This window comes from Peromyscus maniculatus, chromosome 22 (assembly GCF_049852395.1).
Source record: "Peromyscus maniculatus bairdii isolate BWxNUB_F1_BW_parent chromosome 22, HU_Pman_BW_mat_3.1, whole genome shotgun sequence".
NCBI lineage: Eukaryota > Metazoa > Chordata > Mammalia > Rodentia > Cricetidae > Peromyscus > Peromyscus maniculatus.
Genome location: NC_134873.1, coordinates 23,343,523 through 23,631,880, shown reverse-complemented (window position 1 = coordinate 23,631,880; position 288,358 = coordinate 23,343,523). Strand labels below are relative to the sequence as shown.

At 45.7% G+C, this 288,358-nt stretch overlaps 4 protein-coding genes and 1 long non-coding RNA gene across 53 annotated transcripts in view; 3 read left to right on the top strand and 2 right to left on the bottom strand.

The window, feature by feature from the left end:
- The first annotated feature begins 19,647 nt into the window (after nucleotides 1-19,647).
- Nucleotides 19,648-21,305, top strand: LOC121825133 (uncharacterized). The gene is made up of 3 exons (XR_006067247.2): nucleotides 19,648-19,730; nucleotides 19,946-20,067; nucleotides 20,487-21,305. It is a non-coding gene; the product is annotated as an uncharacterized LOC121825133 (long non-coding RNA).
- Nucleotides 21,306-60,999: 39,694 nt separating this feature from the next.
- Sdc1 (syndecan 1) lies at nucleotides 61,000-84,541 on the bottom strand. 2 transcript variants are annotated; one of them, XM_006981448.4, is made up of 5 exons: nucleotides 84,121-84,541; nucleotides 65,302-65,383; nucleotides 63,986-64,473; nucleotides 63,380-63,515; nucleotides 61,000-63,160 (listed from the first exon to the last, which is right to left on the bottom strand). In XM_006981448.4, the coding sequence occupies exons 1-5, from the start codon at nucleotides 84,184-84,186 to the stop codon at nucleotides 62,991-62,993; spliced, it is 942 nt and encodes a 313-aa protein (XP_006981510.1). In that variant the 5' UTR covers nucleotides 84,187-84,541; the 3' UTR covers nucleotides 61,000-62,990. The 2 variants fall into 2 exon arrangements, with proteins under 2 accessions (XP_006981510.1, XP_076415712.1); XM_076559597.1 differs by lacking the exon at nucleotides 84,121-84,541 and adding an exon at nucleotides 71,583-72,159.
- Nucleotides 84,542-106,508: 21,967 nt separating this feature from the next.
- On the bottom strand, nucleotides 106,509-261,331 carry Pum2 (pumilio RNA binding family member 2). 46 transcript variants are annotated; one of them, XM_076559826.1, is made up of 23 exons: nucleotides 187,001-187,050; nucleotides 169,962-170,030; nucleotides 168,888-169,012; nucleotides 167,703-167,776; nucleotides 162,238-162,346; nucleotides 157,309-157,496; nucleotides 156,410-156,576; nucleotides 153,343-153,613; nucleotides 153,025-153,118; nucleotides 146,337-146,462; nucleotides 143,770-143,912; nucleotides 142,078-142,216; nucleotides 137,872-138,015; nucleotides 137,463-137,747; nucleotides 133,032-133,268; nucleotides 119,026-119,293; nucleotides 118,513-118,642; nucleotides 117,553-117,687; nucleotides 114,350-114,487; nucleotides 113,173-113,298; nucleotides 112,846-112,967; nucleotides 112,430-112,622; nucleotides 106,509-109,463 (listed from the first exon to the last, which is right to left on the bottom strand). In XM_076559826.1, the coding sequence occupies exons 6-23, from the start codon at nucleotides 157,486-157,488 to the stop codon at nucleotides 109,332-109,334; spliced, it is 3,030 nt and encodes a 1,009-aa protein (XP_076415941.1). In that variant the 5' UTR covers nucleotides 157,489-157,496; nucleotides 162,238-162,346; nucleotides 167,703-167,776; nucleotides 168,888-169,012; nucleotides 169,962-170,030; nucleotides 187,001-187,050; the 3' UTR covers nucleotides 106,509-109,331. The 46 variants fall into 46 exon arrangements, with proteins under 46 accessions (XP_076415941.1, XP_076415952.1, XP_076415942.1 ...); XM_076559837.1 differs by having other exon boundaries at nucleotides 117,559-117,687; XM_076559827.1 differs by having other exon boundaries at nucleotides 146,337-146,447.
- LOC102909711 (b(0,+)-type amino acid transporter 1-like) lies at nucleotides 245,133-255,857 on the top strand. Of its 3 annotated transcripts, XM_006981439.3 has the most exons (6): nucleotides 245,185-245,991; nucleotides 248,982-249,115; nucleotides 249,281-249,410; nucleotides 250,306-250,430; nucleotides 254,114-254,201; nucleotides 254,952-255,857. In XM_006981439.3, exons 1-6 carry the CDS (start codon nucleotides 245,227-245,229, stop codon nucleotides 255,180-255,182), a joined length of 1,473 nt encoding a protein of 490 aa, XP_006981501.1. In that variant the 5' UTR covers nucleotides 245,185-245,226; the 3' UTR covers nucleotides 255,183-255,857. The 3 variants fall into 3 exon arrangements, with proteins under 3 accessions (XP_076416044.1, XP_076416043.1, XP_006981501.1); XM_076559928.1 differs by lacking the exon at nucleotides 254,114-254,201 and having other exon boundaries at nucleotides 245,180-245,991; XM_076559929.1 differs by lacking the exons at nucleotides 248,982-249,115; nucleotides 249,281-249,410; nucleotides 250,306-250,430; nucleotides 254,114-254,201; nucleotides 254,952-255,857 and adding an exon at nucleotides 246,625-248,968 and having other exon boundaries at nucleotides 245,133-245,991.
- A 26,837-nt stretch (nucleotides 261,332-288,168) lies between the features above and the next one.
- LOC102909402 (rho-related GTP-binding protein RhoB) overlaps nucleotides 288,169-288,358 on the top strand; it is a 2,505-nt gene continuing 2,315 nt past the window's right edge. Inside the window, exon 1 of the mRNA XM_006981438.4 lies at nucleotides 288,169-288,358. This exon is cut by the window's right edge and continues 2,315 nt beyond it. The gene's annotated coding sequence lies outside the window, so the exon portion shown is untranslated.

Below are 288,358 nucleotides of genomic sequence, written 5' to 3'. Positions count from 1 at the left end.
TGCCAACCAACCGACGAGGAGCCTCCCTACAGAAGAAGAGACAAGAATATGCAGCCAGCTGTGAAATAGACACAAACAAAGAATCCCAGCCACCAGCCCAGTGCCTGAGCGAGGGACTTTTGGAGCCGCGCTATCGCATGATGAGTCCCCATCTGGGTGGTGAGCCTCGGTGTGACCCACTTATCTCAGCAAAGCAACCAAAGGGTCCCAGCAAAAGCCATGGAAGACAAAGAAGTGGCAATCCGGGAGGGAGCAGGAAGGGATACCAGACCCTCAGCTCTACCCTTTGATGACACTGGATGGTTTCCTTCTCGGAGGTCCCCCCTGGGTGTCCATCACTGGGCTAACCTGGGCTGTTCATGGGCTACAAAAGCCAACAAGTCTTGGTCTCCGTCCACGATGTGCACAAGCCAGAGACATATGCCATCCCTGCAACTGGAGCCACGAGGGCCGAGGGATGAGGCTGGGAAGGATGGCGAGATGGGGGCTTTGCAGCGGGGCTTGCTTGCGTGAAGATCTGCCATCAGTCATGGACCCACAAGGCACCGGGCCAGGGCCCAGCAGGCATCCCTTCAGTGTGACCTCTCCCAATAAGGGCCTAACAGTTCTCCAGAGCCATAAGCTCCACCCCTCCCCCCTGGGACCTGAGGTTAAATGGCACCATGGGAGAGTTTGTCACCCTCTGAACCCTCAAGGCCGCCAGCCACAGCTTTCTGGCCCATAGTGTGGCCACATGACTCCCTAGTCAAGCCCTTGCCTGCCCTCTTGCCATGTGTGACTCACACCAAACTCCCGGCCCAGCTCACCATCATGACGTCATCTTGACTCCCACTTACTCCCCAGCAAACCTCTCTTCCCTTCTGATCCACCATCCCCGGCAGAGTCGGGAAGGATGTCTGGGGGTGAAGCATCCGGGGCCCGCCTACAGTGAGGGAAATCAAGACTCCATATGGGGCAGGAACTCCTCTAGGTCAGAGGCTAGATCCATTTAGAACTCAGCTGAGATTTCAGGGGGCCCGATCTCTGCTCTGCTGGTCCCTTTTACCTCCAGAAATCCCGGGGTTGCCTCCAGGACACCAAGGCATTACAGCAGCAAGAGGTCTGGAGATCACCCTAGGCCCTCTGGGGTGCTTTGGCTACGAAATGTCTCCCAGAAACTTAGGTGTTAGAACTTGGGTTTTAAAACATCTTTGTGGTGCTGTTTTGGAAGGCTGTAGAATCGTTACCAAGTGGAGCCTTTGCTGAGGGAAGTGGTTGAGTCCTAAGGTTTGAAAGCCTTCCTGGTCACTGACTGCTTCCTGACTTGGAAACCACGTGACCCGCCGATTCCCACCGTCCTCACCAGGTTCACTATATCCATTCCTAAAATGTAAGCCAAAGTAACCCCTTTTCTCCTTAAGTTGCTTCTGGTCAAGTGTTTGGTCATAGCAATGAGAAAAATGACCAACACATCCTCCTAGGCACTCCTCAGTTCTTCCTTGGGGAGATATGTAGACTGAGACAAAATGGAGAACAGAATAGGAGAACTTACAATAGTCAGCCAGGAAAAGAATTGAGATGCAGACCCACAGAGGCCCGGAATGGTGATCTGTGGGGGGTGTGGGAGGGGGGTGAGGGAGAGGACACCCTTGATTATTGGACCCTGGTTCCAATAAAGATACATGGAGGACCAAGCCCTCAAGGCCTTGGCTTATAGAACATGTTCCTGGAACAGTGGTGTCTAAGTATGGCCACTGCTCCAACAGTATCCACACCACCTGGGAATTGTGTTGTAAGAAACACCATATTCAGGACGGAAGAGCTGGCTCAGCCAGTCAAGTGTTTGCCACAGAAGCACAAAGCCCTGGATTTGATCGACAGGACCCACTTCTTTCTTTAAAAAATGCTGAACTTGGTGGTGTGCACTTGTAATCCCAATGCTGGAGACAGAGAGACAGGTGAACCCCTGGAGCTCGCTGGCCAGCCAGTTTAGCCTACTCAATGAGCCCCAGGTCAAGGAGAAACCCTGTCTCAAAACGATATGGTGGATCACACACAATACCAATACAAGGAGTTGGGGAAATGACTCAGTGTGCAAAAAGAGCACTTGATGCACAAGCCTGAAGACCCCAGTTCAGATCCCAGCACCCACATAAAACCTGAGTATAGCTCCACACATGCCTGGAATCCCAGGGTTGTGTGGGGCAGAGATAGGAGGGAGCACCTCAGGAGCTAGCCTTAGCCCACGGGCTAGCTCCGGGTTCAGTGGGAGACTACCTCAAGGGAATAACACTGGGAGTGAGAAAGCAGGACCTCCAGCCTTCTCCTCTGGTCCCCGGAGATACAACTCAGCTGACAGAGTGCTGGCTGGCCTCGCACACGGGTTCTGTCTCAACCAATACACCATCTGGATGCGGTGGCATACACCTGTGATCCCAGCACTCGGGGCGTGGAGGCAGGAGGATCACAAGTTCAAATGAGGAACATCTTCTTCAGAATAAGAGGACAAAATGCAAATCCTGCCCCCCCCACCTCCCCCAACCCCAGACCAGCTGAGTAGGACACTGGTGAGTCTTGGGGACCTCTTAGCGACTCTAACACATGCTCCAATTTGAAAGCCACTGTCTTGGTCAATGTTTCTATTGCTTTAATGAAAACACCATGACCAAAATAACTCTGGGAGGAAAGGGTTTATTTGGCTTACACTTCCACACTGTAGTCCGTCATTAAAGGAAGTCAGGGCAGAAACTCAAACAGGGCATGAACCTGGAGACAGGAGCTGATGCAGAGGCCATGAAAGAGTGCTGCTTATTAGCTTGCTCAGCCTGCTTTCTTATAGCACCCAGGACCACCAGCCCAGAGACAGCCCCACCTACAACGGGCTGGGCCCTCCCCCATCAATCACGGGTTAAGAAAATGCCTTGCAGGCTTGCCTACAGCCTGATCTTACGGAGGCATTTTCTGAATTGAGGTTCCCTCCTCACAGATGACTTTAGCTTGTGTCAGGTTGACATAGACTATCCAGAACAACCACCTTCATAAAGGATGACTGGGCACTTAAGAGGTCTTAGACCTAGTCAGCCAGCCCCTTGCCAGTCCTGGCCCTCAGGGGTCCCCCCAATGCTTCTATAGGCCTGCTTATACACGCTGTAGCTCCCTTCTGGTTATACTGGAGTTGGACTATGTAGGCAGAATATTCCAGAAGCACCTGAAATGAATGGCATGGCCAGAGAAGAGATTTCAGCATCATCTGTGTGCCTACCATACTTCCTCTGTCTATACAAATGGAATTCTGCCTCAGTTTCCCTGCCTTATATTCTAGCTTATCACTAGTCTTGTAACTCTGCCTTGGGCCTCCACCCACTGACCTATGTCCTGGGCCCATGCTATCCCTTACCCTGGATACTTCCCAGATCCCACTCCCACACCCTAGCTTCTGGCTGAGGTTGTGTGAGGAAAGCCATGATTGTACTACCTGGGATCTCCACTGTCATGTGTACAAGCTGTCTATCAAATGAGGACAGCTGATTTCAGGAACAGACAGAAGAATCAAATCTAGATCACATTCCACTCACCCAGAGTGCTAAGGGGCCTTCACTTAGTGGGCACCTTTCCCTAATTTGCACATATGCATTATGTGATTGTCTTGTGATACTCAAGTTTGACTATCACAGCCCTCTTCCCTCAGGTTCCTTTGCCTTTAATCTAGACCTCCTCCTGCTTGCCCTAGTCTACACTGGCTGGACTGCTGTGGGATAATGCTTTTGTACACTGGTTTAATAAAACGCTGATTGGCCAGTAGCCAGGCAGGAAGTATAGGTGGGATAAGCAGACAAGAAGAATTCTGGGGAGAGGAAGGCTTAGTCAGGAGACGCCAGCCTGCCGTCCAGGGAGCAGCATGTAATGGCACACAGGTAAAGCTACAGAAAACGTGGCAACGTATAGATTAACAGAAATGGATTGAGTTTAAGTGTAAGAGGTAGTCAGAGGTAAGCCTGAGCTAGTGGCTGAGCAGTTTTAATTAATATAAGCCTCTGTGTATTTACTTGGGTCTGAGCAGCTGAGGACCGGGTGGGACAAAGGAAAACTTCAGCTACACTGGACCTCCCCAGTCTCTCCCATCTGCCCACACAGCCTGGCCCTATCTTGCCTTTACACTTCTTGGTCTCTTCGCTGAATCAGATGCTCCAATCTTCTCTTCATATTCCTCCCCATGAACTCTCCTGTCACATTGAAGATGACGTCATACCAGTGAACAAACATCTTGGTTGGCTGAAGTTTGAGGTCATTTTATTACAGCATTTCCTAAGACATCGGTCAGGGACATGTCTGCCAGGCTGCTGGACAAACTTCCCTTATATGGCCTTCCTGAGTCTCGGTCCCTTGTAACCCATGTACTTGACCAGCATTGGGTTCCACTGCCCCAAGGCAACACTTCAGAGACTCCAAGATCATGCCTACACCTCCTCTCTTTCCATTGTTTCGGCTCCCTTACCTACTCCACTTGTGACTTGGTCTCTCCTATCCTGCAGCTCAAATTCAGGTGTGCAACTGATTTTTTCCAGACCACCAAACATACCCCGGAAGGCACCTAGCTTTTCTATTTTACCCATTTGGGATTAGGCAAAATCCTTCTAAAGCATGATATATTCCCCTTCCCCTCCTGGGATAAATAGGAACAGACACAGCCTTCCTTGTGGCCTCTAGATGCCAATTTTTTTTGGAACCACAGTAAAGTGTTTTTAATAACCCAAGTAATTACACAATCATTGTAGGGGAAAAAATAGAAAACAGATCAATGAAAAGAAGAAAGTCACCTGAGCTCTTACTAGCTGGGGCAATAACTAATGACTTTCTATTGTATAACCTTTCAGAGTTATTATTCCTTCTTCTTCTTCCTTCTCCTCCTCCTCTTCTTCCTCCTCCTTCCCTTCCTTCTCCTCCTCTTCCTCCTCCTCCCCTTCCTCCTCCTCCTCTTTTTTCTCCTCCTTCTTCTGTCCCAATACACACAGATGTACCAACTTTCAGGCATTCACTTTTCTTTATTTAATGATTGCTTAGATTCCCAAATGCCCACATTAGCTGGCAGTCCCATTCATCTGTACTCCTCAGCCCTGACCTCCCTACTGTGGTTTGAACATGAAATGTCTCTCCCAGGCTCAGGTATGCACCCCTGGTAGTACTGTTTGGGGAGGGGGGTTGTAGATGTTTTAGAACCTGGGATCTAACTGGAAGAAGTGGATCAAATGTAGGGGGGTGGAGCTTGGAGTTATAGCCTGGACCAGCAGCTTCCAGCTGGTATCTTTGTTTCCTGATCCTCCAAGATGTGAGCAAGTAGCCTCGGGCTCCTGCCACCACCATCGACAGGAGCTAACACCATCACCTTGCCTCCCACCATCAGGGACTGTAGCCTTTCAAACTGTGAGCCAAGACAACTCCTTCCTTTCAAGTATTTTATCACAGTGATGAAATTTGTAATTTAGATGTCCCTCTTAAGGGAATCAGGGTATATTGGGTTCTAGCAGAAATTCTGATTGCAGATAGCAATCAGAGAGAAGCTGGATTAGAGTGTGCCTCTGTGCTCATTCATTTTGCTAGTTGGGAGTGAAAGACCGGTCTTCAGTTTCCCCTCTCCTTCTCTATCCCTGAAGCCAAAACTTTCCACCAGAGGGTAATGGATGAACAGATGTCCACCAAAGAGTGTAGACAAAACTCAGCCAGTGTTACTAGTGCTTAGAAAGGACAACTTCTGGGATGTCAGTGCATGGGTCTGCCCAGGCACTCTTGCTCATGGCTACACATTTTCAGTACTCTGGGTCCTAGCTGGACAGAACAAGCATGTGTTTCACTGACAAATTCGATGAATCAAGAGCAAAGGAAGTGTTGCATCTAAGACAGTTCTTCTCAACGATCCACAGCCTAGAGAAGCAGCAAGAGTTGGGGATCTCCAGGAAGAAGAAATGCTCAGGGATATGGCCGGATGATGGCTGGCTGGGGCAGCCATGCATCCCAGGTAAGGACACTGGGGACATGAGGAAGCCCCCATTTTCATCAGCATTGAAATGGAGTAGCCTTGAAAAGGATGTCTCTCACTGTTTTAGTATCTCATTTCCCCAGCTCAGCCCTCCCGACAACATGCCTGTGTATTCCCACCTCCAGCTGTCTTCTATACCTGTGGTTTGCTCCAGAACTTTCGGTGGCTCCCCTTCACAATGAAATGAAGTTCAAGCCCCGTAGTCTGAACTCAATGTCTTCCATAGCTAAGGAAAACATCCAACCCAGTTTTTTTCAAAGAGCCCAGATTATGTTTCCTGTCTTACAGTAATACTCAGTGGTACCCATTTTCATGAAAAGTTTGTCAATAACTGATGTGGTCAGTCATGTGTGGTCTCTTTCCAGCCTGATGCTGCAGGCTAACATCTGTCTTTCTTTCATTGGTCCTTGGAGTCAGCGGGTCTGAATACTGGCTCCCTCCAAAAGAAATGAATTAAAACAAAGCCAGGGCCTCTCAAGACAGGGGGCAGCCTTTTTTTTTTTTTTTTTTAGATTTATGTGTTTGTGGTGGGGGGTTAGTTCCTGCAGAAGCCTGAAGAGGGTGTTGGATCCCCTTGAACTGGAGTCACAGGCTGTTGTGAGTCACCCAACATGGGTGCTGGGAAACAAACTTAAGTTTCCCCGGAAGTCAGAATTGCTCTAACTACTGGGCCATCTCTCCAGTCCTGACTTTCTTTATCCCTGAGCCCATGTCCTACATTTCTGTATCATCAGTGTTTATGTAACTTGATCCCATGACCCATCAGTCACGTGGCCCGCTTAAAGAGCCATATCCAGCCCCAACACAACCCCTTTCGTCATATGGCAGGGGTCTCTCGTTACCACGTACCATTGCTATCTCTCCCAGCCTTGACTGTCATCTCTCACCTGAGACCCAGACCTGATGGGTACAGGGTGAGCGATTGCCCCTGCTGGCCTGACTTGGACAGTACCCCTCACGTCACACTGTGCGTAGGGACGTGCTGTCACCACACCCACACTGGCTGTTTCTGTGAATTCAGTCATTCAGTTTGGGGCCAGATGCGGTGGTCTCCATTCTCTCCTGACCCCTGAACTATTGGAGAAGTGTCTTTGATTGAGCCCCGCCCCCCATCTCTAGCCCCGCCCCCACGTGAAGCCCAGCAGTGCGTAAACAAAGAGGAAATACTGCAATTATGAACAGACCTTGAAAACATTACACTAAGGGAAAGAAGCTAGACTCGAAAGGTCATCCGTTCCGTATTTACGTAGGACGTGCACATCCAGCAAATCCGTAGGGACAGAAAGTAGATTAGTGTTTACCTACAGCCCTGGAGAGGGTGAGGTAGAGACTCCGCTATTTGGTATGGGGCTCTTTGTGGGGAGGATGGGAATTCGGACCGGGATAGTGGTGGGTTATGCAGCCTGTAACTATACTAAAATCATGTAATTGTATGCTTTCAAATAGTGAGTTTGATGGTCTTTGAATTATGTCATAATTAAAAAGAAATATCGGTTGGTGGATTCCACCCCCCACCCCGACTTCTGCACTCTCTTCTCAAACTCTAAACTTTTTTTTTTTTCTTCCTTATCCCAAAGAACCACCTGGAATACTTGCTGGAAGGGCGGGTTCCTGAGCCTCCCCTTCGGCTGCTTGGGATTCAGTGGCTGGGCATAGCCGAGGAATCGGCCTTTCGTTACTATATTCTAAGTATGGCTTCCCCGTAGCCCCGAGGCTCGGGTGAGAGAATTTTCTGAGCAAACCTCAGAACCTCAAAAGACAAATAAAATTCTTTAACCTATTATTTCGGGAGGGGGGGGGGAGGATGCTGAAGCTTTCAAACACAACCGAAACTTTGTTTCTCGTCTGCTTCTTATTAAAAACAGACGGGAACCTAAAGAAAGCCCGTCAGGGGTAGGTAATGAAGTGATCATAGTAAAAGAGCAGAATGGAAAAACTTGCCTAGCCTGCAGCAAACCACAAAAAAAAAATTGTCTTCTCCCTCCAGTGCTCAACAGAGCCATTCAGAGGAAAATACCTCAGCGGCCACAAGAGAACTTAATTTGGGGGAGGGGGGGCTAAAATGAGTAAATGGGGCTCACTGCCCCCTTGTGCAAACGTAAGCTTGCAGACCCCCCACTCCCACGGACTCGAAATTCTGAGCTTTGCTGCACACTCCCTGATTAGGGCTTTCTCTGGGGTTACCAGGAAGCCGAGCTGTAAATCGGCGTTAGAATGTGATCAAAAGCGATGTCTGCATGCAATTATTTTGTTTTGAGACCAGAGCTCGGAGGCACCGGCTTTAAAGTCCTGGCGTGGTCACGTGAGGTGCTCTCACATACATACACATGCATGACTTTCGTCCCCCCAACAAAGAGACAAGACAAAGGCCGGTGTTTCTCACTGTTGTTTCTTTGTTTCCGTGGTGGTGTCTGACCCTGGCAGCTGGAATGACCCTCTCCCCCATTTCCCTGGCCCTTCCTCACCCACTGCAAGAGGAAGTCTCACTAATAACCCTTTGCCCCGAAAGCAGCAGTTAGTGAAATCTGAGAACAGATATCCCTTGCTTAACAGAAATTCACTTAGCAAAACTCTAAATTGAATAAGGGGTAAATGAAAGGAAATACCATTGGGGAGGCCTGTCTACTGAGCTCTGAGTACTACGCCGGGCAAGTTCATGGAGGAGGAGACAACACCAGAACCCCCACATGGAGGCGTTATGGTCCATACGCTGGAGCAAGGAGTCTGAGGTTCCCGGTGGTTAGAAAGGGCCACTGTTAGGGAACAGCATCCGGCTCCGAAGACAGCTAATAGATCTTAACTGTGCTGAGGCTCAGTGCTGAGCTGGAAGGCACCTCAACCCCACCTCACTCACTGCCCCCCCCCCCATAGCATACCTGGCCACGAGGATGTGTAAGTTCACAGGCTGGCTGGGAGGGTAAACGACATCATTAACGTGCCTTGGTGTAGTAACTGGCACGTGTAGAGGACTCACTAGGAACCACTGTCCAAGAACAGTGCTCGATTCTTTCCTGTTGACACTTAGGTTCCCATCACTGCCCTGACCCCTCCCCTGTAGGAGGAAGAAGATAGAGGTGTGTGGTGGCGGCGGGAGGTTGAGGGATGAAGGGCTGGCTCACTTGGCAGGTTAAAAAGAGCATTCAGCAAGACCTGCCACTAAGTTACTTATCTCTGTGAGTCTCAGCATTCCCATCTATAAAAGGGCTTGTGAACATTAAATACAATGTGTTGGGGCCTGTGGGATGGCTCAGCAGGAAAAGGAGCTTGCGGGCAACTCTAAAGACCTGAGTTTGATTCCCCAGGACCCACACGGTGGGAGGAGAGAACTAACGCTGGAAATTCTTTCTCTGACCTCCATATGTGTGCAAGCTACACAAGAAATAAGTAAATGTAATTTAAGTGTTTTCAAATGAAATAAATAGATGTTGCAGTGTTTAGGAAAGAAACATGAGAGAGAAATAGATGTTCTGGACTCTAGGTCCACTGCGAGTCTATGACGTCGTGGCTAGCTTGCTAAGGTCACTGCCATCGGTGATATCTACACATGGTGAGACTCAGTCCACCAGAGGATGCCAAGTCCAACAAGCCCCACCCCCACCCCGACACTAAGCGTAAGATCTAAGTGTTACATCGAGAATGGAAACGTCAACAATGACACATTGTAGCGAAAGCAAGCTTGGCACCCTGAGTCACAGACTGTGATCAAGGCCCCTGAGTACCAGACAAGATTCACTTTTTCCTGCCTCCCTGGGCGCTAGCCAGAGGGCGTCTCTCTGGCCTTTGGGGAACCTGGCTCCTCCTTGCTTCAGCTCTTGACTTCCGATCTCCCTCCACCTGCCCTTTTCAGACCCCCCCACCCCCGCCACCTTTCAGCCTCACTCATTAATTATGAGAAGGAAGCCCCACAGAAAAACAGACATGGCCAGTTCACTAAGGTATCCCCATAGCCCAGAGCAGCGACTGGACCACAGACAACACTCTCGGTATCTGCCAAGAGGATGGATGGATGGATGGATGGATGGATGGATGGATGGATGGATGGATGGATGGATGGATGAATATCTCAGACTCTACATCATGCTTTGCTTCTTCTCTTTAGACTTCTGGAAGCCATGTCCTCCTCCTCATTAGATGTTCCTCTCACTGGCTCCATTATTTCTTTATAGTGTGGAGGGGACAGACAGGCATACCTAGTCTTATTGTGCCTCTATCTGGCATCACAATAGTGTGTCGTCTACACACTGAAGGATTGTGGTGACCCTCAGTAAGCAAGTCCATCAGTACCATTTTCTCAGAAGCTATGCACCACCCCACATCTCGGTCACACCTGGGTAATGCAATACTTCACACTTTCTCCTCATAGTGATGTCTGCCATGCTGATTTATGATCGGTGTTCCTTAATATTACTACTATAATTGTTTTCAAGGCGCCAGGCACCACACCTGTATGAGACAACAAAGATGATGAACGTCATATGTTTCCTGATTGTTCTGCCAACAGGCTGTGCCCCACTTTCCTCCCTTTCTGCCCAGGCTTCCAATTTCTAGAGACACAATAGTGTTGAAATTAGGTCACTTGATAACCCAGCAATGGCCTCTAAGTATTTCTTCAGATGGAAGAGTCACACCATCCCTTACCTTAAACCAAAGCTAGACATAATTAAGCTTTGTGAGGAAGGCATGTTGAAGGTTGAGACAGTCTGAAGGCCAGAGTTTCCTCCCTCAACAGACTTATTGTGAGTGCCATCAAAAAGGTCTTAAGGGGCATTAAAAGTGCTCTACCTACAAGCACACACATGACCAGAAAATAAAATGTGATTACTGATATGGAAACGAGTGTTTTGTTTTGTTTGTTTTCTGGTTTTTTTTGAGACAGGGTTTCTTTCTCTGCATAGCCCGGGCTGTCCTGGAACTCACTCTGTAGATCAGGCTGGCTTCGAACTCACAGAAATCCGCCTACCTCTGCCTCCCAAGTGCTGGGGCTAAAGGCATGCACCATGGCTGCCCTGCTGGAAAAGAGTTTAAGTGGTCTCGATAGAAAGCCAGAGGAACCACTCATTTCTCTAGCCAAGCCTAATCCTGAGTAAGACCCACTTCAGTTCTATGAAGGTTGTTCTGAAGGGGGCACAGCTATCTCCTGGGGTGTTAGAAAAGAAACCACCTCCCAAGCATCAAAGTGCAGAGGGGAGCAGAGATACAGAAGCAAGATGTCCAGAAGATACCTCGCTAACCAGAAAGAATTTCTGTGTAGACAAAGCAGCCTCCTTATCTGTGGGAGAAGGTACCACTTCTGTGAGGACTGATGTCACTGGTGAGAAGTCAGAGACTGGCTTTTAAAAATGTCACAGGACAGGCTGACTCTCTTGTTAGGATCTCATTCAGCTATCAACACGGCACTGAAGAAAATGCTTGTGTACCATTCCCAAGATCCCACAGCTCATAAGCATTGCCCTCCAGAGGCTGGAGAGATGGCTTGGTAGTTTCAGAGTGCTTGGTGCTCTTACAGAGGACCTGATTTTGGTTGCCAGTACTCACGTGGTGGGAAGGGTCTCCTAATTAGCTATAACCGTTAACTCTAGCTCTTTGAGATCCCATGTCATCTTCTGGGCTCTGTGATCTGCATATGCAAACACACACACACACACACACACACACACACACACACACAAAGTAAATTTAAAAAATATATAAACATTGAAGAAAAATAAGAAGACTCACCAAGACCAACAAGATGGCTCAGTAGGTAAAGGCACCTGCCACCAAGCATGACGATCTGAGTTCAATCCCCGAAACATACATGGTGGAAGGAGAGAACAGGGAAGTTGCCATCTGACCTCCACACATGAGATGTGGCATGCACATGTGTGTGTGTGTGTGTGTGTGTGTGTGTGTGAACACGCCCACATCCTCAATAAAAAATTAAGTACATAAATAAATAAATGTTAAGAAGAGAATTACATGAAATGTAGTCTCGCTGTGCTCTATATGTGGAACAATAAAGCTCAGGAGACAACACATCTGTCTACAACATGGCCTTACTGAATATTTAAATGCCACTGTTGAAATCCACTGCTTGGCGGGGGTGGGGCAGGAGGTGATTCTTAAAATCTTACAATTGACCTGGTCACCCAAGGGCTCCCGCAGAGTTCTACTATGACACAGATGGCCCTGTGCATGCTCTCACAACATCTGCCTCCCAGGGATTAAGGAGTAACGGCGACTCCCAAATCTTATGATGTAAGGAACGCATTTCATAAGGCTGTAGCGACCATAAATAGCCGTCCCTCTCATGAATCTGGGCAAAGTAATTTAGGAAGCTCCGTGGAAATGGTTCGCAGAGTGTGAGATGCTCTTTAAAAGAAAATTAATGATTGGTGGAAGAAGTTTAAAAAAAAAAAAAGGGGGGGGAACGTTAGGAAGATGTGGGAAGAGGTTGACTCCATCCCTTACGGATGGCCCTGAGGGGGCGTGCTTCAATGGAGGAAGTGGTCACAGCTGTGGAGGAAGAAGGGTGGCAGCCAGGGTTAGAAGTGGCATCTACGGCTGTGACTGGGTTAGCATGGCTTTGTCATAAAACTCTAGTAGGGAGTTGCTTTTTATGCATGGGCATAAGAAGTGGTTTCTCATCTGTGTGTGTGTGTGTGTGTGTGTGTGTGTGTGTGTGTGTGTGTGTATGTATGAGTGTGTGTGTGTATGACTGTGTGTGTGTGGTTTCTTTTGTGTTCTCTCGTGTGTGTGTGTGTGTGTGTGTGTGTGTGTGTGTGTGTATGTATGAGTGTGTGTGTATGACTGTGTGTGTGGTTTCTTTTGTGTTCTCTCACGTGTATGTGTATGTATGAGTGTGTGTGTGTGTGTGTGTGTGTGTGTGTGTGTGTGTACATGGGCATGGAGGCCGAGGGAAGATATCAAGGGTCTTTCTCAATCGCTCTCTACCTTATACTTTTTCCATAAGGTCTCTCAGTGAGCCTAGGCCTCATCTATTGGCTAGGCTGGCTGGCCACTGAGTTTCAGGGATCAACCTATCAACCTGTCTCTTACTCTCCAACAGGGGTTGCAGACACATGATGCCTTACCCAGCTTTTATATGAGCTCCAGGGATCCAAACTCAGATCCTCACCCTTGTAATGCAAGCCTTTTTACCAACGGAGACATCTCCCAGCTCAGCAGTAAAGTATTTTTAATTAAGTTCTAGATGACGTTTCTTTAGACACAATGCTATGGCTCCCAGATTACAGTCTAACATAAACATGACCGGATGTGACTCATCCTATCCCCATATTTGCTTTACTTTGGTTGTCTGGGACAAAACTTGCACGATCTCTGAGGTATGCATACATATGCATAACGTGGGAGGTAAAGGGCGAGACTGTCTATTTGTTCGCAAAGGTCTGACGAGACTAAGCTGTGTGGGTGCAAGAAACACCCCTATAGCAATGGGGCTACGGATATGGCTCTGTGGGTAACAGTGCCTCCTGGGCTAGTGTGAGGACCTGAGTTCGAAACCCCAGCATCCACCGAAGAGCTGGGAGAGGGGCCAGTGAGATGGCTTAGTGGGTAAAGGAGCCTGCCACCAAAGAGCCCAACAACCTGAGTTCAATCCCCAGGGCCCACCCCACGTGCTGGAAGGAGAGAACTGATGCCCACAAGTTGTCTTCTGACCTCTGTGTGTGTGTGCCATGGCAGGTATATCCGCTAATAAATAAACGAGCGATTAATTGTAAAATAAAATAACTGAGCACAGCAGCATGGGTCTATAATCTCAGTACTGGCAAGGAGGAGACAAGTGGATACAAGAGAAGACAAGGGGTTCACAGGCTAGCCAGTCTAAGAAGGAAGGGAGGGAGGGAGGGAGGGAGGGAGGAAGTCAGGCTGGCTGGCTGTTTGGGAAGAGGAAGAGGATTGGTGGAATGGGAATCTGGGAACAAGAGAGAATGGCGGATGTGTCGATACCACCAAAGTATGTTATACACTTTGAATACAGTAAAAACATCCTAACAAAACCTATTATTTTATATAATTAATATGTAGTAATATTTTTTTAAACTTTTTTTAAACTCTTTTTTTTTTAGATTTATTTATTTATTATGTACACAGGAGAGGGTGCCAGATCTCATTACAGATGGTTGTGAGCCACCATATGGGTGCTGGGAATTGAACTCAGGACCTCTAGAAGAGCAGTCAGTGCTCTTAACCTCTGAGCCATCTCTCCAGCCCTGTAGTAATATTTTTTAAAGACATAAGAAAAATGTGTTGTGTGAATAAACGGGCAAGGTCTTCCAGAGCTCAAACCTCTGAGCTATGTTTATGGTAATGTCTTCAGAGGAACTGAAAAGGAAATTGTCAAAAATCGCTTATGAGAAAGGCCCTTAAAAACAATGCATATTTAAATGACCTTGCTCCGTTTTAGGTTGCTATAACAAAATGCTTCTGGGTGGGTAACACACAATTCTGTTGGCTGCAGGGTCCCAAAGATCATGGCACTAGCATCCTGTGAGTTTCCCTGGTCTCCTCACAGCACCACACAGAAGCTGATGAGGAACCGCCAGGGGCATGGGTCAGGGCACAGGTATAAGAAAGTGAACAGAGACGCTCAAACTTGCTTTATAGCGTCTCACTCTCCTGGGAACTAATCCAGTTCCCCGACACCTCGCCTTCTCCCTGAAGACAACACTGACAGGTTCATGTGGCTAGAATCCCCAGACTTAGTTATCTTTTGTCAGACGCTACTTCTTAAAGGCCCCACCGCCTAAAACCCCACACTGGGGATAAGCTTCCAGTACACTGTGGCAGGCAGTACACTGGCCACAGGCCTGATGGCTGGGGGCTGCTGGGGCTCAGCCTGGGCATAAAGGGGAGCAGTGATGTTACACCAGGTTCCCGACACTGTGGCATTCCACCTCCCCTTCCTCACGTACAGAAGATTGGCTTGAATAGAGCAGCCACTGGTGTGTCTTCTCTTACAGGGTAGTGTCATTCATACATGTATCTTAGGAGTTTCTTCTGGTGTTGACGTTTTCCCATACATGATATGCGTAGGTCTTCTAGACCTCAAGAGTTCCAAAAGTTGTGTCTAGATGGCCAATTTGTTGGTTGGGTTTTTGTTGTTGATTTGCTTTTAGGTTTTGTTTTGTTTCATTTTGTTTTTGTTTTTGTTTTTCTCCAGGAAAAAAAAAAATACCCAATTGTAGACTGAAAATCAATTAAGGGTATGAGGTTTACTTGAAAGGCTGCTCACTGACTTGTAGCCATGTTTGATGGGAGACACATGCTCCCTTAAGTGAGGGGACACTGGTGGAGTCAATTTGATTTATTCCTGGTGCATTTCCTGAAGCATATGGAGGAGACTCGGGCTGCGAGTGTCTAGAGGGATGTATGATGTGGAAAACTTCTCGGGAGCCGAAAGTCGTGTGGTGTTCATAGCTGGCTTTTCGAGGGTTGCCTGGCAGATCCAGATGTAAACTTCAGCTGCATGGGGACAGACTTAAACCCTGGACATGTGGGGGCCAGAGCCTGGGCTGAGAGAAGCCACTAATTGGCAAATGAATACCCCCACAGACCACCCTGTCACTTCCTTCTCGCTGGCAAGTTTTGCCATCTGTGCCGAATGGGCCTGTCTTGATCATGGGCACACCACCGGGCATAAGGCTGCCCTGAGTTGCCTGGCGTTCCAAACCCCACAGAGTTTCTGGAAATGTGCAAAGCTGGCTGGAGCACAGAACATGCAGAATCCAGAATGCAGGGGCTGGCGGCCATCTTTTCCATTCCAACGGTCCTTGTTGTAGTGCTAGTTGGGTGGGAGGGTATCTGAAAATAAGGTTGACTTAGAAACAAAACAAAACCTGCTTTCCTAATCTGTGTGGGGTGTGCTGAATAGCAGGGAGAAAGACTGATAACCAGTCCTCTCCCTCTGTGCATCAGCCCGCATTGAGTTATTATTAAATACTTGAGGTTGGAAGCTCTATTGATAATTTTATTGAGTTTTTTATTGTGAAGACTGAAAGTCCCCAATTGGACAGTTCTGTTGATTCAGCTTCTGATGGGGACTCTCTTGTCTGGGTCACCACATTGTGAATGGCTTCATGGAGGGCTGTGTACATGAAAGAAAGACCATAGAGTGAGATGGGAAGACAGAGAGTGGGCAGAGAGAGTTTGGTCTTTTATTATCTATATCTATCATCTATCTATCTATCAATCAATCATCTATCTGTGTATCATCTATCTATATCTGTGTATCATCTATCTATCTATCCAGCATCTATCTATCCGTGTATCATCTATCTATCCATCTATCTATCATCTATCATCTATCTATCTATCTATCTATCTATCTATCTATCTATCTATCCAGCATCTATCTATCCATGTATCATCTATCTATCTATCTATCTATCTATCTATCTATCTATCTATCATCTATCTATCTATCTATCTACCTACGTTCACATAGCCCAAGGTAACCTTGGACCTGCTATATAGTAGATAAATGAGACGACCTTGAACTTCTGATCCTCCGGTCTCCAGCTCATGAATGCTGGAATTACAGGCATGAACCCCCACAGTGTATGCAGTGCTGGGGATGAACTTAGAGCTTTATACATGCTATCCAAGCAATCGGCCCACTGAGGTCCATCCCTAGCCCACAACCCTCTCTCCTGACAACTCCGGATCCTGTGAGAACTACATTAATCCCTTCCGAGGACAATGCCCCTGGTAACCGAATTACCTTGTACCTTGTACTAGTCCCTCTCCTGAAGCTCCAGTTGCCTCTTAAAATTGCCAGGCTGGGTACTAAGCCACCTATGAACCCTGGGAGGATATGCGCTTCAAACCACAGCAGGGTATAAAGATAGACATAACCCAAATCTACCACTTTAATCCTTTTTAAGTGTAATTGTGGATTAAAACACTCACGGGTTATAAAAATACCATTCTTGTTCATTTCTGGGATGTTTTGATCATCCCCAATAGAAACCTATTCTCACTAAGCGGTATCTCCCCCACCCCGTCCTATCCTGTTTCCTCACTGGTGGCTTTGGCTATTCCAGGTTGCTCATAGAAGTGGACTTAGACAATGTCTGTCCTTTTCTGTCTAGTTGGTTCGATGTAGCAAATCTTTTCAGAGTCTGTCTTCTGTGCTGTAGAACGTGTCAGGATTCCCCTCCTCTCCAAGGCTGGATAGTATTCGCTTATATAAGGCCGGGCAGAATGCCTGCCTTCCATGCGTGAAACCTGGGTTCAGTCCCCAAGTATCCCCTTGATACGAAGACTGTGTTTTCATTATCCGCTCCTCTACTATTGACACTTGCATGGCTTCCTCTTCTTTGTTGTGAATAATGCTGCAAGCCACATTGTACACGTGTGTGTTTACACCACCGCTTTCAGCTTTTTGTGGGTCCATACCTAGAAGGGGAGTTGCTGGGTCACATGGCATTTCTCTTTTTTTTTTTTTTTTTAAAAAAAAAGTTTTTTAAAATTTCTTATTGAATTTTATTTTATGTGTATACATGTTTTGTCTGCATTTATGTCTGTGTACCACAGGCAGGGGTATCTGCAGACACCAGAAGATGTTGGATACCCTTGGAACTTAAGTCGTGAGCCACCCTGTGGGCACTGGGAATTGAACCTGGGTCCTCTGGAAAAGCAGCCAGTGCTCTTAACCACCGAGCCATCTCTCCAGGCCATGTGGCATGTCTATGGTTAGCTTTTTGAGGAACTGCCAAGGTCGTTTCTAGAACTATACCATTTTACATTTCCCACCAGCAACTCCCAGCGTTGCGTTGGCCACAAACTTACCGATCCTTTTTATTAAAAAACAGCCACCCCCAGCGACGTGAAGGGCTAGCCCACTCTGGGTCTGACTTGCATTTCCCTGATGTCTTATAAGGTTGAGCATCCATTCACATGCCTGTGGTCCCTTCCGCATCTTTGGAGAAAAGTCTACTCAAGGCCTTTGATCACTCTTGAACAGGGGTGTCTGTTTTTGTTGATGAGCTGTATGAGAACTGTATGTATTCCATATATTAATCCCTATCACATGAGGTGTCTTTGTCCACCCTTGCGTCATCTTCCCACTCTTGGGAGTCTCTTTTCACACAGTGTCCTCACCCTGGGTATTCTCCTGCCCAGCTTACACACACAAGTGCTTTGCTGTCAGTTTCTCAAGCAGCATGTGAAAGGCAGGCTCCTGGTTTTTGCTTTGTTAAGATGTCTTTTTTATTTTATCTGTATGGGTGTTTTACCATGTGGGTTTAAGTGTGCCACATAGGTGTTTATTGCTCTCAGAGGTCAGAAGAGGCATCAGAGCCCCTGGACCTGGAACCACAGACAGTTGTGAGCTATTATGATGCTAGAAATTGAACCCAGATCCTCTGCAAAAGTAGCAAATGCTTTTAACCACTGAGCCATCTCTCCAGCCCCTGGTTTCTGGTTTTAACGTGTTTTTATTTTCCAGGCAATGTAGTTAAACGAAAGTCAACTTAGGTGGCATTCTTAAATCCCCACCTGCTCTCAAGAGGCAGAGCTATAGCAGTTTGCTATTCACTCAGCTCTTCCCTCACGCCGATATGTAAAACACTGATCATAATTGGATTGTTAATTGACGTAGGAAGATCTAGCCCACTGTGGGCAGCACCATCCCCTAGGCAGGGGTCATGAACTGTGTACGACAGGAGAAAGCAACATGAAAGCAAGCAGGCAGTGAGGCAGGGTGTTTATTTTCTTTCTTTGCTCTTGACTGTGGATGGGCTGGGAGTAGCTGCTTCGAGTTCCTGCCTGGACATCCCCTCAGGGACCCACGGTAACCTGTTGATTGGTAAGCCAAATCAGCTCTTTCCTCCCCTAGGTTGCTTTTGATCAGGATGTTCTGTTAAGCCACAGAAATGATGCCAGGACACCACTCACCCCCTAACTCCAGCAGCCGTGGCTCTGTTTTCCATGTCTATCACTTTGGCATCTCAAGAATATTCTGTGCATAGAACCAACAGCATGTGACCTCCAGGGTCAAACTGTTCTGCAGGTCGGTGGTTTGCTTCCTTTAATTGCTAGGATGTAGATGCACCCTACTTTTTAACTGTTCACTCACTGAAGGATATCTGGGTTGTGTCCAGCTTGGGAACCAACCCTAAGTATTTTGTGAGTTTTAATTTTTGGAAAGACTTTTTTTTTAAAAAACATATATTCCTAAATTGGTCACTAGTGTCTAGGAACAAAACCTTTTCACACAATGTCCCTATGGTTCCTCATGGGACCTCTCTGTAGTAAGTGGCATTTAAAGACATTGGAGCTAAAAGAGAAGGAAGCCTAGGTCCAAACACAGGTCCTCTGGACCCAACTGCCCATTACATCACACATCCCCTGCATGCCAAGCAGAGTTCTGGAATGTGTGTGGATGACAGATGGCAGAGCGGCAGGGGCCTTCCTGTGGGGACCTGGCTGGCAGATTCCAGAAGAGCTGTGCAGCAGCAGCCTCTGTTCCCAGGCTGTCAGCTCTGTCTCACAGGCTGCCTCTGCCATGTCCCCAAGGTCCTTGACCTGCCTCTGAGATCACAGCCTAAGGGTCCAGCCCGGTAAACGCTGAAATGAGGTCATTAAAAGGCTAAAGGACCAATTTTGCAACAGGGTTGCTAAAGAGGTCAGGACAGAGAGAGCAAGGTGAGACGTGGAGGTGAGGATCTGAAGGTTAGGTTGGAGCCAGAGAGGCAGCAAACAGGTTCAGGAGGTAAGGAGGCCAGCCCCAAGGTACCAGGGTAAGGAGTGGCGTGCTTACACAGGGAGCCAGGCCAGGAGGCCGAGTTGAGCGGCCTGGCTAGTGGTGGGTATGAGGAAGAAGGTGGAGAATTGCAGGCACTCTGCAGGGTTCGAGGTGGCTGGGCGAGTGCCAGCATGTGCCTCATCCTTGGTGTCCCTGCTTATTTCCTTGCTGATCCCATTCAGGATTCATCATGGTGCCTGTAGGGTATTCCATTCTAGCTCAGCTGTGTCTGGAGACCACAAGATGCATGATTCCCATCCCGGCACCACCGGCATCCTAGAGAAGAGTCGCTGGGAAGAAGGAGGTGAGGGCCTCAAGATGGGAACAGTGAGAAGCACACCTCTCCCCCACTTGAAGCACTCAGTTCAGTGTGATTGCAGAGGTTGGGGCCAGGACCGATTTAGTGTCTTGGCTCTGTGACCATCCGTAGACTGGGACAATGATACGTTTACAGCTTCTCAGGTTGTAGGATGCTTATTTCTGGGACAATAAATTTATAGTTTCTCAGGTTGTAGGATGCTTATTTCTGGGACAACACATTCACAGTTTCTCAGGTTATAGGGTGCTTATTTCTGGGACAATACATTTACAGTTTCTCAAGTTGTAGGGTGCTTATTTCTGAAGATCTGGGGTGGCATAGTGGATGGTTTTACATGGTCTCTGAAAATACTTTACAATAGTGATAAATCACTGCAAGTTGTATTTCTCTCCTTTCATCTCCAGTTCTGATTAAATAAGGAAGTCTCTGGCTCTTGCGCTCCTGGTCCAGGCAACAAACCACCCCAATTAAAAAGGACTAAGGGGCCATGAGACGGCTCAACGGATAAAAGCAAGTGCTGTCAAGCTTGAGGGACTGAGTTCGAACCCCAGGACCCACATGGTACAAAGAGAGAACTGACTCCTGCAAGTTGCCCTCTGACCTCCACACATGAACACACAATAAATTAAAATGGTTTTTTTTTTTTTAATGAATAAAATGTCTGAGCTCGTATAACCAATTCAAGGGGAGGCAGTTCCAGGGACGTTTTAAAGATCCCTGGGTTCACTCCAGATCTGCTCGGACTTGGATTGTAGATCCATTCCCTCGTGGCTACAAAAAGGTTGCCGGAACACTGGGTTCCGTCTACACACACATGACCTTATCTAAAGACATTGAGGGTAACTTACATAAAGGTTTGTGCTTCGTCTGGAGTGGTGGGTCCTCCTAGAGGGAGTGAGTCAGTCCCTCCCGCATTGCACAACCCTCGCCATCATGGGTTTCCAACGCTTCTGAGCGATGATGAAGAACACACCACTGTAGGTGTGCTGCACCGCGATCATTGGGCGCGCTGTTGAGCAACCATCGATCTCTAGGACCTCTCGTCTTGCAAAACTGAAACTAAGCCACTGGGCAGCTCCTTCCCCCACTGCCCCAGACAGCCACATTCTGTCAGCTCTCTCTATGAACTTGGCCTCTGGAAAACACCACGCAGAGAATGAAATCGTGTCCAACCTGTTGTTGTGAGACTTCGCTTAACCTGGCGCCCTAAAGCTTCCTCCACACCGGGAAATAGGACAGGATTCTCCTTTTTTTTTTTTTTTTTTTTTGCAGAGTTGAATAATATTCTATTGTGTCTACCACTTTTGTTTGTTTTTTAATCTGCTAGTTCCTTGGTGAACATGTTGCATGTTTCTGGGGTTTATTTAGCTTTTAAGCGTGGAAGTGAAACTTTCTCAAAAGCTTTCAAGAGGCCCCACTTAGACCTCAGCAGGCAGAGCTGGGTCAAACGCCCACACACCGGCCAAAGGGAAGCTGGGAAAGGGACTGCTGTGTTTTCGCTTCTGAAGACAGAGGAGGTTCTTCTGTTGGGAATGAGGTGGAAGGTGGGTGTTGAGAGGATCACAGTTTCTCGAGCTTGTGGCTAAAATGTCTCAGAATAGCCCAGACTCAAAACAGCATCCATGGGAATAGAGCTACATGTTGTTCTTTTTTTCAGTGAGGATCTCAACAGAGCCCAGCCTGGACTCACCTCTTGCCTCAGCTTCCTGAGGGCTGAGAGTACAGGTGTGAGCCGGCCAGCACAGTGTTGTGCTGAGTGTTGCCGCTGCTGATGAAACATGATAACGAGTATAATAATTCTTCTAGGAGGTCAAGGCCAGCCTGGGCTACATTGAGACCTGTTGTTAAAATATCTTTTCAGAGGGAGGCATGAACAATGTCTAACCTAAGTCCCCAGCGACAAACCAAGACGTGATTCCACCAAAACTGACTCTGGAGAACCAATGAGTTTGTTAGGCTTCATTTTAGAGCACAGGTCAGGGGTTACTTACGGGGGTGTAGGTGCCCCTTCACCAAGTAGGATACACCTGGAAAGCTTTTACTAGCAAAGATAAGGGTCTTCTCATACCAACATAGATGGGGCCTCCCCCAGCCTATATACTCTAGTCCTTCCCAGGGGTCACATACAAGGCAGAGTTACAACATGCAGCAGGTGGTAGGGAGTGGCTAGACACTCAGGTGAAGGTCTTGTGACCCTCTACTAGGGGATGTAAACAGTCAACAACCCCAGCTGGAAGGATCCTTTTGTAAGAAGTCACAGCTGAACTCCCCCCAAAATGGCAGTTGCTTGGCCCAGAGGATAGTCACTCCCAACACACCCTGTCTCAAAAACGAATTTACTCGAAAACAAACATGTTGGGATAGATTCTGAAGAGACGACCCTGCCCATAAAGTGCTTCCATGGCATGAAGACCTGAGTTTGAATCACCAGAGCCCATGTAAAATAGTTGGGAGTAATGACACATTTGTCTATAATCCCAGGACTAAGGAGACAGACAGCAGTGGATCCCTACAGCTCACTGCCAGGCCCATCTAGCCAATCCATGAGCCCCACATCCAGTGAGAGACTCTGTCCCGAAATATACGGTGGAGAGCAAATGTGTATACATATATACACAGGGATCATTGTGCTGAAGTAGAGCCTGGTGGTAGAGTTCAGGCTCAGCAGACACAAGGCCCTGAGTTTTATCCCCAGCACTAATAATAATAATAATAATAATAATAATAATAATAATAATAATAATAATAAAAACAGTAATAATTAGAGCCAGGTCTGGTAGTGTATACCTGTAATATTAGTACCCAGGAAGTTTTGAGGCAGGAATGTTGTGAGTTTGAAGCCAACCCGGACTACATAGCAAGCTCCAGGCCAACTTGAGCTACAGAATAAGAACTTGCCTTTAAAAATATATATTTACAACTCACCTGGGCTCACAGAGACTGAACCGACAATCATGGAGTCTGTACGGGTCTGACCTAGGCCCTCCGCATATGCCTTACGTTCGTGTAGGTAGGTCTTCTTGTGAGACTCCTAATAGTGGGAGCGGGGGCTGTCTCTGACTCTTTTACCTGCTTTTGGGACGCCATTCCTCCCATTGGGTTGCCTCACCCAGCCTTAATACAAGGGGAGGTGTCTAGTTTTCCTGCAACTTGATAAGCCTTGTGTGGTTGATATCCCTGGAAGGCCTGCTCTTTTCTGAAGGGAAAGGGAGGAGGAAGAGATGGGGGGGCGGAGACTGGGGGGAGAGGAGGGAGGGGAAACTATGGTTGGGACATAATATATGAGAGAAGAATAAATTTTAAAAATTAAAAAAAAAAAAAAAGATTTATTGGGTCAGCGGGAGGGCTAAGTGATGAAAGTGCTTGCTGCCAGGCTTGGGGACCCGAGTTCAATCCTCAGGACATACACAGTAGAATAAGAGAGTCAACTCCTACAGGTTTTGCTCTTTTCCACCCCCCACCCCTCCACACACACAAATAAATACATGTTAAAAAGAAGTTTTAAGTGGATTTGAGAGTGAGGTTGTTTTTGTTTTTAAGAAAGTGATTTGAAGAAAGCAATTAAGGGAAAGCTATACTGGAGACATGTAAAAGTCGAGGCAGAAATTGTAAAGGCGGTGACCAAATGGTCTACGTTTGGGATGCAGCATGGCGGAGAGTCGAGGTTTAAGTGAGAAGAATACACGAGAAGATGCAGCTCAGTGCCCAGAACAAAGGCGGCACTCTCTTAGTGACTCATGACAATCAGTGGCTCCATGCAACTGTCAGATAAACAAATAGTCTTTTTAGCATAAGGATTTCCCATGCCACGTCTGGGATATAACTGTTAAAAAAACTATTCGGTGCTTCCCTGAAATCCACTTTGGATTGAACGGCCTGCACTTTCTGCAGGCTTGTGTGCTTTCTCTGCAATGAGAGAGACTAGGGCAGAGCTTGGAGACTCTGGGGTGTCACAGGGCTGCTGGCCCTCCATCTAGGAGCTGGGCAGACATGAGACATGCAGGGGCTGCCAAGAGGCTGTGGACTCCTGCCTGGGAGCAGCCCCAGCCCCAGGACCAGGCTCCCTCCCACTCCTTATACAACCTGGGGACAGCCACCAAGCCTCCCCAGTTTCCTACTGGCTATGAAGGGGGGGGGGGACCACAGCAGCCAAAGGGGGTGGGGAATGTATCACAGACAGACATACAAGTGGAAACATGGGTATTAGCTCTCCAACATGGAAAGCTTACTTACCAGGGACCTGGGCCAGAAAACGTACAAGCAGCTTCTAAATTTAGGGCTGTACCTGTGCCTCCCTGCCCTGGCTCTAGTGAGCCAGATCCAGGAACTGCTCTGACCACATAAGGATGGGAACCTGAACTATGTGCCTATGGCTGGCTGGGTCATGGTTGACATATTCCCAATCTTTCTCAGGGGTCTTTACACTCTTACATCACACACATATCCCTATATTCATGTCACACTCACAAAACATACACAAATTACACACACACACACACACACACACACACACACACACACACACACACACAGTATCAGTTACTGGAAAGTATGACTGACTCCTTCCATGTGCCAGCTCATGGGAGAGAAGGGACAGGCTCTTCAAACCATGAAGCAATCAAGCAATGACCCATCTCTCTGGGCCTTGCCACTGGGGAGTGTGGCATTTAGATGGGATGCGACGTATCCCAGCAAGAGACAATCAGTCTCCAGGGAAGAAGGGCCTTAGCAGCTCACCAGTGTTCATGTCTGGAAAAAACGGCAGCTGTGATTCACACAAAGCCAAGGCGAACAAGATTCTCGGGCCCCCTGTCTGTCCCATGGCGTGGCTCAGCCCGTTACTCACATCAGAGCAGGATGACACAGACACTGTCTAGTGCTTACTCATGCCCTCTGTATGCCCTGAGAATCTGGTGTCTGTGTGTCCTTCTCACTAGAACCCCTCAAGGGCAGAGAGCTGATCCTCCTTGGTGGCGCAGTGTAGATTCATCAAGACACAGGTGGAAGGCTTGAACAGCTTGGTCCAGTGTGGCTATTAGGGTCACTGCCCACCCCACTGGGGGTCCTTCAGGAGCGTCTAGAGTTCTGGAGCAGGTGAGGGTAATCCTTTATTTCAGGGTAATGCCTAGCATGAGAGGGAGGTTGTCTGTGACCCCTCCTCTGCTTCCTACCCATCCCCGATGGCTCTCATGTGGGGCATTTACCCACCAACCCCACAGCTTCCCAGAGTTTTCTTGAGTGTGAGCAGCAGGAAATATTAGATAGAAGGATTAATTGCGGAGACTCTTGCGGAGATAAACAGATAGAAAATAAAGAATAGCCTCGAGAGGGCCTGAAACCTATTCCAACGGGCCCTGACTGTCTCTGCCCCAGGGTTTTTATAGAGACGCCAAGGGGTGGAGCAAAAGACCTCCTCCCCCAGCACAGCCAAGTGCAGACCATCTCAGACACCTGCACTCAGGCCCGTGGTCCTGATCATCCTCTATTCGGACCTGCTGGGTAAAGCCACGAGGAACCCGAGAACAGGCTCCCACATTCTCTCAAGGACCTGTTCATGCAGGTCTCAGGGGAACCAGGTCTCCCACTCAAGGGTCTCCTTCGACAGCCGCTAGACCCTTAGCAACTCTGCCCTCTGGCATCATGGCTGTCCCCCGTTGTCAAGGTACCAAAGAGCAAGGCACCTGCCTTTGGACTCCCACAAAACAATAGCTTTCCAGAATAAGGTCTCCACTCCCTCGGCCAAGCCCAACGCCTCCTCTTGACCAACCAGTGTTCACACACAAAGTCCCTCTCTTCTCCTGGAGCCGATGCCCCATCCTAATCCTCGGCATTGCCGGAAAGAAGGATGCGGAGGGGGGGGGGGGAGAAAACACAAAACCCAAACCACGGGCTGCTGCTGGGAAGACAGTTCGCGTGGCAAAGCGCTTGCCGTACAGGTATGAGGACCTGAGTTCAATCCCCAGGACCCTCCAAGGGCTGGGTGTGGCAGCCTGTGCTTGTGACGTTAACACTGGAAAGGAAGAGACAGGGGCCCTGGGTGGCCCCTGACCAGGCCGCCTGGCAGAACCAGTGAGTTCCAAGCCAAGAGGGTCCATCTGTCTCAAAAAAACAAGGTGGACAGCATTGTGAGGAAGGACACACAAGGCTGCCCTCCAGCCTCCATCATGTATCTGTATACCCATAGCCACGGAAATGGTCCACAAGGAGGGCCACCAGCCTGCCACGCTTGCTTCACTGAGCATCACATGCTCTTTTCAAGTTAGGGACCAGTGCTTTGAGCTCTGCAGTTAAGGAAGTGAGAAGGGATGAGGACAAACTCTCCCTAGAGGGTAAAAGTCTTCCCCTCCCTGCCATTGGTCATTCCCATGTAGCAGGTGGAAGGGCAATAGTTCATGGAGAGGGGTCAATGGAGCCTCCTCTTCAGAAACTGCTTCCCCCGCAACATCTCTTCCTTCCCACCATAAAGTCCAGGCTCCAGAGAGAACAGGAGAACCCTAGCTTTTGAATATGGGGGTACACTATGTGAGGAGAGACATGGGGAAATCTACCTGGGGCTTACACAATGGGGGGCCACCTTCCTCTTCACTTCTGGGCTTCCTTCCTAATTGGAAACCCACGAGAGAGTCCCCTTCAGGCCACTCTGCAGGCTGCAGGTGCATGCAAATGGGGGGGGGGGGATTACACCCTGCTCCCTGAGGACACATCCCTGTCTCCACAGCGTGGGAGGAGACCGTCTGAGGAATGCAACGCCGATGACTTACCAACCTTTGCCCATCAGGACAGTTCTGCAACGTGACACCCTTCTTGTGCCTTCTTGAGAGTGGGGAAGAGGGCTGGGGAGAAAGATGTGTCTGATTAGTGGAGCCGTGGTCTCTGAGATGAGACTGACCCAGAGACCGGGCGTCACTCCAGCAGTCCTGCCCTGGGTCTGATGGGCTGCTTTTACGACAACAGTTAACTTTTTATAGATATTTCTCCTGCAGCAAGTTAAATCACATCTGCTAGGGCAGACATCCAGGTCCAGAACGGGTAGATGGAGCTGCCAGCCCCAGGCTCTGGCGGGTAGGCCTTCCTGCCGTAAAGCTGTGTCTAATAGGAAATCCAGGCTGGCATGCAGGGCGCGGGCAGCTGGCTGCTCCCTTTATGGGCTCAGACCTAGGCAGACTCAGCCTTTTCTCCTGCGCCCCTAAGTCCCAAGTCTGGTCAAACCTTCTTCTGGAAATGGTGGTAGGAAGGGTGGAGCCTGCTGTCAAAGCTGATCTCAGGCTATGACTCGTAGAATAACAGAGAACTGTGAGGGAAGAAGGTCAAGGACATTGCCCAAGTAGTGACCCGAGGGGGAGGAGGGGACGGGGACAGTAAGAAACAAGGCCAGCAGGGCAGTGATGGGGCATGCCTTTATTCCCAGCACTCTAGAGGCATGGGCAGGTGGAGGATCTCTGAGTTTGAGGCCAGCCTGTTCTACAGAGTTCGTTCCAGGACAGCCAGGACTATGGAAGTGTGGGGGGGTGGGGTAGGCATGGGACCACCCACTTCATGGGACCAGCAGGACCAGGCACGATTGCCATGGGGACACTTGGTCATAGAGTGTGCTGGGATGAGAAAGCAGAGGGAGACTGTAGATGGGACTCCACTCTGGTCCCGTGGATACCGGCACAGACACCTTTGGTGGAGCCACCTTGGACAGAGAACATAACCTGATGAGACACCTACCCATAGACTCAGACATTCGACCAGACCCTGACTTCACAGACTGGGTGGAACACTCTGGGCTTTCCAAGCCAATAAGAAGCCTTCCCTGGTGAAGCTTCTCGGGGAGAAGGGCAGCAGGGAGATGGTATAGCTGGCCATCCATCCACCATCACCCAGTAGAGCCATAGCTCCCTGTCCCAAGGTCCATTCACCATCCCACCCCTCCTGAGACACCCACAAGAAAGAGAACACCCACCTTCCTTGTCCCCTCCTTGGTACCTGGTTTTCTGTTCTGGGGACATACCTTCTTTCTAGAAAAAGCCGGGCCAGGCTAAGCAACTCTGAACACCTGCAGAAAGTCAAGGCTAAAAGGTTATAGCTAAACACAACTTGATCTGGTAGCATCTAGCTTTTCCTAGGGGGGAAAAATGTCAAGAGACACATAAACACGATCATCAGCCCATTTTTTTTTTTAAATCACCACGCGAGACAGGGGGTTGATGTCCAATTTTACAGCGGGGTCTGGAGATGAAAAGGGTGGATCTGGGTGATGCAACACAGTCTGGGGCTGGTGAGAACTCTCAACCGCAGCTCGGCACTCTAAGATCAAGGTCTTTCCCTACCTACTATTTGGCTGACCAAAGAAGTTCTGGTCCCTGAGACCATCAGATAAAACCTTCAGACACGCATAAAACACGTCTATAAAAACACTGGGTCTATAAACATGTGAGGGACGAACTAGTAGAACCAAGAAGATAAGTACGGATTCACTAACTGTGACCTCAGCCTGTGCAGCGCAGATCCACACCTAGGAGAGCCAGCATGCAGCTAGGTTCAGTGCCCCGTGCCTGCACCTCTTCCAAGACCGCAGCTTGGGGCCAGGGAAGGCTTGGCTTGCGCTAAGAGCCCTGTGGTGCTCACTGCCAAAGTCCTCCTGTCCCGGGTCAGCCATGTTGCCTTCTCATATACATGAGATGCTCCATTCTTGCTCCTAACATGAGCAGACGCGGGGGCCTGAAAGAAAGATGTCCCCCCCCCCCTTACAACAGCCGGCATCCTTCTCCCAGGCTCATGTCCAGCTTGGTGAGACTCCAGGAATCTCGATAACAAGACAAGCAGCGATGCTATTACTACCAGTGGATTTTCTCCTGTGTTTTCCTTTCTTCTTTGATGTATGTGGATCAGGGGTGTTGAAAGAAAAAAGAGACCTCAGATGTAACAGGCATTTGGGGAACACATATGGGGAACCCCCATGGGGACCACAGGGAGATGTGGCCACATGATGGTTAGGCTCTTGGGAGTCAAGGGTTATAGGCTAAAATGGGAAATGGCTTTATCTGGCGCTATTTTGTTGAAACATAGAACTTCATGAGATCCTGGCATCAGTGGATGACTAACCTAAGACTCTGGAGATCGACTGTGAGGTCGTCTGGAAGGAGTGGGGACCATGCTGCACAGTCCCATCTAGGGGCAAAAAGGAAAGGATTTTTCTTGGTACCCACCCAAGGATCATGTCGTCACTTTGGAAGTCAAGAGACACAGGAATGGGAGAAGGTAACATTGGTACCAGTAGGTCGGTCAGAATCCCACTGGGTCTATTTGGAGCCAGCAGCATCCCCAGGTGTGGTGCAATCTTGAACCCCCACTGAGACAAAGTGGGGGTGAGGCAGGGACCACACTACACAGAAACCCTACAGTGTCAATGGAGCGGCAGAATGTAGGCGGCAATGCCTATGCATCCTCATTTATGTCCACAGGACATTCGTTTCAGCGAGGTGAGGGGATGGGCCCGGGATGAGTGATGGGATGGAGGGAGATGGAGATAGATGGCAATGGACTTGGGAAGACCGGAGGGGGGGGGCAAGGGAGTGGAACTTCACATTCAGTCAGGAAGGTGACATTTGGGCTGCCTTTTGAGGGTTTGGAGGATTGGGCCATAGCAACAGAAGCTAGGACTTCTCAGGCAGCAAAGGTCCTACAAAACATTACACAGCTCTGATCCGAGGAAGCATCTCAGAGGGTAAGACACTTGCTACCAGAAGTGTGAGGACCTGAGTTCAAAGGCCAGAGCCCATATAAAGCTGACATGGTCAGGGCACATCTATAATCCAAGCACTCCCATAGCAACATGGGAGGTGGTGGCAGGAGAATCCCCAGAAGACGGAGAGCCAGCTAGCCTGGCATACAGAGCAGTGAATAGCAAAGAGAGAGCTTGACCCAAGGGAGGTGGGAGGCAAGGACCTTTATACATGCACTATGTCATGCCTACAGTCACACACAAATACACAGACACACACACACACACACACACACACACACACACACACACACACACACGCACAAAGAAAAACAAAAGAAAGAAAGTTGCACAGTTTTTAGAGGGTTTTTGGTAGGAGCCCTATGAGAATTGCAGGACTCTGTAGGGTTGATCTGGGATTACTAAAGAATCACAGTCAGATTCTGGTACTGGATTCCTGAAAGGCATTTACTGAGGGTAGAAAATATCTCCAGAACTGGAGTGGGTACACTTCAAAGTATAACTTTATTCCTGGTATCAGAGGTGAGAGGGGGAACACACACACCAAAAAGTAGCTGTTGCGGGGGGGCTATGTGGTCAGGGGAAGGTCACTCTTGGCCAGGAGGAAAGTCCACCCAGAGAACACAGTCCTGGGGGCTGCAGAAGTGAAAAGTGGGCTTCATCTTGGGCAGAATGTGTTGAAGGGGTCGTGGGCTGATAGTTCCATATGGGAGCAGGTATCAGCAGTGGAATCCCATCTGTGCCTATCTGCCTCCTACCCTTAGGCTCAGTGAGGGCCACAGACCCTCAGCCTGACAGTTTTGGTTGCTTAGAAGAGTCAAAGGAAATGCCAGATGACCCTGTCATACCATTGCCTGAGGACAAGGGACATGGCTTTCTTCATTTCTGCTTCCCAAATTTCGTGTGTCTCCCAGTAGGACATGAACTCACCTCCAGCTCTCTAGCTGCAAGGGAGTCTGAAAATGTAACCTCAGTCTCTCTCTCTCTCTCTCTCTCTCTCTCTCTCTCTCTCTCTCTCTTTCCTCTACTAAAGAGCAAGGCATATTGGAAAGCACTGAGAGTTTAACACACACATGGGACATTTTAAATCTACATTTTACAGATAGCCAGCTACACTGGGGTTCCCAGAGAGGCATCACTTGAGGCAGTTACCTTGCCTGTCAGAAACTGGCACAGCTATTAAACTGGTCGGGCACTAGAAGATGTTTAAAGACCAGCTGTGTGTCATTCCAACATGAGTGACACCTCTGCTGAATCAACAAAGAGGACCAACATGTGACTATTTCCTCCATTTTTTAAATTTTGATAATGTAATAACTGGACATGGCATTTTTAGGTTTTATTTGCCTTATCTATTTTCCCTTCCATTCCTTTCTATGTCTGAACAATCAATGAAACAAAAGCCAAGCCATGATTTGTTGTTTGCCAACTTTCCCACAGCATAAATATTCCCACGACTGTCACTGATTCGGGCTGCTAACATGGTGTCCATGAACCCAGAAATGGGAGGGAGACAAGTGTGTAATGTTCCTACCTATAAGGCTCAGTGGTAGAGAATTTGTCTAGCAAGTACAAGGTCTGGGTTTGATACCCTCAGCATAGAAAAAAAATATGTCAGTCTACAGACAGTTCATATAAATAATCCTAAGAGACTAGGCAATAGTAAAATGTTTACGGAGTGGTGAGCTTGAAATCCTTTTCAACCTTTGCTTTTAATGGTATTTATTTATTTATTTGTTTGTTTGTTTATTAGTTTTTCAAGACAGGGTTTCTCTGTGTAGCTTTGCACCTTTCCTGGAACTCACTTTGGAGACCAGGCTGGCCTCGAACTCACAGAGATCCGCCTGCCTCTGCCTCCCGAGTGCTGGGATTAAAGGCATGTGCCACCACTGCCCAGTGCAATGGTATTTATTTAATCGTAGTTGTTGTTAATGGTTTGTTTATCAACTGGCTCTCAAAATCCCTGCAAATTCAGTAGTCTGTTCTCACCCGTGTATAAACATCAACTCCAGACCACTACCAGTTTGGACCCAAGACCCCAGTGACACCAAAGCCCATGCTCTTTGAACCAGCTCAACACTGACAAAACAGAAAGGCCCACAGGCTGTAGGTAGTAGAGGTGAGATTTGAAACTATTAATAATTTAGCCACAAAGCCAAGTACTTAATCACTATCATTTAGATAATTGTCTCTGATATTTTCCCTTGACCTGTTTACCATTGATGGGTCTGAGGGGCTTGTAAGACAGGCAAGGGAAAGAGCCCAGAATGCCTTGCAGGGCTATTCTATCCCACACCTAGGTCAAATGAGAGCCAACCTTTGTTCTCTTACTGCAGAGAGGAAACCTATCCAGGGTCACAAAGTCTGGGGATGTGTGCAGGCTCGAACCCAGACCACAATCATCTACAGACAAGGCATGTCCACAGCTCTGCTGATCTACACTCAGTGGACCCACAGGAATCGCTACTGCAGACAGGTAACAACTTCCCTGTGTAGACACAGAGCTCGCTGCTCTCCAGACCTGTGAGGGACATCTAGTGAGTGCCACCTGCACCCAAGAGACCTGTCCAATAGGGTTGCTGCAGGCTGGGGATGTAGCTCAGTTGTTAGATTGCTAATCTAGTCTGCAAAAAGGCAGGATTCAATCTGCACCCCTGCATACAACAGGCAGTGTGTGTGTGTGTGTGTGTGTGTGTGTGTGTGTGTGTGTGTACACTCATGCACTTGTAATCACTATGGTAGTATTTTATTTGTACTGAAATGTGATTTTATTTGTATGTTAATAAATAAAGTTGCCCGGGGGTCAGAGCTATTAGAGCCATAGCAAGAGCATGGTGGTGGTGGCACATGCCTTTAATCCCAGCACTTGGTAGACAGAGCTAGGTAGATCTCTGTGTGTTCAAGGATACAGCCAGCATTGGAGACACACGCCTTTAATCTCAATACCAACCATAGAAGACCTGGAAGTCTCTACAGACAGGCAGTGACGAGGCAGTCATGTGTTTGGGTTTACAACCAATGAGAAGGCAGAACAGAAAGACTATATAAAGACAAACACACAGGAAGTAGGTCTCTTTTGGAGAGGTCTCTTGGCTGAAGAGGCTAGCTGCAGGGTAAGGCTCTTAGCTCTGATCTCTTGGCTTTCTTCTTTGCATTGGTTCTGTGTTTCTTATTTAATAATAAGGTTGGTTACATCTACAAATCACAGCACTAGATTAGTAGAAGCAGGAGGATCAGAAGTTCAAGGCTATCTTCAGCTACATGGTGAATTTAAAGCCAACTTGGGCTACATGAGATCCTATCTCAAAAGAATAAGAGAAAACAATGGGGCTACTGTGTGGTGATATTGTGTTCCCCAATATATCGTGCACCCTAATAAATTTATCTGGAGTCAGAGAACAGAACAGCCACTAGACAGACATAGAGGCCAGAAAATGCTGGCACACACACCTTTAATCCTAGCATTCCTGAGGCAGAGATCCGCCTGGATCTCTGTGAGTTCAAGGCCACACTGGCAACGGCCAGGTGTGGTAACAAGAGCCTTTAATCCCAGGGAGTGATGGCAGAAAGCAGAAAGGTATATAAGGCTTGAAGACCAGAAACTAGAAGCTTTTGGCCGGGTTAAGCCTTTAGGCTTTTGAGCAGCAGTTCAGCTGAGATTCATTTTGGATGAAGACTCAGAGGCTTCCAGTTTGAGGAAACAGGATCAGTTGAGGAGTTGGCGAGGCGAGGAAGCTGTGCGTTGTTCTGTTTCTCTGATCTTCCAGCATTCACCCCCATACCAGGCCCTGGGTTTGTTTTTTATTAATAAGGCCTTTTAAGATTCTTGCTACATTACCACTCACCCATTTTACAAGTACTATTTAAATCTACTAAAATTTGACACATTTACACATTCGGTTCCTTAATTGTAAGATGGCTGCTTCAGGCTCATTGGCCACACTGGGGGTTCGGTGGGGGTTAGCATACTATATAGTGAGGACCCACTTTCTATCAGCATAGAAAATTCTACTGGGTCCAGGAGGAGGGCAGATTAAACCAGAAGATAACGCCTGGACCTGCAGGAATTGGGGAAGTGGTTGCCAGTCTCCCATTTCTCGGGAGTACTGCCCACCCCAGGACGGGCATCTCTCTTTTCTTCTCCCTCCCAACCCTGGCTCAAGCTGTCTTGATTTTTTTCCCCCTTGATTCTTCACAGCTGCCTGACCAGAGGCCTGTCTGCAGCTGTCCTCCACAACCCAGGAGTGGAGAACAGCACTTGGGGGAACCTGCTGACCAGGAGCCAGCACTCCTGGGAGCAGCCCCGCTCCGCCTCCTGCAAGCGGCCAGTGACTGTAGCCCAATATGGGCGGGGCTTAAGGAGTCGGCTTGTACCTCAAACATGAGCTCCCAAAGACAGCACCGACAACCGGGACCCCACACTCAGGAAAGAAGAGTGTTAGGGTAGCTAGCCAGGGTGCCTTTTGGAAGCCACTGGCCCCAAGAGGGGCAGGCATTTCGCGTCTGTCTCCTGCACCTTTGATGAGTCTCAACATCCTTTCATGTCAGAGATACCCTCTGCCAAGCACACCATGTGCTGTCTGCTCTGGGGTTTTCCTTTTATTCATTTTTTTTCTAATTCATCTCATTAAACTGATTTTCTGCAGGGCACCAGAAGGAGGCCAGTGGAACAGCAATGCAATATAGTTTATAGGGCGGGGGTGGGGGCCGTAGAAGGCAAAGCTCTTTGCTCATCCACCCACAAGCCAAGGCTGGGAGCCTCGAGCTTAAAACCCTCTTTGGATCTTTATAAGATTGGTGTATACTTCTTGTGGATAAACATAACATCCTTCTGCTATCTTTAATGGAGTCCGAATAGACGCTTGATAGACTCTCTTTAGAAGTCTATAGACTCCCACATGGAATCCTCATAGAATTCAACAGTTGTCTGTAGAAACTTAGACCCCCAGTGCCCTTCCACAGTTTACACTGGCTTGAATGCACACACACACACACACTGTCCCCTCCAGTGAAAAAGCAAATCACCTGGAAATTGACTTCCTTTTCTTGGAGAAAGTTTAATATAGGGGCTGGAGGGATGGCCCAAGGCCAAGCTTTTGTCATATAACAGGGCAGAGCTCTCTCTTTGAAAAAAAAAAAATTGTTTAACTGTATTTATTTATTTATTTATTTATATGTGGTACATGCCATGGTGCATCCCTGGAATCCAGAAATAACTTGCCAGAGTTGGTTCTCTCCTTCCACAATGTGAGTCCCAGGGACTGAATTCAGGTTGCTAGGCTTGGTGACAGATACCTTTACAGATCACGTCATCTCACTGTCCCAAGAACTCTCTCTTAAGTCATACTGGTCAGCAAACCTGATCCCTTAGGAAAAGGTGAATAATATGAATAAGGATGCTAGCATGTCCGAGAGGTGTTGGCCCTAAGCTATCTGTATCATCATTAATGGTATGGGTGGACGGGTGCACTGTCTTCTAGCATGGGAACCTTCAAACTGGGGGTGGGAGGGTATTTGTATTGTTGTCTATTCCAATCCCTAGTTCTGTAGCTGGCATACAGTACATCCTCAGTCGTTATTTATTGAATGAATGAAGATATCCTCATAGCAAAGGACCATAAGGTCCAGCAGGAGGAAGTGGCAATCAGTAGCTCATCTAAGGATAGACCAAGCTCTGGACATTTCTGTGGAGTGAATGACCCAAACATGCAAAGATCTCCATGATGGGTAGATAGTCTGAATTCCCTGAGGGTGTGGGAAGAGGCTCAGGATGAGGTCTGACAGCATCCAGGCAAGGTGTGTCTAGAAGGCACACTAGAGGGAGGTGACCAGCCACAGCAGTGCCAGTGGGCAGCCTGTCCTGGGCAGATGGCCTGAGGCAGCTATGAGGTCCTTGCAGGGTGTGGAAGCATTTCCTGGCTATCCGTGCATCTCATCTTTTTGGGGGAGGGCGGGGGCGTTCCGAGACAAGGTTTCTCTATATAACAGTCCTGGCTGCCTTAAACTTATATGCATCTCATCTTAAGTAGCAGGGCTTTCTTCAGAGCTATGCCCTGCCCCGGATGAGCTTCATAAACATCTGGGGATAAAGGTCATCCAATAACCCACCTGGTTGTTTAAGAAATTCTGCCTCTTCCAGAGGGCCCTTGCAGGGGGGAGGGGGGGTTGCTATATTCCTCTTAAACAAGCTGATCTGTGAGGATACCCTTGTATCTGACTATGTGGGAGGCTGCCCAGCTTTCCACCATTCCTGCACACCTTTAAGACTGCAGGAACCCTCAGCATTTGGGAGAAGAGCATCGTTTTAGTCCCTCCAGAACCAAGTAGACACCTCGTGTCCTTGAGTGGTGCCATCCCCGGATGTCAGTACAGCAGGTAAAGGCAGAAGCGTATGGAGCCATGGCAATGACCCTGAAAGGCAGATGAGTTGGGATTTTGTATTTCGGTTCTGGGAGCCATGAGGGATTCAGAGCAGGGAAATGCCCTTTCAGATGCGTGTGTTTGTTAAGGCAATGTTTAGGGGAATACTGGCCTCTCAAGTGTGGACAGGTCCTGTTTTATTTTGGACAAGCCCCTTTCCTGACTGCTCTTCAGGTATCCCATTAAGTCATATGTTTACTTTATCCTTAAGAATATCCAGCATTACTTACTGGGTGTTTTATATTAAAGAATTGCTTTTAATTTTCAAGGTATGATAATAGTATATGTGAGATTGAAAAGATTTTTTTTCTCACCTTTCCAAAGATATGGATGAGCTCTCTGAAATTCGCTTCCAAATAACAGGGAGTTGGGCGGAGGGAGACATGAACTGAAATTGGTGAGCAGGTACTTGTTGAGTTTGCCTGGTGCCTAAAGGGAGGTCCACTACACTGTTCTGTGTATTTTGTTTGTTTAAATTTTTCTACTACAAAAAAATAGCCAAGCCAGGCATGGTGGTATACAGCTTTAATCCCAGCTCTTGGGAGACAGAGGCAGGCATAGCTCTGTGAGTTCAAGGCCAACTTGGTCTACATAGCAAGTTCCAGGGTAGCTAAGGCTATATAACGAGACCCTGCCTCTAAATACATAAATATGGGTCTCTCTGGTTCACTGGGGTTACAACAGTAGAGATTTTATGTCTCGGGGACAGTTGCCAAGGTCTGGAAGCCTTTCTGATGGTCTCATCGTGGGAAGGAAGCTACAAAAAGGCACCGAGGCTTAGACCAGCCCCACAACAGAGGACTCGCGGGCCAGCAGGGCTGAAGCTGAGGATCCTTCGGCTCGTGGCACTATCCGTGAATGGACCTCATATTCCATTCTCATGATCTCATGTGTGAGTTAAGTGCTCCAAGGGTGATTACTTAACACTTAAACTCACACTCCAGAGATGAGCAGGAGGACCTCAAGCCCTTCGAATCTACTCCCCCAAATCCACTGGCCAGCATAAAACATTCCAGACAGTTTATCACTGTGTGACATTCAAGAACTATGTCTGGACGGAAAGATGACGGCACCCATGTTTATGCTTGGTCAAGAGCAGAATCTGGAAACCCTGGCTGCCTGACACTCAGGAAGTCAAATCCATTCCCAGTTGGTTCTGAGTGTTCCTCTTGGGCATCTTCATACCCCATCCCCAACTAGAGGGTTGGCTGGTGTTGTTGACAGCACAGAGCCAGCCACGTCCTAGGGACTGAACTCACATAGAAGTACTTGTTGGCATGTCTAGGGACAGACAGAGAGGAGCCCCCAAGTTTAGCGGAGGATTAAAATGATGGGCTTGTGCGCACTTGTTATTAAAAGGACCTCGTGGCAGAATGCGGACTACAGTTGGCTTTCATTGTAACATGCCTGAAGATTGAGAAGATTCGGTTCCTCCTTGATCCTTGTAAATAGCGATGTTTACCTAAGAACACCGTGACTGTTGAAAGGCCAAGTTTGCCGAGATCGGGAAGATACCAGGGGTAGTGTGTGTGTTTGTGTGCAATTGAAGACGAGATTAGAACCTTCCACTTCCCTCAAGACCTGCTTCCTTTTCTCATAGCTCCCAGGCAGACCTCATACCTCCCAGGTACCTCCATTATGTGTTGTTAAACAACCAAATGGGTTGGCAGATGTGAGATAATGCTGGTGATGGGTATGCAAGATATATTAGAGGAGACAGGCACGTTCTCACTTCCTTCAGGACTATTCCAACACCTTCCACACGCTTTACTGGCACAACATCATGTATTACACATACTTCCTGATGTCCTATTTGGGTCTCACCCACCTCTCTCCATGGCTTCAATCGTGGCCATGAAGGGTCACTTTGGGTCCAAGGACTGTAAGATACATCACTGGGCATGTAGGGGAGCCTGTGGCCTCAAGGCTTGGAATTAATTCACCATGGTGATCAAGGCTGGCACACCACTTTCTTTAGTCCATATCCAGGCTTGTCTTTATTTTTCTGCTACAGCCAGAAGGAGCAAGTGCCAGTCTAGACAGCTGGCATGCTACATTTTCCATCACTTATCTCCTTCCCAGAGCTAGACTCCCTGATCACAGGCCATAGGGACAGGAGGACAGTCAGCGAAAGGATAGCGTGGCCATGAGGGCTCATGGGAAGCCTTATTTTCAGGCACCAACATCTCAGTAGTATGTGAATCTCAGAGTACATCCTGAGAGCACATATAGATGGAGAGAGGACCAGAGGGTACTGAGAGCTGGGGATGGGGAAGGGACATTCCACAGGAAGAATTCCAGCACCCCATGGGAGTGGGGAGATCCAGGAAGAGGTCTTAGAAGCTCTTGTGGAAGGGACTTCAGTAACTTCCCCATTCTGAAGAGAAGCATTGTCAACCAGCACACATAGCCACACCTGTACACACAGCACATATTCTCATGGACCCTCACCCCCACCCCGCCCTGAGAAAGGCCTGAGTTTTCTCTCCTGAAGCTCCCTCTTCAATTATGTGCTGGCTCCAAGGGAGAGGGCACACCAAACTCCCATAGGCCCAGGACAAGCCATGTCGCTCCCAAAACTCTCCTGTAAGGCGCACCTCTGAATTAGGCCAAGGAACTTCTGGATGGCTTAACCACTTCCTGGGAAACAAGTGCTCCATTGCTCTGGCTGGCAAGGGATGTCCCTAGTACCATCCCACAACCGTGTTCTCCGCTTCTACCCCAGCTAGTAGCAGCATTGTGGAGGAGCGTGCGGTGAGAGAAAATAGCTCGGGTCCCCCATCATCTCTAGATAACTGCCCCTCATCCCATCTATGACAAATGAAGACATGTAACCAACATTGTGGGTCTCAGCTGCAGGGGCATAGGCCCAGGCCTGTGCTAGCTCTTCCTGTCTCCTCATGGGCAGGAGGATAAGGTTCTTTAGGCCCAGGGAGTGAACGAGGCCCTGTTGGTCTCTTGCCTTTCTCACAGACTCAGCCCTGAACCCCTCACCTCCACCCTGACGTGGGCTCCAAGAGTGCCAGTGCATGTGGGCAGAATTTAATTGCCGGACAAGTTCAGATTTGCAACTTTGATCTGTAAAACCTGGCAGTGCTGGGTGATAGAGAGAACCTGAGACCTGGGCACAGGCGACCGTAGGGTTGAAATTCACCGTTGTCGCTTATACTGTGTGGCCTTGGGCAGGTGCCTCACCTGCGTGCCTCCCCCCCACCCTGGGATCTGAGTGTTCTCATCGAGAGGACTGGGGAGAGCCGTGTCCAGCTCACAAGGGTGCTTAGACAAAGTACACAAACAGGCCAGCCCACACCTGATGGCCACTCACCTCCCTTTGGAAAATTAGCTGAACCCACTGGTGAGTGTTTTAGACTTGGTTCAAGATACTAGGCTTTCTAGTTATGGGCACAGTAGGCACTTTATAACTGTTCTAACCCTCACAACAACCCTGAAAGGGTCCCAAGATCACCACCATGGAGCCTGACTAAGATCACCTAGTATATGGTGGTGCTGGGGTTTTGGAGCCAGGCCTTTGGGCATTTCTGTCTGTCCTAGCTATGCGTTGAGCTCACTCCAAGAGAGGAAATGCAAGAGGTGTGTTCATGCATTCAATCAGAACTATTTGCCTAAGGTCTAACGAAGGAACTAAGAGAAGCGGTCTCAGCCCGACTGCAGAGTGTTCTCCGTGGGGTCCAGGGGAACAGCCCGGCTCAGGCCTGCCTGCTGGGTGGGAAAGCTTTGCCGAGACCTGGCAGAGGCAACCCTGCCCCGTCATGTCTTTCTCTGCAGCCTGCATGCCCTGCCAGGGTGTCTGAACAATGATTAACCAGCAGCGGGCAGGCTGGTGCAGGCTGGGGCGGAACAGTGGGTGAGCTCACCCCTTACACACCCGCTGCCACACCCGCCTGCCCGGCTCCAGGGACTCAACAGAGCAAGGCCAGAGGCTCCTAGAACCTGGGCAGTTATTCCCAGGAGGGATAAAGGACAGTCAGGCTAGGTGTGACATCTACAGTCTTTGCTACCCCAGCACCCCTCGGTAACCTCTAGGCCTGTGGCGCTGTGGTTTCAGCTTAGCTGGAGATGTCCCACAAACATGTCACCTGACCCCTTTCCACATCGCCTCAGCCATAAAGCATGGGCCCCATGACTGAATTGGAGCAAGTAAGAGCTACCGGGTCCCACTCTCCCCTCTTCAAGACCTTGGCAGGTAGGTGGAAAGCCAGAGAGCTGATCCCTCTTCTTGCTCTCCTGGGTCCCCCTGAGCCTTGTCCACGAGTCTCGCCTCTGGTCTGGTCACAGGGCAGCGCAAGTATGTGCATGTCCCAGGAATGTGCACCCCACACCCAGTGCCGGGGGGGGGGGTCCCTGGGAGCACTCCAGTTCCTGGGGGCTGCACAGAGGTGGTGAACTCGGAGCTCAGGTGTGCCAAGACTGCCTGTGGACTCCTGCCATCTCCACACCTGCCCACTCCACCTCCCTGGAGGCTGGACCTCTTGTTTGTGTGTTGACTGGAGCACTAAAGTCCTTTGTCCTAAATGAACTGCACCTTGTCAAAGCTTCTCAGCATCCGAGGCTGGGAAGTCTGGAGAGGCTTGGTGCTAGGGGTGAGGTTGTGAAAGACAGCTTTCTGTGAAGGTAGGGGAGGTGGGGATGTCATAGACGAGGCTGTGGGCGTCTTCCTGCGCCACACCTCTCCCTCAATAAACAGTAAAAGCTGGTCTGATACAGGGTCTTAGCTGATGAAAAGGGTCATTCAGGCTTTCTGGGCAAGGGTCTTCAATGGTTTCTCAACAATTAAAGAAAGAAAGGAAGGAAAAAAGGAAAGGAAGGAAGGAAGGAAAGAAGGAAGAGACAAGCCTATTCTAGAAAGTTGTAGCCATATTTTTGTCTCAGATGTACCAGCCCAGCCTTGGAGGCCCCAACTTCTGTGACGTTTCCTGTTAATTCTTCTGAAACCCAGGCTTGAAAGCTCTGGGTCTTCTTGCCACCATGGAGCCCTCTCCCCAAAGGATACCCTCTCCTCCCCCACCTCTGCCTCCTGGAGTCCCTTCCTCTTCCATTCAGTATCTCACTGGGTTGTGCCCTGGGATGGAGGGAATTGAATATGCCTGCTACCATGTATACTAACGGAGAGCCAGAGGTAAGAACAGACTGGAGAAGCCTGTGTGTGCCATGGTGGTGTTAAGTCTTAAATGGCAACCTAATTCTAAGCCTGGGTGTGTTTGTTCTATCACTCTATCGCTCTATCTGTCTGTCTGTCTATCTATCTATCTATCTATCTATCTATCTATCATCTATTTCCTGCCTTCACAGAAAGCCTATGAAGCAGATCACTTCATGACCAGCATTTTAGAGCTGAGAGATGAAGGAGCATTTGCCGGAGACACACAGTTAACACGGATGAGGCTACCATCTGAGGCTGCAAGGTGGACCACGTGCACAAAAGGGCAAAGAGAGAGGCCGCCGGGAGGCATTTCCTATCCAGCTCTATCTAGGCTGGAAGTGTGATGGCAGTCCGTCCCTCGAGGACAGAAACAATGTGATCAGCTCAGTGGATGCAAAGAGGGCTTCTGACAAGGTCCATTATCCCCTCATGATAAGAACTTCAGAAAATGGAAGGAGTGGGCCTCAGCTTACAAAAGGCAGTATGTAACAGACCTATAGCCATCAATGTATTCAATGTGGAAAATCTCAAAGCATTCCCCCTAAAATCAGGAGCCATATGAGGGTACCTGCTTCTTCATTCATATTCAATACAGTACTCAAGTCTTAACTAGAGCAACAAGACAAGAAAAACACATGAACTAGATACAAACAGAAAAGCAAGAAGTCACATCATCCCTATTTGCATATATTCACATATCCCTATATGGAAAAGGTCCTCCAGACGCTACCAGAAACTCTTAGAAATGATGCTACTCTGTCAGACAGAGAAGTCGTATGGGGAGAAACCAAGAGAAGAGAGCTGCGTGACATCCAGGTGGGAAGATGTCGCCAACCCTTCCTGTTCTCCCACTGAGACATCATACTGAGAAAGGCCTGAGAGCCTTTGGAACTCTGTCCTCTGAGCATGGCATAGACTGGTCCTATTACGCTTGAAGGAGGGCAGAGGATCACTGGACCCTCACCTGAGACTCCAGCCACTCATACCCTCCTGCCCCACCCCCAGCTACATATATGGCCCCAATTATACATCATTTTAAGAGGATGACAGACTGTGTAGGAGGTAGAAAGTGGAGATGCTCCATTGATGAAACTCCATTGATGAAACTTTGAGGTCATCGCCCATATCGGAGGTTGGCACTTTTTGGTGACACGGTTGTTTAGGGGTCACCCACACTCCTATAACATCTCATCCATGGTCCTGTAAGCCATCCTGGTGAGCTCATTGTTTCCTGTGCTGGAACCGTTTATTTGGTCTGCCATTAGAGCCCTACACAGGGGGAGCAGATGCTCACATCGTTCCAGGAAAAGTGATACAAGAAGAGGGGTCCAAGAGTAGGCAGCTGGCCTTTTCTTTCCCTTTCAGATGCAGGAAGAAGACGTTTATAAATGCATGAGCTTGCTTAGGAGTGACAGGGCATGCTGGGATCTCCAGCAGAGGTGTAGAAGAATTCCAACTCCAGAGGGACCACCAGCCCCTCAGTAAAGCCAGAGCAGCCAGTCAGTAAACATGGATGAGGGATTGCCAGCAGCCAGCAAAGCTCTTCCATTTGAGGGTTTTGTTTAAGTCTTCTTCCTGTGAAGGACCCATCCTAAAATTCTTCCTGTGAGGGGACCCATCCTAAAATTCGTCCTGTGAGGGGACCCATCCTAAAAGGGGTCAGACCCAGCCTTTCCCACAGGGTGGGCCCGAGTGCTGAGACAAGAACACGTCAGGGCTGGTGGGTTAAAGCCTTGAGGCCTTTCCAAATCTTTCTTTATAGGCCTCATAATTGCACTGCCTTCTGATGACATTGTCCTTCCAAAAACAAACACTTCACTGGCTATTTCTCAACTGAGTCACTATTTCACTTCGCCTTCTCCCAGGAAATTAAACATACTCCACTCTGCTCCTTCCTTGCTCCGACCACAATCATGCATCACCCTCTCCTGGGACCCACTTCCAAGGCCCTCTGCTCTTTCTCACCCACAGAACACCAGGCTGCTGTCCCCAGAGCTACTAAGCCAGGTGTGGCCTTGGTGGCTTATCTCACATTCTCCGCCTTTAAGGGGTGGTAATTTGAACAGTGTGTCTCTCCCTTGGCCCAAGAGGATTACCAAATACATCTCTTGAGAGGTTGACTGGCCTTCAGGCCTCACCCCGCCTCCTCTAGCCCCAGTCTATGGGGCAGCTATTCACAATGGGCAAGGCCTGATGCAGCCTTTTGCTTCACAGGTAGACAGCAAAAGCCTCAGGGGACCCAGGCTGACCCACTGGTTGGCCAGGTCCAGTGAGCATGCCTTTAACAAGACTAGAGGGTGAACTTCATCTCCAGTAAGGCAAAATAGAAGAGTGAAGTCAAGAGAAAGTCCCCAGATCTGTCAAGGCCACAGGTGATACCAGGGCCTTGAAGAGCTCAGAAAGAAAGCCGGAGAGATGGCTCAGTGGTTATAGAAACCACTTGGACTTGCTGCTCTTGTAAAGGACCTAGTATCGGTTCTCAGCACTTACTTGGCAGCTGGCAACTGTTGATAACTCTTGTCCTAGGAGATCCAAGGCCTTCATCTGGCTTCCATGGGCACCAGGCATGCACGTGGTACACAGACATACGTGCGGACAAAATTCTCAAACACAAAAATTAAAATAAATTAATTTTTAAAAAATCCCAGGAAGGCCTTTCTTCCTAGAGAGCACTCTGGATCTAGGATCAGATCAAGGCTTCTCCATTGCACACCTCTCAGAGCAGAGCTCAGGGTGTTGGCAAGCACTGTGACCCTGACTTTCTTTTTCTTTCCTTTTTTTTTTTTAAAAAAAAAAGAAAGATTTATTTATTTCTATGCATACAGTATTCTGCCTGCACGTATGCCTGCAGGCCAGAAGAGGGCACCAGGTCTCATTATAGATCATTGGTGATCCACCATGTGGTTGCTGGGAATTGAACTCGGGACCTCTGGAAGAGCAGTCAGTACTCTTAACCTCTGAGCTATCTCTCCAACCCCAATGACTCTCTTTTTCATCTGGAGGGTGGAACTTAATGAGGATATCCAAGTAGATAACGTTCCTTTACTTCTGCTACAGCCTCTTCCACAAGACTCCAGGCAGGATACACATACAGGGTCTTCCCACATAAAATTCCCCATTAACACAGGTGTGGGGCAGTGAGCTCCAGGAACAGCATTCCTGGGGCTCAGATTACACCAGAACAGCCCGGGTAGCACTGAATGAAAGTTTGCAGAGCTCTTATGGACTCTTTTTCACACAAGGCCTGGACAACCCAGCAGACAGAACGGTGCTCTCTGGGAGCATCAAGAATTCCTGAGGCTCCCTGCTGTGGGGGCAAATAGGAGAGCCTGAGCTGAGCCCACACCCATGCACTACAGCATCCTTTATACAGGAGAATGATGGTAAAGGCCTGAGGAATCTTCTGAGACCCCAGCCAACCCTGTGCAGGAGGCTGGAGAAGCTTCCGGGGAGAATCCCTTTAGAGTCTCTGTTTTCCCACTGCCCTGAGGGAGCATGGGTGCAGAAGCCTTCTCCGGGATGATCTGCTTCCTGCTGGGATTCCTGCTGGGATTCCCCAGTAACTTCCCTCGGGTCACCGGGTCACCGGGCAGCAGTTCAAAGAGGTCAGGAAAAATGGAGCACTATATCCCAGGGCCCTAGGGTGGACCAGCTCCTGTGTGGGTAGCTCTTCCCAGACAAATCTGACTTAGGGTCATCCTAGCCATGCCCGGGACACTTTCAGGAAGGAGGTCAAGGGGTCATCGGGACAGGAAGTTCTCGGGTCACATCAAATGTTCCATGTCACAATCCCCTTCATTGAACCTATTTCCAGGAAGTCATCAGTCTCGAGGATGGGTAGGGTGGGGGAGGGGCCTTGCGGGCATAAGGGTCACAGGTTGGAGCCATCCAGCAGTCCTGCTATTAAGTACACGTGGTAAAAAAAAAAAAAAAAAAAAAGCCCCAGCTCTAGGCACTGGCCACTCATTGCAGTTCCCAGCAGTCCCGTGACAGCCCAGCACAGGGAAGACAATTCATATTCCTGTCACCGGGGCCTCTAGGGACCACCCAAGGATGGGGGGGCATCCAGCAGCAGACACCTTCCCTGGGTGGGTGTGGAAGACAGATATTACACTTCTGTCTGAGGGGTGTGTGTGATGAAGTCGTGAAAGGGTCCTGGGGGTTTCTAGTGGTTGAGTCACCGGGCAGCTACCTTGACCTTGGGACTCATCAGGCAGACAAAACAATTGTGTCACACACTGAGGACTCCTCAGGATAAGCTTTACCTCCTCCCACTACTGTCAAACTCACTGACTCCCCAGCCAGGCTATTGTGTGATGAAACATTTCCTAGGAAGACACACAACACTCATCTATTCACCCCGGAGAGGAATCTCACGACAGACCAAAGTACGGATACCAACCAAGTCCAGCTTGATGAACCATGAGTTTTTGGGGGGCTTACTTACGGGAATACGGGCGAGGCACTCATTAGGAGCAGAAATGACTCAAAGACAACTGCATCACCCAAGCCCATCCCATTGTGGGTGACAACTCACCAATCTGGGAACCCGGGGCCCTCAGGCAGCTCAAAAGGTTGGAGCGTGTCCTTTCCAGGTGCCTCAAGTTGATCTAAACCTCTATCAGGCAGCTGGTCATCTGAGAGTATTAATTGCAGCTTGGCTCTGCTCTTCTGAGAGGGACTCTCAGCTAATAAAAGTAACAGTGAAATTTACAATAAAGTAAACAATGAAGCTTACTATGGAGGGTGGGGCCTAGTGAATCTGGCAGGTTTCAGGGACTTCCTGAAGACCTTTGGAGTTGTTTACCTTCCTGTTCAAGGAGCTTCCCCAAGAGGAAAGGATGTTTCAATCTCTGGGGAAACGGTTCAACAGCCCAGGCCTGAAGAGAATCTGAAGATCATGAAGGTCACAGTGGGGGGCTGCCAGGGTGGGGAAGGACAGGCTGCTTTGAGTTCTCCTTTCCTTAGAAGTCTCTGGAGTTTCAGACAGGTCCTCCTAGCACTCTAGGATCCAGCTCGGTCACTACCTCCTCTTGGACACCTTCCCGGTGAGGGTTGATGGGCTTGGAAACAAAGGGCAGCGGATCAGAAAGTAACTGGGAAAGCAGAGGACAGTCACTGCTGGAGGGATGAGGAAGAGAGCCGGGAGAAGGCACAGGATTCACCTCTAGGGGCTCAGCAGGAGGCGGTGTCCTTCATGAAGCTGTAGGGCACGATATCAGGTGAGAGGAGAGCCTCTCCTATACGGGATAGAGGAAGCATCCAGCCGATTAACCTAGTTGTCTCTCCAAAATGAAGATGAATTGGTGGGAGGGGTCAGACTCGCTGGGCATCTCATCTGAAGGCCTCAGCAGAGTGAGGAACCCTTACAGGAAGTAGCCCTGTAGCGGGGGCGGGGCAGGGGATGGTGGGAAAGTCAGCTGGGGACGGGAGGTCAGCATGAGCTTATGGACCCTGACTCACAGAGCCCGCGGTGTGGTGTGGGCTCCAGGGTTGGCTGCCGGAGCCATACTGTGGCTGCTGCAGGGTCAACACACTGCCAGGGCCATCCAGAGAGGCGCCCACCGGCATGCTTCTCCCAACAGCTCGCCTCCTGCCCACACTTGGTATCTGATGTCTTCAACTTTGCAATCTTTTCTGGAGGTTGTGGGGGGGATCTTGCCCATCTCTTCAGACCACCACCCCCACCATCCCCGCTACCATGGCAATGCTGAGTCCAGCTAACAGTGTCCAGGTCCTGAGGTCTGCCATGTCTTTCTAGAAGCATGACAGCATCTCTAAGGACGGGGACAGTATCCCGGTGGGAATCTTGGAGCTGAACGTCCAGTTGATGCGTGGTAGGGACTTGGCTTTGCCTCTTAAGCCCCTCAACCCTGCTTTAAACTCATAGCCTACAGACTCAGGGATCCAGTCCAGGTGGGATCCCTCAGCATCCCTGCCTGAGGCACAGCTTACGCGAGCTAGACAGCGGCCAGCCAACATCTAGAGTAAGCCTAGGACCTAGTTTTAGCCAGCGACCCAGCAAGGAAGCTCCCAACAGCTTCCAGTCAGAGCTTGCTGTTCCTGTCCTCTCAGAAGCCAACGGCTGATGAGTCAGTCCTGGGTGCTAAGGACAGGTGGCTTCATGGAGTAACCACACACATGAAAGAGGGTATCTCTGCTGCCTCACGGAAGGCTCCTGCCACACACAGCACAGCCTTTAGATCTGGAGGCTCTAACATGGATGGGTTCTAGGCCACACCCATGCATATTCATGTCCGTTTGCAGCCCAGGTGGCAAGGCCAGTTCCTCTTCTCAGGATGATCTGTGCGTGCTATGGAAGCCATGTGTCTGTTGTGGGGCAAGGAGGTGTGGGCTGGAACCACATGGCCCTGGAGGAAAAGCCTGGGAAGAGCGACGAGGCTGCCTCCTGGGTGGTGGCTGGGGCTGCAGCTGGTCCCGCGTCTTTCATCTCCAGATGCCTGGGCCTCCGTCCCCACATGGTGTCCAGAAGGTTCTAAGGGCTGCCCTTGCTAGAAGCTGCCGGTGGCGGTGTTGACAGCAGGAGACCGTGCTGCTCAGAACCCTTGAAGCTTGTGGATTTCGGTTTTCACCACACCCGTCCCAGCTCAAAGTCCTGAACATCCTTTTAAGGGGTGTTTATTAACTGGGGATGGGGACGAGGGTAGTCCATGGGTGGGGGAAGGGCGATGGGGGCCTATGAGCAGGGACTGCTCTTTACAAAAGGAGCCCTCTCCAGTGGCTCCTGGTGGATGGACAAACTTGGGCTACTGAGCGTCTGTCGGGTTGGTTGGTTGCTGCATCAGGCTGCTTGAAGAAATGGTGTCTTTTTTTTTGGTTTTTCGAGACAGGGTTTCTCTGTGTAGCTTTGCGCCTTTCCTGGAACTCACTTGGTAGCCCAGGCTGGCCTTGAACTCACAGAGATCCGCCTGGCTCTGCCTCCCGAGTGCTGGGATTAAAGGCGTGCGCTACCACCGCCCTGCAAGAAATGGTGTCTTTTCCTGGTCGCAATGAAGATCACGTGCCTGCAAAGCTCCATGTGCCCATAAGAGGTGCTGTTTCCAGTGTTCACAGAGCTCACATGCTTCTACAGACCCTGTAACAACTATTGCTGGGGGTGGGGTGTCACCTGTCCCTGGATAGAATTCGAATGTGGAGAAAGGCTCAGAAAGTGTACGACCACCAGTCAAAACTCAGTTTAAAAACTCAGGTGTCCACTGTCAGAGTAGCGTCTTGCCATGTGCCCCACCGGGCTGGTCATGGCAGATGCTCCCTGAGGTCTCAGCTGCTTCTGGGCCAGCTGGACCCTTCCCTGCTGCATATTCCCTCCAGGAGACAGAGCAGAGGGCCAGTAGTTCAGCCCCTTCCAGTGTCTAAAGGCCCATAGGCCAGTCCTGAGCAGAAGGCCAGGACTAGACTAAGCTAAACCCGAGAGGGCTCCGGGATCAGCCAAGTCTCCCCTCTGGGATCTCAGTGGTTCCTTCTACGTGTCCTGGGCAGGAGGGACAAGAGAGTCAGCCATCACCCTTCCTGCATTCTCACAAATGACCCTGAAAACACAGAGAGAGAGAGAGAGAGAGAGAGAGAGAGAGAGAGAGAGAGAGAGAGAGAGAGAGAGAATCTGTGGAGGGACCGAAGAAGCCTAGGACCTACCCTAGTTGTGGTTCTGACGCTGTGACCTGGATCAGAAACTTACTGTCTGGCAACACAGACATAGGGTGCTGTGGCCCAGGTGACCTCAGCCCCCCCCTCCCCCCTCCCCCCGGTAATGACCCCTGTGAGCTCTTCGATGCTGTGTCCCTTAGTACTCTTCCTCTCTTCCCCCTTCTCACCCAGGCCCGGGAGCAAAGAGCTGGGAGAAACAAGAGTTAATACGTGGACGAGCGCGTGCGTGGATGGAAATGAGCGCGTGGTCTCTCTCCACCCTCCTTCTCAGCCCTCTAATCCCCTTCCCATCCGCATCCCAGGGCCTGGCTAGGGGGCAGAGCCCAGGTGTTTTTCATTAAGAGTTTTATTGCAGATTCTCAGGCTCCAGCCAAGGAAGGCAGAGAGAGGGCCTAATCCTGCGCCCCACCCCCCCAGCCGAGCTCCCACACAGCAGGAGTTAGGTTACCATACAGAAGTCTGTCCTCTCCTGGGCCTTGCACCCTCCAAATAGGTCATCCAAGCCCTTCCCTTCCCCTGTCTTTCCTACTGCAGCAGCCAGACCAGGGCATCCCGTTAGAGAAACAAGCTGATTATCCCTGGCCCTCGTTTAAAATCCACTGGAGACTGCCACTCTTCTCTTTTGATTTTTTTTTTTTTTTTAATATGGCCTCTGCTTTATAGCTCTTGTCAATATTACCACCGTGGTCAGTTTCGAACCACCGATGAAAGTCTCTGAATTTGGGTATGCAATCAGCTCTCCTAAGTCAACAGGAGTTCCGCATCATCCTCTCCCTGTACCTCCTCTACCGGCCCCTGGGGTCCCTCCAGCCCCATCCTTCACCACATCCCCACCCCTGACACAAACTCAGTACACTGAGTGGCTCCTAAGTGTCACTGGCATTTGCCTAGACACTGCTCCCCCCCCCCCCCGTCCTCTACCCCCCACACACACTCCCCGTCCCCCACCCCGACCCCCCACCTGCCTGGCCAACTCCTTCAAGAGCTTGGAATTCAGATGCCTCTTCCTCTAGCGAGACGTCTCTGAGCTCGTGCTGAAAGGCATGCTCATCAGCTCTGTCTAAACCCTGCTTTTGGACCTCTCTGTGGGTTAGTAGTGCATGGGGGTCCTTGCCGTGGGACTATGGACTCCTTTTCTGTTCACCCATGAATCTTGGGCCCTGACCTAGAAGAGGTCAGTGACTGTACCAAAAGAGCGAGCTGCAGAAAACAGCCCTAGGGGACGATCTCCCTTTGGACCCACGGCCATCTTTCTAAGTTTCCCTAGGGAACCCCGAGCTAGCATTTTGGCCAGCAATCCTCAGAACTTGTGCTGCCCATAGTCCCCCTACTGGGAGGACGTGGCCCCCGGGCTCTGGTGTGAGCTACGCCACTGGTGTTGGGGCACAGAGATGCCGAGGTGGGGAAGAAATGAGCAGCCATCTTCCTCCTGGCTGTTTGGGTCCTTGCAGGACTCGTTACCGTCATGGACTGAGGCAGCTTACAGGCCCATTCTCGAGGCCACCCTTTCCCATGCTTTGGAATAGCCTCAGGTTTGGCGGGGTGGGGGTGGGGGGTGAAGCTAGAAGAACAGCCCCTCCACCTGTCCAGAGAGCCTCTGTAACTCGAGTGGGTAATTGCCACCATTTATGGGGTGCCGGCAGAGAGCCCGCAGCAAACTGCTCAGCAGTTTACAAACATTACCTTCATTTTATGCCTGCCAGACCTAATGATGAGCTGAGAGCTGTCTGCCCCATTTCCCAGACGAGAAAATCGAGGTTCTGAAGAGTTCATAGTCAGGCCGCAATGGAATGGGGTCTGATCCACAAACCCTGCTTCTGTATTACCCTTCCCCCCTAACGCAGGAGGGTGGGTGTGTCTGGGGCCAGTGGTTTCTAGGCATGGAAGCAATGCTAGCTCTCCTTTGGAGAGTTCTAGATCCTGGTGGGTAGCAATTGGCAGGAAAGCACATTTGCCTGTCGATGTCACAGTCTCAGCTGAACCTGAGGAAAGGCACCTACATCCCTGGGTGTCCGAAGAGGAAGTGGAGGCTGAGGCAGGCAGGAGGCTCTGGCTGTCTAGGTCCTTTGCTAGTGTGGCCGAGCTCACCTGGACACCCGGGGCTGCCATCCGGCACTGGAAAGGATGAGGGCTGTAAGGGCAAGGCTAAGGAAGACAGCTGCAGAAAGGCTCTGCCCGGCATTCCCTCCCCTGTCCCCACGGTGGGCAGCCTTGCACAGAGTTTCCCCTTTCCACACACGCTTCCTTTTCCTCATCTGCAGGATGGGAATTAGACAGTCACTCTGTGCCACCCTGGAGTGTCTCTGAGACCCTGAGAGACTATGATGGTTGTTTAACAGTCCTGGCTGCCCTGGAACTCGCTTTGTAGACCAGGAGGGCCTCGAACTCACTGAGATCCGCCGGCCTCTGCCTCCCGAGTGCTGGGATTAAAGGTGTGCGCCATCACCGCTCCCTGGCCATAGTTTGTGTCTTTACCACTAGGGTTGGATGTAGACCTACTCTGTTTCCCAAACTTCTCCATGCCCTTAGTGCTCACCTGTCTCCACCCTCAGATCTTTCTGTCCCCAGAGTTTTGACATAGGTTTCCAGATATCCTAGAGGTGAAATCTCTGTTAGACAGAGAAACCCTGTCTCAAAGAACCAAAAAAAAAAAAAAAAAAAAAGAATTATGGAGTAGGGGCAGGTTTACTGTCCATAAAATATACTTTATATACTTTTATTTTGTTTTGTTTTATTTTATTTTATTTTATTTTATTTTATTTTATTTTATTTTATTTTATTTGAGACAGGGTCTCAGTACAAAGAGCAGGCTGGCCTCAAACACAGAGGTCTGATTGCCTCTGCCTCTGAATGCTGGGACTAAAGATGTGAGCCACCATTAATGTACTTTATATGTTTTAAAAAAGCGGGGGGGGGGGGGGGGGGGGAGATGACACCTCTTTTGTCTTTTTTCTCATTTTTTTTTTCTTGCCAATGCTGTTGATCAAACTTAGGGTCTCATACATATGAAGCAAGCATTCTTCCACCAATTTCCAGGCCAAGCCGGGCTTCTCCCTGTCATCTGTCCTAACAAATACAAACCATGAAAGAAGTTTAACCCAAAACCAGAGGGAATTTTAAATAAGCTAAATTTTTAAAAAAAGAATTTCACTTTGTGGGGTGTTTTTTAAGCGTTTCTTTCAGGAGTTTCCATGGAGAAGGGGCTGAAGCCCAGAAGCCAAATAACCCCTGTCACCAACCCTGTTTACCACCCAACTCAGTGTCCTCAGCTCCAAGGGACACTATTTCCCTTCCTGGGGACTGAATGGCTCAACTCCAAGAAGACATATGTGGGTCAGTGTGTGACTCTGTGTTGAAACACTGGAATTTGGGGGTGGTTGACATGGCTTAGGGAACCACACTATTTAAAGTAGGGAGGGACCTGGGAACTGTCCCCTTCCTTCTTCCCCTGTCCCCTGTCATTCCCCACACAGTCAGAGAAGGAGAGAAGTGGTCAGCACCGATGACCAGGCCTGCGGTTAACTAGCGGGGTGGCTCACACACAGGACACATGTCCAGGTTTGTCACTCGCTGGGTTTACAGACCCAAAGGAGCCCTGGATTCTTACGCCAAAACAACTCAATCCACTGACCGGTCCTTCCTCACAGCTTTCATCAACAGCTCCCAAAGTCATCCCCAGATCCTTCTCTGTGGCCACTGATTGCCCCAGGCCACCGTAGCTCTCCAAGGACCTCTAAGACCACTGGCACTGTAGCAGCCACGCTTCCTGAAGACCATGGCTCCACATCCTAATTTTTCCAGTGCCTTAAATGTTTGAGAACCCAGGACCCATCCATAAGGAAGAGCAAAAGGCTGATGTGCAAAGTGAGTCCCAGTGTGAAAAACTAGATTTCCTGGGAGGGGGAGGAGAAAGAATAGAAAAAAGAGACACAAAGGCTGCCCCGGTAGCTCAGTCGGTAAAGTCCCTCAAGCTTGAGGGTCTGAGTGGATCCTCAGGACACAGCCATCTTTAATCACAGATGGCAGGACACAGACACGGGAGATTATTGGAGCAAGCTGGCTAGCTACACTAGACAAATCCGTGAGTTCTTGATTCAAGTGAGAGACCCTGCCTCAAAATCTAAGTTGGAATACACACACACACACACACACACACACACACACACACACACACACACACGATAGTGAACAAGGGCGAACCACATGTCAACCTCTGTCCTCCACATATATGTGCACCGATACCTGTACACACATCCAGACCCACACACATTTGAACATGCATATATAATGTGTGCACGCTATACCACACACAACACACACACATACACACAGAGAAACATAGTGAAAAAGTGTGACGAGATTCCTCACTTCATTTGCAATGAAACAATGAATTTGAATGAAAAGAACCTCGATGCTGTCTCCACCCAGAGGGGACCATTTGATAAGGCGAGGCGATGTTTCTGAGACTCTTGTTGCCGCCTGGGTGCAGCGACAGACGTTGAGATACTGATCCCTTTTTTAGAAGAGAAGCGTGAAGAATGTCCCCTTCCGTCCATCCAGGACCCCTGTGTGTTCATGGCAGTTCACTGCCTAAAGACAGCAGCAGCTTCCTGCTAACCAGGCATCCACCACGAGAAAGAGTTGGGGTGGCTTCAGGCTATCTGCCTCACTGAATGGACTCAGTAGCCATTAAGAGAACAGGGCGGAGCTGTCTGCAGGTGCTGGCATGCTGAAGGAAACCACGCAGATCTCCCATGTAGAGAGCCGGCCGTTCGTGCAAGTTTTAAAAGCACAGACTTACCCTCGTAGGCACATGCATGGAAAAAGTATTCTGGGAATGTACCCTGGAACCCCACTAAAGGAAGTTGCCTTTGGCCTGAGCCACAGGTGGGGAGGAAGAGTTCGTTTGCGTTTTGTACTTTCTCACTCTGTTTGGATTTCTAGTCACATGCCCACAAGTATTTTTAACTTTTCAAATGTCATCGTGAAGTATCTAGATGGTGGGACCCAGATAAGGTTAGTTCTGTCTCCAGCCATTCCCCTTCCTTCCTCCCTCCCCTCCTCCTCCTCCTCCTCTTCTCCCCCACCCCTCTCTCATACTTCGGATTAAACCTAAGGCCTGCTGCATGTTTGACAAGAGCCGTACCACTGAGCTACATCCTTAACTTCCTTCCCCCGCCTCTCTCCTTCCTTCCTCCCTCCCTCCCTCCCTCCCTCCCTCCCTCCCTCCCTCCCTCCCTCCCTCCTTTCCTTTCTTCCTAAACAGGCCGTTACCAAGTTACCTAGGCTGACTTCGAATTTCCAGTTCTTTCTGCCTCACCTTTTGGAATTAACTGGGATCACAGGCTCGTGACACCGTGTTCAGCTAGTTTTATCTTCTATATCCTTTTCTATATTGAAAAATGACTCGAAAATCAATGTGTTTAAGTGTTTTGCAACAATCGCATGCCTTCTCTGCCCTGGAGAGGAAGTCCACAAGACTCTCAAACTGGTATCACAGGAGGACCCCCGTCTGCCTTTTCTCCCGTCTCTCCTCCCTAGACTCCTGGTTTCCAACCTAGCCGATCCCATCAACTTCCTAAGAAGCTGGGCATTGCTGACTCGGGGGCCTTTGCTCATGATACGCCGTTCCCTACTCCCTCCCAGAGAGCCCCTGCACCCTACCATTCTCTTTCCACAGCTTGACTCGGGGTACATCCCGTGCTTGCCCCCAGGGACAGAATGGCCCTGCCCAGTTCCTAGCGTCTTTCTCACTGCCACCATGCTCTCCCTGTGATATCACTCACTGGCCTCTCTCACTTCCTTCCACCGGCCTGGAAAACAGGGTCAGGCCCAGCACCCAGCCTGGCATGGAGGAGGCTTTGCCCATCTGGATTGGTGGAGCTGACTGGTGACTGAACACTAAATGGAGAGCGGACACCCGGGCCATCCCCAGCACCAGCCTCTTTGCAAGGTGGCATTCGTTTTCCCTGTCCTAGACACAGCCAGTGCCGAGGCAGTCTGGCAGGGCAGACAAAGCAGCCCGCAGCAGGCCGCCTGCTCGACTCCAAAGTGGCTTTGATTTCCTCTTCTGCGGGTGCCAAGTCCCTGAACAAATATTTTCCTGGAGTGAAGGAATGGCTTCGCTCTCAGCTTTAAGTGCTGGAAACAGCGTCTGGGGAAGGCAGGTTCCAGGAAGCAGGGAACTAGCAGGGCCAGGTCGCTGCTGGGGGAGGAGGGGGTCACCGGGGCTGCCCTCCGGGTGGTGCCCACCATCCCACAGCTGAAAAAGGGAGTCGGCTCCACAGAGCCCATCAGACCCAGACATGCAGCTGGTCTGCTTGGCATGCAACCGTGGCCAGCTTTGCCCTGGGCCTCTCCATCCATAAATTAGAATCCTCTGGGATTCTGCAGAAAACGTCCGACATGTGGCCTCCCCTGTTTCTACTAAAAAGGCTACAGTGGAACTTGAAGAAGCTAGCTAAGAGTCTCAGAAGCCCTTTGGTAATAAGCTTCTTTACTTCATGTGACTTTCCGATGGCAGACTCCACACCTAGAGCACACTCACCTAAGTGCGTGGCTGATGGTTTATTTACATAGACCTTCGCCCTTCTAATCACCACCCACATCAAACCAGAGAATATTTCTTGCATCCTAGAAGGTTCCTTTGTGTCCCTGCCTTGTCCATGCCACACCCTTGGCCGGAGGGCCCCACTGGGTTTCTATCATGGTCACCTGGCCTCCTGTAGCTGGAACTGTGCAACCCAGGTTCCTTTGCCTCTGGCTTCAAGCAGTTAAGAAGTTGCCTGTGTTGTGAGTGCCTTGGCACTTTGGTTCCTTGGTCATTGCCAAATAGTATTTCTTTGTATGAATATCATTGGTGAAATTATTAAGACCACTCCACAGAGTTAAAAGGGAGATTTATTTAATGGCGTAACTTACAAATGAAGGGATAGGTAGGTGGAGGGTTCTGTGAAAGACACAGTGCAGTCCGGCAGTGTTCTCTGGAGAACTCTCCTCGGTCTACCTCTGGTGTCCACGGTCCAAGAAGGAAGAGAGTGCAGTACATTCCGATCTCGGGTCTTCAGGGGCCTCCCTTGCCCCCGCCTTGTAGGCGTGTAGATAGTTACCGAAGCCTCAATGGGGGTTAGAACTTCCAGACCAAAGCTGGAATGGCCACCTACTACATCTCACCCTTTTTGTCTAAATAAGACCACTGTACTCTGCCACTAGTTACTTTTCTACGCTCCTGTTGATAGACATTGACTTCTGTGTCTGGTGTACACTGGCTATAGATGATAGGAGCATCCTCACGTCTATCTTTTGACAGACACCTGCTCTTATTTTCCCGGAGCCACGGAGAGGTGAATGCCTTCCACAGTTACCACCATGCAAGTCTCCCAATGCTCATGCGAATTGCATGCTCCGCGACAGCCCAGAAGCACTCCAGTCCCTTCCTCTCCCCTCCAACACCATTGTGTCTTCTATATCTAGATTGGTGGAGGCGGCTATCTTGTGTCATTCAATTTCTTTTTAAGAGTTGTTGGACTTTCAGAGCAGGACAGCAGCCTAGCTAGACATGGTGAACACTCCAAAGCCTGCGAGAGTGTACAGGCTCAAACTCTTGCACAACAGACATCTGCCTTCAAGGAGCACCCAGGGCAGCAGACGTCTTAGTAAGAGATGGTGTGAAAGGAAGAGTGACCAGGGAGTGACTGGGCAGGATTTAGGTGCCTCTCCTAACTGGAAGTTGAGCAATCATTCAATAAAACAGCTGAGGACCTGATTGGGGCTACTCCATCCTATGATTACGCCTATGATTACACATGGCCGAGGGTAGGTACCTAGGAAGGTGGATGCTATGGTGTTGGGTAATAAGGGAGGGGGAAGGGAGAAAGCCAGAAGGCTTTGCCACACCCAGGTGGAGATAGAAGAGCCTGAAACTCTGCAGCTTTGTGGTCGGGGAAGCCAAAGTATTTTCTAAATCCTGCTAGGCCCCTGGCTCAGGACCACTTCCCAGCTCCAGGGACCAGCAGCAGCTCAGAGGCAGCCCATCATGCTTCGTGAGCCGAGCTGGACGAAAGGAACATAGACGGTCTGAGAGGTACAGGACGCTGGGATACCTCTGAGGTGACCATGATTTCTGAGTGTTGTAGAATATTTAAGGTGTGTTACTTTTGTTTAACTCTGTGAAGCTGTGTTACTGTGCCTGCCTAAAACACCTGATGGTCTAATAAAGAACTGAAAGGCCAATAGTGAGGCAGGAGAAAGGATAGGCGGGGCTGGCAGGCAAAGAATATAAAAAGGAATGAGAGGAGGTGGACCCATGGGCCAGCCACCCAGGTACATAGCTAGCCACAGAGTAAGAGTAAGATTTATAGAAGTAAGAGAATGGGAAAAGCCCAGAGGCAAAAGGTAGATGGGATACTTAGTTAAGAAAAGCTGGCTAGAAACAAGCTAAGCTAGGGCTGGGCATTTATAATTAAGAATAAGTCTCCATGTGTGATTTATTTGGGGAGCTGGGTGACAGGCCCCCCAAAAGAAAAGAGCAAAACTAAACAACACTGGGCCTCTGCATTTTGCTGGCTTGCATGGGCTTCCAATTCTGCCAGGTGTTGTCCTGGGACCAACCACCATCAGTGCCTCACCCAAGAGAGGGCTCAAGATTGCTCACCTCGAGGGCTACTATCCTCTCTCCTCACCAAGACCATTAGCTCAGAAGGCAGGCTTATATCACACCTTTGCCTCTGGGCTCCCTTCAGGCTCACAAGGGGAGAGCAAGAGCATCCAGGAGCGTGCTTCGGAAATCCTAACAGTTCTCTGCCTCTATGTCTCAACCCAGGCCCATCTGCAAGGTCTTCTCTTTCCCTGGCTATCACTCCGGCCAACATGGAGCCTTTGGAACCCTGTCTTTGGCTGAGGTGCGCCCTCTGCCTGGAGCGCCTCTTCTCTCTGTCAGGGGCCACTTACACTTCGCACCTCCAGAACTGGCCCAAGGGCCACCTAGACCAATGAGCTCCAATGACCCTGATGCTGAGCTGGACAAATGTCCCTGTGTCTTCCAATCCCCACTAGCCTCCACAGAACTCTGCCGTGGACACCACTCTGTCCTCCTCTTTGTCTGCCATCCCTGAGAGCAGAAGAGAGGTCTGGAATCTTCATTCTGAATGTGACATCCAGAGCCAAACCCCAGAGGCAAGCAAGACCCAGACTGCAATTCAAACAGAAACCAGCTGTGAATTAAGAACACGACACCACTGAACCACACTCAGCCCGTCCCTCGGAAGAACCCTCAGAGGGGAATTCCGAGACTCCTACTTCCTACACAGAACCCTAGCACACTCATACCAGTGGCAGGGGCTGAAGACAGAGTCACAGCAATGTGCCCAGTGACTCCCTGCAGAGAAGAAAAGAATCTGGAAAAAGTGGAAGAGGAAGACAATGGAGCACAGGACAGCGAGCTGGAGTGAGGTGGGGACAGACAGATCGTAGACTGCCTGAGGACCCTTAAGTGGTATTTAAAGGACTCCACATCTTAGCTTCTTTCTGGAGGTCTTGAGTAGAATATAAATTAGTAAAATTGACGGAGATCCAGGCAGTCATGTCCATCACCGTTTTTACTACCCAGCCCGGGGGCTGGAGAAGAGCCAGTATTCTTATTTCAGTGTTTAAGGAACAAATGAATGACCTAAGGGGATGTTTTTGTGGTCAGTATTGGTGACGAAAGCTAGGGGCCTTGCTTATGCCAGATAAGCAAGTATGCTACCACTGAGCTCTATATCCCCAGCCCTCCTGACACTTAAAATTTTTAAGTTCTGAAACCAGGCGGTGGTGGTAGTGGCGCACACCTTCAATCCCAGCACTTGGTGAGGCAGAGGCAGGCGGATCTCTGTGAGTTCGAGACCAGCCTGGGCTACAGAGTGAGTTCCAGGAAAGGCACAAAGCTACACAGAGAAACCTGTCTCCAAAAAAAAAAAAAAAAAAAATTAATTAAAAATAATAATTTTTTTTTTAATTTTTGAAGAAACTGTGATTAGCAACTTCTCTCCTAATGACTAGTGTTCATGGTCCTGGATGGTAGGTACTCTGCATTCTACTGGAGGAAAAAAAAAAGGAATCATCAATATCACCCAGCTACAAATTCTGTGACCTACAACAGCAACCTGTCTGCCCAACATACTGATGCAATAGTGGTACAAATGTTATGGAAGTAACCAACCACTTTTTAATCGGATCTGAGTCTCACTCCGTGAGACAGAACCCACATCTGACACAGCTAAAGCAGCCAAGAAACTAGACTAGAGAGGTTGTGGGTCCTAGGAGCAAACCTATCATTATTATTATACTGTTAAAGAACTTAGCAATGACATGACTCCTAATGACACATTGCTAGATCGCACAGATCAGTGCACCACCCAGCCGCCATCAAGGAAACAGCTCCTTGCAGTAGATGATAAGTAAGGCAGACCCACAACTGGACAATATGCAGAGTGGGAGACTTTGGAGCACTCAGCCCTAAATGGGATCACTTTATTAGACCCCCCCCTCCCTCTCCTCAAGGCTCAGAGATCTACTCAGAAGAGGAATGTAAGAGCCAGAGGTGGTGGATGACTCCAAGGAAAATGCCTGTTCCAGACACAACAGGGCTGATACACATAGGAACTCAGAGACTTTGACAGCACACACAAGTTCAAGGCAGACAAAATCACTCGTGGAGAAAAGGAAGTAGACACAAAGTTCCACCTCTTACCAAGAAACTATTTGTCACTGATACCTCCTAGAAAAAGGAAAATCAATTTTCTCTAATGGCGTGACACTGTATTGGTAATTCACACACACCAATGCAGGTCCCATGCCCGTGTGTGTGTGTGCGTGTGTGCTTTTTATTCACTTATTTTTTTCTTGCTGGCATTTTGATTTTGATTTGGGTTTTTGTTTTTTGAGAGAGAAGTTGGGTGAGGAAGAGGGATATAGGAATTGGGGAGAATATAGCCCAACCACATTATATAACTTTAAAATAAGCAAAATAAAATTCTACTTAGCTGGAGAGAGTGCTCGGATGTATGCATGTAAAGGTTAGAAGGTAATTTTCAGGAGTCTGCCCTTTCTCTCCTCAGGTGGTTCTGAGGGTGGAACTCAGGTTGTCAGAGTTGGTGACGAGCAGCGTTTTACCTACTGGGCCATCTTTGCTGGCCCCTGTATTTGGTCTCTGGAATTTGCCCAGGCTGACCTTGAACTCACTCTGCAACTCAGGTAGACCTTCCAAGTTGCTGGTGTTACAGGCACGTGTGTCCCTAGGCCCAGCCATCAGGACTGCTTCTGGAGCATAACGTGTGGGAAGAGAGTACCACGTGCTGAGCAACTGGAACCTGTAGGTCCTGCTGTATCAATAGGCACAGTTCCTCCGGCTCTGCACCCCCCCCCCAAGGACAAGCCTCGTGTCAAGGCTGACCCGCACCCAGGACCAGATGAGGCTGAGGGGAGACACCTAGCTGCTCCCCCATAATCTGGGGGCGCTCCTTGGTGTTCTGTGCTTTTTTGACTTTCCAATCTCCCGCTGTCATTTTTCCCACTGGGCAGACAATCCTTGTAGGTCTTTTCACAGATGAGACTGTTTGCTAGTGAAAGTTTTTTTTTTTTTTTTAAAGAATTACACAATGAGCAAACAGAACAGACAGCAAACTCTGAAATTCAGAGTCAGCAGAGCCCTCATGGCCCCAGGGGAAGGGATGATCCAGCTGGAGTTGGCAAGATACACTTAAGAGAGCCGGACAGGTGCAAAGCCAGGAGTCCTGGGAGAAGGCAAGCCCAAAGTCCTGCCCCCCGGGGTCTGGGCAAGGACGGCAGACTGTTGCTATTTGGTACCAAGTCAGAACACAGACCAGTTAGACTCCCATTCCAAAAACCACAGGGTAGGAGGACATAGCCGGACCAAGAAGAGACTCCACAACCACCACCAGTCTGCTGTCCAAATGGACATGTACCATTTATTGCAATTACATGAACGGGCCCAGCCTGAGGCTTGGCCCCTGTCTCACAAGCTCTCAGCCAGAGTGCCGTCTCAGATCTGACCCCACCCCCACCCCACCCCCATCACATCCAGCCATTACGTTCCGGCAACAAGTTCCGAGATGAAACACAGGGCACACAGGTCTTTTGTCTCACTGAGCCACCCAGCAGCCTCGCCAGCAGCTGGAACATCGCTGAGGTAAATAAGCACGGAGTCCTCGGAAAGTGTCCCAGCAAACACGTGGGAAGAAGGGTGCCCCAGGTGTCTGCTCTGCAAACCAAGCGTGACTCTAGTCAACCCCAGGTCAAGTTACGCTCCAGTCCCAGCTACTTACACCGTTTAGAAGAGCAGACATCAGGCCCTGGAAAACCTTGGCTGAACCTACCAACTTCCAAAAGAAGTTTGGCCCAAAAGAAAACAAAAACAAACAAAAAAAAAATTAAGAGGAATCCTGGACCCAGGATCCTACCCCTCGAAGAAGTGGAGGCACGTAGCCTTGAGTCGAGCTCCCCTGAGCTACCAGGGTTTGAGAAAAGGCTGGCTGCGTCTACACCACCAGCCCAGAGAAGAAGCAAAAAAAAAAAAAGCAATAGAGTTCATAGGACTCCTTTATATTAAAGTTTATTACATCTGCAAAAATCTACTGTACAGAACCCATTGGATTAAGTAGCGTTTTGCCAAAAGCAAAAGACTCTCACTCTTTGGGAAGCATTTCTGACTCCAGCCTAGGGGCGGGGGGGGGGGGGGGGGGGGGGCCCCCCGCAGGAGCTGAAGGTCAACTTGGTTCTCGATGGAGGAGCCAGTGTGCCAGCCGTACTGTATTCAAGATGTGTCTTGTCAACTTCCGGGAGAGAGGTGACCAGAGATGGTACCAAGGGTGGGAGAGTCTTGGGCAGCCTGGCCAACCCCTCCCCCCACCCCACAGTCATCTCCCCCTCCCCCCTCCGTCCCTAGACGGCACTCTTAGGAGTCTAAGTTCTCACACAGGCTCTTCCAATGTCGCAGTGGCCCAGGCCACGGCCATGGCCCTGAGTTCAGACACACAGGCATGACTGGTCAAGAGGTGGCTACCCCGTGGTATCCTGGACTAGCCAGCCTACTTCCGGACCACCAGAAAAATGGGGCACCATACAGATAGTCCATACCCTGTTGCACGCGTGAGCTGTAGATAAACTTAGAGACAACACACAAACTAAGCCTACATTTTGGCATCCGGATTTGGTTCTTCTAGGTTAATTAAAAACAAAAAAACAAAAAAAGTCTTAATGACCCTGCTGCTGTCTCCTGAATGTGGATGAGGGAAGCGAGATGAGGGACACCAGTCAACTGACTTGCCTTACCCCAGAAGTCAAGCCGACCGGGGCTCTGAACAGAGAAACTAAGAGGAAAACATGTGCAAAAACAAGTTGATCTCTAAGGTAGACTTCCCCACAATGCGAAGTGAATTCCAAGGAGCCCGGGACTCCGTCCCCTACCACAGCACGGCCAACCGTGGGTAAGCGGTCTCTACGGGTAAGTGCTATGATAGCGTGGCAGCCGAGGCCCCTCTCCTGCCCCCCCACCCCCCATCGTCCAGCCATCACGGGCCATCTAGGTCCAAAGCAGTTGGGTCCCCTTTCTCTCCAGGGCCAGGTCTCCTCCCCTTTGGAGAAACCAAGTCAGCATAGTGGACATCGGGGTGCGGCTGTGGTAGAAAGGTCAGATGCAAGAAACCCTTTGCGCCCAAGCTTCTAGGCAGAAGTCAAAGAAGTAGAGTGGATTCCCAGCACACCCTGGGGCTGCTCGGGCAGGGACAGCCGGAAGGGTCTGGGTGCCGAGGAGGCGACACCGTGGTGGGGAGGCCAGGGCCTGAAGTTTTTTTTTTCACAGAAGGAACGAGTGGGAGCCTAGTGAGTGGCAGGGGTGGGGGGAGGGGAGAACCATTCCCCCATCAGGCTCCCCCATCAGGCATAGAACTCCTCCTGCTTGGTGGGTTTCTGGTAGGCACCGCCATTGGCTTGTTTGGGCTCCTCCAGGGAATAGCTACCCTCGTCCTTCTTCTTCATCCGGTACAGCATGAAACCCACCAGGCACACAGCAAAGATGAGCCCCACCAGGCCTCCGGCAATGACACCTAGGGAGGGGACAGAGGCTGTCTCAGATCAGCGGCTACGAGGCACACAGCGGCAGTCTCTCCCCATGGACAACCCAGGAAGCGGCCTGGGCCATCCAGACTCGTCCCCTTCTCCTTCCCCACCCCACGGCTAGAGATGGCTTCCCCCTAGAAACCCAGGCCACCACAAAGCCACAGCCTGCCTTCTCCTACCTACTTGAAAAAAAAAAAAAGACTCACCTCCCAGCACTTCCTTCCTGTCCAAAAGGCCCTGAGAGGCACCTGTCGCTCCTTCATCCACTGGGGCCTGATTCCGCTTGTCCGGCTCTATGGCGGCCACAGCTGTGTTCTCCCCAGATGTTTCAAAGGTGAAATCCTACAGGAGGGCAAGTCGGGATCGGGTCAATGGAGCCACTGACGCAATAACAACCTGGAGCACTGCCGCCATACCCTGCTGGGGTTCCCTCGCACCCCACTTCAGACATACCCAACCTATGCCAGCATCTGCAATGGAATACAATCACACACGGGACCCTGGCTGCCTAAGGCCCAGAGACCACCTTGAGTGACAGAAAGCACATATTTTTGTATGAAAATCCCATGATGCTCCAAGAGAAAAAAAATTCACCCTGGTGTCACTTTAGGTGACTAGCTCCCGATTGATATCTAAGAAGCCTACTAATCATCTTGTAATCAGTCTACTTAGGGCAGGAGGAAGGTGGGAACCTGTTAACCCCGTCACTGTGGTGAGGACTACAATGTGTTTTACAGGACAAAGGGACGTTAGGGTGCTGGGTGGCAGATGCCAGGCCCTAGTGGCCACCCAGGAAATACAAAGCCACTCACCTGCTCTCCGGAGCCCTCCCCTGTAGGGAGTTGATTGGTAGCTCCATCCTCGGCAGCCTCTTTGATAACGGAAGTACCTCCGTCCGCCACGCTTGGAGGTGGATGGTCAGGCTGGCCAGGTGCTGTGGGAGCCAAGGTCTCCTGGAGGCCAGGCTGCATGTCTCTGTGGGGATGGGATGTGACAGGTGCCTGGGCTGTGGTGGCTCTGGCCGTTGAGGCCCGTTGGGTGGTGGGGAGCTGTGTGGTCTCCCTGGGCCTGGTGGTGACCTCCACGCCCTTGTCCCGAGCGGTGAGGCTGGTGTCCACTTCTGCGACAAGCGCTGGTTCTCCCGCCTCAGGCTTCTCTCCCGCCGCCGGCAGGACGGCGGTGGAGGCAGCCTCGGTGTCCACGCTGGTGGGCTCTGGAGCGGTGGGCGTGGTTGTCAGGAGCCACACGTCCTTCCAAGGGGAAGAAGTCTGCCGTGACAAAGTGATGTCTGGCAAGGCACCTACAGGGTCAGAAAGAGGGGGTGTCAGGGTAGGGAGGTCCCCAGGTGTCAATCAAGCCCGACAAGTTCATGCTATGAGGAGACTGGGGCCTGAGTCCCCCCAGGGTGAATCGGCCAAGGCTGAACTCTGAAAAACGGGCCAGAAAAGATGCCCTCTGTAGCTTCCCCTGCCTGGGAGCAGCCTCTGCTGTGAGCATGGGATAAAGCACCATGGATGATAGGACGGGAACCCAGGACACACATCTACCCTGCCCTCTTCCCCAAAGGCCTAGGGGCGCATGGCTGCAGCCTACCTCCTATCTCCCAGCCCTTTGCTCTGGTTCGCTTCCCACGGCTACCCTGACTTCCCTTCTAAACCCCACTCCCAGCCGCAGCCCCCGAGCCCTTGACCTCCCTTCTGGGAGACCTCTTAGGTTTGCTGCAGCTCAAAGCCTTCTCTTCCCCAGACAGATGCTATCTAGGGAAGGTGAGGGCAAGTCTACAGTCAGCTGACGCCATGCTACCTGAAGCTCCCAACAGCCTCTGGGGCAAAGTATTCCCATCTCACAGATGGGAACACGAAAGGCTCAGTGGAGTCAAACTCCTTCTCCAAGGGTTGTCTCTAGAGGCTGCCCATGGCCTCTGGGAGCCACCACACTTCTCTGGGGATCTCCCTCAACTAAACTGTTTGCAGCTGGACATCATCCTTCCCTCTGGCCCTGTCCCTCTTGACTCCGACAGCTGAGGACGGGATGGGGAAGAAAGGGGACTCACTAAAACCAAGTGACTGTCTGCTCACCCACTCCGGCCATGACCTGTGGCCGTCTCCATGTTCCGGGTCAGCCTTACCTGTGCCTGAGCCAGAGAAGTTGTCCGAGTCATCCCCGGAGCCATCCTGGTCTTCAGGAGGTACATTGACGGTCACAATTTGCTAGGGAAAAGATCGAAGAGGAGTTTGAGATGAGGCTTGGCCGATGCCCAGCATCCCTGAGTTCCCATCTTAGGCTGGCCAAGAGGCTCAGCCAACCATCCCAGCTGCACATGCAGGAAGCAGCCATTGCATGTGGCTCTGGGGCTCTTAGCTCTGGGAAGCCAGCCCCCCACTCTTCCTCATATCCCCGATGCTGTAACGACCTAAGCTGGTGCCAGGTGGAGGGGCAAGGGATGGGGACACGGTCCTCACCCCTGGATGTCTGTCTACTTAGGGAACCCAACCTGGGAACACAAGCTGTGATCCCTGGGAAGTCCATCCGTTGATTCTACCCCGAGAATCAGGCACCGGGGCCATCGTGGGGAGCTTTCTCACACACACACACACACACACACACACCCTGAAACAATCTGCACTTAGAAAAATCAGTGTCCAGCTGAGCTAGACGCTAGGGTGTAGGCACAGAAGCCTTAAGTGTGAGAAGCAGGGCCAGGCCTGGCATGGTGGAGCTCTCTGTGCTGGCCCCTGGGCCTGGCCACAAGGACCGTTTTCTCAGCCACAGGAAGGACTGTATCCTGGTCCTCTCGGTGAAGAAAGGCCGGGGCGCCCTTTGGGCTGGGGACAGTGGAGGCTAATCTGAAAGGCGTCTGCATTAAGGAGGCCCCAGTGAATGGGCGGTGGGCCTGAGCCGGGCTCTCCCTGGCAACAGCAGCTGCAGGAATGTGGCCCGCCTTGCCGGCTCCAGCTCCAAGGGGCTGCAGGTGGTGGCGTGTGCAAACACAGTCCCACAGGGATGGGGGATGTGGAGCACTGCCCCCCCCCAGCTAGGCAGGCTGGGAAAGGGGCCGAGAGTTGGGCCCATGGCTGCCCCCAGCACTGGTTCCAGGACACCAGGTACAGGTAAGCAAGGGATGGGGAGGGGAGCTATGAGAGCCCTGCTGGGCAAGGAGACGACCCCCAAATAACCCAGCTCAGTACAGACCATCTTACAAGGACCCCAGCACGGACCCAGAACAAAGGAACGAATTTGAAAAAAAAAAAAAAAAAAAAAAAAAAAGACACTTCAGCAGTTTGGGAGGAGCGGCGCCTGCCTACCATCCTAATACTCAACAGGGAGATATAAAAGATTTCAGTAAATTTGAGGTCAGCCTCGCGCCTACATGTGTCCTGGGCTAGCCGGAGCTAGATAGAGACTCTTGTCTCAACCAAGCAGGAAAAAGAAGTACATCATGGTTCAGCCAAAGGCCCCAGAGACCCCCTGGCCTCTGTCACTCACCAGCTGAGTAGCCTTAGGGATGTCACTACACATCTTATGGCCTCAGTCTCCCCATCTGAAAAAACGGGTGCCAGCGCCAACAACAACCGCACTACAGAACGGTCACGGAATCTCTGCGCAAGCGGAAGCACACACAGCCTCGGCGGGTAACAAGCGTCCGTGGCCATGGTTCTCAGTAAGGAGTGGGGAGCTGCTTGACTTGTGATGGGGGACTCTGGGACTGGGGGCCACCCCTGACGCCAGGAGGCCCACGTGGACAGGGGAGCACAGGCTCAAGATGGAATTGCGAGAGAAGAGTCAGGAGAGAGCCAGTTCACCGGGGGGCCTCTACAGACCAGGCAGAGCGGCCCAGCTGAGGCTTAGCACCAAGGACACAGGGTCACCTTGGCCCAGGAAGCTTGGCAGGACCCAGCCAGTCCTATTGGTAGGGAGAGTCGGGCATGGCTGTTGGGACCCATGGGGGAAGGTTACAGATGTATAGTGGTTACGGGGGCCGGTCCAGCACGTGTAGAAGCCGCCAGGCCAGGAGTAACATTGAACTTCCTTTAGAAGTACAAAGCAAAAAAGCAGGCATGCCCTTCTCCCCTGGGACAAAGGCTTTGAACTTAGACAGACCCAACTTCATTGACAGTTGGTTCGCTGGGGCGCAACTCGGATGAGCCGTTACAGCCCCCACGCCATGACCCTTTAATACAGTTCCTCATGTTGCGGTGACCCCACCCCCACCCATAAAATTATTTCGTTGCCACTTCATAATATGATCTTGTTATTGCTATGAATTGCAATGGAAACGTCTGGTCTGTGACCCACAGGTTGAGAACCACTGCAGTAGACCAAGATCATTGTGGCCCATCCACAGGATAGTCAGAATCCATCCCCTCACTGGATGTCAACCAACATCCCATCTGCACTATCCCAGGTGGTACCCCAGATTTCCTGTGGTAGCCTTCCCTGTGGCTGCCTCCGTGGAGAATAGCACCCTCTAGACAGGAAGGACCCCAAGATCACAGCTTCCGCCTCATTCTAGGTCCCAACTCTACCCTCTCCTAATCCACAGACTCCCTCCATGGGACGGCAAGCTGGAGATGGAGCAGAGGTCCCGGATCCAACCGGAACAGCCTGAGCCACACACTAGGGGTGCAGACGAGGTAGCTAAGTCTGCAGTGATATACAGGGGTCCAGGCTTCCTCTCTCCATAGAGAAGTCCCAAGAGTCAGCAATTTCCCAAAAGGAAGGGCTTCTCTTGGAGCTAGATAAGATTGGGTCTTCACAGGGAAGCAATTTGTTCCTCCGCCTTTGCTCAGCTTGTTCCGCTCTAATCTTGTCTACACAACAAGCTTCTAACGCAAATCTGGACTGAAACCAGAAAACCAGGTCCAGGGCAGGGAATGCGGGGTGGGGGTGGGATGGGGTGGGGGCGGGGGAGGGCAGCACACCTGTCCTACACCCCCCCCCCAACCTTTGCTAAGGGAAAGAGAAGCAGCTCCCTGACTGCCCCACCTCCACCCTCATCAGAGACCTTTCATGATGGTATCACGATTGAAGGAAGAAAGAAACTTCAGCCCATGAAGAGATGGGTGTGTGGGGGGGGTGAGTCTGAACCGGGACTCCCCAGGTCCCAGTTTCTGATGCAACTTCAGGTACAATTTAGAAGCCTATAGTGTTCCTGAGGGGCTTAGAAGAGCCCTCCTGGGTATCATTTCTGACCTGGGTCCTTCCAAGACCGTCAGGGATGTCTAGGGATAAAGAAACTCCCATCGAGTCCCCCACCTCTTGCCACTCGGGGAGGTAAAGGCAAGCCAGCCAGCCTTATCTTTCTCCTCTGCTGGCTTCAGGACAATCAGCTGTACACCAAACAAGTCAAGAATGGAGAACAGAGCAGGCAAGACGGCTCACCAGGTAAAGGTGACCCGAGTTGGATCCTGGGACTCAAATGAAGAGGAAAAAAGATTCTTTCTTCTAAGCAGGCCCAACCTCTTCCACATGCCTGCTGTGGTACATGTATACCACACATGGATACAGATACACACACACACACACACACACACACACACACACACACACACACACAATTTTCAAAGCACATAGCAGAAACCTCATGGTAAGAAAGGTTTTCATGGCCTGTGCTATCGAACCCAGGGCCACTTAGCTCCCTCTCACTTAAGCACAAAGTGTGGAAGCCAGCTGATTTGAAAACCCAAAGTCTGAGGTTCGGTCTACCTAGAAGGATCATGGGAGCAGACATATGGGGTATGGACACAGAAGAGAGGTCAATTAACACCTCTGCTTGGGGCATCCCCTGGGGCTGTGTGGTAAGGACCCTGGTGAGATACCCAAGGCAGGACCCAGGCCAGGAAAAGAGAGGCAAAGGCCTCAGGCTTCCGTAGGGCTAGAGAGAATGTTCACGACTCACTCTGATTCCTATTCCTCTCTCCCCTGCAGCTCCTCAGGTCCGGCTGAGATAAGCATCTCTGGTAGATAAGAAACAGCACCTCCCAGGGTAAAGGACCTACCCAAGGCCATCCAGGCAACAAGTGTCCCTACACACTAGTACATCCTTTCCACCCCACTCCCCAGACCTAAGGACCATCTATCTCCTCTGGCTGAGCTCATCTTTTTCAAGCAAAACGGCTCTCTGTTTCTTCACTACGGCTGTCGCTCTAGGAAGCAAGAAGAATGCTTAGCCCTGCCTAGCAGCCCAGGTGGGGTACCGGGCACACACTGGGTCCTGACTCGGCCTGGGTCGGGACAAGGTCCAGGAGAGAGTTCACCTGCAGTTGCAAGTCACTGCCAAAGAGCTTGTTCGGAGCGGTGGGCAGAAGGCTGGCTGGGATGCTTCATGGCAGCCTGGAGGCACTTCCTGCCAGCTCTCACACCCACACCGACTGGAAGGAAGGCAACCCTCCATGGCAGTCACTGCAATCTGGTGGAGCCCCTATGTCCTGGCTGCCTGGGGCTGAGGGTGGTCTGTATTCCAGCACTTTGTCACGATATCCTTAGGATGCATACACCTCCGCTGTTACCAAGTGGATGTCTCCAAGAGGGTCAGGGATGATGGGTTTTTTGGAGCGGATGCCCATCTGCCCGGCCCCTACTAATCTGCTCGCATCAGGTACAAAGACCTATTGCTTCCAATCAACACCCTAACACACTACCCATGTCACCTACTGTGAAACTTCAGTGGTATCTAAATCACACGGCCCTTAAAAAGCATTTCTGATGCCATAGGGCTGTATAGTTAATATTTGAAGGGTAAAGCACTCTCTCCAAGCCTGAAGATCTGAGTTCTAACCCCCAGGACCCACATGGTAGGAGGAGAGAACTGACTTCCCCCAAATTGTCCTCTGACCCTCACATGCATGTCCACACACATACGCACAAATATGTACCCACACAAAATAAAAGAATGTAATAAAAGAAAAATTTTTAGGTTGCAGAATTTTGATATTAAATGGGTTCCTTAACTTCAAAAATCTGGAATAATCCATCACCTGGGAACTTGGAGGGGGTATAAACAAGGTCAGAAATAGCCTGGTCTTGACCCTAACAGAGCGCCCAGCACATACCCAGTGGCCCACTCCAGGAGCTTTGTGAAGGAGAAAAGCCTCAGGGGCTGGGTTATGAAGGCCCCAGTAGAGAATAAGACAGTGGGCAGTGCTGGGAACTTCGCTTCATGGAGTGGGAAAGAGAGGCGGAACTCCGGGTTGTCTGCGGCTGCCTGGTACCATAACAGAACCCCCAGCTTCTGTGGGTGGGAGCCGAGTCACTGAATCAACAAGTCCCATTAGTCACAACATCCAGTGACAAAGAGCAGCTGTTATCAAAGGACCTGGGTCACAGCCATGCCCAGGCAGCCTGGATCCCAGCTAGTCTGGGGCCTCCACACCTGTTCCAGAAGCCCAGGCCCCAGTCACATGGTCTCTGTCCAGTCGACACTGGGAAGTCCAAGGCTGCATGAGCCCCCACAGCCACACCAGGATAAACACCTTTCCCTCTTATCCAACCAAGACCCGACTCCACAGCAAATACCCCAGAGGGTTTCCAGTAGGTTCACAGTATACAAGAGCTCTACCCCGACCCCCACCCCAGTGTCTTGGTTAGTCCTATAGGTCTAAGAGGTACGAGGAATTCCTCTCGCCCACAGAATTCACAGCTCTGGGGCGCTGAGGACTCTGAGCTCCAGAACTCTAGGTTTCACCTTCCTCTATACAACTGGACACGTGACCTGAGAAAGACATCCAGGGACCCCCAAGAGCTACCACAACATCAGATGATACTTCCTGCTCAGGGACTGTACTTCATCTGGAAGAGACAAGGAGGCTCCACTTAGAGGTGCCATGGCCGGGAGCTGAGGAAGGCAAGACCTCCACTCCGGTTCCCTGACTGAACCCAGTGTTCACGACACCGAGTTCAAGCACTGTAAGCCAGCGCCAGGAGCAAAGCAACCTGGGAAGGCTCCAGCCAATTCTTTACTTCCGATGCCTTCACTCTTAACAGACAACCGTCACGGTGCAAGGAGAGCCTAATTCACCAAGGAGCTGAGGGACCGTCCAGCCTTCCAAAGTCTCTTAAACCCACCAAGCTCGGACCTTCTTCCTGCCAGGGCCTACTAGGAACAACCTTGCTTTTCCCAAGTAGCTGGCTTCCTGGCCCAACATCTTCACCCCAGCTGCCCCAGAGTGCAACTTGACGGACCTCAGTGGGAGGATGCTGGCGACACTGAGCTATCCCAGGGGGCCCCAGAGGTAAAAGGTGGGCCTCAGGGGAAACTGTGCTGCGAGATACAATGTGTCTCCAGGAGCAGGAAAGAATGTGGCTAAAATCTCCTCCTCTCCTGGTAGCCCTCAGCTTGTATCCTGGTGTCCTGCAGCCTGGGGTCCTGACTGCCCTCCTCCCCACAGTGACCTTTTCCTCTAGTCCTACCTGAAATGCCGGGAGCATGTAGCAACAGGGTGAACTGTCCCAGAGACCCTCCGACAGTACCAGATTTAGTTCAACTACTTCTACATTGGGTGTCTGGGCAGCTCCCTGTGCATCCCTGGGCCCGTTGTGTGGGTGGGGAATGAAGTGGCTTGATCGGACAATCCTGAATTCTTTTATGGCTCTCACAGGTCACGCTGGGCAGTATGTGATGATCGGAGGCCAGAGATCTGTGCCGGTCGGGGGTGATGCCCAACCCCTCACTTCTCTCAGAGAACTGAGAAACTACAGGGAGGCCTCAAAGACCCAGAGCACAGTCCCCCACCCACACCCCCAAAGCCGCCTCCAGGAGGGAGGGCCCCCATTGGTGCCTCCAGGCAACACCCAAATTTCCGGCTGACAGGCACCATGATTTATCAGCTTTCTGTCTCTCCACCAACAGTCAAGCCGGGGCCTGCAGGGAAGGTGACTGGTGACCCAGTAGCGGGGGGAGGGAGAGGCCCAGCCCGGGGTGGGGCCAAGGTGAGGACAGGCAGGTAAAGAGGAGTGTCAGCTGCCTAGCTACAGAGCACAGGACCCCACAGCACCTCCAAGGCCCAGACCCTGGCCGCACTTCCAGACCGGACCAATTTCCCAGAATCCCCTGGGTGCACACCCATCTTCCCCACATCCCCCCACCAACAGTCTCCATGGCGGCTGCTCGACTTCTGCTCATCCTCTGCGGTGTCTTGGGGATTCTTGGGAACGAGCAGTGTGAAGACAGTATCCTTTCTTGGTTGTACCGACCCCTCCTGGCCAGCATTTCCCTTCGGTGGAACGTCCGATGGCAAACCGAGGTCAATGCCAGAGCCAAGTCTGGCACCGGGCCCTTTCCCTGCACCATACCTCCAAACCCCAGTGCCCACAATAGGTCAGGGCCACTCGAGGACCCCGATGCCCACACCTCCCTGCGGGCCTGGCACCTGCCCCACCATCCACATGCCAGGACTAGTCTCTGAGCAGGCTCAGCTGAGAGCCGGGTGTGGAGCTGGGGCTGGAAGACCAGTTCCTCCACAGCTCCCACCTGCCAGAACCCAGCCAGGACAGGCAGGGCGAGATTTCAGTCCGTGTGGAGCAAGGGCACCTGGCCCAGGCCCAGGCAGCCTCTCACCAGGTACTGCTCCTGGAGGGAGCCAGACAGAACCAATCCCCCCACACACACACACACACACCCCACCCCGACACTTGTCAGCCACTTCTCTTCAAGTCCTTTGGCCCTGACCAGCCAGATGTGCTAAGAGAAAATGAGAAAAACCAAAATAGCAAAAAAAGGTGTTTTACAATCTGGACTCTGGTTTCTTGGAAACGAGCCTGACTTGGGCTACCCATCTGTACCATAGGGATTTCACAGATCGCAAGAGGGCTCCACATATCCTCTGGCTGAGGCGGGGTGGGGTGGGGTGGGGTGGGGGTGAGGGGTGGGGGGTGTCGAGGAGGGTGGTCTGGCTCACCCTCAAGGGGCAGCCAGACACAGTGGCTAAAGCAATGGGCAGCAGACCACGAACATGACTTCTAACAGGGGTGGCAGGTGGAGGGCAGGGACACGGGGCACAGTGACTTGATGTCACCTCTCGCCACTTCCAAAGAGCACTTCCAGGAGGCGGCTGGAGAGGTCTGGAATCAAGGTGTCTCTGGGTAGCAGCCTGTGCAGATGAAAGGGATAGCCAAGGCATTCTTGCATTGCCCCCCCTGCCCCGCATCGTGCTGACCCCAGGCTACCCCTAAAGAGAAGCTAAGGGTCTTCTCAGCTTCCCTTGGGCACATCTTGCTGGTTAGGGCCAAGGGACTCGAGAGATGGCCGATGAGTCGGTGTGTGTGTGGGGGGAGGGGATAGATAACAGTGCAGGAACTTCACCAGGATCACTCCTAGGCTGTCTGCACCCCAAAACCTGCCATCTAGCTGATTATAGACTCAGCAGGGCATGGGGGCCCGACACCTGCGCCACATAGACTTCTCTGGCCATTGGGCATCCCCCAAAATGGCTAAATAAAGTATCCTCAAGTTTCACAGAAGCAGAAACTACAGCTTTCGACACACCACCTGCGGCAGCCAGGGCTCCAGCTGGGAGGTTGGGGACATGACTCCAACCCTAACCACCAAATCTCTCTTCTTGTGTCCTGTGGTTGTGCAATGTCCTTTTGAAAATCAAAATGCCCCGTGGGAGGGGCTAAGGGGTGGGTGCTAGTCATTCACATTATCGCATAAATCTGTTTCCTGTGGGGGAGGGGCTAATTCTGGAACTGGGGCTCTGCAGTTGGGTAGGAGCGGCAGCAGACGGGAAAAGATTATAAAAGGGGGGACTAGAAGAGACCAAGAGCAAACTTCTTTAACCTTTGACAGAACGCAGGTGAGCGTAACACCATACTCAGGACATACATTACACATCTCTTTTCCCCTTGTGAACTACAAGATGCCTGTGGCGTCTCCCTCTCATGTAAAGCACAATTCAGACTGAAAAGGCACCCAGGCCACTAGGAAACACAAGGAACCCACAGAAAGCAGAGCACGCTGGGAGGGGTCCCAGGGCAGGGTGGGCTAGCCTGAAGAGCAGGACTCTCCTCCGAGGGGAGCCTGCGTCTGAAAGGGTGGGGCGGGTTCTCAAGTTCCTGGGCTGGCCCCAGCCCACACAGGAACCCAACAGCCTAGGGCCTTTCACTGACATCTCACAGCCTGGAGAGGCTGGAGGCTTGCACAACCCCCCACCCCCCCCCACCCCCCCGCCCCAGTCTTTACAGATGACACAGAGGTGGCTAAATGGGAATATGGGGGCAGCCTTCAGCAGCCTCGGTCCTGGGGCCAGCAGTGGGTGGGAGGGAACTAAGGACCTGACCTAGACTGTGGGGGTCACGTGACCCAGGCTGTAGGGGGTCACGTGAAGCGCAGGAACAAATCTAGACCTTAGGAAATCGGCCATCGGCAGCCACTGCGTCTTGAGTCGTGTGCTGGGTACCGGTTTGGGCACTTTCCCTGAATCAGCTCACCTATCTTGAAAACCACTTTCGGATCCCAGGGACGGTACCCATCTTGCACAATGTGGAAATGAAGGCAAAGGAGGACAGTCACTTGTCTGAGGGCACACGGTGTCACACCAAGTGGAGAGAGGCCAGGCAGGGTTGCTCTGCCGGACCTTAGCTACATCAGCACAATGCACACACCACAGAAGAGCAGCCGGCCTTCACCGGCATTGAGTGGGCTCAGGGGAGGGGCCTACACCCACCTTCACTCCGGCCCAGCTACGTTAGCATCTACAGAGAATCTGCTTTCTCTCAGGGTAACCTTCAGTGAGAAGTGCCATGCACAGCCAATGGCCCCCAACCACTGGAACCCTGCTCTCCTGAGACCACCCACCCACCCACCCACTCACCCAGGTGGCCCGGGTGTCTGTGTTCCCCTGACTTCCTCCCACTCTGCCAGCCCAGCCCACACAGCTCAGGCCAGGATCCAGCCTCCTAGAGAGCCTCACTGAAGATGAAAAGTCTGGTCGGTCAGAAAAGGCTTGGACGTCTGAGGAAGGACAAAAGCCGCAGTTTGCAGACCCTGTGACATCAGCACTCCTGGGGCAATACCAGAAGAAGGGCCACCAGAAGGGCCATTCACATGAAGACGACCCTGTACTTCTGAGCCCCTGTCGACTGAGCGCTCCCCCCCCCCCGGCCCCCTACCCCAGTCAAGGAGAAAAATCCAACCACTTCATGCATTCACTCATTTTTTCCAAAGCCCTTCCAGGTAGGATATGATGGCCCCATTTCACAAATAAGAAAACTGAGGCTTAGAAGTAAAGAGTTACAGGCAAGATTACATAGGAACCAATAAAGCCAGGATGTGGTCCAGGTAGGCCAGATTCAACCCTATACTTCTCTCTAGCCCAACCTGGGTTTAGGCCAGCCAAGGTGAAATAGCCAGCTAATCCTCCAGGAGCCCCTAATTCAAGCCTCGAAGATTTGAGTTAGCTTGGATTCCCAAAGGTAGGCAGACCCAGACTTCTGTGGAAAGAAAGGCAGGGGGCCGGTGAGTCTAATGTATGCCCAGCCTGTCCTACCTCACATCCACCAATGGAGTCCGCAGGACCAGTTCTAGAAAGCTACAATCCAGGCCCGCCTCCTCCTGGGGGCAGTGGAACAAGAGGGAACACTGTGCCTACTTGGAATGCCTTTCAGAGTGTCTTTGGGGCAAGGGCAGGAATGTAGACAGAACCTAGAGACCACACAGCCCACAGACCAAGCCTGGGGCCCGGACGCAAGGGCCCCATCCCTCCCCCAACATGCCATTCTGGGAGAGATGTGATCCCAACACCGCACCACACCCCCTCAGCTTTCTCTGGGAGAAGCTGAAATGACGTCAACTCCCACAACGGTCTTGGCGGCTCCTCAGACACTCTCCAGCCTGCAGCCCTGCGAGCCCAAACCTGACCCCCATATCCATCTGGAACTCTCTCCTAGGAGCCTGGACCTCCAAGGCCTGGGTGCTTCCGGGTCAGCAGGGATGCCAAGCAAGGGCTGCTGTAGAAAATATCAGAATTATTGTCACTTTGTGCCTCTCTGATACAATGAAGTCCCCAACCAGTGAAGCCCCAGGAACATCCTTAGCCACTGCTGTTATGGCAGCCAAGGACAAGCACAGACTAGACGCCACAGGTAGATACCAGCCCCTCAGTTCCCCCCAAAGAACCCCCATCCTAGGGAGGAGTGATCCTCACTCTCCCCACCTACCCCAAGTCTAGCGTCAGTATCCTGTGTTCACAGCCTGCTAGTTCTGGGTCCCCCCCCCTCACCTGGCCGGCCCGCTCAGAGGCTATAGATGAGCAAACACAGGCTTCACACTCAGCTGCTGCCCTTCATGAGACAGATGGGGTGGTAGGAAGAGGGCCTCTGTGGCCACAGAGCTAGGACAGACCCAAGTAGGAAAGATTAAGGGGGTCTGGTCCCCGTCAGTGTACTGGAAGGGTTCTCTTACCATCCCTGGAGACAGAGGTGCCCAGGAGACAGAGATGATGCCTGGGTATCTTGTACTTCCTGATGCCCCATCTATGAGACCCTCCCCAAGGACTCAATAGCTAGAAAGTCGGCAAGTCTAATCTAAAGCATGAAAGAAGCCTGATTCACAGTCCAGGCTCCCAAGTAGCTCCTACCTACGGTCTTGTGGGACTCTTGAGACAAAACCCTCCAGGAAAGGGCTGTCACGAATGCCCTTCACCACCACTGTCTCTGGTCTAGTATGGTGGGCCTACTCCACCGATAGGCACTCTCCCTTGGTGCAATTCCTGCACCCCCCAGCAGGTGCTCGAGCCAAGTCGGCACTTAAGGCAGAATCTTCCTGGGACAGCCGAGACCCAGGTGGCACCTGAGACACCCACAATCCCTGGTCACAGCCGGGATAGGTCATGAATACCTGAAGTCATGAACTCCCCCTTTGTCTTTCAGTCCCCCCCCCCAGGCCTGTCTTGTCTCACTGCCCGGCCCCACCGCATGCCAGTGGGCGCCACTGGGTCAAGGTGGGTTGGGTGAGTCTCCAGGGAGGATTCACGGGGCCTGGCATCGTGACTCAGCTGATGAGCGCAGCGATAAACACGCCCACCTGCCCACTGCCCCAACCTGCCCGGCACAGCTTTCATTCCTGCTGATGAGCGGACGTTGGGGAGGGTTGCCAGGATGCCTGGGTGTGGGCGCAGAGAACATCACCTGGCCTCCACCCCCAGCCTGACCTTGCCCAGAGGCTTCATCCACTCTGGTTCCCACAATGAATGCCAAGGGCACCGATCTGAAAACCTGCCTTACCCCCATCTCCACAGTGGTCTGTCCTGAGACCTTCTCCACCCCACCCCTCAGCTGTCAGTTGTCCCTGCTGAGTCCCCAGAAGCGATAAAGACAGAAAGAGCAAAATGCCGGGTCACCTTCGCCCATCCCAATACAAGGTCTCTACCAGTGCATGACCCTTAGACATGGCAGGGGGCAGGAAAAAAGTCCTTGAGCAGACTTCACAGGCCCAGAGGGCCAACTACTTACCCGGGCCACAAGGAAGTCAGGGCCCTAGAGAGGAATAATTTCCACACGCTTCTAAGCCAGGGACAACAAAGAGCATCAGACGTGTCGTTATGAAGGGGGGAGACACCCAGAATCGGAGAGGGAGCAGCGAATAAGAGGTGACCAGTGTTTCCCAAATGTTTCTACCACTGCTGCAGAATCCCAAGGGAAGCCCAATGGGGTGAGAAGAGCAGGACTGTGCAGGCATGGATGGCCGCAGCCCCTGAGCATGCCTGTGTGCCTGTGTGCGCACACGGCTGCAGGCCTCAGGTGAGTCACCGGGCAGAACTTTTCCCAGGGCTGGAGGCCAGAGGAGCATATCCTCTCTATATAATTAGGCAGCCCACGAAGCCATAAACACCAGGAGACAGACTTGAGTGAGACCCTAAAGAGGCTCCCAGTGGAGCATCTCGAGAAGCCTCCGAGCTCCAGAGTCAGCAGGAAAAGATCCCTGGGCAAATCTCTAAAAAGGAGAATGAGTCTACCACTACCAACCAACACCACCACGCCCGCCTGTCAGTGGTCCAAAGATTTCCTACTGAGTTCTCCCCAGTCATGTTTAACTTGCCTCCACTTGCAGGCTGCCCCAGACCTCCTGACTCTCCAAACACAGAGGCACATGCCAGGCAGCAGCAGGATGCCCCTCCTCTAATACCCACCCCATGTCAGGGCAGGATGCCCTTCTTCTAATACCCACCCCTTGTCAGGGTTTCCCCAACACCGACAATGAGGAAGTAACCCGGGAAGGTCCTGAAAATCAGGTAGCAGTATCCTAACACAGGCAAAGCAAGCCATCCCAGAGGGGACTGCCCAGGGGCCTCCGATGTCCATCTGGAGCTGAAATGTCACCAAGTTCAGGGTTCTCGCTCCGAGGACCTCATGTCAACAGTCCACACCTGAAGCTGCCTGTTTGTGATAAAAGACAAACGCCCGTGCACTTCTGGCTCCTGTCATACTCGATAGAAGGTTCTCGAATGTGCACTCCCACCTAAAACCCAGTCTTCTCCTGGAATAGCCCACAGGGAAATGACACCATGCTGACTCTGCTCCAGAGCACAAGGTCCTGGAGATGAAAATACTCTCTCTACAGACTTCCTGTTCCAGTATCTTCCCTCTGCACACACTAAAGCAGGCTCTCGGAGGGAATTTTCCAACCCAACACTTCAAAAATCAGTGGATGGTGGGGGAAAGGCAATTAGGAAACAGTATGTTCTGTGTGCTTTGGGACTAGAAATAATTTAATGTCCCCAATGCTCCCCTAGCCTAACCTGGCATTGGAAAGAGCCAGGAGGAGAAGGCAGCGTAGGAGCCAGGAGTCTTGGGTCCCAAGCTACCCACTTGTGGCCAGGATACCCACCTCCCAGGGCTTACAAAGGCTCTACTAAATCTGTAAGTGTGTCCCCCGCTCGGGATAAAAGACAGCGTAAGTTGGGTGCTGCCTGGGGGAAGCAGGCAGGCACTGCCCAGACGCCTCAGCACTCGGTCACCAGCATGCGAGCTTTATGTCGCCCCGGGTGCACATTGCCCACTGTCAGGACCCCACACTGTCTCCTAACCTCAGCTTTCTATGAAGAGCTCTTGTCTGTACCCAAGTAACCATCAGGTACACACAGCCAAGGCGCAGGGTGTTGTCCAATACTCAGGATTTGCCCAAAGGCACATGGCAGGCCAACTCATCCTAGCCAAATAATCCCCTCTCTGCAAAATGCTCACAACCAAGAGTGTCCAAGTAAGACCTGGAAGCACCAGGCAGGGCCTCACCAGGGTTCGGCCAGACCCCGTGTGTTAGGGCTTCTTGGGGCTGTAGACATTGGACAACTCTACAGTGTATTCACACCACACATATACATAAGTGTACACACAAGCACACACATACAACCACACACCAAAAAGCCCGTTTCTGCCTCTTTCTTCTCCAAGGAGGGGCTGGCCTCTGTAAGCCATCTCTTCCTCATTCAAAACATGCGGCGATGGCATACATCATAAAGGCTTAGGAGTAAAGACTGCGTGGGACTGTAAGGAAAGGTACCAAGCGCTCCCTAACAGGCACTCAATAACAGGTAACCCTTAACTATGATCAACATCTACCTTTCCTCCGGCTCTTTCATCACAAAGCACTTTCACACCACGTCTTAGGAAATAAGATACGCAAATGACTGAATGAGGGCAGAGAACAGGTACAGCGATGTCTGTTCTGCGGATGAGGACAAGCAGACTTGGAAGTGAGGCGAGTCACTTAGGATTTACACCGTAAATGAGTGGCAGACTTGAGCTGCGGTATGGGGCGCCACTTGATCCAAAGCTGTGTCTGAAACTGCCGAACAGGACACAATCTATCTACAGCTAGAGTCTGTAGAAGGTAAACTAACACATACACTAAAGCGAGGGAGACAAGTCCTAAGCCTGGAGTCACAGTCAAGGATAAAGCGGAGGATTCCCAGCCAGGCACAGCGGCTCATGTCTGTAATTTCAGCACTTTAGGAAGCCGAGGCAGGAGAAGAGCTAAGACTTCCAGGCTAGGCTAGGCTAAGCTACAGAGTGAGAATTTGTCTCAGAACAAAAACAAAGGAAGTCCTTTGCTCATTAGCACATAGAGTGAACTAGCCTAGGTAGCTGGAGCCACTAAGTCACAGATGAGAGACTAGGGAACTGGGGCTCCTGCTGACAGGTGCTTCCTAGCTCTGTGGACATCTCTTCACTGAGGGAGGTCCCTAGGTCCTTCACCTGGTCAATGGCTCTTCATCACGCTGGGTCCAGGACCTTCGGGGCGGCAGTTCCCTTTTGTCCATTCTACGACCACACTGCAGCGGTCTCAACAGAGATCCACGGGGGACATCAAATTCACACAACCTGACAGTTTACCCAAAGGCGAGAGCTTTCTTTTTGTAAGAATTATAACCAATCTAATTTGTTTTTCAGCTTGCTAAAAACAAATCGGAATTGAAGAGAAAAGCCGTTGCCCTCGGGGACACCAGGGTCAATTCCAGCTACCAGAGACGGAGAAGGAAAAGGGCAGTTAGGAATTCCAACCACCAGGCACTAGGACATGGTATTCTTCAGAGCCACATGGAACCAGGAGACTGCTTGACCTGGCACTGTGACGAGGAGGGCCTCGCATCAGGAGGGATTGAATACACCTAGCATCTTATTGTTGAGGATAAAGGAAAGGAAATAGGGTGTCAGAATCCTGCTCAAAGTTAAGAATACTTTGTAAAAAGCGGGGCATGGTGGCACACACCTTTAAACCTAGCACGTAAAGTCAGAAGCAAGTGGATCGCTAAAGCAAGTAGATCGCTATGAGTTCAAGGCCAGCCTGGTCTACACAGTGAGTTCCAGGGCAGCTAGGGCTACATAACCAACCAGAGACTCTGTCTCAAAAAAAAAAAAAAAAAAAAAAAAGTAAAACAAAACAAAAAGGATACTTTGTAAAGAGGCTGAAATTTTAACTCACTGAAAAAAACGTCTGACTACCACGATGATACATTCTCAGAGGATTTCAGGAATCCAAAATTGTGCTGCAAGGCTGGGGGAGGGGAGGATGGGGACGTCTAGAAAGGACTGCAAAAACCAAGCTCTGCCCGTCATTCTTTCCAGGCCCTGATCCCCACCAATGTGTGTTAATGAGGTTTTACTGGGGCCCATCAGGAGCCACAGGTAGGCTAAAAGCAGCTCCACCCTCCCTGGGGAGCCCAAGCCAGCAGTGACATCACCTCCAAAGGCCGAGCCTAGCCTCCTCCCCCACTCCCTCCCACTCTGCCAGACCTCAAGGGAAATGTCTCTACTAGTCCAAATAATTAAGGAAAGAAAGAGCAAAAAAAAAAAAAAAAAAAAGTAGCAAATAACTATTCCAGAGTGGCTTTTTTTTTTCTTTCCTTACATAGCAGAAACAAAAGACCGTGGGGACACACGCACTGAGGGACAGTTTAGACGAACCTGTTCCAGTCTCCCCCGGGAGTGGTTCCCAGCAGCCTCCCCTCGCCCATTCACAGGCAGGCACCCAACTGTCACTCTCTATCTCACCGGTCCCCAGAGGTGTTCTGACCTGCTTCCCACAGGAGCTAAGGGAGCCCTCAGAAGAGGACGAACATCTCGCTGTCCGCTTCCATTTTAAGTAAATCCCAATTGCCTTCATTATTCGGGGGGCGGGGGGGGGGGGAGGAAGTTCTGGAAATGCCCTCACTCTTTCTGCACCCACTTCTAACCAAACATGGATGCTTGCTGAAAGTGCACAAACCAACCAAACTTTTAAAATAAGAATAAGAAGAACGAAGAACGAACACCCTTGCCTCCAAGTGGGAGTCTGTCCCCTGGCTCGGGACAACCTCTTCCCCCAGGGAGCCTTCCCAAGACTGTCGGTCCCTCCCGTTGAGACAATTCTGCTTCCTAGGCCTTGTGTCTCCCTAAAGGGTCCAATATCCCAGACCAGAAAGGCCTTCTGTTGAGGTGCCTGCTCCTTGCCCAGAGCACAGGAAATTTCAGGAGACAGAGTCCACAGAAAATTGCCACCTCCAATTGCCTACCCGGTATTAATAACGCGAGCTTGAGGGCTCTAGCTGACCTCCCCCAAGACAGCAGGAAAGCGACCACCACCTCTCCAGACCCTGGCCGGAAAGAAACGCAGTACCACATCTCTCCCACCCCTGTGAGGCCTCACATTGGGCCTGCAGAGTACGGCCGGAGGTAATGCCAGGCGGGTCAGGGAGGCATGCCAATGCCAGGCGGCTCCACTTTCTTCTTCACAGTGGTAACTTTGATTCCAGGCATAATCTGAATCCCACAGAAACCACAACCCTCAAGAGCAGTTTCTTGGACCTTAAAACCAGGAGTGCACCAGAGACTCAGTTCGGAAACCATATCCCTCCCTGAGAACCCTGATTCAGCACCCCACAGACTCCCCCCATCTCCCCAAACTCATGGGCAATTTGTTAGGTATCGAGGTCCTCCTCTCTTAAGACTCCAGAGTGATGGAGCCACTGGGAAGTGGCGAAGACAATGCCCATTAGCAGTGATCGGGGATGTGTCCAGGTGCCACTTTCTATGTACAGGACCCGGGTGTCTACCAGCGCTCAGCTCTGCTTCCCTGTGCACGTGTCTCTCTCTGCCAGGACTATCAAAGTTAAGCAGACCAGATGTGGCGGTGGGAGACTGCCACTTCCGGAAGGGATAAAGCCAGAGAGAGGCTCCGCACCTCGCCTCTGCCTCTCGGGGGGGAGGGTCAAGCCGGCCAGTCGAAAGGACCCCCCGGTACTCCACAGAGGGTGCGGGGGGCTAGGGGCGTGGACACCCGGCGGGCAGCGCTGACACCTGGCGGCGGCCCAGGACCCGGCCCACGTCAAGGGCCGGCGCTGCGGGGCGGTTCCCAGGGAAGGGTTACAGGGGCCGAGAACAAAGCGCCCCCGTTGGGGAAGGCGGGCTAGCGGACGGCGGCTGGGGCGGGAGAGCACTTTCTGGGGACCCTCGACAAGCTCTTTGTCGGCCAAGTCGCTCATTAGAGAGACCGACCCCCGCCCAAGGTGGAGGGCTGCATCCTACCCAAAGGCCTCCCCCACCACCACCACCACCAATCGCCAGCTCCACGTTCGTCCCTCTTTCCCCGCGGCCCTACTGGGCGGGCCAAGGGACCCGCCTTCCCTGCGCGCGGCTTCAGCACAAAGCCGAGTCGGGGGAGGGGAAGAGCCGTACCGGGGTCCACTCGCGGGGAGGGTCCCCAGCGCCGGCCATGCGGAGGAGGCCCTCCGGGGGGCAGCACAACTTCAGCGACCCCAAAGTTGGGCTCTGAGGGTCTTTAGCATTGTGAAGCCAACTTCCCGGAATCTCCCCCCTGCCACCTCGGCCCTGCTCACCTGGGACAGCCAGAGAAAAACTCAAGGGCCCCGCGCCACCCCTCCTGTGTCCCACGCACAGCCCTGATCCCGGTCCCTCCGGGGATCCGCACGTCCGCCCCCTCCCGCTCCGGCTCTGCTGCGCCCAAACTTGTCCCGGTGCAAAGGGCCAGGCGCCCGGGCTCCATGGCGCTGGGGGCGCAGCCTGCAGTCTGGTTTGAATTAGGGTCTGCGGAAAGGGCGTTGTGGCCATGGCTACTGCATCCCTCCCGGGTCACTGGCGGAGGCCAGGCCGCTGAGGTGGCCAGCGAGACAGCAACGGGAGAGAGCGAGTCCAGGCGCCGCCGCAGGCCGGCGGACTCAGACCCATGTGGAGTCGTTTTACTTAATTGAGCGCCGGGAACCAGTGGAGGCTCCACTCTGCGGGACGCCCCAGCCCCGACCACGAGCTTTGGGGACCTGCGCGGCACCCACGGGCCGTGGAGGGAATTGGGAGAGGAGTCCTTATTTAAGGGCTCACCATCCCCTGGATCCGCCAGGCAGCGCGGGAAGAAGTCCCCGCTCCCCTCCCCCTCCACGTGCCGCCGCCTGCATGGCATCGGCTGGTGGCGAGTCCAGGCTTCCCGCCGCCTTCCAGCCCTGCCCCGGGCCACACTCACCGGGAGGACAGGCTGCAGGCGCAGCGCCAGCGCGCAGAGCCAGAGCCAGAGCGCCGCGCGCCTCATGCTGCCCAGACCGGCGGCGGGAGCTCGGCGGGCTGCTGCACGGGTCGGAGTTGCGGGTTGCGCGGAGCTGCGGGCCGGGCCGGCTCTGCTGATTGCGCTGCGCTTTGCTGCTGTCCCGGGCGCCTGCCCAGCGCGCTGCTGTCCGGAGCGAGGGCTGCAGGTTCCGCCGGCTCGAGTCAGCTCCCGACTGCCAGATCCCTTCCTTTGCGCTAGGCTCTGTCTGCTTTGGCCCGCACCTCTCCCGCCGAGCTCCGCCTTATAATAAACCTACCGGCTCTTAGCCGTTGCAAAAACTAGCCGCCCACCCCCAGCTCCGCGGGCCTGGGTAGCCGCAGGCCCCACCCCCTCGGGCCCCGCCCTCTGGACCGCCCCGCCCCTTTGGAGCGCCCCACCCCCGGGGATACAGCCACACCCCCGTCCACGCCTCCTAGGATCGAAGCCCACCCCGCTCCTCAGCTCCCGCGGGTCTGAACCCCGCCTTCCTCCCCTGAGCACTGGTGCGGGCAATCTGTGATTCCCGCGTCGTGTCTTCCTTGGTGCATGGCTGATGGAGACCCAGGTGCACCCCTAACTACGGCCTGGTCCCGGAGTCCGGAGGCGCTGCCCTGGAGAAGGACGATTGTTGGTCCTCTGTGCGCGAGGCTGCAGCGCCCTCTGGACGAGGACGCCCAGCGCCCTCCAGGTGAGCAAGATTTTGGGGGGCCATCTCGGAGCCCCACAACCATGAGGCTATATATTACACCGAAGGACAGATGTATTGTTCCCACCACCCACCGGCTGAGGATGGAGCCCCTTGGAGTCTTGGGAGCACTGGTGTTTACCCGCCAAGTTCTGGGAACTCTGGGCCTTTAAAGATGTGAGCACTATCTGGAAGAGCTGACTTGTTTTTTGTTTTTTTGTTTTTGTTTTAGTTTTTGCTGTCTTCAAGAGACAAAGCCCTCTCTCTTCGTAGTCCAAGACCAAAGGAAACAAATAAATGGCCTCTTTGTTTCCAGGTGACCTCAGGCATCTGAGGAGCTTCAGTGGAGTTCCTGTTCCTTAATGATTCTCTGTAGAGCTTGGACCCCACGGTTTCCAACACCCTCTAAGCACGTCAGTCAAAAAAGAGCACAGAGAGCCTGCGGGCGTGGCACACTGCTGTGAGAGCAAAGGGGAAAAACCGGCCCTGTCTTGCCCTCAATCTGTAGATGGTGCCAAAGGACCTTCGCACCTGAAAGGCAGAGGCCAAAGATGGCGGCGTCTTCGTCCTTGTTCTTTGGGCAGAGCTGAAGGCCTACTTCAGTCTGCCTGGAAAGAGGAGCTGGATCTGAGGCACCAGGGCTCTTAGAGGTCTCCAGTGTAGAGTCTACACTATGGAGCCCACCTTCCGGAAGTTCAGTGATCCCCTTTATCCCCCTCCCCTCCAAACACACCCATGCCTCCAGCGGTGGCCCACAGCCTAGCACTCAGCCGAACACCTTTCTCCTCAGGGAAACTCTCCCTTTGGGAGGTCACAGCTTACCCGGGTCTATCTATGGGCTACAGGTCCTTTCCTTGGTTCTTGCCTTGATCCTCGGGGTCTTGGTAAGGAGCACCCCAATAACAAGGCTCAGGGAAGCCTAGGACCTAAAAAGCAGGTCCTTGCTGGAGGGTGGCTCCAGGGTCTGAAATCAGGTCTTCAATCCTTGGAGCCCAATATGGAGGAAAAATAGGACAATTTGGTATGTTACCTTCCTGTCCTCTCAAAATAGGGAAAAAAAAAAAAAAAAAAGGAACAGGAAGGGACTGCTGGAGGTGTTTCATGTTTTAAACATGACCAGTTCGAGGTTTCCTTCAAACTGAATAAATTTACCTCAGATCAATGAGTCTGTTTAGGGGCAGACAAGGAAGAGGACTCCAACAGGGAGACCCCAAGAAAGGCATACACCCAGAGAAAGGAGGTGATGGTCCTGCTGGCCTTAGAGCCCAGATACCCTACCTGGCTTATGATTCCTCCCTGCCCTCAGTATGCAAGAGAGCCTCGGCCTCCACCACCCCTTACATCTAAGGGATGATTCCTCCTGGTACCTCTTACAGCCATAAACACTGATGTGGTTGATCACCCCTGCCTGTTGATCACTTGATGGGCAGTGGTGGCACACGCTTTTAATCCCTGCACTCAGGAGGCCGAAGCAGGATCTCTCTGAGTTTGAGGCCAGCCTGATCTACAGAGCTAGTTCGAGGACAGCCAAGGCTCCAGAGAAACCCTGTTTTGAAAAATAAACAAAATAAAATAAATCAAAAAGGGTGGGTCGCTAGGAGATTAGTGTCTCCTAATTTAGAAATTTAGAAGGAAGCCTCTAGCCTTCCTGGTGAAGGGTCTCAGGCAAGGCCATGGTGGTTTATGTTCTAACCATGGGTTATTGAATATTTTCCTTTTCATCTTTGGTGAATCCCTAAATCTGCTCCTTCCTTCCTTCCTTCCTTCCTTCCTTCCTTCCTTCCTTCCTTCCTTCCTCCCTCCCTCCCTCCCTCCCTCCCCCCCTCTCTTTCTTTCCTTTTAACTAAGTTCCCCCAAGGACAAAGCCAGTCTTTTATCGGTCATTTTCTTATTCTTCCTACAAACACATATGGCTTTCCTCTGGGAGAAGTGCCCGTTCTTGAGGTAGCAACTGACGGAGAGTGGGTGGGGAGTTTAGCACCTGACTACAGGGCTGCATGCAACAGGGCCCCTGAATGGGAACCAGCTGTCTCTGTGGAGGTTGACAGCATCTGCCAACCTGAAAATGCACCAGCCCTCTCACCAAAGAAGAATTCTCTAGACCACTCCTCTTCCTAAGGGTCTCTTCTGTACCCCCAAAGCCTGCCTAATGCCCATCACTGAAGGGAAAGTGAAATAGTTGGGAGTGATCCCACAGTTGAATTCCATGTAATATTTCCAAAATAAAGATAACTCCTGACATGGAAAGCTTTTTCAAAGCTTATTTTGAGCTGAAATATGTGTTTTAGGTAAGAGGTCTAATATATAGATATAGCATATGCTACATATAGTGATATATGTTCATATATTTATTAATGTCCAAACTGTTCTTTAAAAATGTATATAGTATTTTTAGCTGTGAGCCTAGCCTTTAATGGCTGAGCCATCTCTCCAACCCTGGTGGTGCATGTCTTTGATCCCAGCACTCAGGAACCAGAAGCAGGCAGATCTCTGTGAGTTCTAGGACAGCTAATGCTATACAGAGAAACCCTGTCTTGAAACACCGCCCCAAAAAAATGTATATAATAGCCAGGTATACTGGTACATGCCTTTAATCCCAGCACTTGGAAGGCAGAGGCAGGTGGATCTCTTTGAGTTTGAGGCCAGCCTGGTCTACATAGTGAGTTCCCAGACAGTCAGAGATACATAATCAGACCTTGTCTTGAAAAACCAAAATACAAACAAATAAACAAACAAAAAAAGTATATAATAAAGAAGGTCTGGGGGAGAAAGAGGTAATAAGAACCATGGAAGAGAGCTTTGTCTTCATTCTGTATTCTTCTTTGTTTTTTTGTTTTTGTATTTGTTTTTTTTGAAACAGGGTTTCTCTCTGCAGCCCTGGCTGTCCTGAAACTTGCTCTGTAGACCAGGCTAGCCTTGAACTTGCAGAGATCTGCCTGGCTCTGCCTCCCAAGTGCTGGGATTAAAGGCATGCGCTGCTGCTGCTGCTGCTGCTGCTGCTGCTGCTGCCGCCGCCGCCGCCGCCGCCGCCGCCGCCACCACCACCACCACCACCACCACCTCCACCAAGCTCATTCTGTATTCTTAAAGCATTTTAAAAAACCAAAAACATCTGTTTATATTACTGATTTCATTTTTGTTGCATTTTGGTAGGGTTTTCCTTTGTTGGCCAGGTTGTCTCAAACGCACAGCCATCGGCCTGATCAGCCTCCCAAGTGCTGGGATTACAGATGTGCCTGATGTTTTCCTTCTGTTTGTGAGACCCATGTCTACACACTATGTAGCTCATGACCTTGGACTTCCAGTCTTCCTCTGCTTCCCAGTGCAGGATGCACAGAGGTACCACTTCACCTGCCTCAGTGCAGAGTTAGAGCCCACATCCCGGGCCCATGCTAGGCAAGCTGAGCCTTTGAGTTGCTTTTAACCTCGACAATAAACCTCCCTCAAGCCTGACTAACAGGACCATTACCATTTGTGTCAGGACTTGCTTCTCAGCCAGTAGCCTTTATCCACTGAGCCATCTCGCTCACCACCCACCCTCCATTTTTGTTTTGAAATGGAAGATTATAGATCATGGTAGTTAATTTCGTGTGTCAACTCCACTGGGTTAAAGGTGCCCAGATAGCTAACAAAATATTTCCATGTGTGTTTGTGAGTGTGCTTCCTGAAGAGATGAGTGTTTGAATTAGCAGACAGAGTAAAGAATATTCATTTCCACCAATACAGGTGGACGTCAGTCTGGCGAGAGACTGAATATGGAGTGATACCAAGAAGAGGCAATGTGTATGTGTGTGTGTGTGTTTTGTCTCTTTCTGTCTGTATCTCTCTCTGTCTCTGTTTATCTCTGTGTGTCTGTCTGTCTCTGTCTCTCTGTCTATCTCTGTCTGTGTCTCTGTTTATCTCTGTGTGTCTGTCTCTCTGTCTCTGTCTCTATCTCTGTCTCTCCTTGAACTAGACATGCATTCTTTCCCATCCTTGGTCATTGGAATGCCTGGTTCTTGAGCTCTAAGTGAATTATAGCACCCTAACCTTGGGTCTGTAGCACACAGGCAAGAGACTGTGGGACTTCTCTTCTGCCTAGATAATCTCATGGGCCAATTCCCATAGTAAACTTACTATTTATATTTATATCCTGTTAGTTCTGCTTCTCTAGAGGCCCCTAGGTAATACACAGACACAATTGGGCTCTCTCAATTTGTGTTCCGTTTTAAGAGTTAACTCATGTTGACACTTGTAGCCCTGACTCACGTATTTTAATTGCTGTATTATAATCTGCCTCATTGTTGCATTACAAAAATGCCACAATGTATCCATGGACGTTTTGTTGTTTGTTTGTCCCTGTGCTATTGGTTTTAAGATGTTATATACAAGGCTACTGTCAGCGCTCTGCTTTTGTTATTTGTTTGTTTTGTTTTTCCTTGGTGCTGAGAACAGAATATGCTAGGCAAGTATTCTACCACTGTGTCCTGCAGTGAATCCTTATATCTGTCCCCTCAATTGTGTATGTAAAAGTTACTCTAGAAATGCAATCGCTGGATTATAGTACAAATACCTTCAAATTTCTTATAAATTATTTTAAGCAATTCCTCTAAATAAATCGGTCTCCAGAGGGCCCATAACCATGTATACTCCCAATGGCAGTTAGGGAAATTGGCATTCTTTTTTTTTAAAATATTGATTTATTTTGTTTGTATATGGAGACTTGGAGACATGTGTGCTACAGTGCATGTGTGGAGTCTGAGGACGGCTTTCAAGGGTTGGTTCTCTCCTTCGACCATGTGGGGCCTGAGGATCAAACTGAAGTTCTCAGACTTGGTGACAAGCCACTGAACTTCCCCAACTGAACTCTAGTCAGCCTGACCATTCTTTGACACTCTTTTCTGGGCCTGGGTATGGATGACCCTTTTACGTTTTGTCCATTGGATTCAGGCCGAGTTATAGTAGCTCACCGCTGTTTGATTTCCCAACGTCCTTCCCATCATAAAGCATCTTGCTGTAGCTTTTCACGGCTGCCTGGTTGGGAAGACCTCTCTGCTTGCCTCCCAGTCTGTTCTCCAGCCCTGTCTCAGTACAAGTTCCACCAGTGAGGTGGCTTAGCGGGAAAAGCGCTTGGTGCACAAGTCTGATGACCACAGTTCCATCTCTGGAACCCACGTAAAGGTGGAAGCGGAGAGTCGGCTCCACAGAGTTGTCCTCTGGCCTCACCTCCTACACACACAGTAATAATAAATACTTTGCTTTAATCCCCTAAATTTCAGCCACACACGTAGCTGCTGCAAGGGAAAGTCACCTCTACCAGCATCTATTACAGCTGTGTGCAGCCCTGTGATTCGGAGTTTGCCAATGATAAATGATCAGAGATTTTATATATATATGGTGTGTGTGTGTGTGTGTGTGTGTGTGTGTGTGTGTGTGTGTGTGTGTGTGTTTGTGTTTCAGGGAAGCTCTACGAGAAGGAGGCATGACTTCTTCCTCCCCTTCCTCCTTCCCTCCTAGCTAGAATACAGATGTGATGGCTGCAGCTGGAGTAGCCATCTTGGGCCATGCAGTGAACTCAAAACAGAGACCATGCATGGTACAGGAACAAGAGGGGAGCAGCATGGCTTCCGGGCCCCCACAGAGCATAGCGCTAAGCCTGGACTGCCCACCCAGACTTGCACACGATGATGGCAGGCATACTTCTTTGTTGTTGTTGTTGTTTAAAATGCTCAGCCAGGATTTTCTATCACTTGCCAGCAAATCTAACCCTAATACAGAGATGACATTGGTCTGCTACGAATGACTAAGTAGATAATCCCAAAAGAGTGTGGGGAGGACATCTGGGAGAGGGAGAGAGATGCCCGGGGAGGAGACTGGGAGAAGCGGCTTTGAAGGTGCCGCTGAAAGCTTCTCGGAGGCCAGCTAGCCACTTTCCCAGGGTGGACTACGTGCTTAACTTTGCATCTGACTCGGCGAGCAACTCCTGTCCCTGAAAAGGAGTGGACACGAGTGAGCTTTGCTTAGGATAGTGGTTCTCAACCTGTGCGTTGTGAACCCCGTAGGGTCACATATCAGATATCCTGCACCTCAAATATTTACATTACAATTCGTAACAGTGACAAAATTAGAGTTAGGAAGTAGCAACAAAAATAATTTTAGGGTTGGGAGGGTCACCGCCACATGAGGAACTGTATTCGAGGGTCCCAGCGTCAGGAAGGTTGCGAAGCACTGGCTTAGAAGAAGCCTCTCTGAGCCGGGCGGTGGTGGCGCACGCCTTTAATCCCAGCACTCGGGAGGCAGAGCCGGGTGGATCTCTGTGAGTTCGAGGCCAGCCTGGGCTACCAAGTGAGCTCCAGGAAAGGCGCAAAGCTACACAGAGAAACCCTGTCTCGGAAAAAAAAAAAAAAAAAAAAGAAGAAGCCTCTCTGAAGGCTGTGTAATCCTCCACCTTCTAAGGTCCTGGGGCATTGCTCTAGTGCTCTAAGAAATGCAAGAATGTCGCCTGACTCCCAGCGTGGGACCCAGCAAGGAATGAGTCTGCATTAGTTACTTCTTTTCACATTACTGGGACCCACTCACTGACAGGAAGGAACCTAAGAGAGGAAGGGTGTATTTTGGCTCACGGTTTGGGAGGATGGGAGCTGGTGAGATGGCTCAGAGGTTAAAAAAAAACACTGGCTGTCCTTCCAGAGGACCTGGGTTCAATTCCCAGCACCCACATGGCAGTTCACCCGGCTAGAGAAGAGATAATCTATCATGTTGAGGAAGATGCAGAGGCAGGACCATGAGGTGGCCGCCGGCACACTGAGTCAGCAGGCAGCAGGCAGAGAGGAGACAGGTATGGAGCTGGGCTACACAACCTTGAGGCCCTGGACCAGCAAGCTGGCTCAGTGGGTATGGGCATCTGCCACCCCTGTGCCCAATGATCAGAGTTAAATCCCCGGGACCCACGTGTGAAAGAGAACCGATTCTCTGTCCTCCGACTTCCACATGCACAACACAAATGTGACTAAATAAAGCAACCTTAAGGCGTGCTTTCAGCGGCCCACTTCCTCCAGCCAAGTTCCACTTCCGAAACAGTTCCACATCCTGAACAGTGCCACAGCCTGGAGACCGTGTGTTCAAACACACACGCTAATGGGGAACATTCCCCATTCGGTCCGGAGGGGTCCACGTCCCAACTGTTGGAGTGCTTGCTCTTCTGGGGCCCATGGTGAGACTTCAAGGCTTTGGAAATGAAGTCATTTCTGCCGAGGAGGCTGGGTCTGCTCGTGTAGATATTGCAAACTGTGAAGCTGGGTCTGCTCGCATTGATATTGAAAACTGTGTGTCCTGTTTCTGTCTTTGCTTTTTAAGACTCTACGTCAGACAATCCACTTCCCCGGTGTAGTCCCCTGAGACCACCACCCTCCTCCACACCCCGTTCCTGAGAATGCAGAGGCCCTGGAGCCTTCTCACAGGGGGAAGGTGGTTTGTAGTTCATTCACTTGCTAAGCTTGCACGCAGCTGCTTCCTGCAAGCCAGGAAGCATGGTTGATGGCCTCTTCCACCAAAATGGCACCATGGTCCGTGTGGGCTAAGGGTTCAGATGTGTGTACACCCTGCACGAATGTTTCCAGTAGAGCTGAGTTCAGCATGGCTACCCAGCACTGTGCAGATGCAGAGAGCCTATGGAAGTCGGGCCTGGGGCTGGATCCTGGAGAGCCTCAAGTGAAAACATAAGGTTTTCATTTTCTAAGAGTTCACACGGTCTTTGAGGAGAAAGAGATATAAACAATCTTTATAAAACAAAGAAGCGTGTGTAATACTGGCCTGTTTACCAGAAGCTGGAGAGGAACAAAGGCTTCCAAATGCAGGGACAACTTTCCGAAAGGTCCCACCAATGAGAGTGGAGGCGAGGGAGCATTAAAGCCATTTGAACCTGACCTTGGATGGAGAAAGAGAGTTTGGGCTGTATATGAGTTTCCTGTGGCTGCTGTGACAAATTACTGCAAATTTCGTGACTTAAAATAACACACATATATTCTCCTCCAGCTCTGGAAGCCAACACCTCAGGGCGGCAACCGGGAGCCAGAGGCCTGCAGTGCCCCCTGAGGCTGGGGCAAGAATTAGTCCCGCCTAGCTCACCCAGAGGAGGGCATTCCTCGCTTTATGGCTGCATCTCTCCATTTTTTTTTTCCAGCTTTCTCTACTTCTCCTCTGTGTGGAAACGTCTCCCTTGGGCTCCCTTTTATAATAACATAAACTAAAGACTAGAGAGCTGGCTCAGCAGTTAGGGACCGCACTTCCAGAGGACCTGAGTTCCGTTCCCAGCACCTACGTGTCTGTGGAGAAAGGGGGCATAATTACCTATAACTCCAGTCCCAGACCATCTGACACCATTCCGACCTCCAATGGCACCTGCATGCACATGTACACCCCCTCACACAGACACATAATTAAAAATAGAATTTAAAAAAAAATCCCTTTAACAGCAATAAAGATGATCAAGTTGGACACGCTGGCTCATGCCTGTAATCCCAACACTTGGAAAGCTGAAGCAGGAGGATTGCTGTGAGTTCAAGACTGGACTCATACTTTCTCATCGGGAACACCAGCCCCCCAGGTATCGACACAGAGACTTATGATTGGTTATGAAAGCTCAGCCTATAGCTTTAGGCTTGTTCCTAACTGGCTCTTGTAACTTAACCCATTTCTATTCATCTGTTTTACCATGATGTGGCTGTTTCCCTTTCTTCCATTCCGTATGTCCCACTCCCTCCATGTCTCGCTGGCGGTCTCCTCTGTGCTCTGATTATCTCCTCCCATTTCCTCTCTCTGCCCGGAAATCCCACCTATACTTCCTGCCTAGCTATTGGCTGTTTTGGCTCCTTATTAAACCAATCACAACAGTACATTTTCACACAGTGCACAAATATCTCACACCATGAGACCACCAGCCTGGGCTACAAAGTAAGACGCCGCCGCCGTCTCCAAAACAAAAAGAAAAAAGAAAAGGAGGGAAGAGGAGGAAGAGAAGAGAGAAGGAAGGGAAGGAGGAGAATGTGTGTGTGTGTGTGTGTGTGTGTGTGTGTGTGTGTGTGTGTGTGTGTGTGATGTATATATAATCAAATTGAGGTGAGACTCAGTGGTAGAGCGCTTGTCTTGCTTGTTCAAAGCCCTGGGTTTGGGGACTGGGGAGATGGCTCAGTGGTTAAGAACACTGACTGCTCTTCCATAGGTCATGAGTTCAACCCACATGGCAGCTAACAGCTGTCTGTAACTACAAGATCTGACACCCTCTCACAGACATGCATACAGGCAGAACACCAATGCACGTAAAATAAAAATAAATTATTTAAAAAAAAAAAAAAAAAAGCCCTGGGTTCGATCCTGCCACTGCAAACCAAACAAATGAAAGCTATATGACTACCTTTGAGCTTCACTTAATTAATCCAGAATCATTGTTCTCTATCTCCAAATGCACAACTATAGACACCCAGGTGCCTCCCCACCCAGCTCCATTGTTGTCCCGTAGGGTAACACATTCAGGTTCCAGGGGTTGAATATCGTTTGATTTCTGCTTTACTTTTGCTCTGTGTGCCTCAGGATGGCTTTGTCCAGGCAGAGGGAACTCCTGACCCTTCGGAGCAAAAGAGGCAGGATCAGCAACCCCCCGGGCCACTTCGTGGAGGACGGGGTGCAGAGAAAGAGACTACATGCCCTGGAAAGACAGGGGAAAGACCAGAGGAAGGCAGCCATCCTGAGTGTAGCGGGATGCGGATGAGGGAAAGAGGGGAGGTCAGAGGAGATGGGTGGGGTGGGCAGGCATGCAAGGCTGAAAATCCAGGCTCCGGTATAGTTCCCAGCAGCGTGGGAAGTGGTTCCTGGGCGCTGAGGTTAGGTGGTGGACCCCACCCGAGGCTGGTGACTCAGTCTAGGCTGTCTCAAAGAAGCCGCCTTTGTTGGAGGCTTGGACAAGAAGCCCTCGTGAAGGTAGGTGTGCCAGCACCGGCCACACCCTACCAGGTGTGCCAAGAAGAGTCACCTCCTGAGCCACTTCCTGGGGTGGGACAGCTCACTCCTGGCCCCTAGCAGCTAATCCCACACAGCAATCATCAATGACCCAGTGTCTGAGCAGTCCAGGCTCCCTCTGACTTAGCCCCAGCCCCTGCGGAAAGGGGATCAATGTAAATGATCCTAGTGAGGGGGCAAGTAGAGTTGTGGGTCTCTACATGGAGTCACAAAGGCCCTCTAGATATCTAATGTCCTCCCAGACACCCTTAGGGCCACCATACTCTTTGCCTGGGCAGCTTTGGGCAAACATAGTAACACTTTAATCTGCCCTTCTGAATTAGGGAATCCACGTGCCCACTCAAGAACTTAGGAGTGGAGGAGGTAAGCCCAGGTGAGCATGTGCCTGGGACACACACACACACACACACACACACACACACACACACACACAGCACTCCATACCTTGAGGGAGACTAAAGATGTCCCAGTCAGGAGGGTCCGAGACAGGTGGATATACACAGCGATCTTATTGTCCCCTCTCCCTGAAACCTCGGGGGAGTTCCTTAAGTATTCTGACCTAATACATGTACAACGCTAAGCATTTTATCTACACAAGGCAGGACTCTAGAAATGACGACGATGCAGCATAGGCTGGGCTGAGCTCTAAAGAGACTCCTGGGCTCACCAGTAGGTGCATAAATCGCAGGGCTTCGTTGGTACAGCGCAGGGCTGCACGTACAAGAGTCCTCACTTGCATCTCGGAGACCCATATGCAAATTTGCATAACCCGTCCGCAACTGAGTTCCTTCACCCTAGAGCGACTGCAGATTCCTTTAGTGGGACTGTGTGGGGCAGAGGTTGCAAAGTGATAGCCTGGAAGATTTACATTTGACCTGGAAAAAGAGAGAGAGAGAGAGAGAGAGAGAGAGAGAGAGAGAGAGAGAGAGAGAGAGAGAGAGAGAAGAGGACAGGAGAGGAGAAGAGAGAATTGATTACCCCCCAATTTCTGACTTTTCCAGTAAAGCCAGAAGAGCTAGTGCATCCTATACAGCAATCCACTGGAGCCATGAAGGATGCAGGTGGGTCTCGAGCTCCTGAGCCCTCAGGGATCGGAGTTCCCCGGCCCTAGCACCGCAGTGGAGGAAGTGTGTGCGCTCTGGCAGCACATTGGATTCAAACGCCGATCCTGCCGCATTGGACAAGTCACAGAGCCTCACACTGAGGTTCAGTTATTGCTCCCGTGTGGTAGCACTAGGCAGAGTTGGAATGAGGGCTGTGTTAGTCTATCTTGGGCTACTAGAACAGAATGTCACAGGCTAGGAAACTTATGCTAACTAGAGGTTTATTTGGATCAATGTTCTGGGGGCTGGGAAGTCCAAACCTAATGGGTCAGTGCCTGGTTAGGGTCTTCTTGCTCCACCCTCCCTCAGGCCAAGGCAAAAGGTGAGAAGGGGGTAATGAGCAATGGGTAGAGGGGAGGCTGACTTGTTCTTTTACAAGTGAATCCTCCTGAGACAATGGCAATCACCCATTCAGCAGCCCCACGACCTAACCACGCCCCCAAAGTCCCACCTCCCACCATCTCCACCCTGTGCACAGGGTTACCAGAGCAAGGACTCGAGGAAACAACTTCTAAACACAGCCAGGATGAAATGGGGTAGTATAGACAAAACAGTGTCTGGCTCTTAGTAAGTGTTCTTAGAATTTACAGCGATTGCTCTTATTATAGTCTGTAACATCAGCCTATGATTTTAGAAGCCACATCTGTGGAGATCTGAAGAAACCTTCCGTGATGGGAAAAACTTGGCTTTTCACGGGTCTCGCTCCTGCTAGTTGGTGATCCCTGGAGACCACACAGGGCCCTGGAAGCCTCTCCTGGAACCCAAGGTCTCCGCTTTTCCTGTCTGCTGACCACCCAATGTGCCGTGTGAGTTGAGTGTGCAGGGTGTGTGTGGTGCATGCACAGACACGCAGCCTCCATAGCTTACGTTGCACTGGCCTCCGTGAGCGCTTCAGTAGTAGTTATCTTCATACTCTCCTTTGGAAGTTCTGCAGTGCGTGTGTCAAGACACAAAGGAATTCCTTCCGCTGTGGGGTGCTGGATAGGAAAGTGGTCATTGCTCTCAGGACTTCACTTTCCAGGGACAGGCTCACTGAACCGACATTCCGTCAAGACGCTGAGCCCAATAGGAATGGGCGGTCCGTTGTCCCAGAGTACAGAGTAAAGGAAAGGTGTGCCAGGCCGAGTACAAGTGTGAGCTAATGGGAAAGCTGTCCACGGGCCTCTTCTGTGGAACACCGCCCACTGGACCTCTGGTGCGAAGGTGGGGTGAGCTGGGGCCACAGAAAGACTGTGCACACACTGGGTGGCAGTTGTACCCACAAGTGATAGAAATACTGCAGATTTTCCTCGTCTAGCCCTGACCAAGATGAGAGGGTGGAAAGGGAGAAGAGCCTAGCCCCACCCACGGCTCTTTCCATTGGCCATTTCAAGCAGTCACTCAAACTTTCCTTAGCAACCACGGCTATTCTCTCATCCCTCAGGAGATGGAGATAGAAGGGTCACCAGTTTAAGGCAGCCTGGGCTACATATTGAGACCCTGTTTCAAAGTGGAGGGAATGAACAAAAACCAGGCTTGTGATTGTTTTCACAATTAATACTTGCTGGTTATAACAAAGCGAAGCCCTACCAAAGCTTTGCCCATAGCTTAGTAGGAAATTTTCCAGGTGGCTTTCTGAGTGAGCTAATACTTATTTGTCAGCAATGATGTACGACAGGTGTAGATTCATCTCATTAAAGAAGCATGACACTGAGGAGATGCTCAGTAGTTACGCGCATTTGCAGCTCTTAGAAAGGACCAGAATTCGATTCCCAGTATCCACATTGTGGCTCACGATCAACCATGACTCCAGTTCCAAGAGTTCTAGCGCCCTCATCTGGCCTCTTCTGGTACTAGAAATACACACAGTGCACTTACATGCATGCAGGTGAAATACTCATAGGCATAAAAAATTTTTTTCTTTTCTTCCTTTTTTTTTTCTTTATCTCCCCCCCCCCTCCAAGACAGGGTTTCTCTGTGTAGCTCTGGCTGTCCAGGAACTCTCTGTAGCCCAGGCTGGCCTCCAATTCACAGAGATCTGCCTGCCTCTGCCTCCCAAGTGCTGGGATTAAAGGTGTGCGCCACCACTGCCCTGCAAAAATAAATATTTTTCAAAAGTGTGTGCATGTGTGTGTGTGCGTGTGTGTGTGTGTGTGTGTGTGTGTGTGTGTGTGTGTGTGTGTGTGCGCGTGTGTGTCTAATGTCAGGCCAGAGGTCAGTATGGGCTGTCTTCCTCTACTGCTACCCTTCTTATTTTTTCAGACAGGGTCTCTCACTGAACTTGGAGTTCACCAACTCAGCAAGATTGGCTTTTCAGCAAACTCCAGGGATCCCATCTCTATTTCCCCAGCACCGGCATTATAGGCAAATGCTGTGTTGTGTTTTGTTTGTGGGTGCTGGGGGTCCGAGTTTAGGTCTTCGTGGTTGTATGTATGTATGTATGTATGTATGTATGTATGTATGCATTTGCTTACTTATTTGGGGATGAGATCCATATTGTTGCCCATTATGTTATAAGCCTGGCTTCAAACTCAGGTTTCAATGATCAACCAACCTGCCTCAATCTCCCAAACAACTGGGATTACAGGTGGCTTTTTTTCCCCTGAGACTGGGTTTCTCTGTGTAACTTTGGAACCTATTCTGGAACTCACTCTATAGACCACGCTGGCCTCGAACTCACAGAGATCTGCCTGCCTCTGCCTCCCGAGTGCTGGGATTAAAGGAGTGCACCACCACCGACCAGCTACAGGCCATTTTTAAAACTACAGCCTGAGAGAGTGCTGGTGCATGCTTGTAAATCTTAGTATTTGGCAGGTGAAGGACAGAAGATCAGGAGTTCAAAACCATCCTGGGCTACATGAGACTGTCTCAAACACAAAAACATAAAAGTAATATGTGGATAGATTCATTCATAAAGAATTCATAAAGCCAGGTGGTGGTGGCACACACACCGTAATCCCAGCACTTGGGAGAAAGAGGCAGGTGGATCTCTGGATTCAAGCCCAGCCTACAGAGCGAGTTCCACGACATCCAGGACCACACAAAACAAAAACAACAAAATCAAACAAGAGAGGCACAGAGGGGCACAAATCAAACATTACCCCCCATCTCTTCTTGTGCTCCCCCTCCCCAGTTTAGCCAGAATTTATTCCGATCTTTTGCCGCAAATGTGCATACACAAAGCATACACACACACACACACACACACACACACACACACACACACACACACACACACACACGATTGCGTATATGTGCTTTTTAACACCTCCTGTAACTTATCTTTAGGACTTAGCGACGTATTAGAAAGTCCAGACTCGGTTTTGCTGCTAGTAACTCTCCCTTAATTTATTTAACTTTCAAGAGTTCTGCTAGGTGGTTTTGTTGCTGCTTGTTTGTTTTGAATAAATTGCTCTGCTGTTAGAATCAGTGAGGCTGGGATTTTCAGGTGAGCACATCGCTAAGGCAACCCTCGCTCAGGACCAAAGTGCAAGGAAGCCGAGGTGAGAGGGAGTCTGAGCTGTCCGGATGCCCCGGATGAAGGCTCCGCTTGCTCGGTCCTTGCCACGGTTTTTTAAACTGCCCAGGGCTCTATCCTGAGCTGGGTCCTGGAGGTGCACAGTGACTCAGGCTGAGAGCTGCTGAGGAATAAACAGGTCTTGGCTGGTGGGGGAGTACACCAGGTGCCAATGATGGGTGATTCAGGCACATGGGACCCTGCACTGGGTGGGTGGGGAGGTCAGGGAAAGGTTGCCTGTGGGAAAAAAACAAACCGGCAAGCAGAGGAGCAGGTGGGAAAACGTGCCAGCAGGAGGCGGGCTTGGACAGCTGAAGCCCTTGAAAGGCTTTTCCAAATGCTGAGGGTGGGTGTGGGAACAAATGCTGAGGGCAGGTGTGGGAACAGGACCAGGTGGGATTGATGGGGCATTGGCATCGGCTGATGAAGGGTCTTGAACGCCAAGCTAGAGTGAATATTGTCTCAGGTATTCCTGACCTTGGGCAGGATATCGATTACTTACACCTGAAGATGTCCTGTTAATTCATTTGTTAAGCATAAGAAGAGTTTCCCTGTCCCAACTACCCAGTCCCACAAAACCGACTCAGAGGCTGAATATGAATTATAAATGCTCGGCTGATAGCTCAGGCTTGTTACTAGCTAACTCTTACATTTAAATTAACCCATTTCTATTAATCTATATATTGCCACGTAGCCCATGGCTTGTTACCTCATTTCTATACGTCAAGTTTTCTCAGCAGCTGGCTGGCATCTGTCTGCACTCCACCCTCCTTCTTCCCATCATTCTCAGTTTGGCTTTCCCACCTAACTTCCTGGGCAGCTGCCGGCTTGTCAGTTATTTTATTAACTAATGAGCATAATCCACAGCAGTTAGGATACATTGGTTGCTTTGAATTTGTGGCAATTATGAATACAGTAGATATGTCAGACCGCTTTCCATTTCTGTCGACACATCATTGACATAAATAGCTCATAAGGATACCGGCATGACTTGGGTTCAGTTGGGAGCTGGCATCTATGATCGGCCCTGTTGCTTTCAGGACGTAGGGATACAGCCTGTCATGGTGACATTGGGCGACAAGACTGCTTACCTTGTGGCCAGGACACAAACAAGAGGGGAAGAAACTAAGGTCCCACGATCTCCCTGGAGGGAGGGCAACTTCCAATGGAGTAAAACCTCCTGTGGCTCCATCTCTTCCTAGTACTTTCTCACTGTCCAGAGGACCCCGCTTTTGACATGTGGGCCTCTGGGTGACAGTGCACAGCTGCTGTGACCACTGCCTGCAGTCTTTCAATGTTGTATTTGGGGGGCAGAGATACCAAGGAGCAGGATTGCTGGGTCCTGTGGTAAGATTCTTTAAATTCATCATACATGGCTGTGTGTACATTGGCCCCGCCCCCAATTTCATGCTCGTCATACTGACCACCGGTGTGAAAGTGGCTTTGCACCCCTGGGAAACACATCTACTGGGTGAGATGTGGGCTAGGGGTAGGGATGGCTGGGTGGGTTTGGAGCAGGTAGCTACTTAGGATTAGGAGGGAAATGTGACGGCAGAATCACAAGCCAGGATGATGGTTACAGTGGCCTCCAGGCTCGGGGCGTGGATAGCTGATGGAAAGAACATAACCTCTCCTTTAGAACAGAACCAAGAAGTAGATGCATTATTGGGAAGGGTGGGGTAGGAGGTAGCAAGGCCTCAGGTTCAGGACTGCAAGCTAGAGATGCCTCTGGGCGTTGCAAAAGAAACTTCTAGAAGGTTGCTGGACCTTAACGTCTTCCTCTAGAAGTAGAGCACTAGGTGGGAGGTGCAGGTTTGAGGTGAACTTGTAGGTATGACAGCGGCTAGTGAGATACGGGACACAGGCTGCATACCTCAGGTGTGCTGCTGACAGGTGGAAGGGTTAAGGGTAGAGAGCACAGCGGAGCCAGCTCTGCCTAGAGGAAGAAGGGACCGTGATAACCCCCCAGCCGCATCCCTGTAGCTGGGAACAGCTTGCCAGCAGCATGTCCTTTCCATGTGATCTGAACTAAAAAGTCGAGAGGGTCTCACACAACCACACTGAGAAGACCCATGTCAAAGAACAGGGGGCCCAGGGGCTACTGTGTTAACTTTAACTGTCACACCCATCAGCGGGCAGAGACGGGGAGATGGCAAGTGTGAGAACGTGCCGCCTTCTTGTTGGAACTAGGGAGGAACCCGGCCCAGCAACTGCGGCAGACTGATGGTGTGGTTCTTGACCTGACATCTCTCCAACCCAAGCCAAAGATGCTGATCCCTCGGGAGCCCCTAAAGCAGTGTGGTTCTCAACCTTTCCGAATGCTGGGACCCTTTAATACAGTTCATCACGTTGTGGTGACCCCCACCATAACAGTATTTTTGTTGCTAGTTCATAACTGTAATTTTGCTACTGTTGTGAATCATGCTGTAAATGCCTGTGAAAAGATCCTTTGGGTTGAGAACCACTGCCCTGAGGGATCTTGGGGGAAAAGGACTTGATCAGTCTGGAAGGTAAATAAACATGTCTGAATCCATAAATCTGTTAGCCACAGTCAAGGCCTGGACCTGGGTTTCTTATATTAGGTGGGATACAGATGGATGGATGGATGGATGGATGGATGGATGGATGCATGGATGGACAGACAGATGGATGGACAGATGGATGGATGATACATTAATGAGTAAGAATGAACAACTAAGCTGGGCGGTGGTGGCGCACACCTTTAATCCCAGTACTTGGGAGGCAGAGCCAGGCGGATCTCTGCGAGTTCAAGGCCAGCCTGGTCTACAGAGTTCCAGGAAAGGTGAAAAGCTACACAGAGGAACCCTGTCTCGAAAAACAAAAACAACAACAACAAAACAAACAAAAAACGAACAGATTGAAAAGTTCTGATAACTTATTAGACAATACTTCAATCTGTCATTTAATCAATAACTGGAGATTAAGGGCTGTTTTTTTCTCATCCAGACCTTACATTCATTCATTCATTCATTCATTCATTCATTCATTCATTCATTCAACAGATATTTACAACAGATCAACGAAATTTTTGTCCTATGGAATTTACATTCTCATTGGTGAGACCCGGTAACTCCTTAAATTTACTTAAATATTTCAGTCTACCAGAGTGAGAAAAGTGCTTTAGGAAAAGAAGAGATGAGAGAGGAGAAGGTGTCACCCACTGGGGAAGAGGGGCCAGCAGAGCAGAAGGGGCTGGGTGGTAAGTGAAGAGCTGAGGAAGGGGAGAGGCGAGAGACCAGGCCACAACAGGTCCTGTGAGGACGTGGTTCTCAACCTTCCTAACACTGAGACCCTTCGATACAGTTCCTCATGTTGTGGAACCTCATGTGACGCCCCACCACCACCATAAAAATCACTGTCGTTGCTACTCTGTAACTGTTGTGAATCGTAATGTAAATATGTTTGGAGCTAGAGGTTTGACCAAGGGGTCTCGACCCAGAGGTTGAGAATCACGGCTGTGGGGCCTTGCCAGTCCTGGAAGAACTCTGGTCGAGGAAAGGAGCCATTTCTAGGGTTGGGCAGAGCAATGCTCTTCTCTTCATTCAGTGTGACTCGTGGCTGGAAGCTGAGGTCTGCAGCACGGGGGGGTGGGGGTGGAGGACGACAGACAGGTCTTTCAGCTCCCACAGCTTCAGGTTGGTTGTGTTTATTTGGAGCTTATGCTTTTGTGTTTGTGTTTAGACAGGGTCTGTCAGCTCTGGCTGTCCCCGAACTCGTGTAGTCCAGGTTGGCTTGAAACGGACAGACATCCATCTTCCTCTTCACCTGCACTATGGTGCCTGGCTAGGGATGGTTTTTGTTTTTGTTTTTTAAAGTTCATGTTCCCCAGACTGGCCTCAAATTCAGGATGTACCCACCAGGGTTAACTTGAACCATCTGCCCCCACACAGGCATGTACCACCACAACCAGCTCTATGTGCTCCTAGGGAACAAACCTGGCTAGGGCTTCGGCTTCCTGTCTGCTAAGTGAACCCTCTACCAACAGAACTACATCCCAGGCTGGTTCCATTGTTTCTGACAAGGATTAAAGATGTGTTCTATCTTCAGAGGGACCGTAAAGTTTGCATTTCCATGACATTAGTAGTCCTTACTTGTAACCAGCTTCTAGAATACATTGTGAAAGCATCACAACTTGGCTTTCTCAGTTCCAAGGGCTAGACGTCTGAAATCAGGGTGCAGGCCACCCTCCTTCCCAAGCCTCCAAGGAGGATTCTCTTGTGCTCCTGCTTCTGAGGAGGCAGGAAGCTCCTGAGTTCACAGACTAAGTCTTGTCTGTGTTTCCACCGTGAGGCTATGTTCCCTGCTCGCTCTCTCTCTTTCTCTCTCTTTCTCTCTCTTTCTCTCTCTTTCTCTCTCTTTCTCTCTCTCTCTCTCTCTCTCTCTCTCTCTCTCTCTCTCTCTCTTCTCTCCTCCCTCCCTCCCTCCCTCCCTCCCTCCCTCCCTCCCTCCCTCCCTCCCTCCCTCCCTCCCTCCCTCCCTCCCTCCCTCCCTCCCTCCCTCTCTCTCTCTCTCTCTCTCTCTCTCTCTCTCTCTCTCTCTCTCTCGGGTTTCTCCAAGTAGCCTCCACTGTCCTGGAACTCACTCTATAGACCAGGCTGGCCTTAAAAATGGAGATCCACCTGCCTCTGCCTCCCAAACGCTGGTGTGTGCCACCACCACCCAAGTCAAATTTCCTCTTATAAGAACATCAGCCTACTCGATTTAGAACACATTCAGAATGACCACTCTACAAAGACCTGTTACCAGCTAGGTTGTATTTATAGATTCTGGGTGGCCATAAATTGGTGGGACTCAATATTCAATCCAGTACACCACTTATGATCATGACGTAGACCCAATATCAAGACTGAAAGACAATGGAAGTTGGACAAACTTTTTTTTTTTTTTTTTGGCTTTATATGGCCATGGGACTATGGAAGTCAGGGAGTAGAATGCGATGATTTGAATGATAAATATCCTGTTTCTAGCCTTTGAATGCATGTCACGGGGGTGGGGGTGGGGGTGGCAGATTTGAGAGCTTAGACTTGTGGCATGTTTGCTGTTTCCGCCACCAAGCCTGGTGCTTGCCACCATGCTTTCCCCGCTGTGATGGCGACAAACTCACCATCACACTAGGAACTTGAAGCCCAAAGAAACCATAAGTTGCTTTGGTCAGAGTATTTTATCACAGCAACAGCAATATAACTACTACAGGATTCTTTTCTTGTTTAAAGAAGGGTATGTCTAATCCCCCACAGATAAACTACAGGAAACCATAGGAGCACTTCAAGAACTCGGGATTCCTGGAGTTTTAGTTTGGACTTCTGGGAGGATATCAGACCGCCCCCCCTCCCCCCCAGGATCCAGTGTGGCCAACGTGCTGAGGAAAACAACCTTGACTTGCCAGGGAAATCAAAAGAATTACTGGGGAATGTGCTTCAACTCTTCTCCGAGTTGAGCTAGATGCTGCTGGCTTCTTTTCTGAGACAGGCTGATTGGCTGTGACCTATCTTCCAGTCTCAAGCTCTGGAGTGCTGGTATCACACACTACTCTGCCCAGCTGGGCTGATTCCAAGGTATCTACTGTTTGTGGCAAGTTCTCAAGTTAATTTTATTGTCCAGAGATGCTAGGAAGGGGTGGTTTATGCCAACAGGAAAAATTCTCCTTAATTCCATGCATTCTTTGCTATACACCAAATAAACAGATTTTCTGAGTGTTACTGGGGCTGCCTTTAGGGAAACTCAAATCTGAGTGGGTGGTGGGTATGATTTATCCAACTGGCTGAGGCTAGCTCAGTTCATTTATGTATGTCTAAATGTATGTGCACCATGTGAACAGAAGCCAGAGGGGGCATTGAACCTGCACCCAGGACCTCTGCAAGAGCATCTAGCATCTAGAGTTGTCTCTTTAATCAAGCACTCAGCAAAACAGCCAGGTTCCTCCTGTGTCCGTCACAATGAAGCCTTCTTCCCTAGATGTGTTTCTGTGGTGTTGGGGATGATGTGAGGACTGATCCATGTTAGTTAAGAGTTGCACCACTGAGCCTTTACTCCTAACTCGCCATGGCCTTTGCATCTAAGATACTGGACAAAATGCCTGAAGGCCATGCTGTGTAGTTGGGCTTTTATCTTAAAGACTAGACAAAGGAAGGACAGGCCTCTGCACCACAAACACACCCTCGTACCACAGCCCCTTACCCTCCTGACTTCTGTATCTAGAGCACCTGAAGACCTCCAGAGACCTTAACTCAGGCCTGGGCAAGTTGGGGAGGGAGGACAGACAATGAAGTGTTCTTCTCTCCTCCACAAGAAAACCATCCTGAAGAAATAGCATCCAAAGGACACAGACATGATGACGTATGCTCCTTTCCTGGGCAGGATACTTCCAAGAGCTTTACCTTTCCCACAAACCCAGATGACTGATTTTCTGGCTCTGATCAGACCAAGATTAAACAACCAAACTCTGAGATAAACAAGTGAGTGTAATGGTGTTCCCTCTTCCCACTTAGCATTATGGAAATCTCCATTTGAGATTCCCAGAGGGACTGCACCCTACCTGGCAGCTATCAGAGTAACACAGAAATAAAAGAGCCTGTCTCCATTAAGAATCAAGCCCTAGGGCTGGAGCGATGGCTCAGTGGTTAAGGGCCTGAATTTTTATTTCCCAGCAACTACATGGTGGCTCACAACCATCGATAATGGGATCCGATACCCTCCTTCTGGTGGGCAGATCTATACGCAGACACAGCACTTACACAAAATATATAAATACACCTTAAAAAAACAAACAAACCAAAACCCTAAGCCCTATGTATTTTCAATTCCTACAATCAATAATCTAAGTAATTAGCCCACCAGGGCACCCAGGCTGTTGACACAGCCAAATTGACAGTCTGAAAATAGTAAGGTAATTCTCAAATTCAGGCTTGAACCCAGCATGCACTTTCCTAGACCACTGTCTTGAATTGATGTGGAAAGGAAGCCACATGTTTGTGTGAAGTTAAGTGACTTAAGCTGGCAATCAAGATTATAACTGAGATACAGAAGGATATTGTATCTAGAGAAAAACACAAGACCAGGTTTATTTCATACAATGTTATTCACACGTTTCATTTTCTAATTTATACATAATATACAAAGAAGTGAAGATAACATTTCATATGAACCAATAAGAGCCAGGACTTACACAAACTGGTCCAGAAACAATCTATATCAAAAGGAGACACTCAAGAGTAAAGCCTAGGCGGTTTCTGCCCAATCAGATTTCTTTATTCTGAAATGTCGATTTTTCTAAAGTTCCATGCCAACATACTAGAAGGTAGAATCAGGGTGGGCACCAAAACTGGCAGATCATAAAATTTCTACACGAACAGGTATTTTTATAGAATATGCCTAAAAATATCAGGAGGACTGGGTTGTCAGCACTGGGAAGTATGAATCAGGACTGCTAGAGGAGGATTCAGTTCCAAATAACTTTCTCTAGGACTTGCCACTTTCTGAACTGAGTGACAGCTGCCCGAGCATCCAAAAGTAAGGGTGAAGGGGAACCAGGAAGAGCTGCTAATCTCAAATCGGCAGCTTTGACCCTGAAACCATGGGCCGATGAGGGAAAGTTTCGTTCAATCCAGGGTCAAGACACTCTGAGGCTGGCAAAATAAAGTGAGATAAGGAGGCAGAGTGCTTCTCTACACGGGAGAAAATACTGCTACTGTGACAGGGACATGCTGATGAGCCAGTGTGACTGAGAATGGTGACAAGTGGCTGGATTTAATGGCCTCACCAAGGAATGTTGGGTTAGAAAGCTAGAGTAACTCAACATCAACATCAACATCAAATACTCCTGGCACCCGAAACTTGATGCCAAACTTGAAGGTTCATGATCTGAGTAACAAAAGGATAGACCTTTCGACTCAACATTGTGCTCTGATTGTTTTTGTTCTGCAGACCTCTAGTAAAAAATCCCTTCTACAATTTATCTGACAGAATAGCATGTTCATTTCAGTTTTCAGCACTGAACATAAGTGGGTCAACATAAATGTTTATACAAAATACTGACTTCAACAAAATACAAAGCACTTTCTTTATCTTTCAGAAACTGAATATACAAAGCAATTTTTTTCCAAAATATTTTCATAGGCAAAGGATTAAAAACGATTTTAATTATACACATATGGTCACAATTTTGCCTTAAAAAGATTGTTGGGAAATGTACATAAGGCCGCTTGTAAATGTACATCATGTTACTGTTATAATGTCTTATGTCCAGAGGAAAAAATGTTATCATACAGATTTGCTCTTACTTGGGAGTAGGCTATTCAAAAATACAGTACTCTTCTGTACAAAGAAAAAAGTCACATCACATTTAAAGATGGAAAAGCATTGGCCTCTGTGGTAATCAAATCTCAGTCCAATACTTTCTATTTACTATGCACAATACCCTGACTTCAATTGAAAGTGATCCAGATCCTAGCATGTCCATTATCAACAGAGTCAACAACTATGTTATAAAACAAAATGTTTTCCACAATAATAAAAAGAAAGCTGGTTCATACTTCTGAAACCATATAAAGATAAAAAATTTTTAAAAAATCACTCTCAATTTGGAGAAATAAATTTACATTATACAACACTATACTGCCAGGTTAAAGAGGGCAGGGATGTAAATGTACACTAAAATGCAAATGTTTCCCAAAGAGATAAAACAGATTCCATTTACAGCATGAAGGTTTACAAATGTACACCTGTACAACCAAGGAGAGTTACTACGAAATTAGCAAGGCTTTCATAACAAACACTGAAACAAGATCTGCTTTCAAATTGTAAACTTACATCTACCCCCTACATACACAATGTGTTTATTTATAGGAAGAAAAAAAAAAGCTCTCTGAATATGCAATCATGCTAAATGCTGAGCTATCAGTTCACTTTTCAGTGGCCTCTCTCACCTCTATCGGGTTCCTATTTATGTATCTACTATGAAAACGCAGAATAAAACAACACTTCCTCAACAGTCTTTAATTCTATAATTAGAACAAAATACAAATCTCCATCCGTTCTTGTTGCAAACCAAACTGAAAAGTTAGTGTGAAATTTAACTTTTCATTCAGTGCAGTTTGGACTGAATGGAAGTGCCACCATGATTTCTTTTTCTAACTCATTACAGTAAGTATATACAATTCTTCTGTACATCGCCAGGGACATTATAGGGCAGTAATTTTATTAAAACCACATCCACTGTAAATAATGTTATCTCAAATCATTTTATTCTTGTCTGTTTGAGTTTTTCTTTGCATGATAGTTTGTGAATTACCAAAATACAACTTAACTTTCTTTTTAAAATATTAATAATATTTATGCAGTTGATTGTTAATCTGTTATAAAAGGCTTCACATAAAGGAAAAAAATAAGAACTATAATTCTATGTACATCTATATAAACCTGTTGTGCTATGGGGTTGTAGACCTACCAGACTGCAAGCCAGTTTATTAAAATACTGTACTTTTCCCTTTAAAAACTATTTTTTTTTTGTGACTTTACAAGGTATAAATTTACAAAATATGTGACAACTTTTTTTCCTTTTTTTGTTTCTTTTTTGTTTGGGGGGGGGGATACAGTTATATCATATACAGGCATTCTGTGCTTCACCAGAAATCCAATCTGATAGGTCTCCACTCAGGGTTGAATATAATTTATAATTCACCAACCCACCCCCTAAATATACACAAGAACCTTAAAAATTTACAAATGGATGAAGAAAGTCAATAAATAGTTTTGCTTTAAAAAAAAAAAATCAAAGATTCATAGTTGAATTGTGTTTTGATAATTCACAAAGAAAACCCATTCTTTAAACATGGTTGACCCCTTCTCCTTTCCCTTAGAGCATTCCATTTGGTGGTCCTCCGATAGGCCCTAGATCTGGGCTGTTTTTCAAATAATATTTTTCCAACTTGGCCAGTATATGCTTCCCATACGTATATTTGCGAAGAGTAGTAATATGAGGTCGAATCTGAAAAACAAAGAATCTTGTTTAAAAAAAAAACAAAAACAAAAAAAACCCTAAGCTATTATCGTTTCTGTTTTTTAATTCATTTTCTTGCGTGATGTGGACATGCCAGTTCAGTATATGGAGGTCAGGGGACAACTTGAGAGTGTTCTCTACTTCTACCATGTGGGTTCTGGGGATTAAACTCAGGTCTTCAGGCTTGGTGGCAAGTACCTGAGCCATCTTGCCTAGTTTGTGATTTAAAATAGCTCCCTCAAGTCTGGATAATCTGGATAATCTTGCTGTTAAAAATTAAAAAGCTTATTAGGTACAAAACCAATTCTGAACCATAAAATTCTCTCAAAAATACTTAAAAAGGTAACGCTCCCTTTGTTCAATGATAAACAAGCTACTGCTGTGTCACATACAGACGAAGAAAGCCCTAACTACAGTGTACCAGGGTGCTGCTGTGTTCTTTAAACTATACTGCCCCTACCCAGCTCGACCTGCAATGAATGCAGTTCAACTGTCACAAGGCAGACTAATGAACAGGCACTCTTCACACAGGGACACACAGCCTGTAAGGTTCCAGAGTACCAACGGGCAATATCTAGGAAGTCACCTACAAAAAAAATTATGCAACGGTTTTTTAGAATGCATTATATAAACATCTAAAAAACACTATATATACTGTGGGCTCAATAAGTACTATAAATTAAAATTAAGGTTGCAAAAAAAAACCCCATTAATTTAAAGGATGCATTTTTAAAATCTCAGTGCTATAATGAAGAGCTGCTGTTGTTAATTGCCATGCACTGGCAATGGCCCTGGCAAAATGCATAGCATGATGGGATCTTGAGATTATTTTCTCTTGATAAAGGGAAAGATTCTAAGAGTGAGATGTTGTCTCATGTTTACTAAAGCAATCAAGTCAGAGAGAGCATTAACATATTTTTTCAGTTTTGTTTTTGTTGATTCTTAGTTATGTAGTCTAGCATCAAACTTGGAATCCTCCCATACTGGCCTCCTGGGCAGGAACTATAGACTTGTACAACTAAGCCCAGCTTTAGAGCTCTTTTTAATATTATATTTTTTCTTATGAAAATTAATAATTTTTTTAATTAATTAATTTTTTTTTTATTTTATGGGCTGGAGAGAAGTCTCAGTGGTTAAGAGCACTTGTTCTTGTAGAGGAAGTGGGTTTAAATCCCAGCAGCCACATGGCAACTCACAAATACCCATAATTCCAGTTCCAAGGGATCTGATGCTCCCCATGGGCACCAGGTACACATGTGGTATATATACATATATGCAGGCAACACATACACATAAAATACATGAATCTAAAATACAAGGACAAACCCCCAAACACAAATTACACTTTGTGTGTGAGCACATGCGTACCATGGCATACTTCAAAGGACAATCTGTATGAGTCAACTTTCTCCTTCCATCATATTTGGAGCCCAGAGATCCAATACAGGTCAAAAGACCTGGCAGCAAACAACTCTACTTTATGAGCCACTTTGCCAGCAGAATTAGTGATTTTAAAGAATCATTAGATTCAAGAGGGGAAATAGCTTGAAGTATAATACATAATGTAAAGAAAAATTCTGTCTTGAAAAGGATCGAGTTTATTTTTAATTGCGCGTGCATAGGTGCTCAGGTGCCCACTGACGTCAGAAGAGGTACCAGATACCCTAGAACTGGAGTTATAGATGCTTGTGAGCCACCATGACGGTGCCAGGAATTGAAACTGTCCTTTGGAAGAGCAGCTCCCTTAATGGGAAAATCTAATACTATGTAAAATTAAAAAGAAAAGAAAAGAAAAAAAAAAAATCTCAGTGAGGCTGGAGAGATGGATGGCTCAGGGGTTAAGCACACTGGCTGCTCTTCTAGAAGACCAGATTTCAATTTCCAGCAACCACATGGTGGCTCACAACCATCTGTAATGAGATCTGGTGCCCTCTTCTAGCATGCATGCAGAACACTGTATGTGATAAATCTTTTAAATAAATGTTTATTTTTTTAAAGGGGGCTTATTACAAATGCACCATCTTTCTAAAGAAAGGGGAATATTATAGATATGATAGTATGAAAGGGTAGATTATTGAATCTACTTTAAAACAGTCGGTGCTCTTAACCACTGAGCCATCTCTCCAGCCCCCAGATTTTAGTTTATTACAAATTTAAAGTTAATTTTGTTATCTGTATGTGTATTTCTACTCTTGCTAAAGGTATTATGTTTATATAGCTCATTTAAAATTATAATATATAATTAAAAATACAGATTAATAGTCATCTAGGATAATCAAACTTATAGTCATTTTAATTAAGTTTTTTAGATATATAAAGATGGTAGGTAATCTTCAAACACTTCAAAGACTTACAGAATATGGCATTTAGAATGTTTTAAAAACTTAGACTTTCTGGACAGTTCAAAGAGAAAGATGGGCATTGAAGACACACCATATGGAGTTTATCATCTTCTTTGCACAAAATGGCCTGCTGGGCAAAGAACTGCTCTTGCGTGAACTGCTTGACAGTATGTTATACAAAGTGGACATCCAGGACCTATAGAAAAATTACCACTAAATTTTGCCAAAACAAGGCGAGAGAGATGGTCCTTCAGGTCCCTGCTTCACAGAAGAGACTGCCAGATATTCTACAAACACAGGGAGAAGTGACTAAAAAACTCTAGGCCTATAGGCTGAAAATGGATGCCCCAATGTTGCAGAGGAACTTTGGGTGACTGTCCAGGCTGTCTCTGTCATTCTAGATTTATGGAAGTTGCTTACAATACTTAAGTAATATTACATCCTTCTGTAGTCTTTGATGTACTGAAGACTAAATAGTTATAATGTTCCTTGGTTATGATGAAAGATAAATTAGATATAAAACCTTAGACTCACAAGTATAGGATAGATAAGTCTATGTGCAAAAAAAAAAAAAGATGGTGTAACTTATCACAGAGCTGTGCACCGTATTACCTTGTGCATGATTATCTTTCTCTGAGCAGGTTCGGCCATATCAATCATCTTCTGAACCACGTAATTGGCATACTGATCCTTCATCATGGTGTATAAGGCACTGTGAGGACCATCATTCTGACAGCAAACTTCGTCAATCAGTAAAGCTCTCTCAGCACGGGAAGCATGAGTAACACACTTTTCTACTACATTGCTAAAAATTAAAAGCACACACACAGAAACTTTGTTATGTTTCTTTCTGTATAGTCAAAATATTCTTGACTTTTCAATTTGCTCCAATGTACTAGAAAACAAGGTAAAATTTCTAGTTTTGTAATTACTTTTAAAACAAAAATGGTACCCCACAACTTGACACGTATAAATTTAACTACAGGCCCACTACAAAAAGGAGCTGGAAGAACTGGCTGCTACAATACCTGGCAAATTTGTGTTGACTCAGGGCTAACACCTTTCCTCTGATTTCAGAAACAATTTTGCTTTTGTCTTCAGGTCGCCCATGTTCAAGCACATGCTGAATAACATAATTGCCATACTGATCCTGTAACAAGACACTTAAAAATTACTTTCCATCATTAAGAAGTGAAAGAATACAATTAACTTCCTTTGCCTCGTTATTTTCATAGTTTAACAAATTACATTACTCAACAAACAAAACAAAACAAACAAAAACCCCCACAAAAACAAAAACCCACAAAAACAAAATCCAAATCCACAAACACTTCCAATTCTTTGGTGACATTTACCTGTACCAGCTGCTCTGTATGTTGGTGAAGTTCTTCTAAGATGGGTAAGGTCTGCTCTGCAGTGCAGTGCTCTAGGATACGCTGAATGACTCTGCAGCCATAAGGATGGGTTGAAAGCACAAACACCTTGAGGTAAATAGAAGGGTGGAAACGTACATTTTCTGTTATTTCTGAATCACTGTATGAGACTGACAGATGACAGACAACACGATCACCCAGTTTAAACTAGCCGAGTGGTGGATCCATGTTTAACATGATCAGAACATGAGCATTCCCCAACACATATATGGAGGTCTGTTTTCCCCCACTGTGGGATCTGGGGAGTCAAATTCAGGTCATCAGGCTTGACAGCATTTCCCTTTGACTTGCTGAGCCCCTGTAGGTTGTGCAGCAACCTAAGGTAATTTTGATCAAAAAGGAGATGTAGCTCAGTTGCCTTGCATGTGTAAGGCCTGGGTTCATTCCTCAAGAGGAAACCTAGTCACAGGATCAAGGGTGGACAGTGATGGAAATGAATGGATTTGGGGAAGAGGCAGCTTAGCAGTGTGCCTGGGATTTTTACCATTCTGTTCTTGGTACTAGTTGCTAGTTATTTTGCCTGTGTAAATACAGTTCCATGTCTTTTTCCTGCTCTTCTCTTTCTCTTAGAGATTATAGAAAAGACTTACCTCCTTCTATCTAACGACTAAATTACTAAGGAGGCAGACATCCTAAAGTACATTCATTTGTTTTGAAACAGTTCTCACATCCTAGCTGGCTCTCAGACATGATACCTAACTGAGAATGATACTGAACTTTCAAATGGCCTTGCTGCCATCTCCCAAACGCTGGGATTACAGATATGTACAACTGTACCCAACTTGCACTCCCCATTCCCCCAAAAAATTATTTATTTATTTAATGCACATTGGTGTCTTGCCTACATGTATGTCTGTATGAGGGTGTCAGATCCCCTTTAACTGGAATTACAGTTTTGAGCTGCTACCTGGGTGCTAAGAATTGAACCCAGGTCTTCTGGAAGAGCAGACAGTGCTCTTAACCTGAGCCATCTCTCCAATGTTCCCTAAATTCATGATGCTTAAAGAAAGCACCAGGTATAATCTTGTACTTTAAAGAATGCTAAATTCAAATCATAAAATGCTCTGCTAAGAAAATGAATGGCAAAAATCAATCTTACTTGTCCTTTGAAAGCATCAATGATGAACTGCAGTGACTGTGGCTGAACACATTCAATACATTTTTGTACAACATGGTTTCCATTTTGATCTTTCACACATTTGAGCACATGGCCATCTAGCTCCTTTACCATTTCACTCTGCAAAAAAGTCATTTAAAAAATTATCTCATCAGAAAATCCAGGAGAGTTAAAAAATATTCACATGGAACAAAGGTAAAAATATCACCAAAGTATACCCAAAAGTATTTTCTGTTTTTGTTTTAGTGTGTGAGAATTTAGAAACCATTCAAAATGAAAATTATTAAAGCAAGTCATGGATAGCAATGTTAATGATATATGCTGACATAACCCAGTGATGGTGAACTCGCCATATTTAAACTACAATTTTTACTGTGTACATGGTTCCTGCATCTTTTAAAATGGGTATCTATACTTTTTTGTTTTGTTCTGTTTTTTTTTTTTTTATTTTGAGAAAGGGTTCTCTGTGTAGTCTTGGCTGTCCTCAAACTCACTCTATAGACCAGGCTAGCCTTGAACTCACAGAGATTCACCTGCTTCTGCCTCTCAAATACTATGATTAAAGATGTGTACCATCACCACCACCCAGGATAATAAACACTTTAAAAAATTATTTTGGTGACCAATTTAGCACCTCCATCCTTTATTCCTAAGGAATCATAATTAATGTCTGTATGAGTTTATCAAAGTGCATAAAACAGAGTAAAACATGGGACAATAGTTTTAGCTGTGTTTCATCTGTTATCAATAACTGTCATTACTGATGGGCATTTTTCTTGTTGTCTAATGTTTACCATAAAAGTTGTAATAAACTTTTACTATTTACTATTAACATAATTTGTATGTCTTATTAGAATAGAAAATATTACTGCTAAGAAATAAGGCACACATTATCTAAAGAATCTTTAACTCAACTATATTCCAACACAATTATGGAGGAATCCTGTTAAGTCAACCTACAACATGGATTTATGCTTCAACTAAAACAGACTGAATTATAAAATATAATTAACTTAAAAACCCATAACTTAAAAAAGATACTATTATCTATTAACCAGTTCTCATTAAGACAGTATCAGTCCCTTTTATTTCCAAATACCAAAGGCACAGCTATGGAGAGACTATGCTACTTTTGATACCTATGACCGACTTAAAGCTTTGAGTATTCAAATATGTTGGCTTTCTCTACTGTGCCATATTTCAATAAATCTAAAACTAAGAATTTCTTCCACAGGAATAATGGAGTTTTCTTCCAGATTTTAAGTTTTGTGATTAAGGTGTACGTACACACACACACACACACACAAATACATGTACTTAAAAAATTCTTTTTTTTTTTTTTTTTTGGTTTTTCGAGACAGGGTTTCTCTGTGTAGCGCGCCTTACACATTTACCCACCTCCCTCCTCCTTGCTGGTTAGTTTTATGTCAACTTGACACAAACTAGAATCATTTTGGAAGAGGAACCTCAAGTGACAAATTGCCCCTACCAGACGGACCCATGGCAAGCCTGTGGTGCATTTTCTTAGTTAGTTACTGATGTGGAAGGGCCCAGATGACTGTGTTGGTGTCACCCCTGGGCTGGTGATCTATATCTGGGCTGAGTGGATGCTATAAAAAAGAGGCTGAGAAAGCCATGGAGAGCAAGCCAGTAAGCAGCACCCTCCATTGCCTCTGTATCAGCTCCTGCCTCCAGGTCTTGACCTCACTTCCGTCAAGTGAGCTGAAATAAATAAACCCGTTCCTCTGTAAGTCGATTTTGGTCATGGTAGTTTTGTTTTTTTATTTATTTGCTTATTATATATACAGTGTTCTGTCTGCATGTACACCTGCAGGATGTAAGATGGCACCAGATCTCATACATGGTTGTAAGCCATCATATAGTTGCTGGGAATGAACTCAGGACCTCTAGAAGAACAACCAGTGCTCTTACCCTCTGAGCCATCTCTCCAGACCTGGTCACTGGGTTTTTAATCAACAGACATAGAGATCTTAAGACACCATCCTCCTTCTGTTTTTAAACCTACAGAATTTACTTTAATTGTCTAATAGTCAAAACTGGCTTTCTAAATGATTAATATGAAGTTAAGAAAAAAGCTCTTTTGTTTACTTATAGTTTCCCGTTATATAAACACATAAAATAAATTTATGGTGTTTGCCGGGTGGTGGTGGCGCATGCCTTTAATCCGGAGCACTCAGGAAGCAGAGCCAGGTGGATCTCTGTGAGTTCAAGGCCAGCCTGGTCTACAGAGTGAGTTCCAGGAAAGGCGCAAAGCTACACAGAGAAACCCTGTCTTGAAAAACCAAAAATCTGGTAAAGTAACATTTATTCTCATAGCTCTGAATACTATTGTCTATTTCAAATTATTTTAAAGATTATATTCATAACTTATTAGGAGGCCCAATGAATGTTAACGGGAATTACATTGGTCCTTTATTAAAATACTCTTATCATTCAACACACACACACACACACACACACACTTTTCTTTAAAATCAAGTAAATCTTTTTCTAAGACAATTTTTTAATTATTATTTTAAAAATTTTTATGTGTATCTATGTGAGATTATGGCATGTATGCTTGGGTATGAACTGAACTTAGGTCCTCTAGTAGAGCAGCATGTGCTCTAAAGTGTGTATACACACACACACACACACACACACACACACACACACACACACACACACACGTATTTACTAACTAGAACATGAGAATGTTGCTTAAAATCCGTACAATAGAAATACTGGGTAGACCCCGAATAAACTGCAAACAGTGTAATGCATGCTGAAACTGCAGGTAAGAAGAAGGTAGGTGTTCAGGGCCCTTCTCTGTAACCCACGACGACAGCCACTCAGCTCTCCAGGGCTGGACGTGGCCCTGTTCTGTACATAGATAGACTGCTATTTTCCTAATAAAGTACAGCAGGAAAAGAAAAAAAAAAAAAAGAAGAAGGTAGGTGACTGCAAAGACACATCACTTGGCACTCCATGGAAGGAACAGCAGTGAATGGGTAACACATCCAAGACCCACTATGGAACTTAGAATAGCAATGACTGTTCTAGACACATTTTATAAAAAGATCTTGAAGTCTCCCGGTAGAAACTGTTAGGTCATTTTTTTCTCCAGATTGTGAGATAAAAAGAAATTTAACTTTAAATATTACAAAACTTGTATCTCAACTTACAATTACCTGCTGATCAGAAGAAATAGACTCCAATGCTTTCTGAATAACACGGCAGCCATACATCTGCAAGGCTAATGGTAGAACATGACCACGAATACGAGTGGCCAGGGCTAATTTCTGATCCAAACTTCCAAACTGAAAGACAGTAAGAAGTCAGTATGAGAGTACTTTGCTAAACTTGACCAACATACTATCTGCTACACTTTGTAACTATAGTAAAATCTAACACTCAAGAAGCACTTGTAGTAGTTACCTTTTGTGGAGTGTTGAATCACATTAAAATTAACTTGTTTTTTATCTTATTATCTTTACACAATCACCCCTACCACATATGGTCTCACTATGTAGCCCTGTCTGGCCTGGAACTCGGGAGATTCACCTGCTTCTGCCTCCTGAGTACTGGAGCTATGTGTGCAACCTAAAGATTTGTACAACAATGCCTGGCTTATCTGTACTCTTTCTCTTTTAAATTTATTTTGAAAAACATGTATGTGTGTGCCCTCAAAGGGAGGCGTCAGAGTCCCCGGAACAAGTGGTTGTGAGTCTCACTATATGGGTGCGGGGGAAACAAACCTTAATCAAAGCAGTAAGCACTCTCAACTGTGGAGCCAGCCATCTGTCTAGCCCTACTTTAGCCTTTTTGAGACAGGGTCTGTGTGTCACTAAACCTGGACATTGGTGATTCAGGCAGGCAGTCTCACCAAAAAGCCACAGGGTTCCTGTCTCTGGTCCCCCAGTGCTGGGATTACAGACACTCACTGACATGCCTAGCTACTTATGTGGGCACTTGGGGCCCAAATTCAGGTCTTTATGCACGCAGGACAAGTACTTTACTAGCCCTGGACATATGATTTTCAAATATCTTCTGATCTTAGTTCATTTTTATTGAGAATGACTACTGCCCAACTTTAGAGCTATTTGCTAGCAAAACTGAATGAGCATATATATAAATGTACTTACCTCAAAAAACTTCTGTATAACATAGTTTCCAAAAACATCTGTCATTAACTGATAGGCTGCCTGTAGAATTTCATTAAATACCATCTGTCGCTCAGCTGGAGTGGCTCTCTCTAGCTTTTGCTGTATGAATCTATAAGGGAAAAAATTTAAATCCCAAGATAAGCTAAAAACAATCTTTCTAAAGTCATCTGTATGCCCCACCGTGTGTGTGTGTGTGTGTGTGTGTGTGTGTGTGTGTGTGTGTGTGTGTGTGTGTGTGTGTGTGTGTGCGTGCGCGCGTAAAAGGATCTTGCAATACAATACAGCCCAGGCTGCCCTAAAAATCACTATGTAGCTTAGGGCAGCCTCAGGCACATGCCACTTCAGTCAGCAAAATTAAAAACTCTTACCTTTTCCTTTAAGGAAAAAAAAGGAAGGAAAAAAAAGAAAGGAATGAAGGATAGACAGAAAAAGAGTCTTACCATATAGCCGAGGAAGATAAACACAGATGTGTGAGAAACCATAACCACATACCTGGAGCCATGCTGGTCTTGAGAAAACTCGACTATATGTCCAATCAGGTCTCTGAGCTGAAGGTTGGGGAAGCGGTTGTTCCTGAAATCTTCCAATAACCTACTACGGCCGGAAGGCATGATATCAGACCTATTATAGCGGAGCCGAGAAGGAGGAAAGAGCTGGCTGCTGGAGCTAAACAGACTGGAAGTGCTTGAGGCACTTCGGTATTTTGCTTCTGCTCCAGGTGCTGCAGAGATATAGCGACCACTACCATTTGTCAGTCCTCCTACAACAAAGCAGCCGTGGTCAGCAAATATTTTTGACAAGGTATTCCACAGATAAATTACAATTTAAATGAGTCAATAAGCTTCAACAAAGCTTTCAACTATATTAACAAGTACGTTATAGTTACCTAGTAAAACGCAAATCTGTAGCCATGAAAATGATTCAAAATTCATTTGCAGTCTCAGGATGTAGCTCAGTGGTAGAGTGTTTGCCTAGCATACTCAAGGCCCTGAGTTCTATCCAACACCACAGGAAAAAAGATTCATTTATGGTACAATGGAATAACATTGAGTGGTAAATCTATACCTTTGGGGAACATATTAAAAATATATTTTCAAATATACTTCTATGTAAAGACAAGTCTGAAACTTTTAAAGAACCCATAGTATCCTTTTTTGAAACTTTTTTTGAAAATGTTTCATTGAAGATAGCCCCCATAAAATGCTATTATCCTGTAGATAAGGAATAGTAGTAACGAATAGCAGTTATTCCTAGAACCATAACCACAAGCCTCCAATATACGCTTATTCCATACAAGAAAATAAAAGGCAGTAACAGAAACAAACTTAAATATGAGGAAATTGTTTCTATTCTGAATAGTAGCTAAAGTACTTGACAGTGTCCTTTTAAAACAGGAAAATGTAAAGACAACTATAAGATTCAGATTTAGCAGTTACAAAACAATATCCACCATCAGCCTTCTCTTATACCAACTGTACATTAAATACAGTCGTGCTACAGAGTCAGCCCAGGCCAGTGTAGAGAGAACCCAATACCTGTGCAAAGTGGGAGGAAGATGTTACCTTTTAAAAAGGTATGAAAAGGCTCGGGAACAGGAAGTTAATACAGCAGTGTGAACGGCACTCTTTACCCCTCTACCTCTAGCAACTATCCTATCTTAATTTCCTTTCTGTGAATTCCTACAGCAATTCACAGCACAGTAAACATTTGAGAATCACTCACCCTTTGTTAAGTATCCTCAAACTACATCAAACTACATGCTAGATAACTGATGTCTAACACACTTACTAAATGACAACCTGAATCTTAGGGGAAGAAGACTTGGTATTTTTAAAGTGTATACACGTATGTGGATGCATGCACCCAGGTGGTGGTTTCCTTAGAGGACAAATATCAAAGCTCCCTAGAACAGCAGTTCTCAACCTGTAGATTGAACCCCTTTGGGAGTCGCATATCAGATATCCTGCATGTCAGATATTTACATTAAGACTCATTAACAGCAGCAAAGAAAATAATTTTATGGGTGGGGGTCACAATATGAGTAACTAACTGTAAAGGGTCACAGTGTTAGGAAGGTTGAGAACCACTGCCCTAGAGCTGGAATAATAGGTAGTCATATGCCACTCAAAGCCAGAAGCGAATTTGGGTCCTCTGCAAAAGGATTATGTGCTAACTGCTGAGCCATCTTTCCAGCTCAGACATTTTATGTAACATAGAGCCCCTAAAATTTCTTTCTAGAACAATCCTATTTAAAGTGTGTAATTTAGCCAAATTCTTTTTCAGTTCTAATTATTTCAGTAGTCACAAGTGAAATACTTGTGTTATAAAGCTCAGTATTTCAAATTCTGTTCAGGTTTTATGACTACCGCCAACTGGTTCTCATTATCTGTTTATATAATTGCATGGATGACTGATTTACCACACATTATTTATTTATTTTACATTTCTTTGGGGGTGGGATGGGGGTAGACAACAGAAGTCAGTTCTCTCATTCCATCATGTGGATCCTGGGGTTCAAACTCAGGTCCTCAAACCTGGTAGCAAGCACCTTACCCACTAAGTCCCCCTGTAGGCCTAGGCCACTTTACTTTTGAGACAGGGTCACATGCATCCCAGACCTGCCTTGAGTCCCTTGAACTCCTCCTGATCCTCTTGCTGTCACTTCTGAAGATTACAGAACTACATTACCACGCCTGGTTTATGTGGTGATAGGGGCAAATCCTAAGCCTTTGTGTATGCCAGCCAAGCATTCTACCAATTGTTCCATACATAGCACACACAGGCAATTTTATTCTTTGATACTGCAGTTAGCATGACTTTTACAAAAACTATACTCATTAGCTACTTACACCCTCTAATTGTTCATACATACACTCTTTGTACTACTGCTGTTAGTGGGGTCTAAACTTAACCTTAATGCACTAATGACTGTCAACACCAAATTGCCAAGGTGACTTTATGTGGCAATACCTATTTTATGTTACCAATACTTATCAGTAATTTCTCTATACTCGACATTCCTTGATGCTATTCTATTTGCTCCCCAAAGCCAATTCCCAATATGATCTTTGTTTAGTTAATAATGCCAAATTGATTAGAGCTTGAAAAGACACTATTTTTAGATGATAAAATAAATATAGTAAAATTCTAACATTTAGACAATCTAAACAAATAATAATTTGAGATTAACAAATAACTAACTGCCCTGTTTCTTCATGAGACCCCCAACTATTCCAAACTTATTGTAGAGCATGCAAACAAACTGGCCACCCTTATTTGTGCTTCTGCTGCCACTGAGATTGGGCCGCCTGCTATGTGAGAGGGCGGCAAATCCCATTCACTCTCTCCCTCTCACTAGCTTTAAACAACTATGAGTGGGTGTGTAGAACAAGCAGACCAGGACTCAGTACTGTCACTTTAGTCTAGGGTCTGACAGCAAAGTGACATGCCGCTAGTCAGTTAGGGTATGCTGCCTTCATGATATTATCTTTCATTTTCATTCATGACAATTTCAATTTCTCTGAGAAGTCTAATGATTTAGAATTCTTCCATACTAAGTAGCAGAAACTAAAAACATCATTTAAGAAAGTAAACTGGGTATGGTCTCACATGCCTTTACTCCCACAGCACGGGAGGCAGAGGCAAGTGGATCTTTCTGAGTTCCAGACCAGCCAAGGCTGTACAGTGTTGAATACAGTGTTAAAGAAAGCAATGCAGCAACCAAGCAGAACACATCTGGCTAGCTTCAATCACCACTCACCTCCCACTCAATCTGGAATAGCAATTCCTGATCTGTCTCAGACCTGCCTATCCTTACCATCCCTCTTCCCTGTTTCCTTTAAAACTCTGTGTGTTTTCTTCTTTCATCTTCTATGCATCCTAGAAACTCAAGTCTAGTTGCCAGGCTTGTTCCATGTTAAATATCTTTACCTGTTGAGCCATCTCACTGGGCCATATTTTTCTCTACTTGAGACAGTTTTAAGTTTAAGATCTCACTGCAGGTGGTTATGGGCCATCATGTGGTTGCTGGGAATTGAACTCAGGACCTCTAGAAGAGCAGTCAGTTCTCTTAACCACTGAGCCATCTCTCCAACAGCACAATTTCTAACAGTAGCAAAATTACAGTCATGAAGTAGCAACGAAAATAACTTTATGGTTGGGGGTCAGCACAACATAAGGAACTGTATTAAAGGGTTGCAGCATTAAGAAGGTTGAAAACCACTGCTCTAAGAGATTCTTATGGAGACAGCCATGTATTGACTTGATGGTGGCAGACTGGAGTTCTGTATCTTCAAGCCACAGAAAAGGGAAAACTGACAACACCTACCAGAAACTCAAAGGGTAAGGAAAAAGCTACCTCCAGAACCTTCAGAGTATGACCAAACCTGCACATTTATTTTAGACTTCTAGTCTTCAGAAGTACAAGATACATTCCTGTTCTCTGAAGTCATCTAGCTATCCATCCACTGACTAGAATACCGAGTACTAGTATGCTTAAACACAGAGTACATGTACCTACCAATCTCAAGTATGAAAGATGGAAGGACAGCACGACCATGTCACTTCAATTCATTAAAGATGCAATAACACAGCATTTCCCAGGTTAGTATGACTCAGATGTACTGTTTTCACTTTTTCCTCATGTTTAAAAACCTTGTATGTACACACACTAAAGTTCACATCTTTTTATGTTCCTCTACACAGGCAACATTGTTTTATGATGTTTCATTGTAACAATGACATATAACACAATGTCATCCTTTGTGATACAAATGTATTCCCATTTTGTGTTAAAGTAAGCCAGGGAACCTAAACAACTTAATCAAGAAAGCTTAACTACTAATTAGTTGTGCTGAATAAGCAATTTAAATTTTCAGAAATGCTCTGCTGCATTTCAAAGAAAACATTTAATATCATTTATAATATGTAAACTTAGAAAACTGACACTATATAGGGTATATAAACTGTGTAAAATGTTCTAATTATTAGCAATAATTATATATTTAGACATAGATACATAAGCATTTTGTTGGAGAAAAGACAAGTACTACATGTTTAAATTTATTTTAATTTTATTCCATGTACATTAGTGTTTGTTTTGTCTGTGTGAGGGTGTCAGAACCGTATTTACAGACAGTTGTGAGTTGTCATATGGGTCCTGGGAATTGAACCCAGGTCCTCTGGAAGAGCAGCCAGTGCTGCTGAGCCATCTCTCAAACTACAAAGAAATTTTTTTTTAAATTTTATTTTAAGGACTACATATTTAAATAATGAAGTGATGATAGTAAGAAGTTTGATGCCATCTTAATAGGCTAATATTTAAAAGCACAAATGACACAAGTATGTCATGTTAAATGTATAATTTTGTGAGAATATGTACAGAGACACTGGGTAACTGCAGACCAGAAGGTCTTTCACACAGCAGTATCTGGTATTCTACTGTCTATGATTCTTTTCTAAAAGCAGCTTAGAAGTCTTATCTTGTAGTCTCTAGGGCTCTAACTAAACGTATGGTGTATGGTATCATCACCACAGAAGGTACTTAAACCCCCTTCACTCAGACTATCTAAACAGACCAGGTTTTAACATATGACCCACTTAGTATTCAGACTGGTATATCATCTCCCTCAAAAACATACAGTTCTACCTCCATTATTCTATCAAAAGAGAATGATTGTCTGGTTTCAAAACTGCTTGGGCCGGGCGGTGGTGGCGCACGCCTTTAATCCCAGCACTCGGGAGGCAGAGCCAGGCGGATCTCTGTGAGTTCGAGGCCAGCCTGGGCTACCAAGTGAGCTCCAGGAAAGGCGCAAAGCTACGTAGAGAAACCCTGTCTCGGAAAAACCAAAAAAAAAAAAAAAAACAAAAACAAAAACAAAAACAAAACTGCTTGGATTTCTTTCATGAAAACTACCTCCTTTCTAGATCAATGAACACAAGAATACTCTGAAAACTCATTTTCTCATCTCCATCAAAAGATCAGCAAGGTAAATTTCTACTAGTTAACTACCATGGACAAAAGGACAAAAGTTATTTCATCCTTTCTGGTTTCACTTGGCTTTTCTCCGATACTTTTTGCCATACTGAAAAGACCACAGAGGTGCATCTGGATTTCTTTTTAAGTGACTGTTTTTCCTGTGTGTATGTATGTGCACCATATACACCCCTGGTGCCCTCAGAGATGAGAAGAGGGTATCTATCCCCTAGAACCAAAGTGACACCTGACAGTGAGAAGGATGCTGGGTACTGAATTTCAGTCCTCTCCAAGAACACTTACATGCTCTTAAGCGCTGAGCCATCTCTCCAGCAACTCAGCAGCCTTTCTTGATTGAGGTTATGAATTATATATAAGAGCAGGGTTATTTCTCTTAAGCCATGATTGGAGCGGTATCAAAATTTGTTATGAACACACACAAACATATTTATTTTCTTCCTTGGTGTTATTAAGTGGTAAAGAACTCAACTAGAAAGATATTGTGAAAGATGTACCAAACTTAGAAAAATCTTTTTTTTTGTTTTGTTTTGTTTTGTTTTGTTTAGTTTGAGACAGGGTTTCTCTGTGTAGCTTTGCAGCCTGTCCTGGAACTTGCTCTGTAGACCAGGCTGTTTTGAACTCAAGAGATCTGCCTGCTTCTTCCTCCACAACTTGTTGAGAGTCAATCTGCTACCACAAACTGTTGCCCAGGTTGGTACTGAACTTACAAATCTTCTTGCCTCAGTCTTCAAAATGCTGGGATCACAGGAGTGTACCAGCTTACTTAACTCTTTTTTTTTCCCCCCTTTTTTCGAGACAGGATTTCTCTATGTAGCTTTGGTGCCTGTCCTGGATCTCGCTCTGTAGACCAGGCTGGCCTCGACCTCACAGAGATCAGCCTGCCTCTGCCTCCCGAGTACTGGGATTAAAGGCATGCTCCACCGTCCAGTGTGTCTTGGTAACTCTTAAAGTTACAGAAAGGTCTGGACTTTCTAACTTGTAATGTATTGGGAAAAATAAACCTCAAAACAATTCTAACCACAAACCTGCCAACAACAAACTTAGTATGAACTACAAAGGAACATTATTGTTTCTACTGCAGAGAATTACTACCTTCCTGTAGAACTAAATTATTTAATAAAATAACGTGAGAGCACCACAAATGTACAAATTTGATGACAGAGAAGAGAGGTTGTGGTTTTTCTCAGCTAGAGTATATCACATTAAGTATTCAATTTTGGTTAAATTTGTGCTGGATAATTGGGTGTTTAGCACCTTTGGTTCAATTCTCTGCACTACCAAAAAAAAATTCTGCACTACCAAAACACAACAAACCAAATCTAAAGCAGAAGTTAATCAACTACATAAAAGACACTGAATAAGCAATTCATCTTAGTAATTATGAGTAAAACTTGTTATTTACATTCTATTTACAGTATTCTTTTAAAGATGTAAGACATTTATGTGTCTGCAGTGGCCCACGCCTTTAATCCCAGCACTTGGGAGGAAGAAGCAGGCAGATCTCTTGAGTTCAAGGACAGCCTGGTTTACAGAGCAAGTTCCAGGACAGGCAGTTTTTTAAGTGTACTTCAAGACTGCCTCACAGATCCTTGATTGCGCTTTTCCAATGATTGTCAATTAATAAAATTTCTTTTTAAAAACTTGAAAAAAATTGATAACACTAAATGAAGCCATTAGTTGGTACCTTTACAATGCTCTCAGGCTTTGGAACTACAGTGTGAAAATGAAATGGGAAGACAGACAATGGGCAAATAATGACAGTACATGATCAATTAAAGTCAGCAAAGCTGGAAAATCAAGTCAACAAATACAAGCAAAAGCTCTCATCTACAAAATATTTCAGCGGTGGGCATGAATTTTAAAACATATAAAAATTTAGACTTAAATTTCTATCTCCCATCCCATAAATCTTCTCCATTTAAAAATGTAATGGCACATGCAGTTCAGTCAATGGAATATATAGAGAGAAAAAGGAAAAACTACATGAAGGAGACAACACGGCTCAAGGCTTATGTGAACATACAGTGGGTCCTTGAGTTAAAAATCAAGTGTGCCATTCGAGTCCAACTGCAACCATAAATTACTTCTTTCTGCATGATACCTCTTTTCATATAGTAACTTCTGCAAAGTTCAGCAAGGGCACTTAATTGCAAACTCTTCACCTCATGAGGTCTAGGGCAACAGTGTTCCTTATGTGAAATGCAAAGGACTTCAAGTGTTTCTGAGATTTTCAGATTTTAGAGTATTTGTGTAGAACTCAATGCTGAGTATGCTCAGGATGAAAACTTGAATGAAAATGTTCGAAATAACAGGAGACTTTTGAGTGCTCAAAGATTTAAGTTTTGGACAAGAAGTCCAAATTGTACAAATTTAAACTTAGGCCTCAACTGATCTAGTACCAAAGTGTTATGACCAACCAAGTATTCTGTCTTAAATCTGGAATCATCTAAACATTAGCACCACAATGTTACAGATATGCTTTAAGGGTTCATGGTTAATTTTCACAGTCAATTTGACTGGATTTGGAATGAACAGGATACAGACTGCAAGGCTCATCTGTGAAGGTGTTTCCAGCATGGTTTATCTGAGGAAAACCATCCCTGAATGTGGACACACCATCCCACACCCGGGATTCCCAGAATGAATGAGAAGATGCAAAATGAGCATCACCAGTCCTAACTCCATATACAATGTAACCAACCACCTCACTATCCTGATACACAACTTCCTGCTATAATGGACTATATCCTCAAACCACAAGTCAAAATGAACTTGTTCCTTTACTGCTTCTGGTCGGTTATCTGGTTACAATTGTGAGAAAAATAACTAATACTAAGCGTAATGAACAAAATCATAAGAGCAAAAATTAAATCATTCTGTCTTAAAACCAGCACCACCAAAACCAATAAATTTTTATCTGCAGCCAGGTATGGAGGCACATGCCTTTAATCCCAGCACTCATGAGGGAAGAGACAGGCAGATCTCTGTGGGTTCCAGGCCAGCCTGGTCTGCACAGAGAGCGCCAGGCCAGCTAGAATCACACAGTGAGAGTCCCTGTTATAAAAACAAAACAAAATTTTATGCAGAAAGCCAACCATAAATTGCCCCATAAAACACAATTTTAGAATTTCTTTGTTTAACCCTCAAGAATAACTAAATTGAGAAAGGAATCTAAGTCTGATAATATTATACAATAAGCCTTCCTAAGGAAACAAAAATCCTCAGGATAATGTAAACATTACTTCTTGAAAGGCTAGTTAAAATACAGTACTCAAACACTTTTTAAAAATCATTCCATTCCTCATGTAACAGCGTAATAGAAAAGGCTTAACTGTATGCTGGCCTCAATTCTTTCAGTTATTAGTCTGAGCCTTTTGGGCTCATTTACTTTTTAATGTTTTCATTTTAAATGGATAGCTTTGAGCCAGTCTATGACAACACTAAGAATGAAATGATGAACATGAAGGGGTCTTAGGGAAAAATGACTAATGCTACTCAGTTAACACTGAAAAAGTTCATATTGGTTCTTTGCTTTTAACAATCACAGATAAAACACAAAAATGGGACATAGCCTAACAACCAATCAACTTGCCATCTGTTCACTCTTACACATCTCCTCTAAGAGGAGCAGTTGAATAAATCTGTCAAAGTCAGAAGTTTTAGCAAATACTACTACACAGGGAAAAAAAATCTTAGCAGTAAGTAATAATCCATTTTTAACATAAAATATTCTGATTAGGAGAAAAGATGAGTTCTAAAAATGTCTAATCCAGAGTGAATGTACTCCTATTTACTTACTCAACATCAATGAACCTTCACGATTCATAGCCATCTTTCACTCAACTACTTCCACTGAGTTCAAGGCTCATACTATACATCTTAACATTTCTTTTCATGGGGTTGGAGGCGCACATTTTTGAGAAAGCATTTAGTCTATCAAAACCAAGGAAAGACACAAAATGGTGCTTTATACCTAAGAAGTCCCAAACTAATCTAAATACTAAGAACATAAGCATTGGGACAAATTAGAAACCACTAACATATTTTAAGTCTATTAAAGGGGAGATACAGGAAGGCAATACTTGTCTAGCTCCAGAAAGAGTAAAATAATATTGTAAATATCCAGTAATCCTGATGAAGTGTGATGTACAAATGTTCCTTGACTTGGGACATCATATTCCAATAAGCCCAATGTAAGCTGACAAATCTACAATGCACAAATGCACCTAACCGACTAAGCAGCATAGCCTAGCCTATCTTACATTTGCCTACAACACTTACATTACCATACAGTTGGGCAAAATTAACATCCCAAAGTCTAATATTGACCAGTTCATGTAATTCACTGACTACTAAAGTGAAAAACATGACTGCATGATGCCCTTGTATTATAATGCAAGGTGCAGAACATGTATCCTTAACTAAAATGCTCATTTCCACAAAGGTGTGATTCAACAATTGCAAGTAAAAGACTGTTCACCTCAATATAACATCAGAAAATAACTCACTAAGCAGTGCTGACCCTAAGGCAGAATTTTAAGTAAACCTCAACAGGTATGTAGTTCATACCTATAATTTTGGCACTTTCAAGGTAGAAAGATTACAAATTCAAGGCTAGCCTGGGCTTGTATAGTGAGTTTGAGGTTAGCCTGGGCTATATAGCAAGATTCTCTTTTCCTCTCCTAAAAAGGAGTGACACAGAATTTATCTGAGGGGACCAAACTTAGTAAAACTTTTGGCTCTAAACTAGACATCAAGTAATTATTTTGAAAGTTAGAAAATAAAAGGATGATGCATTATCTTAACTGCTATAAGAATGGCCTTTCAGAGTAACCCAGAAGTTACAAAGGAAATTCATCAATAATGAACTTATAGTTACAATATTTTGTAACTTCTGAAGAAATATATATTTATTTTTTGGTTTTTCAAGACAGGGTTTCTCTGTGTAACAGTCCTGGCTGTCCTCCAACTCACTGAGATCTACCTGCCTCTGCCTACCAAGTGCTAGGATTAAAGGCATGTGACACCACCGCCCAGCAAATTTTTGTTTTGCTTTTGTCTGAAGAAGTATTTTAGGCAATGGTCAAAAGGTTGCTAAAACATTACATCAACGAGGCCAGCAGTTTCACAAACAAGACAACCAGATGTATCTTGTCTAGAGCAACAGAACGGAAAACACCCAGTCCCATTTTTGCCAAACAAGCCCATTAACCCACTTCCTACCTAACCAAGGTTCTAGATAGAATTCCATTTACAGGAAACACTGACAAGAAATCATATGCTTACCACCACCATAGGGAAGCAATCAGCAAACTCAAGAATGTGAGAAATTCAACAGGACAATTTCTTCAACAAATGAATGGAAACAAGAAAAACGGTGGAGGAAACAACTCTAAATGAAACGACAAACTAAAAAAGAAGGCACTGTATTTGGACCATGACAAACGAAATGACTACAGAGATATTTAAGTCAACTAAGAAAATCAGTCAATAAGAAATTAAGTTATAACAATGTTGTGGCTACAGTACTTTAGGAAGAGTAAACCTGGTTTTATATTACATAATAGAAGGCTAAGAATATTTTTCATTCTTCTAAGTTCAATATATTACCAAAAAACATACAGGTTCTAAATATAAGATTTTTATTTTAAAAATATTCAAAACTTAGGAATTAAAATAGGTATCCAATAAAAGTGACTAGCAATTCTAATGATATATACTGATTACATATTTACTCTTTGGAAAAAATTTTCTTTTTAGAAAGAGATTGTTGCTTTTTTGGCACTTTCTGTGGAATTTAAACAGCTAGCATAACCAAAAGGAAAGCTGAGTTTTAAAGTTAATGTCTCATCAAGAACTTGGAGAATGTTGAACCCAAGAACCACTGATAAATTTAACAGTTATATGTTTACTACTTCAACTCTTATCCAAAAATAATCTATAATTAATTTCAACCAATTCTAGTAAGGCAGGAGGATCTGCTCTCTCTCTTTGAAATAGAGGTCTCGCTAAGTGCCCTGGCTAAACTTCAATATACCATCATCCCTGCCTTAGTCTCCAAAGTAGTTGTGATAATAAATCATGTCCTCAGATTATCCTATGGGAGCTGAGAAAAATGATTTATAAAATCAAATACATAAATTCTACTTCCTTAAAGTATTTTATGTATCAGCAATCTTGATATTGACTTACACAGAAATCTAATTCAATGATACAGAATTCAAAATCACTTTCTATATCACTGAGGTAGCAAAGGCAGAAAGATCATCATTAATTTGAAGTCAGATTTGTCTATGCAACAAATTCGAAGTCAGCCAGGCCCTAAGAGCAACAATGTGTTTCAAAATAATAAATACTTTTTATGTCACAAAGTATAGAAGCTTTCCTTCATGATCCAATAGTAAGAAAGTATGGACTAGATTGTTTTCATGAAAAGGGTATAAAGAGCAAATTCATGTAATGTGAATTATTTTCAATTTGGCAGGGATAATCTTGTTAAAATTGCTGTCCTTCACATGACTAAAACTAGGAAATGTGGAGCTTGCAGAAGAAACCAAGATAGGTAATTAATTACTAACTGCTATCAGAAGTGAGTTTGAGTATCTGCTTTCCTGTTGAAGCTTTGGGGACAACAGCACTGGCTGTAACACAGGATGGTTGCTTAGATGTTGACTATTTCCTGCAACTGACTACAATTCCTTCTGTAAGTAATTCAGCCAGATTTTTTACTGTCTAAAAAAGAAAAACACACATCCAGATCGTAGTATAATTACAGATACCTAAAGTCATCACGTCTATTCACTTTCTTAGCAAGTTATATAGAATGAGTCCATTTATACAGGCTCTCAGTAAACAAACACAAGCAGTAACAACAGTTAAACAGAACCTGATCTGCAACTTACCTATGAAAAGATGACAGGACACAACAAATATAATTTTAACGAACACAAAACTACTGCTATACACCTGTTTTTATGGCTTTCTTTCTTTTTTGGCTTTGGTTTTTCAAGACAGGGTTTCTCTGTGTAGACCTGGCTGTCCTAGAACTTGGCTCTGTAGACCAGACTGGCCTGGAACTCAGAGACCTGCCTGCCTCTGTCTGGGATTAAAGGTGTGCACCACCACGCCCGGCACTTTTATGGTTCTTGTGTTCCAAACGTTTGCACACATTTCGAATGTACATCTTATAGTGGAGGAGTCTGGTAACAACAGAGGAAACCAAGCAGCTCTTGTGACAAAGACAGCTAGCTGATAATGGAGGCTGAGGCTGTACTCTACCCAAGTTTGCCACTGGAGTGCTGCAAGGCAGCCCTCAGGACTCTTTCTGAATAAACTAACTGGTACAGGTTCAATACATTCAAAAGAACAAATCTTCCAAAGAGCAAAATTTCAGAATTTGGGATGGAGGACCAGAGTCTTTAATAAAGAAACCTAGCTCACCATGTAATAATATAAATTAAAATGATGACCACTGCCAACAAATACCTTTTTTATTTGGACATTTACTCTATCAAATGAGCTTGAGGAAAAGTTATATACCCATATGTTGGGGAGAGTAAAAAAGGATTACTAATTTATATATTACTATTATGTTATATATTACTACTATATTATATATTACTAATAATGTTACTTTAAAAAAATTCACAAGCTTTTTAAAATCTTTTCAAGCACATAAAGCCAGCAACAGAATCCTTTAATTTCAGTTTTACTTTAAAAAAAATTACCAAAATTTGAAGCCTAATTTTAATAGCAGAATTTTTTGATGAAATAGGGATTCATTATACAGCCTGTAATGTCTAAAATATTTTTTAAAATCCTTCAAAAAATACAGTTATCTGTATGGACAAATGCTTGGGAGGGGGGAGATAAAGGGTAACCATCAATTTAATAATCTGGAGGTGAGGATAATTTTTAATTAGAGATAGAAATAAAAGTTCTAAATGCTTCACCTTTAGAAAGTAATACAACATGCTGAAAACATTTTTTTTTGTCTTTTAACATATTCAAAAGTAAGAGAAGCCCATTAACTTCTCTGATGCACACACATTAACTGATAGTCTCTGATATAACCTTATGGTAAAATGTCCAACAATGCACTAAACTAAATTATTTATATCCCATTATTGTATAACTAGTGTTTTCTTATGGTGTGCAAAAACTTTTGATAGTAAAAATTTCTTTCACTATCATGTATAAATAGCTGACTTTTCAGATATTCTAAAACACACAAATCAAAAGCACAGACATGAAAAAACACACCGCTGTATGTCATAAAAAGAACATAAGATACAAAAGAGGGTCTTTACCTTACTGTACTGTACATTAGACCCTCACTTTGAATTTCAGGAAAGTAGAACTTTTTCAAAAGGCTAGTATCTAAAAGCAAAAGCAATTTGGCATGTTTTATCCAACATTCAATATTTTACATATATTAAAACACACACACAAACACACATACATGTATACATACAAATAAAAAGGGTTTTGGGTTTTTTTTTACCTAAATGCAAACTGGATGAGGATCCATGTGATGAAAGTGATGGCGGTGGCGTAAGTGAATGTCCTGGAGTTTGGCTTGGCAGAGGCATGCCTATTGGACTTGGAGAGGAGGAAAATCCCAGACTATTGTAAAATGGTTGCCCTATGGGTGCTAGGCTGCTACTAGATCTTTTGTACAAGTCAGAGCTAGTAGATAGAGACTCTCTCCTTGTGGCACTACTACTTGCAGAACTGCCAACTGAAGAAGAAATAAAAAAAACCCTAATTACATACAGTGTTAACTGAATAAAACCTATCCCCAACTCTTGCTGGGCAATAATAGAAGTGATCACAATAATTATTTTTAGAAACATCATGGAGAAGATAATTACTGTGATAACTATATATACCAACTTAGTAATCATAGAAGGGTATAAATGCACCCCAATAAATAAATAAGCAAATCCTTAACAGAGCAGTTATATGTTTCATTATTTCACACATATTTACCACCAACACATGATTACTGTGCTTTAATACCCTGGTATGATTTATAAACTCTAAATTGCAAAGTTATGCTTCAGGACAGTAATAAATAAGGTTTACTTTGGTATTATCCTAATGTCTGGAACCTGTTTTTTAAGATTTCAACTCAATGCCCTCCCCCAAAATCATATTACTATGGAGTATTTATAAATTTTCCTCACCAGTCATATCTGATGTGAAATTTAGCTGTGTTCAAATGAAGCCCTTTAAGAGCATATTGGCCCGAATATTACTGGTTGGTTGTGAAATACAAGTGAAGATAACTTTTCAGTATTGTTCATATAATTTGTTAAACAAAACTCCCAAACACTAAACTTTCTCTTGGAAAAATTAATGCCTCTCTTTATTACATCAAACCAAAGACAAGCTTTTTCTTCTTACCCCCAAGGCCCCTCATTTTAAAGATTCTAGCACTGGCCTCCTAAGCGCCTGATTCAAGTTGTAAAGTCCCCCACCCCTGAACTAGCTAGGAATGCATGCTCAGAAGAACAATCCAAGATCTGGCTATAAAAGCAGCATGCGTGTGGATAGTCAAATCCTTTACTGAGAATGTAAAGGGGATGCCCCAAATTCCTATCTCTAAACTTGGTCAGAACAGACATTTTTATTTTGAAGTATTAATCTCTTTCAACCAAAGACCTTTAATATAGTAAAGAATTTCATGTAATATTTCCTAATGTGATAAATAAGGTTTTATAAGGACAAGCTCTATATTCGGACCAATATGCCAATTTTCAAGGAATTGTAAAGTCTATTAAATCTTGGTTTTTATATCCCAAGCCATATATAAGGAGGTCATACACGGTATGTATCAAGGAAAACAATTAGAAAACACAAATAAGCAAACCAAGTTTGAGCTTATAACACAGAGAGGAACCCTGTAATCAGGGTTTTTTTGGTCAAAATCAAATACCTACACAGAAAAAAAGGGGGTGGGGGTGGGGGTGGGGAGTAATGACACTGCACCACGCAAGATACTGCGACATTTGACTTTGTAACATCCAATGCAGTTTCTAAACCCTGGCCATGACTTATGGACAAGTTCCATCTTAAGACCTTACATATGAGAATTAGAATCTGAAAGGAAGCTATATGCACTTTAATAGTAAATCTAAATTAAGCCTTAATATAATAAGTCTTTTTGCGTCGATGTTGGAAAAATTGTCAATATATACTATTATCAAATATGCTAATTTAAAAGGACACTGTCAAAGTGATTGCTTGAAACATTTATTATATATTGTATTTATCTACCATAACTATTTTAGTAATCAATTTATCCAATAAGGAAAAAGACACCAGCTCTCTACTAAGAGGAACAGCATTATCATTCCTTTGCCAAATAACCAAAAGAAACTGGTTATGATACATGCAAATATTTTTATAAAAAAGGAAATATTTTTAAAAAAATTAAGACTAATTTTTTAAAAAGTCAAATTACTTCAAGACATAAAGCACTTTAAATTTAGCTCTGTATGTAATTTACCTGCAACACTGACAAACAAAATATACTTAAAATACTTAGAAGCTAGACAAATGCTGAAATCATTACTCATTCATCAACTATGCATGAAATATTACATCACAAACTTTCAACTAAAATATCACTCTAGAAATAACAGGTCATGGAAAGGATGGTTTAATTGTTACATTACAGTGGCTACCACTCCCTGGCCAACTGTATTATAAATTGAAGTATTTAATACTATTCAACAAGAAAACTATCATAATGGTAAGAAAAATCTATGTAAAAACAAATTACTATGTATTTTAGATTCCACTTACGTATGAAATTGCGTGACATTTGTTTTAATAATAGGTATGTATAGCACTTGAATGGACGCTCACAAAATGTCCAAAAAAACGGTGAAGATGAAACTTGAAGCAGTTACAGGTGTCAAGTGTAAGGCCTCCTATTTTTAATTATTAATTTAATTTTTTTATTTCACTTTTACACGGTGCCGGGAATTGAACCCAGGGCCTAATGCACGCTAGACAACTGTTCCAACGCTGAGCTATGTGCTAGTCTTATTGTTCCTAAAAGCAAGTAAAATGGCTATTTCCCGAACAAGGTATCAGAATAAAGTGAGAGGCATGAAGGTTAGTTCTGAGACCAGTGTCTTAAAATAAGGGGAAATTCCTCACTAAGACAAATGGGAATCTGATAGAATTGAGTAGATGACCTAGAAATCTGCACCAGAGCATCGGTAACATGTATTAGAGAAAGGAATATGCAGTTTATCAAAGCTGTTCCCCACTACCACTCCCAAGGATAGTAAGGGACAACACCTACAGTTTAGAAACTATGTGTTGTGTCCAGGACGTCTATTTTAAGCTGCATTTTCTCTCAGTTTTGCTCAGAGTATTTAGGATTCTTTGGAGATAATATCTCAACTGGGTTAGAATTAACGACTAAGTCTCACAGGACTGCATCACTTGGACATTAAGATAACCAACTTCAAAGGAATGAAATAAGCAGAAAATTTCAAGGACTGGGCAGTAGAGTTGGCTTGGGGTCTAAGGACACTAGCTGCTCTTCCAGAGGAAACCCAGCATCCATGGTGGCTCACAATCAACTCTTAACTCCAGGCCCAGAGGTCCGACGCCCTCTTCTGGCCTCTGGGGGCACTGCACACATGTGGTGCAAAGACATACATGGAGGCGCAACACCCATACACATAAAAGAAAACAAAACAACAACAAAAACCAAGTGAATACAATCTCCAAGCTAGATTTGCCCTAAGCTGTGCTCATTATTTAGAAAATTTTGTAGGCAAGTATGGCACTCCTTTATTATATTTCTTTGGAACTGAAGGTGCCTTTTATTCCCTACAATTTTATATTTGTTCTAGGTCATTTCTACTACAGAGATGAATATTAAAAGTTCAGAAGATATCAGAAAAATGGCAAGTACTGATAATTAGCACTGCATTAGTTTTGCCATTTTCTTTTCTGTGAGGAGAACAAGGGCCTCATGTAGCTAGGTTGGTCTCAAGTTCACTATGTAACTAAGTATGACCCTGAACTTCTGACATCTCTACCTCTCAAGTACTGGAATTCTGAATCTTTATCACCACATCCACTGTATGCTGTGCTAGAGATGAAATCTAGGGCGTTGTGCATGCTAAACAAGCAAGCACTCTACCAACTGAGCTACATCCAAAGACCCAGTTTTGTCATTTTCCACATCAGAAAAGAATGTGAAGTGTAAAAAAAAGATGGAAAATGAGTATTAAGGATTTTAGAGTTATTAAATATAAATGTTAAGGACTTTAGATTATTAAAAAAATCCCTTGAAGTTCAAATTCATATTTGTGCCCTCTTGAAGGCCACCAATTTTATCAACATAATTAGGGTAAGCTGTTCTTACCTATTGTGAAGGTGTTTTAAAATTATGATTTCTTAAGCTAAGTAGAGACAATCTATTAGATTAACTACAATGAAAAAGGCTAGATTATTTAAGTATATTGGTTGTTTCTTAAGGGACTGTTTAGAGTGTTTCAATAATTATTTAGAAGTTATGGCAACTAGAGAAAATCATAATCAGCTACCCAAACCTAATTTGAGCACCACCCAATTTGAGTATTTTTGTTTTTAAGTTATCCATATTTTAGATGGCAACGTATTTGCCTTCTCCAACACTATGGAGAATAAGGAAGAGCCAGTGATGAGCAAAATTTAGAGTATTAAAATTCTTAAGCTGGGGGCAGGGGAGGATGGACTGCTAAACTAAGCTAAACATTTCTAAATGCTTGAAAGATTGACAGGAATTCTGTGAAATTAAACTAAAAGCCCCACACTTTATTCCTATCCCTCGTACACTGTTATTACTGCTTATCTTTATATTAAAAACTCAAATGCCTCAGGTACACTTAGCAAAGTACACTTGTTTTTAAAACAAACTTACCTGATGAGCCAAATCCACTGAGGGCTGAGCCTATAGCAGCTCCCAAAGAACTACCACTTCCAAAGCCAAGAGATGCACTTCCAGGTTGGCCGGGCCCGTGAGAAAACAAAGAGCTGCTCTGGGAGCTGTTAGTCAAAGAGCTGCTGCCATAAAATGAATTCGACTGCAGGTTAGAGCTTGGCTGCTGCTGCGGCGGCTGCTGCGGTGGCTGAGTGCCAATTGGCCGAAACAGACCATTTGTGTTGCCTGTAAGACTATTTGCAGTTCCCCCAGCTGCTGCTGCTGCTGCAAAATAAATTTCAGATACTTCTTAAAACTACCCAGAAAAGAATATTTAAATATACATATTTAATTAAAAAAAATTAAACTCCAGAAGAATATCACCTCTAAAAATGTCAGCTATACTTACCAGCCTGTGCTGCCGCTGAACTAATTAAGACAGGTGTTGGAGCCATTAACCGTACTGGAGCGCCAAGGCCAGTTCTTGCTCCAGGGCCAACCACTAAGGCACCAGTCTGATCATAATAGGCAGTTGGAGCTAGTACTTGATAGCCTAGATAACATCAAAATGAGTCTTTATTAATGAAAACACTTTACTGCAGAAAACATCAATATCTACTTTCCCTTATATCTATGTTTTGTCAGCTGTTTCATACTATTACTACCAAACTTTTGAATACCAACCACTGAAAAACACAGGTGAACATTCTCAGAAGTAGTTTTATCAGCAGTATCTTTTACTTACACATTATGGACAGAGTTACTGTCCTTAAAACAGAAGCTATAGACTACCAACAACTCACAACAACTCAATATTAGAAAACTATCACCATATAGTCAGTTACAAAGACAGTGGATTGAAAGACATGGGTGAGTCTATAAAAAAGCTTATCATGTAAATTTTAGACCAAGTGCCTCATTATCAATATTCCCTTAGAATTTCACTTGCAAGCTTTAATATCTTAAAATGTGGGAGCTGGAAACATGGCTCAGAGGCTAAGAACACACACTATTGTTGCAAAAAACATGGGTTCAGTTCCCAACTCCTACATAGCAGCTTACGAGCAATTTCAAGGGATCTAAAACATCCATGTAGGCAAATCACTCATACATATAATAAAAATAAATATATTTTTTAAAGTTTTGTGAGTTCAGACACCAGCCTGGTCTAGGGCAGCCATAGTGACATGTAGAGAGACCCTGTTTCAACAACCCCCACCCACGGGGGGGGGGGGGGGGGGATTTAAGAAATTTTCTTAAATATAACCTGAACAGATAACTTAAAAATCACTAAAAGTCTACTTGTGAAGATTCTCATACAGGCATTAGTTTTATTGTAGCCTTGTGGATGAGGCAGATAACATTTTCACATAACTCAAAAATACAGGAAAGTGAAATTCACCTCTAAGCAGCTTCTCTCAAGGGAATGCTTCCTCTGAACCAAAACACACAAAAATCACTCATGTGACAATTTTGTTAATCTTCCCAAGGACAGCACATAATAAGTACTGCTCTAGTAGCACTGGAGAAACTTTAACCATGATTAACAAGGTATTTTGGTGCCGGGCGGTGGTGGCGCACGCCTTTAATCCCAGCACTCGGGAGGCAGAGGCAGGCGGATCTTTGTGAGTTCGAGGCCAGCCTGGGCTACCAAGTGAGTTCCAGGAAAGGCGCAAAGCTACACAGAGAAACCCTGTCTCAAAAAACCAAAAAAAAAAAACAAGGTATTTTGGGGCAAAAAGGTTTAATTTTCTCGTAGAACTGAGGCTGAGGAAGACTTGCCTTACACAGTAACAAGAGCCTGACAACTATCTGTGAAATATGTATCAACAACCAACTGTTCATGCGCTTAGTTTTGTTTTTTTTTCTCTCGAGACAGGGTTTCTCTGTAGTTTTGGAGCCTGTCCTGGACTAGCTCTGTAGACCAGGCTGGCCTCGAACTCACAGAGATCCACCTGAGTGCTGGGATTACAGGCGTGTGCTTAGTTTTAAAAACACAGAACATACCAAATTACAGGAAAATAGAGTTCTGAACTGTATTTTATCTCAATCATGCAAAAACAATTAACAAAGAGGCTTCAAACATGAGGCAAATTCAGTTCATGCTAATGAACTCTGCTGGGAAAAACACTTTACCATTAAGACCAATGCTTTCACATCTCAAGATGTAAATGTCAGCCAATAGTTCTCTCTGGTACACACAACGGTGCTCAATTCAAGACTCAAAGAGTACTCCCACTCAAAAGCATTATGGTCCAGCTGGCAAAATGGCTCAGCAAATAAGTAAAGGTGCCAGGCCGATGACCTGAGCTCTATCCTGTAACCACAAGCGGTGGAAGTTGTCTTCTGACCTCTACACACTTGTACCTACGCCTCAATTAATGAAGAAATTTTAAAAAAAGATACCTCATTTGGATACTGGGCTACAAATTCTCTGTAGAAAAAACATTAAACTATATTTTAAATGATGTATATAAATTCCCAATAGCAATTTAGACAGTCATTTCCTGTAAGACCTGTTCACTTGACCCTGTCAAATCTCTCAAATTCACCCATTCTTTGATCACCACTCCTGTCCAACTGGACGGGTGCCATGTCCCTTATCTCATCGTTGTAATTTTTTCCCAGTTTTCTGAGACAGGGTTTCTCTGTGTAGTTTTGGTCCCTGTCCTGGATCTCGCTCTGTTGACCAGGCTGGCCTCGAACTCACAGAGATCCACCTGGCTCTGCCTCCCGAGTGCTGGGATTAAAGGCGTGCACCACCAACGCCCGGCTCATCGTTATAATTTTAAGCTCCTTATCTTTTAATATAATAACCAATTTGCTATCACACCCGTCCTCAAAACTTTCCAAAAGGTTTCCAAAATGAAAACCAAAACAATTTCTGGAAATAAGGACATGTTGCTTATCACCACAGGATGTACTGTTGTTTCCTTGGGTCATGTTTTTCTTCCTCCATCTCATTCCCAACATATTGTCCACACACTTACCACCTGACCTATTTATTGAGTAACTACCATTATGTCAGGTAGGAGGAACAATTAAAAGAAACATCTTTGCTCCCAAGGAAAGTCTTTTCTACCACCAAGAGTAGACTAAACAGTAAGTAGGAAAGAGGCAGGAGAGAGGGCTGAGCAGCTGGAAGTACAAGCTTGTCTATCAGAAGACCCAAGGTCAGATCTAACCCAGGTGGAAGGACTCAGACATGTTTGTTACTCTTGTTCCAAGGAGTTACACCCCTTCTGGCTTCCATGGACACCTGTATACACAGGTAATAAATACTAATAGGTAACAAATAAAGTCTTTTTAAAAGTGAAAGAATATTCCTAAGAGTTTTAAGTACTGAAGAGAAAGAAACTAAAGACAGAATATATTAGTAGCACTAGGTAGTGACAGCAGGGTCAATGATTTTAAGGTATAAGTAAAAAAAAATCTCACTTTTGTCATATGACAAAAAACGCCAAAGAAATATAGGACAAGCCAAAAAGATTTCCATAAGATGTGTTCTCCCAACAGTGGAACAGAGAGTAAGCCTCTAATAACGCTGAAACCAGGTAAGGGATGAAGAATTAGTCAACTGGGCAAGAAGAGGACACCAATCTTAAGAGCCCACTGTAGGGACTGAAGACTTTTACTCAGAAAAGAAGGAAACCACTAGAGAATCAATCATGAGAAGAAGAATGGATCATCTGATTGTCTTTCATTCTAGACATCCTGTAAACAGGGTCTAAGGACAAAACCTCTGTTAGGGCAGGAAAGAAGGAAAGATGAACTACTGGAGCCTGGATGGAAAGAAAAAGGTGACTGGATTCTTAAAAGTATCTGTTGAGAATAGATGTGAGCTATATTGGGAAAAAAGGAGCTGTATTACTTTTGTAATAGACCTACTATTTACAGCAAAGACGGACATAAAAATGCAAATTTATTCAGTACACAATTTCCAGTTTATTCACATGAGATTCTACAGATTGCTCTTTTTCTGTTAAAATGTGTCCAGGTATTGGTTTGCATGTATGTCTGGGTACCATGTACCTGCCTGGTGCCAGCAGATGCCAGGAGAGGATGTTGGATGTCCTAGAACTCAAACTACATGGTAGTGAGACACCATGAGTTCTGGGAATCAAACCAGGGACCTTTAGAGGGGCAACCTGCTCTTTTAATCACCAAGCCATCTTCCCAGTTCTTTCTTATGGCTTTTTGTGAAAGGTTAATTTCCCTGATATTGGATAATTACACGTGATACTAACAATTTTAGTTGTCAACTTGTCAATCTAGAATGAGCTGGGAGAAGGGCCTCTTAGAATGTGAGAGGTTATATTAGTTGAGGTGAAAAGACACGGTGGTTCACACCACAATAAAAAAAAGAAAGAAGCTGTGTTGAGAATTCTGATATACTCTTGTCATTCCCACAATTGGGTCTCACAAAATAAAAACATTTGATTTCAAGTATTAGTATCTGGATCTGGGTTTTAAATAATATATTATCAAGAAGGCAAAGCTTCCAAGATTCCGAGTTCATCACTTTTCATTTAACATTTTCAATCTTGAGCTCTGCCCCCCACCTCCACCAACCACTCAATCAAGCAAAACCCAACTCCCCAAACTACTTATATACCTGGCATGCCTGCAGCAAGACCCTGACCAAAAGCCAAAGTTGGGTTTGCAGCTGCAGCTGCTGCAAGTGATTCTGCTTGCTGCCCTTGCTGGCCCTGACTGGGAGTAATAGGACGCTGACCTGCTCCAGCACGAAGAACCTAGAAAGGACAAATGACTCTCTTAAAGCAATAGAATAACAAATTCATCTCAGACAACCTTGTACATATCACAAGTGGATTTTAGATATTCGCTGAAGAATGAAATGTAAATTCATCATGTAAAGTTATGATTTCTATCATAATAAACCCACTACTAGTTTTTAACTGTAACTATCTATAAATAAACATGGAGGTTCTACATCTTTGGGTAAAAGTCACTTCTAATATTTATGCCTTACTAAGAAACTTTTTTTTTTTTTAAAGATCTGACTAAAGAGGAAATGGCTAAATCTTATTTATTACAATTATTTTCCAAGGCTGAAAACTGAAACATGATAAATGTAAAGGAAATTATGATTCGTCTTTGAGATTGTGATGCCCATCTCAAAAAACAAACAAAAAACCCCAAAAAACCAAGCAAACAACAAAAACAAACAAAACCAAACCAGACCAAAACAACAACAAAAAACCCTCTAAATTTTGGATTCCAGAGAACATTAGCTCATTTCAACATGAAATCTCAGTGTGAAAAATATAAAGCAACACAATCATGATGAAATTAATAATATATTTTACAAATATCCACATAATTCAGGGCAGAGTGGAGTCAATCTAAGTTCTCCCTCCTTTCCTCTCCAGCAACATATATCTGGCCAAAGATATGGATTATAAGAAATTATTAAATGATATATGATATACAATGACTGAGCTAAATGATAGCTTCTACAGAGCATGTCTATCACTTAAAAAATTAAAGAAAATTCATAGCAAAAACTAGCTACCATGCAAGTAACAAGGTATTTATTAAGTTGCTTTTGTAGAAGATGAATATGGAGCCAGAGTTTTCATATTTACCAACAATGTGTTTACATTTATTATGATAATTTCTGCAAATCCCTGAAATAAGATAATCTCTGGAGGCAGAGATAGGAGGATCTCTTGGAGTTTGAGGCCTTCCATGGCTATATAGCAAGAACCTGTCAAAAACTCGAATAAATACTTTGTTTGAAAATGTAAAGCACTTATATTTGTCTCCTCTTACTAAACAAAATGGCATTATAAACATCTGAAGATAATTAAAAGAGCAAGCTCTTTGATATAGACATTAATAATGTCTATTTTGTTGTTTCTCATTATTCATGATGGGCTGGCCAAAGATTCATGATTGTCATGCCTCAGCTTCCCAGTGATGGAGATTAGAGACATTTACCACCACTTCAAGTTTATTAGCAGCTCTTTTTGGATTTTGTTTGTTTTTTTGGCTATCCTGGAACTTGTTCTGTAGACCGGGTGGCTTCTAACTCACAAAGATCTACTGTCTCTGCCTCCTGAGTGATGGGACTAAGGGTGTTCGTCTTTTTAAAAAGTGATGAAATTAAGTTTTAAAATTGCTGGACATTTGAAGAAAGCAAGATAATGATGATCAGAATATAAAAACAAACATCAATAAGTAGTTATGCATGTATACTAAGTACCATGCTATCTACTGAGGGGACAGACATACTCAGAGAATTTAGAGACTTCTCAGGTTATCATTTCATGGAGAGGCCTACCTGCTGTTGTCCAGGCTGAGCTTGTGATGCTGCTTGCTGGTTGGCTGTGTTGTTTGCCGCAGCCGCAGCTTGCTGCTGAAATAAATTGGCTGGATACACCCCCCATGGAACACCGTAATACTGAGGTGGAACCACTGCTGGACCTAAACCCCACATGCCCCACCAAACGAAAAAAAACAGTCACTAGATTTTATATACAAGATCAGTTATTATTAAAGGAGACAGGCCTAAGACTCAGGAGCTGACCATATCCTTGTCATCAGGAGCTGACCATATCCTTGTCATCTTTCTCCTTTCCCACACCTGCTACTCCACACTTGTTCTGATTCTATTAAGACACAGTAGCAGCATTCTGGTATGGGCTTGTGTGGTTTTATTATTTTTTTTATAAACAGACTTAGTTTGTAGCCAACTGGTTTCAAACTCATAACGTCCTGCCTCAGTTTCGCAAGTATTTATCTCCATACCCAGCTTAATCCTTACTGATTGTCAAAGACTAGAACATTCATGACAGCAGTGAAGGCTACCAAGGAAATGAGTTAAACATTCACATGTATGAACTGCCAATGTATGCGTCTGGTATAGACACAGATAAAATGGTAGTACATTAGATACCATAAAACTGTAAGGCTTCTTAAAGATAATTCATTAGTTGAAAAAGAGTATTTTTTTGTGATTTAAAATTATTAATTTTTACTTTGTAAAAAAACCTAGTGAACAAGCTTACAAGAAACAACAATATTTGAACTGTAAGCCTGTGGTTTAACGACATTTTCCCAACTTGAAACAGAATTAGTCACCCTCCTTACAAGCAATTGAGAATCGTACAAAAACAAACAAGATAACAGTATTTACGTGGTCAGGAAAATGAGACTAGTAGTCAGGACAAGAACTAGAGGATTCAAAGAAAGAAAATAAGGGTAAAGAAAACAAACTAGGTCTGGCGGTGGTGGTGTACACCTTTAATCCCAACACTTGGGAGGCAGAAGCAGATGGGCCTCTGTGAGTTCAAGGCCAGCCTGGTCTACAGAGTGAGTTCTAGTAGAGCCATGAATACACAGAGAGACCCTGTCTTGAAAAACCAAAAAAAGGAAGAAAGCAACCTCGGAAAATTTAAATGGACTGTTTCTGCTCTACTTGATATTTGATGATATAGATTACATAGAACAAAAGACGAGTCCACCAAAAAGGAAATGAGTCAATGTCCTAATTTGTGACAGACAACAGCGAATGTCCTAAAATCATGTCAAAACAAATTAGGACAATTAACCTGTTTACTTTAAAAAGCCAAACTCTCCTAGTTTAGAAGAAAATAAAGCTCAGCATAAAAGACCAAATTATTAAAATGAAAATCTCTTATAAACTTAAAGGCAAAATATATTTCTAATGATAGTGATTTGAACACAAACTACAGTGAAGAATGTTAGAAAATTACTTTGTTCCTTTTCTTTTATATTATAGCCATCTGAAAAATTGGTGAGCTGTATTTTCTGGCTTATATTACATTTCTACTGAACACTCATGGTGCTAAAAGATCTAAGCTAACTGTGCAGCATGTACTAAATGATCCCTTGAAGTTTCTTTTTTCAGTCCTATAGATAAATGTACATATATACACACACATCTACTAACATTAACATACTAATATTCAATTAAATGGCACCAGAAAACTGCACATCCTTATAGAATTATGTGGTACAGATTTTTTCAGTCTAGTCTAAATTAAGACAGCAAATAAGAATTTGAAATTAGCTTTTTTTCTCTCATTTTTTTAAAGCAATGTCTTAAGTTTGAAAGTTATCAATACCCACAAAAAGATGGGACTGTTCAATAGTCCTAACTGGTGACAATCACTGCATGGAAGATATCTCTGAAATGGAGAAGTGCCAAGTCCACCAGCACACTCATGCAAGTGAACCCAAGAATGACCTCAACACATTCTTGCCTCTATAAATCAATATAAAGCATGCTTAAGGACTGAACTCATTTCTGTATCTGTAGCCAATTCAACCTAAAACCAAACTTCCCCCAATGACTTTACACACAACCAGCAAATTATTCTGTCAGACTGCACTTAACTAGCGTCTGTTTCTCTTAACTTAAGCAATTAATACAGCTTTGGCTAGAAGGGACAACTTCAGTCAATTGTCTTCCACACCCTTTGCACCCCAGTTTGCTTGTAATGCTTAAGAAACTTTTAGATATGCATTCTTTTCAAGAGTTTCACCTACTGCTAGATTATTTTCTGAAAAATAATGTCACTTTGTTTTGGAGTATTGGGATCAGTTATTTAAATGAAGTTGTATGGTCCACACTGTAGGATTTCTAAGCTACAAACTACAAATATAAACCAACTATACACAGAGATGAAAAAGTTATTGCAGCCATGCTGCTGCTCTGTAATAGTGTAGTTGAAAAAAAAAACCTAACTCCCTGCAAATTTCAGTTTATTTTTGACAATATAGTAGTTTCTCAGAGGAATGTCAAACTACTCAGACAAAAAATAAAACTTACATCAAGATTAAAACTAAATTCATAACAAGTAACAATGATGAACAACAAGTTACCTGCTAATGTTGCTGCTGCAGCCAATCCTGCTGCAGTATACGGGTCGGTCCCTGGAGGAGCAGCACTAATAATATATGGATTTGGCACAAATGCAGCTGGAGCAAGGCCTGCTGAGAATACACCAGCTATATTTAAAAGGGTGAGAAATAATAAATAAAATGTAAAGTGTTTCTGCACTAGGTAAAAACATTTCTATTCTGAATCTGGAGTGGGACCATGGATAAGGGTTCAATTTTTTACTGAATAACTCCATTTACAGAACAGGTAACACCAGCTGTTTTATAGGACCTTTATAGATACTCAAGTATGAAATGAAGTGATATTAAATTATGAAATGATTGTATAGTGTCAGTTAATAAATACACAGTAGCCAGGCAGTGGTGGCTCAAGCCTTAAGCCAGCACTCAAGAGGCAGAGCAGGCAGATCTCTGATTTCAAGGCCAGCCTGGTCTATATAGTGAGTTCCAGGACCATTAGGGCTACACAGTGGAACCCTGCCTCAAATAAACAGTAAGTGCTTGAATCTAGATCTATTATTATTCAGTAGTTGTTTCTCAAACTTTTAGCACACTTGAGCTAGGAACTCAGTGACGAATGACAGGAAAATAAGTAACTTACCAATGAAAATATAGCTGAATGTGTTTTATTAGCACAGAGAAAAGTTGTATCTAACAAACTCTGTGAGTGGTTGGTGAGATAAACAACTTATAGAGTAAAATTAAGTAGAGCTGGAACTATACCCACAAGATCTATCACGAGTTTCCAGGCTCGTCCTAAGTAGTCTGGACTTTGTCCTCAAGGTAATGTGAAAACAAGAAATCTTAACACCTTTAATCGCAGCACTCAGGAGACACACAAGTGGATCTCTGAGTTCGAAGCCAGCCTGATATACAGAATGAGTTCCAGGACAGGTTTCAAGGCTACAGAGAAACCCTGTCTTGAAAAAAAAACCAAAAAGGATTTTAAGAATTTAAAAGAGAATGATTTTAAGTCTATTTCTGAATTTAATATAAGTACATACAGATTAAGTAAAATACAAAAATGATCAAAAACTATTTTATTTGGTATTCTTATCAATAGAGACCCAACTTTAGATGATGATGGATAATGATGATGGTGGCTGTTATGTTTTTGGTTGTTGTTTTTCTGTTTGTTTGTTTGTTTGTTTGTTTTTTGATGAGACAGGGTTTCTCTACATAGTCCTGACTGTCCCCAAACTCCCTCTATGTACACCAGGCTAGCACTGAACTCACAGAGATATTTGTCTGCTACTGCCTGCTAAGGGCTGGGATTAAAGGTGTGCCCCACTATGTCCGGCTAGGTTTTAGAATAAGTCTAAAGAGATTCTGAAAATGCTCATAAACACTACTAGTTTCAAATTTTAAAGATTTATTTCCAAAGAATGTAAAGTCTACATATAAACAGTATAACTAACACACACACACACACACACACACACACACACACACACACACACACACACACACCCCATACACACACACCCAGCCTCCTGTACTTAGGATTACCCTTGTAAAATTCCAATGCACTTATATTCTGTTATGCTCAATTTTTCTATTACTTTCATAACAGGCTTAATTTTTAAAGATATAGGCTGCAGACAAGCAGTGGTGGTGCACGCCTTTAATCCCAGCACTTGGGAAGCAGAGCCAGGCAGATCTCTGTGAGTTCAAGGCCAGCCGGGCTACAGAGCGAGATCCGGAACAGGCACCAAAACTACACAGAGAAACCCTGTCTCGAAAAAACTAAACAAAAAAATATATAGGCTGCGATCCACACAATTTCATGCCCAGATGCAACACAGCCATTTTCTTAAAAAAGAGCTTTTTGCAAAGAAATTAATTAAAATGCAGGTTCAGGAATATTCTTATACTTAACATCATTTGCTCAGAGTCACATGCTCAACTCTGCCCTGGGTCAAAGTTTCCAAGATTCCTCTCTGGTTGGAGCTGGACGCCCCAGTGATTACGAGTACAAACTGATTTTTGCAAAGGAACCAAGTTCAGTTCCCAGAGCCTACATCAAGCATCTCACAACTGCATTTCACTTCAGCCTCCGTAGGCACTCATGTACACACACATGTATGTGACACAGACAATAATAAAGTCTAAAAAAATTAGGTTCTCCCTGGTTCATCTAGTCTGGATTTAATTATTATAGGAATAGAAAATTATACACAAGTATTGGTGCTTTACTCAAGCCACTAAAAAAGAAATTGAAAAGGTAGGCTTACTTTCTAAAATACACTTTACAGCTTTATCACAAAATTATTTATGCTACTTACAACTTGCCAAAAGAGGAACCTATCAATTTTGTAATCAACCTGATCAGTAAAACATTGAAATAAGCAAAAGCAGACAGTTTAACTCTGGCCAAATGTGCCATATTTCGTAAATCTTACTTTTTAATTAAAATTTTCAATCCAAGAAAAAAGGAGACTCAATTATTCCCAGGCTATTTCCAAATAAGCACTTTTATTCATTGCTAGGATTATAATTGGTATCTGGCATGGTGGCACATGTCTATTTCAACATTGGGAAGTGGAGGCAAGTGGGCCAGAAGTCAAGGTCACCCTTGGCTACTTAGCAAGTTGGATTGAGTGTCAAGCTATCTCAGTGGGTAAAGGTACCTGCTGCCAAGCCTGCAAATCCAAGTTTAACCCCTCACTCCTCCATGCAACACAGTACACAAGAAATGATTTGTTAAGATTGTATAACTCTCCCTAAACACACAAGCACATGCCTATTTATAAGTGTTCTTATCTGATAGACTTGTATTTCCTAAACCAAATACTGTACTTTTAATCACCATAAATAAAGATTTTAATATAGTTGAGCAAAGTTGGGCGGCAGTGGCGCACACCTTTAATCTCAGCGCTCGCGAAGCTGAGGCAGGTGGATCTCTGTGAGTTCGAGGCCAGCCTGGTCTACAGACCCAGAAATAGTACAAAACTACACAGAACTCTGTCTCAAAAAACCAAAAACAAGTCTGGAGAGATGGCTCAGAGGTTAAGAGCACCTGCTGCTCTTCCAGAGGTCCTGAGTTCAATTCCCAACAACCACATGGTGGCTCACAAACATCTGTAATGAGATCCAGTGCCCTCTTCTGGCCTGCATGCATATATTCAGACAGAACATTGTATACATAATAAATAAATAAGTCTTAAAAGAAAAAAAAAAAACCAAAAGCAAAGAAAAACAAACAAAAAATATAGTCTGCATTTTACACTTTAGCTTTACTAATTTCCTACTTTCATTTTTCTGAGACAAACATAAAAAAATAAAACAAGTGTGGTGATATTTTATTTGTGCTTTAATGAAGTTTGCCTGGAAATCAGAGGAAATAGGAAGCCATTTTAAGTAAGCACACATAGAAGTCAGGCAGTGGTAGCCCATGTCCTTAATTCTATCACTTAGCTAGCAGAAAGGGTCTCTGTGTGTTCAAGACCACACTAGAAAACAGAGCCAAACATGGTGGCATATGCCTTTAGTCCCAGTACCAACCATAGAGACCTGGAGGTCTGTATAGACAGGCAGTGACAAGGAAGTGAGGTAGCTGGGCTAAGATAGCCAATAAGAGGGCAGAACAGCAAGGCAATAAAGGCGCGGCTAAGACAGGAAAAGTAGCTTGCATTTAGAAGCTGCAGAGCTGGTGAAGTAAGGCTGGCTGGTGGCTATTCCTATTTCCCTGATCTCTAAGTCTTTCACTCCTATATTTGGCTCCGTGTTTTTTATTTAGTAAGACCATTCAAAAATTCGTCTACAAACATCTGTTCTCTATGTATAGTGTCTATTTGTTTTTTTGTTTTTTTGTTTTTTAAAGTTGCATATAATACTTATTTCTAACCTACTTTTAAGTGGGCCAAATCTGGCCTGCTACTTATTTTTGTAAAACAAAACCAAACAGCTGTTCTATAATTTCTAGATGTTTAGGAAAAAAAAAAAAATGAACATGCAAAAGAAGAAATGCTAACTTAGGAACCCATGAGTTATATTAAAAACCATTATCCTTATTATGTATAACTTATGACAACTTTCATGCTACTTCAGTGGAGTAACTAGCGGAGACCATATGGACTGAAAAGCTTAAAGTATTTGCTGTATTTCCCCTTCTATAGAAAAAGTTTGATGAAGTCCCTTTGATGAAGCTGTATGGTGGTGGCCCATGCCTTTAATCTTAGCACTCAGGAGACAAAGGCAGGCAAATCTCTGAGTTCAAAGCCAGCCTGGTCTATAGAGCAAACTCCAGGTCAGCCAGGACTGTTACACAGAGAAACTCTGTCTCAAAAGAAAACAAAACATGTGAAATCAAGTCTGATATCTTTTATTTCCTTAGAAAAAGGTTCAAATTATTCAGGTTTCCAAGTGTGTCAAAATGGTTTCAGATCATTTAAATTCAATAAATTCAATAAATTCAATAAACATCAACTACTGAATGAACTCTGACACACAAAAAGCATTTCTTAAAATTATTTCATTAAAGCAAGTATTGTAGTAACAAAAACTTGACAACTGCAAAACACAAGAGACTGATTTCACTTATATATAAATGACCCTTAGAATTGAGGATTAAGGACTGTATAGATTAGCTCAGCAGTTAAATGTTTACTGATCTTGTACAGGATACACCAGCTCCAGGGAATCTGATACCCTTTCATGTGCTCCAAGGGCATTTACAAGCACATGCTCACACTAACTGACCCACATACACCTAAAGAAAGACAAATATTGAAATTTTTTTAAAAGAAAAGAAACTGTGGGAATCAAACCTAGGACAGGCACTTTACCAACTGAGCTGAGCTGCACCCCATGACCACTAGATTTGAACAAAAGAATGACAGTTTGCATTCATTAATAAGGGTAATTTATGCCATGTTAATTTTTCCTACGTATATTTCTAAAATCCAATCTCATATTCTGGAAGCAGATTAGATGATTCCGAAGTTCATATCAAAAAGAACCCTCCAAGCCGGGCGGTGGTGGCGCACGCCTTTAATCCCAGCACTTGGGAGGCAGAGCCAGGCGGATCTCTGTGAGTTCGAGGCCAGCCTGGTCTCCAAAGCGAGTTCCAGGAAAGGCGCAAAGCTACACAGAGAAACCCTGTCTCGAAAAACCAAAAAAAAAAAAAAAACCTCCAAAAACCAGTACATTTTCAACAGTAAGAGAACGAATGAATGACAATATGAATAACAAACACATGAGCAAACACATGAATAAAGGAGGCCCAGAGAAAGAAACAAGGCCAGAATGGTGGATACTGCAATTAGAAAAAAACAATAAATGCATCTATCCTTGTAAAAACCCAAAGTAAAAAATTCCTACGAAGCCTTAGCAGCACTAACACAGGACAATACAAATTTGAGGGAAAAGAAACAAGTCAGTCCTTACAGAGAGCACTTGTGGGCTGGAAATCCAGCTCAGTGTGAGATACCTAGGGATCACATGAAAGACTCTAAATTCAATTCCCAGCACCAAACAAACAAGCAAAACAACAAAAACCACCTGAGACTTTCCCAACTAAATAATAAATCAAATTTATTCAAAATCAGATGAACAAGTTAGACAAATCTAGAGTGATAAAATTTTACAAAACTATATATGCACAATATCAATGTCATATTGCTCATTTTAATGTACTATAATTATTTTTTCCCCCTGTTTTGAAACAGGGTTTCTCTGTGCAGTCCTGACTATCCTGGAACTCACTCTGTAGACCAGGTTGACCTTGAACTCACAAAGATCCCCTGCCTCTACCTGGGAATAAAGGCATGCTACACTACCACCCAGCTAATGTACTACAATTATTTAAGGAGGAGGATTAGAAGAAACTAAATAGAAGGGTATGAGGGAATTCACTATACTGGTTGAAACTTCACAAATCTATAATTACCCTTAAAAAAAATCCCACAAATATATTGCACTTAAAACTCTCACTCCATATAAGGAAAAAGGGTCAGACTCAAAGCTGAGAAAGGAAAAAGCAAACAGCTATTAGCACGATTTATCTATATTAATAAACAGTGAAGATGTGTACTTGATAGGAAAAACAAGAAACAAAGACAAAGCTAATCCTAATAAAGACAAAACATGCACCCAAGATTGAATTTTATCAATAATAAATATACAATTGAGTTAATTCACATTAGTTAGAACTAGATGTCAAAAAAGTTAACTATTTTAAAGGAAATTCCTTAGGATTCTTGTTTTTGAGTAATTCTAAAAATAAATATTCTGATAGGATAGTAGATATAAATAACAACATTTTGTTTCTGGACATTTGATTCTCGACTACCCACTGAGAAAAATCTTAGGAACTAAGATTTTATTAAGTTTAGATTTTCAAATTTTAACATGTGTGGGTGTGTTCTCATGCCATAGCACATGCTGAAGTCAGAGGACAATCTGTAGAGCTAGTGCTCTTCCTTCTCCTGGGGATTAAGATTCAATTAGGGTCAGGTATTGTGACAAATGCCTTCACCCAACAATTCTGCAGGTCTAAATTACAGATATTTAACCAATGATGAAAAAATAAAAATAAAATAAAAAATAATTCCCTCCATTACTCAATCCTTAGTATGCAATCTATTACTACCAACTTTAAAGGTGTTTTCAAAATTAACAAAATGTCACCAAATCAGGAAATGAAAAAGGGTAACTCACAAAGACTTACCTATGTGTGGCTGCTGAGCTGCTGCTAATGCATATTGCTGCTGCTGAGCTGCAGTTAACTGCTGAACTGTTAGTGCATTAGTCCTCTGAAAGAGCTATCAGGGAAAACATTTAATACAAAATTAATACCAAAATTCATACCAAAACACTGCAACTCTTATTAGAAAGTTGTGAATATTTTAAACTTATTTGAAGAACTTTCTTAAAATGATATTTTAATAAACGCTGTCAAAACCCCTATCATTCATGTTAATGATTCACAGCACTTCAGGTTATATACCTATATGTTAAAGAGATTCCTATAAAAAGCATACTTCACCTGCTGCTGGGAACTGTAGTCAAAAAGGCCTACAGTAGCTCCTGAAGAGTCCATGGGTACCTGATTACCAGGATAGTCAAACTGTAAGGAATCCAGACCAACTTGGTCCATGGCATCCAGATTCTGAGTTTCAGGATTTGAAAATTCTTCAACAAGTGGTTTATTAGCTGTAGGATTAGGAAGAGGACCCAATCCTTCTGGGGGATTACTACTGGGGCCAAGGCGCTCAACTACTTCAGTTGGAGAGGCTTGACGACTTCCAGGAGTACGACTAAACGAAGAAAATAGAAAAGCACTATGGGTAAAAGTAGCAAATCAAAGGGTAAGATGGTACAGTATGAAAAAACAAATGGTCCCCCAAATATAAAGAAAGGTTTTCTGATCCATCAACCATTTCTCACGTTTTTTTCCTATTTAATAACTACTTAAGAGTTGACATAGTTTCAGTATTTTTAATATTATTACTTGCTCAACTTGAATAGCATATCATATAACTCAATCATACAGATAAGATGTGCATTATTACAACTTAGGACTATGCTATCTGAAACTTAAGATCGTAGGCAAAAATTAAGTAAGAAAAATAGACAAATAACAAATATGGCAAGACTCAAAATAAAAATCTATCCAACAAAAAACTGACCAGACATTATGGTTATGGTTTTCATGACTGAAAGAAGCCTCAACTAAAACAAAAGGCTGAATGAATACTCTAAGGTTTTCTGAGCAAATCCTTTGATCTTTTGGACCTGCTTCCTTAATTAGAATGAATGTACGACTGAATAGTTCTAATTAAAAGAATGAGCAAGAAAGCAAGCAGCACCCAATCCACCAGCCAGCCTCCTTGAGAGCCCTGTATAATAGCTACCCAAAGACCATCCTTACTTACTATATCAAGTTGTTTCTGTTTAAACAATAAAAGAAATGTAAATATAGAAGTTTTTCAAAACTTAAAGTATACAGTATACACAAAAAAATTCTATATAAACAAAATAAAACTCAACATTTCTCGATCCTACTACAGCTTCTCCTTTAACTTCCCCAAGAAATCCATTAATATTGGATTAAAATTTTAGCACCGGTTTCCCTTTGTATCAACATCCTTCGTGTTTCTAACATTCTTTTTACATTATGTTTATTCCTAAATTATAATCTATCTCTTTCTCTTGTACCTATTTTATACAGGAGCCTTACTTCAAGTATACTGCTTTAAGGATCTATGCATTCACAGTACATTCAAACCACAAGCACTTAAGTTTAGTGGTAATGAGTGTTTACTTGCCTTAATGACAGCTGTTCTATCAATCCTAACAAGCCCCTAAACTTGAGGTGTTCCACACTGGCCTAAATTTGCTAGCATATACAGAGTAGTTTATAAAGTAATTCTCAGATAAAGAATAGTTCCCTAGGCATTTTCACCCTTAGCCATACCTAACTTGCATGGGAACAACAGTTTAACAGTTTGTTTGTTTTTTTTCCACTTGAAACATAAAAGTCAGCCAATTAGAAAAGGTGGAGGGGTTGGGGATTTAAGTCAGTGGTAGAGTGCTTGCCTAGCAAGCACAAGGCCCTGGGTTCGATCCTCAGCTAAAAAAAAAAAAGAAAGAAAAAGAAAAGGTGGAAAGGCCCTAAGCATTCATTTTAGTTTTATTTCAGTAATGTATATACTCATGATATATGCATCACTATAAATTTTGTGGAAAAGTTGAAAGAGACCATAAAGCCAGCTATTCTTCTGAAGCATTTTTACATGTCAAGTAGTAATACTTATTTAATTAGTAATTTCAAACTTAATGGAACAAAATATAGCAATAAAGTAGTTCATATTAATATTTTTGGTGTTTTGTCTGTTTTTCAAGACAGGGTTTCTTTGTGTAGCCCTGGCTGTTCTGGAACTCACTATGTAGACCAGGCTGGCCTTGAACTCAGAGATCCACCTGCCTCTGTCTCCTGAGTGCTGGGATTAAAGGTATGTGCCATCACTCCCTGGCTCATATTAATGTTTAACATTTCACACAAAACTACTCAATGCGGCAAAAGCAGAGAACAAAAAGAAAATATTGTGCTATGAGTGATGCTATTTTCTTGCTATAGTTAATGGTTTTAAATGCCTGTCCTTCACTAAAACTTAAGTAATAGCAGAAAAGCAAAATCAGTAAAAGGTTCTAAATAAAGAACATTAAATGTATTTATCAAAAGAGGTTTTACCAGTTTTGGATGCTTTCTTGCATGAAGAACAGAAGAAAATGGCACCTTAACAGACTATTGCTCTGCTTCGTTACATGAAGGCAGTAAGTGTGGGAATATAAAATTCACAAAGTAACTAGGCTGTTATCTAAAGTTCTGTGGTCTGTGAGGTAACGCTCAACCACTACTAGAAGCTTCAGGGGTCAGCCTGAAGCATCAACTTTCTAGTATACAGGTAAGTGTGCAGTGCTTAATCTAAAAACCAACAGCTAAACGAAAATAGGTATTTAACTGCTAGAAACAATAAAAAATTTCAAGAATTCAAAACTTAAAAGCCAAGTATTTCCTATTCAAAGAAACAAGTATGTATTAGCCCAATTCATATACTCTGAAAAACCACTGATTCCTAAACTAATTTTGCCTCATATATCCAACATGAAAAAAAAAAAAAAAAAAAAAAAAAAAAATCAAATGGCCGGGGATGGAGAAGTAGTTAATACAAGAGAAAAATCCTACTGAAAGGTACTCAAACACAATTTGAAAGAAGGGGGGGAAAATCACATTAAACTAAAATTCTCTAATTAGCAAAGAAAAAAGTTCTAATTTAAAGTTCAATATTATTGTTCATAATAGACAAAAAGTAATAATTTTTAAACACTACTCTTCCAACATAACACCCTGTTTTTGATACTATTTTGAAGATTTTCAATGATTTATGATCATTAATTTTATGAAAAAAATATTCATACAGATTAACACAAGGTACAAAGGAAATAAAGTAACCCTAAATTGGAAAACCATCTAAATCAATCACATCAACTAACTGCAATAACTCCTAAAAGAGGTATGTTTTTCTTGTTGAAAAAGTTAGAAATCTTACTTAAAATCTTTGCAATCGGCATCCATTCCATTTGGCAAACCTCTGCCATTTATTTGAGAGTCCTCCTCATCTTGTTTAAGATCTCTGTTTTGGTCCTCCTCAAATGGAGAAGCCTTGCCTTTTTGATCTCCTTTCTCAGGTCCATCTGTTTCAGCATCTCTAGTACCCTGAGGAAAAAGAATCTGTTTGATTCTCAATACTTAATAGAACACACAAAAAAAAGAGCACCAAGAGGTGGTGTATGCATGTAATGATAAAAACAATCATTTATTTTTTTTTAAGTGAATTAATTTAGCAAAGGCCAAAAGACTGAGTACAACCTGACATTTATAACAGAAGGGCTAAGTCAACCTTAACTATAGCGGTACAGGAAAAGCATTAACACCACAAATTAGATAGATTCAATATTTAACTCATACATGTTTAATTTAGTTACTATCAAGAACAAGCAATTTTACCTTTGCAAAGTTTAAAAATATGATTTACCATTCTTAACATAGTTAAAATGTAAATACTTGCAATTATTCTGAAATTTCATGTATTTCATGAACTAAGTGAAGAAAACAAAGAAAGAATAGCTTTAAAGTTTCTTTCAGTTCTATGGACAGAAAGATAAGCTAATTAAGCTGGAAGCAGTGGCCCATATCTGTAATGCCAGGACATGAGAGACTGGGGCATGACAACCACCATGAGTTCAAGGTCAGCCTAGTCTACACAGTGAGTTCTAGGCTAGCCAAAGTGATTCAGTAAGATCTTATATCAAGAGGAAGAAATAAAAAAGCAAAATACCACAAAGCAAACAAAGTCACTGAAAATATTAAATTTTACCAATGACCCTTTGCAACAAACACTTGCAAGTAAAGATATAAGGATGAAACCAAAAAGAAAATAATACTTACAAAAGTTCCCTTCCTAAATCGAGAATCCAATTTATCAGCAGGAGAGGAACTTAATACATATTCTACCATGCTCACACCAAGGCCTCCACTTTCTGAGCGCGGAGAAAGAATTGCATTTACTTCACTGTTTCCATGAAAACTCTGTCCAGATCTTCTCTGTACCATAATAGGCTGGGACATTGAATGATCTGTTTGAAAGAAAAACACAATATAATTTTACTTTTAAGCTAAGTAAAATGTAGTTATATAAATTAAGACATCAATTTAAGAAAAATCAGTATTTCCTTTAGTTATAAACAGCTTTTCATTCTGAATAACTGGAACATGTTTTTTCAAATAACACATTTTATTATTTGTGTATGTATGTGCATATGTGTGCACATGCATGTGTGAGTAAGTCAGAAGACAATTATTTGACGACAGTTCCCTCCTTCCACCTTGACATGGGTACCAAAGATTGAACTCAGGTAGTCAACCTTCTGGAAAGTGTCTTTACCAGCTGAACCAGTATGTTTCTTAAAATACAGATGGGACATCAGAAGACAACTTTGTGGGGTTGTTTCTCCCACTATTACATGAGTTTTATTTAGTGATAAAAGCTTATACAAAGAAGAGTCAAACCAAAAAAAAAAAAAAAAATTATCATTAAGGCAGAAAAATGACTTTGACGGCTGAGTTGTTTTTAAGTATTAAACCATTAGGAATAAATCCTAGAAGAACAGAAAAAAAGAGATAACAGTTCTCATGCTCAGTTATACATCACACGGACCCATAACCCAGTTATTAACATAATAAATACCAATGTGATTAGAAAACCAAATCCCAGAATTTTATGTTCACAGTGAAAAACCCAAGTATCAGATAAATACTTTCCAATTTCTTTTATTTTAGAAAATTATACCTCCAACATGCCTGTTGAAAACAAAAGGCAATTTTTAACATCTGAGTGCTAGCATAATTTAAATACAATCAACAAATTAGAGGCAGCATTCAAATAACTCTTCTACTTCCCACTTGTATCTGTAAGAGATTTGTCATTATAGCTTTTCCTTTAATCAATTACCCTCACAGTTTAAATACTAGTATACTGTGAATCATGATGGCATTATGATGCGATGGGGAAGGAACCCAAGAACAAGACAACCTGACTTAGTTAGAATTACTACTGCTGTGATGAAAAATCACAAGGAAAGGTAATTTGGGGAGGAAAGGGTTCATTTCACTCACAGTTCCATGTAAAAATATGTCATCAAAAGCAGTGAGGGCAGGAACCTGGGGACAGGAGCTGATGCAGAGGCCATGGAGGAATGCTGCTTACTGATTCGCTCTCGAGGCTTGCTCAGCCTGCTTTCTTATAGAACTCAGGACCACCAGCCCAGGGATGGCACCACCCACTATGGGCTGGACCCTCCCCCATCAATCACTAATTAAGGAAATGCTCTACAGCTGGATCCTGTGGAGACATTTTCTCAACTGAAGTTCCCTCTTGGTGTCGAGTTGACATAAAACTAGCCAGCATACAATCCTTACCCTCAAAAAGAATGAGTATAGAGTCTGGGGATGTAGCTTAACTGGTAGTGACTGCCTAGCATGCGTAAGACTGAGTTTGGTCGTTAACACTGTGTAAGATAGACATAGTGGTGCACACCTGTGACCCTAGCACTTGGAAGTAGAAGCAGGACTATCTGAATTTCAAGGTTAATCTCTACTATACAGTGAGTTCCAGGCCAGGCCAACCCAGGGTTACATTTAATAAAGAACGATCATAAGAGGATAAAGTCCCTAAAATAATCCACAATATTACAGGAATATAAAGCATGGGCAATTGATTCTTCCCAGTCTTAAGGTGAATCCAAAAGGAAATATTTAAATGTATATGAAGAATAGACTAACAAAGTGGGACAATGAAGGAGCAAAGTCCTTTAGTTACAGAAATCAGCATATTCCAAACATGCTAAGAATGTAACTATCAGTTGGGGATACTACTTTAGCCTCAAGGAATTAATACCTATGATTAAGTCTCTCACAGCAGTGGAAAAAACTTAACTATTACTATGTGCATGTCCATGTGCCATGGACATACATAGAAGTCAGAGGACAATTGGGACTGTTCTCTCCTTCCACTCTGACATGACTTCTGGGGACATAACTCGTGTCCCCCGGCTTGTGCAGTGTGTGCTTTGGTCAATCTCACTGACCCAAGAATTTTCTTTCTTTTTTGGATACAAGATCTCAGTATGTAGTCTTTTGATGGGTATAGAACTCAGTATGTGGACTAGGCTTGTGGGATGACTCATCCCTAACAGGCTTTGAGAGCCAGGCAGCCCAAACAAGTAAAAAAGATACTTTGAGAGCCAGCTTGGGTCTGCCTGTTCGTCTTAGCAACAACAGCTGAAACATGATCAGGAGATGACCTGGACCAATGAGAGGCAGCATGTCACACCAGCAGATGCATATTCATCAGACCTCCCCCCAGGGTGTGGTGGAGGGTATATAAGGCTTGCCTCTTCCTAAATAAACTGAGCTTGTTGTTTGACATTCTCCCGGAGTCTGTGTGGTTTGACTCTGTGCCTACTTGGCTCCCACCCCCAAAGGGAACAACAGCAAGGACCCTGCTACATAGGCTGGCCTTGAATATCTGTCATTCAATATATACTTGTTAAGTAAACAAAATTCTATTTATTTCAAATTTCCTCACGATTTCTAGTAAAACTAACTCATTAAAATTTTACCTACACAGCTAAAGTTAGGAGGAAGAAAGACTCATGAACTGACCTCCATTATAAAACTTGTATTTTCAAGCCGGGCAGTGGTGGCGCACGCCTTTAATTCCAGCACCCGGGAGGCGGAGCCAGGCGGATCTCCATGAGTTCGAGGCCAGCCTGGTCTACAAATACAGAGCGAGATCCAGGAAAGGCGCAAAGCTACACAGAGAAACCCTGTCTCAAAAAACCAAAAAAGAAAAAAGAAAAAAAGCTTTAAACTATAAGTTTTAAATCTCTTAACATAGCTTAATTAATCTGGATGACAAAAACACTTATTTTTTAAAAAATTTTAATTAAAAAGAAAAAAGGATCTTGGGCTGGAGCAAAGTCCCCAGGTTCAGTTAATAGAATCCACAGGCAGCTCACAACCACTCATAATTCTAGTTTCAGGGAGCCTAATGCCTTCTTCTGAAGTCCTGGGGACCAGGCACACACATGGTACACATACACACCTGTAGACAAAAATACTCAAAAACACATCAAAACAAATAAATATTTTAGGGGAAAAAACACACCTGTTAATTCATTCTCAAAAAAATGTTAAGGTTGGAAAAGCAAGATGGGTCAGTAGGTGAAGACACCTGCACTAAGCCTCGTATCTGACTTTAACCCCCAGGGTCCATGATCAAAGAACTGATTCCTGGAAGGTATTCTCTGGCCTATACAAACACACACACACACACACACACACACACACACACACACACACACACACACACACACACTGCCTATTCTTACTCAACCCCCAAAAGAAATGTAATCTGTAAAATATATGGTTAGGCATTTTGGATTTTTCTTACTTTGTTCATTTTGTGTAGCTATTCTACACTCAGCAATAAAAAGAGAAAGTAACTGTAAACCATATTTACCTATATAACCCTCAAACTTGATTTATCACAAACATTTTAATAAAATAGGTCAAAATATGTTTTAAAATTTACAAATACTGTGATTTCTACAGGTTATAATTTTTACATGCCAAGTTCCTTTCCCTTAAAAGTTTCTTAGGTCTAGGCTGGGCAGTGGTGGTGCACAACTTTAATCCCAGCACTTGGGAGGCAGATGGACCTCTGTGAGTTCGAGGCCAGCCTGGGCTACAGAGTGAGTTCTAGTACAGCCAAGAATACATAGAGAGACCCTGTCTTGAAAAAACAAAACAAAAACAAAAACAAAAACAAAAACAAATCAGTTTCTTAGGTCTAACTTTCACCTCTGCTGTGGGATAATGCTTTTGTACACTGGTTTAATAAAACACTGATTGGCCAGAAGCAAGACAGTAAGTATAGGCGGGACAAGCAGACAAGGAAAATTCTGGGAAGAGGAAGGCTGAGTCAGATGCCAGCCCACCGTCCAGGAGTAGCATGTAATGGTAAAGCCACAGAAAACGTGGTGACATTATAGATTAACAGAAATGGGCTGAGTTTTAAGTGTAAGAGATAGTCAGTAGTAAGCCTGAGCTAATGGCTGAGACGTTTTAATTAATGTAAGTCTCTATGTGTTTACTTGGGTCTGAGCGGCTGCAGCCTGGGTAGGACACAGGAAAACTTCAGCTATACTCTTCGCTACTTAATGGTAATCTAAAGTATCTCTACCTGTTCTGTTTATAGAGGTATGGGTCTGTATTACCAATTTACATGATTTCTGAATGTGGCTAATGTTTTACAACGCTAGACTAAGGTGTAGTTAGACAAAATCAGTCACTGTCAATAAAAATCTAAGACAGAAAATTCTAGTAAGTTAGTGTATCATTCAGAAAACAAAAAGAAACAAAAAGCTTATTAAAATCATGTGGTAAATGTATCTATCTATCTATCTATCTATCTATCTATCAATCAATAAAGTGTATTGTCAGGTAAGAGCTAACTACTGTTAAGAAATCTAAACTAAAGGCAGACCATGGTGGTACACACCTTTAATCCCAGCACTGCAGAAGCAGAGGGATCTCTTCAGTTCAAGGCCAGCCTGGTCTATGAGAGCCATGGCTATACAGAGAAATCCCCATCTCAGGGAAAAAAACACAAAAAAGAAAAAGAAAAAAATCTGAACTGTAAGCTTCAAAGGTATCACAAATTTTCCCCCTAAATTGTTTAAGAATAGGCAGGGTTTAAAAAAAAAAAAACACTGAATTTATTCCTAATTTTCACCCCAAACACTAATAACTTACGAGAAGTTCCCCATGCAGTCTCTCTCCATTCATCATCCGCAAGAAATATGCCTTTTTGTCCATCTTTTGTTGAATCATCAGGTTCCCAAAACTTTTTGGTAGGCAAAAGCTATTTGAAAGGAAAAAAAAAATACAACAAACAAAGCTTTTATAATGTCATACAATTTACAAAGAGTAAGTATATAAGGAACTGCAAACATATCACTCATATGTACATGTTAGCCTTCAAGTACTCTGTTTTCCAAGCTGTCTCACTGAAAAGCAACGTTAACTCCTCATTTATGCACTGGCTGTGATAATTCTAGGTCTTTAACTTTATTACTAGTTTCAAACATCTGTTATATCCTGATTTTCTTTCTTTTTAAATTTTCATTAGATTTATTCACTTTATGTGACTTTTGCCTGTATGTATGCACGCATACCCTATGGGTGCTTAGTGCCTGAGGAGGTCAGAGGAGGGTATCAGATCCCCTTAGACTGGAGTTATTATAGATGGCTGTGTGCCACCATGTGGGTGCTAAGAACTGAGCCCAAGTTCTCTGAAAGAGCAACAAGTGCTTTTAACTACTAAGCAATGTCTCCAGCAGCCTCATGATTTTCTGTATATATAACTCTCTTTAAAAGACTTACTAAATTTCCTGTTAAAGATAATAAAAATGCCCAAAGAAATTATTAAAAATTCTCTTTCACTTCTAAAAGCTGCCATTGAACAAGCTCTCAAACTTCCAGAACACAAAGGTTTTTGTTTTTTGTTTTTTGTGGGGTTTTTTATTGGTTCTTCAGTTATTCACCAGCAGTACACTTCACAACTCTTACTAGCTCTTAAATAGCACCGATATGTCAAGCCCAAATCAGAAATCGTGAATAACAGAATACACAGAAAGAAAAACCCTAACAGTATTTTTGAGGTAATAATCTTATGATCTTATGCTCTACCCTAAATGGTAACATGTGAAAATTACAGTCAGTAGGACCATTAACTTACTCTCTCTATCCCTGACACTTGGAAGCAGAATTATGTTTGCTTGAATAGATTTGTTTTTTAGACATACATTTGGCATTTTAAGTAAGCATTCATAAGACATTATTTTCATCCTATTAAATGCCAAGTTATTCAGCACTCATAATAATTAGACCTGTATATACTTCTAGTACTACATTGATCACACTAGTTACCTGTGTTTGCCTCTTTAAAGGCATGGTGACCTCATCATCAGAGAACTTATAAACACAATGAAATAAAACATAACTCAGTAATACCCAATTTAGGGTCTGAAAGACAATGTAGTGTATATTTTCAGGAAGGGTGAGTTGCAAGGTGAGAAATACAATAAGCATAAATGAAACATGAAACCATGAACAAAAGCAAAACCTAAGAAAATGCAGTGTTATACATATAGAAGATATAAGAAGATCCAAATTTGCCACTGGTAAAGTTCACCAGGTTGATCATGAGGATCCACTTAAAGGCATGTTAAGGAAACTCAAAGTTTTACTAAAGGAACAGGAAATCAAGACAGGTTAGCAAGATCGACAGGTTTTGGAAAGCAGTTCAAGTTGTAAAACTGATAGAATGGGGGGAACTAGAAGCAAGAAAACTAGTTTAAGGAAATCACAACAAAGCCAAGACAGTAAGAACTGAAGAGCTGAGAAATAAATGGATCTCCGAAGACATTTTAGAAGATCAAAAGGAGTTGATTACAAATGGTGGAAAATGCATAAAAACTTACACAATAAATGACAGTGTTATTAATCAAACTGAGAAATAGTGTTGAATGGAGAAGAACATGTTCCTAATTTACAGATTTTTTGTTTTTTCCTGAGACAGGGTTTTTCTGTAGAACAGCACTGGCTGTCCTGGAACTCATTTGTAGACCAGGCTGGCCTTGAACTTACATTCAACTGCCTCTGCCTCCCCAGTGCTAGGATTAAAAGCATGTGCCACTAATGCCTGGCCTACAGATCTTTTATAAAATAAAAATTCATAATTTTAAAGAAACCAACTTTTTTTTAAGTCCAGCTTTTACAAGTTAGGATCTTTCTAAATGACGTCTTGATTTAAATAGTCTCCACTGACCCAAGACTCCAGTAAGTATAAAACATCCTATTTTATATACTGAAATAAGATAAATAACCACCAGAGGCACTAACAGAAGCAGCTGAAGCATTCATCTTTTGAGAGAGTAGAAATAACAGTGTTCTACTGAGAAGACTAGTCCATTCTTTGAGATAATATTCCGAGTGCCTTCATAGCCCACTGCTTTACCTGCAAAGTGTAGGACTAGGGATGAGCAGTGGTAAAGCAGCACCATAAGGCACTGGGTTCCATCCTCAGCACTACAAAAAAAAGAAATTTCTAGAAAATGTATTGCTTAAGTAGTGGGGAAAAAAACCCTTGTCAAATATTCAATGCCCATTTTGCCCATCACTGCTAAGAAAAACTATATTTATTTTGCAAACCTGTGTAAGGTACTGGATACACAAGGAAATAATTTAGCTAAAATTAACACTTCTACTAAAAATCTTCAGTACACTCTAGAAATACACTTTTTAAAGTATTTTTAGTTGAGTGTGTGTATGCTATATGCAGTGCATATATATCAGTGTGTTTGGAGGCCAGAGCAAGATGTGTCTTTGTCTATGGTTCTCTGCCTTTTTGCCTTGAATCAAAGTCTGTCACCATACTGAAAGCTCACCTTTTTGGCTAGACTGGCCCAGAGGGAGCTATTGAAATCTTCCCAAGTCTAGAGTTATAAGCAATCATGGCTTGGGTGACAGGGATCTGAACTCAGATTTTCAGGCTTGCAAAGCAAACCCTCTTACCTCCTCAGCCATCTGCCTCGCTCCTTAGAGAATAACTTCTGTGACAATTTAAACAGTAATTGAAGTGCTCTTCCTAGCTTGTGACCCAGAGGTTAAAATGGATTAAACACAGGTGAAGGAAACTACTCAAGGACAAAAAGTTCAACAAAAATGGAGATTAAATGAATCAAGACAAAGAGACTCTCTCCAGGAATTCTAAGTGTAAACCAGGATCCATATTATAGAAAATAAGGCTAAGAAACCTTAAAATCTAAAAAATATTTCACCTATTGTCATTCCCTAACTCACAAACTTCTGTGTCTACACCATGGTTGGGACACTCAATGTTTCTTGTCTCCAACCTCAAAACTCAGATATGACTGACAGAATTTTTTTCCTCTAGAAAGAATTTATGGCTTGCCCTCTCACTGTGAAGAAATAAGTAAGAACCCTATCCACACTGCCTCATGAACAAATCAACCAAATTCCTGCTCCAGCATTTGAGGCACACTTATGCATCACACTTTCTTCTATAAACTGTTGAGCAAAAATCTCAAGTTAGCCAATTAACATTATTGTCTAAAACTAAGTTCATATAGCTTATCTCTGAACTCAGATACTTTCAAGAAAAGGGATGTTGTGACAACAGATCATAACTGAACTACTCAAGAAAAAAATTAAGGTATAACATCACTCTACTTATAATACAAGTAAGTTCACACACACACACAAAGATGAAGTTGTAGAGAACAGCAACAAAGAAGAAACCACGATGCAATTTCCCAAAGCCCTAAAATGGTGCTTTCCTAGTCTTTAATTTTTTGCAAATAAAAGATAGTAACAATTTTCAGCTTTTCAATTTTTAATTTGTAAAGAAAATATAATAAACCTGTTATTAGATTGAGACTACAATGAAAGACCACCAAGAGACTGTTTAATGCATCACCTAGCACCTAGGAGTAATACTAGGAACCTTTCATAGCCAACGTATAAGTCATTTAATTAGATACAAAGAACTGTATCTCATTACCAAGATTTTGTCTCTAGCCATTTCATTTCTTCTTTCTTGTGTTAGTTTAAGTATTTCAGAGAGATGAAACCCTACTTATTAACTAACAATAGTTGTCTAATGTAGTCTTTCTGCATTGAGGAAACACAGCCAGAAGTTCAAATGCCAAAGGTTTACACATATAGCTTGTAAAGAGCACCACTGGGATTTAAATCCTTTGATTTCATTGTAGGGCTTTTCTCTTTACGTTTAACTACTATAGAAAATAGTTTTTTTCTCAATCTTAGTGTAATTCTTAAGTATTTCTAAGAATTTTCAGTATTAAGATTATTACTAGGTAAATCAAAAGTTTAAGATTACTGATATTCTTAACTAAGAATAGTTGAGACAGTGATTTTAGAAATATACTGCAATCCTCTAAACACTATCTAAAATAGCTGATTTTCTTCACAGGTTTTTATTTTTTGAACAGGGTCTCGGTATAGTCCTGGTGCCATGTAACCCCACACTGGCCTCGAACTCAAGAGATCCCCCTGCCTCTTACCTCCTGATTGCTGGGATTTAAGGCATGTGCCATTATGTCTGGATAGTAAAGCTCTTGGATTCCATTTATCCATAACAATTCAGATCAGTAAGAGTTTTTTGAGTTAAGTCTTAATTCTGTTCTCAAAGAAGTCAGCATTAATTGTATAGCTTAGTGAAACTTTTGCAAAAACAGAGGTTTCTTTAGTCTCTCCAATACATTTTCTACTCTATCACTCTACATACGATTTTGTTTTTAAGACAGGATCTTATTTTGTAGTTTTAGCTAGCTGGAACTCACTATGTAGAGCGGCAGGCCATGAACTCACAAAGACCCACCCTGCCTCTGCCTCCCGAGTGCTAGTATTAAGGGTGTTCATTACCATACCAGGCTCTCTCTACTTGAGACTTTAAAACACAAATTTTAAATTTTAAAACACAGTATTTTTCTAAATTACTGTGCCAAAATAGAATTTATTTACCACACTAAGTTATGAAACTGCCCCCCAAATAAAACTCATTAGCTCAGTAATCTTAAGTTAAATTTTCATTTCCTCAAAAAATTTTGGGCAAGGTCCCTTTATTCTGTTATTTGAAAATTAGTTAGTAGGCATGTGCCTCTCAGTGTACTTAATTAAAATACTACATCTCTATACACGCTAATAAAGTCAAATACCCCTTCCTACGGCCCCTATTTGTTGTAAGCCACATGATACAATGGAAATCAGTAGGTCTTTTGACAAAAGCATGGTACTGAGAGGGAAAAGAGTGAGTTTATGAATAGATAAATACAGATTTGTTTCTATCTTTGGGTGAACCACCTCCTTTGGGTGAAGGACCTCCTGATGATAGCTCAATAAACCCAACAAGAAATATAAAAAAAAAAAAGTACATTTAAAATGAATCCTAGAAGTAAACACAATTCTCCATACGTTAGAGATTTATAACAGTTCAGACCCAATTAGCAAAACGTTATCTTTAAAAGGAAAGAACAGGGGGATATATATATATATATTTTTTTAACAATATAAAAACAACGTGACAGCAATTTTAGAAAATTCAAGAGCCAGAGAATACAGGCTGCTTTACTTTATTCCAATGAATGAATTCTGGAATAAAACAAACACCTCACCTGTCAGTAAAGGAGGAGAAGACTGGTGAGAGAGAGACAGGCAAAGAAGGAAATCCCAGAAGGTTCCCTGCTGCCTGTGAGATGAGGAAAGATAGAAAGGCTTGTGGGAGAGAACCCAGAGACAGAAATTTGAGTAGGTTTCTTAGCTATCTCTTAGAGGTAACAATATTAACTGGTAAACTGTTAAAAAAAAAAAAAGGCAAAACCTGCTTATTTAAAACTGTATTTTTACTGGGTGAAGATCACTGACAAAACTGGCCTGCAGTCATCCACCAGACGGCAGGAAACTAAGGCCCTCCAGCACTCTGGCTGTGCATTTCTAATGTGCCTACTAATAGAGAATGGATTTCAGCTTATTTTATTTAACTATTCAACGCAACTAATCTATTAAAACCTTGTCTATCCATAGATAACTAATTCAACCACTGCTTCTGACCATAATTTTTAACCATGGTATATTTAACTTTATCAAATGTTATTTTCAAATAGAAGAGTCAATTTGTACATAAATCTCTAATACACATGCAAGAACTGAACCTAGAATTAATGTAGGGTTCTCACTCACTTTTACGAAATCAAGTTCAAGTCTGTCACAGACAGAAGACAGAAACACTTCAGGAATGCATTATTTTATTTATATATTGGTTTTTCAAGACAGGGTTTCCGCTGTGTAACAGTCTTGCCTGTCCTGAAACTCACTCTGAGGACCAGGCTGGCCTTGAACTCACTGAAATCAGCTTGCCCTTGACTCCCAAGTGCTGGGATTAAAGGTGTGCACCACCACTGCCAGGCTATTCTAAATATTTTAAAATAGGGTCTTCCTACAGTAACCTAAACTTGCCTTGAGCTCAAGACTTCACTGCCTTGGCCCACAATTACTAGAATGACAGGCATGTTCTACAGTGCTCCCAGACCTGCTGCTAAGATATGCTATTCTACTTTCTAAACACCAAAGAAAACAAGAGGCAGGTAAAAAACAAAAAAGCCCTTTCAACTGTCAGTTTAGTCTACTCGAGTGTAAATAATGCCTCAACAGCCATTATGCTACAAGATATAGGCTTTCTTTTAAGAGCAAAAAAGTATTCCCTCTCTCAAGTTTTTCTTAGGGCCCCAATTAGATTTTACCTTATGTACTGAACTAACAAATTTATTTTGGCAATACTTAGCTTAAGCACCTTAACTCACCCTTAAATCAGTCCTCTGAAAATGACAAACTCTTTGGAAAACGCTGTTCTGAAGAAAGGGAGGGTTAGCTAGCTGCAGGGTGCCCTCTTGTGGCCCAAAGGAGTGACTGGACTCTCTTTCTGCATCTGAAGAGCACAGCATTGGATGGAGTGAGTCTCATGAAGGTCTCTAATCTACTAAAGTAAAATAATCTCCAGGAGCAAGCAATTAATTACACATCTTAGGTCTGTTTACTGTTATTTTCTATTATCAAAGTCCACACTTGAGTGTGTAATATAGACCACAACAAAGCTATGTCCACAAGAGTTGTTTTTTATCATCAAAGTTTTCTAAAGTTCAATAGGAATATGGAAAACTAAGTATTTTAGATGCCTTAAAATATGTAATGGTATGGTTAACTAGGTGACCCAAAGAAAACCACAGATTCATAGAAAAGATAACACCCATTCAAAATTGTAGAGTACCTAATATGCTAAGCATTCAAAGCTAGTAATTTATAGGAGACAAATACAAAACAAACTGTAATCAGTAACACAATGAAAATATTTATAAAGAACTAAATGAGAAGTCAGATGAGGAAGTAATTAATTCTCCTGCAAACAGCAATGGGATACTAGATACTGTGTTTTCAGTCGAGTCTTGCACAGGATTACAAGTTTATTAAGCAAACATCTTCGGTGAACAAGAGAGATTGGGGAAGAACAGTAACAATCAAGCATAGCTAAAGCAAACAGCATACACATATAAAATGGCAGAGTAGGAGGTATCCTTTTGAACAGAGAGAATTCTAATTATACGGTTCATTACCCAAATATTAAGACATCATTTAACCAAGCCAATCAAAATCACCTCAACACAAATAAGCACACTAATAATTACTTACTGGATTTACAAAATACGCAACCAAAAAAAAAAATAATCACATCTACACAAGTACATAATTTCAAGGGTTTAAAAAAAAACTATGTCTGAAAACTGTAACTACTATTTCCAACATTTATGGCTTAAAAAATCAACTTAAATGATTCAAAGATTAAAGTCAAAGATATGTTTTTAATATTGATGAGTTCTTACCTCTCCCATTCCCCGAGATTCTAATGCAAGAGCTTGAAAATCATGATTCATTTCATCCACAGATCAAACCTGGTAAATAACAAAAACTGAAAGTTAGCAGGAATTTAACAAAGCATTATTAATATTATATTGTATGTATGTATTTTAACTAACACTACTGCATTCCAAAACACACAAGAACAGATGTTCCTATGAAAATAGGTTTTCCCAAATAAATTACATGACATCAAACTACACTAAAATGGATGAGTGTTTAAAATAATTCTGTGTACCAACAGACCACCACACGTTCTTGTGCAACAATAGAAAACAAGGTTAAAAAAAAAAAAAAAAAACAAAAAAAAAAAAAAAAAAAAAAAAACAAGGTGAGTTCAAGCATTAAAGCAGTTCTCTTTTTAGTGTTATAATTACTACTGTACAATAGTTTTGTATTACCTAAGATTGTTAGGGTTTTTGAAAAATTCTCACCATTTATTTGTAAATCTCATCCAATGTAAAATTTTTTCACTGTAAATATTTAGCAAAATAATTAAATGGTGATTCACTTTTCAAGTGAAAAAGTGGAAACATTTCATCTACAGTGAGTTAACTACAGTATTTGTTGTGGTTTCCTCGAGAAAGCACTTCTCAGCCCTTCCATTCTTTTTTTTTTTCTTTTAAAGATTTATTTATTATGTATATACAGAAGAGGCCGCCAGATCTCATTACAGATGGTTGTGAGCCACCATGTGCTTCTTGGGAATTGAACTCAGGACCTCTGGAAGAGCAGTCAGTGCTCTTAACCTCTGAGCCATCTCTCCAGCCCAGCCCTTCCATTCTTAAGGGCTGATCATTCTCTCATGTGACAATGTGTTCTTATTGGTCCCCTGCCTCCTCCAACTAGAAACTAAAGAAGAAAAAACAAAGCATGCAAAGCTTCTTCAAACTTACAGCTTTGAAATTCAATTGGAAAATCCTATTATCCACCCCATCCACACACACCCCATTCTCTTCCTCCAAAACCTCTAGGGTTTGACACACTGAAAGTAAGCACTAACTACACTCCTTCATGAAATGCTGCTGTCTTACCCTGTGCCTATGATAATTAGGTTTGCTTTCCTAGGTTTCTAGTTACTACTTCATGGATTCCCATTCCCCTCCCCCCCATCTCTTAAATCTTAGCATTCCTTGTTGTTCTGTAGAAGGCACCCTTTTCCAAGTCCTGTACTGTGAACAATCATCATGCTTTGAGAGCTATCTAGATGAGGTGGATACCACACCCACCAAATTTGTATTTATAAACTAAACCTTTGATCTCCAAAGCTCCCAGTTATCTCCTTCTCTGTATGTCCTTAAATGGACCACAGAAAGTTTTCATTTTGCTCTTCTTTACTTCTTTTCTTACACCCATTTTCATCCTTTACCAATTCCAGTTAAAGCTAGCTTACCTGCTTCTCAATGTTTGCCAGCTCCCTAGTTGAGAATATCATCTTTTATCCAAAACCCTGCAATCTTACCTCTTTCCATTCTGCAATCTAATCTCCAAATAATCTTTCTGCAACTACTCTGATCATGTGACTCCTGTATTTTCATCCCTAAAGATAAAGCTCAAACTCGTTCATGTGGCTTACAAAGAGATATCTTAGCTGGTGAAGAAGCCTGCCACCAAGCCTGGATCTACAGGATGGAAGGAAAGGACTCACTCGGGTTGTCCTCTGATCTCCACTACATAGTTGTGAGGAGTTGATGAAGTCCTGAGTCAATGTGTATTGCTGGCACTGGCACAGCAATCTCATGGACTCCCAATTCCTCAGAACCATAATGGCTAGCTAAGCTTCTTCTGGTCCAAGTTTCAGTGTTTACGAACATTGACCAGTATGTACACAAACTAGCCACAGCTTCCTCCTCTCAGATGACTGCTTCCCTACAGAGACCTCCTATGAGGCTAGCTAACCCTTCCTCCTTGTGCTGTACATAATAAAAAGGCTAACTTTCCAGGGTTCTAGTAGATGCCCTCCGTTAGAACCAACAGAGGTGGGCTGCATGTGTAGTTTCTTTATTCCCACATTGCCCCAGTCAGGTTTCCAAAACCAACCAGCAAATATTATATAAATAAAACAAATTATAGTTCAGATATCAGGTAGTTGTAGAACTCTGGACAAACTGACATTTCTTCTCTATATTCTGATATGAAGAGCTGCTACAAAGATTTGCTGTGGATACTAAATCAGACAGTAGTGGTTGGTAGGCAAGCATTCAAGTCAGTTAGTAAAAGAGATTCGGGGGCTGAAATGATGGCCCAGCAGTTCAAGTTAGAGGACCTGAGAAATGAATGTTCCCAGCGCCTGCACCAGGCAGCTCACAATCACCTAGATCTGCAGCTCCCGAGGATCCAACATACTCTTCTGCCTCCTGATAGCCCACTACATGAAATGCTCCAGCACACACAAAATAGACAAATTACGAAAATAGAATAACAACATATGGATCTAGAGAGCAAATAAGCTTTTTGACTCGGTAGAAACACTATAATCATAAAGAGTTCTTACTAAGTGAATATTTCGTTCATCTCATTAATTCAATAAGCTTTTTCTACGATTACTTAAAAAAATTACAGAGAAAAAGAAATAAACTCAAACATAACCCTACTTGTCAGTTTAGTGGATCTCATGTTTCCTAGCAAGGAAGAAGTTAACTTCAATCAGATCCAAACCTTTCTACTATTAATATTAACTCCAGACTTTAAAAAAAAAAAAAAAAACAACAACTGAAAGCCTACACTCAAAAGAAAGATCCAGAGTAGAGTTTTACTGTTTTTCCTTCCAATAGTTTCTTTTGCTCGCAGGCTTTGTCCAAAGATAAGCAAGTTGGGCTTTGAAACTCCTACATCCAACCCCACTCTCATAAGCCCTAAAGAACTAAATAACAACAGTGTGGAGCAACCAGAGCTGCTGTAAAATGGGAGGAATCACAGAAAGAACACAAACTCTGCATTTAAATTAAAATACACATGTAGATGACTCTGAAGTAGAAACAATTCCAAGAGGGCTAATTAAGGATATAAGAATTAAGCAAATTTCTGCCACTGACCACAAAAATCATAGGTATTTAGACTGAGTTACATCAAAATAAAACCCAACATTTTCCACAACAGAATCTAATTCTCAACATATCAAGCATAAAGTCTGAAATCTATACTATTAGACCCATGAAGAAACTAGAAAATGAAAAAGAAAAATCAACAATTAAAGACAAGTGCTGAAATCAGGCCGTGCCCTGACCTATGTTGTTCTGTATTGTTTTTAAAAAGTCAGTTTTTGAGCCGGGCGATTTGTGGCGCATGCCTTTAGTCCCAACACTCAGGAGGCAGAGCCAGGCAGATCTCTTTGAGTTTGAGGTCAGCCTGGTCTACAGAGTGAGTTCCATGACAGGCTCCAAAGCTACATGGCAAAACCCTGTGCCTGGCCTTAAGAGACTCGGTATCACACACAGCTTTTGGTTTGTAGAGACAGGGTTTGACTGTATAGCCCTGACTGGCCTGAAAATCAGAGATCTGCCTCCCAAGTGCTGAGAGACCATGCCCAGCTCCACCACAATCAGCTTTTGACTCCATTTTGAAGCACTGTGTGCCTAGGTAGACACATAAAAGTTACCATCTGTCCAACACCACCCACATGGCAAACTAATAAATGACTTAGTCCAGGAGTAGAGAGAGTAACACCCTATACATTTACCTGGGTAATTCCAACTGTAAGAGCACATGGGCTCATTAAAACCACATCAAGAAAGGCAAAGCCAAAAATTTATCTGATACATCAGACCAAGACAAGAGTCTGCCTAACTGCCTCACCTGGACACAATAAAGAAACAAACACCTAGCACTGTGATCGAAATCTCCCAACGGCGTGTGTGTGTGTGTGTGTGTGTGTGTGTGTGTGTGTGTGTGTGTGTGTGTGTGAGAGAGAGAGAGAGAGAGAGAGAGAGAGAGAGAGAGAGAGAGAGAGAGAGAGAGAGAGAGAGAGAGAGAGAGCGCAACAGGCAGCAAACGCTCCATTTTCCTAGGGGCTTCAGCTTGGTTCTGCCCCTCTGTTGACAAGGTCTGCCATCTGCCTACCAGTCTGGACCTGCCACTCACTCACTGTCTGTTCATTTATCTAGACCCAATCCTGCCCTTAGCTTTGTTTACCCTACTCCTGCAGCTCGCTCTGACCTTGCAGCCTGACTGCAACTAGTAGGCAGCAGTTTCTCCAACTGTGGTTATTTCACTTATCACCAGACTCTGGCAATCCTATCATGTTTAGCCTCTCAGGCCTCTTTTCCTTGACACTCTTTGCCTCTTTAACCTTTGCAGCTATTCTGTAACCTACATATATAGGTAAGTATAGACGTATAGACAATTAATGCTAATAAATAAGATTGTAATCAAAGAATGTGTTCACCTTAGCCAGAGCTATCAAGGAAAGCAGGAATATCTGGCAAACTGCTGCCATTAAAAGCCCTCATGCTCTGTGAATTTACTGTTAAATAATGCCTGACACTGGAAAAACACAAACATGCTTTTCTCTGTTTCTGACATAACATGTTCATAACAATCAACATCAAGATAACTCATGACAGAATTAGAAGATAACTTAAACTATCAACTGTGCAAGATGAAGAAAAAACATGCTATAAGTGAATCTGATTAGTATTGTCAACTTGACAGACTCTAGAGTGGACCTCTGGGAATACATATGGGGGGTTATCTTGATTGCATTAATTCAAGTGTGACTGACTTTGATCCTGAACTTCAGAAAATGGAGGAAGGGAGCTAAGCACTAGAATCTCTTTATCTGCTTCCTGATTGTGGGCATCATGAGAACAGCTGCTTTGACTCCTCTAGTACTATGGTGGACTGTACTTTACACTTCGAGTTAAATTATAAATCCTTTTTCAAGTCTGGCATAGTATCACAAGCCTTTGATCCTAGCACTTGGCAGGCAAGATCTTTCTGAGTTCAAGGCCAGCCTGGTCTACACAGTAAGTTCCAGAACAGCCAGGGCTACACAGAGAAACCCTGTCTTGGGGGGATGGGGGGGGGAACCTTTCTCCTTGAAGTTGCTTTTTTAATCAAAGGACTGAAAAAGAAACAAAGATAATAAAACTAAATTTAAATAATAAATACAAAATTTCAACAGTTAAGAGAAACTAGAAAAACAACCAAATGGAAATACTAGAATTGAAAAATAACTCTTTCAATGTCAATTACTAACAGACTATGTAACAGAAGGGTCAGTAAAACTTAAAAATAGATAAAAGTATTTCTAATCTAAAAGGACAGAGAGGAGGGGGAAAAGTAGGAAGAAAAATAAAGGTCACAAAAGGTGGTCGATGCCTATAATCCCAACACCTGAGAGGCTGAAGCAGGAGGGCTTCCAGGACAAGGACCAGCAAGGATTACATGATGGGTCCCAGACTAACATGGATACATGGTGAGACCTTTTCTTTTTTCATGTATTTATGTATGAGTGCCCTGTATTCATGCACACCACAAGAGGCAATCAGATCCCACTACAAATACTTGAGCCACCATGTGTGGTTGATGGGAATTGAACTCCAGACCTCTAAGAGCAGTCAAATGATCTTAACTGCTAGGCCATCATCTCTCCAGCTGGGCTTGTCAGAGGGTATATGCCTCTAATACCAGCACTTAAGCAGAAGCATCAGAAATTCAAGGTCATCATTGTTGGCTACACAACCAGTTAAAGGGCTGGCTGGGCTACCTAAGGCACTTTGTCTTAACTCACCACCAAAAACAATGGCCAGGAAAATGATTCAGAGGGTAAAGGTATTTTGTTGCCAAGGCTCCCCAGAACCTAAATGGTAAAAGGATAAATGACTCCCAAATTGTCTGACTTCCACAGGTGTGTAAACATGTGTACCTACCCCCACACACACACGTTTTTTTGTAAGCTTCTTTAAAGGTAAAACATAAAATAAAAATGCAGGAAGACTGTGATAACCCTGCACTACACATTGTGACAGAGATTCCACCAGGACCTACCCTACCTAATATTTGCTGGGTGACTCAGTTGTGAACATCAGATAGTTTCCTAGTCTAAATGACTACAAACTCTGAATCTGTGCAGTATGCAACAGGAGTAAACCAGTGTAACACTGCCTAAGTATTACTGCATCTAAATATACTGAAATACAGTAATGTAAGTGTGCTGCATCTGCTTGTGGGAGTACAAGAATGCTGGATGAACAAAGAGTAAATGTGGAGACCTGGGACATTACTTACATTTTACTGACCCAGAAACCACAAATCTCCTTCAAAAATGATATTAGCACCAATCATCTAATCAAATGTTTTTATTCTGGTCCACCACTGCCACTGAATAAAAACCTATCAAATGTTTCTACATAAAAATGTTTTAGCTCCTTGAAGATTAAATCTCAGAGCCCAAACCCTCAAGAAGGCAAAATAAAACATACATTTCCATAAATGCAAATAAGGCTTCCCATTAAACTCCCTTAAAAAAAAAAAAACCCAAGAATTGTATTTGTCATTAGTCTTTCATATTATAAGGCATTCATTCTTTTGTTTTGAGAAACAAAATAGTGCTTATGAAACTGATTTATTTTGGAAAAAAATACTACAGAGATCAACATACTTCAATCAATGCTAGCTTCCAATGTGATAGGTAACCTGTGAAGTCAGGTAATTTAGATGGCAATGAAAATGACCTGCTTTAGACAACTATTACCATATCACAGAAAAGTGGTTGAAATCAAAGGTACAAGTGGGAAAGATATGTTATTCCACCAAGGGGGGAAAAAAACAGTATTTCTAAGCTTATGTTATTTTCTCATTTAACATCTCAGCACCAGGCTGGCATAATGGCTCAGAAAAGCAACCTACTACCAAGCCTGATAACCTGAGTTCCAGATCCTCAGGACCCACATGGTGGAAGGAGGGCACCAATCCTACAAGTTGTACCCTAACCTCCACAGACTCTCTATGGCAGGTATGCACGCACACCAAAACAAACGTTTAAAAATAAATTAAAACTTCATCACCCCAAAAGCAGAACAAGACATATGACTCATAGTATAATTAATGTAGTATTTATAAGTGTCACCCCTTATAAAGGATCATTCCTAACAGAAAACAGCCCCAAACCTAAACTTTAAGAAAGTAACTAACAAGTTCAGAATATAAGAGTGAGGGAGAAATTGATTTCACTAATACATCCACAAAACAAAAATTATAAAGTGGGAGGTGAGAAATCAACTATTATGTAGACCTAAGGCTTTAATACCACAAGAACTATGTTGTTGTAGAATATTATTTTAAGATGTGTTACGTTCATTTATGCTGTGGAACTCTGTGAAGCTCTGTTACTTTGCCTGTCCAAAACACCCAATGGTCTAATAAAGAGGTGAACAGCCAATAGCTGGGTAGGAGAGAGACAGGTTGGGGCTGGCAGGCAGAGAGAATAAATGGAAGGGAAAAAAGAGCAGAAGAAAGAGCAAGAGAACAAGGAGAGGAGGACACCAGGGGCCAGCCACCCAGCCAGCCATGGAGTAAGAGTGAAAGTAAGATATACAGAAGTATACAGAGAAAAGTAAAAGCCCAGAAGCAAAAGTTAGACACAAGAAAAGCTAGCTAGCAACAAGTCAAGCCAACCAAATACAAAATGCTTTCTTTGAGAAAACAAATTTTGTTAGGTGTGACACTGGTAAAAGTTCTAAAAGCAGAACAATCTTTTTTCTTAAACAGAATACTTATAAGATGGAGCTTGTGGCTGGGCAGTGGTAGCGCACACCTTTAATCCCAGAGCTCAGGAGGCAGAGCCAGGTGGATCTCTGTGAGTTCGAGGCCAGCCTGGTCTACAGAGTGAGTTCCAGGGAAGGTGCCAAAGCTACAGAGAAACCCTGTCTCGAAAAATCAAACCAACCAAATAAACAAATAAATAATGCAGCTTGTAAAGATGACTTCTCAAAGTTAAGTCTATTTAATAATTTAATAATTTCCTCAATCAGTACGAAGTATTTTGAGAACATTAGAAATGTGGACCCAATGGAGAAGTACGTAACTCTCCATTCTGCTCAGCTCAGCTTCCTAAGTTGCCAGTTCAATGGCATTCCTCTACCATGAAGTTGCTGCCTCTCCACAGGCCGGTGACAAAGAAACAACCCATCATGGAATTTTAAAACACCTCTAAAAGTACATAAATCTTTCCATTAATTCGGCACAGCTATGGAATGCTAACAAAGTCGGTAACTATCTGACTCTTCTGACTCTTTTACACTTGATCTTAGCCAAAAGGCCGAGAAGCGATTTCTGACTCTTTTAAAAAGATCTTTGTCCTTATCTTTCTTTAGCTTACATTGTAAGAGTCACCTGGAAATCGGTTCTCTGTCAGATGTGGGGTTGGTGAAGGTCTTTTCCCATTCAGTAGGCTGTAGTTTTGTCTTACTGACCATGTCTTTTGCCCTGCAAAAGGTCCCATTTATTAATGTTGTGCTCAGTGTCTGTGCTGCTGGTGTTATAGTGATCTCCTGTGCTAATGCGTTTAAGAGTACTTCCTACTTTCTCTTCTATCAAGTTCAGTGTAACTGGATTTATGTTGAGGTCTTTGATCCACTTGGACTTGAGTTATGTGCATAGTGACAGATATTGATCTATTTGTAAACTTTTACATATTGACATCCAGTTACGCCAGCACCATTTGCTGAAGATACTTTATTTTTTCCATTGCATAGTTTTGGCTTCTTTGTAAAAAATCAGGTGTTCATATGTGCGCGGATTAATGTCAAAGTATATAAAGAACTCAAGAAACTAGACATTAAATACTGAACAATCCAATTTAAAAATGGGCTAAAGAGCTAAACAGAGAATTCTCAAAAGAAGAATCACAAATGGCTGAAAGACATTTAAAGAAATGCTCAACATCCTTAATCAGAGAAATGCAAATCAAAACGACTCTGAGATACCACCTTACACCTGTCAGAATGGCTATGATCAAAAACACTAAAGACAGTCAATGTTGGAGAGGATGCCGAGCAAAGGGAACACTCCTCCACTGTTGGTGGGAGTGCAAACTTGTACAACCACTGTGGAAATCAGTATGGCAGTTTCTCAGAAAATTGGGAATTGATCTACCTCAAGACCCACCACACCACTCTTGGGCATATACCCAAGGAATGCTCAATCACACCACAAAGATACATGCTCAACTATGTTCATAGCAGCACTATTTGTAATAGAAAGAACCTGAAAACAACCTAGATGCCCATCAACTAAAGAACAGATTAAGAAAATGTGGTACATATACACAATGGAGTACTCAGCAGAGAAAAACAATGGCAGCATGAAATTAAATTTGCAGGCAAATGGATTGAACTAGAAAATACCATCCTGAGTGAGGTAACCCAAACCCAGAAGGACAAACATGGTATGTACTCACTCATAAGTATATATAAAGCAAAGGACAATCAGACTGCAACCCACAGATCCAGGGAGGCTACCTAGCAGGGGGACCCCTAGGATGACTGTGGCTTATAATAAGTTTTGGGTTTACTCAATTACTGGGCAAGCCTCAATGAAACATTTCAGTATTAGGATAAGAATTTACATTGTATTAAGCTGATAATAGAAAAGGAAAAAAAAAGTCACCTGGACAGAATCTTATCTACCAGTTCTCTCTCTTTATGTGCAAATCCTTCAAGAGGGAAGGAATCAAACAGCCTAGGTTTCCAATTAAAATTGTTTTAGTCCCAAACATAGCCGGGCAGCAATGCCACATACCTTTAATCACAGTGGTTGGGAGGCAGAGGCAGGTAAATCTCTGAGTTCAAGGCCAGCCTGGTCTACAGAGCAAGTTCCAAAACAGCCAGGGATAAAGAGAAACTCTGCCTCAAAACAAAACAAACAAAAAGAAACACAAATCAAAAGACCCTGAATACATGAATCCACAAAACTGAAACACATGCGCTTCCTAGAGTATTATTTGCCTACCTCAATGAGCCATTTTGCTTAAAAATCAATATAAAAATCTTCAGACCTAAGCTTCTCTTCTGGGAATTTGCCTCATACAAACAGCAGCATTAATAGAACAAAAATATTTACCTAGTGCTTAACTGAACAACCCAAATTCAACAGAATAAAAAAAAAGGTTTAACAGTAACAAAAGGCCACGAACTTTAAAAAAAAAAAAGTTAAAATTAAAGTTATATGTACTAATACAACATCCATTATATCAAGAAAAACACCAAATATGCAGTTTAAAAGATTTTTCTTTCAAAATTTTCATTGTGTATCTTTGGGGGGATGGGACAAAACAGGGTTTCATGAAACCCAGGATGGTTTCAAATTCACTAGTAGGCAATAATGACCCTCAACTCCTGATCTTCCTGCCTCCACTTTCAAAGTGCTGGGCTTACAGGCATATGTCACACCACCAGGTTCAAAAAGATTATTTACTTACTCTCTTCTTTGAAATAAGTTCCCTGGTTCAATATGTTTAAGACATATTGTTCTCTGACACTCAGTCACTTTTCTAAGCTCTGAGCACATGCTTAATCTCAGTCAACGTGGTTCACCCATTGAAGGCTGAGAATCCTATAGACTTTAACCCAATACCACCACACCCTTTTCTGTCTATGTACTGTGTTGTGGAGGGGCTGTATGTACTTGTTGGTAGGCCAGAGGCAGATATTAGATATCTTGGCATCCCAGCTTTATGTACTGAGACAAGGCAAGAGCTGAACTTGAAGTTCATCAATGAATTTCAGTAATCAGCTTGTTTCCACCCACCCCCAGAACTGGAGTTATAGACATACATGACCACGCCTGGCTTTTTATGTGGGCTGTCCAGTAATCCAAAGTCTTCATGCCTATATACAAAGCACGTGACTAAGCCAGCTCTCTATCTCCTATCATAACGTTTTATGTAAATGTTAACACAGAAACCCCAATAATATATCTACTCAAGACAACTTTAAAAAAATGAATGTTTTTATATGTATACTAATTTTTCCATATAGGCTAAATAAAATATTGATTTAACATTATAATGGTTTGTAACTTTGTAACGACTTTGTAACCGTTAAAAGCTCTAAATGTTATTATGGTTCATGAAATAGTATAAAATATATGGTTTGAACAAATCTCTGAACTGGATAAAAGGAGTCTTTTAGGTAATGATAAATTGTAATTTTAATCCTAGCCTTCTGGAGGCAGAGATCCATGCAGATCTGTTCAAGGCCACACTGGAAGCAGGCAGGCATTTAAAGCCTGAGGACAAGGAGCTAGAGACCTTTTAAGCTTTTAGCAGCAAATGAGCTGAGATCCACTCAGATGAGAACTCAAGAGGCTTCCAGTTTGAGGAAACAGGATCGGCTGAGAAGTTGGCAAGGTGAGGTTAGCTGTGGCTTGTTCTATCTCTGACCTCTCAGCTATCACCCCACTATCTGGCCCTGAGATTTTATTAATAAGACCATTTAAAATTCATGTTAATACTCCTTTTTTGCTGGTGTAAAAGACACAGAATTTAAAATTAAAGCACTTAGTCTCCATTATTTGAAAATCAATTACAATTGTGCTTCAATCAAAAGGTCCAAACTAGGCATAGCAGTTTACCTGTAATCCCACACTTACTAGACAGAGGCATGATTTTAAATTCAAAGTCATACTCTCTGGAGGTTCCAGACCAACCTAGGCTAAAGTCCTACCCTTACTTTCTACCCCACCCCATCCACCCCCCAAATACAAGTAGAGAACATCTGTAGGAAAAAACTAGACCACTGTCTAACTTCAAGATTCAGATTTTACTAAAGAAATGTATTCTATTTAATCACAAAAGTATAGATAAAAGTCGGTGGTGGTGGTGGTGGTGGTGGTGGTGGTGGTGGTGGTGGTGGTGGTGGTGCAGCACACCTTTAATCCCAGCACTCAGAGGCAGGTAGATCTCTGAGATAGAGGCTAGCTAGCCTGGTCTACAAAGTAAGTTCTATGATAGCCAAGGCTGTCTCAAACAATACAACAACAAAAAGTACAGATAAAATAGTATGGAGAAGTTCAAGTAGCTCCTACCTGTATCTAATTTTTTTTTTTTTTTTTGAGACAGGGAGGGTTTCTCTGTGTAGCCCTGGCTGTCCTAGAACTTGCCCTGTAGACCAGGCTGGTCTTGTACCCTGAGGTAACGCCTGCCTCTGCCTCCCTAGTGCTAGGATTAAAGGCACTCGCCATCACTACCTGGTGCATTTAATTTTTTGTTTGTTTGTTTGTTTGTTTGTTTTTTGTTTTTCAAGACAGGGTTTCTCTGTGTAGCTTGGTGCCTTTGCTGGAACTCAGGAAAGTCTATTGTTTCTCTACTTACAACTTTGACTGCCTGTTTACAGGGCTATACATAGATTCACTCTGCCTCTCTATTTCACTTAGCTGTATTGTCTGAATAAAACCAACTGTACCTTAGTTAACACTTATCCCTAAGTAAGTCTTTCGGAAATGGTGCCAAAGGAATAACAAGATGTCAGTAAAGCACTTAAGAGTAAGGACCTGAGTTCAGATCCCCAATGGTCCTATGGTGAGTGGGAGATGGAAACAAGAGAAACTCCTAAAACTCCAGCAAGCCTGTTGTATGCAATGGCAAACAAGAGACCCCAATTGCAACAAGGTGGAAGGACTCATACCCAATGTTATCCTCTGATCTCCACACATGTACTGTGGCACATTCATTCCTGTGCTCAAACACTCGAACATACACACAAAGAAAAGAACTTCCTACTCTTGGCAAGTCAACTCCTGCAACAGAAATTAGGCTTTTCTTAAGGACTAGAAATACAGAAATAATACTCTCCTACTTTCCCAATCCCACCACATTATATATTTGTTGGCAGTCAGTTAAAGGTTTTATTCCAAGGATATCCAAACTTGACACTATGACACAACATTGTTATCTATGAAATTCATACTTGAGAACAACACAAAGTATTTCATAATTTTTTTTAAATGAGTTTAGCGTTTTACGTTCAGCTGCATCCACAGCTATTCTTGATGGCATGCAGCGATGGGCCAAGAGTTGGACATGTCTGATAGGCAGTGCTGAGTAGATGGTCTTGTAGTATTATCAGAACCTAGCCAAGTACAATCCTTTCCAGGAAACAGATGTGGGGGGGATCATTGTAGAGCCCAAGCACATACTTTGGCAGAAAGTAGGTGATAATGATCTTGTTTCTTCCTGTCCCGCGTGCAGTTAATTAAAACATACTGACACCTTTTCGCATTTGAAATTACTTGACTTTTCTGTAGTTGGCAGCTAGTGTGACAGGCACATCAGGTGGACACATCTGGATGTTTCTCAGTACTCAAGTCTTTTATCCCTCCACAAAAGAATACAAGAAAAGTGAAAATAAGTGACATGGATTGAGACTACAGTAGCTAAACTTGCAGAATGGGGCTAACTAAAAACAATAACAACAAAACATCCTTTAGTCAACATTCTTGAAAATCCAATCACTTTTAATTTCTTAAGCCACTTTAGCCTAAAAAAAGGAGTCAGGCAAGCATCCAAAAACAAAAAAACTACTCATTTAAAAAGTCAATGAAGACAAGTGTCTAGAATTCTGTAAAAATTTAAAGTGACTCTATAAGGTGATACTTGTTAATTAGGCAAATCCTAAATTCTCATTTATAAATAAGTTCAATCTCTTGAATTATTGAAAGATGAATTACCTCATCTCTAAATATATACTATTTTCTGAAAAATTAAGAAAAAGCACCATGCACCTACCTATACAATTCTAGTGTTCCACGCACTAGAAAGGTTTGAAAATACGTCTAAGTTCACATTTCAACCACAAAGCAAAATAATTTTTGAAAAATTGACTTGTCAATATAAATAGCACTATCAGACCATTATAGTTTCAACATTTTTCTACAACACCAGAATTCAGAACCTACTGAACTAAGGCAAGTTAGACTGATAGTAATCCAACAACATTACTGATAAAGCTCCACTGGAAGACGTAGTTAACCTAACACACAGGCAGCACTGGACAACTACTAGACAGTAGACAACCACTGTCCTTTGTATAGAAAGAAGCTGTCTATCCTGGTTGGTCTCTGAGGTAGAACACATTCTCTGCAGGGGGCGGGCACTCAGGAAAAAGGAATGGGCTCAGCCTTGTTTGTAATTCCCTCTTACAAATCACCTAATAGACAAACAAGGAGAAAAGACAGTAAGTGTAAGCCAGACAGTTTTTATGCCTTCTTAAAAATATGAAATAAGATATCTATTTAATGTCACAAGTGAATTTACCCACCTGCAAGTGCAATCTTATTAACCTGTTAGTAAAATGGTCTCAAGCTGTGAATGATTGTCAAGTCAGACAAAGCATGTGAGATCTGAGTATTCAAATACTGTACTTCAGATAAATATAGGCTTTACAAATACGAAAAAATACAAGATATTTCCATTTTAGAAACCCAATGAAATTCTAAATTGGGAGCCATGAAGATGTTGCAGACAAGATACACGAACCAACTTCCATTTCAAATTACTATATTCAGCATACATAAAAAGGAAGCAGGCTATGTACCTGGGTGGTAGAGCACTCACCTTTGTATACACAAGGTCCTAAATTCCAACAACACTATTGTCTACACAAGTACATGAGCACACACAGAGGCAGTCTGGGTTGACGAGATTAGTTCTGGATGTCACACTTGGCCTAAATCGCTTAGTATTTCTGATAACTTGGGTAAATACACACTTAAACGACAAATTACCTCAACACTAAAAGATGAATAAGCAACTATAAAAGGTTCAAAAGAAGGAAAGTCCACATTTTTGTACTCTTATTAGAAGTTACTTTAAAGTAGAGGCCTGCTTCCAGCCTAACCACCCGAGTTCCATCCCTAGGATGCACATGGTGGGAGGAGAGAACTGATACCCAACATCTGTCTTCTGACCTCCATAGACACGCCACAAACACAAATACACCGGCAGAAAGTTCCATAAAAACGTAATACAATTTTTAAGAAAAAGTTACTTTAAAATCTTACTAAATACTGAACCACCTAAAGGAACTTTGGACTCAAGACAAAGAAATTTCATTAAAAAACCAACAGCTTAGATTGTCTGAAAATGCTGAAAGTGCTCATGGCAAATCCACTTACGGTAAAGCAGACAGAGGGACACAAAATAAGAAAAAGAAAACAAAAACCCTGAATACTGGAGCAAGTTTCTGAAAAACAAAGTTTCTGTAACTTTTTCGTGCGGAAGAGCTGTGCTCCCAAACACCAAGACACCACTACAAAACTTGATTTCCCCGGAAATTAATTTTAAAGACAGTCTTGCAAAAAATAAAAAGTCAACTATCTGACTGTTCACATGACATAACTCATTTATAAAAAGCAAAATATTAGATTAGCAAGAGGCTTATTATTAACCAATTAAAAATATCCACCTTTGTATTTTTAAACAGGATTTCTGGCCAGAATATCCTATATCATCCTCCAATTCACTCGGTCACATGGTGAAGAGTCACGAATCAAAGCCATGAACAAGCTTTTAACATGCCAAGGTAATAACTCCTTAGAAGTGCTATCGTGACACACTGTATCCTTTCCAGGCATCAGATCCTGTTCAAGCATTCAAAGCACCCCTCCTCCCCAAAAAACGCTCACAGAAAACCTCTGCCTCCAGATTTCTTAAAACCCGAAGGAACTGTCAAGGCATTTTGTCTTCTTGTACATAAAATGTCCGAAATCCATTCCCTTCTCCAAAAGTTCAAACGTGTTACAGGATAAAAGGCTGAGTGAAGAAAAGCAGGGTTTCTGTAGCCGTGTTCCTGGAAAGAAGCACTAACTTTACACGTGTTTGGGCACCAACTCTAGGCACAGCTTATTTCCTCCCCCAAATCGGACCGTATTCACAGGCCCAACTAGGGCTCAAATATTTCCAGTCGCCCATTCGGCCCTTGGGCTTGAAAGTTACACCTTCTTCCGAGCATCGAAAGACGTCCCTCTAACAAAACAAAACAAACCACACCACGTTCCTCACTTAAGGCACCTGAACAGGTCGAATCCCGGGTCCTTATTTTCCTTTCACATCCACATCCGTTTGCCAAGGTTTCCCTGGACGCTCGCAAGGCCTCTCGAGGAACACCCTCCGCCCCTACCCCCTCCACCCCTCCCCACCCCCCCAGACTCGTTTATCATAAAACCCCTCCTTGCCGCGGCACCCCGCTTCCAACTCGCACGTTTTCCCTCCCGGCCCCACCGTGCTGCTCCTTCCAGGCTGCGGGGAAGCCCGGGGCTGGCTTTGAGGCTGGAAGGCGTCCGGCTTTTTATTTGATTTTATTTCCCTTTGGTTCCCTACGGCCGGCGAGGGAAGCGGCTCCGGCCGGGGCCAGGCAGGCGCAGGGCGCGGGAAGGAAGCGGGAAAAGCGGCGGCGAGCTGCTCTCTACCCCCCCCTTCCTCCCGTCCTCCATCCCCCGCCGGCGCACACCCCCTTCCGGCTCCCCTCCCCCGGCATTGTGCGAGCGGGGCCCAAGGCCGCAGTAGCCGCCGCCGCCGCCGCACCGCCCGCCGAGGCCCGGGGCCCGGAGCCCCGTTCCCCCCCACGCCCCGAGGCCTAAGCTCCCGTGCAAGGCCGCCGCACACAAAGCCCGGAGCCCGGGCGGCCTCCCCGCGGCGGCGGCGCCCACGGACGAGACGGAGCGAAGCAAACGGGCCGAGACTTACAAGGAGGCTGCGGCGGCGACGGCGGCGGCGGCTACGGCGGCTACTGCTGCGGCGGCCGCGCTGCCTCAGCCGGGGACACCGACCGTTGGGCACCGGCGGCGACGCTGCTCTCGTCGGTCGGTCGGTCGGCCGAGCGCCCGTCCGTCCGTCCGTCCGTCCTTCTCCCCCCCCTCCGCCCTCCGGTGGCGGCGACGTCTTCTTTCTCCTCCTACCTCCCTCCCCCCCACCCCACCTCCTTCTTCTCCTCCCCCCCCTCCGCCTCCTCCTCCTCCTCCCCCCCCCTCCGCCTCCTCCTCCTCCTCCTCCGAACCACCGAAGTACCGAGGGTGAGGCACAGAGGCTCACAACAACATGGCTGCCGCCGCCGCCGCCTCCCCTCCCCTCCCTCCCCCGCCCACCGGCCGCGCGCAAAGCACTGCGGGAGAAAGAGAGGACGGCGGGGGGGGGGGGTAATGGGGGGGAGCGGGGGACGGGGGGGGGGGGAGGGGGCGGGGCAGGGGCCGCAGCGCTCACCCCGACGCGGCGCCTGCTGCTCCGCGACGCGCGCGCAGCTTCTCTCCCGCGCGCCGGGCCGCTCGGCCGGCCGGCCCCCCCACCTCCACCACCCCCCGCGCGCGTGCGCACTGGCGCGGCGCTCTTCCTGCGCGCGCGCGGCCGCCGCCGCCGCCGTCTTCGGGCGTTGCATTCCCCCGGCCTTGTGGGTTCAGGGGCTTGGGGTGGGGTGGGGGCGCTTCGCGCTCGCTCGGTGGAGCTCTGCTCCCGGGGGGGCGGATGCACGCCTGGTCTGGTGCTTGCAAAAGCCAGCCACCCCCCCCCCACACACACACACACCCGACTTTTCTGTTTGAGGCTCGATGTATTCAGCCTCCTCTTCCTCCCGGAGATCTCATTGTTCTCCCCTCAGACTGCCTGGTGCGAGCAAGCCCTGCTGCCCACGCTCCCCCCCCCCCCCAAACTTGGGGGGTCCGTCTCCCGCTTCGCTGCCGTCCACCGTTTAGCTCCCCTTTGTATCCAGATGTTGGTGATTTGGGAGTGAAAAACTGCACCCCCCCCCCCCCCCGCAGATGTCAGTCTACTGTCTAGTCTCCTAGAGACTTCTCAGTTGGGCAAGTGTTGCCGACTCCCCAGCAAGTGGTGAGACCCGGATACTGTATAAGCACAAAGGAAACTAACTTGCTCTTAAGTAGCAGACTTAAATGTTTTCTTGTCACCAGGTGACAGACTCCAGACCAGCCCTGGGGAGGCATGGCCTCCTTGAAATCTGCAGAGAATAGCTATGACTCCAAAGATTTGGTCACAGTCATTGGGACCCCTCCCTATCACAGCTCTCTTGGAGAGCATGGGCACGTGTGGGACTAGTTCTTAACGGCTTACCACTGGTTTTGACATCTCTGTACTTCATAAATATCCAGGGCCTTGGAACTGCCCAATTTTAATATGTCTTCTCTGGGCAGCTGAGTCCAGGGACTATGTGTGTTTTGTTCATGTGATGTCTCTTAGTGCCTGTTAAACACAGGAGCTCTTTGGATTTTTATCATTATAAAAACGGACTGATGTTAAAATTTATCTTAATGTTGTGTTGCTTTGACAGAATACCAAATCAGGTAATTTACAAAGAAATTTGTTTCGTAAGCTTCTGCAGACTAGGAAGTAAGTTCAAGGCTAAATTGCCACTCTCTAGCAAGATCCTTGGTGCTGTGTAAATCCCATGGTGATGTGCAAAAGGATAATAGAACAGGAGAGGAAGGGCTGAGCTTCCTTTTATAACCCACTCTCAAGATAACATACTCCCTTTAATAGTGATACTAAGTCATGAAGGGGAGCCCTTTGAACTAATTCCACTTATATTTAAAAAAAAAAAACGTATATTCGTGGTTTTGTGTGTGCAGGTGCGCATGTGTGTGCATGGCGCTTGGAGGCCAGAAGTTGATGATGGTCATTAGGTGTCTTCCCTGATCGCTCTCCACCTCGTCTCTCACTGAGCTTGGAGCTCAACAATTTGACAAGGCTGACTGGCCAGTGAGTCGCAGGAATCCTGTCTGTGTCTGCCTAGCGCTGTGGTTACGGATCGTTGCCACAATGCCCTGGTTTTAAACAGCTTCTGGAACTCAAATCCTTCTGCATGGGCTGCAGACATTTCATCAACTGAGCCGTCTCCCCAGGCTCCTACTCCCACCTCTTTTAGGCTCCCACTTCCCAACACTGTTGTACTGGTTTTGTGTTTTGCTTTTTGTTGTTGTTGTTTTTGTTTTGTTTTGAGACAGGGTTTCTCTGTGTAGCTTTTGGAGCCTGTTCTAGAACTCGCTCTGTAGACCAGGCTGGCCTCGAACTCACAGAGATCCGCCTGGCTCTGCCTCCCGAGTGTTGGGATTAAAGGCGTGCGCCACCACCGCCCAGCTGTATTGGGTTTAAGATTCCAACCCATCAGGAGGCCAGCCTGGTCTATAGAGTGAGTTCCAGGACAGCCAAGAAACCCTGTATAAATAAACAAACAAACATTCCAACCCATAAGCATTTGGAGACACATCCAAACCTCAGCACCATGTAAGTCTTCTCCTGCCCAAGTTCCAGGCTTCCACTTGAGTATCAGTCTTGTCCGCAAACATGCTAAGAACTGAAGTCCTATCTGTACCCTATCCTGGACCCTTACTTTGTCTCCAGTTAGCAATTTTGTCACCAATCCACTCCCAAATGACTTCTCCTTTTCCTCCTTTCCCCCACTCCCCACATAAACTAAATCACCAAGCCTTGCAGATTTTTAACTTCCCAAATACTGCTGCAGACAGTTCTTTCCCCGTCTCTGCACTAATACAAGCCCCACTTGACAGGTAGCCTTCCCATCGTTGGTCTCACTCGGTGCAATAAGTTCTTCTCACTGCCATCCATCACACAAATTCAGTTCAACTCATGGTACTCAGATCTCTGCTTCAGGCATCCCATTTCGGATGTCCATTCCAGCAGCATCTCCCTTCAGAAATGCTCTCTCTCTCTCTCTCTCTCTCTCTCTCTCTCTCTCTCTCTCTCTCTCTCTCTCCCTCCCTCCCTCCCTCCCTCCCTCCCTCCCTCCCTCTCCCTCCCTCCCTCCCTCCCTCCCTCTCTCTCTCTCTCTCTCCATTAAAAAATATCCCTCCATTAAGAAACACTTCTCCACCGTTGGTGGGAGTGCAAACTTGTACAACCACTGTGGAAATCAGTATGGCAGTTTCTCAGAAAATTGGGAATCGATCTACCTCAAGACCCAGCCATACCACTCTTGGGCATATACCCAAGGAATGCTCAATCACACCACAAAGATACATGCTCAACTATGTTCATAGTAGCACTATTTGTAATAGCAAGAACCTAGAAACAACCTAGATGCCTGTCAACTGAAGAATGGATTAAGAAAATGTACATATACACAATGGAGTACTACTCAGCAGAGAAAAACAACGACGTCATGAAATTTGCAGGCAAATCGATGGAACTAGAAAATATCATCCTGAGTGAGGAAACCCAAACCCAGAAGGACAAACATGGTATGTACTCACTCATAAGTGGATACTAGATATAAAGCAAAGGACAATCAGACTGCAACCCACAGATCCAGGGAGGCTACATAGCAGGGGGGACCCTAGGATGACTGTGGCTTATAATAACTTTTGGTTTTGTCCAATCACTGGGCAAGCTTTAGTGAAACATTTCACTATTAGGATAAGAATTTGTACTGTATCAAACTGATGAAAGGATATGCTGGCTGTACTTTCAGGAGAAGAGGCTAAAATTTTTTTTAGATTATGGATTAGCCTATAGAAAAATGTCTGCCGTAAATCAAACAGTGAAGGGGAAGATGAACAGGAATCTCACTTACACAACTTAAGTAAAACATAGCTCTCTGAACAGATGAAGTTAGGTTTCTTCTGTATCCCAGAATCTAATCAATATTTATATGTATAATTCAGTTATTATTTGGCTTAAAAGGGCTTATTGGGAAATGTTATTTTTACTATTTTCTACAGAGAAAATATTTTACTATTTAAAATAACCCTGGACTTTTTAATTATAATCTGCTTGTTATAAAAAGAAAAAGAAAGAAAGGAAAGAAATATCCCCAGGCTGTGCAGGTTGGCCACATCTGTAAACTCAGCACTCAGGAGGCTGAGGCAGGAAAGTCTCATATTTGAGGCCAACTGGGACTACATGTGATACCCTGTCCAAAAAAAAATTGTACCCCAAATTAAGTTATGGGATGAACATGTTTTGCTTGTCTATGTAAAAACACATCCTTGTGCATTCCAAATCAACTGTAGAGGATACTGGGACACAGAGTTCGATTATTGAACCCCCCTCCTCTGGGTAGCCCTAGCTATCCTAGAACTCACTCTTAGACCAGGCTGATCTCAAACTCCGAGATCTGCCTGTCTCTGCCTCCTGAGTGCTGAGATTAGAGGTGTGTGCCACCGCTGCCCGGCTCAACGAAAGTCTGTTTAGTCTAGGTTAAACTAGATGGAACCATCAGAGCCTCTTCCTTAGAAAATAGAATTGGGATGAGACACTCCCCACCCCTAGAAAGTCTCTTGGAGACTGGCTTACAAGAGGATGTAGATGGAGAACCACTTTGAATAGAGTCGAGAGAGTTGTAACAGTGTTTCTCTGCAGTGTGGAAGTTTCTCTTCACCTTGTTTAGGTGCCTAGCTGACTGCCTAAGTACTTGGAGTCTGAGAAACTTGCTTGGAAAAAATCTTAATAATGAATTATTGTTACCGCTCCTCCTCCTCCTCCTCCTCCTCCTCCTCCTGTCCTGCTTGCTGAAGTTGGATCCACTGAATTTCTGCTGCAACAGAGAGTCTTACCCAAAACCCATATGTATATTATAGGTATTGTCTGTTTGTGTTTCTAATATGTAAACTGTTGCTGGAGGGCTTCTCTCCAGGTTCCACCAAGCCCCACAGTCCCATAATCCACATATAAAATAATCACTCAGATGCTTATATTACTTATAAACTGTATGGCCGTGGCAGGCTCCTTGCTAACTGTTCTTTTATCTTAAATTAACCCATTTTTATAAATCTATATCTTGCCACGTGGCTGGTAGCTTACCTAAGGCGTATTTACATGCTGCTTGTCCTGGTGGTGGCTGTAGTGTCTCTCCCTCCTTCTTCCTGTTTCCCCAATTCTCCTCTCTCCTTGTCCCAGCTATACTTCCTGTCTGGTCACTGGCCGTCAGTGTTTTATTTATATAGAGCGATATCCACAGCAGTAAACACTTTCTATTGTTCCCCTTTCATCCTCCCAACGTCTCCACGAGCCGTACTGGCTTTCTGGGCCTTGGGACAAGGCCTCCCTTGGAAGGGCTCTGCAGTTGGTCTAACGTTCTTGTCACTGTCTACAAAGTCTTTAATGGTTTTTCAAAGAGCAACCCCTCATTTTCATTTTGTACTGCGGTCCCCTAAATTATACACCCTGCCCTGCCTACCAGATACTATCTATTTGAGGGAAGGTTTCTTTACTGCAGGAAAACTTGGCATCTTGAAAATCAAAACAGCCATTGTAAATGCCCAAATGAGAGATGTAGAATGCAGTGTTCCCCCACACTGATTGGACCCAGAAGAGTTCTTCTTCAGAGAGAATCTCTTAGGGTTTGGTGTTCTTAAGAACAGTAAAGGCCAACCCTTTAGTGATCTGACTCTGCCTTAGCCCATCTCTCGGTGCACGGTGAGCAGTTTCTTGCTTTTATGCTTCACATATGCTTTGCAATCTGCCAGTCTCATTAAGCACTAGTGATTATAATTGGCTTCTCCTTAGAGTTACCTACGAGGAAAGAATGTATTCCTCCGCTGATATAAACATCTCGTGTGCTTGGCAGTTAAGATGGACATTGTAATTGACACCTCGACCAGCCTCTCTAATCACCTGGGAGCTTGTTAGACATGCCAAAATTGGCCCGTGGCCAGACCTGCTGAATCAGAATCTGCATTTTAAAAGGCTCCTCAAGCAATACCTATGCACAGTAATGTTTGAGAAGCATTAGTAAGCTAATCACAATGGTTCCATCATGCTCACTAGAAAATGCTTCTGTAAGGGGTGTGCCTTATCCGTTTGGAATCAGCAACATACAATGAGGTGCCAACTCATAGCATGGGTGGGGGGAGAAAGAAACCCTTCCCCGCCCCCTCCCGCACGTTGTTCGAATCCTAATTGGTCTTATAATAAAAACCCAGAGCCAGATATTGGAGTAAATGCTGCAGATCAGAGGAAACAAACAATAGCCACTTCTCACCTCACCAATTCCTCAGCCGAAAGGGGAAGATCCTTCTCCACGAATCTTCAGACTGAATGCCCCTGGGTCCTCAGCCGAAAGGGCTGGGTTCCTGTCTCCTCCTGCCTTATATGCCTTTCTCTTCCCAGCCATATCATTTCCTGTCTCAACCTTCCTAGTGCTGGGATTAAAGGCGTGTGACTCCCAAGTACTGGGAGCAAACGCATGAGATCCCAAGTGCTGGGATTAAAGGGAGTCACTGCCTGGCTCTGTTTGCCTTTTAAACTGGATTAATCTCACATATACAGCAGGGCCTTGAACTCACAGAGATCCAGACAGATCTCTGCCTCCCGAGTGCTAGGATTAAAGGTGTGCGCCACCACTGCCTGACCTCTGTGTTTAATCTAGTGACTAGCTCTGTCCTTTGATCTCAGGCATTTTTTTTTTTTTTTGGTTAGAGTACAAACAAAATATCAACACACACACAAAGGATGTAAACAAAAACACATGTTGCCTTCCTGGTTCCTGCTGACAGGCATTTTATGACAACAAGGGAAGCCAGGCTTTGGGCCAGGCTGCTATCGCCCATCTAGTGTCCGTTCTTCCTTCTTCCCTAACTCTGATTGTGACTGCTTTTGTAGCTAGGACAGAATGCAGTGTCTCGACTTTACAGCCATGTGCCTTGCATCTTGGGAAGTGTCCACGTGACTTGTTGACTCAAGTGGTTTTTTTGACCAGAGTTGCACATCACAGCCCCTCAGAGAACATTTAGCGCCTATCAATTCCCAAGTCCCACTTCTGAGATTTTGGCTTAATGGGACTGGGCTGGAGCCTAGACCTTGGTATTTTTTAAAAGCTCCTCAGTGGTTATAATGTGCAGTTATAATTGAGGGGCAGCAATTTAGGCAGATTACATCTTAGAGCATAATTTCATCTTAATATTCCCTATGCAAATGGCCCTTTTCCCCCGGGACTGTTTGTGAAGCGTCTTGTAAATTCATTTTATAACTTTGTTATCTTTATAAAAATAATACAAGCTAGGAATGGAGAAATGACTCAGCAGTTAAGAACACTTTCTGCCTTTCCAGAAGACCTGAGTTTGAGTCCCATCACCCTGAGGGTGGTTCAAAATCTGTAACTCACCAGCTGGTGGTGGCACACGCCTGTAATCCCAGCATTTGGGAGGCAGAGGCAGGCGGATCTCTGAGTTGATCAAGGCCAGCCTGGTCTACAGAGTGAGTTCCAGACAGCCATGGCTACACAGAGAAACCCTGTCTTGAAAAACCAAAAGAAAGAAGAAAGAAGGAAGGAGGGGTTGGGGATTTAGTTCAGTGGTAGAGCGCCTGCCTAGCAAGCTCAAGGCCCTGGGTTCGGTCCTCAGCCAGGAAGGAAGGAAGGAAGGAAGAAAAAACGCTGGGACTCCAGCTCCAGGGGATCCAACACCCTCTTCTATCCTCCACAGGCACCAGGCATGCAAACAAGATAGCCACCAGGGATGGCACACAGTCATACCTGCAAGCCAAACACCCATGCACATAAAATTAAAAAGTTAAATCACAGTAATACAAGTCCTTTATAAAGATGTCTGGAAACTCAAAAGTGATCCTTTCATTCATGTTTTATTTTCACAGAAAGTACATTAATTAATTAATTAATTTGTTTGTTTGTTTGTTTTGGGGCAGGATCTCCTGTAGCTCAGGCTGGTCTCAAACTCAACTCATAGACAAGGCTTGCCTTACACTCCTGATCCTCCGGCCTCCACCTCTTACATTCTGGGATCACAGACAGGCAGCACCACACGAGGCAGGAGTTAGTTACTGAGAACACCTTGGTCCTCTGTGCAGATCAGTTTCTTGTGTCATCCTTCTGATTTCACTATGATCAAATCAAGCCTTCCCCCCCGGGTCATTCATTCAGTTTGTGCACTAGCAAGTGGTCATCGCCCAGCCACGCCGTGGTGCATGCCCGGTTGCGCTTGCAGCGATGTTTTGATTTTTTTCAGGCCTCCTCGGCTATGCAGTTCATTCTTTTCATCTCACGCTGTGGTTGTGATTGAGGCAGTTCTCCTGATGGGGGGTGGGGTGGGGGGTGGGGAGAATCCCTCAGTTCTCAGCTCTGAGCTTGCCCTGTTGAAGCTGCCATTTATGCAAGCTTTACCAGCTCGCTCGCTGCTCCCTGCCAGGCTCTGAGGATGGTAGGTAGCTGAAGAGATGCTGGAAGCCAGGAGGAAAGAGAAGCCTGCTGCCACTGCTGCTGCTGCTGCTGCCACTGCTGCTGCTGCTGCTGCTGCCACTGCTGCTGCTGCTGCTGCCGCTGCTTCTTGTTTGCATGTAACTTCTGTCTGAACGACCCCCAAACGACACAGCAGCCCAGCTGCAGCATTCGCTTCCTGTTTTCAACTTCTTTGCACAGTCCCAGAACTAGCTCAGAGTACTTCCTCAAGACTAAGCAGAGGCCAGGCAGTACCTCAGACCCATGCTTGGGTCTGCAAGGTCCTGAGCTACAGCAGTAGCCAGGCCACCCCTTCCTTAGGAATCCTTGTGCCTACTACATGGAGTTCATCCTCCTGGTTTCTCAGTTCGGATAGTGTCCACCTCCTTTTGTTTCCCCAGGACAGTCAGTGTTTGCTGCAGCTGTTAGCTCTGCCTTTCTTCACTGACCCGTTCTGTTTGTCATTTCTCGGATGCCTGGGTAACTAATTCCTGTGTTAAATTGTCTCTGTTAAAATCACTAGTGTGTAGCTGGGCATTGTGATACATACCTGTAACCTCAGATTCCTTAGAGCCGGAGACAGGAAGGTGACAAGTTTAAGGCTAGCCTGAGCTACATAGTGGCCTAGTCTCAAATAGTCAAGTGCAGAGGCAGGTGGATCTCTGTGAGTTCGAGGCCAGCCTAGTCTACAGAGTGAGATCCAGGACAGGAACCAAAACTAGACAGAAAAACCCTGTCTCGGGGGGAAAAAAAAAAAAAAAAAAAAAATCTGGAGATCAAGCTCAATGACAGAGTACTTACCCAACATGCATGAGGCCCTGGCTTCCATTGCCAGCACCACAGTGAACAAAAAAGTGAAATAATCAATGTGACTATCAATAATCAATTATCATACAATAATCAATGACTTGATTATACATCATCTTTTGAAACTTATCCTATTGAAATCATAGTATTAAATATTTCTTTAGTGTAGGCATCTGCAGAAAATATAATTTAAAAAAATCTATTTAGCCGGGCGGTGGTGGCGCACGCCTTTAATCCCAGCACTCGGGAGGCAGAGCCAGGCGGATCTCTGTGAGTTCGAGGCCAGCCTGGGCTACCAAGTGAGTTCCAGGAAAGGCGCAAAGCTACACAGAGAAACCCTGTCTCGAAAAACCAAAAAAAAAAAAAATAAATAAAAAAAAAAAAATAAAAAAATAAAAAAATCTATTTATTTAGTTATATGCTGTGGAATGTTAATGTATGTCCTGTGGGAGCCCTTCTTGGGTTCCTTGTGGCGTTACCCAGCAGGTTTGCATAGAGGATGATTAGGACCATGGGCCTGAGTGCAGGTGTATGAGATGGTCTGCACTTGGCTGTACTGGGGGATGGTCTGTATGTCAAGTTGCTCTGATTGGTCAATAAATAAAACCTGATTGGTCGTGGCTAGGCAGGAAGTATAGGCAGGACTAACAGAGGAGAAATAAAAGAACAGGAAGGCAGAAGGAGACGCTGCCAGCCACTGCCAGGACAAGCAGCATGTGAAGATGCTGGTGGGCCACGGGCCGCGTGGCAAGGTATAGATTTGTAGAAATGCGTTACTTTAAGATATAAGAACAGGCCGGGCGGTGGTGGCGCACGCCTTTAATCCCAGCACTCGGGAGGCAGAGGCAGGCGGATCTCTGTGAGTTCGAGGCCAGCCTGGTCTACCAAGTGAGTTCCAGGAAAGGCGCAAAGCTACACAGAGAAACCCTGTCTCGAAAAAACCAAAAAAAAAAAAAAAAAAAAAAAAAAAAAAAAAAAAAAAAAAGATATAAGAACAGTTAACAAGAAGCCTGCCATGGCCATACAGTTTGTAAGCAATATAAGTCTCTGTGTTTACTTGGTTGGGTCTGAGCGGCTGTGGGACTGGTGGGTGACAGAGGTTTGTCCTGACTGTGGGCAAGGCCGGAAAACTCTAGCTACAGTTATATGTGTGTTTGTGTTTATGTGCACCACATGTATGCAGGAACCCATGGAGGCCAAAAAATGTCAGATCCACTGGAACTAGAATTATAGATGGTTGTGTTGGTGCCGAGAACCGAACCAGGGTGCTCTGCAAAAGTAACAAGCCTTCTTCACTGTTGCGCCATCTCATCAGCCCTGGAAAATGATTTTTTTTCCTTCAGTAAACTATGCTTCCCCATGCCCTAACTAACAATTTTTCTGCATATTATTTGATATTTAAATTTATAGACAACCTTGCTAGTTCTGATTTTGAAGCAGAATTATGGAGATAGAATTTATATATTTTATAATTTGTCCATTTAACATTTACTATTTTGCATGTTTTGACACTGTTATTGTTTGTTTTATGTGCATGGATATTTTGCTTGCATGCATGTCTGTACATGTGTGTAGTGCCCTCAGAGGCCAGAAGACAAAATCTGATTGGATGCCCTGGGACTGGAGTTACAGAAAGCTGTGAACTGGCGGGTGGATGCTAGGAATTAAACCCAGGTCCTTTGGAAGAGCAGCCAGTGTGCTCTTAGCCACTGAGCCAGCTCTCCAGCTAGCCCCTCACTGTTTGTGTTTGGTTTTGTTTATGTCTACAAATGTGTGTACCCATTACCCCAGCCAATTTTAGAATATTCTCAGCACTTCAAAAAGAAAGTGTGTATCTCTAGGCTACCATTCCGCTCTTCCTCCTCCTACTTCGAAGCAACCACTGAAGGGCTTCCTTTAGTTTTCCTTGAGACTGTGTAGTTCAACAGGTCTCACGGTCGGGGGGATCTTCCTGCCTCAGTCTCCACAAGTTCTGGGATCATAATTGTACACCGCAATTTACAATACTTTTTATCTAAATAGATAACTATTTTATTAAAATGGAATTATTTATGATTTCATGTTATTGGCTTGGTTCACTTGATTTTTTGAAGGTTCATCCATGTCAGAGGAACCTCATTCCTTTCATTGGGAAAATAATATCCTATTGCATTGGATGTTTCACATCCTGTTTAGTTATTCATCAACTAATGAATATTTTGGTGGTTTCTACCTTGTCTATTATTAACAATAAACATTTGTGCACATGTTTTAGTGCAGAGCACCTTTGTTCTTAGAATATGTTTCTTTTCTTTGATTTGTTTGTTTTTGTTGGTGGTGGTTTTGTTTGTTTGTTTGTTTGAGGCAGGGTTTCTCTGTGTAGTTTTTGGTGCCTGTTCTGGAACTCACTATGTAGACCAGGCTGGCCTCGAACTCAAGAGATCTGCATGCCTCTGCCTCCCGCGTGCTGGGATTAAAGGTGTGTGCTGCCACTGCCACCACTGTGGGAACCCACATAGGCTTCCTAGTGACAAATTACTCAGGATCAGAGAATCTGAGCTTGCTTTACCCAGCAGGGCTGCATAATGGATGATTTGGCCACGGGCGTGGTTACCAGGTGTGTGGAAGGGTCTACACTTGGCTGTATAGTGTTCTTTGATCTTGCAAGGGGAGGTCTTTTGCCTCTCCCCTTGGCATATTAGAGAAAGCCCTTTTGAATAAAGGACGAGGCTGGTGGATATTGATCCAGGTCTTCCCGAAGCTATTCTGTGTTTCTGTATTTCTTTTCATCGGCTAGGTCTCTTTCTATCTGCTATTTCCTCATTCTCCTCCACCTAAGAACCCTTCAAAAGGTAGGAGCGGACTCCCACAATTGGTGTCCTGAACATGGGACTTAGAAAAAAGAAGACAAAGAGAAGGAACACTGTGGGTTAAGGGGGCATGCCCGATAATTAATTAAAGGAGGTGGTGATATTCTAATCTTCGGGAGTAAAATTGTAAATGTAAAGCAAAGTAATTAAAGTTAGGCTGCAGCAAGTATCTCTCTCTGTCTATGTCTCTCTCTCTCTCTCTCTCTCTCTCTCTCTTTCTTAAAGTAAGTCATAAAAGTTTTGTGAAGTTGAGGAATATAGGCTTTAGGTCTAGGAATATGGTGAAGGTCTAATATAAAGTAATTTAGAATACAGTAGTTACCCCTGCCCCAGCATGGACAGAGCCTGGCATGCAGAAAGCAGAGTCCAGGACCTAGCAGCCCCCACCTCAAGCAGCAGCAGCAACAAGGCATTAGCAGCTGAGACCTGTGGGGTATAATCAAGTTCACAGGCAGCAGACTCCAAGAACCAGCACAAACAGTGGGTTTCTGCATGCTTTCTGCCATGGCTGAGCCTCAGTGAGGAGCATGCAGTCAGCCAGCTGGAGGATAAGACTTGAGGTTACATGCAACCTTGACAAGCCAAGCAGAGGTGGCAGCTTGGACTGCAGCAGAAACTTTGGACCCCAGCGGCCAGAGCAGGTCTGTCACCTGGAGCCAGAGTTCCTGGCAGCCAGAACCCAGCAGAGACATCCTGGGAGAGGCTAACAGAGGTGAAAGGGGGAAGCCCTGCAGAGGCCAGGCAGCATTCCCAAGGGCAGAACCATGGCAGAGGCAGTGCGGACCAGGAGGAAAACTGCTGGCTGACAGGACGCTGGGGTGGGATGAGGGCTTGGTGGGGAGAGAGCAGTGGAGGTTTTGAAATCGTCCCTGCAATGAAATGTACAGGGTCTGAGTTGCTAGTTGCAGCATGCAGCAGCATCAGCGCTCTAGGCTGAATGGTGGAGGCTCACTGGAGGCCAGCCTGAGCTTCCAATGGCAGGGTGAGGCATGTGGCTACCCTGAGGTCAAGGTTTGGCAGTGCAAGTGGGGCAGCACATGAAGGCTTTCGGGACCTGGGGTACTGAACGTGGGGCTGCCAGCAGAGCAGGTAATGGGACCCATGGAAGCTGCAGCCTGTAGCGGCTGAGAGGCACCGGGAGGTTACCTGGAGCCCCTGCTGCTGGAGGAGGTTGAGAGCCCTCCGGTCTTAGGACTGGAACTGTTAAAAAAAGCCATGCAGGCCGGGCGGTGGTGGCGCACGCCTTTAATCCCAGCACTCGGGAGGCAGAGGCAGGCGGATCTCTGTGAGTTCGAGGCCAGCCTGGTCTCCAAAGCGAGTTCCAGGAAAGGCGCAAAGCTACACAGAGAAACCCTGTCTCGAAAAACCAAAAAAAAAAAAAAAAAAAAAAAAAAAGCCATGCAGTTTCTGTTTGCGGGCTGTGCAGAGAGCTTTTTTGAAGAGCTCTGTAGCTTAGTTACTATGACAGCCACCTTTGTCCTGAGGCAGAGTTCCTAGGGAAAGACTGCCATAAAGTGCTGCTGTAGCCCAAAGCAAGGTTTCAGAGATGCTTAACCGAGTTGTTGCATGCAAGAGAGCTGCAACAAAAGTTTTGGTTATGGGACTCCTCATATTTGGAGCTGTTTGCTTCAGAGTCATTATGACTTGGACTGCTATACAGGGACTTTAGGGCACCTGACGAGCCAGGCCCTGATTTTGAGCACTCAGAGGAACTGTAAGACTCGTACCAGAACTGTCTTTTTGAACTTTTCAGACTTAAGAAATGGGATGGACAGGAGTGATTCAATTGCAATGGGACAATTTTGAATTCACTCATGCATACAGACTTTATTCATTGTGATGACTTATGAATTGTTTTGTGTATGCATATATGCTTTATTATCTGTGGTGACTCACGAGCTGCATGTGTAAAAAATGGAACTGTTAGTGTAGAAATAGACAAGTTTGTTTTTTCTACCCAGACTCAAGATGCAGCTTAAAAAAATTATAAGGAAGCTGGGCAGTGGTGGTGCACGCCTTTAATCCCAGCACTCGGGAGGCAGAGCCATATGTATCTCTGTGAGTTTGAGGCCAGCCTGGTCTACAGAGTGAGTTCCAGGAAAGGCGCAAAGCTGCACAGAGAAACCCTGTCTCGAAAAACCAAAAAAAAAAAAAAATTATAAGGAAAAGGGGAGTTAATATTTCTCAGTCTCTTCAACTTTTGAAAAAAAAAATTTTGTCTTGTCCCTTGAGTGGATTAATGTTAACTTGTGTTGATGTACCCTGTATTTTGTATAGTTCTATTAAGAAACTGCATTTGGATGTTTGCTAAAGTTTGTAAAGTGTACATAGTTCTATTGAGAGTTTGCTTTTGGGTGTAAGTTTGAAAATTGTAATTATGTATAGTAATAATCATTGTAGAATTACATTAATCTGTTAATGTTAATGGTGATGCTAAGGAGTTCTTAGGTTTGACGTGGTTGCATCAGGAGTTTATTGATTTAAAAAAAAAAAAAGGCTTGGTGCAGCCAAGACTGTTATAGACATCTTAGACCCATTCATCTTGGTCATCCTCTACTCCTTTACTGGGAGGTATGACAGCCAAAGGGAGCAAGAGTAATGCTATGGTAGTAATTCCAGCTACTTGAGAGCTCTTGTGGGGACCTGATTCAGATCTGAATAGAGTTGTTACCCTCACTTTATATTATTAAGAAGGGGGATCTGTGGGAGTCTGCAGAGGCTTCCTAGTGACAAATTACTCAGGATCAGAGAATCTGAGCTTGCTTTACCCAGCAGGGCTGCATAATGGATGATTTGGCCACAGGCATGGTTACTAGGTGTTTGAAAGGGTCTATACTTGGCTGTATGGTGTGCTTTGATCTTGCGGGGGGGGGGGGGGGTGTCTTTTACCTCTCTCCTTGGCAATATTATAAAAAGGACTTTTGAATAAAGGACAAAGCTGGTGGGTATTGATCCAGGTCCTTCTAAAGCTATCTGTGTTTCTGTCTTTCTTCTCATTGTCTAGATCTCTCTTTCATTCTGCTATTTCCTCATTCCTCTCTCTTTCACCTAAGAACCCTTCAAAAGGTGGGAGCAGGTCGGAGGAGCTGGTCTCCCCAACAGACTCCCACACACCACCGGCTTCTTTGATTTTTGGCTTTTTTTTTTTTTTTTTTTTTTTTTTGGTTTTTCGAGACAGGGTTTCTCTGTGTAGCTTTGTGCCTTTCCTGGAACTCGCTTTGGAGACCAGGCTGGCCTCGAACTCACAGAGATCCGCCTGCCTCTGCCTCCCAAGTGCTGGGATTAAAGGCATGCGCCACCACCCGCCCGGCTTTCTTTGATTTTTTTTTTTTAAACAAGCGTTTTGTATATTTATTCATTCAGAGAGATGGTCTCATGTGTCCCAGGCTGTCCTGGAACTCACTCAGTAGCTAAGGATGACCCTGAACTCCTGAACTTCCTACTTTCATCTCCCTGGTATTAGGATTCCAGATGTGCACCACCACTCCCAGTTAACAACGAACTGGGGATGGAACCCAGGGCTTTGTGTATGCTAGTCAAGCACTCTGCACACCAAGTAAGTACATCCCCAGCCTGGCTGTACTTCTTTCAGGTTGGGATCTTTGTCGTCCTGTAATGTGTTCTTCCTACCCTTCTGCCTGTCAGTCAAATAGAAGGGTCACTGTTTTCTGGATTCTATATTCTTGCCAGTCAAGTTCCTCCCGGGCAGATCTAATATACCTTTTTGCTGTTAAAAAATATTGCAATTAATGAGCCGGGCGTGGTGGCGCACGCCTTTAATCCCAGCACTCGGGAGGCAGAGCCAGGCGGATCTTTGTGAGTTCGAGGCCAGCCTGGGCTACCAAGTGAGCTCCAGGAAAGGCGCAAAGCTACACAGAGAAACCCTGTCTCGAAAAAACCAAAAAAAAAAAATATTGCAATTAAAATATTTCTAAGCTACATTTATTCCTATATTTGAGGGGGAGGCACGTGACTGTCTGAGGACTTGTGGGAGTCGGTTTTCTTCTTCCACCACGTGGATTCTGGGGACCAAAATTAGGTCATGTGGTTTGGTGACAAGTATCTTCACCTGCTGAACCATCTCATCAGCCCCAAGTAAAATATTTTTGAAAGCTGTGTTACTCATCTGGAACCAGTATATCTTCCCATGCGATCTGCAGCTGGAGTCCTAGCTACAGTCATTAGTAAAGCTGTAACCATCTTGGCAGGAGGGAACACATTCTAACTAGAGACCCATGTGGTTCTTTCTGTTTGGCTATCAGACTATTGACAGAGTGGTTCCCAAGATATTGGGATTTCTCCAATAATCTTATGCTGGGGAAAAGGAAAGGCTGGAGCCTTAGTACCAGTCAGAGGAGGAACTTGTCTCCCAGGAAGAGATTTCATACTCTGGCATCTTGTCAGACCACTTTCAGGTTAGATCAGAGGCCAAGACAATGCCTTTACCAGAATTGTTGATGTAAGCATACCATTTGCCCTCTATAAATCCAAACCTCCCATCAGTACCTGGAGGATGGACTTAAGGATCACTGTTCCTCTTTATCTTTTCCTCTTCCAGCTATGATGACATTGAATGAATTTCCTTCCTATGCTTCTCACTACAACTTGTCTTTTTAATTGACAAATTGAGGGGTGAGTGGTTGAATCTAGCTTGTTAGGGCTGCCAGGGCGCAGGCTCATATCCTAAAAACTCCAGTAACAGAACCACCTCTCGTTAGCTTGAGGAAACCATGGCCATGGGGAATAAGAGTTTAGTCAGTGCTAAGTTGAATTCTTGAGGAACAGCTTTTCTGATCACTCAATAGGAATCCTCTGAACATTCTTTGCCAGCACCTAGGCCACCCAGTTATGGGTCTGTTCCACTCCCCATGGGCCTTGGTGTGTTCTGCCAACTAAGAGTAGCCTGGTAGATGTCAGGTTAGGGTGACATCTGCAGCGTTTGCTGCAGCTTCTCCTCATAGCATCCTGGTATGTTTGAACAGGATTCTGATTCTGAAATAAAGCAAGAGCTCACAGCCCGCCAATGCATCGCTACCATAAGCTCCCCTCCCTTCCAAGACAGTCTAGTTTTGTCAGGATTCATATGTTGGCAGAGGCTTGATTTATACCAAATTTTCATTTCTAAATGGAAGAAATGCCTTAGTGCTCGCCGTCATCAAATGAGCTGAAGAGACACAGAATATGGCGCTCTTCTGGCTGAAACAGCCAGTGTCCGGTACAGGAGTCTCCCAACGTTTTGTTTCCATCCTGAAGTACTTCTACCACATCTTTATATCCATGGCTGGTGGTGGCTAACTTGATTTCCGCTCTTATGCCCAAAACCTCAGGCACAAAAACACCTCCACTGTCAGCTAGACTGTTCCACCATGATATGCAGTAACACTGTATGGATGTGGATCTCAGTGTTTGGGTTCTGGGAACGGTTATCCTAGCTCGAATAAGCTATGGCGGGTTTGCACAAGACCGGTACTGTTGTAATTGTGTGTGTTGTAGTAGTACCCCTTGATGAAGAGGTCACATGATTAGATGAAAAGCCAGAGGGAATGTCCTGGGTATAAACATACAGGGATAGAGTGGGTTCTTCAGTTAGTCACCCTTGTTGCTGTGATGAAACACCATGACTAAAAGCAGCTTGGAGAAGGAAGAGTTTATTTTGGTTTACATTCCCAGAGGAAGAGTCCACAATGGAGGGGGCAATAAGTAGGAGGAGCAGGAGGCTGAAAGATCACATCTCCATCACACACAGAAAGCAGAGAGCCAGCCAGGCGGTGGTGGCGGCGCACGTCTTTAATCCCAGCACTTGGGAGGCAGAGGCAGGCAGATCTTTGTGAGTTTGAGGCCAGCCTGGTCTACAGTACGAGGTCCAGGAAAGGCGCAAAGCTACACAGAGAAACCCTGTCTTGAACCCCCCCCCCCAAAAAAAAGAAAGAAAGCAGAGAGCCAGCAGGAAGCAAGGTGAGGCTATAAACCCTCAAAGCCCACCCCCCAGTGATGTATCTCCTCCAACAAGACTGTACCTCCTAAAGGATCTATAGTCTATCCCAACAGAACCACCAACTGGGGACTGAGTGTTCAAATACATGAGCCTATGGGAAACATTTTCATTCAAACCTCAACAGGGTGGTTTTCCTAACTTCTTATTGTTTCTTAGGGGCAGATCCTAGCTCCTCTTCGCATTTGAGTGGTTTTTGTACACTGTGAAGATGTGTTGCTCTCATTGGTTTAATAAAGAGCTAAATGGCCAATAGCTAGGCAGGAAGAGGTAGAGAGCTCTCTGGGATGAAGAAGGTCAGGGTCACCAGCCAGACACAGAGGAAGCAGAACATGTACAAGATGAGGAAACAAGACACGAGCCACATGGCAGCAAGTAAATTAATAGAAATGGATTAATTTAAGTTATAAGAGCTAGTTAAAAATAAGCCTAAGCTATCAGCTGAGCATTTATAATTAATAATATGTCTCTGTGTGGTTATTTGGGAGCTGGCTGGTGATACAGAATATTCCATCTACATTTGAGCATAGCTTTCCTCACCTTAAAACATGAATGATAGATTTTAGACACAGAAAATCCACAACCTTATTTAATAGCTCTGATTAGGGCAGGAGCAAAAGTTGACCAAAAGTCCCCATACCATTGCAGATGTACCACACTTTTGTGACTTCCAGATTATAACTGCATACCGTTGGGGTGATTCTCAGCTTGTAAAGAGGTGAGTCAGGGAGTCATATGCTTAGGAATTAAGTAGTTGATGGTTTCAAGGAAAAGCTACCTGCTGTTGTTTATCATTCTACACTATCAGGAATGGACATTTTCAAAACACGTGTTTTTTTGCTTTGTCATTAAACTAGAGATGTACCCCTACTAGAAAAATACATATGTAATATTGAAAACTTCCTGGTTAGACAGCAGGTTCAGACTCAGTATTCATGGTTTCCTGTGCACTGGTGTGAAAATAGCTCTTCCTAGAACATGCTATCAGTCTGTTTTCTATCACCATAATAGAATATCAAAGCTGGGTAGTCTGTAACGAAAGAAGTTTGTTCAGCTCTCAGTTTTGGAGGATAAATGTGAAAACAGCCTGGCCCTGCCTGCCAGCCTCCCTGGATGTGTTACTTCATGGTGGCTGGCATCACGATGGGAGAATATGGAAGACGCTCTCAATGGTATGACAGATGGGAAGCAGGCAGTGAGGAGAAGCATGTCTTACTCTTTTGTATTTTTTAAGATAGGGTCTTACATAGCCCAAACTGGTTCCCAACTCCTTATGTAGCTTCAAATGACCTTGAACTCCTAACCCTCCTGCTTCCACTTCCTAAATGCTAAGGAGTATAGGTTACTATACTGTAAGCTACCATACCCAGTTTCTTTTCCCATTAATTAACTTACTTATTTTTTTACTTTTTAAAATATTTATTCCTTTTACAGCTTTGGGGGCTTTTTTGTTTTGTTTTGTGAGACAGGGTCTCCTAACATAACTCTGGATGTCCTGGAAATCATATGTAGCCCATGCTGGCCTCAAACTTACAGAGATCTGCCTGCCTCTGCCTCATCAGTGCTGGTATTATGGTAGCACCAGCCTTTAATCCTAGCACTCGGAGGCAGAGGCAGGTGCATCTCTGTGAGTTCAAGAGGAGTCTGGTCTATGGAGTGAGTGTCAGGCCAACCACTACTACATAGTGAGACCCTATGTGGCGGTTTGAAAGAAAATGGCCCCCATAGGGTGTGGCACTATTAGGGGGTGTGTGTGGCCTTGTTGAAGGAAGTGTGTCACTGTGGGGGTGGGCTTTGAGGTCACCTGTGCTCAGACGATGCCTAGTGGCACAGTTGCTTCTGCTGCCTGTGGCTTAAGATGTAGGACTCTCAGTTCCTTCTCCAGCACCATGTCTGCCTGGACCCCAGCCATGTCCGGCCATGATGATAGTGGACCAAACCTCTGAAACGGTAAAGCCACCTACAATTCAATGTTTTCCTTTATAAGAGTTGCCATGGCCATGGTGTCTCGTCACAGGAATAACCCCCCCACCCCCCAGACACCTTATCTCAAAAGAATTTTTTAAGCCGGGCGGTGGTGGCGCACGCCTTTAATCCCAGCACTCGGGGAGGCAGAGGCAGGTGGATCTCTGTGAGTTCGAGGCCAGCCTGGGCTACCAAGTGAGTTCCAGGAAAGGCGCAAAGCTACATAGAGAAACCCTGTCTCGAAAAACCAAAAAAAAAAAAAAAAAAAGAATTTTTTAAGTACGTGTGTGTGTGTGTGTGTGTGTGTGTGTGTGTGCATGTGTGGACCCATGCATGTAATATGTGTATGTAGAGGTTAGAGGACAATGGCAGGTGATGGTTCTCACCTTGTACCACGTAGGACTTAGGCCGACAGGCTTGGCAGCAGCCACCTTGACCTGCCCATTCATCTCGCTGGCCACTACCATGCTTTCCAACAGCCATTTTGTTATACCAGTTCTTCTTTGGATCTCTTCTAATGACTTTATATATATATATATATATATATATATATATATATACATACATATATATATATATATACATACATATATATATATATATAAAATTTGTGGGATACAACATGATACGTTGAGACAGCCGTACACCATATAAGGATCAAACGAAGGTTATTATCATATCTGTCACCTCAGATATGCCAGGTCTTTGTGATAATATTCAAATTCCTTCTGGATGTTTTGAAATATGCAATCGATTATGGTAGCTGTAGTCAACTCACTGCACTATAATTTTATTTAAAAAAAAAAAACATATTTTACTGGGTGGTGGTGGTTCACGCCTTTGATCCCAGCACTCGGGAGACAGAGGCAGGCGGATCTCTGTGAGTTCGAGGCCAGCCTGGTCTACAGAGTGAGATCTAGGAAAGGCTCCAAAGCTACACAGAGAAACCCTCCACGTAGGTTTTGGGAACTGAACTTTGGGTCCTCTGCAAGAAAGAACAAGTGTTGCTAACCACTGAACCATCTACCCAGCCCCTTCATTTTCTAACTACGAGTTAACCTAACACCAACCTCTTCCTACGTTTTCCTCTCCTAGCCTCTGGCAACCACTGCTCTACTCTCTGCTCTGGGAGATGACTTGTTTTTGTTCTTAGTTTCCACACATGAGTGAGATGATGCAGTTCTGCCTCTGGCTGTCTGCCTTTCAGTGTGCTCCTTTTATATAAGGAGTTCACTTCTGCTCCTGGAACCCTTTAATGGCTCTGGGGTGTCGCTGGCAGGAAGTCCAGAATCTCTACCACAGTCCTTGTAATCTGGCTCCCTGCTCCCTCTCAAATCCCTTATCTGTCTCACACTGTTTTTAGCCACACTGGGTGTGTGCTACTCTTCCAACAGCAGGAACTCTTGCTTCAGAATAACCGTGGGGTATTTCCTTGGCCTGGGCCCTCTTCCCTCCCAGATCCACATGCTATTTATTCCTCAACTCCTTAGGGTTCCGCTCAGATGTACTGTGTCTAAAATACCTTCTCCAAATGCTCCTCCCTCGATTACACATCAGTATTCACATCCTTCTCTGTCATTCCATACCCATTCATCTAATGAGTTTACTTTTCAGCACTTATCACTGCCTGAAATGTTGTTTATCTGTTTACTGTTTTGTTCCTGTTATGCCCAGATCACGGGGACCCCCAAAAGACCACCACACAGACCTTTATTCTCTTCAAGCTCTGAGCTTGGTCTCTCTGTCTGTCCGCCGCAGCGGTGAGAGCAGAGAGCCCCAAGCTCAGGTGGGGCAGAGTTTTTATCATAGCAGAGGTTGGGGTGAGGGGATTTTTCAGGGTCCAGGACCCTGATTGGCTGACAATTGTCTAGGGTTATCTGTAAAACAAAAACAGGTGTGTGCTAGACTCAAGGACATCTGGCCACCTTATCTAAGGGCTGGAATGTTTGGGATGTCAGGTACTTCCTCATCCCTGGGTGGTAGCAGCTGAGGGCTTTTCCTGCATCTGGGTGTTGCCTGCCAGTAAGCCTGTCACGGAAGCTGTGTCGAGGCCCCTAAGCCTGTCATGGCTGCTGTGTGGTCAAGCTGTTTTGGGGCCCCTCCACAGTTCCAGCACTAGAATAAAGCACCACAACAGAAGAAATATACTTCTTCCCTTGTTGCACTCTATCTCCGAGACGGTACTGCACGCAGGATATCGGGGAATGAATGAATGATAAAGGAATGCGTCAGGAGGAGACATCTGCTCATCCTAACTCTCTCTGGGCAAAGAGCTTTGGCGACACAGCTTGTACCCTCTACAGCGTAGGCTTCAGGCTTGCCTTGGCTTCTACCTCACCGCAGTGGGGAACCGCTTTGGGAAAGAGAGGCTGAGCCAGGGGAGAGACGAAGCCCCAGACTGTTCCAGATGCTGCTTGAGGAGCTGTAGGCACTATGAGTAAGTCACCCGAATGGGTGTGACCGGAGTAAAGCCGGGAGTCCCGCTGGACGAGAGACTCACGGGGACTCCCACACTCTGTCTCCTGAGGAAGTCTGGAACGAGGGTACTGGACAGGCTGAGACTTCTTGTGAAGTCAACCTTTCAACACACACAGAATGCTGAAGCTGCTGCCTCTTTCTGCCGGGAAACCAGCCGTGGTGGCGCAGACCTTCCTTTCCGAGTCCGCCGTGCCACAGATGTTTACCGCGTAGGTGCTGTGTACCGAGCTCCCGGTAAGGACTGTTTCGGGAGATGAAGCTTCCTAAGATGCCTTCCCCCGGTGTCCCCAGGAAGGGCACCTGTCAGCCCAAGAGCGTTTCCAATCTTTCCCTTTCTTCCTGGGTGGAAGCAGCTGCAAAGACCCCTCCCCTCTGTGCCAAGGGTGTTGGGGAGCCAATGAGGCCCGAGCAGCCCCTGTAGGCTCCCATCATCATGGGAATCCCTCATACCCATCCCCCAACTATTTCTAACTCCTTGACAGATTTACCAATGTTTCCAGCACCTATTGCCCTGGGCTCTAGACAGAGGCTTGCTACAGCTAAGAAAACCCTCTCATGTGGAAATGCAGAAAATGATACAAGATATATTTCCCTTTTAAAAAGTAATTGATTTACTTTATTTCATTTGCATTGGTATTTTGCCTGCATGTATGTCTGTGTGTGTGAGGTTGTCAGATCTTGAAGTTAGAGAGAGTTGTGAACTGCCATGTGGGTGCTGGGAATTGAACCTGAGTCCTCTGGATGAGCAGTCAGTACTCTTAACTACTGTCATGTCTCCAGCCCGGCAAGATGTATTTCTATAGGGTAGGGTATTTGGGGGTGCCAGCCAGGATTGTAGGTGAAGGGACCTCCAGCAGAGATGAACAAGGGGCAAATTATCAGCGAGCCATGTTGACGTTTGAAATGGAGTTCAGCCACTAACACTGGAGGCCACTGGTGCTCAGGGCCGGCATAGGGAGTAGCAGAGGTGTCACTGGAGGCCACGGGAGAATCCACTGAACCTTCCTGAGAGCTCAATCCACTCACCTTTGGCATGGGGTCCACTGGGAATGGCTGGAATTGCGTGGTGGCTCCCTGGGGGCTGGAGGGGTGACATCACTTGTAAACATCTGTGTGTACATTTGAAACAATCGGGTGAGGCTAAGAGCACTCGAAGGCTGTGATCTCATTTCCAGAATGTGGCCACTCCCTTGCCTGGTCCATTCAACCCACCCTGAGTTCTGGTTATAACAGCCGAGCAAGGCTGGTATTGTCTCCACAAGAGGAAAATGAGCAGAGACAATGACTTCAGGTCACCTCTAGTGATCTGTGCTGGCTAATTTTATGTCAGCTTGACACAAGCTAGAGTCATTTTGGAAGAGGGGGCCCCAAATGAGAAAACACCCCCACCAGACTGGCCTGTTGGCACGCCTGTAGCGCATTTTCTTGATTGGTGACGGATGTGGGAAGGCTCAGGTCACTATGGTGACACCCTTGGGCTGCTGGTCCTGGGGTCATAAGAAGTCAGACTGAGCAAACCATGGGGAGCAAGCCAACAGGAAACACTCCTCTGTGGCCCCTGCATGGGCTCCTGCCTCCGGGTTCCTGCCCTGCTTGAGTTCCTGCCGTGACTTCTTTTGTTTGATGGACTCCATGTAAGCCAGATAAACCCTTTCCTCCTCACCTTGGTTTTAGTCATGGTGTTTCTTTCTTTTTTTTTTTTTTTTAAGATTTATTTATTTATTATGTTTACAGTGAGTGTTCAGGTTCGGCCTGCAGGCCAAAGGGGGCGCCAGATCTCATTGTAGATGGTTGTGAGCCACCATGTGGTTGCTGGGAATTGAACTCAGGACCTCTGGAAGAACAGTCAGTGCTCTTAACCTCTGAGCCATCTCTCCAGCCCTAGTCATGGTGTTTCATCACAACAGAAGCTCTCAGACCCAAAGAAGAGTTTATCTTACAGGCTTTCGGGGACCTCGTTTGTGGAAGGACATCGGAGCTCCGAAGACAAGACGTGCCTTTTCCTGTGTGTATTCCTGCAGGTACTTTGGAGGGAACCCAATGGAGGTATAAGGCTGGATAAAGGGTTTGCAGTCTGGCTCTGTGGATGTGGCCGGGCTTCAGATTCCCCAACAGGGAAATGGCTTGAGTGAGGAACAGGAACTCCTGGGCCTCAAAGTTGCTGAAGCTATTATTGATCTGAACCTCCACCTCAGATAGAGGGGGGTAGGAGACCGATTTGGGCTTCGTCCCTGCTATCTCGAGGCAGGCTTTCCATCTGCTTTACATTTGAGACTTTACTTGGCAGTCACAGGCTGCTGACGTCTGGCATTTGGGTGTTACAAGCAGGATTGCTTCAGCACTGAAGTGGTAAAATAATACACAAAACCAGGGGCATTTCTAAAGAGAGGCCAGCTCCTCTGGCGCCTCCAGTCAGCAGCTTTGGAAACACTGGAGACAGCCTTCTTGGTACAGACGCTGAGTGACTCCTGAGTGACTGTGTCCCAGGAGAAGGACATGAGGCACCCCTCACTGCAGAGTCATAAACTAGGACAGCGACAAAGAGGAGCAGGGCAGAGGAGCACAGGTGAACGTGGTTGGCACCATGCAGCTGACAAACTGGTGTGTGAACATCCAGATGTTCACGCCCCTGGGAACTCCCCACAGTACCAGAAACTTTGAGGGCCCCTGAGTCCGAAGTGAGCCAGTAGGAAGGACAACAGACAATCTGACCTGTGAGGGCAAAAATGCAGTCTGTCACATTTGGGCGTGAAAAGTGGAGGAAGAGCATCAGAGCAGCCACAGCCAGTGCGCCTCAGCCCACCTTGTACTCCACAGCAAGAAGACCGAGCAGAAACTGGTGAGTTGGGCTCAATGGGTAAAGGCCCTTACCACCAACTTTGACGACCCGAGCTTGACCCGTGGAACCCACGTGGTGAAAAGCAGGAACCAACTCATGCAAGTTGTCCTCTCTTCCTCCACACATTCATGATCACACACACACAAAGGCCAGCAAGATCAATGGAATAGAAACACCTGGGCGGGAACTCCCAGAGATCCGCCTGCCTCTGCCTCTGCCTCTGCCTCTGCCTCTGCCTCTGCCTCTGCCTCTGCCTCTGCCTCTGCCTCTGCCTCTGCCTCTGCCTCTGCCTCTGCCTCTGCCTCTGCCTCTGCCTCTGCCTCTGCCTCTGCCTCTGCCTCTGCCTCTGCCTCTGCCTCTGCCTCTGCCTCTGCCTCTGCCTCTGCCTCTGCCTCTGCCTCTGCCTCTGCCTCTGCCTCTGCCTCTGCCTCTGCCTCTGCCTCTGCCTCTGCCTCTGCCTCTGCCTCTGCCTCTGCCTCTGCCTCTGCCTCTGCCTCTGCCTCTGCCTCTGCCTCTGCCTCTGCCTCTGCCTCTGCCTCTGCCTCTGCCTCTGCCTCTGCCTCTGCCTCTGCCTCTGCCTCTGCCTCTGCCTCTGCCTCTGCCTCTGCCTCTGCCTCTGCCTCTGCCTCTGCCTCTGCCTCTGCCTCTGCCTCTGCCTCTGCCTCTGCCTCTGCCTCTGCCTCTGCCTCTGCCTCTGCCTCTGCCTCTGCCTCTGCCTCTGCCTCTGCCTCTGCCTCTGCCTCTGCCTCTGCCTCTGCCTCTGCCTCTGCCTCTGCCTCTGCCTCTGCCTCTGCCTCTGCCTCTGCCTCTGCCTCTGCCTGATCCACCTGCCTCTGCCTCTGCCTGATCCACCTGCCTCTGCCTCTGCCTCTGCCTCTGCCTCTGCCTCTGCCTCCCCCGAGTCCTGGGATTAAAGGCGTGTGCCACTATTGCCCATTGAGAAACCCTGTCTTGAAAAAAACTAAAACAACAACAACAAAAACTGGAAAGAAACCTAAGTAGCCAGCTCCCTCTCCTTTCCTGGGATTTTCCTGGAAGTCCTCATCTCTCCCAGTTTATCATCCAGCTTTCTTTTTGTGGTCTAGGCTTTGATGTGCACTGGGACCCACCTACCTCATATCCCATCTTCCTGTGGGTTTATGGGCCACAGAAGACTTCGCAGTCCTTTGTCTTTCATGCTTGTGGATTGTTTATGCCGTAATAAGCCCTCACCTGGGAAGCGCTAGAAATTGCTGTTTTCTTGACTCAAGAGGTTTCCTTTCCCACTGGCTCCATTCTCTGTCCTCATTTCCTGTCTGTTTATTACTTTCCTCATACTTCCTTCCTCCTTTCTGTGTTTTAGGCACTAGGAAACCTCATGGGTGCTGATCTGAACTGAACAGGGCCACATTTTCTAGCATCCATCCATGAGGCACTTGTGGAATGCCTTTGTAGAAGGGTTTAGATTGGGATTGATCCCTGGGAAGCGTCACAACATGAGCAACACATGGCCAGATAGCAGCTGGTCATCATTGTGCTCTACTAATGTCCGTCTGGAGGCAATTTTACACGTCCTTTGCCTAGTCCAGATACCACCAGACGAAGTACACTTAGCAGCTGAGTGCATTCGACTTGCCTAGATGGGACTCAAGAGCTGTGCAAATTTGATTTGCAGAAATAATTTCATTTATATTGCTTGAAAATATTCTTAGAATTGTCAGAGAGACTTGAAGATCGCAGAAACCCTACACAGCGTACAACAGTAACCTCAAGTTCTATTTAACTGCACTCACTGTCCAGTATGGTAGCCACTAGACCAGTGGTTCTCAACCTTCCTAACGCTGTGACCCTTTAGTAAAGTTCCTGGTGTTGTGGTAACCCCCTACTATAAAATTATTTCATTGCTACTTCATAATTGTAATTTAGCTACTGTGTTTTTTTTTTCTTTTTTCTTTTCCTTTTTTTTTTTTTTTTTTGGAGACAGGGCTTCTCTGTGTAGCTTTGCACCTTTCCTGGATCTCACTCTGTAGACCAGGCTGGCCTCGAACTCACAAAGATCCTCCTGCCTCTGCCTCCTGAGTGCTGGGATTAAAGGCATGCACCACCACCGCCTGGCAATTTAGCTACTGTTATGAATCATCATGTAAATACCTGTTTTCTGATGGTCTTGAGGGTCACAACCCACAGGTTGGGAACCACTGCACTAGACACTTGTGCCTATTTAAATATTTTAATTAAAATTGAAAATTAAAAAAAAATCACTAGCAATTGCCACTGTTGTTGGTTGCTTATCAAAACCAGCTTATGAGACCCTGTTACTGAAGTTACCATGTGCCATCTGGCGCAGGCCATCAAACAATTAAGTTGGAACTGGAATGGGAGTGTCCTCCTTGTTACCCAGCCCTCATAGTGCTAGGAGATGCTATGCAGGCTGCTGGAGAAGAATTATTGTCGATAATCTTATTCAACTTCAGACCCTGCATGCAACAATACCAATCCGTTAGAAAAGATGTAGCTGCTGGTGCTGTAGTGGCAAGTCAGTTATAGGGGTAACCAAGTGCCTTTTTTTTTCTCCTTAAAGTCTGCTCCACAGGAGAGAATTCACACACACACACACACACACACACACACACACACACACACACACACACATTTTTAGAAAGTGTTTCCTTTAATTTTTTTTTTTTAATGCCGAATGCCATTTATTGAAGGAGGGAGGAGGTCTTAAACACATGTTTACAGCACAATGTGAGAACCCAGGAGCAGAAGTTTGCTACCGATGTTTTACAATCTTGTGTCTAAGCTGTTAATGCCCATTATGCAGGATACACAGACAAGGAACTTCCCTTAAGCATTCAGGAGGGTGGAACCCAGCAGGGAATTAGCATAGGGAGGATATCAAGGTCAAGGTCAGCAAGCAAGGCAACAGTTACCCAAAACAGGGGCCGGGACCCAACAGGTCTCCTTTTTACTAAAAAATGAGCTTCTGTCTTAGGTTGCGTGGCATGTCAGCAGGTCACCTTACCCGTCATGGATTTATTTATTATTTATTATGTATATAGCATGTATGACTGCAGGCCAGAAGAGGCATCAGACCTCATTACAGATGGTTGTGAGCCACCATGTGGTTGCTGGGAATTGAACTCAGGACCTCTGGAAGAGCAGCCCATGCTCTTAACCTCTGAGCCATCTCTCCAGCCCCGAGAATTTACATCTTATACTTTAAAACTGGCAAAGGCTGGGAGGCCATAGACCCTAATAAGGAAGTTAGTGCTGTCATTTTGCTAAATGGATGTGTTCATCAGATTGCCTTCTAAAAAAGCTAGGAAAAGCTTCATTCTTCAGTGGACATTAGTAACTTCGGGGGTCAGACCTATAACAGGTCAGTGTGCTGAGTATAAATGACCACTGGATCCTCTACATCAGCCACAAATGGATCGTCTACATAATCTCCTCCATGGCTCAAGGAACATTAAGAAAGAAAAGGCAGGAGAAATGTAAGAGCTAGAAGAAAGTGGAGTGGTGTGAAATGTTGACTTCCAAACATAACAGGGTTGTTGTACTCTTGAACTCACAACATTGATGATTACCTGCACAAGAGCTGCACAAAATTGGGTCCGTCAACATCCTGGCATGGAGGGGAGAGAGCTCCATGGGAACCCACACTTCCTTGTGTATTTACTGTTATTTCTAATTTTTAAAAATTTTTATTTTCATGTGCATTGGTGTTCTCCCTACATGTCTGTGTGAGGGTGTTAAGATCTTGTAGTTAACCAACAGTTGTCAGCTGCCATGGGGATGCTGGGAATCGAACCCAGGTCCTCTGGAAGGGCAGTCAGTGCTCTTAACCACTGAGCCATCTCTCCAGCCCTTCCTTGTGTATTTATACAAAGTTAATGGTTGATAGGGGTAGGGAGAGACATTTTCTTTGGTGGTGTAGCATCTGGTAAGGTGCTCCTGCACCTGTAAACAGACCCTTATCAGTACTTCTATAAGATGCCGTAAGGAAGCTCACATGGTCATTAAAAAAGAAAAAAAAGGCATAAAACTAAAAGGTGGGCTAGTTGGGAAGAGAAAGGGAGTCAGCAATGGGAGGGGACAAGCGATGGTAACAGAGATGAATAGGAATGAAACATCATAATTATAAAATATGAAACTCCGATAATGAAGCACATTATGTATAATTAATATATGCTGACAAAAACACTTGAAAAAATACGATTTCCCAGTTGTACAAACGACATTTCAAGTGCTCTTTAGCCTTGTGTATCTCATATTCCTGCAACAGGACATTTTGGCATTATGGGCTCTGTACTGGAGTGACATGCTCCTGTTAAATCCTTCCTCTGTGCACAGTGGACTTAGTCCTGGTCTTGTCTATACTGACCTCATCCTTCATCCACTGTAGCGTTCTCCCTGAGTTCTGCTGTCCCTGTTCTCGTGCCTTGACCCATCACGCCTGGCTTGGAATGAGCAGTATTTTTGACTGTTGTTTGTTTTGAGACAGAATCTGTCTGTGTAGCACCAGCGAGCCTGGAACTCACTATGTAGCCCAGCTTGGCCTTGAACTTGTGTCAATCCTCTTGTTTCAGCCTCCAAAGTGTTGGGGTTGCAGGTATGAGCCACCACTCCCAGTGTAAGCATCTCTCCTTATACCAACCTGCAGGCGTTAGCTTTCCTTCCGGCACATCAATTTCAGGTCATCGGGCCCCACCCCAAGCACCTCCACCCACTGAACCATCCTGCCATCTCAGTTGGGAGAATTCTGGCTTTCTATCTTTCTAATGGCTTGAGGTCTATATTTTAAGCCCAGAATCCTCTTCTATTAGTTCTACACCAACAGTGGTAGAAAGTACATAGGAGGAGTTTGTACTAAAACCTCTGGAAGTTCGGTTGAGCTACCACGTACCGTTCATTGACACAGGAGGTCTAAGACAGAGAATCGAGATTCCGAGATGAGTGACTTTACTGTTCATCTCTGGGTTCAGACTCTCTTAGGCTGTTGTAACCATTGGCTCTTGAAGGATGCCCAGAAGCCTGCCTCTGCTCAGCCAGAGACAGCCTTTCATAGAGTTCTGAGATGGACAGAAGGAAAAAGCAGGACACTCTGAAGGTGGGAAATTGACCTGCCCAGCATCCATCCTGTCTCTGATTGGCTCCAGGGACCTTCACGTCGTCACATGTCACATCTGGCAACTGCAGTTGTATTAGACCACATGGACAGGTGTGGGGCCACCCTTGTGGTCTGGGTAGCCTTGGTCCTCCTGGCTGTGCTGGACGCTGTGTTATGCTGAGCTAGGCAGTTTGTTTCACCTCCGGATGAAGATATAGCCGACACCTCCATCTCTTCTTATCACCTTCACGTTGGTCCTGATAACCAGCCAGCCTCCGCTGCCTCAGTGTCTGAGCTCTGCTGACGACACACTGTCTCCCTTTCATCCTGGCTGCTTCCTGCTGCCCCAGGCTGTGGTCAGGCTCCAAGATTTCATGCCGGATTGCCTCCCACACTCTGCTGGGGCCTTTCACACACTACTGGACTCTCGCTCTGTGCTGAGCCATCCCTTCCTCGCCAACTCTGACTCCCACACCCCAGGCCAGACTGCCCCCCAGCAGGGACACTCCCCCATTATTACCTGGGCCCAGACATCCTAGGACCAGTTACTGTTCTATCTAGGTGTCTATCTTCTGTCCAAGTTCCAACACTACTATTTTGGAGATTGTCACAGCTCTATGCTCTTATATGCAGGTCCTTACCCACCTTTTTATGTATCTCTCAGTGGTCTGAAATTGCTATGTAGATTGGGCTGGCCTTGAACTCACAGAGATCCATCTGCCTCTGCCTCCTAAGTGCTGGGATTATAAGCATGCACCACCACACCCTGCACATGTCCAGGTGTGTGCATGTGTGTGTGTCACCCAATGACTTCTGGACTGCACTGAATCAAAGAGAAAGAGGGGGAAGAGGGCTATGTGCATTCCTAGCAGGGATGAAGCCCGGGGTTAGATTCACAGGACCGCATAAGCCTGACACGGAAGCATGCCTGTAATCTCAGCACTCCAGAAGTAGAGGCAGGAGAGTCAGAAGTTCAGGGTCAGTCTCAGCTACATAGCAAGTTGGAGGCTAACCTGGGCTGCACATGTCCCTGTCTGAAAAAGAAAGAAGGATAGAGCCATGCTTCAGGGGTTAAGAGTGCTTGCTGCAGCCGGGCGGTGGTGGCACACGCCTTTAATCCCAGCACTCGGGAGGCAGAAGTAGGCGGATCTCTGTGAGTTCGAGGCCAGCCTGGTCTACAGAGCAAGATCCAGGGCAGACACCAAAACTACACAGAGAAACCCTGTCTTGAAAAACCAAAAAGAAAAAAAAAAGAGGGAGAAAGGGAGACCAAGCTATAAAGTCACTATCTAGGGGTGTTGATAAGGTTCATTTTCTCTGTTGTTGAAAGGGTGAAAAGGCAGGACAGGGAGCAGCAGGGAAAATCTCAGACACAGCAGACAGAACCGTTGATGAAGAAAGGCTTTCATTAGGAGTGAGGAAATTTTATATATATAAAATTTTTATATATATAAAGCCCAGGGGTGAGGCTTGTGAAGCCAAACATGACCTGTCCTCTCGGGCTGAGGTTTTTTGCTTTGTTTTGTTTCAAGACATCGTTTCCCTGTGTAGTTTTGGTGCCTGCCCTGGATCTCGCTCTGTAGACCAGGCTGGCCTCGAACTCACAGAGATCCGCCTGCCTCTGCCTCCTGAGTGCTGCCACCACCGCCTGGCCTGAGGGCTGGGGGTTTTAAGGGTCTTTGAGTCGCTTCCTTCTGTAAAGTAGAGCTGGTCAGTTTGAACGGAGACGTGGAGGAGGATGGGCCCACAACTTTGGGGTGAGCATCTGGCTTCGAACTGTTGGTCTAGTCCACTCCGGCCTTGATATCAGGTCAGGCATGTGAGGAAAAATGAAGTTTGCCATTGTAGCGCTCTCCCTGTCTGTCTGCCTCTCAGCTGCCTGTCAAGCTCCTGGTCCCTCAAAAGAGGGCTTGTTTCTTTATTGAGCACCCAATCATTTCACTTGCTCTTTAAAATACTGTTTATGTTTCTCTATTTTGTGTGGGGGAAGCCTGTGTGCACACGTACACCGCAGCCTGCCTGTGAAGGTCAGGGGGCAACTTTGGGGAGCCAGCTCTCTGCTTTCACCATGTGGACTCTGGGAACCCCAACCCCGGTGATCTGACTGTCTCTGCATCCCCGGTGCTGGGCTTAAAGGCGTCCACCATACACAGCCCTTAATAGTCGTTTTTTTTAAATTTTTAAAAGAAATTGTATTTATTCACTTATTTACTCATATGTGTACGTCTCTGTGTGTGAGTGTATGCACATGTGCCTGTATGTGCTTGGAGGCCAGAAGAGGGTGTCTTCTATCTCTGCTTGCCTATTCCTTTGAGGCGGGGTCTCCCCCTGAACCTGGATCTCATGCCTTCTTGGCTAGCCTGGAAGCCTGCAAGCTCTAGTGATCCTCCGGTCTCAGCCCTTTTGATGGTTAGACTGTCACATAGGTACCGACCGGGATTTGAACTCGGTCCTCAGTGATTGCACACTGGTGCTCTTAACTGTTGAACTGTCGCTCCAGCCAGCCCCTACTCTGTTTCATCTTTTCTTTCTTTTTATATTTTTGTTTTTATTTTTTGGCGAGCTCTCTTTTGCTGACTTAGAACTCAATATATAGCTGAAGATGATCGTGAATTTCAGATCTGCTTGCATTCACTTCTCAAGTGCTAAAATTACAGGCAATTGCCATTGTGCCCAGTGGCTCTTATCTCATTATTGACCATAAGATTTATTATTATTTGTGTGCTTTATTAATTATTATTATTACTTTTTACTTTTATTTTATTTTGGTTTTTCGAGACAGGGTTTCTCTGCGTAGCTTTGCGCCTCTCCTGGATCTCACTCTGCAGACCAGGCTGGCCTCGAACTCACAGAGATCTGCCTGCCTCTGCCTCCCGAGTGCTGGGATTAAAGGCGTGCGTGCGCTGCTGCTGCTGCTGCTGCTGCTGCTGCTGCTGCTGCTGCTGCTGCTGCTGCCGCTGCTGCCGCCGCCCAGCTCATTTATTATTTTTTAAAATCATTATTTTTAAAATGTATTTATTGTGTGTATATTGTGTATGTGTGTGTAGGTCAGAAGACAATTTTGTGGGGTCAGTTCTCTTTTCCGCCTGGGTTCTCGGGATCGAATTCAGGACGTCAGGCTTGTGAAGCAAGCGCTGAACCAGCTGAGCCCTCTCCCTGGCTCTTGCATTTATTACTAAGTATGAAAAATAATTTACACTGTCATACGGATGAGGTCACAGCATCCTTTAGCCTAGAGAGAATCTGAATGGTCAGACCAAAGTCACTTAAGTCCTTGTGACCTGGCGCAACCGGTTTGTGTGGACTCTCTTACAACAAAGAGATAATAAAGGCTGATGGGACAAGCTCCTCCCTGCTTACCAGAATCCTTACTGGGGACATGAAATGGAAGAGACTGCTAGCCAACCAATGTCTTGTGCTGTTCTTAGCACCCCGTGTTACTATGGTAACTGATTTCTCTACCACCTTTCTTGTTCTTGGTGGTTGTTATTGAACTCAGGGCTTTGTACACACTAGACTAACACTCCGTCTCTGAAATACACCTCCCACTTCCTTCTTTTAATCTACAGATCCCAGATCCCAGGGGCAAATTTACGTAAGAGCACTCATTCTGAGTATCTTGAGTTCACGTTTTTTTTTCTTCTCAGGCTACCCACCTCATTTTGGCCACAGTATCCTCTCTCTTCACCCACTCGACGGGCCTCAGCTGGCGTCTTAGGGTGATACTTTTGGTGACTATCAAGAACTGGATCTTCTTTTACCTGCAGGATCCTTGTGATCTCTGTGAAAAGAATTCAGATGAGATAAACAGTTCGCAGAGCACTACGAGAGATGGAGTTTATTGTAGACCAGAGTAGAGCGCACACTTTGGGGTGGAGTACAGACAATGGCCAGAGACCACTATGTTGAACAACAGTCTAGGCCGGCATTTGTGTGTGTGTGTGTGTGTGTGTGTGTGTGTGTGTGTGTGTGTGTGTGTGTGTTTCCGGAGCTGAGGACCGAACCCAGGGCCTTGTGTTTGCTAGGCAAGCGCTCTACCACTGAGCTAAATCTCCAACCCCATGTGTGTGTTCTCTAAGTGCTGTCCAGAGCAAGTAGCCTTTGTTCTGTCCACCCGATTGATTGACTGCCTGATTCTGAGTGAGTTTTCAGGAGGGAGCAATGGTCTGACTTTGATTTTTATCCATCAGAAAAAAAAATCTTCTGCTAGGTAGTAATCTCGTAAGATTTGTGGCTCCTGGAGTCAGGTTTAGAAAGTTATCCATTAATAACCTTCTGGGAAGTTCAGGATGCCATGTCTTTCTCCAGGGCCAGAGACATGACTCAGCCCAGTTCTTATAAACCAGTTACTAAAACCCTGTTCCTCCAGTCCTTTGTTTCTAAGGCTCCTGACTATCAGGGAGGGGCCCAGCCCTAATGTTTTCCCAGGCTAACGTTGAACTAGTTGCCTAACCAAGGGCTCCCAAAGTGTCTCTACGAACTTCAGACTTGGCTGGGATAGTGAACCCCTTGTGCTGTTCGGCTCAGGACCCATCCAGACATCAGGCCTGAGTTCCCTCAGGATCTCAAGTCTCCCGGGTCTTTGAGTGAGACTGTGCTTTGGGGATTTGTTTTTGTTTGTTTGTTTTGGCTTTATTTTTTGATTTTTCGAGACAGGGTTTCTCTGCGTAACAGTCTTGGCTGTCCTGGAACTGTGGACCAAGCTGGCTTTGAATTTACAGAGATCCACTTGCCTCTGCCTTCTGAGCGCTGGGATTAAAGGTGTGTGCCACCACCGCCCAGTGAGATTGTGTTTTTTAAAGAGCTGTTTTATGACCTTCTCTGTGAGAATTGGCCTAGTTTATATCCGTAAGATAGGTACCGCGCCTACCTTCCTTTGCAGAATATTTGAGTCTCCGATGAGGTCAGGATTCGTTACCAGTAAAGTCCTAAGGTGGTTATTGTGTGGGTTGATTTAGTATGAGCACTTTATAAATTACAATTCCTTGTGTGTGTGTGTGTGTGTGTGTGTGTCTGTATCTGTATTTGTATCTATGTCTGTGTGTCTTTGTGTGTCTGTATGTCTCTGTGTGTGTGTGTGAGGCGGGGAGGGGATTTGTATCTACCTTTGTCAATCATCGTCTTTAGTCTGATTTTAATTTCAAAGAAGGAAATAACAGACTGGGCATATAGTGGTGCATGCCTTTAATCCAAGCACTTGGGATTCCTGTCAGACTGTGACAAACCTGGTCTACACAGTGAATTTCAGGCCTCCAGGGTGATATAATGAGATCCTGTCTCAAAACAAACAAACAAACAAACAAAAAATGAAAGAAATGTTCAGGTGGGGTGGGGTGGTATATGCTTATAATCCCAATATTTGGGAAACTGAGGCAGAAGAATCGCTGCAAGGCTATTACCAGCCTGATCTACACAGAAAGTTCCAGACCAGTGCTACCTATCGAGAGACTGTCTAAAAACAAAAATTCCAAACACCCAAACCAAAAAAATACCACCCCCGGGGGTGGAGGGGGGCTGGAGAGGTTCAGAGGTGTAGAGCATTTGTTGTTCTTACTCAAAACCCAGGATTTGAATTGTTCAAATCCTAACACCCACCTAGTAGCTCACAACCATCCGTAGCTCCAACCAGTTCCCAGGGGATCTGACACCCTCCTCTGGCCTCCTTGGACACCACACATGCACACGGTGCACATACATATGTGCAAATAAAACACTCATACATACAAATAAAGTACCTTTTTTCTTCTTCGAGACAGGGTTTCTCTGTGTGGCTGGGGGGGGGGGGCACCGCCACCCGGCATGTAAGTACATCTTTAAAAAAACAAACAAAAAAAACCCAAAAACTCCTCCTCTCCCATGTCCTTCCAAATGAAGCAACTAAAACCATGAGAATAAATCTCTGAAGAGATTACATGGCTCTTTCTAGATCAAAAGGGTACTTAAGAGCCTCAAGGAAAATGTTAGGACACTGGTCTGTGATGTGCAACATCCTGGGTTGTGTAGATATTCCTACTAGAATTTTTTTTTTTAAGGGGACTTTCAGCTCACCTGGAAGATGCACATAAAATCTGCTCACCTGGACCTTGAACACAGCACTTTCTTGGAAACTGGTTTCTAAGTCACGAAAGAGAATAAAATCAACTCTTAAGGTGAAGAGATGTGGAGGAGCAAGGATCACAAACCACGCACTCGGCCAGGCAATTGGCGTGAGTATGGGACTCTGGAAAGAACATGATTTACAAGACCTACCACCTGAGCCTTCCCTTTAGGAAACAACCTTCCCTAAAAACTCCAGCCGGCTTTATAGACCACACCTGTGTAACCATAGGAAAAGGGTCCCAAGAGACCGAGAATGTCCCCCCAAATGGTTACTCACATTTTAATTTGCATATAGTTTCAAAGCACATCACACACAGCCAATTTCTTATTCAGAAATGCTAGGCATTTTTCTCATGGGTGGTTGTGGGATATTAATTTGGGATGTGTTACATTCGTTTATGCTGCAGAAGGCTTGTTTAGTGATGCAAAGATGTGTTGCATTCTTTTATGTTGCATGTGTTTAACTCTGTGAAGCTGTGTTGCTTTGCCTGTCACCTGATTGGTCTAATAAAGAACTGAACAGGGCTGGAGAGATGGCTCAGCCGTTAAAGGCTAGACTCACAACCAAAAATATAAGAGTTCGGTTCCCAGCACCCACGGCTGTCTCTCCAGCCATTAAAAAAAAAAAAGAACTGAACAGCCAGCCGGGTGGTGGCGCACACCTTTAGTCCCAGCACTCGGGAGGCAGAGCCAGGTGGATCTCTGTGAGTTCGAGGGCTAGCCTGGTCTACAGAGCGAGATCTAGGACAGGCACCAAAACTACATAGAGAAACCCTGTCTTGAAAAACAAACAAACAAACAAAGAACTGAACAGCCAATAGCACGGCAAGAGAGGGATAGGTGGGGCTGGCAGGCAGAGAGAATAAATAGGAGAAAGAAAGAAGAAGTGAGGAGAGGAGGACGCCATGGGCCAGCCACACAGCCACACAGCCACACAGCCACACAGCCACCCTGCCACACAGCCACACAGCCACACAGCCACAGAGTAAAAGAAAAGAAAAGATACACAGAAATAAAGAAAGGTAAAAACCCAGAGGCAAAAGGTAGATGGGATCATTTAAATTAAGGAAAGCTGGCTAGAAGCAAGCCAAGCTAAGTCCAGGCATTCAGAAGAAAGAATTAGTCTCAGTGTGTTTATTTGGGAGCTGGGTGGCAGGCCCCCAAAGAGTAAGAGTGAAAGTGAAAAAAAAAAAAAGACAAAAAATGCCCCAACTACACTGGGTCCTTTGCTGTGGTCTTTTTTTTTTTTTTTTTTTTTTGGTTTTTCGAGACAGGGTTTCTCTGTGTAGCTTTGCGCCTTTCCTGGAGCTCACTTGGTAGCCCAGGCTGGCCTCGAACTCACAGCGATCCGCCTGGCTCTGCCTCCCGAGTGCTGGGATTAAAGGCGTGCGCCACCACCGCCCGGCTTGCTGTGGTCTTAATCTTAGTAAATTAAAATATGTCTCTGTTTCCCCAGGGAACACGATGTGCTGACACACTTTCTAAATCCTTACACATCGGGGCCGTGTGTCAAGAACCCCACTGAATCAGAACTTTTTAGCCCATCCTTTGTCCTCCCGGTTAAGTTTTCTTCTGGACTCTAACATCCAGTGGGAATGCTTAGGCCACTTGAGTTTTTATTTTCTCTGAGCCCAGCCTACCCACTACACCTTGTGCCTGAAATGCCCTTGTTTCCTCAGTGTAGATCTCATTGTCTCTTTCTCCGTGTAAACTGGTCTTGGTGACTCAGCTGGAGCTGAACATTCTCTTGACTGTAGGGGTGCTTTCTCCTGTTTTCATCTTTGAATATGGATTCTGAGACACTGGTTCTGTTTCTCACTGTCCGAGAACAAGAATTCTTTTCTATTCTCCCAATGACTCAGTCAAGATGGTTCTAGATGGACCTAGAGTCCACCATGGTGGGTGGGACAGTGAATGGCAGCCATGATGGCAGGAACAGAATGATGGGAGATCATGTCTTCAGCTGCAAACACCAAGTAGAGACCAAAGAAGATGTTAAAACTTCAAAGGCAAACAGGCAGGATAGCTCAATGGGTGGAGGTCCTGGCCATGCCAGCCTGGTGGCCTGAATTTTATCTCCGGAGTGTAAGAGGAAAGCGACAGCCAGCTCTACAGAGTTACCTGCTAACCTCCACGTGCATATGAACACGTGACACCTGCCCACCTGCTGGCACTCACATCCGTGGTATATACAAGCACAGGATCAAAATGAAAGAAGACAAAAGCTTGAACTCCAGTGCCTAGAGCGAGGGTCTTCTGAAGTTCTGAAGTGTGTGTTTCCTCATTCAGTTGGAAAAGCATGATTTCAAACAAACAGGACAAAGTGGGAGATTTGCCTTTAATGGTGTTTTATATTTAATGGTAATTTAGAAGAATCTAAATTCAGCACAGAGAAAAATCAGCTCCCTAAAACAAAACAAAACAAAACAAAACAAAACAAAACAAAAGTCAGCATCATCTCTGAACTGAAGATCTTCTGAGGCTACATTAGCTGCAGGGGGGCTCTTTTAGGGACAGACTCACATGGGTAGGAGCTCCTGCCTGTTTAAATGACCAATAATGATCCATCAAAGTTCACCACCACCACCAAGAAAATTCCTTGAAACTTAGAAGGAACAAGCAAAAACCCTGAGTCACTCTAACTCATCCTGTTTAGGTGACCTAGAGTGTAAACATTACTCATGCAATATGAGCATTCCCCGCAGAGGCTTGTATTTATTGTTGTTTTGAATATGTGATATATGAACTGGAACTGAGTGTGCTCAGGGGTGTGTCGTTCCCCTCCCACCGCCCCCCCCCCCAGAAGAAATGTTCAGTCTATGAATATGTATGTTCTCCCAGTTAAAGCCCCTTGTTTTCTTTGTTCAGGAAGACACTGCGTGTTCTCCCTCCTCACTGCAAGTAGTTAACCTCTCTCTACTCTTTTTCCCCCCCTGGAGCTGAGGATCGAACCCGGGGCCTTGCGCTTGCTAGGCAAGCGCTCTACCACTGAGCTAAATCCCCAACCCCTCTCTCCACTCTTTATTTCCCTCTTGAGCTTTGCATCCGCTAGGAGGTGAACGAAGGGAATTGGTTACACCATTATAACTTTCCCTGCCTTGATGATACTGCTTCCGTTCCCTGGTAGTTCAGTGGTAAGATCAGTGCTTTAACCCCTGTGACGGAGGTTTGATTCCTAGACCTGGAACCATGACACTTTGGTGACCCAGACAGAAGGCTGTGGCTTCCCCCTCTTCCCTTCCTTTTCGAGAACAAAATATGAAGACCTATGAATAAATAAATAAATAAATGTATGTATATCCACTGGGGTGAGCAAGGGAAGACTGGGTATGATCGTATATACCTGTAATCAACACGTAGGATGCTGAAGCAGGGATCACAGCCAGCCTGGACCAGACTGCAAGGCACTGTCTCAAAGCAAAAACAAAAACAGGAAGAAACAAACAAACCAAACCCCACAAGGGAGTCCTTTCAGTCTCCCACAGGCAATAGGAATCCAGGGTTTGCAAGAGGCCTTTCTCTTTCTCGTTATTAACACCTTAGGAGAAGTTGGAATGTCTGCTAGTGGAGTCCAACCCAGGCTGTGAAAGGCCCTGCCTGGCTGGAGACTTGGTTCCACCTCAAACGTGCAGATGCCCACCGAGGAACTGCAAACCGGATGCGAGCTTAGCATCCTTTGCTTCCGTTTTGCGTGTCTGCTTACCTCTGCGCCTTTCTCACCTACAGGCAGCTAGGATTCCAATAACGACAGCGCAGATGTGTAAGCCACTTGAGACAAGGGTCAAAGCTACCCTGAAGGCAATAGCAGTTTTGTTATTAACGATGACTCGGCCTGGCCAGTCCTGAAATAACGATCAACCAGACGACAGTTTGACAGTTACCCATGGGTCTTGCTCTCCCCGCTTCTGACCCTCCCTGCATAATCTAGGATCTATGCAGTACCCTCAAAGCCAGTACTGGGGACACTTGCTTCCCTTGTATTCCCATGTCACTGTATTAATGCATTGCTTTTTGTCTTTCACTATTGCTTCCTCTGAGTTCTGAGAGGAGCCACTGGACCTGATTCTTTTTTTTTTTTTTTGGTTTTTCTAGACAGGGTTTGTCTGTGTAGTTTTGGTGCCTGTCCTGGATCTTGCTCTGTAGACCAGGCTGGCCTCGAACTCACAGAGACCCTCCTGCCTCTGCCTCCCGAGTGCTGGGATTAAAGGCGTGAGCCATCACCGTCTGGCTTGGACCTGATTCTTTTGGACTCCCTAAATCCAGGCTGGGTACGGCCTAGGGTTCTAGCAATGAGTACAGCTTCCATGCCCCAACCCATAATGTTCCACGCAGTGCCTCTTTTGTGTCCTACCCCTCTCTCTCCTTGTCACATCTACACTGATATATTTTCTCAATGGAAATCTCTTGGACACTCACTCAAAGACATGTATTTCTTTCTGTCACAAAAGGGAAGTGTTTTAAAACTTAAGCAAGATGTGCGATTAGGACAATTGAAACAATTGGAACAGCCAGGTGTAGACTTCTTGGTGAACGTATGGACTCCAAAATCCCTCTCTTACAGCATTTCTACAATGGCCGACAGCTTTAGGAGGCTCTAAAGAGGCATTCCCAAGTCCTCTCTCTGGTCAAATGGGCATAAAGCATATGCTTTGCTCTGTTTGTTAAAGGATTATGTCCTAACATCCACACTCTAATATAAAAGTAAATGGGTGTTAGAAGGATTTAGATCTACCATCCAAATCACTCTCCAAAGTGTGACCTGCTGACATTGTATCTTTAAAACTCTTTATAAAGAAAATGCACATCGATAGAGGAAAATTCCATTTCCTCCCCGCCAACTAAATCTCCAAATAGGGAAAAACATCAACATAAAAATTCTTTCTAATAAGCTTCATCCTTGACCATCTCAACTCAAACGGACCTTTATTTATACCCTTCTTGGTCTCAGCATACAGCGGTGTTTAGGTTGGAGTTCAGTAAAATCGCTGAGAGCAGGCCATGTCCTGTTCTACATGATTCCACAGTGTGTAAAACTGGCTTTTTCAGAGGGTGCCTTGCCTTAAGAGACCCTACTTTACAAGTATCATTTGACTCCTTTTTTTTTTTTTTTTTTTTTGGTTTTTTTTTTTTTTTGAGACAGGGTTTCTCTGTGTAGCTTTGCGCCTTTCCTGGAGCTCACTTGGTAGCCCAGGCTGGCCTGGAACTCACAGAGATCCGCCTGGCTCTGCCTCCCGAGTGCTGGGACTAAAGGCGTGCGCCACCACCGCCCGGCTTGACTCCATTTTAAGGGTGGAGAATGACTACCTATGTTTGACCACCCATCCGGCACCACCCATGCAGTACAGACTGAAAACTGGTGTATTCCTGGGAGCAGAAGAGGTGCCACCCTATATGTTTATTGGGGTGAACTGAGATTGTAGGAGCAGATGGGCACATGAAAATCACGTCAAGTAAAGCAAACCCAAGAACTTACTGGACACACCAGACTAGGGGAAGGGAGCCACCCCCTCCCCTGGACCCTGTAAAGAAGAAGACCTCTAACACTCTGATGGTGATGGCCCCTCCTGACTGTCTTCTGACCAGCGGGTGTGTCTGTGGCAAGGGACCCACAGGCAAAGAATCTCTGTCTCAGGGGCTTCAGTTTGACTTGGTCGCTGCTGTTGATGGGACCTAGTTGGACTGAAGTCTGCCTGTCCGTATGTCAGGACATGCTGTCCATCCATCCACCTGGACCTTAGTTCCTACAATGCACCTCTGCGGCTGGACTTCCCTCTCTGAAGTTGCCTGCCAACCTGGGCCCTGAAGCAGCTGGTTCTACATTAGCATCTCCAGCAGACTTCCTACCTGGGTTTAGTTTACCCCTCTCAAAGACTCTTTTTATGTTTCTTGAGCTTCCTTGTCTCGCAGGCCTCTTTAGAAATCACCTGAACCCTGCCATGATGTATTTAACCCTTCACAGCTATTCTGAAACACAGACATACATATCTACCTAGATATGTGCATATGTACACATATTTGCATACTGTATGACGTATGATCTGGGAGTTAAAATTAATCTTTAATCCCAGCACCAGGGAGACAGAATCAGGCATATCTCCAGGAGGTGGCGACTAACTGGGTCTATATAGTGAGTTCCAAGCTAGCCAGGGCTACAGAGTGAGACCCTGCCTCAAAACAAAGAAAAAGTCTGCTGTGGTGGTACATGCCTGTAATCCCAGCACTCGGGAGGCAGAGGCCAGTGGATCTCTGTGAGTTCAAGGCCATCCTGGTCTACAGCGTGAGTTCCAGGACAGCCAGGGCTACACAGTGAAACCCTGTCTCAAAAAACAAAAGAAAGAAACGAGAGGGGGAAAGAAAAGAGGGGAGGGTGGGAAAAGGAAAGAGGAGGAAAGAAAGATGGACTGAAATAAAGAAATGTGTGTCTCCTTTGGCCTGACTAGCAAGGACAACAGGATTACTTGGCGAATTGCTGCCAATGAAACCACCATACTTTGTGGATTGATTGTTATCCAATGAACTATCATGCCGTTGTAGAAAGACACAAACATGTTTATCTACGTTTCTGACACCGTGCACTCACGACAAAATTGTCAATTGTGTATACCTTATTTTGCTGAAGAATCATTCACACCTTTAAAGGGCAAACGGTTGCTTAGCTACCAGATCACTTAAGCAATGAAACAATAAAATCAAAAGAGTGGGTACCATCCTGAGTGAGGTAACCCAGACTCAGAAGGACAAACATGGTATATACTCACCCATAAGTGGACACTAAATATAAAGCAAAGGACAATCTGACTGCAACCCACAGAACCAGGGAGGCTACATAGCAGGGGGGACCCTAGAATGACTGTGGCTTATAATAAGTTTTGGTTTTGCCCAATCACCAGGCAAGCTTTAGTGAAACATTTCACTATTAGGATAAGAATTTGTACTGTATCAAGCTGATGAAAGAATATGCTGGCTGTATTTTCCAGAGAGGAGGCTAAAATCTTTTTAGATTATGGATTGGCCTATAGAAAAATGTCTGCCATAAATCGAACAGTGAAGGGGAAGATGAATAGGAATCTCACTTACACAACTTAAGTAAATCAAAGCTCTCTGAACAGATGGAGATAGGTTTCTTCTGTATCCCAGAATCTAATCAATGTTTGCAATTCAGCTATTATTGGCCTAAAAGTGCTCATTGGGAAATGTTAACATTTTTACTATTTTCTACAAAGAAAATATTTTCCAGTTTCAAATAGCCTTGGACTTTTGAATTATAACCTGTTTTTATGTTCAAGCTATCTGTGTATTATTTCTCCTGCAGTTGTACATAAAATGTTTTTACATTAAAATGATAATTACTATAGAATTGTATTACATGAAATATATAGAATATACAAATTCATAGAGACAGAAAGATTAGACGTTATCTCAAGATGGAGAAGAAAGGAATATAGAGCAATGATTTCCTAAGTATAGAGTTTCTGTTTTGTGTGATGGAAAAGCCCCACAAACAGACAGTAGTATCAGGACATAATATCATGAATGTAATAAATCAATACAATTAATGTAATTAATGAATGTCATAAATATAGTTATTAAATGAATACTGTGAATGTAATCAATGAATACCACAAATGTAACTAGTATCATGAGTATAATTAATAAATATCATGAGTGTAATTAATATCTTGAATGTAATTCATGCCACTGAATTGTGAACTTAAAAATGGCTACAATTGCAAATATGTTCATTAAAAAAATAAGGTGGAACGTAATCACCATATATTATATGTGTGTATGAAATTGAAAACAGTTCTAAAGTACAAAGTGGGCCTATGAGGATGATGGACTAAAGTCTATCAAATTGTGCGCAAGGCGAATTGTATACTATGTGAATTATTTGTCAATCAAGATTTTATAAAACATAAAAAAAAAAGTGGGCACTCACAAGAGTTGCCTGTTGCTACTCATGCTTTGGTCTCAGCCTCACAACAATAGTCTCCTTCTCTCCCCCTACATGGGACGCGACCCCCTGGAATGAGTCTCCCTAGTAACGTGGGACTTTAGTTCTGAACTCCTCAGAACTATCTGTTGATCATCAGTGCTACCGGAGAAAGATTTTTTCGAAATGTTGTATCCGATTAACCATCCATCTGTGTGTTAACTGAAGGGTGCAAAGGAAAAAGTATTTTCAATGTCCCAAGAATGAAGTCACAGAATTCTTTGGCCCCGGGGGGGAAAACATGAGACGTGGGTTCAGGTTTCTGCAGACTTCCTAAGCCATACATTTGCAAACCCACACCAGGGGATGCCTTTTTCCCTGTCTGTATCACTTCTTACCTGAAAATATATAGTGTGATGAAAGACAGCCAGTCACGTCCTGTGCTGCCGCAGTCTCCTTGTTCTTTGTTTTTGTAAGACAGGGTTTCTCTGTCCCAGAACTCACTCTGTAGCCTAGGCTGGCCTCGAACTCAGAGATCCACCCGCCTCTGCCTCCCGAGTGCTGGGATTACAGGTGCGAGCCACCACCCACCCTTCCTTCTCATTCGTGTTAGTGTAAAACCCAGCCCCCTCCAGTCCCACTTCAGAAACACTTTTTCCCAGCAGCCGGAGTTTGTGTTTCCTCTCAGGCGGCCATCTTTATTTTGGCTCCCATAGAGCCTCGTTCTGACGTCTGACATGCCTCACGTGCTTCCACTTGACCTTTAGGTGAACGACTGAGATTTTTGTGGACTCACATCATGTGGTTCCAACGATTTTCTTCAGTTACTTTCAAATGTTATCACTAGTGCTGAATTCTAGCACACTTTTTTCTTCTAGCTTCTGACATTTTTTTTCTTTTTTAATCTGTTAATATTACACACACCCATATGCATGCATATGGATAGATACATACTTTGAGACAGGGTCTTGCTGTGTAGATAAGACTAGCCTGGAGCTGTTCCTCCTGTCTGGGCTCCTGAGGGCTGGGATTTCAGGCAGGTGCTGCTGCTATAAACAGATCCGCTTTTCTTTCCTTCTTCTTCCTTCTCTACCTCCACCTCCTGTGTGTGTGTCTGTGTGTGTGTGTGTTCATGACTGTGTGTGATGTGCATGAGTGTGTGTTCATGAGTGTATGTGAGATATGCATGAGTGTGCAAGTGAGTGTGTGAGTGTTCATGAGTGTGTGGTGCAAATAAGTGTGCAAGTGTGTGTGTGTGTGTGTGTGTGTATGTGTGTGTGTGTGTGTGTGTTTGGTGTATGTTTTGCCTGGAATCTAACCTAGAACCTCATCACATTCTGTGTTACAGCTCATAATGTGGTAAATAATTAATGTTAACAGGTTTTCTGAAATTTAGGCACCTTTGCATCGGTGAGATAAACCTCCATCATGATAAAATTAGAGGGTACACTGTGGGATTTTATTTTTAATGATATGTTAAGAAATTGTGTTTCAGGATGAGCAGTGGTGGTGCACATCTTTAATCCGGCACTTGGAAGGCAGAAGCAGGCGGATCTCTAAGTTCAAGGCCAGCCTGTTTTACAGAGTGAGTTCCAGGACAGCTAGGACTACATGCAGAGAAAATCTGTCTTGAAAACAACAACAAAAAGAAGAAAAGAAATTATGTTTCTATATTTATGAATGAGTCATGAATGAGATTTTGTGTGTGTGGAGGGGCAGGGTCTCACGGAGCCCAGTCATTGGATAAGGACGTCATTAAGAAGACAGAAAAGGCAACTTTGGTGAGGTGCCTCTCTGCACCAGAGCGAACCCCCAGAGCAGACAGCCAGCTGAGAACTTTACACACCTGAAGGAATAAACCCCTCATCCCCAAGGCTGATCTCGATGACCCACCACAGTGTCCTCCATGGCAAGCAAACACGGTAAGCATCAGGAGAAGTGGGGAGGCCCGGAGGACGCGGACTTCGGAAGACAATGAGCTCTATTTTAAATATATCGAGGTAGATGTATTTAAGGAGCTTGCATATGGGCGTTAGTGGACAGCTGAACCGATAGATCTGATGCTCTAGGACAACGTTTCTCAACCTTCCTAACACTGAGGCCCTTTGATACAGTTCCTCATGTTGTGGTGACCCCCAACCATGAAATTATTTCGTTGTTATAGCTGATATTTGACCCCTGTGAAAGGGTCATTTGAAACCCCAAAGGAGTTGAGACCCACAGGTTGAGAATTACTGCTCTAGAATGAAGTCAAGGGCAGAAACTGACCTAGAAAAAAAAAGAAGAAAAACAAACAAAATCGCCGGGCGGTGGTGGCGCACGCCTTTAATCCCAGCACTCAGGAGGCAGAGGCAGGCGGATCTCTGTGAGTTTGAGGCCAGCCTGGGCTACCAAGTGAGTTCCAGGAAAGGCGCAAAGCTACACAGAGAAACCCTGTCTCGAAAAACCAAAAAAAAAAAAAAAAAAAAAAGTTAAAAAACAAACAAACAAACAAAACCAAAACCAACCAAACAAACAAAACACCCCACACTGGTGCAGTGGCAGTCAGAAATATCAGTGGGAGTTGGAATCGAGGGAAGATGATGTCTGAGTTGGCCATCAGGCTGGTCCTAGAGGAACTAATGGGTGGAACAAAGCAAGAACCTCTAAGTTCAGGAATTACCAGCCCGACCAGAGCTTGGTCTGGATGGATGAGGTTGGTGGTCACCGCTCCAGATGAGTGAACTCCAGGGAACGACGGTGACCTGGTGAAAAGACCGACTGCAGCTGCAAAGCCGGGTGACCCAGGGAATGGGGCTGGTCACTTGGGGCTGGTCACTTGGGGATGCCTCTGGGCTGTCTTGCTTCCCATCTCTTATGCTCGCCCTCCTCCGTCTGTCTGTTCCCTCTGGGTCCACTAGAGGGCGACATCTTACAGCCCCGGGGCCAGCATTCACGTTCTTGTCTGATACCATTGAGGATGCTCGACTTCCGGGGCCCCTTCTCTCCCAAGACACTCCTGCTGTTATAGGGGCCTGTGTGGTGTGAAATGCTGTGTTTAGGAGAGAGGGGAGAAACCGCGTCTCTACCCTGCCTTCTAAATCGAGAAACATGGCAGGCAGCCAGTTCTTTCTGCCTGACAGGGAGAGGGAAGGAGGAAGACAGACACATGGAACCTTCTCAGTGCCTCAGAATGGACAGTCATTTTCTCAGACTCTTCCTGGGCTGAGGGCCATAGAGCTCAAGATATAGGAGTTAAAGTGATCTGTATCCAGAGTATCCTATTCTGTTCTAGTCTATTTATTTTTAGGCAAGGTTTCTCTTTTGTAGCCCTGGCCGGCCTGGAACTCACTATGAATTTCAGGCTGGTCTTGAACTCATGAAAATCAACCTGCTTACATTTGACTCTTTTTTTTTTTTTAATAGACTCAAATATTCCAGGCTGGTTTGGAACTCACCGTGACCTTGCGCTTCTGATCCTCCTTGTAGGGTAAAAGGGCCAGCCCAAGAAACCCACCCTTAGCCCCGAAAAACAGCTAGTAAAAGAAACCCACCCTGAAATCTGAACCAGTGGAAAAAACACTTTAGCCCTGAACCGAGAACCAAAGAAATCACCCTGACCCTAAAACCCGTGCCAAAGAAACACACTTTGGTCCTAGAATCAGGGCCAGCGAAAGAAACAGGCTCTGGCCCTGAAATTAGCGCCAAAAGGCTCAAAAGGGGCCAGTGAACGAAACACACTTTGGCTGTGAAGCCAGAGCCAAATCTGCCCCTGACCAACTGAGCAGAAAACCAACCAATCCCAGAGCAGAAAAACCAACCAATCCCTGAGCACGAGATCTAGCCAGTCTGAGCTCAAGGACTGAAAGCCCTCCGACCAATTCCCACCCTGAAAAATCTTCTCCCTGGAAAAACTCCGCCCCTAAGAAACCCTATATAAGCCCTGTGCCTGGTCAGTTTTCTGCTCCCCGATTCCCACCCTGGCTGAGGCAGCCACCCTCCTGGATTCTTCCCTCCCAATGATTCTCTTGAATGAGGTTTGGGTGAGACCTTCTTTCTCTACAGAGCCTGGGTGAAGCGGAGCCGAGCTGTAACACTTTGGCTGGGGAAACCCAGAGCAGAACTGTTACACTGGGGAGACCTTTCCCTGGAGCAGGGTTTAAGCTGCTACACTTGCTGTGGCCTGTGGTATTCCTGGGCTCGCGATTGCCAGACTCCCTTTCCAAGCCGAGCTGCAATCCCTCTACCTGTCCCAGGCTGGAACTGCAGGTGCTGGGCCAGCTTAGCGACAGCCCCACCCCGGGTGCCCCGGACGTTCTTGAAAGGAGTTCACTGTTAATGCAGAGTGTCAACAAGCCCAGCTCCTTTCCATGAGTTGCTCCATCCCATCTCAACAGGGTGTGTGAAGGCTGGGTAATTTCTGAAAGGCCCTTTGTGACCAGAGATCAAGGAGAGGTGTCTGAGGAGCCAGGATAGCTTCTGAAGCACAGAGAAGGCCAGAGGAATTTTCCCCAGTGAGTGGAATAGAAATGGAAGGATCTGTGAGAAAACTCCTAGAACAATGTACCAGACACCTTAGTGTCTAAGCTGATGACGTGACCAGTCCATGGTGTGGTTAAGGGGAAGGTTTTTTTATTTATTTATTTTTTTGTTTTGTGTTTTCGAGACAGGGTTTCTCTGTGTAGTTTTGGTGCCTGTCCTGGATCTTGCTCTGTAGACCAGGCTGGCCTTGAACTCACAGAGATCCGCCTGCCTCTGCCTCCCGAGTGCTGGGATTAAAGGTGTGTGCTACCACTGCCCGGTGAAGGTTTTTTTTTTTTTTTTTTTGATTTATTTATTAAGTATACAGTATTCTGCTTGCATGTATCCCTTCGGGCCAGAAGAGGGAGCCAGATCTCATTACAGATGGTTGTGAGCCACCATATGGTTGCTGGGAATTGAACTCAGGACCTCTGGAAGAACAGCCAGTGCTCTTAACCTCTGAGCCATCTCTCCAGCCCCGGTGAAGGTTTTTTTTATTGTAGATGTGAGAGAAAGAACAACCACCTGGAGAAGTCCCGAATGGAGAGAAATAAATAGACTGAACATGGCCAGCAGATTGGACCTGGCCATTTGAGAAGCAGGAGCAGAGCAGAGAGAGAGAGACAGACAGAAAGACAGAGAGACAGAGAGACACAGAGCAGGTGAGTAGAGGAAAGGGGAGGAAGGAGACAGAGAGAGGGAAGGAGAGAGGAAGATGAAGAGAAAGGGCATATTAAAAATAGCAGGGTTATAAGGAGAAGGGGTAGCTGGGAGGAGGGAAACCCCTGGGCTGGAGGAGTTTAGGGTGGGGAGGAGGTGAGAAGGACTTGGATGTCAGCAGGGACTCTGCAATGTGTAACAGGTACTTGTGATACTGAGGGAGCCTGGAGGCCAGCATGCGGGGTTGGCATGCTAACAGACACCCCAGATAGCCATCTGTCTGTCCCTTCTGCCTTTTGGAATTTGGGGAAATGGAGTTCCCTTGGGATCTGACACCTGCTTGTAGGCCTCAGCAGCAGCCTCTCCCGACCCCCCTCATAGCTGCACATAGCAGCATCACAGCTATGATCCAGTCAGGGCAGGATTGTCATGCCTGGGCTCAGAGAGCAGGCCCCTCTGGCAAGGAGGTCTGAGGAGGAGTCCAGGAGCTTGAGGACAAGTCACTGGCTCGATTGCAGTGCATTGAGCTCCATAGAGACAGCGCCAGGGCAAGCAGGTTATATATGGGGACTGTAGGTTTTTGGTTTTTTTTTTCATCTTCAGTTGTCTTTGATACAGCTTATATGAAGATAATTGTTGTTCTGTTAACTGGATACCACTTTGTAATGCAAAAAAAAAAATGCACCTGTGTGGTTGACATTCTGGATGCTTCTAAGTAAATGCAATTTTTTATTCAAACAAACAAACAAACAAACAAACAAACAAGTCACTGGCTCCCAGAGCATCCTATAGACCTCTAGATTCTTGCCCCTGACCTCCAGATCTGAATGCTCCTTAATGTGCCATACGGGACGTGCTTGGTGGCTGTATGGAATGTCAGTGTGGTGCCCCCAGTGACTACAGGACAGCCAGCTGAAGCTCTGGGCCAGATGGAGGTGGTTGATAGCCTGTGGGTTTGGGAACAGTGAAGGCAAGCATGCTTCACAGAAGAAAAACCCTAAGGCCCTCCCTGAGCTAGCCCAGGCTATTCGTCAGTCATTGAGTGACAGTTAAAGGGGGCCATGTGATACCCAGACTCCACGTGGACAGAGGTCATTGTTGAGTTGAGAGGTCCCAGATACAGAATATGTCCTTCCTCCTTCCTTTTTTTAAAAGAAATTTTAAAAAATATTTATGTATACAAAGTGCTCTATCTGCACTGCACATACACCTGCACACCACAAGAGGGCATCTGCTCTCACTACAGACGGTTGAGAGCCACCATGTAGTTGCTGGGAACTGAACTCAAGACCTCTGGAAGAGCAGCCAGTGCTCTCAACCTCTGAGCCATCTCTCCAGCCTCCTTCCTTCCTTCCTCTTAAGACTCTTCATTTCTGTACACAGTCATCCAAGGCCCAGTTATCTAGATATCATTTAGGAGAGGAGCTTGAAGGGGCATTTCAAGGCCTTCACTGAGCTGTGTGTGGAGGCTGCTGGTGTTATGGCCAAGTCTCGGACATGCTTCCCTCCGCTGTGCTTTGAGCTTCAGGGTCAATGCCAGTAAAGAAGACCATGTTGGGTCAGCTCATCTTTAGGGCTCTGTCAGACCTGTGGGGGGCTCAGCACAGCTAACTATTGAGCTTACAGCCCCCAGATCTATTCCAGTGTGCCTTAAAAAATTATATTCATAATGTTGTACAACCAGTAGCTGTTGTTTGTTTTCTTACTCTTTTTGGGGGGTGCCCACCACCACCCAGCTCCCAAATAAATAACACACAGAGGCTTCTTCTTACAAGTGTCCGGCCTTAGCCTGGCTTATTTCTAGCCAGCTTTTCTTAACTTATATTATCCCATCTACCTTTTGCATCTGGGCTTTTCCCATTCTCTTACTTCTGTAAATCTTACTCTTACTCCGTGGCTTGCTGTGTAGCTATGTGGCTGGATGGCTCCTGGAGTTCTTCTTCCTCTCTCATTCCATCTCCTCTCCTCCCATATTTCTCCTTCTATCTATTTTCTCTGCCTGCCAGCCCCACCTATCCTTTCTCCTGCCTTGACTGTTCAGTTTTGTATTAGACCATCATCAGGTGTGTTAGACAGGCGCAGTAACACAGCTTCAGAGTTAAACAAATGCAACATAAACAAAAGTAACACACCTTAAAACAATATTCTACAACAAGGAGCAGTAGCCAATGCTGGAAGATTTTTTTTTTTTTAATCACTCTCCCCCAATGAAAATCCATGAATCCAAATTGTTTCAATGGGTTTATCTATCCTGGAAACTTTTTATAACCACAACGGTAACACTATGGAGCCTTTTGTGTCTTACTTTCTACTTATTTGATTTTTTTTTTTTTTTTTAAAACAGGATCTTATGCAGGCTGGCCTTGAACTAACTGGGTAGTCAAGGGTGCCCTTGAACTCTCAACTTCACAAGTGCTGGGATTACAGGTGTGTGCCACCGTACTTGGCTTTCTGTGGTACTGGTGGTAGAGCCTGGAGTTCCATGCTTGCTAGACAATGATTGTCAGCTGGGCCCCACTTTTGCCCTTGCGTCTGACTTCTTTCACTTAGGACAATGAATTCAAAGTTCTTCCATGTAAGTCGCATGTACCTGTACCTCATTCTTTTTATATATCAGTAACATTCCACTGTACAGATAGACTACGTTTCATCTACCCATCTAATGCCTGATATAAATTTGAGCTGTTCCCACAGAACAGTGCTGGGATGCCAGGGCTAGTGGTACAGATCTGTCATCGGGTAGTCAGAAACGGGAGTGTGCGTTTGAGGCTAGCCTGGGCTATGTAGTGAGCGCTTATCTCAAACCAAACAAAGCGAAGAATAGCACTGTTGCGAGAATGCACGGGAAGCTTTCGTGCCGACACGTTTCCAGTTCTCATGGGCTGAGTTGTCAGACACTGTCCGCTCCCTGAAAGCCAGTGCGTCAAAGTCTTGATTGGCAGCTTTGCATATTTAAGAGTTGGTTCCTACTGGGGGAAGCTAGGTCATCAAGGGTGTGCCCTCAAAAACGTTATTGGAACCTCAGCCCCTGCTGTTGGTGGTTCCTTTTTACTCCTTTGGCTCTATGGGGGTTGGGGGGTGGGTGGGGAGGGCACAACCCAGTTCCCAAATAAAGCACACACAGGGGCTTATTGTTACTTATGAATGCTCGGCCTTAGCTTGGCTTGTTTCTAGCCAGCTTTTTGTCACTTAAATTGTCCCAGCTCCCCTTTGCCTCTGGGCTTTTTCCTTTTCTTACTTTTGTAATCTTACTTTCACTCTGACTCCAAGGCTGGCTGGGTGGCTGGGTGGCTGGCCTCTAGTGTCCTCCTGTCCTTGTTCTCTTGCTCCTTCTTCTTCCCAGATTTCTCCTCCTATTTATTCTCTCTGCCCACCCCACATTACCCTTTCTCCTGCCTTGCTATTGGCCGTTCAGCTCTTTATTAAAACACCCACCAGGTGTTTTAGACAGGCACAGTCACACAGCTTCACAGAGTTAAACAAAAGTAACATGAAAGAATGCAGCGCATCTTTGCATCATTAAACAAATATTCCACAGCATAAGAAAAGAAACACATTTTAAAATATTCCACTACAAGCCCCCTCCCTGTTGTTCTCTTCTTAGAAGCCATTATGCAAGCAGCTCGCTTTCTTGTGAACTTTCCCTTCTGAGGCAATGCCTCCGCACAGACCCCCAAAGCAATGGGCCCACCTGACCATGGAATGAAATCTCTGAAACAGTGATCACAGACAAACCTTTTCTCTTTCTAAGTAGATTTGCCTCAGCTGTGTGTATAGCCGGGCTTTCTCTTTTGGGCCGCCAACCAGCTCCCGAATCGTGACACGGAGACTTAAATATTAGTTTTGAATGCTCGGCCTAGCTTAGGCTCATTTCTGGCCAGCTCTTTTAACTTAAATTAACCTGTTTCTCTTCATCTACCTTTAGCCTCGGGCTTTTTAGTTCTTTCCTTCTGTATATCTTACTTCCGCTGCTTCTAGCTTCTGCCCGCTGACCCGGTCCCTCATTCTCTCCTCTCTTCCTCTTCTCTCTCAAGCCTAGATTTTTCTCCCCCTCCTATTTATTCTCTCTGCCCACCAGCCCTGCCTAGCTATTGGTCGTTCGGCTCTTTATTAGACCAATCAGGTGCCGTAGGCAGGCAAGGTGAAACAGATGCAACTCATCTTTACATCATTAAACAAATGCAGCGTAAACAAAAGTAACACACCCTTACCCAGTTAAAGTCATATTCTGCAGCGTCAACAAATGTAGCACATCTTTTCCCAGTTAAAATAATATTCCACGCCGGGCGTTGGTGGCGCACGCCTTTAATCCCAGCACTCGGGAGGCAGAGCCAGGCGGATCTCTGTGAGTTCGAGGCCAGCCTGGGCTACCAAGTGAGCTCCAGGAAAGGCGCAAAGCTACACAGAGAAACCCTGTCTCGAAAAACCAAAAAAAAAAAAAATAATATTCCACAACAGGTGTGTGCTGCCGTAACAGAAAGCTGGCCAGAACCCCGAGTCATATGACAAGTATGTGTTCACATTTCTGAGGAGCGGTTAAATACCTGTCTTACCCAGGGCTGTCACCATTTTACATTCATACTAACAATGTATGAGGGCTCGAGTTTCTTTACATTGTTATGAATATTGATTTTGATTTGTGTTTACTCAATGACTGTTAGGAAGATAAGTTAAACCATTTTGTGTGACTTGGAGTAATGTAATGCCTATAAGATAAAAGGTTGCCACCAGGCGGCTCTGGTGATAAGAGCTGGGCCTCAGAAGCACAGGCCTCAGATGTGTGAATGGGTCAGTCCCAGAGCCAAGCCCAGGACAGGCCTTGACATGCGAATGAACCAACCCCAAGGTTGCATTGACATGTTAGAGGACCGAGTGGGAACCCTGATAATGCGAAGCTACTACCCAGTGAAATGATACAAAAATTGCAGCGTTGGAAATGATCTCTAGGCGGGCACTGCCATGCTCCTGAGATGTGGCTTTTCTCCCTTCTGTGGTGATGCGTTCAGCTAGAGGACTTGAGATTGGTCTCTGTGTGTGGCTCCAGTTTCAGTGACTGTTGAACTTCCCGGCACCAGCACCAGCGGCGGTATGCACCTGTCTGCCTGTCAGCTCTGGCTGTTGGGAAACACTCTCAAGGACCTGTAGCTTCTGAAGCATCCTTACTGGGGAAGATTCCCCAATGGAATCCTGGAGCAGCATTTTCTGTCCAATTAACTGGCCCCTGCTTGGTAAGGTGTCTGTTTAGCTTTTGTGTTAACATGATAGTATAAGGAAAGTTTGGATGAATAAACCGAGCATATTTGGAAGTCGAATCTTGTGTGGACATCCTAATTGCTGAGCACCCACAGATTGTTGAAGGGAGCAGGCAAATGCACCTTGGCATTTTGACTTCAGACTCCATTTTACCTGAAGGGTGGAATAAAGTTCAGATTCCCAAGCTCTAGGGGAGCTGAGAACTTTCCAATGGCTGACCAACCTCTTCCTTAAACAATAGAAATAGTCTGTTATGGCTCTTAGTTCTCTAAAATATTATGGCTGTTTCTAACAACAGAAAAAACAAATGAATCTGATTGGTTGGATTGAAAAAGCTCTCATTTTGTGTCCACTGACAATGATGGAGCACACAAAAGAAGTCCCTCATCTCTAAATCCTGATTGGTGAAAATTGTAACTGTAACTTGGCAACCAATGTTTATGGTTCTTGTGCTTATAAACTCTGCTTCTGCCCCTGTTTGGGGCTGCCGGGAGAAACAAGGCTCCTGAATCCTTGTCCTGCAGCCCTGATCGATCAGTGACCTGCTTATGCGGTGATTTATTAAGGGTTATGAAACCCATAAATGTTGTCTATCTCCTTCCTGGTGGCGCATTGCGGACCGGGTCTAACACTGTGTTCTCAGCATTTGGCGCGGTCGGCAGGATTCCCCAGGATGTATGGCTGGATGGCTAAGTGATTTTCTTGAATGGGTAGAGAAAGAGTCGGAGGAGGCACCTCTAAAGATCTCCCCATCTAAAAGTAACATTGTATAACCATAAGAAGAAAGTTAAGATTTTGTTGGAATGGCCACCCAAATGACTTCAAAAATGCTTCGGGGATTATTTAAAAAAGGAGTCTGGGCAAGATGATTATGCAAAAGACTGATGGGAGAATATTGATAGACTAGTCAAAAAGTAATAACCAGTGAAAGTTCTCCAATATCTACAGATTACACTAAAAAACAAAACAAAAACAAACCCAGAAGTTCAATGGTCAGTGAAGCCTGGGCTACACACACAGGCCACTTTCAAGTTCTGGACAAAGGGTGGTAGCTTTGAACTATCAGGACTTACAGCTTGGGGCTGATGATGACTAGTCTTGGTTGTCAACTTGACTATATCTGGAATTAACTAAAACCCAAGTGGCTGGGTTACAGGTGAGACAAATTTTTCCTAATCAAAAGATTTGACGTGGGAAGACCCACCCTAAATCTGGACCTTTTGAGGTGGGAAGATCCATCTTGAATCTGGGCCATACCTTTTGGCGGCTGCCTATATAAAGGACATGGCAGAAGGAAGCTCCTCGCTCTTTGCCTGCTTGTCCTTCCTTGCTGCTGGTGGCAAGTCCATTCCTTCACTGGTATTAGAGCCTACCTCTTCGGGATCCTGGTGTATACCAAAAATCGTCTGAGACATCCAGCCTCGTGGACGGAACAACTACAGGATTCTTAGACTTTCCGTTGGTAGACAGTCATCGCTGAACTAGCTGGACTGCAGCTCTATGCTACTCTAGTAAATTCTATAGCTGTGCTTAGGAGGCTACTCTTGCAACAGGTGTGAAAAGTGGACGAACACTCAGGAGCCACGACGGTAAAGGTCCCAGTGTCCGTTGAAAGCTTTCCTGACACGTTCATGAGCTCCAAGTTGTCCGTATGGCTAGCTTGAGCTAGACGGGCCTGAAGGGAAGCTGTTCGCTCACTTTTGGAGCCAACGTGGAATTACCCCAAATTCCAGTAAGTTCTTCTCATCTTCCTGTAACTAGCAAAGGTTCCATTATTCAGTATTTTTTTTTAACAAAAGGGATGATCAGTTGGGGGGAAAAAAGCTACACATACTATCCTGAAATAAATACTGTTTCTAGACGAAGGAAATTTAGTATTGTTAAATTGTTGGAGGAACCTAGCAGCGTCGCTGTATCTCGGGTAAACAGAGTGGATAGTTGTTTTCTAGAAGTGCTTTAACCTTGAAGAAACCATTGCGGGAAATAATGATGGCTTTCTGTGACTTCTAGAGTTGTTTTCTGAAGCAGCTTTACAGCCTGAAAGACTTTGATCACCAGACGCTTCTGGCACACTTGAAGCTCTTGGATTGTTGGGTACTACAAAGGATACCCAGTAAGAACTAAGGTAGCAGGGGCGTGATGCTTACCTACAGAGAACACATAGATTAGGTCGGGGACTTTGGTATGAGGAACTTGTTCACCCAAAAAAAGACAACTTTGCATAACCATCCACAAATACGCCTTTGTTCGGCTATTCAAGGGTCAAGCCCATCAGAGGCTGGACCTACCTGCTGTCGCATAGGCCTAAAACATTCATTTTGGACTGACGTCTTCCTTCAAATGACTCACATAACACAGAACACCCAACATTAAATATAATTTATTAATTTAAATATCCCTTTAATATCAACTTATTAATTTATATATACACACACACACACATATCCTTTTAATTGTTTCTCTTCCTGGTATTAATATCAATCCCTCTTTTCCCCAGTGGAACCAATGAACGTTATCCAGTGAGTTAGGGAAGTGGCCACAGTGATGACATGCTTACTTTTGCTTCATATACTATCCAAGCTTCTTCAGATTGTTAGTTAATTCTTCAGGTAGTTCTACAAGAGAGGCATTACTAACTGATGGAGGGCTAAGATGAAGTTCAGAGATCTCGCTCAAGGTTGTACAACTGTGAGGCCGTAGATCTGAGATCAGCAGTACCATCCTTAGAACAGTGCTCTGTCAGTTTATGGTTTAGTTAGCATACACACAACAGGTTTGCTTGCCGCGTTTTCGTACATACTTCGTTTTGGTTGATTGACCGCCCCCCACCATCACCACTACCACCTGGGGGAGTCTGAGACATCTTTACCAAGTCTACTGGGAAGCAAGGATTCCAATACCATCCTAAAGCCAGTTGCGTAAAGTCGAGCCCAGAGAAGAACCAGGAGGTTTGGTGAAGGAGACACCGGATATGGAGCTTGCTCCCCGCCAAGAAGGAAGGAAATGGCTGGGAGTCCAGGCTTTACAGGTGATGCAGAGGCAGAGGCGGAATGGGGGATCCGAGGGACAGAGGGGTACAGTGGGATGGGGGAGGGGGAGATGTGGGAAGTAAGGAAGACGCAGCTGCTTGGCTGTCCTACTGATACTGAGTAAGCATCCAACTGTCATGTTGCGGTGGAACAGGGTAATGGAAAATCCTCCCTTCCTTCTCTCCCTCTCTCCCTTCCTTTTTTTTTTAAACCCCTCTTGCCCTCTCTCTCTCCCTTCCTTTCTTCCCCACCTCCCACCTGCTGCTCTGAGGATGGAACTCACACTGGGCCGAGCAAACACCCTCTTACATGAGCCCCCCCATGCCCCAGCTATTAGTAGAGACTTCAAAACCCCTTTCTCTCCCGGGACCTTTCACGACCGATTCTGACCGGTGGCTCCTACAGACTGTCTGCACTGAGGCTTGAGCTGGTCTGGTGCATGCTAGATCAGCTCCTTCTAGATCGCACCCTGCGTCTTTGCCCTCTGGCTTGGACTCCCTCCAGACACTGTAATCATTAACGCCTCCAGGAAACCCACAGATGATAGGTACCGGAGCCTGTCCCTGTCACCAACCAGAGGCAGTATCCGCTGAAGCCTCGAGATGGAGAGAAGTGAGGAGAGAGACGGCAGTGACGGGCCGGCGGCGGGAGGGCAGGAGCAGAGCAGTGGGGCACCGGGTCTGGCCCTGAAGAGGGAGATTGGCCTGTGGAGTGCCGTGTCCATGACCGCGGGCTGTATGATTGGCTCTGGCATCTTCATGTCCCCACAGGGGGTCTTGGTTTACATGGGCAGTCCCGGAGCCAGTCTCGTTGTCTGGGCGACGTGTGGCCTCCTGGCCATGATGGGCGCCCTGTGCTATGCTGAACTGGGCAGCCTGGTTCCTGAATCTGGGGGAGACTATGCCTACATTTTGCGAACCTTTGGCTCTTTGCCGGCCTTCCTGGTTATCTACACATTTGTTCTGGTGGCCAAACCAGCTGCCATCACCGCCGTCTCTCTGAGTTTCGCCGAGTATGCACTGGCTCCCTTTTACCCAGCCTGCGCCTCGCTCCCTCAGATCATGGTCAAGATCGTTGCTTCTTCCTGCATCCTGTTGCTGCTGCTGATCAACTTCTGGAGCTCACGGATGTCCACGGTGGTGATGAACGTGTGCACAGCCGCCAAAGTGTTCTCCCTGCTTGTCATCGTGGTGGGTGGGGCCGTGGTGCTGGCTCAGGGCCGCAGTCGTACAGAATCCCTGCCGTTCACCTTCCACAACACAACCCAGCAGGCAGGGCGCATTGGCATGGCTTTCTACCAGGGCCTGTGGTCCTTTGATGGCTGGAATAACATCAACATGGTGGTAGAGGAGCTCAAGAACCCAAAGGTGAGTTGAGTGCGCTGATCTGGGGGTGAACCTCTGAACATCGGCAGCTCCAAGAACTGGGGTTCCCACTACTCAAATGACCGAGCTCATTAACAATCTAAGTGGAATCGAGGCCCCCCTGAATGTACTACTCGTGGGACCTGCATGGTGGCCCATTTGCCTTGATTAGTTTATGGGATTTTAACTATGGCTTCTAACTAAAGCAGAGTACTTCATACTGTCATACCCCATGGACTCATCTTTCTGCTTCTTGAAGTAGCCATCAATGCCCATTTTTTTACAGGGGAAAACTGAAGTCTGCAGAAGGGGAATTGCTCTGAATTCATACTTGCCAGCATTCTTAATTGATGCTGCTGCCTAGCTCCTGGGTTGTTTCCTCCAGAACATTGCAGTAGATACTTATACATCGTTTCTGAAGCCTGGGAGCCACTTGTGGCTTGGAGAACAAGCCAGCTATGCCTGTTCACCCTACCTGTGAGCCTGGCCTGGATAATCAGTGTGCTGGCTGGTCTGAAGGGCTACCCAGGACTTGGTTGTGGCATTTGGATCTTCGGTTATTAATATACTGACTCTTTGCTATAAATATATTTTCTGAGATGTTATTTGTTTTCTTTTTTCTTTTTCCCCTTGCAGGAGTTTCAAATTCTCACAGAATGGGAATTGGAAGTCTTCTGTTGTCCCCACTGGGCTGGCTTAGGGGCATTCCAACTTTTAGAGTCTTGGCAAAGGCTCACTGGAGGGCAACTTGAGGAGAGAATGGCAGCTTGGAGAGAGAAGTATAAAAGCAGAGATGGGGAGAAGGGAGGAGACAGAGGGAGAGACAGACAGAGACAGAGGAAAGAGAGAAGAGGAGAGACAGAGGAAAGAGAGAAGAGGAGAGACAGAGGAAGGAGACGCAGAGACAGAGGAGAGAGAGTCCTAGGATCTCATCCTTATCTTTATTTTTCTTCTTTGGGACGCAAGTCTCACTGTAGCCCAAGTGGGCCTCGAACTTGCGTTGTAGCTAAGAATGTCTTTGAACTTCTGATCCTCACCCCGGAATGGTGGGATTGCAGGAGTTACTGGCGTGCCTGGTGGTTTTAGTTTTTTTTTGCATACAATCTCATGGTCCTAAGTCTTTGTCTACAAGAAGGGACCGTCATAATAACTGCCCTGACTTCCTCACAGGGCACTGAGGTTTCACTGGTACATTCTTGGCAGATGGCTTGGGAAACTGTCAAGTAAGTGGGTAGCATGTGCATGTGGTGGCCTGACAGGCACAGAGCCCCCTTTCTCAATCTAGACCCTGGGCTTTCAGCTAGGTCAAGGAAAGAGCAGGGTCCTGAAAGTTGGCCCCTGAGGTTGAAGACAAGCTCCCATGGTTACAGTGGTTATCAGCAAAGCTTTTCTAGAAAGGATCCAAGGGTTAAGATTTTAGGCCCCATATTTGTTAGTCCCTGTCACAACTACTCAGTTCTGTTATGGTAGCAGGAAAACTGCCACAGGTAAGTAAAGGAACACAGCTGTGTTTCAATAAAACTTTATTGACAAAATCAGGCCACAGGCTAGAACTGGTTCATGGCTAGTGTTTGCTGATCTCTGCTAGAGCCAGGACTTTTTTTTTTTTGATGTGGATTTCAAAGTAAAACCTAAGCCAGTCACCAGAATGCCAGCATTTGAAATTCTGCCCTAACTTGTTCTAAAGGGTGTATTTAGTTCATACTTTCCTCACCTCCAGCAAAGAAACTACAGGAACTTTGCCAAACCAGGGTCAGCCTTATATGCAGACTCCTTGGGATCTGAATGAAGAATTCAGGGCTCTCAAGAGTACAGAGAGTCTCACTGTTCTTGTGGTATATTGGCCAGAAACGTATCTATGATCCCACCCAGGACTCTACCGTTGTCACAGCTCATTACTACTGGGAAAGTTGCCGAGGGAGAGGTCAAATTCAAAAGCATATTAGGTTCCCTGCCCTGACTACATGTGAGGTTGACTCATGCATACTGGGTGCTCGCTGTGCCGAGGGCATCCCCGAAAGGCCTGTGGGAGTGAGAGTACCTTGACTACAGGTAACCTTGTGTGAGCCGAGGCAGAGCCACATTCCAACCCCTGGGTGGTAAGATGGTAGCTGCTATATCCATTTTGCGGCCAGGACACTTTCCTTTGAACCTAGAATCCCGGATTTTAAAGCGGAGGGGGACTTGGGGTACTCATACACGAGTCCGTGGCTGTCTCATTTACTTCATTTTCACTAACGTGAGGCATGGTCCTCGAGGGAGGGTGACCGACAAGGCAGAACAGTCAAATAAGGCCTCCTGGGGGAGGAGACTGGAGTTTAACCATAGCTCTGCGGAAGCAGTGTGAACATGAACTTGGAGGCCAGAAAGGACAGAGCCTGCCAACGTCCACGGGTACACAGGGAGTAAGGACAGTGTCCACCCGGCCGCTGGTTACCAAGAGCCGAGATAGGTCGAGATGATTGCCCCGTTCTGTGTCCCCCTCCTTTCCTTTCCCTCTCCAGGTCCAAGAATTCCCACAAGCAGAGCTCAGTCCTGGCAGAAAGCTCTGGAAATTGTCTTTGCTTTAAGGCTAAAGAGGAGATGTGCTAATCAGATGTTTCCACGAGGGGCCAATCATGCCTATGGCAAAGCAGACGGGGGACATCGTTAGCTTCCTTTCTCTTCTGCGGGAAATTCTCCTTCCCACCTTCCCCAGTCATGTCCATGCCTCAAAGAGAGCCCAGGTGAAGGCCCTCTTCATCCTAGAAGCCCTGGTGATGCCTCTGCCATCCCCTCTGTATCTCCACCGCCCTCTGTCTAGGACCTTATGCCGCTCACCACACACCTGCCTGATTGTGTGCCCACGCCATGGGGATCGTGTTCTCATGGGGCAGGAACACAATGCTTCTGTTCCCCAGGGTCCGGAGCAGTGGCCCTGTGGACAGCATAGTTCTGAACGCCTCCAAAGGCCTCCTTGGCTAACCTTTGCCCTCTTCTCCCTGAGCCTGCAGCGGAATCTAGTGTGGGCAGTGATGATTGCCATCCCCCTGGTCACCATCCTGTACGTCCTGGTCAATATCAGTTACCTGCTGGTTATGTCGCCCTTGGAGATCCTCTCCTCTGATGCCATGGCTGTGAGCTGGGGGTGAGTCTGTCACGTGATGTGTGCCTTGTATTAGGGATGGAGGGTGCTCTATGTGGATCTGAACTAGTCTTTAAATGCATTATTTTCTCTATTCCCCAGGAGGCCTTGGGGCCCCTTTCCAAGTCCCTGCTAGAATTCTTTCCCTTGATGCTTCTGTTGTTCTAGGAACCAGGTTCTGGGGTCCTGGGCCTGGCTGGTGCCCTTGGCCGTTGCGCTTTCGACATTTGGTACCGTCAATGGGTCGTTCTTCAGCGGCAGCCGTTTGTGCTACGCAGCTGCCAGAGAAGGTCACATGGTAAGAGGCGGGGACCTGGGGTCAAGTGAGGTGGTCAGGGCTGCAAGGAGGTGCTGGGAGACTTTTCACCTACGCCTTCTCCCACCCGAGCTTAGCATTTAAGCCAAGCCTGGACCTCCCCGGTCAGATGTGGCCCTTTTTTCTCCTGAGAATGGGACACGGCCCTTCCATACCTTTCCGAAGTATTCCCAATCTCTTCCAGGTTTCAGGGCTGTCATGGTCCTGGATTATGTGAGGTGGAAGAGATAAGTGTTAGAGCCTATCTGTGAATAACAAGAGTGCAGAGGCCAGAGGGAGGGCCCCCCCCCCCCCCGAGTACACACCATGCCCCTTTCCCTCAGAGATTCTTTGCCCCTGTGTTAGCTTTTACTAGGATAATAATATTGAATAACAGGCAACCCCCAGACTGCCAGTGACTTGCAACGTTTAACGGTTGCCCTTCGTGTTATCCGTAGCCCTGTTTGGGTCATTCTGATTTTGGAAGGAGATTGTTTCTACTTCAGGGATGCAGGCCAAATAAAGCAGAGGTGGCCCCTGAGAGGCGTTTCTTGATTAACTCAGGAATCAGGGTTTAAGATGTCAAACCAAACGTCTAATCACATGTAGGGTATTTGCTTGTCACCTGCGCTCATGTTTTTTATTGGATGAACCGAGTGGCACAGTCTAGCCCACATCAATGGTTGAAAACTGTATTCCTGACATAGAGGCAAAGAGTGGGAGACTGAATATTTGGAGGATAACAATCCAGTGTGTCATAGCAGCCCAAGGAAACGTATGCCCTGGAAGCCGTGGTGCTAATGGCCATGAGATTGGGCACGCTGGTGTCCAAAGCATGACGGGACAGAGTGCGACTTGCGGCTGTTCTGCAGCTTCTCTCACACCAACTGTTTTCCAGCCCCAGCTTATGTCCATGATTCATGTGCACCGACTGACACCAGCCCCAGCCATGGTCTTCACCACAGCTGTGGCTTTGGTCCTGCTCATTCCAGGCGACTTCGGCACCTTCGTCAACCTCTTGAGGTAAGCGAGACATCCCCCGGCTGGTATCTGCACCCCAGACATCTTTGTATTTATATACCCTTATATGTACACTCTTGCACACATGAATGTGTGTGTTCTCTTCTGGAGCTCCTATGTGCACGCACACACACACGCACACGCGCCCATGCACGCACACAAATTTTCTCATCATAGCAATCAAATACCTGACAAGAAACAACTTAAAAGAGAAAGGATTGATTTTGGAATGTGTAGGGTACGGACCAACACGGCAGGGAGGAATGGGGATGGGAGTGTTTGGAGGCTGTGGCCAGAGGTGTGTGTAGCTGCTCGCTCACCTCCCAGTGGACCAGGGAGCAGAGAGAGGACAGGAAGCTGGGTGTTATAAATCTCAAGACCTACCCAGCCACCCAGAGACTCATTTCTTTATTGAGCCTCCGTCCCCTTACATCTCAATCATCTCCCCAAATAGTATGTTTTCAACTGTTTCAAACACATGAATCCGTGGGGAAATAGTTTACATCCAAGTTATATCTATCGTTCTGTCTATCCATCCGTCCATCCATCCATCCATCCATCCATCCATCCATCCACCTACCTATCTACATACCCACTCACCCACCCACCTACCTACTGATCTGTCTATCTATCTATCTATCTGTCTATCTATCTATCTATCTATCTATCTATCTATCTATCTATCTATCTATCTATCTACACACACATAGAGGAGTGCATCTGTGTCTCTTGAGCTCCACATGCGTGTGCGTGTGTGTGTGTGTGTGTGTGTGTGTGTGTGTGTGTGTGTGATGCATTTCTGAAAGCCCAGGCTCAGAATCCTCACACCTATACATATATTTCAGCCATTCTCTCTGTTATGTTTCCAGAATTAAACATGGCTCTCCTCTCCCTCCATTCAGTATAACGGGTGTTTCACCACCAGCTAGCCTAAGGCTTGTGCTACTGTTGTCACTATTTCCCTTCATTCTGTTGCTAAGATGAAGCTAAAGGACATTTAGGAGGGGCCGGAGAGATGGCTCAGTGGTTAAGAGCAATGGCTACTCTTCTAGAGGACCAGGGTTCAATTCCCTGTGACCACATGGCAGCTCACAACTGTCTGTAACTCCAGTTCCAGGGGGATCCGGCACCCTCACACAGACATACATGTGGGCAAAATATCAATGCACATAAGATAAATAAACCTTTAAAGAAAAAGGACATTTAGGCATCATAATGCTGGGGAGCCCTTAGACACGGCATGATTTTTGCCCCCTCTGTGGTCTGGACTTGTGCTCTGGACTTGGTCCCAGAACTCAGTGTAGATCCGTACCAAGCTGTTTAGGCACAGTGAATGATTTCAGCACAGGAAGGGGATGTTCTGAGTCCCTTCTGATATTTTCCTTAAGACAGAAATCACGGGCCGTTGTGATAACCACTTGTCATTTTCTAAGCTCATTTGAAGCAGGCTTCATTTTTCAACGGCCAGATGAACACAGTATCTGAGTGCAGAGGGAGTTCTAGCAATTTCTCAGGTATCACATGTTCCCTGCTCTGTTGTCTAATCTAGAAGAGGACATTCAGTGCTTGGTGTGATTCTTAGGGACACCACGTCACAAATGTTTTATTTTCGTTGTTTTTCCCATGAGAAAGATGGAAATCGTTATACAGTGATAACAAAATCTAATCCATTGTGGGTCTAGGGGACACGAGTCTTCAGGTAGAGACTGGGGAATGTGACCAAGAATGTCTCAGTACAGAGTAAGAATCCTGTTCAGTTAGGACCTAACACTTTGTAGTCTGGATCACCTCAAGAAGTGGCTTCTTCTGGTCCTTGATAGCCAGGTTAGATAGAATTTGTGTATGTATTCACATGTATGCAGGTGTGTGTGTGTGTATGTGTGTGTGTGTGTGTGTGTGTGTGTTTGCATGTATGCATGAATGTGTGCATGTGGAGGTCAGGGGATCAAACTTGGAAGTCATTTCTTATATGTTATTTATATATTTTTTAAAGACCATGTTCTAGTTAAGATTTCTATTGCTGTGATGAAACACTGTGACCAAAAGCAACATGGGGAAGAAAGGATTTATTTGGCCTACACTTGTTCCGCATTGTAGTCCGTCATTGAAGGAAGTCAGGACAGGAACTCAAACAGGGCAGGAACCTGGAGTGGGGAGCTGATGCAGAGGCCATGGAGGGGAGCTGCTTACTGGCTTGCTCTCCATGGCTTGCTCAGCCTGCTTTCTTATAGAACCCAGGACCACCAGCCCAGGGATGGAACCACCCACCATGGGCTGCCCCACTCCTCATCAATCACTAATTAAAAAAATGCCCCATAGTCAGATCGTACAGAGGCATTTCCTCAATTGATAGTCCCTTCTTTCAGGCTAACTCTAGCTTGTGTTGAATTGACATAAAACTAGCCAGCACATATAGGGTCTCGCTGTGTAGCTCTGGCTGTTCTAGAACATGCTATGTAGACCAGGTTGGCCTAGAACTTATGGCGATATTTCTGCCTTGGCCTCCCATGTGCAGAACTAGCCCAGTGGGCTAGGCTGCCTGGCCAGTGAGCCCCGGGGATCTCCTTGTCCCTGCCTTCACTGTGCTGGGATTACAAAGCCTGTACTTAGCGCCACACCTGGCTTTCCTCCATGCGTTCTGGAGATTGAGCTCAGGTCTTCACACTTGTGCGGCATGCTCTTTACTAGACCTTCAGATGGAATTCTATCAGGAATGGCAGCAGCCACTCAAGCTATCGACCTTGGAAGGGACAGGGGCAAGGGCTGATGGGGTGTTTATCCACCTACATGTAATGTCGCCAGCCCTGAAGGAAAGATGGGTTGGGAGAAGAGCTCTGCTTTGATGAGCCCCCCCCCCCCTCCAGTGAGCATAGCCTCCTTGAGATTCCACCACGCCCTCTTTTTTAAAAAAAATATTTTATTTTAAACATTAATTTATTATTTTGACTGTTTCACATTTGACTTTCACTGAAAGGCCAAGAAGCAATTATTCTTTGACAAATTCATATATGTATAAAATACATTCTGGCCATACTCATCCCTCTGCCCTCTCATATCCCCCCATCCCACCCCAATTTCCATCCCTTCCGTCTACCAAGTTCTTATCCCAATTTCATTTGTTTTGTGACTCACAGGGTCATCTCTAGATTTTTTGTTTTGTTTTTAGGATTTATTGATTTTTGCCAGGTGGTGGTGGTGCATGCCTTTAATCCCAGCACTCGGGAGGCAGAGGCAGGTGGATCTCTGTGACTTCGAGGTCAGCCTGGGCTACAGAGTGAGTTCCAGGACAGGCTCCAAAGCTACACAGAGAAACCTTGTCTCGAAAAACAAAACAAAAAAAAGATTTATTGATTTTATTTTATATGTATATGTGTTTCGTCTTTATGTATGTTTTTGTACCACATTCATGCCTGGTTCCCACAGAGGTCGGGGGAAGGCATCAGATCTCTTGGGGCTGGAGTTAAGGATGGTTGTGAGCCACCCTATGGGTGTTGACAACCTAATCTGGGTCCTCTGTAAGAGGAGCAACAGCTCTTAACCCCTGAGCCATCTGTCTAGACCTAGGCTCTCCTCTACAGAAAACCAAATGCTCCCCCTGCTCTTTGAACACGTGGTCCTGATCCAGGCGGGTTCTATCAGGGAGGGCCTCAGCTACACTTTCCTTTTTTTTTTTTTTTCCACTACAGCTTCCTCTCCTGGCTCACCTCTGGAACCACCTTTGGCTGTCTCCTGTACTTGCGAATAAAGACAAAGAATCTTCCCCACACTTACAAGGTAGCCCTCAGGACAGACGCTGCGCATCTTTCAATCTAGGCTATATATGAAGTGTATCTTTGGGCCACTGCCTCCTCCAAGGCCTAGACCAATGGTTCTCCAGATTCCTAATGTTTCGGACCATTTAATACAATGCCTCATGTTGTTTTGGTGACCCCCAACCATAAAGTTATTTTTGGTGCTACTTCGTTAACTATAATTTTTCTATTGTTATGAATTATAATGCAAACACCTGATATGCAAGGTATCTGATATGTGGCCCCTGTGAAAGGGTTGTTCGTCCCTCCCCTGCCCCCCAGCCACTACCACCCACCTTGAAAGGGGTCGAGACCCACAGGTTGAGAACCATTGGCCTAGACAAGGAATGTCAGCAGCTGCTACTTGCCACTGTATTTGGTAGAGCATTGCACATTTTGTGGGTGGGGTAGAAAGGGTTATTGGCCATTTCTCCTCTGTAGGGCCACAGGGGAGAAAGATGGAGCACATACGCAGAGGCCTCATAGCACAGAGAAGCTAATGCTGGGCCCCAGACTCTGCTTTTTAACGAGCCCCCCCCTCCACACCCCACCTCCATGCAGCCCAGCAGGTGACTCCCCTGGCCCAGTCAGGTATCCTATCACATACTGGAGGAGGAACACTAACGATAGGTAGAAATAACTGAGAGGTAGGTAGGAAGGACACAACTCAGGGACACCCCTCCCTCATCCTTCCGGTCTCAGGGGTCAAATAAACTCTCTGTGCCCTCTGCAGGTCCCCACCTTCATTCCCGCCGTCATGCTCCTGGTATCTCTCTACCTGGTGCTGGCACCCGTCATCGACCACCCCCAGGCAGAATTCCTGTACATCTTCTGCTTCCTGCTCAGTGGCTTCCTGGTGTATTTCCTGCTTTTCCACTTCCGGTGTCAGTCCAAGTGCATGCAAGCGGCCACGACGCATCTCCAGCTGCTCCTGGAAGTCGCTCCAACCACTAAAGGTCATTGACTGGATGGTCAGAGGAGTCCCGCACTGTCCTCTTCACTGTCCCCGCTGGTCCTCTGTACACCAACTAGGTATCATTCCAGTAAGCACTTAGTGCCACACAGTACAGCTGCTTTGAGGTTTGGGAATATCTACTGGGACATTATCCCATTTCCCTAAAACCTATTCCTTTGAAACAAGTACCACTTTGTTTCACAAAGGAACCCTCTGGTTACAAATAGACATTTAGTTGCTGTTTGTAGCCCAATTAGACAGCATGGAATGAGTCCCTTCCTTGGGTTTCTGCCATTGGAATTCTATAGTCTTATTGGACATTGCTCAAGCTGAAGAGTTGCACATCTCGGGATTTATATGGGACCACTTGTATCAAGTGGGCAGAGAAGTAGAGAAAGGCAGAATGGCAAGAAGAATGAGGATGATACATGCTTAGACATGCTTTAAAAAAGACTTGGTGCTGAAGGGGAGGGGGTAGGAGCTGAAAGCGTAGTTTTGATCCCTGTGGTCCAACGGCCACTTGATGGTATTTCTTGAGTTTTATGTCTTCCTCCTCCTCCTCCTTTTTTTCTATTTTGTGAACCTAGAGATTAATCCCAGGGCATTATGCATACTTAGGCACTGTATCGTTGATTTTTCCGAGACAACTGATACCATAAAATAAATTTCTCATTTTGCCTCCAATGAGTTTGAATGGGTACCTATTTCTTGCAACTAGACAAGATGTGTCTAGGGTAATTTTTAAAACATTTATTTGTATTTTATGTACATTGGTGTTTTGTCCTCATGCATGTTCGTGTGAGGGGTGTCGGATCCCCTGAAACAGGAGGTGCAGACAGGTGTGAGCTGCCATGTGTGTCCTCTGGAAGAGCAGCCAATGCTCTGAACCTCTGAGCCATCTCTCTCCAGCTCCTGTCTATGGTAATTCTGGTCTGGGAAGACGTCAGCTGGGGGTTGAAGCTGTTTGCTTGCTTGAACGGGGCAATAAGTAGGAGATGTACTGGTAGGAAGGGAGGGTGGCTGGCTTTGACCAAGGAAAGGCAGATAAATTCCCAGGAGAAAGGACAAAGAGCTAGAAGTGTCCCCAAGACAGCTAATATAGTTATAGGACTAAATAGAAAACGGAGGGCACAGACACCTGGCTACCCTGGACATCTGGGTAGATACCTGGAAGGATGCGGGAGATGAGGAATGAGAGGTGCACAGAATGAGGGTGGGAGGACAGCTCCCGAGGGCTTCTAAGGGGGCGGGTGGTTCAGAAGAAAGGGGAAGAGGACATCTTTTAGTTTAGTTTCTCCCGAAGACTGGATTGAGGCAACTTGCGTACGGTTTTAGTGCACCTGGCACACATTCATTAGCTGTCCATTGCTCTGATAAAACACCATGACCAAGGCAACTTATAGAAAGTGTTTATGTGGGCTTACGGTTCCGTAGGAATAAGAGTCTGTCACCACTATGGCAGGGCAGTGTGGCAGCAGGCAGGCATGGTGTCTACAACCATTGAGAGTTCGCATCCTGCCACCAAGCATGTGGCAGAGCGCACCACACTGTAGGAATGGTGGGAGGCTTTTGAAACCTCAAAGCCTGCCTCCAGTGACACACCTCCTCCAGCAAGGCCACACCTCCTCAACCTACCCGAAGAGCTCTACCAAGGGGACCTGGTATTCAAATTTCTGAGCCTATTAGGGATTTTCTCATTCAAAACACCACTCACCTCATAAACTTGCTTCATGGTAGACACGGATCAGAGAAGTTCGACAGTTCCATTCAGTTCTGACACAGAGGCTGAGCAAACGCAGGTCCAAGGTCCTCCCTCAGGTTTAAGGGTTCAGTTCTTCATGACTACCATCACTTCAGACCCTAGTGATTTAAGCACTGGGTCCCCATGAGACCTATACATCTATCCAGAGTGACTTTGAAATTGGCCATTCCTACAGCTTCCCACATCGAGTACAACTTGCTAGAATGACTCACAGGACTCAGAAAACCACTTCACTTACGATTACCAATTGAAAATAAACGATTCAACTCAGAAACACTCAGACGGAAGAGCTGCACAGAGCAAGGTCAGGGGACAGGAGCACAGCTTCCAAGTCAGCTTCCGGTTCACTGTCTTTTGTTGTACAGCAGTTTCCTCTGTTTGAAATAGTCCATCTCGGAGGGAGGTTTGTTAAGACTCAGGAAGTTAATGAAATCTACAAGGCTCAGGAAATAGACAACTCACAAGTCTCAGGAAGATCCTGAAATTCATGAGATTTACAAGGTCCCTCCCCAAGGTGGCCAGGCCCGCACATAAACCCCTCTGTTTGTTGAGCCCTCTTGCTGAGTAAATAGATACTTGTTCATGTCTCCTCAGGAAAAGTCACCCAACATCCTTTTTAGCACCTTCATATGTTTACCCAGAAGCTTTCTAAATCCTGTCACTCAGGAGTTTTTATAGAGGTGTCATTAGGTATGAATGATTAATTAAGTTATTGCTTGAATTCTATCTTTCTGCCCTCTTCCTAGGGGGAGTGGATTGAATGCCCTAAACTCCTGAAGCTACCTAGGGGCCTCAGTCACTTATCATCTTATAAGCATATAAAATATTCAGCATTCTAGTCATTCCAAAGGTTTTAGGGACTCTGTACCAGCACTTGGGGACAAAACCTTTTTTCTGGTCTACCACAGTCCTGAATTGTGAACTGTTGATGAACCCAGTTCCTGAGCACAGTTCTATAGAGAAATTCCAGCATTCCATCTTCCCAAGTAAGATAGCCGGTTGCAGAGAAAATAATGTTTCCAAAGAGGCTGGTCCTACCCAGCTCCCCCTCAAAGCAGATGGTGGGCTCGTCTAGAGAAACAAGCCATGTGATGAGAGGATTGGAGTGTTCAACTTAACCTCTGGAGAGGAGGGAAGGGCTAGAGATTAACCTCAGTCATCCAAGGCCAATGATTTAATCGAGCCTGCCTGTATGGTAGGGATTCTATACAAAACCAAAGTGGAGGGTCGGAGAGTGTCCAGGCTGCTGCAGTCATGGGGGAGGCTAGTGTGCTGGGACTCCATGACCCTCGCACCTTACCCCATGTATGTCTGCACTGCCTGTTTTCGTTTTGTTTTGTTTTGAGACAGGGTCTCATCTCATCCAGTCTGACCTCAAATTTATTAGACAGCCAAAGATGAGCTTGAACTCCTGATCCTCCTGCAAACCCTTCCTGAGTGCTGGAATTACAGAAGTATGTCACCTCCTCAGTGTATGCAGTGCCAGGGATCAAACCCAAGGCTTTGTGCATGCTAGGCAAGGACTCTGCCAGCTCAGCCACATCTTAGTCCCATTTGTATCCTTTATAATAAACTATAAATACAAATAACTGTTTTCCTGGGCTCCTTAAGCCATTATAACAAATTATCAAGCAGATAAGGATTGTGGAACTCTGAGTTTGCAGCCGGTATGGCCAAGAACCAGAGGCCCCTGCGGCTTGCAAATGACATCTGAAGTGGGTGCGGCCCTCACCTGTGACTATGAGTCTCACAGGTACCAAGAACTGTGGAGCAGCAGGTGGCCGTCAGCAGCACAGTTGGTCCTGAAACCACACTGGCAGACAGACTCATCCTCTCCGTTCTCCTCCCTCACATATCTCTGATCTGTCAACCATCTCCTCCGACCTTCTGGCACCGCTCTGTCTCCTTCCTTTCTCCAGGGGCAATCTTCGTTTACCTCTTAGAGAAGACTAACTGGTTCTGCAAACACACATAAAAGAAATTTTTGTCTAGCTTTTGAATCTTTGTTCCTGCTTAGGTGTGGGTCAGAGAAAAGAAACACACACACACACACACACACACACACACACACACACACACACACACACACACACCTGCCCAGCCTAGCCCTTGGGGACACTTGTGTGCAAGGAGTGAGACATATGCAGATCATACAAGCAGGTTGTGATTCTGAGATGTAACTCTGAGCTCACAGCTAAATTGTACAGACAGCATCTACTTTAAAATAGATATAGATAGGGGCTGGAGATAGCTCAGTGGTTAAGAGCCTTGGCTGCTCTGTTAGACGACCAGGGTTCAATTCTCACCACCCACATGGCTGCTCACAACTGTCCAAAGTTCCATTTTCAGGGGATCTGACACCCTCACAGAGACATGCAGGCAGGCAAAACACCAATGCATATAATATAAAAATAAATCATTAAAAAAAGAAAACTATAAAAAAAAATAGATATAGAGCCGGGCGGTGGTGGCACACACCTTTAATCCCAGCATTCCAAAGGCAGAGGCAGGTGAATCTCGGTGAGTTCAAGGCCAACCTGGTCTACAAAGTGAGTTCCAGGACAGGCTCCAAAAGCTACACAGAGAAACCCTGTCTTGAAAAACCAAAAAAATAAAAATAAAAATAAATAGATATAGATAACCTATGGGCTTTCCTAAAAAGTCCTTAATGGGACTGGAGGTATATTTCAGTGGGTAGAATACTTGTTTAACATGTATGGAGCCCTGGGGTTGATCTCTATCCACATGAGGAAGGCTTGGAGGGCCACCCTAGTAATCTCTTCCACTTTGGAGATGGAGACTGGAACTCAGAAGTTTGAAGTCACCCTTGGTTATGTATATAGCAAATTCAAGGACAGCCTGGGCTACATGAGACCCTCTCTCAAAAACAAAAACAAACAACAAAAAACAAATTGAAATGAAGAACAAGGTTAAAAGTTCTTAGTGATCTCTGATTCTGGGAAATCTCTTATATGATACTTTTGTATCAGCATGATTTTAGTGAGGGGTCTTGTGTGGTTTGAATGAGAATGGCTCCCATTGGGCTGTATATTTGAATGCTTGATCCTTAGTTGGTGGAACTGTTTGGGAAGGACTAAAAGGTGTGGCCTTTGTTGGAGGGGGTGTGTCACTCGGAGTAGGCTTTGAGGTTTCAAAAGCCCTCACCGGGCCCAGTCTCACTCTCTCTGCCTCCAACTTTTTGATCGGGATGTAAAGGATCTTATCTACTGCTCCAGCACCATGCCTGCCTGCCTGCCTACTGCTGTGCTTCTCGCCATGATGGTCCTGGACTCATCCTCTGAAACTGTAAACAAACAGCCAATTAAAATGCTTTTTTTTATAAGTTGCCTTGATCACGATCTCTCTTCACAGCCATAGTAACCCTACTTAAGTCAGTTCTCCAGAGAATCAGACCAGAGGGTCCTGATGTGACAGATGAGACAGGGTTTAACTGGACAGCTCGTTCACATAATTACACATCTGAGAAAACTCAGGATAGGTCTATGAGCTGGAGACCTTGGAACCCTGGTAGCATATCTCAGTCCAAGTCTCAAGGGCTGAGTACCAGGGAAGCTGAAGGTGTCACTCTGTTTTGAGGTGAAAGGCTGGAGAACCCAAGGAGGAAGCTGTTGGTATACATCCTGGAGACCAAACAACTTGGACTCCAATGTCCATTGCAGGATCTGAATATGCCCTGGCTTTTGGAAGGAGACATTGATCTTCTCATGGTTATGCTCTGGTTTCATGGTGCTTGCCCACACTGAGGGCAAGTCCAGGCAGATGCATATGCTGTAATTCTCTAGGAACATCCTCATAGACACACCCACAAAGCTCTCCAAAAAGTCTCTATTCCTTAACCCAGACAAGTCAACACCTAAAATTAACCATCACAGGCACTTAACTCCTTTTTCGTGATTGCTTAATACCACTGGCCTGCTCTTCATGCCTGTTTGAGCATCTCTGTTTTATTGTATTACAAGCAGAGTTGGAGGGACCATGTGTGGAACCTGGTGGTCCAACCACAGACATCCTCTTCTTGATCCACCACTGTTCTACTTGCTCTAAGCTCTGGTCTTCCTCTGGGATTCGTAGTTGCCATCTTTTCTCTATAAATTAAATACACAAACTGCTATAATCCCCATGGAGACTTGTGTGCGTGTGCGTGTGCGTGTGCGTGTGCGTGTGCGTGTGCGTGTGTGTGTGTGTGTGTGTGTGTGTGTGTAAGGGTTTTATTCCTGTGAACAGACACCATGACAACTCTTACAAAGGAAAACATTTCATTGGGGCTGGTTTACAGTTTTTAGAGGTTTAGTCCGACATCATCATGGTAGGAACATGGCCGCACGTAGTCAGGCATGGTGCTGGAGAAGGAGCTGAGAGTCTCAGAAGGGGGCTGTGACACTAGGCCTAGCTTGAGCATATCTGAGCTCAAATCCCGCCTCCACAAAGACACACTTCCTCCAACAAGGCCACACCTCCTAGTAGTGCCACTCCCTGTGGGCCAAGCACTCAAACACATGAGTCTATGAGGGCCATCCCTATTCACACTACCACAGTGTGTGTGATTTTTTGTTTGTTTGTTTCTTTCTTTTGCAGTGCTGGAGATTGAACACAGGTCTTTGTGCATGCGAGGCAAGCATTATACACTGAGCCTCAGCCCCTCCATACGCATTTTGAGCACGATGAAGCGCACCTATGACATGACATTATTATGACATGGATTGTGGGCTTTTTTAAACTTCTGACTAATTCTTTTTTTTTTTTTTTTTTCCGAGACAGGGTTTCTCTGTGTAGCTTTGCGCCTTTTTCCTGGAACTCACTTGGTAGCCCAGGCTGGCCTCGAACTCACAGAGATCCGCCTGCCTCTGCCTCCTGAGTGCTAAGATTAAAGGCTTGCGCCACCACCGGCCGGCTCTAATTCTTAATTTAAGACTTAGGTTTTTTTGTTTATATAAAAACTCTGAATGGAAATTTTTTTTTATGAAATGAAGAATCTTAAAAGCTTTTCATTGACCTTGGTGTCTAATAAGCAATCTGGACTCTTAAGGAATGGCATCAAGCAGAGAGGGTGGGTCTCAGACCAGCCCAATGCCCTGCTCACCACCCCTGCTTGGTAAACTCCTGCTCATCCTCCAGGCCTTAGTACGGGTTGCATTTTTTTTTTTTTCCCAGCCAGCTTTCTCTGGACCAAGGGGCTCTGTGCGGGAGTGTGCATTTTCTTCTGTACTGGTTCATCTTGGTTGTCAACTTGATTGGCTTTGGGACCAACTACTAGACACACCTCTGAGCGGCTCTGGGAGAGTATTTCCTGGAATGATGTACTGAGTGCAGATAACCCTCCTCCACAGCAGGCAGCTTTTCCTGGCAGTGACCCAGATTCGAAGAGGTTGGAGGGGAAAAGGCAGTACCGGTCTTCGCCTGCTCACTTTCGCCCCCTGCTGGTGAGTGTGTCTTCTCTGTAGCTGCCAATGCCTTTGCTGACACCAGGACTCAGCCCCCCACCCCCCTCCTCCACCCCACCTTTCCTAGGGACTTTCCAGAGATCCTCAAGGCGTTCAGTGCCAGATTGGGACTGCAGAGGTAGTCAGCTTCATGGACTGGGGGAGCTACTGGGTTTCCAGACTCCCCAGAATGCAGACAGCCATTGCTGGAGCTCCTCCAGCCCGTGCTGTGCAAGCCAGTCCAGTGAATCTCCTTTTAAACATGTGTTCACTCTATCGGTCTGTTCCTCTAGAGATCCTTGATGGATTCAGCTGCTGCACAGGGGCAGGCCAAGCAGCAGTAAAATGATGTCTTTGGTCATCAGTCTCCTTGCTGGGCAATGAGCTTCTGGGAAAGAGACGCATCTATCAACTTCATTTTTTTTTCTTAGTATTTGTATTGTATTCTTAGTATTTGTTTTAAATTTCTTATGATGACTTCAAATTTACAGAATATTTTCATAATGTATATGATTACTGCTTGCTAGGATTTTCTTTTTTTTAATTTTTATTTATTTTTTAAATTACACTCATGATATTAATCACATTTGTGGTATTCATAGATTACATTCACAGTATTCATTCAAATATATATATATATATAAAATCACCTTCTTTAATGCTCAAGGCTCACACAGAACTCAGCAAGTTGTTATTGATCCCTGAAGGCCCTGGCTCTCCCAGGGAAATTGGGGTGAGGGTAAATGGAGAGCAGTGGGGGTTTGTTTTTTTTTTTTTCCAGGCATTTCTTATACTGGGGTTCCCAGGCACTGGTAATAAAAGATAAGTAACATTTATGAAGCACCTGGCACACGCAGGCACAATTCTTCATGCCCTTCGTGTATTGGATCATTTAATTGTCATAGACAGGTCCTGAGAGGTTAAGCAACCCTACCCAATGTCACACAATCAAGAGTGATAGAAGCAGAATTTGAATCAGACCATCTGGGTCCAAAACCTGTGCCCCCCAGCTACCAGGCTGAACCCCAAAAGGGACTAGAATTGAGAAAAACGTTGCAGATGTTGTATGCCGATACGAATGACAGCGACAGCAATGGCCTTTGACAAAGACCGCCGTTCCACAGTGGGACCCTCCAAGCTCGTTTCCTCTCCCAGAAACGGCACCTTGTTTATTTTGGGGCCGTCCCACCTCCCAGCCCTTTAGATGTGTACTTCTAGAAGGGGCTTCACAACAGACTGCCCCCAGGCCCTGCATGGGCATATGGCCCCTAGCAGCCCCTCCCGGGGGGGAGGGACTGTTCAGGTTAGTTCTGGGAGACGAGAGCAGTTCTCGTGGGAGGTGAAGCCGATTGACAGAGGAAGACGCTGACTCACGTGGAAATGCCAGAATGAGAGCTGAACAAGCAAGTGGCGCAAGGGAGGTCCCCTTTTACCTCTCCTATCCTCTGTAATGTCTGCTTCTCCAGGCTAGAAGAGCCCTAGCTAAGATGAACTCACAGTCCCCAAATCCCTTCCTAGGGCGCTGCTTCCTGTGCTAGCTGGAGTAGCAGGCAGGGTGAATAATGACGACGAGGTGCCACCATTAGGAAAACAGCTTTCCAAGCAGCGTGTGGTGACAGAGCTGGTAGATGAGGTCAGGTCCCAAAGAAACCCAGGACAAAAGGAGGAGCCCGGTAACACATTAAGGCTAACACCAGGTTCTCACAGCACTTCAAGTAGCTGTTAGAGAGTCCTGGCACCTCTCTGCACTTCTCACCCTGTTGGAGCCCACTAGGTGGGTGTACCCAGCAGGACCGCATAAGAGGTTGATTGGACCACGGGCCTGGGTACCAGGTGACTGTAACTAGCCAGGGGGAGGTCTTTTGCTCCATCCCTTGGCATTGTTATCAATAGACCTTTGGAATAAAGTTCTGGGCCGGTGGGTAAGGATCCAGGCCCACAGGAGTCTGTCCTGTGTTTTTTCTCTGTTTCTCTCCCCCTCTATTTCTAACTAAGTCTCTTATCCCTCAATCCTCAAGAGTCTCTGGGGTAAATAAGTTTGGGGGCTGGTCCCCCACATCACCCTCCTAAACCTCTCCAGACACCAATCCCCCAGCTTCCCTTCCCTTCCCTCAGTATCTCTTGCCTATATAACCCAGCCATTCCAGCCAGAGGACAAGAGAGAGCGTGGTCCAGTCATGCTCTCTCTTGTCCTGTCAATCTCTCTCTCTCTCTCTCTCTCTCTCTCTCTCTCTCTCTCTCTCTCTCTCTCCCTATCTCTCTCTCTCTCCCTCTCTCCCTCCCTCCCTCTCTCTGTCTCTGTCTCTCTGTCTCTCTCTTCCCCTCTCTCTCTTCCTCTCCCCCCTTTGCTTTTGGCTCCTGGTCCCCTCTCTTCTCAGCCTCTCTTGCTCTGCCCCTTTCCTGCCCACCCCCACCCTCCCACCCCATACCACTGCCTGGTCTACTCTGCTGGCCACGTTCAGTCTGGACTCTTCCAGATGCCTCTGGCTGTACTCTCCCTCATATCCACAATAAAAACCGTCTCGCCAACCTTACCTAGGGTCGGTCATGTTCTCATTTTCATTCCGGTGGTTTCTCCCTTAGCCTAAGGCTTTATCTTCCCTTCTATCACGTGCCCTTGTGAGGGTCCATAGGAGGAGGGTCTCAGAACCCCCACCTCCCTTGAGGCTCTGAACAGGCCTGTGCATCTGCTCATTTTTCCCAGCCTTGGCTTGGAGCCTGCATGGAAAGAGGTGGAGGGACGGGGGCGGGGGTGGGGCCATGTTGAAGGGCCAAGAAGACAGTCTCATGTACCCTAGTTTTCCCATCACCAGAGAGTGCATAGGACCATGGGGGGGACAGAGAGGTCCCTGGGGACAGCTAGATGACATTAACTGCAAGAGTAGGAGGAGCGACCAAGAGACCAACAGGATGAAGGCCCCTCCCACCCAGAGCCCCTCCCACTTCTGCTGGGAAGCTCCTCCTCCTGCCAATCAGATTTGGGGTTCTCTCTCTGGTCTGGTTCCCAGCTGCGGGGAAGGAAGCAGTTGTAGGGTACACCTCTTGCCTGGGGCTGCAAAACCTGAGGCACTCCTGGGTAGGGAGCTGGTGAGCCATCTAGAGGTTGCCCAACAAGCGTTCTTCGGAGTCTTCCTCCTAGAAGATCTTCAAACCATGGCAAGAGGGCAGGAAGCTGTGGCTGGAGGCGATTTCCTGTTTATTGAGGTGTCAGCGCTGGTCGGAGAGGGCTGCTCTTCTGTGGCTAATGTGAGCTGTGCCATCTCCCACCCTCCCCTTAGGCTGACTCACGTGTCTGCCCCGTCCAGGGTTAGAAGGAAGGGCTCCCTCGGGCCCAGCAAGGTGCTTATCTCAGCTGCTCTCCTTACTGGCCTGGGCTGCAGGTAGCATTTCTGAAACCACTCAGAAAGCAGCCACCTGCCCTGCTGGCACAGGCCACCCGATCCTGTGACTCTGGTTGTTACTCTAATTCACAGAGAAGGAAGCCAGGCGTGCTAACGTTAGCAAGAACTGAAGTAGATTAAAAAAAAAAAAAAAAAGAGGATGCTCCGTTGAAGTCACAGTCTAGATAACGACAGACAAGCTTTTCAAGGGAGAAACGGCCTATTTCAGCTCGCTGTGTGAGGGTACAGTCCATCATGATGGGAAGTCGAGGCATCAGAAGCCCGAGGCAGCTGGTCACATTTGCATCCACCATCAGGAAGCAGAGAGAGATGAATGGTGTGTTTAGCTTACGTTCTCCCTTAGGAAAAAACAAAAACAAAAACAAACCAAAAAACAAACAAATAAACAAACAAAAAAAACCAGGCACGCAAACCAAAAGCCTCTCTGAGCCTAGTTGGTGCTTTAGGAATGCCCGTGGGTGTGGGACCAGTGGCCACATGTGCAAAGAAAAATGACTCCCTTCCCCAGGAGTCTTCAACAGTCCCACAATAGCACCTCACCTAGGGGTGGGGCCTTGGGAGCTGTCAGGATAACCTCAGTTTTATCTTGTGAATCCTAAAGGGACAGAAAAGCCCAGAGGAAGCGAAGAGACTCATGCCACGTGACCCTGTGATAGTCAGCGCAGGGTTGCAGCCACTCAGGCAAGGACTCAGCTCTCCAGCCTCGAGCACGGCCACTGTGCTCCTGTCTAGGTTATGAGGGTGGGGTGGCAGAGGGGATAAGGATTCAGCTCATCACAGAAGGAGGTGGACTCTCCAAAGCAGTGATTGACAAGCCTGGTCACTCGCCGCAGCAGCAGCTGTGGTTAGTTTGTCATAGGATTGATTAGGTGGTGGGATGCCTAGGTATTTGGTCAAGGTGTATCCGTGAGGGTGTTTAGAACCTGTAGACAGAGTGTGTGAATGTGTGTGTCCACCTGTGTGTGTGAGAGAGAGAGAGAGAGAGACAGAGACAGAGACAGAAACAGAGATACACATAGACGCACACACAGACTGGTGAATCAAGCTAGATTTGAGTGTAACCATTTACTTAAACTGCTATCTGGAGCAAGTAGACCCTTGCTGTTGTGGCCCACAAATTCACACGTTTGAACACTTGGTCTTTAGCTGGTGGCATTGTTTGGGGGGGGGGAGTTATGGAGCCTTTAGAACATGGGGCCTAGCTGGCAGACACAGGGCTGCGGTGTGGTGGTGGGGGGAGCTAGAGGGTTCTATCCCAGGCCCAGCTCAGCTTCATCTTTTCTGCTTCCACCCAGTAAGCTGCTTCACATGCTTTGAACAGCAGCTTCAGTGAATACCACCATGCTCACCCCTGTCATGCTCCCCGCTTCCCCGACCATGCTCACCCCACCGTGAAACTGTGACCTAAAGGAAACCCTTCTTCCCCTAAATTGCATCTTTAAGGCATTCCATCCAGCAATGAAAAAGGAAACGAATACAAAGCATAAGTCTGCCTCGACAGAGAAACCAGAAGGATGGGATGAGAAAATGTTGATTAAAGCATCTGATGCCTCAGCACGTAGGGCGGGTATTAAAAGTATATGCTCTTCTCCTTCTGGTGGCTGCTGACATCAGGAGTCATGTGTAAGCAGGAGGGTGAGAACGGCTGACTGGGCTGTGCTGGGACCATATACTAGGCAAGTAAAGGCTCCACAGCAGGATGTGGCTGGTGCCTGAGGCGCTTCTGCCGCTGTGAGTCATATGACCCAGGAGATCTTATGGTGATGGGAAAGGATACCGAAGGAGAGTTTGGCCAGCCCACTGGGGGTCATTCTGATGTGAACCCTGTAGTAGAGAATGAAAATCCTTTGGAAATTGATTCCTGGCATGTATCTGGGCCCGAAGGTTAGCAGAATATTTGAGTTGAGTCTGGGAGATAAAGTGACCAGGCCGCTGAAGCTACCCAATCATGGACTGCGCTCCATCAGAAACATTGAGTGCTGAAGCCAAGCAGATCCTGCCGCCAGACCTGACAGGACAGAAGAGGCCTATCAGGGACTGAGTCAGAGCAGGACAGAGGGCCCAAGGTAGACCAGAAAGCCCATTCACGGTCCCTCTCGCTCAGCTCATGTCCGTGGCTGGAAGGAGGGAGGCTCTGGAGCGCAGCTGAAGGAGACCAAGCCCCGGCTACTTCCTGAGTGTGTTCACGTGGCGGGAGGGTGCAAGCAAGATGGAGGCCGGCTGAGCCCCAGCCTCCAAACGGGAGCGTGAAGGAAATGGCTTTTCATCCGTTTGGTTCTCACGTCTGCCATGTTTCCATTCATTTGTTCCCTCCCTCAGAAAGCACCTATGGTGTGTGTCTGACTCTCCGCCTCCCTGCCACCCTTTTGAATAGAACCTGATGCTTGCAGTCAAGTCTATTTAAAGACCCTTTCTATCAGCCTGTAAAACACTTACATCTCGTCGATCTTATAAGACAACCAAACTCTCCAGTCCCCCTCTGTCTATTACCATCTTTTCTTTCCAGCCAAACCTCAAGTACACCAGCACGGGCTTGTCTCCATTTTTTCCCCCCATCCCCAGCCCTTCTCGTCCATCAGGCCTCCATGCCTGGCTTTTTCTCCATGGCTCTGCCTCCTAGAGATGGTGCCTGCCCCATCTCTCAGAATCCCTCATGACTGCCAGTTAGCTGCAAATCACACTCACCAGCTGCGAAAATCTCTCTTACGGCCTTCTTCCTCGTATCACGATGTTCCTTGGGCCCCACTCCTTATGAGACAAAGAACAGTTTATTAGGAGCATAAATCTCGGCATTTCACATAATAGTCTCCCAAGGCAACGGGGCCTAAACACACAAACCAAATAGCTCAACCAACAGAAATTCCCTTCTCTCAATGTCCTGGAGGCTGCGAGTTCAAAACCAAGGTGCTGTTGGGGTTGGTTTCTGTCTTGCAGTCAGCTGCCTTTTCTCTGCAGACACACTTGGACTTTCCACACCCTCATGCACCCTTCCACGTATGTACCTCTCTCTCTGTCCTTTCCTGTTAATAACACCAGTCCTTTCGATCTAGGACCCCACCCTATGACCTCATTTGAGTTCCTTCCCAAGGGCCCTGTCCTGGTGAGTTAGTTTTATGTCAACTTGACACAAGCTAGGGTCACCTGAAAGGAGGGGACTTCAGTTGAGAAAAATGCCTCCATAAGATCAAGCCTGTAGACCATTTTCCTAATTAGTGATTGGTGGGGGAGGGCCACACCTGCTGTGGGTGGAGCCATGCCTGGGCTGGTGGTCCTGGGCTGGGTAAGAAAACAGACTGAGCAAGCCGCAGGGAGCAAGCCAGTAAGCAGCACTCCTTCATGGCCTCCAGGTTCCTGGCCTGCTTGAGTTCCTACCCTCACTGATTTTGATGAGGAACTGTTACATGGAACTGTGTGTGAAATAAACCCTCTCCTGCCCAAGCTGATGTTGGTCATGGTGTTTCATCACAGCAATAGTGACCCCGGATTGGGGTTTCAATGTAAGGATTTTGAGGGGATCTAGTTTAGATATCACACATGCCTGCTCATTTGTGTTGCTCTCAGAGAAGGACCGATTCCTTTACGTGGCTCTGTGGGACTTTTTAAATTTGCCAATTCTCTCCTCTCATCTAGAAGTCATTTTTTCCCTTTCTGTCCCTTATGTCTCAGCCCGAAAACATTCAGGCTCCTTAATTCTCTCGGTACACAATGTTTCTTCTGCCTTAAATACTCGTCTCCCCCACCCCCCTTCCTTCAGCTTGCATAATCTCTACTTGTTCCTCAAAATTTAACTCCCATTAGTTTTTCTTGCCTCAACTTCAAGTCAAAGCCCTGTCTTAGGTTTTTTCCACGCATGCCTCCCTTCTCCTACAGTATTTTACACCTTGTAATAGGATCTTCTAATGTTTTAATGCTTCTTTTCCTACCATGGAATAAAGGGACCAACTGAGTAGGCATCGTATCTCTGTTTGTTCACTACTGTATCCCTGACACTTAGCACAATGCATCACACACACACACACACACACACACACACACACACACACACACACTGCTGTATCCCTGACACTTAGCACAATGCATCACACAACACATACACACACACACACACACACACACACACACACACACACTGCTGTATCCCTGACACTTAGCACAATGCATCACACAACACATACACACACACACACTGCTGTATCCCTGACACTTAGCACAATGCATCACACACAACACACACACACTGCTGTATCCCTGACACTTAGCACAATGCATCACACACAACACACACACACACACACACACACACACACACACACACACAGGTGTATCCCTGACACAGCACAATGCATCATATATGTGCAATGCTTATAATTATTGAAAGAATTTATGTAAGTTTATATAAGGTAGGTTTTTTGGCTTTTGGGGTTTTGGGTTTTTTGAGACAGGGTTTCTCTCTGTAGCCCCAGCTGTCCTGGAACTCTTTCTGGAGACCAGGCTGGCCTCAAACTCCCAGAGATCTGCCTCCCAAGAGCTGGGATTAAAGGCATGCACCACTACCAGCTGATGAAAGTAGACTTTTTAAAATAACACTTTCATATTAAGGGAAGAAGTAGTCATGGTCAATAATTTAAAAGTCCATCCCTTGGTGAAAGTGAGTCTAACAGTAGTTATATCATCCTAATAAAATTTGGTAATGGCACAGAAAATTGTAGCTAAAATCTCTATGGTGATTGGTAAAATTCCATCTCTGCATAAACCATTCAAAAGTAAAAACTTGTTTTCAAAGATGGCTGACTGCATTGAAAACCAGTATGGAGTTTTCTCAAAAACTGAAAATACAGCTATCATATGACCCAACTACACCATTCTTGGGTATATACCCCCACAGGAGTGTAAGTCCACACACACACACACACACACACACACACACACACACACACACACCCCACAGGGATACTTTTATACCTCCATGCTTACTGCAGCACTACTCGTGACAGCCAGGAAATGGAGCCAGCCTAGATGTCCACCGACAGACACACGGATAAAGAAAGGATGGCACATATATACAATGGAATGTATGCAGCCATAAAGAAAAATGAAATCAGCCAGGTATGGTGCACACTCCTTTAATCCCAGCACTCGGGAGACAGAGGCAGGTAGATCTCTGTGAGTTTGAGGCCAGACTGATCTACAAAACAATTCCAGGATACCAAGGGCTGTTACACAGAGAAACCCTGTCTCAAAATACAAAAAAAAAAAAAAAAAAAGAAAAAAAGAAAAAAAGAAGAAAAATGAAATCATGACATCTGCAGGTAAATGAATACAACTGAAAATCTGTTTACTTAAGTTAAGGAAAGTGAGTCAGAAATGTTTTCTCCCATACATGGAAACTAGATTCATAATTATATGTATTTGTGTGTTACATATATATAGATATATAGATAGATAGATAGATTGTGTGTGTGTGTGTGTGTGTGTGTGTGTGTGTGTGTGTGTGTGTGTGTAGAACTTAAAGACTAAAAGGGATTTGTATTAGTTACTGTTCTATTGTTATGAAGAGACACCATGACCAAGGTAACTTATAAAAAGAAATATTTAGTTGGGCACTTGCTTACAATTTCAGAGGGTCACAGGTCACGATCATCACGGCAGGGAGCATGGCAGCAGGCAGGCAGGCAGGGATGGCAATGGAGCAGTAGATGAGACTCATATCTTATCTGAGAGTTTGGGGGTGGTGCAGGGTTGATTTGTGTGGGGTTGGTGGTTTCCAAAGGTGTGTCCCCAGTGACACACCTCCTCCGACAAGGCCACACCTCCTCATCCTTCCCAAACAGTTCCACCAACTGGGAGCCAAGCCTTCAAGTATGTGAGCCTATGGGGGCCATTCTCATTCAAACCATGACAGGGCTCATTAAAGGAGAGGGAAAACAGAGAGGGCAATTGAATGTAAGTGATTAGGAAGCAAGAGGCGGGATACATTGGGTGAAGAAAGTGAACCAGCTAGAGTGGAGCGGTACAGGGGAGGGGGACACGTGAGAACCAAGGACAATAGCGCAGATACAGAAGGATGCCTTAATGAAACCCATTATTTTGCACATTAACCTCAATTTAATTTTTAAAAAGGGGGCTGCGAGATTTTGGTCCATGCTCCTTTGTGACTGATTCTTTGCTGCTCCTCCCAAACATGAAGGAGTTGTCCAGTTATCTTCTCCTAAACCCCAGGTGGCTCTTGCACCCCTGTGATAGCCAACAGAATTCAAGTGATGTTACCGGAAACCCGTGTCCCACCCTCCAGCATTCTGATAGCATCGCTTCACGCCCTTGGGATCTTGCCGTAAGACCACCGAGCAAAGCAGTGGGGTTAGCGTTTTGGAGAGTGAAAGGAGATGACTTAGAATACCTTACAGACATGGGAATGAGATTCCTCTAGGCCTTCTGGCCCTGTCATCATTCCAGCTAAAACTAGCCGTTCAAGAGAGCCAAGAGATACCATCAGGGAAGCTGATGAAGAATTTGGGAGAATAGATCTCTGCTAGATGAACTGTTACCCAGGAGACTCCATAGATGGTTGGTCCTGATATTCATGTGCCCAATCTACTTTCGCTTGTTAAACGCTGGCTCTTCTTCCTCACCTTCTCACTGCCACACTGAATGTCAATCACCAAACTTAGAAATAAGCAGTGTTTCTAGTCACAGACTCAAAGAACAAGATAGACAAACGAATGATTTCCAGCAAGGTCTCTGTGTGAATCGGATCGAGTCTGGATGTCAAGACATCTTCAGGGACTGCTTTCTTGCAGGAGCTGGCCACATTTGCTCCCCTAGGACATGAATCTCCCAAGCCAGAAGCCAGAGCATCTTATACTCCCTGAGTTGACTACAGCTTCTACGCCTGAAATGCAGCCCAGGGTTTCTGTTAGAGAAAAAGCTCCTTCCAGTGATGTAGATAAGAATGTTAGAAGTTGCCAGGTGGTCGTGGCACACATCTTTAATCCCAGCATTCCAGAGGCAGGGGCAGGAGGAGCTCTGTGAGTTCGAGGCCAGCCTGGTCTACAGAGTGAATTCCAGGACAGGCACTAAAAAACTACACAGAGAAACCCTGTCTCAAAAAAACCAAACCAAACCAAACCAAACAAACAAACAAAACAACAAAAAAAAAGTTAGAAGTCCCTCTACACGTCCATACACTGACCAATCCAAATGTAGCATCAGCCACAGTAGCACCGTGTGTGTGGTCTACCCCTACTCCCCTCCCCCCAAAAAATCCCAAACCTTGCTAAGGAAAACAATGCAAATGCTGCTACAGGAGAACAGATAAGCATTTTCCAAAAGGAAAATCCAGGTAAAATGAATGAACAAGCCTCCTGTATTATCCTGAGTAAACTTCACAATTATCATTGAGTAGAACCGGGAGGTGGAAGCCACATAAAGTATACTATTCATACAGAAGTTCAAAACACTGTCTGGCACTTAGGATGCGCTTGTATTAGTGGCTGTGTGTGCACAGGGGTACTAAATAACACATTTGAGGGAGAAGGCATCTGGGGAACAGGACGGAGGATGGGCACACCGGAATGTGGAATGCACTTCAGTGATCTGAGAAAAGTACAGAAAAATCCAACAATTGCAAAACTAGACGGCAGCTCTTACTTTCTGTTTTTTTTCTTATGTTTCAGAAACATAAAATAAAAAAATACATTAAGTTCCCCTTTCTCTTTTTCTGACCAATTATCTTTTCTTTAGTTCAATTTCTCCCCTGTAATGGTAGGTTTAGTTTTATTTTATGTCAATTAATTATCTGTCTGCCTGCCTATCCTTTTTGTTTAGTTTTGTTTTTTGAGACAGGGCTTCTCTGTGTAGTTTTTTGGTGCCTGTCCTGGAACTAACTCGGTGGACCAGGCTGGCCTCGAACTCACAGAGACCCGCCTGTTTCTGCCTCGGGAGTGCTGGGATTAAAGGTATGCTCCACCACCGCCCGGTGACAATAAAGTTTTAAACTTGGGGAGCATGACAGTGCTTCTCAAACTTCAACATTAGGGTTATCTGGAGAGCTTATTAAAATCTGTATTCCAGGGGCTTAGCAGTTAAGAGCAGTGGCTGCTCTTCTTGAGGTCCTGAGTTCAATTCCCAGCAACCACATGATGGCTCACAACCATCTATAGTGGGATCTGATGCCCTCTTCTGGCATAAAGTTGTACATGCAGACAGAGCACTCATTCTTTTTTTTTTTTTTTTAATTTTTAAATTTATTTTTATTTTATGTGCATTGGTGTTTTGCCTGCATGTAAGTCTGTGTGAGGGTGTCAGACAGTCTTGGAGTTACAGACAATTGTGAGCTGCGATGTGGGTGCTGGGAATCGAACCCAGGTCCTCTGGAAGAGCAGTCGGTGCTCTTAACCGCTGAGCCGTCTCTCCAGCACCCGAGCACTCACACCCTTAAAATAAATAAATCTTAAAAAAAAATTGTACTCCCAATTTAGTAGGTCCAAGGATAGGTTAGGGCCTCAGATTCTGCCTTCCCAAAGCTTCTAGGACATGTAAAAGTAACTTGCCCCTGGACCACACTTTGCCTAGGGGCCCACTGAGTCCCTTCCAGCTTTATGGTTCTAGGTGTGCCTTGAGTCCCACTGATATCCTGAAGTGTTCAAGCTTGGTATAGAGGGTGTTAGGAGGGAAGGGAGCTGAAAGCCTAGGCCTGTAGGAACATCAGGGCTCTGGACAGTGACCCCACCTCCTAAAGAGATACAGATCTAGCTCTCCCCTGCTTTTGACCCCCTCACATGTAACCCAGGAACAGGGGCCCCGACTTCAAACACATACACACACACACACACACACACACACACACACACACACACACACACACGGATGCAGGTGGGGCGGGGGAGATTGGGGAATATTGGGAATATTTAAGGAGCCAGTAAGGTCAAAACCTGCAGGTTAGAAGGCGTATTTTGCAGTTCTGACTTCAGATCTGCAGAGCAACAGGCTAAACACCAACGCAGGCTTTCTACGTTACTGTCTTGGGTTGGTCTCCTCTTCTTCTTAGGGGAACCTCAGCTGTTCCTCTGAAGGCCTTGAGTGTAATCTGTTATACTCCAAGACTGCAGCTTTTAACATTAATCTCGTCTTTTAAGAAAATGCTCTCGCCGGGGTGGTGGCACAGGGCTTTAGTCCCAGCACTTAGAGGGAGGGCAGGGGCAGGCGGATCTCTGTGAGTTCGAGGCCAGCCTGGTCTACAAAGCAAGTTTCAGGACAGCCAGAGCTGTTACACAGAGAAGCCCTGTCTCAAAAACAAACAAACAAGCCGGGCGGTGGTGGTGCACGCCTTTAATCCCAGCACTCGGGAGGCAGAGGCAGGCGGATCTTTGTGAGTTCGAGGCCAGCCTGGGCTACCAAGTGAGTTCCAGGAAAGGCGCAAAGCTACACAGAGAAACCCTGTCTCAAAAAACCAAAAAAAAAAAAAAAAAAAAGTTAAAGATACGCAAAAAAAAAACAAAAAAAACAAACAAACAAACAAAAAAAACAAACAAATCAAACAAACAAACAAAAAACAACAACAACCCAGCAACATTTATATGCATGCGCGACAGAATATCTGGGCATCATATTCTAGCCAAGTGCACTTATGAAAATATCTCACAGTCTCTACTGGAAGTCCTGGGATGCTGAATGCAGTGAGGCTTGATTAGCCGTATTTCACGGGACTTGCTGCAACCTACTGCTGTGGGAGTTGCATCTGTGAGGAAAGGATTCTCATCAAGCGTCCCAAGATGACTGCCCTTGTACCTGGCGATCACTCCAGACTTTGCCTCACCTGCCTTCTTTGCTGATTTTGCTTTTGTGTTGTGCTCTGCAATAAATCACACCTACAGAGTCTCATGAGTCTTATCACTGGATTATTGATAATAATCTTAAGAGAGGCCTACTTACCGTCAGCAGCTCTGATCTGGACGTGGCCAGCCTCCAGTTCCAGTAACTGCCTCCCCCTGACTCCTATACGTCACAGCTCCCTACCTCTTATTCAGCCATCTGTCCATAGCCAAATCTGCTCTGCCGTCTCTTGTCTTTGTGTCCCAAATGCCTTTCTCCTCCTCCCTGGGCCAGACTAACTTCATGAAATCAAGTCTCAGCGTGTTTTGCTGTGGAACAAGCCACCCCAAAACCTTGTGACTTAAGGGGACAACGGCGATTCATCACTTCTCATATCTCCATGGATTGTTGAGCCAGGCAGTTCTGCTTTCCACGGGGTGGACCAGGAATTGAGGGTGGAAATTTCCAGTGGCTCCACCCACACAGGTGTCCACACCAGCTATTAGCTCAGTTGAGGCTCACGGCCAAGGTCACAGTTCTCTTCCCATATGAGGCTTCTACGTGAGATTGGTTGGTTTTCTTTAGAACATCATGGGTGGGTTCCAGGACAAATTATTTCTAAAGAGCAAACCCAACCTACCCAGCTGCAGCTTGCGCGTCAACCATGTTGATATCCCATTCAGGTAAGCTGGTGCCTCGGCCAAGCTCAGAGTCGTCATGGGAGAAGACGACATAGAGATTAGCACTGAAGGGTGGAATTCACTGGAGACCACCAAAATGCAACATGTCATTGGTTTAAGCCTTCCCAGACTTTTACACCCTTCCCTGTACTGACCCCATCAGCTTGAAGTAGTAAGTATAGTTCCAAGGGTTGTCTGGCCTGGAGCAGGAGGGCAGACCCTCTCTCCATCTTCTCCCTATCCGGGTCCTGACTACACCATGCCAGAAGGAGTCATGACGGAACTGGGGTAGTCCCTGTCACGACCTCTTTCCTGTTGGCCAGACTCAAGCCCTGTCCCTACCTCACTGAGACTTTGGCCACCTGATAGCCACCTATATTGTGGCCGCACTCTTTATAGTGTGGCAGCCGGGTCCTGGCAGATAGGAAGCTTCGAATCACCAATGGTGGAGGGAATTAATGACTGACTGAATGAACATCCTAAGTAATCATGGAGACTTTTAAGCTGCAAATGTGTCAGATTCTTTCTCTTTGCTTGTGACAGGGTCTCACTCTGTAGCCTTGGTTGGCTTGAAAGCTACTATGTAGGTCAAGCTGTCCTAGAACTCACAGTGATCCAACTGCCTCTGCGCCTTGGGGTGCTAGGGTGATAGATGGGTTCCACTATAACCTGTTTTTCAGTTTCTTTCTTAAATATAATTTATTGGGGGGATTTATTAAGGCAACTCCATGTAGTTAAAAGGGTGGTTTATTTTGGGGTAACTCACAGCAAGTAAAGGGATTGGTTACAGGATCCAGGAGAGGTGAAATGCAGTCCAGCTGTGTTTCTGGAGAACTCCACTTGGTCTACCATCCAGCATCCAGGATCACCAGGAACCAAGACAGCCAGCACAACCAGATCTCAGATCTTAAGGGCTCCTGTCTTGGCCCAGGCCATAGGTAGGTGTGACAGTTACTGGAAGCCTCACTGAGGATAGTACTTCCAGGTCAAAGCTGGAAAAGCTACCCACTACAATAATTATTTAAGATTTAATTCTTTTATGTATATGGTGCTCTATCTGCATGTACACCTGCATGCCAGAAGAGGACATCAGATCCCATTATAGATGGTTGTGAGCCACCATGTGGTTGCTGGAAATTGAACTATGGACCTCTGGAAGAGCTGCCAATGCTCTTAACCACTGAGTTATCTCTCTAGCCTTCCTTCCTTCCTTCCTTCCTTCCTTCCTTCCTTCCTTCCTTCCTTCCTTCCTCCCTCCCTCCCTCCCTCCCTCCCTCCTCCCTCCCTCCCTCCCTCCCTCCTTCCCTCTCTCTGTCTTTTTAAAAATTTAAAAAAAAATTTTTTTTTTGTTTTGTTTTTTCGAGACAAGGTTTCTCTATGTAGCTTTGGAGCCTGTCCTGGATCTCGCTCTGTAGACCAGGCTGGCCTCGAACTCACAGAGATCCGCCTGCCTCTGCCTCCCAAGTGCTGGGATTAAAGGTGTGCACCCCCACCACCCGGCTCATTTTTAGACTTTTAACCTTTATTTTTATGGTATGTGTATGAGTGTTTGCCTGCCTGTGTATCTGTGCACCACATGCATACAGTGCCCTTAGAGGTCAGAAGAGGTTGTCTGATCCCCTGGGACTGGAGTTATAGACAGTTGTGGGCCACTATGTGGGTGCTGGGAATTGAACCTGGGTCCTCTGGAAGAACAACCAGTACTCTTAACCACAGAGCCATCTCACCAGCCCCTTCAGTTTCTTTCTTAGACATACACCATGATCAAGTTGAGCAGAAGATACGCATTCCCTAGTTGAAGCAAGTCCGTCAAAATCATCCTTAGGAGGCTTCTCTGGCCTCTCTTCTCCGACTGGTTGGTCTCTAGGAACAGTTTTCCTTGACAAATCATGGTGTGTGCTTTGCGTGTCTGGGGCAGGAAAGGACAAGGCTCACCCCACCAATGTGTTCTCTGCTTCCCAGATTGCGGGTTCTGAGCAGTGGCTCCTAATACAGGCTCGGTTTGGCTCTATAAATAGTCACAGATACATCTTTAGGGGTAACACACGAGTGTGGCAATCCATTGTGGACTCAGCTCCTCCTGATTACGAAATTCTGACTTCACCAGGGAACAGCAGAAGTGAGTCAGTCGTTCCTGTGTAGAGGCTCCAATGACATCATTTACTTTTTAAGAACCAAAAAAAAGGGAAGAGGGAACAAAATAAAACAAACAAAAAACAAAACTTGGTGTTCTGTTCTGGGTTCCTCTGGGGCGGGGTGGGGGGCAAGGCTCTTCACCCTGCTGGTAGACCCCCCTGTCAGCTGGGGGAACAACTTCTCCTTACCTAAGACCACTCCCAGCTTCTGTCCTTTGTCTGCCATGTAAAAAAACTCAGTTAACGTCTCAAGGTCTGACCTGGTGGTTAGCCTGTACCAGATGGTCAACCCTGAAAACATAAATACAAATAACAAGTAACCTGAGCAGGTTATATTTAGAAATATATATATGTATACACAGAGACACACGTAACAACAGTTAATGAAAACAAAGAGGCTGTGAATTTTACAGAGAGCAAGGAGGGGTGTATGGCAGGATTTGGAGGAAGAAATGGGAAAAGAGAAATGTATGTAATCATAAGAGAAATGATGTAATTATATTATTATAATATCAAAAAGAAAAGCTGGAGCCGGGTGGTGGGGGCGCACACCTTTAATCCCAGCACTCGGGAGGCAGAGCCAGGCAGAGTTTGAGGCCAGCGTGGTCTACATAGCGAGATCCAGGAAAGGTGCAAAGCTACACAGTGAAACCCTGTCTCGAAAAACCAAAGGAAAAAAAAAAAAAAGAAAGAAAATCTGGGCAGCGGTGACGCACACCTTTAATCCCAGCACTTGGGAGGCAGAGGCAGGCTGATCTCTGAGTTCAAGGCCAGCCTGGTCTACAGAGCGAGTTCCAGGACAGCCAGGGCTACACAGAGAAACCCTGTCTCGAAAAACCAATAAACAAACAAACAAAAGGTCTGGGACAATAAATAAAAGGGTCTTTTTTGTTTTATAAGAGATTCTTTGTTGTTATTTTACAGCTTTCACTTATTATTATCATGGGCAGTGGGATTCACACTGGTGTGACTCTGGTCAGGAGACGACTTTACAGAGTCCGTTCTGTTCTCTCCTTCTACCTTCCTGGGTTTCCATGATCTCTGCAACTCAGGTGCTTGGGTTGGGTAGTAAACATCTTTACCTGCTCAGCCATCTCACCAGCCCTTGCTGGTCTTTCAATAAAAGGACTGACAGGGCCGGGCGGTGGTGGCGCACGCCTTTAATCCCAGCACTCGGGAGGCAGAGCCAGGCGGATCTCTGTGAGTTCGAGGCCAGCCTGGGCTACCAAGTGAGTTCCAGGAAAGGCGCAAAGCTACACAGAGAAACCCTGTCTCGAAAAACCAAAAAAAAAAAAAAAAAAAAAAAAAAAAGGACTGACAGTATTCTTTTCAGCAGGCCAGGTCCCCCTCGGCCCTTGTAGAGGCATTTCCTCCAGCTCAGGATACAAACTAGCTCCGTTGAAATCAGCCTGGTTGACCTGGGCTTTTATCGGATGGCAATGGGTCTATTTTTTTTTTTTTTTTTTTTTTTTTTGGCTTTTTCGAGACAGGGTTTCTCTGCGTAGCTTTGCGCCTTTCCTGGAGCTCACTTGGTAGCCCAGGCTGGCCTCAAACTCACAGAGATCCGCCTGGCTCTGCCTCCCGAGTGCTGGGATTAAAGGCGTGCACCACCACCGCCCGGCTTTTTTTTTTTTTTTGGGGGGGGGGTCTATTTTTAAATTCTGAGTTTCTACAGCTTAGTTGGAGCACACTTACTAGTCCGCCTAGTCACTACCATTACCTACTGTGGTACCTCATTCACAGCTTGGCTCTGGCAGAACTCCTATGGAGATGTGAGATGCCTGTATCTGAGCTTTATGGCTTAAAAAAAAAAAAAAACAAAAAAAAAACTGGGGAAACCTACAAAGATCTCCGAAGAATGGCTTGTTCAAGGCCACAGATCTAGGAAGTAGAAGGGCTAAGAAGTGGCTGGCTCCTAGCTTTTTGCACGAGGCTCCTTCTTTTATGGTGGTGTATTGACCAATCGCGTTCCTGTAGCGTCGGCTGGATTACTAAATGTTTGCGCGATTGCAGCTAATGTCACCAAACCTACATGCATCTGCCCGGGTGGATTTTGCAATGATGGTCCTTGTGTAATGGCAGGTCCCGTGACCTCCCTGCCTTTCTGCCCTCTCAGTCCTCAGGGGCGAAGCTCACACAGCTCTCATCAGGCAAACTTCGCCCTTGGAAAGAGGAACTTAACGTCTTCTTCTGCCTGTGGCCGTTTCTCCCGCCCGATCACTCCGCTTTGGTTGGAAACTTTCTCTACATAAAATCTACCCAGTAAATGTTTCAGATGCTCCATTTGCCACCCCAACCCCAACTCCCAGGAAAAATCGCCCATTCAAGGTCTGCTTCAAATGTTGTATCCGCTGTCTGTTTTTTATTGACATATCTGTAATATCACCCAGGGTGGTGTGTGTATCTATATTTTCTAATGTCTTCTTAGTTAATGGTTTTTACCTTCCTCTCCTCGACCTCCCAATTCTGTCAATCAAATGAGTAAGACAGAGAGGCTCATGGAGGATATCCCGGGAACAATCTACATCCAAAGTTTGGGGTCCCCCCACCAAAATTCATCTTGGACAAGGATTAGGCTATGGTATTCTCTCTCTCTCTCTCTCTCTCTCTCTCTCTCTCTCTCTCTCTCTCTCTCTCTCACACACACACACACACACACACACACACACACACACACAGAAAGACAGTATGCCACTTTAAGAGCAAAGGGAAAATGTCCCTCTATCCTCTTAAGGTGTGCTGAAATGCACAGCAGCACTACACCGCTCACTAGAAGGAAAAGCACATGGGTTCATCTCCCCTGCATGGGGTCCGCTGCAATGTGACTGTCCAGCACATCAGCAGGATTTGGAGGTCTGTAAACCTTCACGAGCAGGGAAGGATGGAGATGGTTTGGGGGGACGATGGGAAGGGCAAGAAAGGCTGAGCCGCCGACTTTGGAAAGGAAAATACGTCAAAATGAAAACAACAACAACAACACAAAACAACAATAGCCAAACAACCTGAACTGTCTGGACTAAAGTAGGGGAGGGAGCGGGGGGGGGGGGGGGGGGGGGGGGGGGGGGGGGGGACTGGAGAGATGGCTCAGTGGTTAAGAGCACTGGCTGCTCTTCCAGAGGACCCGGGTTCAATTCCCAGCACCCACATACAGACATATATGCAAGCAAAATACAAATGCAGATGAAATAAAAATAAATAAGTTATATTTAAAAAAAATAAAGTAGGGGAAGGGAAAAAATTTAAAGGATCAGGAGAGGGACAGGAGACATGGCTTGGAGGTTAAGACGCTGACTGATCTTCCAGAGGACCCGGGTTCGATTTCCAGCACCCACGTGGTAGCTCACAAACTTCGGTTACTTATGCACTGACATGTATGTAGGCTAAACACACATACACATGAAATAAATAAAAAATTTTTAAAAAGGATGGGGGAGGAGAACATGGTGGAGCACGCTTTGAATCCCAGCCTCTTGGAATGCTGAGAGGGGAAGCTTTTGAGTTCGAGGCCAGCCTGGGTAACACAACAAGACCCTGTCTCCAGTTGGGGATACATCCCAGTTGGCAGAGTGCTTGCCAAGCATGCACACACCCTGGGTTTGATCCCCAGCACGACATAAAGCTAGGTGTCGTAAGTTTAGGATCAGCCTAGGCTACTCAGGACCCTGTCAGAAAAAAAAGAAAAAGGAAATGGTTTCACTTTTAAAAATACACATTTGGGGGCTGGAGAGATGGCTCAGCAGTTAAGAGCACTTGCTGTTCAGAGGATCGGGGTTCAATTCCCAGCACCAACATGGCGATTCACAACCCTCCGTAACTCCATTTCCAGGGGATTTGATGGCCTCTTCTGACCTCCATGGGCACCTGGGGCATAAACATACACGCAGGCAAACACTCATATACATAAAATAAAATAAATACATCTAAAACACAACACAGACATTTAGGTCCTGTGCCCTGCCACCACCGCTACCACCAGGGAAACTAACTGAATGTGGGAAGGAATCACCAGCCTCCTGGACATCAGTGTCCCTGCAGGTGTCTCCTGGGTCCAACAGTGAGTTTGGGACCAAATTAAAGAAAGTCCTACCGGTGGATATGGGAAGATTCCAGACAAGCTGTGACTGCCTAAGGCGGTGTCTGTGGAAGCCAAGACACTACCGAACTTCCCCAACATCACTGTCCAGTGGGGAAGTGCCATGCAAACCACAGGCAGGCTTTTACCTCCCAAGCTGTCACATTAAACACGTAAAAAGGTGAAAATAACTTAGGTAAAGTGCCCGAATATATTTAAAATATCGAACACCCCTCTGCCAAATATCAGGATTTTTTTTTCATTTTCCTTTTTTACTAAAATATATTAATTTGTTTTCATTTATTGTGTATAGGTGTTTATTCCACATGTGTGCCTGGTCCCTGAGGAGGCCAGAAGAAGTGTCAGATCCCATGGAGCTGGGGTTACAGATGGTTGTGAGCCACCATGTAGGTGCTGGGAATAGAACCCTGGTCCTCTAGAAGAGCAGCCAGTGCTCTTAACTGTTGAGCCATCTTTCCAGCCCCTTCATTTTCCTTCTTCTTCCTTTTCTTCAACTAACATTGACTTTCAAATAAACAAAAAACAAAAAACCCAACACTTTTAAAATACATTTTTCCCATTTCATTTTGTTTATGCACTGGTGTTTTGCCTACACAGTCTGTAAGTCTGTGTGAAGGTGTCAGATCCCCTGGAACTGGAGTTACAGACAGTTGTGAGCAGGGACCATGCGGGTGCTAGGAATTGACCCTTGGTCCTTTGGAAGAGCAGCCGGTGCTCTTAACTGCTGAGCCATCTCTCCAGCACATTATTTACACGTGTGTGTGTGTGTGTGTGTGTGTGTGTGTGTGTGTGTGTGTGTGTTCGTGCGCATGAACACCTGTGGAGGTCAGAAGACAACTTTAGGCAGCTGGCTGTCCCCTTCCACCATGTGGGGCCCAGGAATTGAACTCAGGTCCTCAGTCTTGGCAGCAGGTGCTTTAACAGCCGAGCCAGTTCCCTGCCTCCCTTAGGTCTTTACAGAAACTCCTGTGTCCCAAAATTGCCATGAAATTGCTAAGTAACCAAGGATGACCTTGAACTCTTGATGGCTCTGCTTCCCCTCCCCTCCTGAGTCCTGGAATTCCAGGCATACACCACCATGCCCGGGTTTTTTTGTTCTGGGGCTCAAAGGCAAGCACTCCACCAACTGTATCAGTTCTAAATTTTGTAGTTAAAATTAAACACTAGAAACCCTAGTTCCTTTCACGGCAAGAGGGACATTGCAAGTACTTGTAGCCACGTGGTTTTGGAGCAGCAGTGCCCCCCACCCCCACCCCACATTGCCCTTTATCTATTTCCCTGATTCTGGATTAGACCCAGAAGGAAGTCAGACCAAAGGGCATCGTCCAAGTTCCCAGGTATAATAGTCAAATCATATTGGTTGTCTGAGGAGTTCCATGTATTCTCTCTCGAAATGCAAAGTCAAACTAGGTCTCAAGGGACAGAGACGTATACTGTAGCTGAATATTGCTCCTAGCTGGAGAACATGCTCATTCTCCCTCTCTCTCTCTCTCTCTCTCTCTCTCTCTCTCTCTCTCTCTCTCTCTCTCTCTCTCTCTCTCCCTCCTCCCTCCCCCCCTCTCCAGTTTCATTAGGCCCCATTTATTAGTTGTTGACCTCAGTTCCTGTGCTGTGAGTGCTCTGTTTAGGCAATTGTCTCTTTGCTGACGCGTTCAAGGCTATTCCCTAATTTCTCCTTTATCTCATTCAGTGTGCCTGCTTTTATGATTAGGTTTTTGATCCACTTGGACTTGAGTTTTGTGCAGGGTGATAACCATGGATCTCTTGGCCTTCTTCTACATGTGGACATCCAGTTAGACCAGCACTATTTGTTGAAGATGCTTTTTCCATTGTGTATTACTGCAGTATTTATCTAAATCCAAATGCCCATCGGTGAGTAGATTTATATCCGAGTCTTGGATTTGATTCTATTGATGAACATGTCTGTTTTTATGCCAATATCATGGGGTTTCTGTTACTACAGTGCTGTAGTACAGCTTGAAATCAGGGACGTTGATGCCTCCAGAAGTTCTTTTATTGTTCAGGATAGTTTTAGCTATCTTGGGCTTTTTGCTTTCTCTCTCTCTCTCTCTCTCTCTCTCTCTCTCTCTCTCTCTCTCTCTCTCTCACACACACACACACACACACACACACACACACACACATTAAATGTACACATTAAATGTCCAAAAAAAATGGAACCAGGCAGTGGTGGTGGTGCACACCTTCAATCCCAGCACTCAGGAGGCAGAGACCAGCCTGGTCTACTGGGTGAGTTCCAGAACAGCCAGGGCTACAAGCTGAAACCCTGCCTTAAAAAACAAGCCAGGCGGTGGTGGCACATGCCTTTAATCCAAGTACTTGGGAGGCAGAGGCAGGCGGATCTCTGTGAGTTCGAGGCCAGCCTGGGCTACCAAGTGAGTTCCAGGAAAAGGCGCAAAGCTACACAGAGAAACCCTGTCTCGAAAAACCAAAAAAAAAAAAAAAAAAAAAAAGAAAAAAAATTCCCAAAGAATCTTCTTGTGAGACATTTTTTTTAGAATTTTATATGTTGTGAAAATTTTAAGGGTTTTTTTTTTTTTCATAATTTGGTTTTTTAAAGGTTATAGGGAAGTTGATGGTGGCACATGCCTTTAACCCCAGAACTCTGGAGGCAGAGCCAGGCAGATCTCTGTGAGTTTGAGTCCAGCCTGGTCTACAGAGCAAGTTCCAGGACAGCCAGGGCTACACAGAGAAACCCAGTCTGGAAAAACCAAAACCAAAAAAAAAAAAAAAGGGGGGGGGGAGGTTATGGAGAGTGCCACCAGGTGGCGCTAAAATCTAGTAAAAATTCCATAAACTGGTCTGGTCCTAGTGGGATGTGATCTACAGAAGACCCTGGTGTGTGTGTGGGGGAACAGTAACAACAGCAAACCCCCACAAAACAAACGAAGGGCAAATAAATTAAATTTCAGACTAGAAATGGATTAAATCTCTCCTTCTGTTTGAAAGATAATTTCCGCTCTCATGCTGGTACGAGTATATGGTATGGGTGAATCTATATGTCAATGAAAATTATCTCACTTGTAGAAGAATTTAAATCTAGTTATTGCCTTGCAGCGAAAGTGCATTTTAAGGGGTGGAGGTGGGAAAGGGGGAGGTTAGAAAACCCATCACTTAGTTTGGAAAGTTTGTCCAATAAGTAGTGGTGGTCTCTAAAGCAGCCAGTCCTTGTAGGGGGCAAAGTGTTGTGGATGAGAGAGTGACTCCCATGAAGTCGCTGTGGAATGAGATTTTTTTTTTCCTTCTTTACTTTGGCATCATTTGTCCACTTCATATTTTTAGCAATTATTTCAATACAGAGTTTTGAGCTCAGAACACCCAGTATAACACGTCTGGAAATCAGGAAACAGTGGATTTAATCCTGCTTCCTGATTCTTTGTATTCAAGTCTTTTCAAGAACCACGTGGTACAAGCTCTGTTTTTACATTTCTTAATATTTGAAGTTGGAGAACAGAGCCAAGATTCCCAAGCTATATTAAGACCAAGGAAAGCAATGCTCACAATACAGCCATAAAAACTTTTGACTAAAAGGAGAAAAATATGCGTAAATATAATTTTCCCCCTAGGATGTGTGTGTGTGTGTGTGTGTGTGTGTGTGTGTGTGTGTGTGTGTGTGTATGCTGATTGACTTCCTAAACCAATCACCAACCAAACCATTTGACAGTTCCTTAGGTCTGAAAAACTAAAGCAGATAAAAACAAAAGGTTAAGCTGGTATTAAAAGGCAGTGGTGGTACATGTCTTTTAATCCCAGCACTCGGGAGGCAGAGCCAGGTGGATCTCTCTGAGTTCGAGGCCAGCCTGGGCTACCAAGTGAGCTCCAGGACAGGCCCAATAACTACATGGAGAAACCATGTCTCGAAAAACAAAACAACAACAACAACAACAAAAAGAACAAAACAAAGGCTAATCTGGGTTAAAGAAAACTCAGCCCTCCTGGTCTTTGAATGAGCTGTTCTTTCTGAGATGGGCTCCAGGGGTTAGTTCACCAATGGGACGTTTTTCTTGATTATATCTGTACAGCTACATAGAAACCGTAACGTTGGAGTTACATGTGAAAACATTGCCTCACTACATGGGTTTGGTCAGATGACAGCAGAATTGTGGCGCTGAGGTAAGAACTAAAAAGTTCCACTCTGAGAAACTGGGTTAGCTCTCCATAGTCCTTCCCCCCTCCCCGCTTTCTCTCTGTCTCACTTGGTTGCTCAGGCTGGACCTCCAGCCCCGAGGCTCAGAAGATCAGTCCCCGAGAGCCTCCTGCGTGGCTAGGAAGGACTACTCCAGGTGGGCAGGCCTACCACTGCATCGACCGACCATTTATGGACTCTTAAGAAGGGCCGGGCACAGTGCTAGTAGGTCTTAGAGGGAGATAAGGAGATGGGGCAATAACCTCATCATGACTTGGCGGGTCTTTTCCTCTACCCTGGTTATAGCTTTCTCAGCCTAGCCCTCCAAACGGGAGCTCATCTTGATTGTCGGCTATCTTTCAAGTGTAGCTGTATTATATTAAATCAACCCCTTTCCCTTTTTGCTACAAAGTTTCTCTTTTTTTTGGGGGGGGGGTGAAGCCCTCCTTGACTCCCTTGCCGCTTTTTGCCCCTTCTAGTTCTTGCAATGGACTGACTTCGATCCTTTAAGATAGGGGGAGGTGCCACTTCCTGCAGGATGGATGGGGGTGATAAACGAATTAAGGCCTGGAATTATACGTCCGTCCGGTGGGATTATACGTCCACCTGCAAGGCCCCTGTCAGGCTGCATCTCTGCTCTCCCAGCTTCATGCTTGAGATCAGAGTTGTTGGGGTGGACGGGTTTTCTCCCAGTGTACTGCGGGCAGTTAGTTAGTCCTCTGGCTGCAGGACTAGAATCAGAAGTAGAGCTGGGTGGGGGTTGCCTCCCCGAGCTGGATGATTTCTTCTCAGCGGAGTGGCTCGCACCTCTCTTTCCATTGTCCTAAGGCTGCCTCGCTCCTTGATTAGATTCTCCCCCTTATCTTCTTCACCGGGAGACCTCAGTGCAGGCCTTGAAGAGACTCACCCAGGCCCACCCAATTTACTATCAGCCTCTCTTTGGGAAAAGGCTGCCTGGGGACCGGTACTAGGGTGCGGCCCAGAGCCGAAGAGGGGGCGTTCTTCGTCACCTAAAGAAAGGAAGAAACCCTTGGCTGGGGACAAAAGTGTGTACGGGAATCTGTTTATATTAAAAACAAAACCACGTTAAAAGGCGCCGCCCCTCCCCCCCCCCCGGGTGTGATCACCCGCGCGGAGTTGGCTCGGAAGCAAAGTAAATCTGAAACCGTGGGAGCAGCCAACGCCCCCGCAGAAAGTGGAGGCTCGTCTCGGAACTGCCCGCCCAGACCCGGAGGGCTCCAGGGGGCTGCCTGCCCGACCGCGGAGCGCTCTCGGAGAGGCAGCGGCGAAGGCGGGGAGCTGGCGGGCCACAGCACCCCACGGGGCAGGGCCGCCGCGCAGACTCCACCGTCACCGCCTCTCCCAGCCCGGCGGACAGGGCCGTCAATCACGCCCGCCGGGGACCCGCCTTCGGACTGCAGCGGGCGGCCAATCGGAGCCGAGCTCCGCAGCGATGAGCTCAGCCCGGTGGCTTCCCATTGGGTGGCTATATTAAGAAAGTGGCCGGACTCTTTAAATAGCGGGCGCTAGGGCCGCAGCCCGCATCTGCCACCGCAGTCCGGCCCCTGGTACTCTTAGGTCTTGGGGATCACCCTCTCCGGGAAGGAAGCTAGCTAGCTAGGCCCGGAGTCCGCAGCGACCGGCCATCGCCTCGCACAAAGCAGCGCAAGCAAGCTCCGGGACAGCCGAGGACCCGCAGCACCGGCCGGCAGCAGC

Excerpts from the sequence above, each read along its gene's own strand:
- Sdc1 (XM_006981448.4), bottom strand. The coding sequence starts at position 84,186 with ATGAGGCGCGCGGCGCTCTGGCTCTGGCTCTGCGCGCTGGCGCTGCGC. Across the intron at positions 65,384-84,120 it reads GCCTGCAGCCTGTCCTCCCG|CAAATTGTGACCGTCAATGT; the intron begins GTGAGTGTGGCC and ends TCTTTTCCCTAG. Across the intron at positions 63,161-63,379 it reads CAGGAAGGAAGTGCTGGGAG|GTGTCATTGCCGGAGGCCTG; the intron begins GTGAGTCTTTTT and ends TCCCCTCCCTAG.
- Pum2 (XM_076559813.1), bottom strand. The coding sequence starts at position 170,012 with ATGAATCATGATTTTCAAGCTCTTGCATTAGAATCTCGGGGAATGGGA. Across the intron at positions 138,016-142,077 it reads TCTTGCTGCAGGCATGCCAG|GCTATCAAGTACTAGCTCCA; the intron begins GTATATAAGTAG and ends GATGTTATCTAG. Across the intron at positions 117,688-118,512 it reads TTATACAGAAGTTTTTTGAG|TTTGGAAGTTTGGATCAGAA; the intron begins GTAAGTACATTT and ends ACTGTCTTTCAG.
- LOC102909711 (XM_076559928.1), top strand. The coding sequence starts at position 245,227 with ATGGAGAGAAGTGAGGAGAGAGACGGCAGTGACGGGCCGGCGGCGGGA. Across the intron at positions 245,992-248,981 it reads AGGAGCTCAAGAACCCAAAG|CGGAATCTAGTGTGGGCAGT; the intron begins GTGAGTTGAGTG and ends CTGAGCCTGCAG. Across the intron at positions 250,431-254,951 it reads ACCTTCGTCAACCTCTTGAG|GTCCCCACCTTCATTCCCGC; the intron begins GTAAGCGAGACA and ends TGCCCTCTGCAG.